The 210000-nt window shown below is 40.7% G+C and overlaps 2 protein-coding genes, 2 long non-coding RNA genes and 1 pseudogene across 4 annotated transcripts; 3 read left to right on the forward strand and 2 right to left on the reverse strand.

Annotated features, from left to right (window-relative positions):
- Positions 1 to 4623: 4623 nt before the first annotated feature.
- LOC120438295 lies at positions 4624 to 5964 on the reverse strand. The gene is made up of 2 exons (XR_005611783.1): positions 5857 to 5964; positions 4624 to 4694 (listed from the first exon to the last, which is right to left on the reverse strand). It is a non-coding gene; the product is annotated as an uncharacterized LOC120438295 (long non-coding RNA).
- A 33593-nt stretch (positions 5965 to 39557) lies between these two features.
- On the reverse strand, positions 39558 to 41064 carry LOC120438279. The gene is made up of 4 exons (XR_005611764.1): positions 40936 to 41064; positions 40262 to 40346; positions 39747 to 40121; positions 39558 to 39622 (listed from the first exon to the last, which is right to left on the reverse strand). It is a non-coding gene; the product is annotated as an uncharacterized LOC120438279 (long non-coding RNA).
- Positions 41065 to 47328: 6264 nt separating this feature from the next.
- Positions 47329 to 48126, forward strand: LOC120434332 (zinc finger protein 492-like). Its single transcript, XM_039602186.1, has 2 exons — positions 47329 to 47353; positions 47474 to 48126. The coding sequence occupies exons 1-2, from the start codon at positions 47329 to 47331 to the stop codon at positions 48124 to 48126; spliced, it is 678 nt and encodes a 225-aa protein (XP_039458120.1).
- Positions 48127 to 73269: 25143 nt separating this feature from the next.
- LOC120434341 (zinc finger protein 235-like) lies at positions 73270 to 77142 on the forward strand (the record flags this gene model as incomplete). Its single annotated transcript, XM_039602197.1, has 2 exons — positions 73270 to 73326; positions 76096 to 77142. Coding segments are annotated over exons 1-2 (1104 nt in total), but the record flags the coding sequence as incomplete, so codon positions are not given.
- Positions 77143 to 92120: 14978 nt separating this feature from the next.
- LOC120438226 lies at positions 92121 to 176172 on the forward strand (annotated as a pseudogene).
- Positions 176173 to 210000: the final 33828 nt, after the last annotated feature.

Raw genomic sequence — 210000 nt, forward strand, 5'->3', positions numbered from 1 at the left:
TGCTATTAGTTGCTGCTATTTTTATAATCATCATTAACATTTCAGTGTTAATAGTGATGTTGCTTTCCTAGATGCATTCAGATGTTCAAACATATTGGTATCATATTAGTTTTTATTACAGGTCCAGTAAAAAGAACCACTTTAAACTGTGGATGTTAATGTTAATGTTAATGTTTATGCAGACTGCAGGGTGAAAGAGTAACTCCAAAATGAGACAGGAAGTTATAGGCTTTTGAAGTTGCAGGCTTGGCAAACTCTGCACGCACAGACAGACAAATAGTGAGAGGTCATGACACGTACGCAGTACACAGCATGCACGCGCCCTCGCACGTGTACGCACACACACACATACACACCATGGTAAATCTATTTTGGTAGGGCAGAAATGCAGAAGTGTGCCGAAGTACTTAGAGGAAGTGCACCAGACGAGCGACAGCGAAGAGGGGAAGCACCGACCCGAAGACAATGTTTTTTAGAGCAATGTTAAAGGTCATGGAACATTTTGTGGTTTGGATTGACGTAAGCTGTACTATTGTCTATTTTTGTAAAAGAGGGGGGGCTTTGTTATTGTACCCATATAAAACCTTGTCTCATGATTGTAAGTTCAGTTCGACGCTGAAATCTGCACAGCGGTCGGACTCACACATGTGTTCATTAAAATGCTGTCTAATTGCACACGCCTGGATCTGTGGTTATTTATGGATTCCTCTCTCAACATTGAACCCTAACACCAGTTAAAAAAAAGTTTGTCCATCAAAAGACAGGAGAACAACACAGGGACAAACCTGCAGGCCTGACAACAGGAGGTGTATCACTCCGCTGGTTTTCTACGTAGTGACAGTGTTTACGTTGCAAATGTGCCTTTGTGACATTAATTGGTGCCCTCAATGACACACAAAACAAAACAACTACACAACAGAACACACTAAGTATACACTCCACACTAAACGTCACAAATCGGCCACATCTAAAAGCTCTCTCTCTCATTCGCTCTCTCTCGCTGCCGTTACCGTCACTCTCAAAACTCTCCCTCTTCCTAAACGACCAAATCCCACGTGTTGACTTTAAAAAAATAAAAATAAAAAATTGGTTGACATGGTGCATTTTTCCACTGATAGGAAAGCGGTGGTTTTTTTTCCTTTCTTAACTGTTTTCGCACTGTCCTTATAAAACGCTTAAAACACACACACAAAAACGTGACGACAGTATTTAGTAAAAAGCGTGGCTTATATGTATTATCATAACTCTGGATTTCCTGGTCTGTAATTAAAATTTAAAAACTTTGAAGTCCGAACTTTCAATGTGGGCTGAAACAGAGACTCAGCATAGCTGCAGCTTGTTGCTATGTCAGCTTACATCAGTCATGTGATTTGGAGGTGCAGCGTGTCCGTGGACCACAGAGGGTTAATAACACTCACCTTCATTCCATTTCCAGAGTGTAACATCCAACCACCTGTGTAAAATCCGAAATTCCCATGGTGTTGTTCAGAATGTGCTCTGGCAGAATCATAAGCATCGCTTGCTACTGAAAACAAGAAAAAAAGCCGGTCCGCTATGGGCTGCACCATTTGTTGATGGTGGAGGGGGGGAACACTATGCAATATATTCAGTTTTAGCATTTATATTCACTGCTGACTGTAACTACGCTCAAATTGTTAATGCTACCTTATTTTAATAAACAACACCATCATATGCAAAACTGGGGTGGCACTTGGGGTGGCAAGGGATCATTTTAGGGTGGCACTTGCCACCCCATGCCACCCTTCTAGATCCGCCCCTGCCAACAATAACAACACAGTCATATTTTGGCATGTATTCAGCCAAGATGTCAGCAAGTCCTTCACAAAGTACTTATTGTATTATGTATTTAATTTTATATGTTACAGAAGTTACAGGTTTATAAAGCGAGGCAAATTATTGTGATGTCACAATTGCAGGACGATCTACTAACAGTGTGCTTTAATCTCTCTATGAAGAAGCCACTCCAGTTCAGTAAAAATCCCCTTGAGAGCAGCTGTGAACAGCTGATTGTTCGATGTGCTAAAGAACAGAAAACATTATTTCCCATCAGACCATGAGCAACATTCAGGCATGTAACACAGTAACACTTTTATGTTTTACATATTCAGCAGAGAGTTAGTTGTGTGCACTATTAAAAAATAAAAAGCATAATTAATTTCAGCTTCATATAAACTGTATTATGGAGGAAAAATAAGTGGGGCTCACCTCAACACAGCTTGAGGACTGACTGGAGACTTTTAGGACAGTCTCTTCAGTAAATCTAGCAGCTCTTTAACATCAAAAGACGTGTTTGAGCTGCTGCAGATGTTAGTAAATCTGACCCTAACTGTTCCTTCTTTTTTAAAATTCAAACTTAATAATGAAGCAATATTTTTAAAAGGCTGTTCTTGTTTATATGACCTCCATAAAACAACAGGGTTAGAACACATTGTTACGAAATAAGATGTTTGTTTTGTAGTCCATCTTCAGCACAATGTAGTTTCAACAGCCGGACATCCGGTGTGACATTGGTACAGAGAGACGAGCGTAAGGCTGTTCCAGTTCTCAGCACCGCTCCTCTCTTTTCCTGAGTCCTTAGCAGTTGTCCTCCCCACGATGACGTTTTCATCGAGGCCAAGGAAAAGAGTTTAGGAAAAGGAGATGGACTACGCTCTAAGAACTAAAACTGATAATTACCTAAATATTTTGGTGCAACACTTTTACACTCAAAAATAATGAGTAAATGCAAAAACAATCACATCTCTTAAATGCACCTTATTAATTGAGTAAATCCAACTAAAATGGAATAAGTTGTTATGAACAATTAAAGATGTTACAGTAACTTACAAAATTGAGTAAATACAATTGAAAATGTAAGTTAAAACAACAGTAACCAAAAGTTCAAACTACATAAAATATTAATTAGGAAATGCTGAAATGCTTGGCACATATAACCTACACCATTACAATTATTTGTTTTTAAATAATGGTTCAATTTACTTAATATTTTAAAGTTAACTAAAGCAAAAACATTAATGTTTAAGTGATATATATATATATATATATATATATATATATATATATATATATATATATATATATATATATATATATATTATATTATATTATATTCTTATATATACACACACACACACATAGACACACACACACCCACAGGAAAAAAGAACCACGTCAGTTCAACATTGTTCACAATGATTTATTTTAACCAGCTTTTTTGTGAATCACACATTTAGCAGATTCCTTCTCTGAACACAGTGAGCTGAAATCTGTTCTACATTCAGTGGATAAAACTTTCAGTCACAACAGCCTTATATAATAAAATTGCACCCAAATTGGCATGCTTGATAAAACTCTGTAAAACTGGCATATTGATGCTAACAACAAGAAAAATGTACCTGCCATACAAAGAATAAAAGTGGCTCAAGTAAACGCAGTGCTTTACCTTTTCAGAAAAGGTCAAATGACAAAAATAAAATTAAGATCCCAAAAATATAAATCCTGAAAAAAAAAAACATTTGCACTGTGACATAGTTTTTGAACATCTTATTTTGATTCCAAAAATTGGGAAGATTATAACTAAAGTGTGACCAAAAACATCCATAATTTAAATAAAAGGTTTCAAAAGGATTGCTAAAAAAAAAAAAAAAAAAAAAAAAAAACCATACAGAAGATACTCTCCCATTTACACCTTAATGTGAATCTGGAAAGTTAATACAAAAACACAGTTTATGGTACAAACATTATTTATGAACAGGAAAGTCAACACAATGTAATGCCGCAACTGAACCTTTTGATGAGCATTACATGTCACTTAACAAGTCTAACACTTTAAGAACAGCCCTGTGAAATTTTGTCTACAATGAACAGAGGTCATTTTTCAGTCTTTGAACCTTGACAGAAAGGTTTCCTAGATCCAGCTCCATGAACACTTTTTGAAATGCTTCAAATGTGCATTTGAGATTCTTGGGGTATTTCAGATCCAGAGCATAGCACAGTCCCAAAAGATAGCAACAGGCTTTGCTCAGATTCCCAAGTTTCCCCAGAACAGTAACGCCTTCAATAACAATACCCACATCAGTAGGTTCGCCTGACCTGTCTTGATTCTGCAGCAGGTAAATCTTCATCACCTCCTCAGCCAAAGCCTCTTCAACAAAGACAGCATCAGCACCGTCCTTTAAAAAGAGAAACAACTGTTTTAAGCTCACATATTTCCAAACATTGAAACAAAAAGTTTCATTTGTATGACATACTCATAATATGTGGACACTGTGCTCCAAAATCTTTGAGCAAATGCTATTCTTTTGTATGCTTTGAAGTGGTTTTTTTTTTCTTTAGAACAGTATCTTAAAACTTTTCTATGATCTCACAAGCTAAAATAAACTACTAATATTCCTAAAACAGATTTATTGCACCAACCTCAAAGGTTTTGATTAAGGCACTTGGATCCTCTCCCAGATGGTCAATGAGACATCTGATGATGACTTCTCATTTTTTCTCGATGGAATTTCCACTCTGTAAAACAGGAAGTCTCAACTGAGGCAAAATTTGCACATTTAAAACATGACTTACCATTTCTAGCTTAAACATAACTATTTTTTTTTCTGTTGTTGACCTGTTTTCACACCCACCATCAAGGTAAGAACACCTGTGGAGCTAAAATATTGAACAGAAACCTTTTTTTTTTTCTTTTTTTTTAACCTGTCCCGTTTGGTTCTTTTGCCATCAGAATTATTGTCTAAAGGCGAAGAAAGATGCCCAACGGATTTACTTTACCAAATGGACCGTCCCAGCCTTGCCGTAATGGTCCATCTGATTCACCTTTATTGTTTATTTTATTTTCACTTGCTGAATACGGGACAGACTTGACTGGTGGAAAGAAAGGGAGAAAGAAAGAGGAAAAAAAAAAACCTGAGAAGAGGGACGGGGAAAAAGGGCAAAAAACAAAAACCAACAGAATAAGCAGACAAAAAAATACATATCGATCACCTGGATCACCTGTTGAGAAAGAAAAAAGAAAGCAAGCAGAAGAAGACGAGAGTAATAAACAAGATCACAATGATATATGGGAATATGACAGTAAATACTAAATATTAAACATTATGGTGCAGCACGTGAGATCGACAGCGCACAATGTGCTTTGAGGTAGGAGCCCAAAAGGGTGTAGTTTGTGTGTGTGATCACCCGTGTGTACACCTGTGAGCATGAACGCGCTTGTTTTTAAAAGGTTCCTTCATGTAATGATCTGCTAGAGGGTGTGGGGGGCCACAGCCCCGACCTCCAGGGCATGAAGCAGGTATGGAGGAGATCAAAACTCCAGACATCCAGAGGCCCCCAGAACACAAGAGACCAAGGAAGACCAACAGAGGGGCAGCCGCGCCACTATCCCAGAAAGAGCTGAGGAGAGTCCCAGATGAGGGGTCACTCAGCAGCCGCGGAGCAGAAGCCAGGGGGGGTTGCAGTGACGTGCCCGTGAGCTCCGCCGGCAGCCAGCTGTGCCTGAGTGACCGAGACCCGGGCCGAGAGGCCGAGGGCACCCCATCCCCAAAGTGGCCCGAGCAAGCCCCAGGCTCCATGCCCCGATAAGCAGCCGCCAAGGAGTGAGCCGGTGGGTACCTGGGCGCCCACCCCCGGACACAAAGAACCACCAATGCACCGATGTCTGAGGGCGTCTGCCACCGGCAGGGGAAGTGGTGGGGGGAGATGGGCCTCCAAACCTTGGAGGGCCTGAGATGTCCCCAGAGAGGTGGGGTCTGATACCCAACCTGACATATAGACACAGACAAACAGGCACACACAGATTTGTTTGTATCTGTGTGTGCCTGTTTGAACAGAAACCTAAGAAAAGCCGTTTTTAGTGGAAGGGCCTCTTCAATGCTGTGTTGGAACGTTTTTGTGGTTAGAAAATGCAATCTTCCTTACCTGAAGCAGAAGGTTTAACTGTGCCCTGTAGCGTTGTCCAGTAGCACCTTTCTTGGCTTGAAACAAGGACAGGAGTTTGGATGAATACAAGTCCAACGATGACATGAACTTTGGTTCAAGGTTCAGGGTCGTGATCCTATGAAACTCTGCACTGACCTGAATGGGAGAGGACAAAAAACCAAGGACAAAAAATCTGAAGGCCAAAATTCTGATTCAATCAAAAAAAAATCTTTAAGTGGAACTACCATTTTTTGCAACCTGGACCTTATTTTCTAACATGCAAAAGATTAATTTACTCATCCAGACATAAATCCATATAAGTGGAGTTGTTCAGTATGCAGACTAAAGCCTTAACATAAAGTATTATCTTCCACTAAGCTTCTAAATTTTATGTTATGAATTGCTTGCACTATTTCCCTGTGAGATTGTATAATCTTGGAGGGAAGAGGCGGAGCCAGGTTGCCCTCTGAACCATCGTCTGCCAGGCAGCGATGCGAGAGGAACACACCGCTGAAGTGGCGCACATATTCAGAATCGCGTCAGCGGCTTTACAGAGAAAGCCTTTCAGCTCCTCTGGCAGCTCTGCTTCCTCCACCTTCCTAGAGATGACAAACGCTAGCAAGGCAGTGTTGTTAGTCACTGCAGCTGACTGAACAGTGCATTGATGTGCGCGATCAGTGAACCTTGCTATCAGCTGGTCAAGTTTGGTGGGATGGGCCGGTCGCTGTCCAACGACCTTGGTCATTTTGGTGCCGAAAACTGAAGCGAGGCTCGGCTCTAGAGGGGGAACAGGCGGAAAACTCCGGTCTGTGAAGCCCTCTGTGAAGCCCTAGGTAGAGACCGACGCTCTAATCTTCGCTGGCTCTGCTGCTGCCTCAGAGAGGTAGGTCATCACCGCCGGGAACTGAGGCCAGATGGGATCTGGGCAACGAGAGTGAGCGGAGCCATACCTTCCCGCCAGATCATCCGATGGGGGTGGAGCAGGCTGAGGGACGGGAAGTCCCTTCTCACCAGCTGCCTCCTGGATGATGCCAGGCAGATCCAGGAGCAGCGCACCAACAACTGGGAGCGGCGTCCTCGCCGACATGTGAAGGCCAGGGGTGGATGAGCGTCCGCTCATCCACCTCCCTTCTGTCGCCAGGCTGCCCAGCTGGGAGGCAGTGGAGCTGCCACCACTGCCGTTTTCCTCACGGTGGGTGGAATCATGCAATTCTGGCCCACCATCGAAGAACTCGATGGCTTCTTCCAGCGAGTACCTCTCTCTTAGCGGGAACGCCTCCTCAGCATCAGCCTTGAAAAAGGCTGACCTCCGCTGCTTTTCCTCTGGCGGGAGGGCGAGGTCCGCATGGTGAGGACCGAGGCAGCCCACGCAGACGGCATGTCGGTCATACGACATGATGTAGCCGGTCTGGCAGGATGGACACAGACGGATGGTCTCGCTGGACATCTTCTGGCTGGCTGAAGAAAAACGGTAGAGTCGATTTCCTGGTCTCACCGTAACTTATACTAGACCAGGGTGAGGCCCACACAGCAGGTGGGCGTGGACTAAAATACTTCAGTGCTGCGCGCACAAGGGGAATACCCACTTAAAGGGCTGCGCCTATACTCATAGAATCTGGGGTTACAATACGTAACCAACGTTTCATAAAAATATTAAATTACTCTTCACTCTTTACTCTTCAGTAAAATCTAGTCTGTCGTTATGTGCTCCAGAGTTAGATAAGTGAGACAAAGGCACTTTGCAATCAGCCCAGTCATTCTTCAGTCAGGTTACATTAGCTTAGCCTAAAACAAGTTAAGTGAATGGAAATTACTAGCATTTATTGTTCCCTAGGCTTGGGAATGGTTTCGATTAGAACCATTCTGGTTTTGATTCAGATTCCTCATTTTGATTCAAATTCCTAGCGATTCTAGAGTCTTATGACAAATTAAAGCAACCTGGCTGCTGCTAAATCATCAAAATCACTAGGATGGTAGCAACATGTTTTTCCTCACTTATCTTAGGATGGGGGATCTAACAGACCAAATTTTATTTACAAGTGGATATCCCTTTAAATGTTCACTTACTTGGGAGACGTCAAACAACGCCGGCCATCTGTCCTTGATGTCGCTGACACTCAGCTGTTGGCTGATAATATCATGTCTTCTATGTGCAAAGGTTTTGCACATTAAATCCTTGATGGCTGTGCTGTTTTTCTTCTTACACTCATCAATCAGTTGTTGTCGCTCCAGCTCTTGCTGTTCTTTACCATCTTGTCCTGGATAGTGTGGCAGAAACAGCACTTCTCCTTTCCGCGCCTTCTTTATGTTCTTCGCTGGAGCCTTGTCATCAGGGTGCTTGTTCTTCAGTGAGTTGCAAGTAACCACTGGAACTCCAAGACTTCGTAACTTTGACCTGTAATTTCCCATCTTGTATTTAAGACTATACATCCATCCCATCCAGCCATTACGACTGCCTGGCTCTGTCAGACATGGGTGCTTTTTGACCAGAGCCTCTGCCACTTCTCCAATCTGAAGGCCAGTAGGGTAGGCTGTGTAGCTGTACATATAATTAGCTAATTTTTCCATTATATCTGACTTGACTGAAGTATTGTTCAGCACAGTGCCATTTTGAACAAAGACTTCATTGGCATTTTTCAGTACAGTCTCTGTTGCCACAGAGAAAAGTGGAATGACAATTTCATCTGGCCATGTACTCTTCAGAGGACTTTGAAGAGGGGAGAGTATGACAGTGTTGTCTGAAGACAGAGATGATCCATCTGTTTGGTCCTCTGTGGTTTTATAGGTTGAAGAGCTTGAACTTTCATTCAGTGAACTTACATCTGAGGGATTTTCACACTGAGGAATCAATGTAAGCACTACTGATGGAATGACCACAGCTTTGACTGTACCCCTATCTTTGATTTGGTTGGGAGAATGAAGTGTAAAGAAATCTCCAAATGAGTCATCATAATAGTGCAATGTGAAATCCTCAACTAGCCCAAATGTCTCTCTCACTGTCTCATGCAACTCCTCAACAGTCCTGGGTATTCCTGAAGAGAGCACAAGCTTCTCACTCTGTTGTCCAAAAATTACTTTCAAGGCAACGGAGTCCATCTGCAGAATAAAAACCACAAGAAAAAAGAAAAAGAAAGGGGGTATGTGAGTCTTTCCCCTTACACTAACAAACAATGTGACGTTTTATTGACACCATTTGCTTGCCTTCAACACGATATGGTGTTAAGGGGTAAGTGTCACCAAGTACTCTGGGGTGTATTAAGGTCATTTTCCAAGAAGGATCCAGAATAAATGCCCTAAAATGTTCATCATACCAGCTGTTGAGCAACTTCACAATGAAAAGAAATTCATTGCTTAAGACAACAATCTGTAAAATCTCCACAAAGTCAGGTAAGCCACAAGTAGATCCATGAGGCAAAACCATTCCTGAGGCATATTTAGTTCCATGATGAGTCAGAGAGTTGGTCAAATTCACGTGGGCTTGTGTTGGATAAACTTCCTTGAGACACTGCTGTATTTCTACATCAAGCAGTTCCAATGGAAGAGATGATACTTTAGTGACACACACTGATGGCTTCAATGCATTACCATCTGAATAGTATGCCATCATCATCTGGTGCTTTGAGGCAAGTGACAATAGTACATTTCTGAAGCTGTTTGTGTGTTTAACAACCTTCTTAAAGAAACTATGTTTAGCCTCAAAGCGCATAGTCCAGAGGCATACTAATGGACCAAATCCTCTGATCAAGTCAGGATAATGCTCCAAAAAATGGTGTTTTGGAGTTAGTTTTTGCTCTGGGAAAACCTCCAATAGCCTGTTGCGATGTTCAGATATAAGTGTGTCCAAGTAGCAAATACTTTCCTCTCTGTGAATAGGGGACACAACAAGTTCAGTTATATCTTTTAGAGTCATAAGAACTTGCCATGCTTCATCATTTTCGGGAATCTTTTCCCCAATAATAAAAGGTAATAGTCTCAATAACGTCCAATTTTCATGTGCGTTGCCACCAATGCTTTTGCGAGTGGAAAAATTTAGGGGGATGATTTGGGGGTGATCTGTTTTATCGGTCCATTTGTAAGGAAATTCTGTTATTAGGTTATTGAGTTCAGTTAAGGAAAAGTAACGTTTACGGATAAACACATGAAGGCATAATGCTAATTGTAGTGGAATTATGCCTTAAAAAAGGTCGTGCAAAAAATCTGGAGGATACCCTGTGACAAAATGGAAATATTTTAATTTCCCTGTTAATGGACAACCTTTCTTCACACCACAAAAATGAACCGAGGAGGAATTTTCCTTTATGGTTTGGACATGTAGATCATAGTTCTCTTTTGTTCTTGGTGGAAAAGCTCCTGAACGAACTTCCTTTTGCTGAAAGTCTGAATGGTCAAGCAAAGGGACCATCAGGACTAAGGGCTGCACATAAAGGACTACAGTGACATATTTTTTCAGCCAATTCACTGATAAAAGACTGATCAATATTACAGTTATTCTTAATAAGAATATCACTTATTGACTTTGGAATATATTGAAGTGATAATGTGCAGATATAATTGAGCTGTTCCACCAAGTCATCCACACATTTACCAGAAATTATAGATTATAGATGCTTTCCAGTTTTAACAAGAGCACACCAATATTTTTCAAAATTTCATTTGTTGTTTCCCTTTCACAACCAAGTTCAATGGTGACATCCAAGTCCTCGTGATCTTCTAATTCCAGTGCTGGTAAGAATATTTCATTAGATGTACTGACAGTTTACTTTGAAATCAAGTTAGTTTTAAAGTGCTTCCATGAACAAAATCTGTGCTTTCGACTTCTGTGAGTCGCATAAGTCCCACAAATGTTTGTCTTAAACTCACAACCATCAAAAACACACTATGGTTTCATTGCTTTTCAAATGGGAATTTATATGTTGAAAATAGTCTTTTGTGTTTGGGTAAAAATAGTCACAGATTTTACATCTAATAGTTGGAAGGACCTCACACTCTTCCGTTTCATGCGAACTGTGAGACCTAGACAAGTGTGAGCGTAAGGCACCCCATGTCTTAAAAGAGGAAGGACAATTCAAATGAAGACAGGGTATGGAATAGCCATGACCAAATGTACCATGTTTCACTCGATAATGTTTGAGTAGTGACACTTTTGATGACTCCTCATGTTTGCAGAGTTTACACTGCCATCTCATCACCTGTGACCTAAAAAATTGTGAGAAAATATGTCTCACAGTATGAAGATGACAGAATGGTGTATAACCATATTTACACAGTTTTTGTATGATTAACTGATTGAATAACCAATACTCACTACCAATTCAGGTGGAGGATACAACTTACAAATAAGTCAACATGGAACAAAGTACATACTTAACCACATTGAAATAATCTGAATCACATCACCACGCTGTATAAATAAAAAGATAGTATGGTGACACTAGATGACAGACCATGAACTCATCAATATATTTACCGAACTGAAAAATTCTCAAAATTTAGATTTGGCATTTATATGACTAAAATAACCCACCACAAAACCAGTATAAATATTTAGGTGGTATTACCATCCACTACTCAGCTTGTATAAAACAATATCATATCATTCCAAAATTTAACACATCAAGTCCTCTGAGTAAAATTACCTGCTTTACTTTGTTGATGCAGATTTTTTTCTCCTGGTGGTGAAGATGGTGCTGAAAAAATACAAATCAAAACTTTATCATTACAAAACATGTCACTGAGTAATCTGCCATAACATCAATCTCTTATAAGAAATTTTAGCTTGGATTGAAATAAACATTTATTTATGTAAATTGGGAGTAACTATACTGGAAATGATGGTACTTTTGGCTTGACCCAAAGACCAAAGCTTTTTTTTTTTCATTATTTTCTGGGATCTGAAAGGAAGTAGGGCCCCGAGTCTAAATTTACTTAAGGCCCCATAGTACTTTGGACCGCCCTGGATGAGGTAATCTGCTGACCCGGGCGGTCCTCTCAGCGTTCTCTCAAAACTGGCCCTGTTCGGGACAAAGCTGAAAGCAGCGTCTTATATGCTCTGAAAGACCCCACATAGAACAAGAAAGCTAAGCAGCATGGTTGCTGCTATGAACTGTTCCATGGGCAGGTCTTCTTAGTTACCAAAGCCATTGATGACGTCTGTTCATCTCCTCCTGAACAACCTGACAGAGTGAGTCAGGGCGTGACTACCGCAGCTCCCCGCACCGCGACTCAACAGGGCCATTTTCTAGAAATGTCTGAGCACACCTGCTTTCATGTGGTTCCTAAAATGCCCCCGATTAAACGGCCAGGTCGCTGGTACCGGGACATTCCGGTCAAATTACCCAGAACGCAGATAGCGACTCAGAACGTAAAAGGATAAAAGGGCGCGGTTTCCCGCCGCCTTGACTGGAAGACGGGTTGAAAACTTAAATTAACGTGCACAAACACGCTGCGAAAAGTGAGCCACCATGACAAACGCTTTCTTCAGAACATGTTATAAAAGAACGGTGTGGATAAAGATAAAGACACTTACCTGAAAACTTTACCAAGTCTGCAGTGGATGTGTGTCTGTCTCGTTCAACGTGCAGAAAATCTCCCATGAGGCCATGCTCCTCGCGCGTGGTACATGTCAAAGGTCATTAGTCTTACTCAAAGTTTTAAGTTAGTATTGGGGGACAAAATTATATTGATTTTGAACCATTAATAATTAAAGTTCAAGACAATGATAAGTATGAATACCAGTGTCTCAGTTATTTTGAGTACTTTCTATGAGATATGTTGAGTAGATTTAAATAATGCACCCTGTGTTTCAAATACAGAATTTTTTCTTTTAAATAAACTTGAACAAAAGAGCTCAGTTCAACTCAAAAACTGGTGTTGAAAATTTAAGCATTCTTTTCAGTATTTTCAACTCAAGATAACACTTTTGTGATTTTCAAAGATTTAATCAAGGTCATCTAACTTAGAATTATAATGATATTTACTAAGCCCCTGAATAATTTTTTAGGGTGCTAGGGCATGTGACGTATTTCCGTTTCCAAATACTACCGCTTGGACGTTTCCGGTATGTTTGTTTATCTATCGGTAGCTATGCTAATGTCACTTCAGAATGAGTATAAAAAGGAAAGTATTTCAAACAGAACATTTTCAAAAACAGGAGAAGAAATACTCCGAGCATTGCTGTGTCCCACTTTGTTCGGCTTCAGCCAAATTTAACGGCATACTAAGTTTTCATGGCTTTCCGACCCATTCCGACTTGAGAAGACAATGGCTGGTAAACATACACCGGGATAATTTCACGATTACCTCTCACACCAGGGTCTGCAGCAGACACTTTGCCAGTGATCAACTCATAGAGCCAACAACCCTTGATGGTCGAAGGCGGCTTATTAAAGGTGCTGTACCAACACTTTTTGAGTGGAATGGCTTTAAAGGTGAACCACCGCGGCGTAGTGTTTGGGAGAGAACGGAGCAATGCCTTGAACTAGTTCCTGCTGACGATCAAGAAGAGCACAGTCTTACAAGAGATCATGACTACTGCTCAGTCCCTGAGCCGTCTGCATTGGACATATCTGCATCAGCTGCAGAAGACCTGTCCAAAGACGTGGAGACTCTGAGGAAGGAAATACAGGAGTTACGTGTCCAGCGAGAATTTGGGTTACAGCGTTTTGCTGGCTCCGACACTGACATCCGATACTATACCAGGTACACTTAAGCTCTATTCAAGCTAATTGTTTAAAATATACCAAGGTCACCATCAGTTGAATTTCGAAAGTGTTTCCAGTCTTAATGAAAACAAAATAGATATTTACTTTTTCTCTGCTGATTGTATGTTTCATGTAGATGCTTTAGTATTTCAACAATATGCTACAGGTAAAATACAACACCAAATAGACTCTTAATCAGACTATGTTATACAGCATACCATTAGCATATTTGTCACAGTTTACATTATTTTTATGTCAGTGTGTAATGTGAGTTAATGATTGACACGATGTATGTCTCTCTCGTGAATAGATTTCCAAGCTATGATCATTTGATGGCATTTTGGTTTTTGATTGAGCCTTGCATCTATAAAATGATCCGGATTTCAAGAGCCAAGTCAGCTGCCAATAGGAACGAAGAAGTGTTGACACCTGCACGCACATCAACGGTAGGTTATGGGTTTGTTGGTAGTTTGAACTAAAGGTGTAATGTTAATGTATTTATGTACAATTACATTACATTATGTACAATAGCATACATACACAGGTGTATGTATGCTAAATGACTCAGCATCCTTTACATACATACACCTGTGTACTACAGCACCTCATTGTTTACCCCATGGTACAGTATGGTATGCATAACCATTACAAAACATTTAGCCAAGAAAAGCATAATTTTACTAGTTCATAGCTTAAGGAGTAACATTTTCCTTTTGTTTTCACCTTCCAGAGGCAGCTGCTACAGCCAATTGACGAGTTCTTTCTTTTCCTGGTTTTCCTGTCAGTTGGTTTCAAGGAGAGGGACCTGGCACACCGATTTAACATACACCAGTCCACAGTGAGCCGCATTATTGCAACATGGACAAATTTTCTTGCCACTGCACTGGGGTCTCAATGCATCTGGCTTACACGTGAAGAAGTGCAAGCTTACCTCCCTGAGGAATTCAAAGATTTCTCAGACACCCAGATGATCCTTGACTGTACAGAGCTGAGGTGTCAGACACCATCCTCACCACTTCTCCAAAGTGAAATGTACTCTTCGTACAAATCCCACTGTACGATCAAAGCCCTGGTTGGCATAGCTCCACATGGTCCAGTGACATTCATCTCTAATCTGTATGCTGGTTCGGTTAGTGACAAGGAACTATTCAAACAATCAGGCATTGCTGAGAAGTTGACTGAAGACATCACCGATTGTTGTAAATGCAAAGTGTACCGCCCACCTTTTCTATCTAAGCAGAAGCAGATGCCAGCATACCAAGTTAAGGAGACGCAGGCCATAGCCAGACTCAGGGTACATGTGGAGCGAGTCATTAGGAGGATAAAACAGAACAAACTTTTGATAGCATCATTACCATGTCACATGTTTACAATATCAACCAACTGTTTGCAGTAGCATGTATGTTGTCAAATTACCAGAAAACACCATTAGTTAAAAATGGGTTAAGTGAGACAAGATGGACTTTTCCCAAGACACCAGTGCCAGTACAACTTATGGAAAATGACCTGCAGCTGAGGCCACTACAGTTGCATTTCTTCCTTGACAAAACTTGATTACAGAACTGGTACTTGAGTACTGATAGTTGAGTTCCAGTTATTGATAATTCTAATTCATTGCAAATGTTGAATGTTAATAATACTGTTTAATTATACTACTATATTACTATTCATATTCAACAAAATTGTTTATCAAAATTATAAAGTAAATCACTAAATCGTTTTAAAATCATAAGTGACATTGTGCTTTTGTAATATCCAAAATACCATTTGTCATTTTCTTCATTCAGTTGTGTTATTGTCTAAATGTATGTCAGTATGCTAGGCATGGATTTTTAAATACTTACCATGTAAATAAGTTCTGCACAAATTCAATGTTTTAATGTGTGTGTTTAAAAACTGAAATTGATGCCATTGCTTAAATAACAGTTTCTTGATTTCACATAAAAGTAACATGTAACAACAAAAAAATTCATGAAATACATTGCAAATAAAACATCAGTTATTTTGTTCCAGCCAGCCTGAAGGATCTGTTTTCCTTTTTGCTATGTTTTATATATAAATGTAAAACATACATATAAATACATATATATATACATACATATAAATGTATGTATATATATATATATGTGTATATATATATACAGGGAGTGCAGAATTATTAGGGAAATGAGTATTTTGTCCACATCATCCTCTTCATGCATGTTGTCTTACTCCAAGCTGTATAGGCTGGAAAGCCTACTACCAATTAAGCATATTAGGTGATGTGCATCTCTGTAATGAGAAGGGGTGTGGTCTAATGACATCAACACCCTATATCAGGTGTGCATAATTATTAGGCAACTTCCTTTCCTTTGGCAAAATGGGTCAAAAGAAGGACTTGACAGGCTCAGAAAAGTCAATAATAGTGAGATATCTTGCAGAGCGATGCAGCAGTCTTAAAATTGCAAAGCTTCTGAAGCGTGATCATCGAACAATCAAGTGTTTCATTCAAAATAGTCAACAGGGTCGCAAGAAGCGTGTGGAAAAACCAAGGCGCAAAATAACTGCCCATGAACTGAGAAAGTCAAGCGTGCAGCTGCCAAGATGCCACTTGCCACCAGTTTGGCCATATTTCAGAGCTGCAACATCACTGGAGTGCCCAAAAGCACAAGGTGTGCAATACTCAGAGACATGGCCACTGAACAAGACACACAAGCTGAAACGTCAAGACTGGGCCAAGAAATGTCTCAAGACTGATTTTTCTAAGGTTTTATGGACTGATGAAATGAGAGTGAGTCTTGATGGGCCAGATGGATGGGCCCGTGGCTGGATTGTGTTAGGGTTCAATGTTGAGAGAGGAATCCATAAATAACCACAGATCCAGGCGTGTACAATTAGACGACATTTTAATGAATACACATGTGTGAGTTCAACAACCCAATCAGTATTGAACTGTCTTTACCATATTCAGACAACGGTTTTATAGGGCTAAGATAGTACAGCCCCCTTTTCTGTTGCTAGGCAGATTTAAACAAAGCATACGTCACTCCAAAACCACAATGACTCTTAACATAGTCTAAAACAGAACATCTTCTTTGGGTCGACGCCAAGCGCTTCCTGTCTCCATCCTGCCCAGGCTTATCTGCTTATCTCCTGGAACATCAGGTGCACTTCCTGTACAAAATGTCACTCATGCACAACTTTGCAGTCATAAACTCTTACCTACTAAATGAGTCTATCTGTGTGTAAGTACACGTGCGAGGGCGCGTGCATGCTGTGTACTGCGTACGTGTCGTGACCTCTCGTACTATATGTGTCTGTATGTGTGTCTCGCCCTTAAATGCTCTCTTTGCTTTCAGTTTCACTTCTGCAAAAGCCTGCAACTTCAAAGACATATAACTTCCTGTCTTCTTTTAGCACAGAGTTACTCTTTCACCCTGCAGTCTGCATAAACATTAACATTATAGATTCAACTCCACAGTTTAAAGTGGTTCTTTCTGAACCTGTAATAAAGACTAATATGATACCAATATATTTGAACATTTGAATGCAATATCAATACCTCTTGTATCAATACTTCTTGTATACATATGCTTGCTATATGTTTATGATGCAACAGTAATGACAATAATACCAATAATAACAAAATAATAAATCAAAATGACAAAACATACTACTTCCTTCTCCACAATTGGTAAAGGGCAGAGAGCTCCAGTCCGACTCAGACGCCAGCAAGGTGGAGGTGGAGTACTGGTTTGGGCTGGTATCATCAAAGATGAGCTTGTGGGGCCTTTTCGGGTTGAGGATGGAGTCAAGCTCAACTCCCAGTCCTACTGCCAGTTTCTGGAAGACACCTTCTTCAAGCAGTGGTACAGGAAGAAGTCTGCATCCTTCAAGAAAAACATGATTTTCATGCAGGACAATGCTCCATCACACGCGCCCAAGTACTCCACAGCGTGGCTGGCAAGAAAGGGTATAAAAGAAGAAAAACTAATGACATGGCCTCCTTGTTCACCTGATCTGAACCCCATTGAGAACCTGTGGTCCATCATCAAATGTGAGATTTACAAGGAGGGAAAACAGTACACCTCTCTGAACAGTGTCTGGGAGGCTGTGGTTGCTGCTGCACGCAGTGTTGATGGTGAACAGATCAAAACACTGACAGAATCCATGGATGGCAGGCTTTTGAGTGTCCTTGCAAAGAAAGGTGGCTATATTGGTCGCTGATTTGTTTTTGTTTTGTTTTTGAATGTCAGAAATGTATATTTGTGAATGTGGAGATGTTATATTGGTTTCACTGGTAAAAATAAATAATTGAAATGGGTATATATTTGTTTTTTGTTAAGTTGCCTAATAATTATGCACAGTAATAGTCACCTGCACACACAGATATCCCCCTAAAATAGCTAAAACTAAAAACAAACTAAAAACTACTTCCAAAAACATTCAGCTTTGATATTAATGAGTTTTTTGGGTTCATTGAGAACATGGTTGTTGTTCAATAATAAAATTATTCCTCAAAAATACAACTTGCCTAATAATTCTGCACTCCCTGTAGAAAGACTTAAATTTGACTCTTTACAGTTAATGTTATAAAAAGATATATTTTATGTTTTAAAGAAACTTAAACTGCTACCCTGCAAAATGTACAGCAATTCAATTTATTTATTCTCTTTAGCTGATAGTTTGTGGGGCCCAGGTAGACTGTATAACTGCATCTCTACCAGTTTCTCTGCATTCCAGCCTCTTGTGTGCCATGTGAAGGGATTTTCCTTAAGGCAGGAGAAATTATCTCCACGAAAAGGAACAGGTTCGGCCATCGTACAGTGGAACTAATTTTCTTTTTAAATACAAATGGAAAAGGGTTTCCTTAAATGCATCATGTTTTTAATTTGCAAGTTCATAAGCATTTTCCCTTTCCAATTCACAATCAAGTCTACCTCCAGGTCAAAAATATGTATAGGAAAATTTGCCTAATTTTATTTATAAAAATACCCGTCTAGCGATTAACTGCACAAGTACATGGAGGCAGGACCTCACAGCAGAAGCATACTCCATAATGTGTTGTACATTATTATATGTATATTATATGTAACGTGGTATTTTTCAATTATTGTATTTACCAACATCAGGAAGTCACAAGCAAAGAAAGACCAAACCATGGTGCATGTTTAAACAAGGAAGGTTTACTGGTCAAAATTATTTATTAAAGAAATAAACAACATTTTTGGCACCGCAAAAAATACACGTTTAAAGCAACACAATGGAGGCCCAATATCAGACAGAATTCCACTCTGTAGAGTGGGCAATCATTACGAAGCAGTCAGTTTTATTTTGTGGATTTAAGCTGTTCTTCATATTTCTGGCCACCAGATGTCACCAGAGAGGACTGTGTTGAAAAGCTTTGAGTAATGAACCGTTTTACAATACAAGCTTCAGTGCTTCAGAAAGCTTCATTTGGCCATCACTACCAAATAACAACTTGTCCTATGGCATCAATTAGTGCATAAATATTCAAAAACCATCAAGTTACAGTCAAAATACATCAAAATCATTCAAGCTGCAGTCAACAGAAGGTTTTGCCTCATGCTCGCCCGACCTTTCTGCTCATCAAATCAAAAAATCAAAATCAAATCACTTTTGTTGTCACTTCACATGTGCAGGTACACTGGTACAGTACATGTGAGTGAAATTCTTGTGTGCGAGCTTCACAAGCAACAGAGTTGTGCAAAAATACAATAACGTAAAACAAGCAAAATATAAAAATGGCTAATCTAAAAAGTAATAAATATATGTACAATATATAAAGGTATATACATTACTGAATGTGTGTACTAAATATGTTTTTCTACGTGTGTGTGTGAGTGTGTATATAGTGTCTGTATACATGTTTTACAAATGAAATAAAGTAAACAATAAAATAAGATATATAAAATATACAGAGGTTGGTATGTGCAAAACAGTGGTATTTATATACAGTATGGAGTGCATAATGTTGAAGTTCCCGTAGTGAGGGTGAGGTGTCTATAAAGTGTTCAGCAGTCTGATGGCCTGGTGGAAAAAGCTGTCTCTCAGTCTGCTGGTACGGGACCGGATGCTGCAGAACCTCCTTCCTGAGGAGTTACAGTCTTACACGCCTCTCTGCAGCTTCTCTCCTCGTGCTACCCCCCCAAGAACCCATCTCCATTGAGACTGTGTCAGCTCCCAAGAAGACAAAAAACAAACCAAAAACCAGCAATAAACAACTTAAACATAAAAAATCACAAAGAAAGAACAATACAGTATCCACATCTGAACCAAAGAGTAAAACAGTGAAATGTGGATTATTAAATATTAGGTCTCTCTCCTCCAAGTCTCTGTTAGTACATGACTTAATAATTGATCAACAAATCGATTTACTCTGTCTTACAGAAACCTGGTTGCAGCCGGATGATTATGTTAGTTTAAATGAATCAACACCCCGAGTCATTCTAACTACCAGAAACCTCGAAGCACAGGCCGAGGGGCGGTGTGGCAGCAATTTTTCACACCAGCCTATTAATTAACGAAAGACCAAGACAGACTTTTAATTCATTTGAAAGCCTGATGCTTAACCTTGTCCAACCCAGCTGTAAAACTCAGAAACCAGTCTTACTTGTTATCATCTATCGTCCACCTGGGCCTTACACAGAGTTTCTCTCTGATTTCTCAGACTTTTATCTGATTTAGTGCTCAGCTCAGATAAAATAATTATTGTGGGTGATTTTAACATCCATGTAGATGCTAAAATGACAGCCTCAACATGGCATTTAATCTGTTAGACTCAATTGGCTTCTCTCAAAATGTAAAAGAACCCACCCACCACTTTAATCACACTCTAGATCTTGTTTTAACATATGGCATAGAAACTGAACATTTAACAGTGTTTCCTGAAAACCCTCTGCTGTCTGATCATTTCCTGATAACATTTACATTTACAATAATTGATTACACAGCAGTGGAGAGTAGACTTTATCAAAGTAGATGTCTTTCTGAAAGTGCTGTAACTAAGTTTAAGAATATAATCCACCCACTGTTATCATCTTCAATGCCCTGTACCAACATAGAGCAGAGCAGCTATCTGAACGCTACCCCAACAGAGGTCGATTATCTTGTTAATAATGTTACCTCCTCACTACGCATGCGACTCTGGATACTGTAGCTCCTGTGAAAACTAAGGTCTCAAACCAGAAGTACCTGACTCCGTGGTATAATTCTCAAACACGTAGCCTAAAGCAGATAACTCGTAAGCTGGAGAGGAAATGGCGTGTCACAAATTTAGAGGATCATCATTTAGCCTGGAGAAATAGTTTGCTGCTTTATAAGAAAGCCCTCCGCAAAGCCAGAAGATCTTACTATTCGTCACTGATTGAAGAAAATAAGAACAACCCCAGGTTTCTCTTCAGCACTGTAGCCAGGCTGACAAAAGTCAGAGCTCTACTGAGCCAACAATCCCTTTAACGTTAACTAGTAATGACTTCATGAACTTCTTCACTAATAAAATTCTTATCATTAGAGAAAAAATTACCAATAATCATCCCACAGATGTAATATTATCTACAGCTACTTTTAGTACCATCGATGTTAAGTTAGACTCTTTTTCTCCAATTGATCTTTCTGAGTTAACTTCAATAATTACTTCCTCCAAACCATCAACGTGTCTTTTAGACCCCATTCCTACAAAACTGCTCAAAGAAGTCCTGCCATTAATTAATTCTTCAATCTTAAATATGATCAACCTATCTCTAATAATCGGCTATGTACCACAGGCCTTCAAGGTGGCTGTAGTTAAACCCTTACTTAAAAAGCCATCTCTAGACCCAGCTGTCTTAGCTAATTATAGGCCAATCTCCAACCTTCCTTTCATATCAAAAATCCTTGAAAGAGTAGTTGTCAAACAGCTAACAGATCATCTGCAGAGGAATGGCTTATTTGAAGAGTTTCAGTCAGGTTTCAGAGCTCATCACAGCACAGAAACAACTTTAGTGAAGGTTACAAATGATCTTCTTATGGCCTCTGACAGTGGACTCATCTCTGTGCTTGTCCTGCTAGACCTCAGTGCTGCGTTCGATACTGTTGACCATAATATCCTATTAGAGCGATTAGAACATGCTGTAGGTATTACAGGTACTGCACTGCAGTGGTTTGTATCATATCTATCTAATAGACTCCAATTTGTTCAAGTAAATGGAGAGTCCTCTTCACACACTAAGGTCAATTATGGTGTTCCACAGGGTTCAGTGCTAGGACCAATTCTATTTACATTATACATGCTTCCCTTAGGCAGCATCATTAGAAGACATAGCATAAATTTTCACTGCTATGCAGATGACACGCAGCTCTATCTATCCATGAAGCCAGGTATCACAGACCAATTAGTTAAACTGCAGGAATGTCTTAAAGACATAAAGACCTGGATGGCCGCTAACTTTCTGCTTCTTAATTCAGATAAAACTGAGGTTATTGTACTCGGCCCTGAAAATCTTAGAAATATGGTATCTAAGCAGATTCTTACTCTGGATGGCATTACCTTGGCCTCCAGTAACACTGTGAGGAACCTTGAGTCATTTTTGACCAGGACATGTCCTTCAATGCACATATTAAACAAATATGTAAGACTGCTTTCTTCCATTTGCGCAACATCTCTAAAATTAGAAATATCCTGTCTCAGAGTGACGCTGAAAAACTAGTTCATGCATTTATTACTTCCAAGCTGGACTACTGTAATTCTTTATTATCAGGATGTCCTAAAAACTCGCTGAAAAGCCTTCAGCTGTTCCAAAATGCTGCAGCAAGAGTACTGACAGGGACTAGAAAGAGAGAGCATATTTCTCCTGTTTTGGCTTCCTTCATTGGCTTCCTGTTAAATCCAGAATTGAATTCAAAATCCTGCTCCTCACATACAAGGTCTTAAATAATCAGGCCCCATCTTATCTTAATGACCTTGTAGTACCATATCACCCTATTAGAGCACTTCGCTCTTGCACTGCAGGCTTACTTGTTGTTCCTAGAGTATTTAAAAGTAGAATGGGAGGCAGAGCCTTCAGTTTTCAGGCCCCTCTTCTGTGGAACCAGCTTCCAGTTTGGATTCGGGAGACAGACACTATCTCTACTTTCAAGATTAGGCTTAAAACTTTCCTTTTGCTAAAGCATATAGTTAGGGCTGGACCAGGTGACCCTGAATCCTCCCTTAGTTATGCTGGAATAGACGTGAGCTGCCGGGATTCCCATGATGCATTGAGTTTTTCCTTTCCAGTCACCTTTCTCACTCACTATGTGTTAATAGACCTCTCTGCATCGAATCATATCTGTTATTAACCTCTGTCTCTCTTCCACAGCATGTCTTTATCCTGTTTTCCTTCTTTCACCCCAACCGGTCGCAGCAGATGGCCGCCTCCCTGAGCCTGGTTCTGCCGGAGGTTTCTTCCTGTTAAAGGGAGTTTTCCTTCCCACTGTCGCCAAAGTGCTTGCTCATAGGGGTCATATGATTGTTGGGTTTTCTCTGTATTTATTATTGTGCGATCTATTGTACAATATAAAGCGCCTTGAGGCGACATTTGTTGTGATTTGGCGCTATATAAATAAAATTGAATTGAATTGAATTGAATTGAACTGATGGAAGTAGTCTGAACAGTTTATGGCTGGGGTGACTGGAGTCTTTGGTGATCCTCCCCACTTTCCTCAGGCACCGCTTTCTGTAGATGTCTTGGAGGGAGGGAAGCTCACCTCCAATTATCCGTTCAGCATACCGCTGGAGAGCTTTGCGGTTGTAAGCGGTGCTGTTGCCATACCAGATGGTGATGCATCCAGTGAGGATGCTCTCAATGGCACAGCGATAGAAGGTCCTGAGGATGCGGGGGCTCATGCCGAATCTTTTCAGTCTCCTGAGAAAGAAGAGGCGCTGCTGTGCCTTCTTCACTGTTTTGTTTGTGTGTACTGACCACGTAAGATCCTCAGCCAGATGTACACCAAGGAAGCGGAAGCTGCTCACTCTCTCCACAGCGGCGCCATTGATGGTGATGGGGGTGTGTACTCCTCTGCACCTCCGGAAGTCCACTATCAACTCCTTTGTCTTTGCGACGTTGAGGGTGAGATGGTTGTCTTGACACCAGTGGGTCAGGGCACTGACCTCCTCCCTGTAGGCCGTCTCATCACCGTTGGTGATAAGACCCACCACTGTAGTGTCGTCCGCAAACTTCACAATGATGTTGGAGTTTTTAGTGGCCGTGCAGTCGTAGGTGTAGAGTGAGTACAGGAGAGGGCTCAGTACACACCCCTGTGGAGCACCAGTGTTCAGTGTGATGGGGGATGAGGTGGTGCTGCCCAGTCTGACCACTTGGCGTCTGTCAGACAGGAGGTTAAGGATCCAGCTGCAGAGGGAGCTGCTCAGTCCTAGATCCTGCAATTTCCTGTCCAGCTTCGAGGGAACGATGGTGTTGAATGCTGAGCTGTAATCTATAAACAGCATTCTCACATACGTGTCTCTCTTCTCCAGGTGTGACAGGGCAGCATGGAGTGTCACGGCTATGGCATCATCAGTGGACCTGTTGTGGCGGTATGCGAACAGTAGAGGGTCCAGTGAGTCGGGTAGTGCAGAGCAGATGAAGTCCCTGACCAGCTTCTCGAAGCATTTGCTCACGATGGGGGTCAGGGCTACAGGTTGCCAGTCGTTCAATGAGGAAATGGTGGAGGATTTGGGTACAGGGACGATGGTGGCCATTTTGAAGCAGGCTGGGACTACAGACAGAGAGAGGGAAAGGTTGAAGATGTGTGTAAACACTCCAGCCAGCTGAGCCGCGCATGACTTGAGGACGCGGCCGGGAATCCCGTCCGGACCAGTAGCTTTGCGTGCGTTCACTCTCCTGAAGCACTTCCGCACATCCTCCTCAGACACAGTGTGCGCACTGACGTCATCCGCGGTGCGCACACTGTCCGGTCTCATGGTGTTCACTGTGTCGAATCTAGCGTAGAATACGTTTAGATCCTCACACAGAGAGGCCGTGGTGTGCGGTGTGCTGGTTTTCCCTCTAAAGTCTGTGATTGTGTTTAGTCCCTGCCACATACTCCGAGGGTTGTCAAACTGTTGCTCTACCCTGTCCCTGTACTCACGTTTGGCTGCTTTGATCGTCTTCCGGAGTTGGTAATGTGCGTGTTTGTAGTCCGATGTGTTCGCGGAGGCAAAAGCAGTGCTCCGTGCCGCCAGCGCCGTGCGAACATCTCCGTTAATCCAGGGTTTTTGATTTGGGAAGGATTTAACTGTTCTGGATGGGACGACATCTTCCACACATTTTCTGATAAATCCACAGACTGAGTCTGTGTACTCATCGATGTCTTTAGCAGCCACGTGAAACATTTCCCAGTCCGCGTGATCAAAACAGTCCCGCAGCGTAGACTGCGATTGGTCCGACCAACGATGCACCGCCCTCAGGGTTGGAGCTTCCTGTTTCAGCTTCTGCCTGTAGGCGGGTAGAAACAGGATGGAGCGGTGATCTGATTGGCCGAATGGGGCGCAGGGGAGGGCTTTGTACGCATCCCGGAAAGAGGTGTAGCAGTGGTCAAGAAGCCGGTCTCCACGAGTGTTGAAATGGATGTGTTGGTGTAGTTTTGGTGAGACTTTCTTCAGGTTACCCTTATTAAAGTCCCGGTCGTGATAAACGCCGCCTCTGGGTGTGCGGTTTCTCACTGCTGATCGCGCTGTACAGTTCCCTGAGTGCTCGGTCAGTGTCGGCTTGTGGGGGAATGTAAACAGCCGTAATAATCACTGCTGTGAATTCCCTCGGTAGCCAGAATGGCCGGCACTTAACCATCAGTTACTCCAGGTCCGGTGAGCAGAAGGATTTGACCGGGTGCACGTTCGCATAATCACACCAGCTGTTGTTGATCATGAAACACACACCACCGCCTCTGCTTTTCCCAGTAAGCTCCTGTGACCTGTCCGCGGTGCACAGAGAACCCTGGTAGTTGTACTGCGGAGTCCGGTACCTTGTCCGATAGCCAGGTTTCTGTGAGGCAGATCACGCAGCAGTCCCGCATCTCTCGCTGGAATGAGATCCGTGCCCGAAGCTCGCACAGCTTGTTCTCCAGAGACTGCACATTAGCCAGTAATAAACTGGGTAACGGTGGTCTGTTAGTGCGCCGTCTCAGTCGAACCAGAACGCCAGATCTTCTCCCTCTGCGTCGGCGTTTGCGGCCTCCACGGGCCCAGAACAAAGGCGTCTCAGGTGAGATGAATGGGGGTCTGCAAACGGAGGGTCCGTGTTGCAAAACTTGAACTCCGGAAAGTGATGAGAAAGTCCGTCTTTTATGTCCAGTAAGGTTTGTCGGTCGTACACAAGGAGACATGTGCTACTCGTGAAAAAATAAAGAAAAAGTAAAATTAAACACAAAAAACAGCTGTTGCTTGGGGGAGCTCGCGACGAGGCTGCCATACTCGGCGCCATCTTGACTATCAACATCAGGTGCGGTGAACAGGTGAGTGCAACCACATTTATCATCTAACACACCCATGAGACACGCCCCACACCCATGCACCAATGCAGTGCGTCCATTTAAACCAACCCACTTAGTCAAAAAAGAGCAACTCATATGGCTCCTACAATACATATATCGTATTTTCACGACCATAAGACGCACTGTACTAAAAGGCGCAGTCTCAGTTATGTGTGCCATTACTGTATTTAACACACACATAAGGCGCACTGGATTATAGGGCGCATACAAGTACCGTATGCGTATTAAAAATAAAGCGGGAGCAAACCTGAGTTCGGTACCTTACTCACATTTTTATTACCAGTAATCGTCATCATCAACAACACACAAGCATACAAGTGTGCGTATTTAAAAATAAAGCAGGAGCAAAAAAAAGTTTGGTACTCACATTTTTATCATCAATCAAACCCATCGAAGTCCTCATCCTCTGTGTCTGAATTGAACAGCTGCGCTAAATCTCCATCAAACATGCCAGGTTCACTTTCTTCACTGTCAGAGTCACTTTCCGTGCCTTGCGGCTCCTCGGAAATGATGCCGGCTTTTGCGAAAGCTCGAACAACAGTGCCAGCAGACATGTTAGCCCAAGCATCTACAATCCATTGGCAAATTGTGGCGTAACTCGCCCGGCGCTGCCTTCCACTCTTGGTGAAACTGTGGTCTCCATCGGTCATCCATCGCTCCCAGGCCGCTCGCAGCCTTACTTTGAACGGGAGATTCACACCAATGTCCAGCGGTTGGAGTTCCTTTGTCAGGCCTCCCGGAATGACAGCAAGCTCACAGTTCATTTGTTTCACTAGTTTTTTCACATCGGCTGTGAGATGGGCACGCATAGAGTCACAGATTAAGAGCGATGGTGATGCGTGGAAAAAACCACCTGGTCTCCTTACATACACCTCCCTCAGCCACTCTTTCATCATTTCCTCATCCATCCAGCCCTTTTCATTTGCCTTAATGATGATTCCTGCTGGAAACTTCTCTTTAGGCAAAGTCTTTTGCTTAAAAATCACCATAGGCGGCAGTTTCTGTCCATTAGCATGGCAGCCAAGCACAACAGTAAAAGAAGACTTTTCATACCCCGTTGTGCATATCGCTACCATGCTGGTCCCCTTCTTCTCCACAGTGTGACTCACCGGGATGTCAAAAGTGAGCGGGACCTCGTCCATGTTTGTGATGTGGCTGGGCTGGATGTTTTTGTCGCCGATTTGTTTGCTGCAGTAGGAGTGGAAGATGGCCAGCTTTTCCTTATAATCCGCTGGAAGTTGCTGCGCTACCGTAGTCCTGGTCTGGATGGAAAAATGGCACCGTTTCATAAAACGAAAGCACCAAGACGGGCCTCCATGGAAATGTTCAATGTTCATCTCTTCAGCTAGTGAAACTGCTTTTAGCCGAATGGTGACCGTCGAAACGCTTCTCCCGCTCGTTCTTTGCTCGATGATCCACCGCTCGAGTCTTTCCTCCAACTCGGGCCACCTCGCCTTATGTCCGCGGAAACTCAGCTGCGTTTTCTTGACCTGCCGGAGCTTGTTTTCTAGCTTCCTCCATTTGCGAACCATCGATTCGTTAATCTTAAATTCTCTCGCCGCTGCTCGATTTCCATGTTCCTCCGCGTAGCTGATGGCCTTCAGTTTAAACTGTGCTTCGTAAGCGTGTCTCTTTGCCATTTTCAGGGTTGTTAAAACAACGATGTCCTGCATAACGCACATACCTGTTCTTTTACACAGGTATGTGCGATAAAGTCAACGCCCACACTTCACCCTTTAGCGTTCTCATGGTGTTCTCTACTACGTCCTCATTACAACACACAGGGCGCACTGTACTATAGGGCGCGCCGTACTTTTTGAAGAAAATCTAAGACTTTTAAGTGCGCCTTATGGTCGTGAAAATACGGTATGTAAGCATTTAGCCAAATTTAGTAATGCCAACATACTGAAGGAACAACATTTGTCTCTTATATATGATACATCTACATATACACTGTCAAAGATACTTGAGTGTCTTTGAGTGAAGATTTAAGGTCACAGGACATATAAATAACTGAAACTTGAATCTTTACTGGCGCTCAGTATTTGACACAGAGTTCACTCACATGAATTTCACTCACATGTGCTGTACCAGTGTACCTGCACATGTGATGTGACAATAGAAGTGATTTAATTTGAGAGTTCAAACTCACTGCTGTAATAACTTGTGAGTAATATAATAACTATCATATTGGCCATATCATATTTACACTGACTTTAGTCTCATGAACAACATTAGCTAATTGTTATTTACTAGCTAATCTTAAATGACTGTTCAGTACAGAAATGAAGCCCAACGATCATGTTTCACAGTCCTGTGGTCTCAGCCTCAGATACTTATTAAATCACACAAAGCTCATGTAGAAACAAACAAACGAACAAAATATGTTCTCCTTCATTTCTGTCAACCACACGTTTCCAGCTATCATGGTTGCTAGGCAACCTGGGCAGCGCGACGGAGACTAGACCGTCCCATTTCACAAGCCTCGCAATTCCGGCCTTAGCGGTCTTTGAGTACGCGGCCCTTGGGGACCGTTGAGGCTGCGTACTTTAAGGCTGCAGACCCTGGCTGTGTCCCAATTCAGGGTATGCACGCTTGAAGTATGCATTTCAAGTGCGATTACGTCACCGCCACGCGACGACGGCTGTCCCAATTCAAAGTGTACTTCAAATGCATACTCCAAATGCGCCGTCGATTTCCCCAAATATCAAGCGTGGTCCGGTGCACGCTTCCTGGCCCCATACATCCCACAATCAACCCGTTCTCACTCCCGACGCGTAAAATACTGACGATTTGTCACGTCCCTTAACTTCTCATGCTGACGCTGAAGGTACCCTTCCACGTTTTTATGCGACGCTGTGGGTTGTCAATTCATTCCAATATGAAGCCGCTCTCGGCGATCAGAGACGCTTCGAGCAGAGGCTCCAGCCATCTATTTACTCCAATAATAACCCCATCACGGCGAAACGTGACGCCTTGAAGTACAATCTAACTGGAAAACCGGGGACCCTCTCCGCGAACGGGTTTTTCTCCCTAATTTAATGCTTTCTTTTAATGACATCGTTAACATTTCTCAACAAAAACACATGAAAGTAACACTGATAATTCAACAATAAAATTGCTTCATTTTCCAAAGTGATTCACGATCTGAAAGTGCGCAGATTTAACGTATATAATCCTTGGTTGGGTTTATTATTTTTATTTCACACGTAAAACTCATTTATAGTTTTATTCACCACTCCTGTTAGTTTTGGATGCGCTCGGCTCCAACCAATCAGACCAATTTACGCTAACAGCGCACTAATCCCGTAACTGCACACTACCCATAAGCCTCAAGCACCGTTGCTATGGAAATGAAGATAATCAGATTGGTGCTACCCGTTATTCCTTTATTTACTCTAAAATAATAACCAGCGATAATACGAAAATAAACTGGCCCAGTGTTTAATTATGTAATTACAAATTGCAAATTTTATTTATTTTATTTCATTTTTTGCAATATTTATCTACAGCGTGCCTTTAGCGACACGTCAACAGATCTTAAGCAAGGCGATTGGATGGTTTTTACTGCAATGCATCTTGGGAGTCGTAGTAAATGGATCTTTCAACTCACGGTCCAGCTTAATTTTTCGACTCGACACGAGGCAGATCTTAGCTAGGTAAGTTGTGATAAACTGTGGGTAATTTGCATGTTCACTGAAATATTAATCAGCTGATATTAAACTTGAAATGTTTTCACAGAGCAGTCTGTGTACCAAGAGAACTACTTCTGCAAAGGTTTATTTAATTTTTTTTGTGACGTATTCTCATGTGTAAGACACTTGCTTGGCCACCCAGCTAATGTTAGTACTGCTCTATTTTAGCAATGTATCTTTTCTCTAATTAATTCATTTTTTTTAACCCTATTCTCGTAATTAACTCAATATTAACGACTTTAATCTCGTAATTGATTTTTTTTTCTAAATGTGGTGTAATACTGCCTCGTAATACAAGTTATTTCTTTGGTCACAAATTATTTTTGTAACCATTTCACCAAAACAGACCTGAAATAATCCCTGCATGTTCCATTTTCATTTGCAGAAATGACAAAGCCAAAAACCAAACCATGCCCTTCCTGTCAGGCTCCAAACACCTGCAACAGGAAGACATGCAGTGGATGCCTGGGCAGCCTGAACGTAAAGGAGGGATTGAAAAAAAAAACAAGAACAGCAACTGGGCTGCCTCTGTTAAAATAAAATAAAAACAGAAATGCGAGCAGGGTGGTTAATTCAGCCCAGTTATCAGTAAGGTCAGATCTAATAAGTGGTTCTTTATTAATCACAGTTGTCAATGTTTTCTTGTATATCATGAAGTAAGAAACTAACAAGACATGTATATACACATAACATATTTATTTATTATAAAGAGCATAAATAAAAAGTTATTCACATCAGAATAACATCAAAGACACTAAACACTAAAGACATCAAACTAGAAAAAACTATTTTCATTTAAGCTACTTCTGATTTCTAATTTAATCGGCTATTAACTGAGAGACAAAACATTTCAAGATGGATTTTATCATTAATTTACAGGTTTGGTTACCATAATTACTTTTTAACTATTTACAACAATAAAACACCAAAGATGTGAAACTTAAAGGTTTGTTATACATCAATTTGCTTACATGAAAGACTGGCTGCATATGTTTTTTCTTTGTTGTTCTTGCAGGTTTCAAAACTACATGCCCTGGGCTTCCAGCCAATTCTGTTTCTTGGACAGTTTGACCGAAAGGGCCGTATAGTAGGGGCGTGATCACATAGAGCCAGCAGATGGTGCTGCATGTGACATCCTCATGAAGATGAGGAAACTTTATGAACACCTTCTGAGAAGTAAGATATGCTTTGTCCATTATCTGTGTCCTTATCAGGTAGCCTATCCTAGCTGTCTTTGGGTGATACTCATTGTACACCTTACATAAGTAGGCAGTTCACCACGAGATATAGAGACAAACAAGATGGTGAAGATGAGGATAGTTAACAGTCACCAGCTATTCTATTCTATTCTATTCTATTCTACTCTACTCTACTCTATTTTGTTCTATTCTATTCTATTATTCAGCCAAGGTTCAGACCAGTAACCTTCTTGCTGTGAGGTGACAGCTGCCCTACATGTCCTGTTGCTAACATGAAAATAGTGTTATATATGCCGTATTACCTCCCCATGTATGCGTTCACATCACCAAAGCTAGCCATACTGAACCTCTGGTGTTACCCACCTGAACAATTTTGTATGTGTGTGTGTGTGTGTATAGTATGGTCTTTCACACTCATATATATAAAATGTAATTTTAAAATCTTCTCGAAAACCAGACCTGATAATTCTCTTCGAGACTTTCTAGTATAACAAAAGTCATTAGCTATCTGGATTTATAGTCACACTCATTAATTTATTAATGTACAATGTAGAAAAGCACTACAGATGTCACACTACCCCCGAGGGCACTTGTACTGAATGATTTGGGTCAGTGAGAGTGTGAGATGACTTATTTGATGCCAATATTTACAAGTTGTAACTTTAGTAAAAACCTAACTGAAAACATGCAAATCACTACTTATTATGTGTTTATGTGTACTGTACATTTTGTCAACCCATTTTAATGAATATTTAATATTTAAAATTTTGCAGAATTACAAGCTTCACCTCCTGCTAAAAGTTCTACACCAGCAGCTGGACCATCCTCTGCTGACAGTGTCGATGCTGGACCAATTTATTCTTCATTTAGAGCCTGAACCAACATCTTCCCTCTGTCAGCCTCCTGTATCCTCCTCTTCATCTCCGCTTCCTCCTGCATCCTCCTCTTCATCTCTGCTTCCTCCTGCATCCTCCTCTTCATCTCCGCTTCCTGCATTTCCCTCAATTTCTACGGCGTACACCTCGGATGTCCCAAACAAAAAAAGGACAAGGAAAGGTTAGATGTTACGGTATTGTAAATGTACGAAATACTTGACAGGTTCGTTAAGTTTGTTAAGATTTCTTTTTCTTAATTTTTGCATTTTCTCCAGTTTTACAGACCTCATGTAAATATTTCATTTGTTATTTTTCAGAATGCCAAAAACACCGTACACAGAAGATTTTCAAATATGAAGAGATAGTAGACAGGAGAGTTGTAAATGTAAGTAATTTAGCCTGCTGCTGTGCAGATTTGTTTGCGTCTTTGGACTTCCCGGATTTGAACTGTGCCTGACTGACTATCCATGAGCTTTTGTATTTGATGAATCTACGCTAATTCAGCCATTGAGTCTGGATTTCGCTCCAAGTAGGGCATTAAATAGGAACATACCACCTGATACAACCTGGTCATGCTGCCTTCCTGGTGTTTACGTTCTTTAAAGTCCTCCTGACATCATGCTCAGAAGGAGTGATTGATGTGGAGGTGCTCCTTCCCATTCAGTAACATCTGCTTCAGTTAGTTTTGCTTGTGAGCCACAATGTAAGCAGTGTTGCTTTGCTGACATGCACTCGATGCTGGCAGTACAAGCATTGTAGTGGTTCTTATGTTTTTGTAAACTAATTGTATAATATATTGAGCCATTCAATAGTACACAAATGTTTATAAGCTCCTTTTTGTATGCAACTTGCATGTCTTTCTTAATTAACTGTTTGCTTATATCATGTTTTTCAGGAAAAAGAAGAAGTTAAAGTCAAGTGGAAGCCCTGCTTAACATGGTATGTAGTAACAACGGGAACAGACATTCATATTGTTGATAAATAGTTATCACCTCAATTTGAATTCATGTATTTGGACTAAAGTAAATTGAGAGCTTTTAGCAATCAAGCTGCTCTTCTGTGAGGAGCTTGATAGCTGTCCACCTCCAAAGTCCATTATGAGATTTGGAGGTGGACATGGTCAACACTTTTAAGAGTAGGCATAAGACTTTACTTCTTTATAGAGCTTATAGTTAGGGCTGGTTCAGGTCAGCCCTTAGTTATGCTGTCATAGGACCAGACTGCTGGGGGTTAGTCCCCCCCCCCCCCTCTCTCTCTCTCTCTCTCTCTCTCTCTCCTCTGTCTGTCTGTCTCTTTCAGGGTTATGCAGGCTCAGTATTGGTTGAAGATGCAGTCACGTCTCCTTTTACTGAAAACTTTCCCCTCTCCCTCACCATCTGTAAGCATACATGTCTCAGTAATGCAGTTCATGCATGTTACTAACTAAACTTCTTCCCTGGAGTTTCTGTGCTCTCTCATCCAGCAGGTTCCGATGGATCGTGGCTGCTGCTGTGGTCCTGCTTGACATCTACTCCATATATTATTACTCTCTGACTTGATTTGATTAGTTTATATTACAATGAAGGTGTATAAAGCATGACATGAATATAGAAAATATTTCATCCTAAAAAATTGTCATATGTCACAACCTAAATTATCCTATTTTGTGTGTGGTTGTCGTTGTTGTTTGTTATGTTTTTCTCCTGACAGTGTGGGATGACACATGAGAATCTGCGCAGTTTTACACACAGTAAACCAGATCCCTGTGTGCGATCGCACAGTTCAGTTTGTAGTTCAGCATAAAAATTCAAAATAAAATATTTACTATACATTTCAGCCAGTGTCAGTGTCTGTTTCACTCTCTAATTTGTTTCAAGTAAAGTAAGTAACATCTTGTATGAGGTGATTAGGGTCAGCAGTACTGTGTATGGGAGCCTAAAGCAAAGTTAACTGCACCAGTAGCAGCTTCAGAACATATTGTATATTATATGTTTCTACCTTTTGCAATATGTCACGTTTAGATGCAGTGACAATTGCACATTTGGAGTTGTGGTCATATGTGGTTTTTATACACAGGGTATTAGAAAATAATTGAAATTTTTTCTTGTTTGTTTACACATTATTATTGGGTACATATTGCATATGTAACATTATTGTTGTTAATATTATTATTAGATACCAAAGACACAATTTGATTAAGGGTTTTCCTGTCATTATTTCAATAAAAATGTAATTACACACGTAAACAATAGGATCAAAATAAACTTTTAAAAAGTCTATTATCAAATGCTGATTTTCAAAACATTCTAGAGGAAAATAGAGATAAAATAATCTGAATAATAACAGTGATCTTGGATGATGATGGAGACTTCATTGGATTATTCTGTTTCAATCATTATTTTCATATCTATGACAATAATTTGATAAGATCAAAGAAGGCAATGATTTCAAAATGGGAGTTATGTCATTATATGTATCCAGGAATATGTGCCTGAGGATAGTTGTCATGAAATCAATATTAAATCAAAGTATTACTTAATTACCACAGCTGACACGAGTTCTCCATAGCTGCCTGCTGCCTCAGGATCTGTCTCCAAAAAGGACCAGGGAGTGCTAACATGTTATGTTCTAAACTGATGCAGAAAATGCACATTAAACATAATATAAACTTACTGAGTGAAGTAATGTCAAGAGGATTCCTTTAGCTCCTATTGGGTTGATTCCTTGATCAATGCAATACAGAATCATTAATCTGGTTTTATGTAATGTCCTTAAAACATGTCAAAATGAGGCTCACTAGTCTGTGTGGCCTCCACATGCCTGTATGACCTCCCTACAACACCTGGGCATGCTCCTGATGAAGTGGCAGATGCTCTCCTGGGGGATCTCCTCCCAGACTCCTGGACATTTTGTGCTGCAGTTGGTGGATGGAGCGAGACATGATGTCCCAGATGTCCTCAATTGCATTCAGGTCTGGGGAACGGGTGGGCCAGTCCACAGCATCAATGCCTTCGTCTTGCAGGAACTGCTGACACACTCCAGCCACATGAGGTCTAGCATTGTCTTGCATTAGGAGGCACCCGGGGCCAACCGCACCAGCATATGTTCTCACAAGGGGTCTGAGCATCTCATCTCAGTACCTAATGGCAGTCAGGCTACCTCTCCCAAACATATGGAGGGCTGTGCGGTCCCCAAAGAGATGCCACCCCACACCAAAACTGACCCACTGCCAAACCGTCATGCTGGAGGATGTTGCAGGCAGCAGAAGGTTCTCCACGGCGTCTCCAGACTCTGTCACAAGTGCTCAGTGTGAACCTGCTTTCATCTGTGAGGAGCACAGGGCACCAGAGGCAAAGTTGCCAATCTTTGTGTTCTCTGGCAAATGCCAAACATCCTGCACGGTGTTGGGCTGCAAGCACAACCCTCACCTGTGGACGTCGGGCCCTCATGGAGTCCGTTTCTGACCATTTGAGCAGACGTGCACATTTGTGGCCTGCTGGAGGTCATTTTGCACGGCTCTGGCCTTTCTTTCCTACTGCACAGTACCTTCCCTTACCGTTAGTTTCCTATTCTTTCACTTATTCTTTGATGACGGTTGTCTTTTTAGATAAGCAATTTCATTTGCTCTTGTGCGAGTCAGTGGCTCGGGTGCATTCTGGGACTGTCAGTTCACCAGTGTGCTGGCATGCTTCTTAACAAACACATCACTACAGCAAACATTTCAATTGTACTTGTTGATTTCTTCGACAAAACACTGAACAAAAATTTCCTTGTGAGTTTGCTGCCTGGTGCTTTTAAATTCTGTGGTAATTTGAGCAGCCCAGAAAGCATTCCATGAATTAAATTATATTAGTCTATCTACACTAGTCATTAAATTACATGGGAAAGCATGATTATGGGTAAACAACTGCACCAAGGAAATTCCATTTTTCTTCTCAAAATGTAAAATGTCTGTTGAAAAATCACATTAAACAGAGATGTGATTAACTTTTTATTTTACCAAAAATAACATCAAGGATGACACAATCAGTCTTCATCAGAAGTGCTCAAATCACTCTCAGTGGCATCGTCTGGAATGTCCTCCTCCTCCTCCGAGTCCATTTCCAGGAGTGGTTGGTGGCTGAGGATTCTCTTGTACATGTCCTTTACTTTGAGCATTTCAGCTTTCAGTTCACTTTGTTTTTTTAAAACCAGGCTATGGAGTCCCTTCTGTGCATCCTCCGACATGCCAACAAGGGAGGCTGTAAAAAGAACAAAACAAATAAATATAAGTGAAGTAAAAAAAACACCAACAAAAAAAACCCCTCACCTCATAAACACAAGGAATTAGGATCCTGTAATTAAACTTTTTTTAAAGGGAGAAGGCAGTGTTAGCTAGCAATCTAGATATCGGTAAAAGATCCAGTAAGACTTTAGCATCTGCTCTTATTTTCAATCGATTCATCAAATAATTAATAAATAAAAGATGTGCTTACAGTCTGAGGAGATTGTCCAACACCACAGATCGCATTCGCAACACTGTCCAGTGATGCCGCATCTCCCTGCAAAGGATCATCTCCTCCTCTCTCAGGCGCCTCACAGCCATCACCTTCTCAAAGACCTTTCTCTTTGTCTGGAGTTCAGCAGCAGCTACAGTTTTACAACATCAGATGGGAAAACATAGTAGCACGTTATGACTCAAGAACAAAACATTCAACTACTGCTCAGATACTGGGAGTTTGTTTAAAAAGGGTATTTATAAATCAAGAGCTTACGTTCACTTGTGCTCTGCCAGAGCCAAATGTCGGTCTGGATGAGGGCATCACTGGATACGATTTGCTTTGTTGGTTCAGCAAGCTTGTTGTAGTCGTCAACAGCAGCCGCCAAGCGTTTCTTCTCATCTAAGATGACCTTGCGAATTCTGTGTCGCCTCTTGTTGCTATCTGTAAATAATCATAAAAAATTCACACCTTCACATAATGTATATATTTACATTTTAATCTACACTCATCAATTTGTTTGCTAGAACACGCATCACATCCAGGTTAAACAAACCTGGATCTGATTTTATTCTGTTTACAAAGTAGCTGTACAAACTAAGTATCAAACGGTCCATTTCAAAGAAACCGTGACACCATTTTGTCTGTAAAGACTTTGTGTTCGCACTCTGATGATGACGACAAGCTCCTCTATTCGTGCCTGCAACGCTCCAAGGCTGCCATCAGTTTGATCAGTTTCTAAGTGAGAGGAATATTAATCAGAATACAGGATGAGTAACAGTCACCAAACTACAGTGGACTCTGTAATCACTGACTTGATGACATTCATTATAAGACATCTGTAGCCTTCATGTGCTGCATTATCATTAGATAACAAGTATGTTGGTGTTCAGGTTTATAAAACCAACTAGTACGACATCATTTCAACCCAGGTTCAATCCAATTTGATGAAACGCAACAACTCTGCCATAAATTCCACTTTTACAAGGCTTATTTTTCTTTGTTTGTTGACACTGTCAGAAAGATATTAACTCTACCTTAAGTTCTTTAATGAGGCCATGGTGGGTCCTATTGTTATACACGAGTGCGTTATATTGAGACGCACCTTCAGCCCATTTCTGCACATCGGCCACCCATTGCTGCCGTGTGTCGTCATCCACACCCAGCTCATTTTTGGTCGCATTCAGGCTCTCCACTTGTTCTCCAAGGATCCGTATGATCTAAGAATACATTAATAAATGTTAATCACATTGAGGTTTTTACAGTACAGGTGTTTTTCCCCCATTACCACACACATTAAAATGGGTGTTGAAAAAAAAAAATCACCTTGAGATATCTCTGGCTCAAACTGCATGCCCAGTTGTTCCACTTTCCTTTGTTCCACCCCAAAGCCAGGAGGGTCAGCATGTCTGTTCGCCCTGCATTTCAGTTCGTATAAAAATAAGAATTAATGAGCAGGAGACTGAGTGGAATCTCACACACACACATACCTGCTTTTAGACATGTACTTCAATGGCCGCCCTAGACAGGAAACTGTTTACTTGTCCCACCTCTTTTCCTGTTGTAGAACCGCCCCATCCTGAAACGCACCTCCCATTTGATCTATAGAAAGGAGGTCACAATACATGACTGCTGAATTCATTCAACCTTATAACAAAATGTCTCCAACTAATCCAAAACTACAAGCTGCAGTATACCTCGCATTTCCAAATGAGAGCCTTTGCATGCATGACGGAGAGAAAAGGACGCATTGACAAGAGGTTCCTCAGCTGAGCCACCTTGATTAAATATGGGAAATATTTAAAGGACACATGGGAGCAAAGGAACGTAATATGTCCTGGGACGCTAAAATTAAGTATACATTAAGAAAAAGTAAAGTAAATAGTATTATAACAACACCAAGAGAAAAATAAAATAAATATCCACCCATCCATATGTATTTATAACACAAACACACACACACACACGGTTATGGCGTTAACGTCATTTTAACAAGATTAACGCTGACAGCACTAATATATATATATATATATATATATATATATATATATATATATATATATATATATATATATATATATATATATATATATATATATATATATATATATATGAGTCTCTTACCTCATTTGTGTGTCTCTGGATGTATTTCATAAACTCAGCAACTTCCTCATCTTTTTCAATGAAAACACCTTCAAAGTTCCCCTGCTCTGAAGTGCTGAACGGACACAGTGACAGTTGTTTGAAAAGAAACATTAAAATACTTTTTTTCTACAAAGCCATATTTGATTTATGTACACAATGCATAACGTACCTTGCATTAGATTGAAAGCGATAAAGCTTACAGTTTCCATCAACTGAGACGGCAAGCACGTCTGGAGTGCAGGCAGGGCAGCTAACGCATGGCTCCTTGCACATCCTGTCCACCTCAAACAGCACTCCACTCCACAAAGCTTTTACTGAAGGCATCAGCTGATATTCGGCCAGTCTTTTGAGTAGAGGACAAACAACAGAATATTCACAGACAGTCATCAAAAACATTGATTTGCACAATTTCCTTAAACGTGACAAATTTAGAAACTCACCCTTCCGAAATGGGCTGTTCTTTCATCCAGCATTTTGACAAATGCCTTAAGTGACATCCCTGGTGTAGCCTTCTTAATGTCATAGAAAGACTGAAAGACATCCATTGAAAACAGGGTGCAGAAATTTAAGGTGCCAGGCCAATATCCACTACCCAGGATGTCCTTAACTGAGGGGGACCACATTAGGTCACAGCTGGTGCAGCTCACCACTGGCAGTGCAAGGTTATAACAGCCTTTAGGAAGGATAAAGATAAATTCAGTCGTGGGTCAAAGCATTCATTTTTTCATGTTGTGAAGATTTCATGTTGTTTTCAAAGCGGTCTGGTAAATCCAAATGACCTTTGACAGGTGCCCACATATACTGCAGGCCGAGGGTAATTCAAAACAAGATAGCAATTCTTATAGATGTATCTATTATGTTTCTATTGTTCAGCACTTTGGTCAGCCTTGTGTGTTTTTAAAGTGCTATATAAATAAACAATGATGATAGCAATGTACAATTTGCACTAAAACCTGCAAACACATCTATTGTGTATGTACTGTGTGACAAAAGGGCAACTTACCATTTATGGTTACAAGAGCCACAACTGCGCCGGTGAAACCTCAAAGTTACCTGCTGGGCAGTCACACACATGGTCTGGCCTTTGCACAGGCAACAGCCGAACTAACATTAAAAACACACAATATATATAAAAAGAATTTGAAATTAAATGATACACAATACATGATACAATAACAGCACCCACTCATAGTACATAGCAAGAAATGCATAGGATTAAAAACCGTACCCATTGGCTTGTGAAACTCTGATGAAGGCTGCAAAAACCCTCCTGTTACTGCCTCTCGGTTGTGCAGGACAAAGCGTGTGTGAACTGCAATATCATACTCAGCACAAAGGAATGGAAGAGGAAGGCAGTCCAGACACCTCACAACTACTTGTTTGCCACACTGACACACACGGTGTGACAGTGGATCCAGAGTAGCTAACATATTGTCTATAAGACAAGGCCTGGCCTCTTTCCACTTTTGCAAGGACACCATGTTTCTGATCTCCTAGTGAGTAGCAGCTGACTCAGACGCCGTCTCACAAGTCATGGCTGCGTCCTCTTCTCCATCCTCCAACAACTGAAGCAGCTCCTGACGAAGCACCTCAGTTCCATACACTAACAGAAAAATAAAGAAAGAAAGAAACCCTTCCACAAAGTGAAAACACTCTAGGCAGTATGTTTCTTAGGACTGCACAAAAGCCCTGCCTAACACAACTATAACAACAAATATAAAAGTAAACTTTAAAAAGGAATACCTTCTTTTATATATTGTGAAAGTGCCTTTTGTTGGGTTGACACTGGCAACATAACTAGGTTCTTCACGTGGACATTGATGCTGATCTGCGGAAAATGGGGGAAAAAGAGATTGAAGAATATTTACTTACTGAAACATATATACAGATATATAAAATTTATAATAAATATATCAAATAATATAACGTTTACTACGTACAATAAGACAAGTGTGTCCCCTCTTTAACGTTTGTTTCCAGTAGATCACATTTACAAAAAAAAAAAAAAAAAGAAGGTTACCTGCTTGTCTTGATGAGTTCGTCAGCAGCTTGAAGCTTAGCGCTCAGGTTAACGTTAGCAATTAACGTTAGCATCATAGGTTTGTAAAGAGCTAGCAGAACTATTAGCGCAAAAACTGCTTTACACACCATGTGAGGCTCTTTTACAACACACAAGTCCTTAAATGTTTATAATAGATTTAATGATCATCGTTGGATTAAATGGCTAATGCTGCACTAGCCACGTGTAGTCCTTACCGTACTCTACCTAGCAAGCATGCTGACGGTAGCTGTAGCCATTTTTAAATGCATTAAATCGTTTCTGAGATCAGTCACCTGTTTGTTTGAAGCTTTTGTGAAAAAAACCCTTTGAAACACACATCAAGCTATTACTCTAAATATATGTATTTTTTACATACCTGCATTTGAATCAATCAATTCCGCCTCCTTTTCTTATTCTTATAAACGGGTCTCTCCGTTCTCCCATCATCCTTTGCTTACACCGGTTGCGTCTGATTGGTTGGAGCCGAGCGCATCCAAAACTAACAGGAGTGGTGAATAAAACTATAAATGTGTTTTACGTGTGAAATAAAAATAATAAACCCAACCAAGGATTATGTACGTTAAATCTGCAAGACTTTCAGATCGTGAATCACTTTGGAAAATGAAGCGATTTTATTGTTGAATTATCAGTGTTACTTTCATGTGTTTTTGTTGAGAAATGTTAACGATGTCATTAAAAGAAAGCATTAAATTAGGGAGAAAAACCCGGTGGCGGAGAGGGTCCCCGGTTTTCCAGTTAGATTGTACTTCAAGGCGTCACGTTTCGCCGTGACGGGGTTATTATTGGAGTAAATAGATGGCTGGAGCCTCTGCTCGAAGCGTCTCTGATCGCCGAGAGCGGCTTCATATTGGAATGAATTGACAACCCACAGCGTCGCATAAAAACGTGGAAGGGTACCTTCAGCGTCAGCATGAGAAGTTAAGGGACGTGACAAATCGTCAGTATTTTACGCGTCGGGAGTGAGAACGGGTTGCCACAATCCATAGCGCGGTGGTGGGTGTGGATAATTTTGCCGCAAAATACGGCAGAAGGGAGCGGCCGAAGAGTGAACTGTCAAAAGTAAGTACTGAATATTATGTCACTTATTTATGTGCGAATGTTTAAGAACATTAAAACATTACTGTTGGCCACATGTCGGCAAAGTTATGTGACATTAGTGATGTTTGTACTTTCAGCGGTAACTTGGTTTTAAAGCCTTTACTTCTAAATATATATATAGTCGACCTTATCTTACAGAGAATGTGATGATTTTATGGATAATTAAAGTCAGTCATATATCCACTAACACAACAAGCTGAAAGTCAGTGATGCTGCTTGGTTTGCAGTCCTGAATATGACGGCACAAGCAGGATTCACTGCACTGTTAATGTTAGCTATGTTATATTGCTGCCTCTGTTCGGTGGTGTCGAGCCAAACGGACTTTAACGTGTGTTTGAACAAGCTGACGGTTCACTCGTTAAGCTGAAAGAAAGATGCTTTAATCACAGGAGTCACACATGTGTCCACTGGACCATCTGGAACTCTTCTTGTTTAGCACTCGTAATAACACAAACACTAAATCCTCCTTCTCTTGTGCTGTTTTGTAGCAGTGTGTACACCTGAGACTGTCACCTGTCTGTCTGTCCTGCACTCTCTCTCTGTTTCTTTCTCTCTGATTGTGGAATAAAAGTATGAACATGTATTTATAAGTTACACTTGGGACTATGCTTTATATATTCTGAGCTAAGCTGATCTATAGTGTTACATCATATTCTATAAGGATGTTATGTGTTTGTATAGTTTCTGCCCAGTTTGACCCATTTAGCAGAAGTCAGCCTGTTTAAGGCTCTGATATCTATTCTGTGTGACTTAAAGCAGTTATGACATGGTCTGATTTTCTCACCCAATAAAGGAATATTTCATATATCAGTCTGATCTTCATTCTATCAGAAACAGTTATCACAGCTCATACATTTTCTTTTTACACATATATATAAGCATTGAGCAAAATTTAGTAATGCCAGCATATTGAAAGAACAATGTTTGTCTCTTATATATAATACATCTGTATATACACTGTCAGAGATACTTGAGTGTCTTTGAGTGAAGATTTAAGGTGATAGTAAATATAAATAACTGCAACTTGCATCTTTGACCCAGAGTTCAAGCTCATATATATATATATAAAAAAAACAACACCCAGCACGCCCCTACGGGCGGTTTATCCTTCAAGCTAGGGTCCTCTACCAGAGGCCTGGGAGCTTGAGGGTCCTGCGCAGTATCTTAGCTGTTCCCAGGACTGCACTCTTCTGGACAGAGATCTCCGATGTTGTTCCCGGGATCTGCTGGAGCCACTCGCCTAGCTTGGGAGTCACCGCACCTAGTGCTCCGATTACCACGGGGACCACTGTTACCTTCACCCTCCACATCCTCTCGAGCTCTTCTCTGAGCCCTTGGTATTTCTCCAGCTTCTCGTGTTCCTTCTTTCTGATATTGCTGTCATTCGGAACTGCTACATCGATCACTACGGCCGTCTTCTTCTGTTTGTCTACCACCACTATGTCCGGTTGGTTAGCCACCACCATTTTGTCCGTCTGCATCTGGAAGTCCCACAGGATCTTAGCTCGGTCATTCTCCATCACCCTTGGGGGCATCTCCCATTTTGACCTTGGGACTTCCAGGTTATACTCGGCACAGATGTTCCTGTACACTATGCCGGCCACTTGGTTATGGCGCTCCATGTATGCCTTGCCTGCTAGCATCTTGCACCCTGCTGTTATGTGCTGGATTGTCTCTGGGGCATCTTTACACAGCCTGCACCTGGGGTCTTGCCTGGTGTGATAGACCCCAGCCTCTATGGATCTTGTACTCAGAGCTTGTTCTTGTGCTGCCATGATTAGTGCCTCTGTGCTGTCTTTCAGTCCAGCTTTGTCCAGCCACTGGTAGGATTTCTGGATATCAGCCACCTCCTCTCTCTGCCGGTGGTACATACCGTGCAGGGGCCTGTCCTTCCATGATGGTTCCTCGCCTTCCTCCTCTTTCTTGGGTTTCTGCTGCCTGAGGTATTCACTGAGCACGCTGTCAGTTGGGGCCATCTTTGTGATGTATTCATGGATGTTTCTTGTCTCATCCTGGACTGTGGTGCTGACACTCACCAGTCCCCGGCCCCCTTCCTTCCGCTATATATATAATCTGACAATACTATAATATTGTCCATATTATATTAACATTACCACAGTGAGATGACTTTAGTCTCATGAATAACATTGGCTAATTATTATTTACTAACTAATCTTGAAATGACTGTTCAGTACAGAAATGAAGTCCAACTATCATGTTTTACAGTCCTGTGGTCTCAGCTAATCAAAGTGATGTCATGACAAAAATGAATGACCAACAAAACATTTTTTCTCCTTCATTTCTGTCACACAAAGCTGTATGAAACATTTCTCGCGGTTAGTATCATGGTTGCTAGGCAACCTGAACAGCGCGACGAAGGCTAGACCGTCCCATTTCACAAGCCTCTCACTTTCGCACTTCCCGTACTTGTAGTACGCACCGTAAGTAGTACGCGTAGTGTGCGTACTTCAAGCGTGCATACCCTGAATTGGGACACAGCCCCTGAATTGGGATACAGGCTGTGTCCGAATTCAGGGGAAGGACGCTCATAAGGACACTACCTACCTACATCACAAGGTAGTGTCCTTAGACGGACGCGTAGTCAGGAAGTGAGAAGGCCTGGACAGCCCCCTTTTTTTCTCCATAGAAACTTTATTGAACAAACAATGAGTGTCCAACATAACAGATGGGCTGTGGACAGCCTCCTAGCCTTCAACTCCGCCCTTACTTGCGTGTTTTCCCGGTCGCTAGCGCCACAGCGCGGAAACTTTAAAATGGACCCAGAAATGTCGCTCCGTTGTTTGGACAATTTTATTTCTCAAGGAGCTAGAAAAACCTTATCGTCGCCGCCCGCACGTTTTGTACCTTAGGCTCATCAGAGACAATCATATCCAGGTAAAATAATTTCCTTTAATCTACACGCATTTAGGAATTACTTAGCTAATTACATGGATAATTGAAATATCGCCGGTGTTGTGCCAAAAAAGTGTTCGCCTGCCAAAACTGATTTCCAATGTTTCCGAGTGTAATATGTGTAATATCTTTATGTATGTTGGTAAATAGACTTCGGTGAACATGGTTTACTAAGGGGTTTTATATATACAATAATTACCTGTTGTTCAAGTATCTTTATAACTCTGGTTATAATGTAGGTACAATTGATATATTTGTTGTGCTGTCTACTGTCCTCTTGGCCAGATTACTCTTAAAAAATAAATTTCTAATGCCAATAAGAGTTTTTTTTTTAACTGGATAAATAAAGGATATATAAAAGTCACTGCCAAAAACTGATTGCAGCTTCTACCTTGTTACTGGAATGTTGCTGGTGGCAGGTGACTTGATATCACTTATGAGGGACACATATTATAGACCAACAAGTTATTCGTGGCAGGTTAAATACGAGCAATCAGTTTAGGGCAAAAACCGGAAATCAGTTTTTGGCAGACGATCATTTTTTGCCACAACATTGGTCATTCTCACACATGTACTGTATCATATAAAATATATAAACTAAATATCTTTGAAACGTATAGAATCTAATCTTTTGTTTGTTTGTTTTTATACATAGCACTTTATCAAACTGTTGTCTGCTACAGAGTTACAAGTATTATACTAATAATATAGCATCCACCATCTCCTGCTTGCATATCTCTGTAAACATCTTAGTGGTGTGGCAGCCACGAGTGAGCCAGCCCTGCAAACCCTGTGGATGGACGATGCAGTGGACAGTGGGAGGAAGCATCCTAAAGCTCTCTTTGCAGACCACCCTGTGTGATTCTCCACTCGCCGACCAGAAAAGACAAACCGCAGGTCTCAGTTGCAGCTCATCCACGTCTGATCTTGCTCGGGCAGATTCAGCAACACTGCCAGAGACTTCCTGTAATCTATTACAGTTGTTAAAGAAACGGTCCAGGAACAGGTCACTCAGGTTAATCCTGTGTGAACAACTGAAAATATTGTTTTTCCATCTTTACATACTGTGTATTTGAAATATTCTTGTTTAATTGTTATTGTTATTTACTTTATTGCTATCAAATAAATATCCAAGTAATATTGTTCAAAGTTAGCGTTATGTTCATACGTGTTACAAATGCCTGTAAATCAAATTGAGTTCAGTGACAATTACTGTTTGTTTGAATCAGTTTATTAATAACATAAAACCTTTAAACTAATGCAACACATATACCAATGTAACAAATATATTCAAATAAATAAATTTCTCAATACATAACTCATTTGGGAACTAATCTTTCTAGAAGTGAAAACAGTCTGTCCGTCCTCTCCCTGCTCTCCTCTCCTCAGCCTCTCTTTGCTGCCTCATGTCCTCTGTGATGAGGTCTAGCAGCTCATCATCCCTGTCTCTTTTCCTCTTTCTCCTGTCGTAGGTGGCTGAGCCGCCGTCATCACTGTCGTTTGGTCACCCACTGCTGCGCTTGGCCCTGGAGTGTCCTCAGGAGAGAGGACATTAGGACAGGAGGCGTAATGGAAGGCATCTGTCCTATCACCTCATCCATGAGGGCAAACCAGGGCCAAGTAGCAGCAGTGGGCTTCCCACTGACCCCCTCTCCTGAGCCTGGATACTTGCAATCCTAAAGGCAGAGGAAATAAAAAATGACAGCAGGCAAATAAAAACACCACAACAACTCTTAGTAATTGCACATTTATTAACTTGTGTTCTTGAGAATTATCTTCTTGATAACACACATACGCATTTTTGTATTCTTTAAAGTTATCTCATGTCTTCTGGCCTGCAAGGGGTGACTTTCCCCTGCAGGCCCATCCTCTCCAGAATTGTCCTGATCACACACAACAAATAAGAGAAGAAAGGACACCATGGCAACTATGTTAATCCCTAAGCCCAAAGATTTTCACAGCAGAACACCAGAGGAACACCGTCTGGACATCACAGGTTCTGTACAGCAGCGGTCCGTGAGTCGTTTGGTACCGGGCCACAGAGTTAAGGCTCGTGTGAAATTTATGGTTTTCAGGGTTTTATCGTTAACTCAGTTTCCCTGAGTCTTTCCCTTGTTGTAGTTGTGTGTCTTATTTTGAAAGAAATATTTACACGTTACCATAGTGACCAGAGAGCATTAAGTGGCAGAGAGGAGGATGTTACTGTCAATATTGGCGCATTTCCACATTGAAGTTTCATAAGTATTGAGGTGTTTAGTCATGTTTATTTGCTGTGCTTTTTTTTTATCAGGGATAAAATACATATACTTTTTATGTCCCAGTTGAGTAACAGGAGAAGAGTCTGGTGGAGCAATAGAGGAACAATTTCAGCCATTTGGACTCAGCTCAGCCACTATAGAGGAAAAAATGACTTCAACAGAAAAGGTGAGAAAAATATCACAGTTATTGAAACTGTGTGCTCAGCTTGTTGGTTTTGAAAAAACGTGTTAACAGCAGCTTTATCTTTTCCAATCCGGGGGTCCTCCATATATACAGAACCTGCATTCACAAACAAAGAACTCAGATGTTACAAGAAGATACAAACATCATTTTTTATCGACACACATTGAAACAACAATATTAAAAATTGAACTCACAATTTTTTATGAGTAAAATATTTTCTCTACATATCAATATTTCTTTATGTTTGTATGTATTTTTCATTATAACTGTCATTGTATCATAGTATCACATTTCAATGATACAATCACCAGAAGGTGATGGTAACACACCTACAATGTGTTTGTTGACATGTTTGATTCCACTAATAGAGGGAGTTACAGTTTGTTCCATGACTGCATTTCACTCACTGCCTCTGTTTGTATCTCTGTCACTGCAGGACCAACATGGAGCGAGAAGTCAGCGCTCTCAGGAGGCCGACAAACGTCACAGAAGAAAGGGAGAGAAAACCTACAGCTGTGATGAGTGTGGGAAAGATTTTACCCGGACTGAAAGCTTAAAAAGACACCAACTCATCCACAGTGGAGTTAAACCTTACAGCTGTGATGAGTGTGGGAAAGATTTTACCCGGACTGAAAGCTTAAAAAGACACCAACTCATCCACAGTGGAGTTAAACCTTACAGCTGTGATGAGTGTGGGAAGGATTTTACCCAGGCTGGAAGCTTAAAAGCACATCAACTCATCCACAGTGGAGTTAAACCCTACAGCTGTGATGAGTGTGGAAAGTATTTTACCGAGGCTGGACACTTAAAAAGACACCAGCTCATCCACAGCGGAGTTAAACCTTACAGCTGTGACTTGTGTGGAAAGTCTTTTACCCGGGCTGAAAGCTTAAAAACACACCAACTCATCCACAGCGGAGTTAAACCTTATAGCTGTTACTTGTGTGGAAAGTCTTTTACCCGGGCTAAAAACTTAAAAACGCACCAACTCATCCACAGTGGAGTTAAACCTTACAGCTGTGACTTGTGTGGAAAGTCTTTTACATATCGTGAGGGCTTAAAAAAAACACCAACTCATCCACAGTGTAGTTAAAGCACACTACTGTGACTTGTGTGGTAAAGCTTTGGCTCAAAGTCGAAACTTACAGAAGCATCAAGTTACCCACTCTGGAATTAAGGCGTACAGCTGCAACTTTAGTGGAAAAGGTTTCAGTGAAAAACACTACAGAAATATTCACCTATGGATTCACACTGGAAATGGTGTTTACTGCTGTGATCAGTGTGGGAAACTGTTTACAACAGATGCACAGTTACAATAACACATGTTTAGCCACACTAAGGAGAGACCTTACAAATGTGACCAGTGTGACAAGAGCTTCAGGAATCTCAGTTCATACTCTGAACACAAACAATTCCACACTGTAAATAAACTGTTTCACTGTTACCAATGTGCAAAAACATTCACTTCTTTATCTGCTCTGTCAAACATCAGCCTGATCATGCAGGACTGAAATCACTGGATCACAATGAATATGAAGAGAGAGAAAGATTCTCTGCTGGTTTCAGGGTCAGACTTAAAAACCTTGAGATCAGGCTCCACAGAGTTCAGATGGAATCTCCTGTAAAGAGTGTCAGCTGATGTCACACTTGGATCTGATGAGGTAGCTCTGATTTCTGGACCTGCAGTGAATAATCCTGAATGTTACATCTAGGAAGCTGCATGCATAGATATGCATATCAACTTTCCTTTGAGGGATTTTAATTCTCTAAAATGTTATCCCTGTTACATTTTATTCTTTGTTCCCTTAGGACACAGTAGTGTTTAGTAGTTGTACTTGTTACTGTATTATTAAAGTTATAGGAATGTCTTTTCTTTCTCTTTGTTTAACCAAACTGGTATTCTATCAAAAATCACATGGATTTGGTTATCACATAATTTTGTTACATTGAACGAGAATAAGACCGAAATCATAGTCTTTGGTAGTCACACTCCGCTAGACCAGTTAGCTGATGCCCTAGGCCCTCTCGCTAGCCATCTCTCGCAAACTGTAAGAAACCTCGGAGTGTTCCTGGATGGCTCTTTTAAACTTGAGAAACAGGTGTCCAATGTGGTAAAAAACAGCTTTTACCAATTGCGTCAGATTTCCAAAGCAAAGCCGTTCCTTCCTTTAAAGGACCTTGAAAAGCTTATCCATGCATTTATTACATCCAGATTGGACTACTGTAACTCCCTCTACTCGGGCCTCCAACACTCTTCTCTTTGCCGGCTTCAGTTAATTCAAAATGCAGCTGTGCGTCTTTTAACAGGTACGAGAATCCGTGAACACATAACTCCAATTTTAGCCAAATTACACTGGCTCCCTGTTAAATATTGCATAGATTTTAAAATTCTTTTGTTCACTTTTAATATTCTGAATAATTTAGCGCCCAGCTATCTTTCTGAACTACTCCACTTATACAATCCCAACAGAGCACTTAGATCGTCCAATGACAGGCTCCTAGCACAACCTAGGTCTCGAATGAAGTCGAGAGGTGACCGGGCCTTTGCATCCGTGGCACCTAGACTCTGGAATAACCTCCCTGTTCATATTCATACTGCCGAGTCTATCAGTCTTTTAAATCACGTCTTAAAACTTATTTTTTTACTTTGGCTTTTGATTCTGTCTAGTTGGCTGGTCTAGTTTGTTGTGTTGTTACCTATTGTTTGTTGTCCTTTATTGTTTGTTTTAATTGTCTCATGCTTTTACTGACTGTGAAGCACTATGGTCAACACTGTTGTTGTAATATGTGCTATATAAATAAATTTTGATTTGATTTGATATGTAAATCATTTCTTTTATTTGAACTTTTTTAGCTTTTCCAAAATGAACTTATTTTTTATGTATTCATTGCATGTTTCACCTCAGTTAAATTTCAATTCTTCATTCATATTTAATATTTTGCTGTGGTAAAATCTTCTCTTAAATCATTTTCTCCCCAAACTGAAAATTATTACACAGCAGTTGCTCTTAAAACTTCCAAAATGAACTAAATCTGTCCACCAGCTTTGAAACAACAGCTGCTGTGACTTTATGTCCAGAAAAACGAAACTCAAGCTAAACTGGTTTTGGGCTGTACTTCCATGTAATACCATTGTTTATTTTTACCAGAAGATGGAGCAGTGAGGCTGTGTAACCTTTATTTAATTAGGCAAATACCACAATCTTATTCACAGTGGCAGCAAAGAAATGATAAAAGTTAAAAACAGCAACACACATCAGGACCATTTTAAAGATCACAGGTGACTACTTTTAGTTAATTCAAATCCTATTAAACATCTATTTTTGGCTCCTCCTTTCACTTTAGTGTGTCCAGTTATGTCCCAGTTGAGTAACAGGAGAAGAGTCTGGTGGAGCAATAGAGGAACAATTTCAGCCATTTGGACTCAGCTCAGCCACTATAGAGGAAAAAATGACTTCAACAGAAAAGGTGAGAAAAATATCCCTGTTATTGAAACTGTGTGCTCAGCTTGTTGGTTTTGAAAAAACGTGTTAACAGCAGCTTTATCTTTTCCAATCCGGGGGTCCTCCATATATACAGAACCTGCATTCACAAACAAAGAACTCAGATGTTACAAGAAGATACAAACATCATTTTTTATCGGCACACATTGAAACAACAATATTAAAAATTGAACTCACAATTTTTTATGAGTAAAATATTTTCTCTACTTATCAATATTTCTTTATGTATGTATGTATTTTTCATTATAACTGTCATTGTATCATAGTATCACATTTCAATGATACAATCACCAGAAGGTGGTGGTAACACACCTACAATGTGTTAAAGTTAAAAACAGCAGCACACATCAGGACCATTTTAAAGATCACAGGTGACTACTTTTAGTTAATTCAAATCCTATTAAACATCTATTTTTGGCTCCTCCTTTCACTTTAGTGTATTTACTGTATCCTTTGTTTGTCCACGTTGTTTTTTAATTAATTCATTTTGATCCACATGTTCTGCAGCTGTTTTCCTGTTGATCTGAAGTCTGTATTATGAAATCCTGATAATGTTAAAGCGTTAGTTATATTTGATGAACTCTGTGTAAAGTTTATCTTATTAAACGGTTTGGTGTGAAAAATAAACAAATGATTTCACAGCAAGTAGTTTGAGCCATTATTTCCGATTTAAACTAATTTAAATGTTTTTAGTGGTACATGTGGAGGTTTATCAGAGGAGGAGACTTGGTTGCTCTCGGCACGGTTCATGCAGCTCATTAAAAACTCTGAAATGAATTTAAGGAAAAGATGTTTGATTTTTCTTAAAAACAAGATGTGGGCATGAAGTTTTCAGACAGTCTGTTTAAGATGCTTTGTGATTAACATCTCACACATTCCACTAAAGCAGATGTTCCTGCATTGCAACAGTAGTTTGCAGATGTGTTCATTCCCCCGACCATCTGCAAGACTCTTATGCAACACCAATTTGAAATGCAGCCTGGTGTGAAAGTGCGTTCATGGCCCTACAGGTTGCCTGAGCACAAGAGACAAATTGTGGAAAAGGAATTGGCTGAAATGGTAAAAATGCTGTTATCATAGGATGAAATGAGGATTTGTTCCTCAGTGTTTGGTCTCCTATTCGTATCTGGTTGCCAGATGATTTGTCCCAGCTGTTGAGAGGGGCCGGTTGTCTTTAAGGTGCTTCCAGGTAATTAAGAAGTGAGCGCAGGGTTTTATATGGTTCTGTGATGATTGTCACAAAGTGAAGGTCTCATGGTTTGATGCTTATCCCATGCCCCGGGTTGACCTGACTGAATAAGCACTGCTTGTTTTTATGAAGCAGGATTTAACTAACGCCTACTGGCAGATTCCCTTGTCTGCAGAGTCCAAAGACAAAAATGGCCTTCTCTACTCTGTATGGTTCGTACCATTCGTCACACTTCTGTTATGCTTGTTTGAAGCCTCGGCCATTTTTCAGCACCTCCTGTAGTGATAGCTGCGTCCTCACACTGCATATGCTGTTTGCTACCTGGATGATGCTGTCATTAATATTGATACCTCGGTGGAGCATGTGCAGTGGGTGGTCACAGTCCCGAAAGTGTGTGGTTGGATGGAGGGACCGTACAGTATTTGGGTACCATTTCGGAGCTGGGCATGTGGATCCACACATAGATAAAACAGCAGCCATCGCATCCTGCCTTTGTCCCAACGCAAAAAAGAACATCTTGATAATAATGAATTACAATGTTCCTGACTACAAGTAATAAATGCATGAACGAGTTTTTCAGCATCACTCTGAGACAGGATATTTCTGATTTAAAAGATATTGCAGCAATGGAAGAAAGCAGTCTTAAATATCTGCTTTATATTTCCATTAAAGGAGAAGTCCTGGTCAAAATGACTCTAAGATTCCGTCCACATTCATGTGTGGGACAGGTCACACATTGCACCACATTAAATAAAATCAATAAGGCCTTAAAAGCCCTTTGCCATGGGCATATCAGGACAACACACATGAATATTAAAACCCCCAACAATACAAACACAATCATATTTTGGCATGTATTCAGTCAAGATGTCAGCAAAGTCCTTCACAAAGTACTTATTGTATTATGTATTTAATTTTATATGTTATAGAAATGACAGATTTTTAAAACGAGGCAAATTATTGTGATTTTACAATTGCAGGATGATCTACTAACAGTGTGCTTTAATCTCTCTATGAAGAAGTCACTCCAGTTCAGTAAAAATCCGCTTGAGAGCAGCTGTGAACAGCTGACTGTTCGATGTGCTAAAGAACAGAAAACGTTATTTCCCATCAGACCATGAGCAACATTCTACGGAAGCGTAGAGCTGCCACCCAGGCAAAAGAAAAATAGAAGTATATCACGTTATAACGTGAAAAGTTTATTGTTCTAACAAGATACTTTTCATGTTTGTACAATATACTATCATGTTTGTACAATATACTTTTGACGTTTGAACAACATAATATCACGTTATTACAATATGCATAATTATCACGTCCGTACAATATAAATATCCGCAACATTCAGGCATGTAACACAGTAACACTTTTATTTTTTACATATTCAGCAGAGAGAGTTAGCTGTGTGCACTATTAAAAAATAAGAAGCGTAATTCATTTCAGCTTCATATAAACTGTATTATGGAGGAAAAATAAGTGGGGCTCACCTCAAAACACAGCTTGAGGACTGACTGGAGACTTTTAGGACAGTCTCTTCAGTAATCTAGCAGCTCTTTAACATCAAAAGACGTGTTTGAGCTGCTGCAGATGTTAATAAATCTGACCCTAACTGTTCGTTCTTCTTTAAAATTCAAACTTAATAATGAAGCAATATTTTTAAAAGACTGTTCTCGTTTATATGACCTCCATAAAACAACAGGGTTAAAACACGTTTTGACGAAGTAAGATGTTTGTTTTGTAGTCCATCTTCAGCACAATGTAGTTTCAACAGGCGGACATCCGGTGTGACATTGTTACAGAGAGACGAGTGTAAGGCTGTTCCAGTTCTCAGCACCGCTCCTCTCTTTTCCTGAGTTCTTAGCAGTTGTCCTCCCCACGATGACGTTTTCATCGAGGCCAAGGAAAAGAGTTTAGGAAAAGGAGATTGGCGCTACTTTTGAAATAACACTCCACGGGGTTACGTTGTGCAGCTGAGTCACGTGACCGCACAGCAACAAATCACAGCGGAGCCGGGTAAAGGGGGCGGAGCAAAGTGTGTTTGCAGGAGAGGAGTCGAGCAGAGAGAGCTGCTTTTTCATGAAACGGGAGTAAAGTAGTGAACTTACAGGAACATATACCACTACCAACGTTGGGATCGATATCTGCATCGATCTGCACACCCTTGTCTCCTGGATCCCAAGTGAGATCAGCGTGAACCACGTGGGTCTCTGCTCCCTGATCTGTTTCCTGTGTTTGGAAAAACTTCCAGCTTCATCACGGAGTTTCTCTCGGTTTGTGGGCTCATCTAAAGGTAAGCATCGAGCTAACTTTAATGTGGGTTCAGTTTATGTTGAGTTTAGCTCTGTTGAGAATAATAGATTGCTTGGTATACACTGGAGTTAGACAGACTGTAGAGTTTGTGATTGCTTTCAACATCATAATATGGCGGTTGCTAGGGGGAAAGAATACATAAAGAAAGATTGGAATATGAACAAAAGGATGGGGTGCAGGGCAGGAGAACAGCCAACCCCCACCCCCAGGACATGAAGCCACAGGTACAAGCGTGGGGGAGCGCTGAAGTCTGAAGAAGTCACTTGGATGAGTGACGAAACGTTTCTCCCACAAAACGCTACGTCCAGATGAACAGATTCAACTTTTGGAGATAAATTAAGTAGTGTTAATAGTGGGTGATATCATGTAAACGCTGTCATGATTTGTGTAAACATTTATAGTTCACAAATGGGAAAATGTCATGGATTCTACATTGTAACTGATGTGATGTTCTACAAAGTGGTTTTAATTTTTTTTTTAAAAAAAGGCAAAAATTAGTTTGTTTCTTTATTCAACTTTTGAACAGTGGTACTCAGTCAGGACATATTCAGTAAATGCAAATTATCTACATGGCAGTGCACTACAGCCATAAATCTTGACCCCTAGATAAAACATTATGGGTCATTCCCACAACCCACAGCTTTACTGTGTTCCAGCAAAGTATCCAATAGAGATTGACAGACCCTATGACTTTCGCGCATTGCATGCCGATAACTCGTGGCAAAACAATCCAAGTACCGCATCAAATGCAAGCATTTGCAGCACCGCAAAACGTTCATTCTCTGGTTCCAATACCTTCTTGGCTTTTCTTTGCCTCCCAAAAAAGGAATGTACAAAACGAAGGAGAACAATGCCGGACTGTACAAAGACAGACTTGATGAAAAGTCAAAGAAAAGACACAAGGAAAAAAATCAAAGGAGTGAAAGGGTTAGACCCTTACGAGCACACAGAATGGACAAAAGACGTTAGCGTACTCCCCAACTTTCACCACGCTCATATTTATAATTATACGGTTCTTGGAGTGAGTGCATACACTCATGAAGTTTAGTAACTTCACGTCACTGCAACAAGCCCAGGTACAGTTTACCGACGGATGGGTACAGGACCTTGAAATGCACCGTGCAGAACGAAAGACCATCGTACAAACAAAGGTAAGTTTATCAGTCTCACAAATCGTCGTCATAAATACACATTCGTTAACCATTTATTAATAGGACCTTTGAGCTCAACGGTAATTAATTAGTAGTGGAAATAATTTCTGGTACGCATTACAGAAATGTAGCAGTGATAATAATATTGTATGCTGTAATCGCACTGGGCAATTAGTGATACAAAACTGTTTTATCCTGTGAATAAATGTATATGTTTTTGTCAATGTACCATGGTAATAACAGAAGTGAAACGCAATATTGTGTCAGGACAATTCACTATTTATGCACAATAAACAAAGGAGCATAGCGCGACAATTTCTGTTCAGCGCCAGACTTGCTTGTAACCTATATCACCAATTATGTTATGAAAAATGATGTATTAACTACTACAAAACACTGACCTTTGTGGGAATGCTTGGAGCAGATTAACATGTGAGCTGGAGTGTTCTGGGACGTTATATTTGGTCTTTGAATGGCTGCAATCCAGGCCATCCATCGGATCTTGTTACTTTGGAAACATGGCTTGGACAATTTCTCTTCAACGACGTAATCCGATCTCTATCTATAGGGCTTTGGAGTTGACGTCATGCCGCAATGTATTGCGGGAGCGCGGCGCCATTTTCCGGGTTCACAAATCAAAACAAACACACTGTGTTGGAACGACGATGACAAGAAACATGCTTAAAAGCAGCTCAAAAGAAAACGGATGGTATATAGACTGATTGCGTCCAGACACATCGCAAATGTGGACCCATATGAAATACGGCAGTGGAGTAAAGACCCAGACGACTTACCGCCACTGTCCTACCCTGATATCTTCACGTATCTTGTTAACCCTAACCTAGGGCTGTTCGATATAACGATATATATCGGATGACGATATAAAAACGTCTATCGTTTCATTTTACGCTATCGTTTGTTTCGTGGTGTCGCAAAATAAACTGTTTACGGCAATATTTTTTCATTGTTTTGATGGTCACTGTAGTGGCTATATTAATTTCGTAATTTCTCTCTCTCTCTCTTATATTTAATATAACCACACTACGGACGGACAAGCGCTTGTTTTTATGCGTTGCCGTTAGCAACAACGACGGTAACACCATTGCGTGTCCACTTGTTTATGTTCCACATAAACCCTTCACAATAAAGCTCAAGATCCTGTTGAGACTTTTCAAAATAAACTCAATCACGTGAAAGAGCAGATTATTTACGGATGAGAAGCAAAACAAGAGCCGCCAGGTGCTAAAAAACAAACCTTAGACTCAAACGTTAGAACAGGCTTTTCCCCGCAGCACGCCGTGTAATAAATACTCACAAAGAAAACGGCGGCCGTTACCACTTATGTCTAAAAATGTATAGTTTTATGCATCTGTTAAAATACTCGACTCCAGCTACATGACGCGCAGCTGGAAACACTTCCCGCAAGTCGAGCTGCCCGAGATTCACAAAATTTACAGAAAGTGTTACATTTTTCGGAGTGCCCTATGTGTAACGTTGGTAACCAGTCTGGATTTGTTTGATTCATTTCAAAGGCAGGCTTCCCTACAGTTGTGCGAAAGAGTTAGCAAATCGTTACATAGCACGCATGTCTGCACAGTCACTCAATTCTATGTTTGTTCACAATTTCTATAACCTCCAAGAGCCCCAACGATAATATTATTAAGCTATAAAGGGTGATATGAACATACAGAACTTACCAGAGTGAAAATGTCTGGAGCACACCAACAGATATCTGGAGATGGAAGCGAAATGGATATCAAGCCGTCTCATGGCTGCTATCCAGGCTAGATGCCTTCTTTTGTAAGGTCCGCCATATAAGCTCCCTCATGATGCTTCCAGGTTGGGAAAGAATAAAAAAGACAAACCATTTTTAAGCTTATTCCAGTGCAGGTCGTGCGATCGAACATTGCAGCTGACAACACAGCAAGTATGAACCATGGCTGTTGTGTATGCCTTCGCTCCTTTTTCGCTTGCGCTTTGTTTGGACCCGGAAAATGGCGCATCAGGCCGAAATCCTTTCCACACCCACCCCCGTGACATCACGCTCCAAAGTCCTATAGCGGTGACAACTCCTCCACAGTAGCAGGTAGGATTTTTCTTTTTTGAAGACGGCTACTTTTACCTTTCAATACGGATGGTTTGTTTATTTGTTTATTTATAAGGAAACCCATTAGCTTCCACAATAGTGGTTGCTAGTCTTCCTGGGGCCCAAACCATCAAATACAATCGAATAAAATGTTACACAATGAAGTGGATGCAAAATATCCACATAATTTGGCTTTTACATCCACAATAAGGTTTTACAATTCTGAAAATATAAGCATGTAAATATAAAAAAAAAATACAGGGCTCTAGAGTGCGACCAATTTGGTCATAAATGCGCACCAAATTTTTCAGTGGTGCGACTAAAAAAATATTTGGTCGCACCGGTGCGACCAACTGTTCGGGTAAAAAAAAAAAAATCTCTGCAACTCTCCGTGTGGTCAACAACAGACACACATTATGCCCCTATCTTGGACTAATCCAATCAGAGATAGTCAGGGGCGGGACCTCTCTGATTGGCCGTGGTCCAGTTGAAAGTGCAGGTGGAAGAGAGAGGTGAGTAGCTTGAATAAGGCGATATCGATTCATTAACGGATTCCACACAAAGACGTAAACACAGAGCGGACCCGACGCATCAGAATCAGCTTTGTCTTTCTCGGCTTTCTCACCCGACGGCCCGAACACGGACACGCTGTAGGAGCTCACCGAGCCCACCGTCCGCGCTGTGTTTACGTCTTTTTGCGCTGATTCTGAGCTGCAGGTTTTGTCTCTTTCCAACCAAAATTCACCGAGCCAGCAGCAAAAGAAGCAGCAAACTGCGCTTCACATGTGATCAATGTCGTCATGAATTTCCTCTGACTGTTTTGCTTCCACCACGATAAAAATCACACTTCATGCACAGCTCTCTCTCTCTCTCTCTCTCTCTCTCTCTCTCAGTTTCCCGTCTCAAATCTCTGTTTTCTGCATTGTTCATTCGCTTATTACCCACCAGCCTACCGTTGTTTACAGCACTGTCGGCCGCTGTCTTTTTCTTTTCTTTTTCTTTTTTTACTTAAATGACCTCTGATAAGAAAGCCTAGTTTCTGCTGTTCAGTACTGAAGAAATGTAAACTTTTTAAAATTGTGCAAAATTACAGAATATTGCAGAATAATTTAAGGTTATCTGCTATAAAAGGTCAGGTCAGAAAAATCTCCTTCATGTTTTTCTGTGTTTTATTCTCAGTTACTTTGACACAAAGGCATCTGCTGTGATGTTCACAATTCTGATGAAGTCTTACATGTATCAGTACTGATAAATAGAGCTGGGCGATATAAGATTTTTTCATATCACGATATGTTTTTTTCATTTCAGGCGATAACGATATATATCACGATATAAGCCAAATAACTATATTTGTAAGATTTAAATGTGCCGTTGCTCACAAGTAAAATGTGAAATAATCAGCAGCTTGTTTTAATTTAAATATTTATTTCCCATAATAAGTTCAACAGGGTAGATGTACTTAACATGAGACTTTTTCAGATAAATAAAGGTAAATATTGCAAACTACACAAAAGGCAGCTGCTAAAGCGTTTAAGTTTCAAAATAGAACAAACAAAACAGACTACTAAATTGTCAATTCCACTTAGAAACAAAATATTAATTCTAAAAATAATTCTTAGTTTGTTTTACAGAAGAACAGACAAAATTAACTAACTTTTGTCAATATCAAATAAACTGAGAACTAAAAAGAAATTTTCAATCTCTCCTTGTTGTATAGCTTTCTGAACTTTGTTATGATTTAATGTTGTCAGTGTTTTGTTTTATGTTATGTTTAAGGATTTGTTCTCGTTTCCTGTTTTATTGTGAAGGTCTGCGTCTCATGTGAGTGTGTTCAGTTTTACCTCTGTCTCGTCTTGTTGATTATTCCCAGCTGTGTTCCCCACCTGTGTGTAATCTCCCTGTGTTTCTCTGTGTATTTAAGTCGCGTCCTCTGTCTTTGTAGTTTGGCTGGTCCGTCTGTGTATCCACCGTGTCTCATCCGTGTGTTTCCCTGCTGCCCAACCGTCATCTGTTTTCTGCTCGCTGTTATTCGTGTTCAGGTTTGTGTTTCTGTTCAGGGTCAGTAGTTTAGTCTTCCCAGTATAGTTTAGATCTCCGTTTACCATTTTGTCCATCTCTTTTGTTGTGTTTGCCTTAGTGGCACCAGCCATTTTTAGCCAACCTCTTCTCACCCACAAACTGGTATTCATCTTCTTTTATGTTGCGGCTATGAGCCGGGTCGTAACAACTTCCTGAATCCTTTATCATCCGCAACTGAAAATAGTTGTGGATGATTACTATACCTTTCTAATGTCACGTTGTTGTCTCTGGCTCTCTTTCTCTCTCTCTCTCCCGCCCGCTCTGTTTCTGTGCTACTGCGAGTGTAACTACCGCCCCTCCCCCCTCTTCCCAGCGCAAAGCACAAGGCTCGTGTGCGGAGTGAAGCGGAAAAAAAGTGGCTGCTTCCCAAACAACTACACATGTGCGGCTTGGCACTTGTGCTGTACGTAACAAGTCACGTGACGTGACGCTGCGGCTGTGATTGGTTCGGCTCTGCGCTACTTAATTTGGATTGGCTGTTCTTCTTTTCTTTTTCTTTTTTAAGAGAGCAAGAGAGAGATGAGGTCTATCGCAATAGTTTAATTTTTCTATCGAGAAAAAGTTATTTCGCAATACATATTGTTATCGTTCTCTCGCCCAGCTCTACTGATAAATGATCAGAATTATAATATTTCTGACTGTCTGAGGCAGAGGCAGAATCGAATCAGGACTTTGAGAACCGGAATCGAATGGATTATAGAAATCAGTGATGATACCCAGCCCTAGTGAGCAGCCTAGGCCCGACAGAAGTAGATGTAGCTGTGGGTAATAAGAAAAGATGAAAAGAACTATTGATAACTTTGTTGTTAAGTTAAGGCCTGATCCATCTGAAATTCATAGCCAGTGCTCTGACACGGTGCCATCAATCTTTGAATGCTGAAAAAGCAGCAGTGTATCCAGAAAACACATTACAGGGAGTGCAGAATTATTAGGCAAGTTGTATTTTTGAGGAATAATTTTATTATTGAACAACAACCATGTTCTCAATGAACCCAAAAACTCATTAATATCAAAGCTGAATGTTTTGGAAGTAGTTTTAGTTTGTTTCTAGTTTTAGCTATTTTAGGGGATATCTGTGTGTGCAGGTGACTATTACTGTGCATAATTATTAGGCAACTTAACAAAAACAAATATATACCCATTTCAATTATTTATTTTACCAGTGAAACCAATATAACATCTCCACATTCACAAATATACATTTCTGACATTCAAAACAAAACAAAAACAAATCAGCGACCAATATAGCCACCTTTCTTTGCAAGGACACTCAAAAGCCTGCCATCCATGGATTCTGTCAGTGTTTTGATCTGTTCACCATCAACATTGCGTGCAGCAGCAACCACAGCCTCCCAGACACTGTTCAGAGAGGTGTACTGTTTTCCCTCCTTGTAAATCTCACATTTGATGATGGACCACAGGTTCTCAATGGGGTTCAGATCAGGTGAACAAGGAGGCCATGTCATTAGTTTTGCTTCTTTTATACCCTTTCTTGCCAGCCACGCTGTGGAGTACTTGGACGCGTGTGATGGAGCATTGTCCTGCATGAAAATCATGTTTTTCTTGAAGGATGCAGACTTCTTCCTGTACCACTGCTTGAAGAAGGTGTCTTCTAGAAACTGGCAGTAGGACTGGGAGTTGAGCTTGACTCCATCCTCAACCCGAAAAGGCCCCACAAGCTCATCTTTGATGATACCAGCCCAAACCAGTACTCCACCTCCACCTCGCTGGCGTCTGAGTCGGACTGGAGCTCTCTGCCCTTTACCAATCCAGCCACGGGCCCATCCATCTGGCCCATCAAGACTCACTCTCATTTCATCAGTCCATAAAACCTTAGAAAAATCAGTCTTGAGATATTTCTTGGCCCAGTCTTGACGTTTCAGCTTGTGTGTCTTGTTCAGTGGTGGTCGTCTTTCAGCCTTTCTTACCTTGGCCATGTCTCTGAGTATTGCACACCTTGTGCTTTTGGGCACTCCAGTGATGACCCATTTTGGCAAATGAAAGGAAGTTGCCTAATAATTATGCACACCTGATATAGGGTGTTGATGTCATTAGACCACACCCCTTCTCATTACAGAGATGCACATCACCTACTATGCTTAATTGGTAGTAGGCTTTCCAGCCTATACAGCTTGGAGTAAGACAACATGCATGAAGAGGATGATGTGGACAAAATACTCATTTGCCTAATAATTCTGCACTCCCTGTATATGCTGCAATAAATGCACTGCCCAAGTGTCCCCTCTCCCCACTGTTCTTTCAGCAGCAGGCAGCAGCAAACAGGTCGTCAGAGGAGGCCGAGATGATGATTAAGTTTAACATTTTCTATAATATTGACAAAGCACTTTAAGCACAAGATTGTTAGTTAATAATTTAGAAATGAATATTGTCTGTATGGACTGCAACTTCCCCCCCCAAAAAACACACATGTAAAACTGCGGTTTAAGCGATGCGGTTGAAAAATTTACTTACTTATTTACTTAGAACGGGGAGTAGACTAATAGGTCTGCTATTGACACCATTAAAAACGGCATTCTTGTTTTTAGGATTGGGAATTATTTTCGATTCTTTCCACTGCAATGGAAACAAGCTGCATGCCAAAGATCTATTAAATATGTGACATATAGGAAGGGACACAAACTTGGCTGCAACTTTGAGCAGTTTACTGTCTGTGTTATCCGAGCCGTACGATGTATCGTCAGGAAGTGATATCAATAAGTGCTCTACCATCTCCGCATTCACTGCCTCAAACTTAAATTGCCATAGAGCGGGTGTAACTGAACCCACACAATTTCCAGATCGTCAAGCGTTAAGTCCATACGTAGTTTGCTTGCCATACTATCGTTAATGTATAGGGCTACGCCCCCTTCAAATCTGTTTCTGTCCTTCCTATACAACTTATAACCGTTTATTTCAAATTCATTATTCTTAAAAGCATCGTCTAAATGAGTCTCGGAAATAGCCAGCACAGTTATCGTATTTGTTGACAACAGTGACTGAATTTCCTGAATCTTATATTTAAGGCTACAAATATTGACATGAGCTACTGAAAAATCTTCGCCGGAGAATCCGGTAATAAGTACAGGGTCAGACATTTGCAGACCGATCGATCTCAACAGCTACAAATGACAACATTGCTGAAGTCTAAATATTAATTCCAGCGTTCTGTGACCTCGGTTTAACAATTAATTTGTCATATTTCAGGACGGCAATATCACCTCTGTCTCTGGCCGCTCTCAGCTGTGGTAACAGTTCTTTCCTCTTCTTCCTGATGGACTCTGAAAAATCCTTGTTGATTTAAAGATTGGTACCTTTCAGTTTTTTGGCAGATGAGAGAATTAATTGTTTATCTTTAAATCTTTGTAGTCTGACCACAATCTGCCTGGCTCGTCCATTTTCCTTGTATGGACCGACTCTGTGATCGCGTTCAATTTGAATGCTGTCACTATCCAGGCCCAGCTTGTTCTTCAGCATGTGTCGGACTTTCTTCTCTGATCCTTCCCACGTTTCTGCTTTTCATCTATTAATCCATCCACCACAATGTTGTTCCTTCTCGATTGATTTTCTAATTAATCCATCTTGGTTGTTAATTCTCTGTGTTCCTCACGTATGCTGCTGACCGCCGATTCAAACTCTTTTAGTTTGCTTTTAATGCACCTCTCTTCAGTTGGCAGCTCGGTGACAACCCCATCCGTGAATTGCAGGCTGGATTTAACATCCTGTACATCCCTTAGAATGCTGTCCAACCGTTTGTTAGTTCCATCCATGATTAATTGGACAAATGTCTTAAAGTTAACTTGCTGTTGGTGAATCAGATCTTTGTAAAACTCCGTTGCTGTTCCAGCATAGCGTTCAGCGTGCTAACACTGACATTGCTGTCATCCTCTGCTGGTAGCGCCTTAACGGCCTATGGGGACATATCGACCAGATCGGTTTGCCCACCCGTGAAGATCGCTTCGTGTAGTCACCGCCTGGCCGAGGACGAGGGCTTTAGATCGTCACCGTTAGAGATTACTGTTGTGCTTGACTGCGGTGTGGTGAGAACCACTGGTACAGCTTCGGTATTAGATCAATAATGGTCTGTTTATGTTTTGATCAAGAGCCTTTTTTGGGGCAGCTGAAGAGGAGAGGTCTATCTTATGGCCAACCTCTGGCTGTAACTTGGTCATACTACCCAGCAAAACCCAGTATGCAGGTTCATCTGTAACAGTCCTTGTGCCACGGATCCGCACTGTTGCTTCTACATTAGACAGAAGAGCAGCGACATGGCTGCAGGTCTCCACGACTCCGGCCGTACAGGTGCAGTGGGCAGCTTCAACCTTCCCTGTGATGCTCACAGTGACCTATGGCTGCAATGCTGGTTCATTCAGTCTTTGAGAGTGCAGTAGCTGAAACGCACACAGACAAAGTTAATTTAAAGACAAAAACTAATGAGCCAACACAAATATGTTTTATCTACTTTATCATAAATGTAACAAACTGTTTAGAAAGTTAGCACATACATGTTATTTTTCATTTTTTTATGCACCCATCTATAGAACGCTGCATGTTATATTCTAAATCTGCCTGTTCTCTCTCAGAAACCCACCTGCAAAAAATGAACCTAAAGTATGTAATGCAAGGATGTAATCACTTTTAAGTGAAGTGACAATTATGACTCACTTAATATGATAAGGAGATTCTGCAGGTCATTAATCAATGTATAAAACTAAATAAAATAAAATGTATTTTTAGTGACAGAGGATACAAACATGGAAGCAAGATGTGTAATTAGAATTATTTATAATAAATATGAATAAATTATTGCAATTTCTTTAACCATAAAGAATAACTAACTCACTATGTTATCCCTCTAACAGCCTCCACATGTTCTCACTGTAATTTCACCCTCATGAATGAATTTGTGCTGCATTATGCATTGTGCTGAATGTTCGGGGGAAAATCAAACGCATTTCACTCGCAGTACTCAAGGTGACTTACCTTTGTTTGAATGACGACTTGTAGTGCTGGGCGATATGGAAAAAATATTTATCACGATATGAATTATTTTATATCATGATAACGATATATATCACGATATACCATCTGACCTGTGGTCATCTAAAAAGTACGCAGTCTATAAAAAGCAAGTGCCGAGGGTGCAGTCTTTGTTTTGAGTCACTGTAAAGTATGTCGCAAATCTGGGTGCACGTACAGCAGCACCAGCTCGCAAACCACAAGACGGAGTTTCTTTGCGAAAAATATCATTTTTTTATTACTTTATTTTCTCTTGCATAAAGTTAAGAGCATGTATATTGAGAAGACAACACTAATATATTTGCCACAGGCTATTTAACCCTTTAAGACCTACCATAGAACCAAGTCCGCCCGAGCTTATCTTTATGTTTTTACATGCTGTAGTGCCATTTGTGGGAGCATTTCAAGTTTCTATATATCAATACAACCGTTATAGCCCAAATTTTAATAATATGTATGCATATGTATGCATTAGGTCCATAGTAACTACATAAATTGGAAAAACTTGTAGTACAATAAACTACAAAAAATTGATGATCTTTTTGTTTTATTTTTTAAATATATTTTTAGTTAAAAAAAATTTAAGAGGTGTATCCCTCAAAACTGTAAATACAAGAGTTTCCAACCACGAGAAATTTATTTTGAGTGTCTTCATAGTTTTATTTTTGAGATACACTAATTTTTAGATACTACAGGAAAAATGAAAATAGTTTATTTTGATGCATTATAATATTTCCAACAGTGTAATTTGAGTTCTAAGCATCCCAGAAACGATACAGAAAAGCATAAAGTCAAACATGACTTTTAAAAACATCAACATTGGCTTATAAGGCCCTTTCGCGAAAATAATGTCACTTCCGTTTTCGGGCAGGTAATGGCGGACATGCAATAATTCGCGCTGACGTATATGCCAACGTAGGAAGTGTTATGAACATCGGCAAAGCATGTTTCTGGAATATTATGTTTTTGTTGCTGCAAGTGCTTCTTATGCAATTTTTGCAAAGCTATATGTGGAAGGAAACCGTGACCTAGGACAAGCTAATGGCATAAGATGTAAGTACACCTATTCCAGTTTCACATGCAAAAAAAAATATTGCACTGCCATACGTGGTTCCAGTTCTACAGGGATTTAAAAATAGTTAGGGAAAACGGAGTGTGCCTGCTCCAACCGGTTGTAAAGGGTTTATTATATATTTTATGTAATAATTTATAAAATTTGGGTTAGAAACGATAGAAGACAAATGGCACGATAGACACTTTTCTATCGTCCACACGATATATATCGTCATATCGCCCAGCACTAACGACTTGTACTCGCTGACTCTTTTGAGCTACTTTTAAGCATTTTTCTTGTAGTCGCCGTTATAACACAGTGTGTTTGTTTTGATTCGTTGCCCCGGAAGATGGCGCAGCGTTCCCACAATACATTGCGGCGTGATGTCAACTCCAAAGCCCTATAGAGAGAGTAGTGGAAGCCTACTGCGAAGGGTGCCAAAGGGCTACGGTTGCTTGCTTGTTCAATTATTTCCATCGTGCTTTGACTGCGGCTGTAACCAGACCTATTCCAGCAGGATTTGTAAAAAGCATTTTGCCAGACACACAAAGCCGGAAAACTTTTGCTATGAGTCTAAGAAGCTTATAGAGAAAGTGATCGGACTTCTTGTGTGGCTAGGTGCTGTTGAGGTTCACTTTCTCTTGACTTCACCGATTCTTTTGATATCCCAGCTGGAGAAGAAGGGTCAGATGAGGCTGAAGTATTTTTCATCAAAACTGAGTCCGCAGGACTGTAAAAACGTGATTGTTGGGCTTCATTTCTGTACTGAACAGTCGTTTTAAGATTGGCTAGTAAATGAGCTAATGCTGTTCATGAGACTAAAGTCATCTCATGTTGGTAATATAAATATTATACTGCCAATATTACAGTTATTATTATATTAATCATTATTAGTTATTACAGCATTGAACTTGAACTCTGTGTCAAATACTGAGCTTCAGTAAAGATTCAAGTTGCATTTATTTATGTCCTATCACCTTAAATCTTCACTCAAAGACAGTGTATATATAGATGTATCATATATAAGATACAAATATTATTATTTCATTTTGTTGGCATTACTAAATTTGGCTCAATTCTTACATATATTTGTAACAAGAAAATGTACAAATTGTGATAACTGTTTCTGATCAAATGAAGAGTAGAATGATAGCATTAACTGACTTTCTTGTTGTGTTTGTGGATATATTACTGACTTTAATTATCCATAAATTCATCGCATTCTCTGTAAGATTAAGGTCAACTGTGGAACAGCATATACAGGGAGTGCAGAATTATTAGGCAAATGAGTATTTTGTCCACATCATCCTCTTCATGCATGTTGTCTTACTCCAAGCTGTATAGGCTGGAAAGCCTACTACCAATTAAGCATATTAGGTGATGTGCATCTCTGTAATGAGAAGGGGTGTGGTCTAATGACATCAACACCCTATATCAGGTGTGCATAATTATTAGGCAACTTCCTTTCCTTTGGCACAATGGGTCAAAAGAAGGACTTGACAGGCTCAGAAAAGTCAAAAATAGTGAGATATCTTGCAGAGGGATGCAGCAGTCTTAAAATTGCAAAGCTTCTGAAGCGTGATCATCGAACAATCAAGTGTTTCATTCAAAATAGTCAACAGGGTCGCAAGAAGCGTGTGGAAAAACCAAGGCGCAAAATAACTGCCCATGAACTGAGAAAAGTCAAGCGTGCAGCTGCCAAGATGCCACTTGCCACCAGTTTGGCCATATTTCAGAGCTGCAACATCACTGGAGTGCCCAAAAGCACAAGGTGTGCAATACTCAGAGACATGGCCAAGGTAAGAAAGGCTGAAAGACGACCACCACTGAACAAGACACACAAGCTGAAACGTCAAGACTGGGCCAAGAAATATCTCAAGACTGATTTTTCTAAGGTTTTATGGACTGATGAAATGAGAGTGAGTCTTGATGGGCCAGATGGATGGGCCCGTGGCTGGATTGGTAAAGAGCAGAGAGCTCCAGTCCGACTCAGACGCCAGCAAGGTGGAGGTGGAGTACTGGTTTGGGCTGGTATCATCAAAGATGAGCTTGTGGGGCCTTTTCGGGTTGAGGATGGAGTCAAGCTCAACTCCCAGTCCTACTGCCAGTTTCTGGAAGACACCTTCTTCAAGCAGTGGTACAGGAAGAAGTCTGCATCCTTCAAGAAAAACATGATTTTCATGCAGGACAATGCTCCATCACACGCCGCGTCCAAGTACTCCACAGCGTGGCTGGCAAGAAAGGGTATAAAAGAAGCAAAACTAATGACATGGCCTCCTTGTTCACCTGATCTGAACCCCATTGAGAACCTGTGGTCCATCATCAAATGTGAGATTTACAAGGAGGAAAACAGTACACCTCTCTGAACAGTGTCTGGGAGGCTGTGGTTGCTGCTGCACGCAATGTTGATGGTGAACAGATCAAAACACTGACAGAATCCATGGATGGCAGGCTTTTGAGTGTCCTTGCAAAGAAAGGTGGCTATATTGGTCGCTGATTTGTTTTTGTTTTGTTTTTGAATGTCAGAAATGTATATTTGTGAATGTGGAGATGTTATATTGGTTTCACTGGTAAAGATAAATAACTGGAATGGGTATATATTTGTTTTTGTTGTTGCCTAATAATTATGCACAGTAATAGTCACCTGCACACACAGATATCCCCTAAAATAGCTAAAACTAAAAACAAACTAAAAACTACTTCCAAAAACATTCAGCTTTGATATTAATGAGTTTTTTGGGTTCATTGAGAACATGGTTGTTGTTCAATAATAAAATTATTCCTCAAAAATACAACTTGCCTAACAATTCTGCACTCCCTGTATTTTAAAGTCAAGGCTTAAGATTAAGAAAAGATTACGTCTGCATGGCCCACAAGCTCATGTGACCTTAGGACTTCACTGTCATCTTCCTGCTCCTGAAAATATATACATACAACCACCCTTTTCCTTGTCTGGGTGGAGTAGGTGGAATCTAATGAGGTGCTTCAGGTGGCTGAGTTTATACTGCTACCATTGAGTGTGAGCCGGACTTGTGGATCTATAGAGGTCCATATATACAGAGTGTAGCATCCACTGGGTAAAGGCAGTGATATGCAGGGGGGTCAGTGGTTTTTTCCCTTTCAGGTTCTTGTGTCAACTGATGACTTTCTTGTTGTAGCTGCTTCTTGGGTTCCACATTGAAGTTTCATAGGTATTGTTGTCACTGAGGAGTTTAGTCATGTTTATTTGCTCTGCTTTTTTTATCAGGGATAAAATGCATATAATTTTTTGTGTCCCAGCTGAGTAACAGGAGAAGAGTCTGGTGGAGCAACAGAGGAACAATTTCAGCCATTTGGACTCAGCTCAGCCACTATAGAGGAAAAAATGACTTCAACACAAAAGGTAAGAAAAATATCCCTGTTATTGAAACTGTGTGCTCAGCTGGTTGGTTTTTAAAAACATGTTAACAGCAGCATTATCCTTTCCATCCCGGGCTCCTCCATATACACAGAATCTACATTCACAACCAAAAAAACTCAGATGTTACAAGAAGATACAAACATAAGTTTTTTATCGGCACACTGAAAAAAAAAGTTCTTTCAGTTTACTTGATTTTATTGTGTACATCGGTCCCACACAATATGAATAAGTATGACTGACTTAATTTTCCACTTTCCCTCAAGTAATTAATGCTTGTCAAATCAAAGTATTTTATTTACATCAGATTACTTTAAAAAATCATGTTTGATGTACTAATATTAATCTGTTACCATAATATCAATGTATTACATAATGTCAATATATTTTAATGTTTAACACCAACTTATTTTTGATTGCCAGTGGTACGCAAATCAAATCAAATCAAATCAAATCAAATCACCTTTATTGTCACGTCACATGTGCAGGTACACTGGTACAGTACATGCGAGTGAAATTCTTGTGTGCAAGCTTCACAAGCAACAGAGTTGTGCAAAATACAATAACGTGCAACAAGCAAAATATAAAAATGGTTAATCTAAAAAGTAATAAATATATGTACCATATATAAAGGTATATACATTACTGAATGTGTGTACTAAATATGTTTTTCTACGTGTGTGTGTGTGTGTGTGTGTGTGTGAGTGTGTATATACATGTTTTACAAATGAAATAGAGTAAACAATAAAATAAGATATATAAAATATAAAATATACAGAGGTAGGTATGTGCAAAACAGTGGCATTAATGTACAGTATGGAGTGCATAATGTTGAAGTTCCAGTAGTGAGGGTGAGGTGTCTATGACGTGTTCAGCAGTCTGATGGCCTGGTGGAAAAAGCTGTCTCTCAGTCTGCTGGTACGGGACGGATGCTGCAGAACCTCCTTCCTGATGGAAGTAGTCTGAAGAGTTTATGGCTGGGGTGACTGGAGTCCTTGATGATCCTCCCGCTTTCCTCAGGCACCGCTTCCTGTAGATGTCTTGGAGGGAGGAAGCTCACCTCCAATTATCCGTTCAGCACACCGCACTACTCTCTGGAGAGCTTTGCGGTTGTAAGCGGTGGTGTTGCCATACCAGGTGGTGATGCATCCAGTGAGGATGCTCTCAATGGCACAGCGATAGAAGGTCCTGAGGATGCGGGGCTCATGCCGAATCTTTTCAGTCTCCTGAGAAAGAAGAGGCGCTGCTGCGCCTTCTTCACTGTCTTGTTTATGTGTACTGACCACGTAAGATCCTCAGCCAGATGTACACCAAGGAAGCGGAAGCTGCTCACTCTCTCCACAGCGGCGCCGTTGATGGTGATGGGGTGTGTACTCCTCTGCACCTCCGGAAGTCCACTATCAGCTCCTTTGTCTTTGCGACGTTGAGGGTGAGATGGTTGTCTTGACACCAGTGGGTCAGGCGCTGACCTCCTCCCTGTAGGCTGTCTCATCACCGTTGGTGATAAGACCCACCACTGTAGTGTCGTCCGCAAACTTCACAATGATGTTGGAGTTGTTAGTGGCCGTGCAGTCGTGGGTGTAGAGTGAGTACAGGAGAGGGCTCAGTACACACCCCTGTGGAGCACCAGTGTTCAGTGTGATGGGGATGAGGTGGTGCTGCCCAGTCTGACCACTTGGCGTCTGTCAGACAGGAAGTTAAGGATCCAGCTGCAGAGGAGCTGCTCAGTCCTAGATCCTGCAGTTTCCTGTCCAGCTCGAGGGAACGATGGTGTTGAATGCTGAGCTGTAATCTACAAACAGCATTCTCACATACGTGTCTCTCTTCTCCAGGTGTGACAGGGCAGCATGGAGTGTCAGGGCTATGGCATCATCAGTGGACCTGTTGTGGCGGTATGCGAACTGTAGAGGGTCCAGTGAGTCGGGTAGTGCAGAGCAGATGAAGTCCCTGACCAGCTTCTCGAAGCATTTGCTCACGATGGGGGTCAGGGCTACAGGTCGCCAGTCGTTCAATGATGAGATGGTGGAGGATTTGGGTACAGGGACGATGGTGGCCATTTTGAAGCAGGCTGGGACTACAGACAGAGAGAGGGAAAGGTTGAAGATATGTGTAAACACTCCAGCCAGCTGAGCCGCGCATGACTTGAGGACGCGGCCGGGTATCCCGTCCGGACCAGTAGCTTTGCGTGCGTTCACTCTCCTGAAGTACCTCCGCACATCCTCCTCAGACACAGTGTGCGCACTGACGTCATCCGCGGTGCGCACACTGTCCGGTCTCCTGCAATGATATTGTGTAATGTAAACACATTGCAATTATGTTCCTGCAACACAAATTATGGCTTTAAATCCTACTTATTTTTTTCAATTGAAATATTAACTGATCATTATTGAAAAAAAGGCAAAGACTGTGAGTGCTGCTGAACAATTCACCTTTATTAAAGTGTAACAGCAGTGAAAGCAGCAAGCTGCCATGAACAAGTCCAAAATCACATCAATAAAAAAAATTGTTAACACATTTTTAAAGATAGCCTGCAAAACTAAAAGAAAAATTTAAAACATTTGAAATATTTCACAAAAACTGAACTTAGCAGCAAATAAAAGAAAGTGCTTATAGATGATCCTGTCATCTCTTACATATAACATTTGTATTAATTACACAATTGAAAATTTAAACTAAATTAAAACTACCTGAAAAAAGCAACACGCTTTTATGAATAAACAGATTTACACAAATATAACTTGTGTATTATTTGACAACAGTTTCAGCTTCTGTACAAGTATTTACCTGTACAAGATTTCAACTAAGTTGAGCCTTAAATGACATTGTTACATAACTAATACCAAACACCTATATGAATCTTAATCTTCCTTTTAAACATGTAAGCAGGACATTAAGGTTGACTCAGATCATATTGCTAAAAATCGTCAGTAAAAATTTCTTACAACATGATACCAAAAGGAAAAATCTTCCTGCATTGCAGTCACATGAGGGGAAAGCAATAAAAACATAAGCAGTATAACGTTACTGAACACAAAATGAAAAACTGCAAAGAATTGCAGAAGTGCAGTCTTTGACTTCTCAATGAAACAGATGGTTTTTGAAAGCAAGAACTTTAGAGAGTTTAGCTCCATCCAGTTCCATGAAAACCTTCTGGAAAATGTCAAAGTTGTAGCGGAGGTCAGCAGGGTAGGCAGGTTTAATGCATACATGAGTCCAAATAGCATTATCACAGCAAATGCTACATTATCCAAATTCTTCGCCACCCTGATGCCTGCAAGAACAACTCTTGTTCTTCTGCTGAAGCTTGCTCTTTAAGAAGATAAATTCGAACAGTGGTGTCTTCAGCAGTCTCATTGATGGCACGTTCTTCCATGCCCTGTAAAAAAGAAGCCATGTTAGTCATTTCATGCCAAGTAAGTAATATGATACACTGTGGAAAGTCCCAAAAAAAAAAGAAGAAAAAAAGAAGTACATACCACATACTCCCGGATAAGCATGTCAGGGTCTTCACCCATGTAGATACACACTCCCTTGACACACTCACGTCCAGCATCAACATCTTCACACTGAAATGAAATGTATGTAATTAGCATCTTCATTCAGCCCCTGTCCTTCATTTAAGTTTTAATAGTGTACTTTACATGAATGTTTTTAAAGTAAAGGCACACAAATTAATAATAAGTTTACTGGCAATTAATAAGTTGACAAAGTGAAGGTTAAAAAACAAGCAGATGTAAAATACAAAATGAGAGAATTTATCATGGAAAACATCTGAAATCTTCCACAATTATAAAGTTTCATCCAAAGAGGATCATATTAAGTGAGTGTTGAGGCTTTATCACTTACATTATCCTTTTGTGCCACAATTCTTTCCAGTATTAGTCCAAGCTCTCCTCTTCTGTTGACCAACTTCACCAGGTTGCCCAAGTGGAGATCCAGCTGAGCCAGGAACTTTGTTTGAGGGGGGATGGTGGCAATTCTCTTAAACTCAGCGTTGATCTGAAAACATGAGCACAGAGGAATGAGCTTCAAAGGTTTAATACCTGGAAGAAGGCTGCAATCACTCATGCTGAAGAAATGGGCTGTCAAATAACAACTGTGCCTTAACCATTTTAGGCTAATACCACAAGAACACCCTGTATGAGGCAAACCTTACCTCATGGAAGTCAAATAGAGCAGGCCATCTTGCCATGAAAGCCTCCACCATTGGTGCATCACGAACAACTTCATGTCTTCTGTATGAAAAAGTCTTTTCCATCTTCAGTTTCACCATCTCTGTTACTCTTTTTTATGTCCATGTGGTGGGCTTTGACATGTCAATAGCTTTAAGAGTCCCTTTGTCTGCTACTTCTGAAACTGAGGTAAGGTTAAGAAACTCATTCCCAAACAAGGAATCCATAAACTGAAGTCTGAAACTGCCCTGAAGACCACACTGTCTCTTGACTTCAACGATGAGATCCTCAGTTGATTCGGGCGCTCCATTAGAGAGTGAGCCTTCGACAGGTTCCGTCAGCCAAGACAGTCTTTAGGACCATAGGACTCTGTAGGCAAAAAAGAATTACATATCAGACATTCAGAAAGAATCATTTCAGTTTAGTTTTCATACAGCTATCCATACCCAATAGTCAAAGTTATAAAGATCAGACATAAAGAAAAGAAGAATTTATCTAATGAAATACATGCGACTGAACCTGTTACACTTATCTGAACACCTTTTATTTCTATATGCCTTTTTAAAGTCACAATGTGGACTGATCCAATCTTATAGTCAACCAATGGATAAGTATCAAGGAGTTCACAGAGTGAAATGAGAGTGAATATTCTTGTGGATACTGGGCTGAGCTCAAAAGCTCTGTCGTGCTCTCTGTACCAGCCACCAAGCTCTCTGACAATGTAGAATATGCTGTGGTACAATGCAGATATGGTTTTTCAGTATTCTGGCAATCCACCTGCTGCCCTGTGGGACAGTACCATTCCCTTTCTATAAGTTATAAAATGGTAAATGGCTCAGTATTTATATAGCGCTTTTCTAGTCCCTAAGGACCCCAAAGCGCTTTACATATCCAGTCATCCACCCATTCACACGCACATTCACACACTGGTGATGGCAAGCTACGTTGTAGCCACAGCCACCCTGGGCGCACTGACAGAGGCGAGGCTGCCGGACACTGGCGCCACCGGGCCCTCTGACCACCACCAGTAGGCAACGGGTGAAGTGTCTTGCCCAAGGACACAACGGCCGAGACTGTCGGAACCAGGGCTCGAACTGGTAACCTTCCGATTACAAGGCGAACTCCCAACTCTTGAGCCCACGATCGCCCACGTTATGCCCTTTAATGTCACACACTGTGCAAGGTTGACCTCTAGAATGTCAGGGAATATGTACCTAATGACTTAAGCTATCTCCTCTTTAAGCAAATCCACTAGAAAGGCCGATACAGCTGAGACCTCTAATTCAGACTTGCCAAGAGATGGGAGTTTAGATGGTAAGCTATCATCATCTGATGTTTTGACTTCTGTGATAATAAAGGTAAAAATTCCACCATCACAAAAAAATTTATTTTAATTGAAAAAGGTATTCCAGTCCAGAAGAGCATTAATGGTTTCTTTAAAGTACCAATCTTTCCCTCATTTATACATAATGTTTTGAGAAGCAGCTCACATATGTTCTACACAAAGTAGAAAAAAGGGGAAAAAGGGTCCTAACTTTTGTTAGGACAATGTTGGAAAATTCACAATACATCACTTAATAAGACATACTCTGTTGAACAAACTTGTCTCCTTGTAGATATCTGCTGTATTATTTGGGCTTGACCAATAGAATAGTCAAGTAAGTGACACTTCACCTAAAACAATGACTAAATGGAAAAATGATTTGGCATTTATGGCCACAGGTTCTTAAACCCAGTTCTAAGGTGGCAGGATCCTTATTATAACTTGAGTGCGTATCAGCAGCAAGAATTAAGGTATGGCACTGTGGCGCCCCAGCTTCTTAAACTCTGACGGTTACAGCCAGACTAATTAGCCACTGTAGCCATAACTAGCACGAGTAACACAAACACTATTGCGCTCTCTCAGTGACTTTTTAACTTGCTAAGCCATCAAAACGCCAGTGCTCTCTGTCACATACATAAATTCCATATCTGACCGACAACAGCTGCTTTCTCCCGACTATGTGCAATTTGTTACTATTTTTCAGCTTTAGCCACAAAGCTAATACTAATCTTAGCTAGCACTGTAAAAACAACATGTAGATGCATTACAGATTACTTTTCATATAGCATGAACTACAACAATTCTGTGAAAACGCACTCCAACTAAAACAAATGTATTTAAATTACTTACCTTCTCAGTATGCCTGACTCAGTGCCAAAGGTTGCATGTGGCTAAACAGTCTCCCAGAATCTGGCGGTCAATTGCGCTCTCCTTAAATTATGTTGTTGTCTTATTGGATAAGACTCTAGGTCTTATTATTCAATCATATTTAGTTGTTGTCTTTGAATATATTGCATCATTTCCGGTTGTGGTCAAACATGATTACAATGGTTTTAGTATTCTAATTTAGTCACTTTAAATCAATGTAAGAAAAATGAGTAGTCTCAGTATTGTTTATAATCAAGTAAATGGTACTTTATTAAATCACGTAAATAAGAGAAACATGAAAGGCTTGTGTAGCATTAACTAAATTCATTTGTGCAAATTCAAAAGCCTGCCAATTCCCATTTTTTCAGTGCACACATTGAAACAACAATATCAAAAATTGAACTCACAATTGTTTATGAGTAAAATATTTTCTCCACTTATCAATATTTCTTCAATATGTATTTTTCATTACGACTGTCATTGTAGCACATCATTGAAATGTGATACTATCACCAGAAACTGATGTTAACACACCTACAATGTGTTTGTTGACATGTTTGATTCCACTAATAGAGGGAGTTTCAGTTTGTTCCATGACTGCATTTCACTCACTGCCTCTGTTTGTATCTCTGTCACTGCAGGACCAACATAGAGCGAGAAGTCAGCACTCTCAGGAGGCCGACAAACCTCACAGAAGAAAGGGAGAGAAAACATACAGCTGTGATGAGTGTGGGAAGTATTTTACCCGGGGTGGAGACTTAAAAAGACACCAACTCATCCACAGTGGAGTTAAACTCACAACTGTGACTTGTGTGGAAAGTCTTTTACCGGGCTGAAAGCTTAAAACACACCAACTCATCCACAGTGGAGTTAAACCTTACAGCTGTGAGTTGTGTGGAAAGTCTTTTACCCAGGCTGGAGACTTAAAGGCACATCGACGCATCCACAGTGGATTTAAGCCATACTGCTGTGACTTGTGTGGAAATTCTTTTGCCCAGGCTGGACACTTAAAAAAACACCAACTCATCCACAGTGGAGTTAAACCTTACAGCTGTGACTTGTGTGGAAAGTCTTTTACCCAGGCTGGAGACTTAAAGGCACATCGACTCATCCACAGTGGATTTAAGCCATACAGCTGTGAGTTGTGTGGAAAGTCTTTTGCCCAGGCTGGACACTTAAAAAAACACCAACTCATCCACAGTGGAGTTAAACCTTACAGCTGTGACTTGTGTGGAAAGTCTTTTACCGAGTCTGGAGGTTTAAAAAAACACCAACTCATCCACAGTGGAGTTAAACCTTACAGGTGTGAGTTGTGTGGAAAGTCTTTTACCGAGTCTGAAGTTTTAAAAAAACACCAACTCATCCACAGTGGAGTTAAACCTTACAGCTGTGACTTGTGTGGAAAGTCTTTTACCGAGTCTGGAGGTTTAAAAAGACACCAACTCATCCACAGTGGAGTTAAACCTTACAGCTGTGAGTTGTGTGGAAAGTCTTTTTCCGAGTCTGGAGGTTTAAAAAAACACCAACTCATCCACAGTGGAGTTAAACCTTACAGCTGTGAGTTGTGTGGAAAGTCTTTTACCCAGGCTGGAGGTTTAAAAAAACACCAACTCATCCACAGTGGAGTTAAACCTTACAGCTGTGACTTGTGTGGAAAGTCTTTTACCGAGTCTGGAGGTTTAAAAAAACACCAACTCATCCACAGTGGATTTAAACCTTACAGCTGTGACTTGTGTGGAAAGTCTTTTACCCGGGCTGGAAGCTTAAAAACACACCAACTCATCCACAGTGGAGTTAAACCTTACAGCTGTGACTTGTGTGGAAAGTCTTTTACCGAGGCTGGAGACTTAAAAAAACACCAACTCATCCACAGTGTAGTTAAAGCACACTACTGTGACTTGTGTGGTAAAGCTTTTGCTCAAAGTCGAAACTTACAGAAGCATCTAGTTACCCACTCTGGAATTATATGCACAGCTGCAACTTTTGTGGAAAAAGTTTCAGTGAAAAACACTACCGAAATATTCACCTACGGATTCACACTGGAAATGATGTTTACTGCTGTGATCAGTGTGGAAAACTGTTTACAACAGATGCACAGTTACAACAACACATGTTTAGCCACACTCAGGAGAGACCTTATAAATGTGACCTGTGTGAGAAGACTTTTAAATCTCCACATAAGCTTAACAAACACCAACAGATCCACACAAGAAAGTAACTCTACAAGTGCAGTTAATGTGAGGTATGTATTTATCTTTTTATCCTGTATTTTTAACCTGATTGTTTGGAACAAGTCTCATCATTAAACTTATGGAGTTATATTGAATGAACTGTTTGGAAAAATAAAGAGTCGTTTTCGCCCAGTAAGCTGAGTGTTATAATGTAAACAGTAAAATGTAATTGGACGTTGGCAGAGATGCTCTTTGTTTCAGGCGACATTCAGGATAAAAATAAAAAAAGCAGAGCAACACAGATGGATCCAGTTCTCAACCCTGTTGTCACTGTGGGGGTGGGAAAGAGTTTCTCTGTGACCTTTGTGGAAAAACCTCCAATCATGAACGGGACCTAAAACCACATCAACGTAGACACACTGGAGACAAAATGAACTACTGCAAAGAATGTGGGAGAGGCTTCCACACAACAAGTACATTAAAAATACATGAACTTTTCCACAGTGGGGTAAAAAAGCACATCTGTGACCAGTGTGGGTCATCCTTCACCACTGCACGTGAGCTTAAAGAAAAAGCATAAGGGAAACCACACAGGAGAGACACCATACAAGTGCAGATACTGTGACAAAAGCTTCTCACAATCAGGTCATCATAACAAACATGAACGTACACACATGGAAGTGAACTTCAGCTGTGACCAGTGTGACAAGAGCTTCAGGAATGTCAGTTCATACTCCGAACACAAACGATCCCACGCTGTAAATAAACTGTTTCACTGTTACCAATGTGAAAAAACATTCACTTCATTATCTGCTCTGTGCAAACATCAGCCTGATCATGCAGGACTGAAATCACTGGATCACAATGAATCTGAAGAGAGAGAAAGATCCTCTTCTGGCTTCATGGTCAGACTTAAAAACCTTGAGATCAGGCTCCAGAGTTCAGATGGAATCTCCTGTAAAGAGTGTCAGCTGATGTCACACTTGGATCTGATGAGGTAGCTCTGATTTCTGGACCTGCAGTGAATAATCCTGAATGTTACATTTAGGAAGCTGCATGTATAGATGTCTGTGAAGGTTCTCAGTCATCCAGGTCATCGTAGTCAAAGGAGTTTGCAAAGAAAAGCGTCTGGACTTCTTTAAGTTGCTTGAAGACGTTTCACCTCTCATCCGAGAAGCTTCTTCAGTTCTAAGGTCAAATGGCCGAGAGTCCCAGATTTAAACCCAGTGGAGTATCCCCAGGAGGGACAAAGGACCCCTGGTGATCCTCTAATCACATGCGCCCAGGTGTGAAAGCGGGTGTGGGACCTAATCAGCCAGGGTTTCGGGTGAGCCCATTGTGAAACCTGGCCCCACCTTGTCATGTGAATTCCTGAGGTCAGATGGCCCAGGATGTGAGTGGGCGTTAAGGCGCCCACTCACATCCTGGGCCATCTTTCACACCTGGGCGCATGTGATTAGAGGATCACCAGGGGGTCCTTTGTCCCTCCTTGGGGGGATACTCCCACTGGGTTTAAATCTGGGACTCTCGGCCATTTGACCTTAGAACTGAAGAAGCTTTCGGATGAGAGGTGAAACGTCTTCAAGCAACTTAAAGAAGTCCAGACGCTTTTCTTTGCAAACTCCTTTGACTGCATGTATAGATATGCATATCAAGTTTATGTTTTTTCCTTTGAGGGATTTTAATTCTCTAAAATGTTATCCCTGTTACATTTTAATCTTTGTTCCCTTAGGACACAGTAGTGTTTAGTAGTTGTACTTGTTACTGTATTATTAAAGTTGTAGGGATGTCTTTTCTTTCTCTTTTTTTAAAACCAAACTGGTATTCTATCAAAAATCACATATGGATATGTATATCATTTCTTTTATTTGAACTTTTTTAGCTTTTCCAAAATTAACTTGTTTTTTTATGTATTCATTCCATGTTTCACCTCAGTTAAATTTCAATTCTTCATTCATATTTAATCTTTTGCTGTGGTAAAATCTTCTCTTAAATTCTTTTTCTCCCAAAACTGCAAATTATTACACAGCAGTTGCTCTTAAAACTTCCAAAATGAACTAAATCTGTCCACCAGCTTTGAAACAACAGCTGCTGTGACTTTATATCCAGAAAAAAGAAACTCAAGCTGAACTGGTTTTGGGCTGTACTTCCATGTAATACCAGTTTTTTGTTTTTTTTTTACCAGAAGATGGAGCAGTGAGGCTGTGTAACCTTAATTTAATTAGGGAAAGACCACAATATTCACAGTGGCAACAAAGAACTGTTGGAAGTTACAAACAGCAGCACACATCAGGACCATTTTAAAGATCACAGGTGACTACTTTTAGTTAATTCAAATCCTATTAAACATCTATTTTTGGCTCCTCCTTTCACTTTAGTGTATTTACTGTATCCTTGAAGTCCACGTTGTTTTTTAATGAATTCATTTTGATCCACATGTTCTGCAGCTGTTTTCCTGTTGATCTGAAGTTTGTATTATGAAATCCTGATAATGTTAAAGCGTTAGTTATATTTGATGAACTCTGTGTAAAGTTTATCTTATTAAACGGTTTGATGTGAAAAATAAAGAAATGGTCTCACAGCAAGTAGTTTGAGCCATGATTTCAGATTCAAACTAATTTAAATGTTTTTAGTGGTACATGTGGAGGTTTATCAGAGGAGGAGACTTGGCTGCTCTCAGCACGGTTCATGCAGCTCATTAAAAACCCTGAAATGAATTTAAGGAAAAGATGTTTGAGTTTTCTTAAAAACAAGATGTGGGCATGAAGTTTTCAGACAGTGTGTTTAAGATGCTTTGTGATTAACATCTCACACATTCCAATAAAGCAGATGTTCCTGCATTGCAACAGTAGTTTGCAGATGTGTTCATTCCCCCGACCATCTGCAAGACTCTCATGCAGCACCAATTTGAAACGCAGCCTGGTGTGAAAGTCTGTTCATGGCCCTACAGGTTGCCTGAGCACAAGAGACAAATTGTGCAAAAGGAATTGGCTGAAATGGTGAAAATGCTGTTATCATAGGATGAAATGAGGATTTGTTCCTCAGTGTTTGGTCTCCTATGCGTATCTGTTTGCCAGATGATTTGTCCCAGCTGTTGAGAGGGGCCGGTTGTCTTTAAGGTGCTTCCAGGTAATTAAGAAGTGAGCGCAGGGTTTTATACGGTTCTGTGATGATTGTCACAAAGTGAAGGTCTCATGGTTTGATGCTTATCCCATGCCCCGGGTTGACCTGACTGTATAAGCACTGCTTGTTTTTATGATGTTGGATTTAACTAACACCTACTGGCAGATTCCCTTGTCTGCAGAGTCCAAAGACAAAAATGGCCTTCTCTACTCTGTATGGTTTGTACCATTCGTCACACTTCTGTTAGGCTTGTTTGAAGCCCCGGGCATTTTTCAGAACCTCCTGTAGCGATAGCTGCGTCCTCACACTGCATATGCTGTTTGCTACCTGGATGATGTTGTCATTCATAGTGATACCTCGGTGGAGCATGTGCAGTTGGTGGTCGCGGTCCCGGAAGTGTGTGGTTGGATGGAGGGACCGTACAGTATTTGGGTACAATTTGGGAGCTGGGCATGTGGATCCACACGTAGATAAAACAGCAGCCATCGCATCCTGCCTTTGTCCCAACGCAAAAAAGAACATCCTGATAATAATGAATTATAATATTCCCGACTACAAGTAATAAATGCATGAACGAGATTTTCAGCATCACTCTGAGACAGGATATTTCTGATTTAAAAGATATTGCAGCAATGGAAGAAAGCTGTCATGATCCTGAGTCCATGACTCAGCGGTTTTGGGTTTGGTGTATTTACTGTTATTATTTGTGGGCTGTTTGGGATGGTTTGTGTTTTGGGATTTTGATACTGGGTTTCTGGGTTTGTGCTCCCTCTGTTGGTCCCTGGTGTGAGTGTTCCCCCTGTCTCGTCAGGTTAACCAGGTCCAGCTGTGTCTCCCACCTGTGTGTGATTTCCCAGTGTCCCTCTGTGTATTTATTGTGTGTGTTTGCCTTTGTTCCTTGTTGCGTCGTTCTGTGTTCATCCTCTGTGTCACCCTGCTGTCCTCCCTCCATGTTCAGGTTTGCTGCTCTTTGGTTTAGTTCTTCCCAGTTTAGTTCATCCTTAGTTCAGTTTTGCCATCTCCACTTTATGTTTGGTATTCTTAATAAATCACCCTCACATCTGAATAAGTACTGCATTTGAGTCCTCCTTTCTTCACCTCACACGGCCGCTGCCCTGAGCCGTGACAAAAGCAGTCTTAAATATTTGCTTTATATTTCCATTAAAGGAGAAGTCCTGGTCAAAATGACTCTAAGATTCCGTATAGTGTTACTGGAGGCCAAGGTATTGCATCCAGAAAAGGATAACATCCGTAGTTGCTGATAAAATTGGCACAGATCTTCCCCCATGCATTACCAAAGATTCACATCAAACTCATCCCATTCTTTGTTGCTTTAATGAACATTTTTTATTGTCACAGTTTGACACTGATGATTTCTTCTGATCACTCCTTTAGTTTAAACCCAGTGACAGTATGAAGTTATTATGTTTGTTTTCATGTAAGTATCTACACTTATGCTATCTATCTATACGTGGTCTATATATATATATATATATATATATATATTTTAGTATCTGTAATGACACTTGTAAATTGTCCTTTTTCCACGTGTGCTCAGCTTGACGGCACTCATGTCGGACAGCTCGGGTCGTGTCGTTCAGCCTGGGCTTTAGTTTTAGAATCGCTGGATTTTAATGGAGCCATGTCCAAAGCAGTCCAAAGCAGTCTGGCAGGTGGAATAAAACCATGAGCTCAGTTCTGTGGTCTGGCTGCATAAAAAATCTGGGATTTTGCAGTCCTGGTTAAGTGTTGAAAACTGCTCAGCAGTGGAGGAGTTAAAAACTCAACAGTGCCGAGCAGCAGCGTGAGGTTTAACAGAGGTAAAGGCAAGAGGAACTTCAAACATCACAGGACTGTGGCCAGAAAACACATCATCAGAGATCTCTACATTAAAAACAAAAACAAAAAACAAAAAGAAAACACAACATGAGATAAAACAAGATCAAGTGTGTGTCCACATTCATGTGTAGGACCGGTCACACATTGCACCACATTAAAAGAATCAATAAGGCTTTAAAAGCCCTTTGCCATGGGCATATCAGGACAACACACATGAATATTAAAACCCCCAACAATCAGGGGCGGATCTAGAGAAATTTTCTTAAGGTGGCATGAGGGTGGCAAAGAAATCAAATGGGTGGCAAAATCAAAGCCTCCCCCCCCCTCCCCCAAACACATATGCAGGTGGTTACATATGGTTAAAATGATTCAAATGCCATAAGTATATACATTTTTCATATAAATATTTTCTATAACTTAATTATTCTCTGTAGCCCACATAATTAAACACTTTAGTTAGAATCAAAACTCACATTTTTATGTATGTACTGTATAGCCTGTATAATAAATAAATATGTAGCCCAATAAGTATAAAATCCAGAAAGCTACACAACATGGGGCAGTTCATTTACAAACACAAGTCTAACTTAAGTTTCACACTGTTTTTTGTTAGAAAACAATCACATTGTTACAGCTTAAATTACACAAAATGTCAGAAATCTGCACTGTCATGAACAAAAGTTTAAACCTAATTTTTCATGATTTGTTGGATCAACCCACTGAGGTCTGAAATACAACCAGACATTCTGACTCCTTTTGAGTTTACGTTTGTATTTCACCCTGAAATTGTTTCATTTTAGTTTTTTCCCCCTTGCCTTGTTTGGTATCATTCTTTTCAGCTCAACTGAATTTAGTTGTTTTTTTTTTCACTGACATACTGCATTAGTATTACTGATCTGAAATCACACAAAGAACTTAAAATGCTAGTAGTATTTTTACTATAAAAAAACCCCCACAGACATGTTGACTAAAATTTATAACTTGAAATGCAAATATAAATTGTACATTTTGTAAACATATACAACTATTTATCTAAAAATGCAGCCAATACACCTGCCATTTTCTTCATTTTATGCAACCATTTAAAAATACTACTAAAACTAGTGATGGGTCCTGCAACACTGACGCACCGACACATATATCAAGCTCACCTAGCGATGCCTGTATCGGTGCGTGCGTCGCTTTAAGAAAAAGTCACGTGATCGATACAGCTGCTGTATCGCTCATTGCCAACGCGCCAAACTGTGTTTAAAAAGTACCGCATCCGCATCTGTCAACGGAATGAGTCGCCACAAAAAAACACGAAATTACTCTCGCAAAAAAAAAAAAAAAAAAAAAAAAATACACATCTCTCCATAACAAAATGGAGCCCGAAAGAAAAAGAAATGTTTCTGCTGTGTGAGATCATTTTGATCTTTTAACTGCAAATAAGATAATAGTTTGTCTGTCTTTGTTTCAGTGTAATCTATCAGAATAGGAAAAACAGCAATGTGACTTGAAGTGTAAATTATTTATTTCATTTTATGCAGGTTAAATGTCGCATCTGTTCTGCGGAGCTTTGTTACACAAGCAAAAGCACCTCCTCGGTGTTTAGGCATTACAGAGCCAAACATGAAAATGAGGAGACAAACACACCGAGAATGAACACACTTCGGCCTATATAGACACTGAACAGCTTTATCATATTTTTTTTTTTTTTTTTTTAATATGTGTTTTATTATTTTGAAATCAAGCATCTAGGAAGACTGTTCTGGACCAGGCAGTCCTGAATTTTATTATAAGGGACTGCCAACCCTTAGTATTGTGGAGAGTGTCGGAGAGAAACATTCCAAGATCAGAGGATCTTTTAACGTACTGGGGGAAAGGAAGACATCTTATCTGAACCTTTTCCACCTGGCTTTACAGCTTTTGTGTACCCCAGCTTCATCTGTGCCTGTGAGTTTTCCAAAGCTGGGGAAATGGTGTCAAAAACATGCAACAGACTGAATGCAAAAATATTGGATAAACTTATTTTTCTGAATAGAATTTTATAATAAACTCTGAGTCAAATGGGTAATATTACATTCACAATACTTTCATTTTAATTTTCACTTAGTGTCATTCACAATATATTTTAAAGATGTCTACAATATTTGAAACGTAAAAGATATAAAATGATTTCATGGAAAGTATAATACCTTACAGTGTACAAGTATGACTAGATCATTGAATCAGTGTCTGTTGTGAGTCTCAAGTCAGTTGCCTGCAATGATATTTAAGGTCCAGCAGGTGTCAGTATGGAGCAAAGCAGCAATACTGTGTCAACACAGTGTCGATGCAGTTTGGGGAATGTGCTGAAACGCTTCATGAGGCCTCATCTACCCATCACTAACTAAAACTAAAATGAGAGAACAATCAGGTGTCGCAATAAGATGCCCCACAAATGATTTTTGCCAGTTAAAAAAAAGTTTGTCCATCAAAAGAGAGGAGAACAGCACAGGGACAAACCTGCAGGCCTGACAACAGGAGGTGTATCACTCCGCTGGTTTTCTACGTAGTGACAGTGTTTACATTGCAAATGTGCCTTTGTGACATTAATTGGTGCCCTCAATGACACACAAAACAAAACGACTACACAACAGAACACACTAAGTATACAGGGAGTGCAGAATTATTAGGCAAATGAGTATTTTGTCCACATCATCCTCTTCATGCATGTTGTCTTACTCCAAGCTGTATAGGCTGGAAAGCCTACTACCAATTAAGCATATTAGGTGATGTGCATCTCTGTAATGAGAAGGGGTGTGGTCTAATGACATCAACACCCTATATCAGGTGTGCATAATTATTAGGCAACTTCCTTTCCTTTGGCACAATGGGTCAAAAGAAGGACTTGACAGGCTCAGAAAAGTCAAAAATAGTGAGATATCTTGCAGAGGGATGCAGCAGTCTTAAAATTGCAAAGCTTCTGAAGCGTGATCATCGAACAATCAAGCGTTTCATTCAAAATAGTCAACAGGGTCGCAAGAAGCGTGTGGAAAACCAAGGCGCAAAATAACTGCCCATGAACTGGGAAAGGTCAAGCGTGCAGCTGCCAAGATGCCACTTGCCACCAGTTTGGCCATATTTCAGAGCTGCAACATCACTGGAGTGCCCAAAAGCACAAGGTGTGCAATACTCAGAGACATGGCCAAGGTAAGAAAGGCTGAAAGACGACCACCACTGAACAAGACACACAAGCTGAAATGTCAAGACTGGGCCAAGAAATATCTCAAGACTGATTTTTCTAAGGTTTTATGGAATGATGAAATGAGAGTGAGTCTTAATGGGCCAGATGGATGGGCCCGTGGCTGGATTGGTAAAGGGCAGAGAGCTCCAGTCCCACTCAGACGCCAGCAAGGTGGAGGTGGAGTACTGGTTTGGGCTGGTATCATCACAGATGAGCTTGTGGGGCCTTTTCGGGTTGAGGATGGAGTCAAGCTCAACTCCCAGTCCTACTGCCAGTTTCTGGAAGACACCTTCTTCAAGCAGTGGTACAGGAAGAAGTCTGCATCCTTCAAGAAAAACATGATTTTCATGCAGGACAATGCTCCATCACACGCGCGTCCAAGTACTCCACAGCGTGGCTGGCAAGAAAGAGTATAAAAGAAGAAAACTAATGACATGGCCTCCTTGTTCACCTGATCTGAACCCCATTGAGAACCTGTGGTCCATCATCAAATGTGAGATTTACAAGGAGGGAAAACAGTACACCTCTCTGAACAGTGTCTGGGAGGCTGTGGTTTGCTGCACGCAATGTTGATGGTGAACAGATCAAAACACTGACAGAATCCATGGATGGCAGGCTTTTGAGTGTCCTTGCAAAGAAAGGTGGCTATATTGGTCGCTGATTTGTTTTTGTTTTGTTTTTGAATGTCAGAAATGTATATTTGTGAATGTGGAGATGTTATATTGGTTTCACTGGTAAAGATAAATAACTGGAATGGGTATATATTTGTTTTTTGTTAAGTTGCCTAATAATTATGCACAGTAATAGTCACCTGCACACACAGATATCCCCTAAAATAGCTAAAACTAAAACAAACTAAAAACTACTTCCAAAAACATTCAGCTTTGATATTAATGAGTTTTTTGGGTTCATTGAGAACATGGTTGTTGTTCAATAATAAAATTATTCCTCAAAAATACAACTTGCCTAATAATTCTGCACTCCCTGTAGTGTTTGCATTTGACATTAGCTAACATTTCTTTGTTGGTTGATTTACGTTTTCTTACCTTCGTAGTTGTGTATATATGATGCAGCATATAACTTAAATCCTTTATCTAATTTGCTGGCGGGGGTAGTCGTCAATCTGCAAATCCGATGAACATCAGTGATGTTCAATTTTGGGAGCTCTTGTAGGCAGCGAGTGTAGAACGTCGGGGAGCAGCCAAGATGGCGACCGAGGTAGATGCTCTGCTCCGTGGCTAAGCAGGATTTTTCAGTTTTACTTCCCTTTCAGGCGTCGTTTTTTATCTGAATCACAAGCGAGTTATCCTACTGACTGTTTATTCAGTACACGTTTGCGACACTTCTAAGTAACAGCTTCCTGAACCATACTTCAAAGAACTTTTTAGCGACCCGAGCCTTTTTGCAAAGCGATAGCTTAGCTAACAGCAGGAAAGCTCTGTTACCTCAGCGATGTTTCCAACAACTCAGGGTAGCAAAAGGAAGGAAAAAGAAACACCCATGAAATTTAAAAGTCTAACCAAAGGAACATCCAAGGAAATGGAGAGAAGCACAGGTGTAGCTGGCTCAAAAACCAGCCCCAAGAATGCCGTGATTGCCGAACATGACTACAACCGCAGCAAAAGTCCTGAACTGATGCCACTGCCGGACTCGGACCCCAATACTCCAGCCAGACCAGATGGTAAAAAACACAAAGGTGACATAACTCTTGCTGATGTGCAAAACAACATTGCTACTTTAATTAATGAGCGCTCAGATAATCTGGAGGCTATGATCAGCAAGAATACTGTTAACATCGAGGCCATGAAGAAGTCTATTGATTTCATGTTCTTGGAAGTAGAATCTCTGAAGAATGTCACCCAAACCGTTAAAGCTACTTGTGATAAAAACAGCAGCAGAATGTCTCAAGTAGAACTGAAAGTCAACGAAGTTGAAAGATACCATCGGAGATGGATTCTCAGGCTCTCAGGGGTCCGTGAGCAAAAGCAAGAAGACATCACCAGAAAAGTACTTGACATCTGCTGCACTGTTGCCGGGGAAACAAGTGCAGGATTCAAAAACAGCATTGATGTAGTTCATCGCCTGGGCCGCTACAGCGAAGCTCAGAAGAAACCAAGGCTGGTCATCATTCGATTTGTGACAAGATCAGCTCGTGACCTGATCTGGAGGAAAGCTAAAAACTGCTCCTTTCTGAAAGAAAATCACATGAGGTTCACTGAAGATCTGTCCTCTGCCGACAGAGCAATTCGAGAGAAGCTTTGGCCTCTTATTGATGCTGCAAGGAAAGAAGGAAAAATAGCTCACTTTGCCGGGGTCCGTGTGTTCATTGAAGGGAAAGAGGTGCACCCAACGCTCACATCGCCTGAGGATCAAGCTGCACCTGCGTTGATGGAGGTTTCTTTCCCTCCCTGAGGTATAAAGTTACAGATGTCAAAGGAGTTATTTACAATTTTGAGGTTCAGGATAAAAGTTAATACCAGTTCCATGTTAACTAAGGGAAGTAAACTGTTCATTATTTTGTGTTAAAGCCACACTGTCTATATCACTTTGTTCTCTCAATGTCAGGGGTTTAAGAGACACTGTTAAGCGAAAACCTTATTTTTTGTTTGCAAATCAACAGAATACTGACTTTGTTTTTTTTTTCAAGAATTACATTCTGTTATTAAGGATACTGCTTTTTGGAAAACACAGTGTGGCAAGGACCTATGGTTCTCAAATGGATCAGAAAGATCGGCAGGAGTTATTACTCTGAAGAACAAATTTAATGGGAACATTATGCACTCTGAAATGGACTCAGAAGGACCCTATGTGTTAATGATTGTCAACATTGATGGTACACTTCTTCTTCTTGCCAACGTGTATGGTTTTAATTCTAAGTCTGATAATGACTTTTTATTGGATGCCCTTGAAACACGCATTTTGTTCTGGTTATCCAAATACCCTAATCTCTTGTTATTAGTTGGAGGCGATTTTAACATTGCTCCAGATCCTTCACTAGACAGATGGCCACCTAGTTCAAATAACTCTCTGTCCTGTTGTTTAAATACATTTATGCAAAAATTTCATTTAATAGACATTTGGAGAATTAAAAACCCTAAAGCCAGACTATTTACATGGAGTAACAAATCCAACTCTTCTAAATCCCGTATTGACTTTTGGTTAATCTCTGATTGCTTAAATAGGAATAATGTTATAGCCAATATAATGCCAACTCCGCTCACGGATCACAAAGCGATATCACTTCAGGTCTTTTTCAATACTAATGCTGCCCAAACTTGTAGGAGCTGCCACTGGAAACTTAATAATTCCCTTCTAAAACATGAAAAAGTGACTGAAGATATTTTGTCATTAATCAAACATTTCTGGGATAAAGCCCTAACCAGTCATCTCTACTGTCAAAATTGGAAACTCTTTAAATTTGAAGCCGCTAAATATTTAAGAGAGTATGGCTCATCTGCAGCAAAACAAAGGAAAAAGGAAGAAATCAATGTAATTACTAGGATATCTGCTCTCACTCAGATCCCACCAGAGAACCTATCTGAAGAAGATAAAACTGACTTAGCTTTGCAACAGAGTAAGTTAAATGATATGTATAAACTGAAAGCAGAGGGAGCCTTTGTGAGATCAAGGAGAAGATGATTAGGAGAAGGTGAACAACACTCATCCTACTTTTTTAAATTAGAGAAATCTCGTTCTAAATTTAGTTCTGTTCGGAGACTTAATATTGATGGTATTATAACTGATGACCCCGAAAAGTCTCCACCCATTGCTCGATTTTATAAAGATTTATACAAATCAGAGTTTGATGAGAGTGCTGCTCTGAACTTTATGGATCAAATCCCTGATGTGCGAGCAGTTAAAGAAGATCAGATGAGTTTCTGTGATAGGCCGATATCTATTAGTGAAGTGCTACCTGCTATTCGACGTCTTAAACTTAATAAATCCCCAGAAACCGATGGCTTAACCTCTGAATTTTACATTACTTTTGCAGATCAACTGGCTCCATTTCTTCTTAATGTATACATTGAAAGTCTTATAAATCAGTCTCTTCCCCCCACTTTATCACAAGGTCTGTTAACCCTAATCCCGAAGCCAAAGAAAGATCCCACTTATATTGATAATTGGAGGCCAATTTGCCTCCTTAATAATGATTATAAGATCCTAGCCCAGATTTTTGCCAAAAGAGTGAAAGCTGTTTTGAATGATATTATTGATGAAACTCAGTCTGGCTTTATGGCTAACAGACACATATCCAACAACATTAGACTTGTCTTTGACCTAATTGATTATGCAGATTTGTGTAGGGATGATAGCTTTATCTTATTCGTAGATTTCTGCAAAGCGTTTGATATGATTGAACATGGTTTTATTTTTCAGGCTTTGGACAAATTTGGCTTTGGTTCTTATTTTCAGAATGCAATTAAAACAATGTACAAAAATGTAAATTGCTCCATCAAACTACAAGCAGGTACATCACCTAGGTTTAACTTGAACCGCGGTATCAGGCAAGGCTGCCCCATCTCCCCATACTAATTTCTCATCTGTGCCCAACTCCTTTCTGATTATATTAAACGCAGTCCTCTGAAAGGTATAACAATTGCGGATAAAGAAATATTCATTAGTCAAGTTGCTGATGATACCACTCTCTTTTAAAAAAATGCTTCACATTTGCAGATGGCTATTAACACAATTAATGCCTTTTCTTTAGCTTCAGGACTCCACCTAAACATTGGCAAATGTGAACTGCTTGCCCTTAGAAATTGTAACAGTCTATCTATCGCTGGCATCTCAGTGAAAGAGTCTGTCACTTACCTTGGTATCATCATTAATAAAAATCAATCCACCAGGTGCTCCCTTAATTTTACTCCAATTTTGGACAAAACACAACGTAAGCTAAATGCTTGGCTGCAGCGGGATTTATCCATTGAAGGGAGAGTTTTACTCACGAAAGCAGAGGGTTTATCTCGTCTAACTTATGCTGCTTTGTCTCTTGATGTAAATAAAGAAACCCTGGCAGATATTGACAGACTTCTTTATAACTTCATATGGAAGAATAGAATTCATTATATTAAAAGATCAGTTTTATCCAACTCATACCAACATGGTGGAGTAAACTTTCTGGACTTCTCCTCATTAAACAATGTGTTTAAAATAAACTGGATTAAACAATTTTCAGGAACCCAACCTCAATTTGGAACTTTATTCCCAATTATATTTTTTCAAAAATTGGTGGTCTTAACTTCCTTTTGCTTTGTAATTACAGTATCAATAAAATCCCTTTAAAACTATCCAACTTTCATAAACAAATGCTTCTTTCCTGGTCATTGATTTATAAACACAACTTTTCTCCACATAGATACTATATTTGGAACAATAGAGACATTTTATACAAACATAAGTCTGTGTTTTTAAGTAACTGGTTTGATAATGGGATTCATCGTGTTGCACAACTTATAAATCCTGTTGGAGGTTTACTCTCTTACTCAGAATTTATGAATACATATGGTCTTCCTGTTCCACCAAAGGAATATGCCATAGTGTTTGATGCTATCTCTGCTGGGGTCTTAATGTTGTTTAGAAATCCTGTTGTTAATGATTTGACCCCTTTACCGCTGGATCCTGCTGTTACTTATGTTGGTCAGGTGTGTTTCCCCTCTATAAAGAGGAAAAACAACCGTGAAATACGAACTCTGTTTTAAAAAGACAGAACTTGTGTCCCAACGGCTGTCGCCTACTGGAATAACTTATACCAGGACCTGGAATGGGAGAAGATTTGGACCTTACCGTCAAAATTTCTATTAAATAACAAAGTAAAGGAAATATCTTTTAAAGTTATTCATCGTTTTTACCCAACCAGATCTTTTCTTGTACGTTATAAAAAGGACATTGATGTTAACTGTACATTTTGTAATTGTGTGAAGGAAGACATTTCTCATTTATTTTGGTCATGCTTATACACAAATCTTTTCTGGCAAGAATTTTGTGTTTTTGTTGTTTCCTTAATCTTTTCTGAGTTCTCTCTTTGTTATGAGAAAATATTGTTTGGTTTCTTTAAGTACCCCATGCACAGGGCAAACGAATGTTATTTGATTAATTTAATGATATTATTAGCTAAATTTCATATACATAAGTCGAAATTTTCTAATGCAAAACCATCCTTTAAATGAAACCAAACAATATGTAAAAACCATACAACATTCTCAAAATTTAAAAGCTGTCAAAACCATAAACTTATGTTCCCTATTCAATATCATGTGATTCTTTATTAGATTGTTTTGTTTTCCCATAGAAACCCCCTGACATTGTGCTTGTTATTTTTTGTATTTGTATTCTGTGCTTTGTCAATAAAGCGTATTCAAGAAAAAAAAAAAAGAGTGTAGAACGTCGCCATGGTTTAACGATACCGGAAGCACTGGGGCAGGACTACATAGAACGCGGAAGTGATTGTGCAAGTAGTCCATTGGCGCTACTTTTGAAATAACACTCCACGGGGATACGTTGTGCAGCTGAGTCACGTGACCGCACAGCAACAAATCACAGCGGAGCCGGGTAAAGGGGGCGGAGCAAAATGTGTGTGCAGGAGAGGAGTCGAGCAGAGAGAGCTTCATGCTTTTTCATGAAACGGGAGTAAAGTAGTGAACTTACAGGAACATATACCACTACCGACGTTTGGATCGATATCTGCATCGATCTGCACACCCTTTGTCTCCTGGATCCCAAGTGAGATCAGCGTGAACCACGTGGGTCTCTGCTCCCTGATCTGTTTCTTAAGACTTCCAGCTTCATCACGGAGTTTCTCTCGGTTTGTGGGCTCATCTAAAGGTAAGCATCGAGCTAACTTTAATGCAGGTTCAGTTTATGCTGAGTTTAGCTCTGTTGAGAATAATAGATTGCTTGGTATACACTGGAGTTAGACAGACTGTAGAGTTTGTGATTGCTTGCAACATCATAATATGGCGGTTGCAAGGGGGAAAGAATACATACAGAAAAATAGTCTTGGAATATGAACAAAAGGATGGAGTGCAGGGCAGGAGAACAACCAACCCCCACCCCCAGGACATGAAGCCACAGGTGCAAGCCTGGGGGAGCGCAACCCCATGGTGAGAGTAGTGGAAGCTTACTGAGAAGGGGGCCCAAGGGCTTTGGAGCGTGATGTCACGGGGGTGGGCGTGGAAAGGATTTTGGCCTGATGCGCCATTTTCCGGGGCAAAGCTCAAGCGACAGAGGGTCGAAAGCACATGGATAACATCAGCTATGGTTCATACTTGCTGTGTGGTCGGCTGCAATGTTCGATCGCCCGACCGGCAAGAGAATAAGCTTGAAAATGGTTTAGCTTTTCATTCTTTCCCAACCTGGAAGCAACACGAGGCAGCTCGTGTAATGGATGTTACTGCGTCTAGCCTGGATAGCAGCTGTGAGACGAGCTGATATCCAGTTCTCTTCCATCTCCAAATATCTGTTGGTGCTAGAGACATTTTCATTCCAGTAAGTTCTAAATATGTTCATATCACTCTTTATAGCCTATTAGTTTTATTTTCGATGCGCTCTGAGGTCATAGCAAATTAGAACAAACGTCCTACTGAGGGATTTTACAGAACTACCTTCTATTCATGGAGTTGCTAATTATTTGGCATTATTGCAGGCAAACCAGCCTATGAAATGGATAAAACACATTGTGACTGGTTCCAGCGCTACACAAGGGACCTGCTTCAAACATACCACCATGCCAATCAGATTACTTCTTCTATGTGAGGGTGAAGAGGTGACCCTTCTGGATAAGCTGGTGAAGGTTTGCTGCGTTTTGGTAAACAGTGTGGTAGTAATCTCAGTCACTTGGACTGAAGAAGTCACTTGGATGAGTGACGAAACGTTTCTCCCACAAAACGCTACGTCCAGATGAACAGATTCAAGTTTTGGAGATTTACTTTCCTGGATGATTGAGAATGCATCAAGTGTGGTAGTAAAACCAGGGAAAACTGAAACTTGCTCCTGCAGTGACATGGCTGCAGGTCTCCGCGACTCCGGCCATACAGGTGCAGTGGGCGGCTTCAACCTTCCCTGTGATGCTCACAGTGACCCATGGCTGCAATGCTGGTTCATTCGTCTTTAAGAGTGCAGTACCTGAAACGCACACAGACAAAGTTAATTTAAAGACAAAAACTAATGAGCCAACACAAATATGTTTTATCTACTTTATCATAAATGTAACAAAGTGTTTAGAAAGTTAGCACATACATTTAATTTTTCATTTCTTTATGTGTCCATCTATAGAACGCTGCATGTTATATTCTAAATCTGCCTGTTCTTTCTCAGAAATCCGTCTGCTAAAAATGAACCTAAAGTATGTAATGCAAGGATGTAATCACTTTTAAGGGAAGTGACAATTATGAATCACTTAATATGATAAAGAGATTCTGCAGGTCATTAATCAATGTATAAAACTAAATAAAATAAAATGTATTTTTAGTGACAGGGGATACAAACATGGAAGCAAGATGTGTAATTAGAATTATTTATAATAAATATGAATAAATTATTGCAATTTCTTTAACCATAAAGAATAACTAAATCCTTCAGGACAATGTCACATCAATGCACTGAATTCACTATGTTATCCCTCTAACAGAGCCTCCACATGTTCTCACTGTAATTTCCCTCTCATGAATGAATTTATGCTGCATTAATCTGAATGTTCGGGGGAAATTAAACGCATTTCACTCGCAGTACTCAAGATGACTTACCTTTGTTTGAATGACGACTTGTAGTGCTGGGCGATATGGAAAAATATTTATCACGATATGAATTATTTTATATCACGACAACCATATATATCACGATATACCACCTGACCTGTGATCATCTAGAAAGTACGGTCTATAAACAGCAAGTGCCGAGGGTGCAGTCTTTGTTTTGAGTTACCGTAAAGTATGTCGCAAATCTGGGGGCATGTACAGCAGCACCAGCTCGCAAACCACAAGACGGAGTTTCTTTGTGAAAAATATAATTTTTTTATACTTTTAACTTTATGCAAGAGAAAATAGAGCATGTACAGGGTGGGCCATTTATATGGATACACCGTAATAAAATGGGAATGGTTGGTGATATTAAAGTCCTGTTTGTGGCACATTAGTATATGTGAGGGGGAAAACTTCTCATGATGGGTGGTGACCATGGTGGCCATTTAGAAGTCAGACATCTTGGATACAACTTTTGTTTTTTCAATAGGAAGAGGGCCATGTGACACATCAAACTTATCGGTAATGTCACAAGACAAACAATGGTGTGCTTGGTTTCAACGTACCTTTATTCTTTCATGAGTTATTAACAAGTTACTGAACACATAAAATGTGTCCAATGTGCTGCCCATTGTGTTGGATTGTCAATGCAACCCTCTTCTCCCACTCTTCACACACTGATAGCAACACCGCAGGAGAAATGCCAGCACAGGCATCCAGTATCCGTAGTTTCAGGTGCTGCACATCTCGTATCTTCACACCATAGACAATTGCCTTCAGATGACCCCAAAGATAAAAGTCTAAGGGGGTCAGATCGGGAGACCTTAGGGGCCATTCAACTGGCCCACGACGACCAATCCACTTTCCAGGAAACTGTTCATCTAGGAATGCTCGGACCTGGAACCCATAATGTGGTGGTGCACCATCTTGCTGGAAAAACTCAGGGAACGTGCCAGCTTCAGTGCATAAAGAGGGAAACACATCATCATGTAGCAATTTCAAATATCCAGTGGCCTTGAGGTTTCCATTGATGAAGAATGGACCCACTATCGTTGTACCCCATATACCACACCAAATTATCACTTTTGTTGTTCCAACAGTCTTGGAGGGATCCATCCAATGTGGGTTAGTGTCAGACCAATAGCGGTGGTTTTGTTTGTTAACTTCACCATTCACATAAAACTTTGCCTCATCACTGAACAAAATCTTCTGCGTGAACTGAGGGACCTGTTCCAATTTTTGTTTTGCCCATTCTGCAAATTCTGTGCGCCGATCTGGGTCATCCTCGTTGAGATGCTGCAGTAGCTGGAGTTTGTAAGGGTGCCATTTGTGAGTAGCTAATATCAGCCGAAGGGGTGTTCGACTCATGCCACTCTCCAGTGACATGCGGCGAGTGCTACGCTGTGGGCTCTTGCTGAATGAAGCTAGGACAACCACTGATGTTTCTTCATTAGTGACAGTTTTCTTGCGTCCACATTTTGGCAAATCCAACACTGAACCAGTTTCACGAAACTTAGCAAGCAGTTTGCTGACTGTAGCATGGGAGATGGGTGGTCTCGTAGGGTGTCTTGGATTGAAATCTGCTGCAGTGACCCGGTTACTGCGTTCACCAGATATCAACACAATTTCGATCCGCTCCTCACGTGTTAACCTCTTCGACATGTCAATGGCTGTGAACAAAGGGAAGATGTAAATAACTCATGAAACAAGTTAGGTTGAAACCAAGCACACCATTGTTTTTCTTGTGGCATTACCAATAAGTTTGATGTGTCACATGGCCCTCTTCCTATTGAAAAAACAAAAGTTGTATCCAAGATGGTCGACTTCTAAATGGCCACCATGGTCACTGCCCATCTTGAGGAGTTTGGCCCCTCACATATACTAATGTGCCACAAACAGGACTTTAATATCACCAACCATTCCCATTTTATTACGGTGTATCCATATAAATGGTCCACCCTGTATATTGAGAAGACAACACTAATATATTTGCCACAGGCTATTTAACCCTTTAAGACCTACCATAGAACCAAGTCCGCCAGAGCTTATCTTTATGTTTTCACATGCTGTAGTGCCATTTTTCGGAGCATTTCAAGTTTCCATACATCAATACAACCGTTATAACCCAAATTTTAATAATATGTATGCATTAGGTCCATAGTAACTACATAAATTGGAAAAACTTGTAATGCAATAAACTACAAAAAAATTGAAAATCTTTTTGTTTTTTTACATATATTTTTAGTTAAAACAAATTTAAGAGGTGTATCCCTCAAAACTGTAAATAGAAAAGTTTCAAACCACAAGAAGTTTATTTTGAGTGTCTTCATAGTTTTATTTTTGAGATACACTAATTTTTATATACTACAGGAAAAATGAAAATAGTTTATTTTGATGCATTATAATATTTCCAACAGTGTAATTTGAGTTCTAAGCATCCCAGAAACGATACAGAAAAGCATAAAGTCAAACATGACTTTTAAAAACATAAACATAGGCTTATAAGGCCCTTTCGCGAAAATAACGTCACTTCTGGTTTCGGGCAGGTAATGGCGGACATGCAATAATTTGCGCTGACGTATATGCCAACGTAGGAAGTGTTATGAACAGCGGCAAAGCGTTTTTCTGGAATATTATCTTTTTGTTGCTGCAAGTTTGGAATATTATGTTTTTGTTGCTGCAAGTGCTTCTTATGCAATTTTTGCAAAGCTATATGTGGAAGGAAACCGTGACCTAGGACAAGCTAATGGCATAAGATGTAAGTACAACTCGTCCGGTTTCACATGCAAAAAAAATTATTGCACTGCCATACGTGGTTCCAGTTCTACAGAGATTTAAAAATAGTTAGGTAAAATGGAGTGTGCCTGCTCTGACCAGTTGTAAAGGGTTAATTATATATTTTATGTAATAATTTATAAAAATTTGGGTTAGAAACGATAGAAGACAAATGGCACGATAGACACTTTTCTATCATCTACACGATATATATATCGTTATATCGCCCAGCACTAACGACTTGTACTCGCTGACTCCATTGACAAGGTACGAAAAAATGTCACGCTACATCAATAGCTGTAGGTCTTCAGGGTTACTACTCCACTGCCGTATTTCATGCGGGTCCACATTTCCAATGCACGCTATTTTCTGCAAGTGCTGCTGCTTTGCCTCTCAATGCAATTGGTCTCTATACAGTCTATTCTCTTTTGAGCTACTTTTAAGCATTTTTCTTGTAGTCGCCGTTATAACACAGTGTGTTTGTTTTGATTCGTTGCCCCAGAAGATGGTGCAGCGTTCCCACAATACATTGCGGCGTGATGTCAACTCCAAAGCCCTATAGAGAGAGTAGTGGAAGCCTACTGCGAAGGGTGCCAAAGGGCTACGTTTGCTTGCTTGTTCAATTATTTCCATCGTGCTTTGACTGCGGCTGTAACCAGACCTATTCCAGCAGGATTTGTAAAAAGCATTTTGCCAGACACACAAAGCCGGACAACTTTTGTTCTGAGTCTAAGAAGCTTAGAGAGAAAGTGATCGGACTTCTCGTGTGGCTAGGTGCTCTTGAGGTTCACTTTCTCTTGACCCCACAGATTCTTTTGATATCCCAGCTGGAGAAGAAGGGTCAGATGAGGCTGAAGTATTTTTCATCAAAGCTTTATTATCACTGATCCAGCTACATGCAGTCACAGCAAACACCAAGTGGTTCTGAGGAGTACTTCTCATACACACACCTTAGCTGTATTCCAATTCAGGGTCTGCAGCCTTGGAGGATGCGGGCCATGCGGGAATCGTCCTCGAAGACCGGAAGTGAGATGCTTGTGTAATGGGACGGTCTGGCCTCCATGGCGCTGCTCAGGCTGCCTAGCAACCATGATACTAACCGCTGGAAACGTTTCATACAGCATTGTTTGAAATGAAAGAGAAAATGTTTTTGTTTATCTGTTTATTTTTATATGAGCTTTCTTTGATTTGTTGAGTATCTGAGGCTGAGACCGCGGGTCGGTAAAAACGTGATTGTTGGGCTTCATTTCTGTACTGAACAGTCATTTTAAGATTAGCTAGTAAATGACCATTAGCTAATGCTGTCATGAGACTAAAGTCATCTCATGTTGGTAATGTAAATATTATACTGCCAATATTACAGTTATTATTATATTAATCATTATTAGTTATGACAGCATTGAACTTGAACTCTGTGTCAAATACTGAGCTTCAGTAAGGATTCAAGTTGCATTTATTTATGTCCTATCACCTTAAATCTTCACTCAAAGACAGTGTATATATAGATGTATCATATATAAGATACACATATTGTTATTTCATTTTGTTGGCATTACTAAATTTGGCTCAATTCTTACATATATTTGTAACAAGAAAATGTACAAATTGTGATAACTGTTTCTGATCAAATGAAGAGTAGAATGATAGCATTAACTGACTTTCTTGTTGTGTTTGTGGATATATTACTGACTTTAATTATCCATAAATTCATCGCATTCTCTGTAAGATTAAGGTCAACTGTGGAACAGCATATATTTTAAAGTCAAGGCTTAAGATTAAGAAAAGACTACGTCTGCATGGCCCACAAGCTCATGTGACCTTAGGACGTCACTGTCATCTTCCTGCTCCTGAAAATATATACATACAACCACCCTTTTCCTTGTCTGGGTGGAGTAGGTGGAATGTAATGAGGTGCTTCAGGTGGCTGAGTTTATACTGCTACCATGAAATGTGTGAGCCGGACTTGTGGATCTATAGAGGTCCATATATACAGAGTGTAGCATCCACTGGGTAAAGGCAGTGATATGCAGGGGGGTCAGTGGCGTTTTCCCTTTCAGGTTCTTGTGGCAACTGATGACTTTCTTGTTGTAGCTGCTTCTCAGGTTCCACACTGAAGTTTCATAGGTATTGTTGTCACTGAGGAGTTTAGTCATGTTTATTTGCTCTGCTTTTTGTTATCAGGGATAAAATGCATATACTTTTTGTGTCCCAGCTGAGTAACAGGAGAAGAGTCTGGTGGAGCAGCAGAGGAACCACTATAGAGGAAACAATGACTTCAACACAAAAGGTGAGAAAAATATCACACTTACACTGTTATTGAAACTGTGTGCTCAGTTGGTTGCTTTTTAAAAACGCGTTAACAGCAGCTTTATCTTTTCCATCCCGGGCTCCTCCATATACACAGAACCTACATTCACAAACAAAAAACTCAGATGTTACAAGAAGATACAAACATAATTTTTTATCGGCACACATTAAAACAACAATATCAAAAATTGAACTCACAATTGTTTATGAGTAAAATACCGTATTTTCACGACCATAAGGCGCACTTAAAAGTCTTAGATTGTCTTCAAAAAGTACGGCGCGCCCTATAGTACAGTGCGCCCTGTGTGTTGTAATGAGGACGTAGTAGAGAACACCATGAGAACGCTAAAGGGTGAAGTGTGGGTGTTGACTGTAGGGGTATATACGATCGCACATACCTGTATAAAAGTACAGGTATGTGCGTTATGCAGGACATCGTTGTTTTAACAACCCTGAAAATGGCAAAGAGACACGCCACGAAGCACAGTTTAAACTGAAGGCCATCAGCTACGCGGAGGAACATGGAAATCGAGCAGCGGCGAGAGAATTTAAGATTAACGAATCGATGGTTCGCAAATGGAGGAAGCTAGAAAACAAGCTCCGGCAGGTCAAGAAAACGCAGCTGAGTTTCCGCGGACATAAGGCGAGGTGGCCCGAGTTGGAGGAAAGACTCGAGCGGTGGATCATCGAGCAAAGAACGAGCGGGAGAAGCGTTTCGACGGTCACCATTCGGCTAAAAGCAGTTTCACTAGCTGAAGAGATGAACATTGAACATTTCAAGGAGGCCCGTCTTGGTGCTTTCGTTTTATGAAACGGTGCCATTTTTCCATCCGGACCAGGACTACGGTAGCGCAGCAACTTCCAGCGGATTACCGGTATAAGGAAAAGCTGGCCATCTTCCGCTCCTACTGCAGCAAACACATCGGCGACAAACACATCCAGCCCAGCCACATCACAAACATGGACGAGGTCCCGCTCACTTTTGACATCCCGGTGAGTCACACTGTGGAGAAGAAGGGGACCAGCACGGTAGCGATACGCACAACGGGGTATGAAAAGTCTTCTTTTACTGTTGTGCTTGGCTGCCATGCTAATGGACAGAAACTGCCACCTATGGTGATTTTAAGAGAAAGACTTTTGCCTAAAGAGAAGTTTCCAGCAGGAATCATCATTAAGGCAAATGAAAAGGGCTGGATGGATGAGGAAATGATGAAAGAGTGGCTGAGGGAGGTGTATGTAAGGAGACCAGGTGGTTTGTTTTTTTTTTTCCACGCATCACCATCGCTCTTAATCTGTGACTCTATGCGTGCCCATCTCACAGCCGAAAACTAGTGAAACAAATGAACTGTGAGCTTGCTGTCATTCCGGGAGGCCTGACAAAGGAACTCCAACCGCTGGACATCGGTGTGAACCGCCCGTTCAAAGTAAGGCTGCGAGCGGCGTGGGAGCGATGGATGACCGATGGAGACCACAGTTTCACCAAGAGTGGAAGGCAGCGCCGGGCGAGTTACACCACAGTTTGCGAATGGATTGTAGATGCTTGGGCTAACATGTCTGCTGGCACTGTTGTTCGAGCTTTCGCAAAAGCCGGCATCATTTCCGAGGAGCCGCACGGCACGGAAAGTGACTCTGACAGTGAAGGAAGTGAACCTGGCATGTTTGATGGAGATTTAGCGCAGCTGTTCAATTCAGACACAGAGGATGAGGACTTCGATGGCTTTGATTGATGATAAAAATGTGAGTACCAAACTTTGTTTTGCTCCTGCTTTATTTTTAAATACGCACACTTGTATGCTTGTGTGTTGTTGATGATGACGATTACTGGTAATAAAAATGTGAGTAAGGTACCGAACTCAGGTTTGCTCCCGCTTTATTTTTAAATACGCATACGGTACTTGTATGCACCCTATAATCCAGTGCGCCTTATGTGTGTGTTAAATACAGTAATGGCACACATAACTGAGACTGCGCCTTTTAGTACAGTGCGTCTTATGGTCGTGAAAATACGGTATTTTCTCCACTTATCAATATTTCTTCAATATGTATTTTTCATTTCGACTGTCATTGTAGCGCATCATTGAAATGTGATACTATCACCAGAAGGTGGTGGAAACACACCTACAATGTGTTTGTTGACATGTTTGATTCCACTAATGGAGGGAGTTTCAGTTTGTTCCACGACTGCATTTCACTCACTGCCTCTGTTTGTATCTCTGTCACTGCAGGACCAACATGGAGCGAGAAGTCAGCGCTCTCAGGAGGCCGACAAACGTCACAGAAGACAGGGAGAGAAAACATACAGCTGTGATGAGTGTGGGAAGGATTTTACTCAGGGTGGAAACTTAAAAAGACACCAACTCATCCACAGTGGAGTTAAACCTTACAGCTGTGATGAGTGCGGGAAGTCTTTTACGCAGGCTGGAAGCTTAAAAGCACATCGACTCATCCACAGTGGAGTTAAACCTTACAGCTGTGACTTGTGTGGAAAGACTTTTACCGAGACTGGAGGTTTAAAAAAACACCAACTCATCCACAGTGGAGTTAAACCTTACAGCTGTGACTTGTGTGGAAAGTTTTTTACCGAGTGTGGACACTTAAAAAGACACCAACTCATCCACAGTGGAGTTAAACCTTACAGCTGTGACTTGTGTGGAAAGTCTTTTACCCGGACTGGAGACTTAAAAAAACACCAACTCATCCACAGTGGAGTTAAACCTTACAGCTGTGACTTGTGTGGAAAGTCTTTTACCCGGACTGGAGACTTAAAAAAACACCAACTCGTCCACAGTGGAGTTAAACCTTACAGCTGTGAATTGTGTGGAAAGTCTTTTACGTATCGTGAGGGCTTAAAAAAACACCAACTCATCCACAGTGTAGTTTAAGCACACTGCTGAGACTTGTGTGGTAAGGGTTTTGCTCAAAGTCGAAACTTACAGAAGCATCTAGTTACCCACTCAGGAATTAAGGCCTACAGGTGCAACTTTTGTGGTAAAAGTTTCAGTAAAAAACTCTACCGACATATTCACCTACAGATTCACACTGGAAATGTTGTTTACTGCTGTGATCAGTGTGGGAAACGGTCTACAACAGATGCACAGATGCACAGTTACATTTGTAAGGTCTTTAAGGAGAGACCTTACAAATTGACCTCTGTGAGAAGTCTTAAATCTCCACATCAGCTGAATAAACACCAACAGATCCAAACAAGAAACTAACTCTACAAGTCCAGTTACTGTTAGGTATGTATTTATTTTATCCTACATTTTTAACCTGAGTGTTTGGAACAAGTCTTATCAATAAACTTGGAGTTATACTGAATGAACTGTTTGGAAAAATGAAGAGTCGTTTTCGCCAAGTAAGCTGAGTGTTATAATGTAAACAGTAAAATGTAATTGGACGTTGGCAGAGATGCTCTTTGTTTCAGGCGACATTCAGGATAAAAATAAAAGAAGCAGAGCAACACAGATGGATCCAGTTCTCAGCCCTGTCGTCACTGTGGTGGTGGGAAAGAGTTTCTTTGTAACCTTTGAGGAAAAATCTCCAATTATTAATGGGACCTAAAACCACATCAACGTAGACACACTGGAGACAAAATGAACTACTGCAAAGAATGTGGGAGAAGCTTCCACACACCAAGTACATTAAAATACATGACCTCTTCCACAGTGGATTCAAAAAGCACATCTGTGACCAGTGTGGGTCATCCTTCACCACTGCACGTGAGCTTAAAGAAAAAGCATAAGGGAATCCGCACAGGAGAGACACCATACAAGTGCAGACACTGTGACAAAAGCTTCTCACAATCAGGTCATCGTAACAAACATGAACGTACACACATGGAAGTGAACTTCAACTGTGACCAGTGTGACAAGAGCTTCAGGAATGTCAGTTCATACTCCGAACACAAACGATCCCACGCTGTAAATAAACTGTTTCACTGTTACCAATGTGCAAAAACATTCACTTCATTATCTGCTCTGTGCAAACATCAGCCTGATCATGCAGGACTGAAATCACTGGATCACAATGAATCTGAAGAGAGAGAAAGATCCTCTTCTGGTTTCAGGGTCAGACTTAAAAACCTTGAGATCAGGCTCCACAGAGTTCAGATGGAATCTCCTGTAAAGAGTGTCAGCTGATGTCACACTTGGATCTGATGAGGTAGCTCTGATTTCTGGACCTGCAGTGAATAATACTGAATGTTACATTTAGGAAGTTGCATGTATAGATATGTATATCAAGTTTATTTTTTTTCCTTTGGGGGATTTTAATTCTCTAAAATGTTATCCCTGTTACATTTTAATCTTTGTTCCCTTAGGACACAGTAGTGTTTAGTAGTTGTACTTGTTACTGTATTATTAAAGTTATAGGAATGTCTTTTCTTTCTCTTTGTTTAACCAAACTGGTATTCTATCAAAAATCACATATGGATATGTAAATCATTTCTTTTATTTGAACTTTTTTCGCTTTTCCAAAATTAACTTATTTTTTATGTATTCATTGCATGTTTCACCTCAGTTAAATTTCAGTTCTTCATTCATATTTAATCTTTTGCTGTGGTAAAATCTTCTCTTGAACCCTTTTCTCCCAAAACTGCAAATAAGAGAGAGAGCAAATAAATTTGATTAACAGCTGATCTTTGGGTTCAGTAATCAGCGTGACCTGCGTATAAACGCATAATAGAGATGACGTTGGTGTTTCCATCACGTAGCTGCTGGCTTTCACTGTACAAAGGTTGTTCGACACTATGAAACACATACAGTCTTCATGATGTTCTGCTAATATTTTTAGTGTGAATATTAATCACAAGGGTAAACGGCCCTGTACACCACGGAGCGAGGTCAGCATAACCACGATATCTTCAGGTCTTCAGGTCTTCAGAGTTAACCCAGAGTTTCCCAGCTGACTAATCTAACTGTCATCTACGAATATGTCACGGGTCATATCAATATGATTTTACAGAAAAATCATCCTTATTACTGCCAACTATTCCAGAGACGGGAAAATCTACAGCATAAAGAACAAAAGAATATATCAGTCTAACGCAACACTGTAACGGTGTGTTCACACCGAACGCGATAGACACGAGCGAAAACGCCCCAAACGTCCCTAATTTGAGGTGTGCACATTCGCACCTCAACACGTGTCCAACTTAAATCCATCGCGCCTCAAAATTGCATATTTTGAACCCGCGTGAACTGGAAATGTGGGAGGAAGTTGTGCCTGACGGTAGTGATGGTGAGATGAAGCCTCGTGATGAAGTGAAGCTTTCCATCCAACTGGTCGACTCATGGTTCGAAGCATTGTGATGATTCACTTGCTCTACTGCGCCATCAAGTGGACAATTCAAGTGAAACAGGCTCTTTGATTATAATGATGTGTAAACCTCTAAACTGAATAAATTGTTTTCATGGTTATTTATCCCGAATATTGTCTCAGTATGTTTTATACAAAAAAGAAAGTGGAAACTATCAGGACAGAGTTTTGGTATGATTGTGTAACTGTTACCCTCAGACAGTCAGTCAATAGTATAATTCAGATCATAGATCAGTACATTTACATATTTTTGTAACTATAAAAAGAAAGCTGAGGCTAAAAACAGAAAATCGATTTTATAAAAATATTCAGCAGTAGATCAAAAATGAAAGAAAACCATTAATCAACAAATGAACATTACCTGATGCTGCTGAATTGAAGCAGAGCAAATTGCAGAGGGTTTATTAGAGACACACCTTAGCGTTTAAAAATTTTGCATAATGTTAAAAAGTTTAAATTTGTTTAGTAGCCTATTGAACAGCAGAAATTAGGTTTTCTTTTCGGAAGTAAGTAAAAGGAAAAAAACAGCGGCTGACAGCGCTGTAAACAACGGTAGTCGTATGTATAACAAGCAAGCGAATAATGCAGAAAACAGATTTTTAGACGGGAAACTGTTCTTGAAGCATACTGTGTGTGTGAGAGAGAGAGAGAGAAAGCTGTGCATGAAGTGTGATTCTATCCTGGTGGAAGCAAAACAGCAAAAGTCAGAGGAAATTCATGACGATGTTTATATGAAGCGTAGTTTGGATCTTCTTTTGCTGCTGGTTCGGTCAATATCGTCGGGTGAGAAATGCGACATCTCACTGATTCTGATCCGTCAGCAGGTCCGCGCTTTGTGTTTGCGTCTATGAGCAGAATCTGTGTTCCTGCTCTCATTTACTGTTTTAGCTGTTTGGTGGTTGTTGAAATTTGGCGTTTCAGGCAAAATAAATTTATATTAAAAATCGATTCAGGATTTTAATTAATCAATATCACATTATCCAAGCTAGAATCCATTTTAATCGATAATCAAAACCCACCCCAATAACTGTGTAATCATGCTTATGTACATCTGGATAATGACACAAACTGTGTGGTGCTTCACTTTTTAATAAACTAAAAGGCATATATCAGGTTATAGGATCTGTAGTGTTGTTTATTTATATTATGGTGCTTATCATTTGTGACATTTATTACTGTGTGCATACTTTATAGAAGAGGAAAAAAATCTCTTCCTTGCTGGCTCCATCGAAGAAGAAATGCTCAAGTAACTGTGTAGCACGTACGTAATCCAATTCCACAACACAGCGTGATGGGGAATCAGCTGTGTTTTGCTGCCCATTTATTTCAAATCTGGCACGAACCGGCGAGACAGTTCCTGAATCAGTCACGTGGTACGGACTGCCCGAGAGGCCTCGAACGTCACTGCATACGTAATCAAAGCAAGCCTCGATACGCGCTTCACAAAAACTCCCCCGAGATTACCCGACACACGGTTCGAAGCTTCGACACACAGGACACATCCCTACCTGACGGTATCTTTGCTAGATGGCAGCTGTCGAGCTAGCGCTTGAAGAGAGAATCTCTAGTGGTGTGCGATACTGCATATTTTGGTATCAATCCGATACCAAGTAAATTCGGGCCAGTATCGCCGATACCAATACCGATACGATCCTTTTCAATAAATAAGGTGGATGCCTCATTGAATTGCTAAATCGCAATATATTTTCATGACCTTAAGTGTTTTTTGTGATATTTCCTTTGGTATTATTAATTAGTTAAAACCCAGGACATAATTAGGAGAAATAATTTATTTACAATTAAATAAAAATTGTTTTACTATTGTGGCGGCTCGTGGTCTGCGATGCCGCTGCAGGTGAGATGGACTCACCTTTACTTCTACAATGATGCATCGCCGGCTTAAAACCTGTGCGCTGCTTGTGCTGTTGTTGTTTTTGGTGTTGATGTGTACAGCTGGCAGCAGGAGGGCTGCAGCCGTTGAATGTAGGCTACTGTTACAGCAACCGTGTGATCACTGTAAGGGTGGACAGCGCGCGGCTCGGGGTGAGCCGGAGGCTGGCGCGCCAGCGGGACCTGCCAAGCTGGAGACGGAGGCCGAGGTGCGCGGTAGTCCTGTCACGCCCGAGGTCAGCGTGCTGTCCACTTCGGCACGCAGGTTGCATTGTCCTGCGTGCCGGCCGTCGGCCCAGCTGCCTGTGAGCCCCAGTTCACTTCCACGCCTGCTGCGCCCCTGCTGCTTGCCATATGGGTGGCCATCAGGCTAGCTCCGGGGCATCCGCTGGAGGCGCAGGCAACCGCTGGGCTGGGGCATGGGGCGCCGATGGTCCGGGCCAATTCCCTCGCCTCCGCGCGGAGTGAGGTAAAGCGGGCGAGGGGGGTATGTGGCAGGGCGTGTTCTGCGATGCCGCTGCACGTTTGGTGGTGGTGATGTGTACGGCTGCCAGCGGGAGAGCTGCTGCCGTTGAATGTACTGTTACAACAACCGTGTGATTATTGTAAGAATAAATGATGCTGCGAAGCATGAAAATGCCATCGGGTCTGCCGTGGTGGCGATCTTTTTTTTTTTTTTAATCTTAAGTGCACGCAAACCAGTAAACCAATTAAAACAAATACTGTTGATAAACTATAATACAAAAACTAGAAAGCGAAAATTTCAGAAGAAATTTTATGTGTGCCTATGCCGCTGCTAATCACTGTAGTTTGCCATTCATACGGCTACAGAGAGCAAAACTCAGAAGAGCAGCCATTCTCCACCATGAACTATGGTAAAAACAAACACCGCTCACGCTTCACAGATGACAGCTTACAGTTTTGTGTAAAGATGAAGTTACTTTGTACAGCGCCGATTTGCAGACGCTGTGCACACAGGTTCATGAGCAGAAGTCCCATTGTACCACGGCAGACCCGACAATGTTTGCATGAACACGCTTTGAAGCATTACGTTATGGACCACTTTTCACACATGCATTCACTTTTTGTTTTTGTTATTTTTACACAGTGTTCTGAATTATGAACAATGGTCTACAGCCAATCCTGTGTATTTTATACAAACTTTGGTTGTGAGATTCAGATAACTATTTAATAAAAGCTAAATATTTTATATGAGAGTAAGAAAGAAAAGTATATCTTTGTGTCCACCTTTCTCTGTTAATCCCTAGCTCCCCCTAAAAGCTTTGCTAGATCCGCCCCTGCACAATTACCAGCTGTCAGCTACACAAAAAGGAGCTTGGTCTTTGTCTCTCAGAAACAACTCATAACTTCCTTCAACTCATTCATGTCACCTAAAGTGTAAACCTGTTTCTCCATCACCAGTTCAGCTCTGATGATTCAGTAAGGACATCTCCTGATTTCATCTTCATGCTCCAGCAAACATCAGCTGATACTAGAAATTAAAATCAAAAGAATTCTAACAACAGCTGATCAAGCTTAAACGTGCTGCTGTTGTTTAGCGCGATAAATAAGAGTGAACAGCCGATCATTGATCAGTTTCATGATTGACGTTTCAACACGCGAGAGAATGACAGGGAGGCTTCGTAACGACAGAATAAATCATAATGTTTTCTCTGAATGTGGGACGATTCCGTTTGTACGGCACGGCAACTCTATGAACTAACCCTAATGAATATAATAAAGTCCAACGTCAGTAACTTAGTGCGCACACAGCTGTATATAAACTCCCGTGGCATTATGATTGTAAAAGGTCAACGAAAATAAATTACACCTAAACTCGGTTTCTATCTGACCCAAATAGAGTGCAGTTCATAACTTCTTACCTGAAATTCAGTTCACCTCACGCTCCTGCCTTCGGTTTCCAGCATCATCGGCCCATATAAACGAAAAATAAGTCCAGCTAAAACACATACTGTCGGCGAGCGACCGGGTGCTGACACGAGTTTCACCCGCCTCAATATAAGCCAAGCCTGGGTGCTTTTTCACGAAGGGTCGCTAGCGGTGCGAGCTAACTATGCTAGCGGCGCTAGCTAGCTAGCCGGCTATCAGCAACACATAAGAGAACTGCTGCTAAATAAACTACACCTAAACTCGGTTTATATCTGACCCAAATAGAGTGCAGATCATAACTTCTTACCTGAAATTCAGTTCACCTCACGCTCCTGCCTTCGCTTTCCCTGATCCATGATTGACCTCCGCGTTAGCAAAGACCGGTCGATCGGCGGTCGCGGCATGTCCTTTCTGTCATACACCGGTGGATAGCTGCCCACTGTTGTAGCTCCGCATTATAGCACCACCAAACAACTCAGTTATTTTTTCCACATCCAGCTGTAACTCCGATTCTGTGCGAGCATTTGCGAGAGACCGGGAGGTGAAAGGAGAGAGAGAGTCCCTCGCTGTCCATTTGCAGCCAAGTCGCGGCAGCTAGCTAGGTAGCCGACTAGCTGTCAGGCAGGACCGAGGTCGTCAGAGCATTGTCGCTAATATGGGATGTCTTGATAAAACAAGCAGATATTTGAAGTTTACACACCTACATTCTCGCCTGAAATATCTTAAAAGTTTATTTTGTGACCTAGAAACACTAATAAAAGACATATAAAACGAAGTGGTGGCCGCCATTGTTTAACACGGCAGAGGTGTGCTATGAATTGTGGGATATGGAGTTTTCCACCAAGCATAGAAGCCATTGTGTTTACCGTAACTATTCAATGGTTCGCGCAACCTTAAAACCTCCAATGGTTCCTGAAAGCAGCGAGGCTGTGCGCGCCATTGCTATTGTCGTCATTACGGTATCCAAATAAGGGTAGACAGGCTGTACCACTCCCGGCATACCACTAGAGAGAGCCAACACACCACAAATGAAGTTTGAAATTTGTTTCAATGAGACCAAAAGATGGCGCCAACACACCACAAATGAAGTCTGTTTATTTGGGGCCAAAAGATGAATTGGCCTAAATTTGCACTAAAATATTAATATTTAAAAAACTATAAAAGTCATAAACACCAAAAGTCATGACATAATAGTCCAGCTCCAGCCGCACAAAATGATCTAACATATGTAACCCTAATGTCAAAACTGTTCGGCAGAGGAGCGCGGGAAAATTTTCACTAAAATATTAATATTTAAAAAACTATAAAATTCATAAACACCAAAAGTCATAGCACACCATTCCAGATCCGGCCGCACAAAATGAGGTAACATATATGAAGCTTTTCTCAAAACTGCGGGGCGTGATACGTGCCGAAATTTAGGCGGAAGATGGAGAATAATAATAATAACTAGAAAAATTTGCATTTCCTGCGAAAATGCAGTGTGGATGCTTTAAAGCTGAAGCTTTCTGCTAAAAGTAGCTGAAAAAGCTGAAAAGTTGCAGAAATTGTAAAATGAAGCAAAGGAACTTTGCTAAAATGTAGTAACTTAGCAATATCTTAGAGGAAACATAATACTTGGCAGAAATACAATAGCATAGCAGAACTTAGCAGAAATATTGTAACTTACCAGAAACACGATAACTTCTCAAAAATACAAGAATTTAGGAGAAATAGTATAAGATAAGAGAAAGAATATATTTAGCCAAACATTCTTAAACATTACAGAAATACTATGATTTAGAGAAACAGTACAACATAGCAAAAATGCTGTAATTTGACAGAAATACTACATCCATCCATCCATCCATCCTCATCCGCTTTATCCGAGGTCGGGTCGCGGGGCAGCAGCCTAAGCAGAGAAGCCCAGACCTCCTCTCCCCAGCCACCTCCTCCAGCTCATCCGGGGAACACCAAAGGCGTTCCCAGGCCAGCCGAGAGATATAATCTCTCCAGCGCGTCCTGGGTCTGCCCCTGGGCCTCCCCGGTGGGACATGCCCGAACACCTCACCCAGGAGGCGCCCAGGGGCATCCTTGTCAGATGCCCGAACCACCTCAACTGGCTCCTTTTGATGTGGAGGAGCAGCGGCTCTACTCTGAGCCCCTCCCGGATGGCCGAACTTCTCACCCTATCTCTAAGGGAGAGGCCAGCCACCCTTCGGAGGAAGCTCATTTCTGCCGCTTGTATCCGCGATCTCGTTCTTTCGGTCACTACCCACAGCTCGTGGCCATAGGTGAGGGTCGGGACGTATATCGACCGGTAAATTGAGAGCTTCGCTTTTACACTCAGCTCCCTCTTCACCACGACGGACCGGTGCAGCGTCCGCATCACTGCAGCCGCAGCACCAATCCGTCTGTCGATCTCCGGCTCCCTTCTCCCATCACTCGCGAACAAGACCCCGAGATACTTAAACTCCTCCACTTGGGGCAGGAACTCATCCCGACCCAGAGTGGGCACTCCACCCTTTTCCGGCTGAGAACCATGGCCTCAGATTTGGAGGTGCTGATCCTCATTCCGCTGCTTCACACTCGGCTGCGAACCGTTCCAGTGCGAGCTGGAGGCCCCCACCGATGAAGCCATCAGAACCACATCATCCGCAAAAGCAGAGATGAGATTCTGAGGCCACCAAGTGAAAGCCCTCCGCCACTTGGCTGCGCCTAGAAATCCTGTCCATAAAAATTATGAACAGAATCGGTGATAAAGGGCAGCCTGGCGGAGCCCATCACCCACCGGAAACGAGTCCGACTTATTGCCGGCAATGCGAACCAAACTCTTACAACGGTTGTATAGGGATCGAATGGCCCGTAGCAATGGGCCAGACACCCGATACTCCCGCAACACCTCCCACAGGACACCCCGAGGGACACGGTCGAATGCCTTCTCCAAGTCCACAAAACACATGTAGACTGGTTGGGCAAACTCCCATGCACCCTCAAGTATCCTCGAGAGGATAAAGAGCTGGTCCAGTGTTCCGCGACCAGGACCTAAAACCGCATTGTTCCTCCTGTATCCGAGGTTCGACTAACGGACGAACTCTCCTTTCCAGCACCCTGGCATAGACTTTCCCAGGAGGCTGAGGAGTGTGATCCCCTGTGGTTGGAACACACCCTCCGGTCCCCTTCTTAAAGATGGGGACCACCACCCCGGTCTGCCAGTCCAGGGTACTGCCCTGATCTCCACGCAACATTGTAGAGGCGTGTCAACCAGGACAGCCCTACAACGTCCAGAGCCTTCAGGAACTCAGGCGGACCTCATCAACACCAGGGGCTCTGCCACCGAGGAGTTGTTTAACTGCCTCAGTGACCTCGACCCCAGAAATTGGCGGGTCATTCCCTCATCCCCAGACTCTGCTTCCTCCTCGGAAGGCGTGTCAGTGGGATTAAGGAGGTCCTCAGTATTCCTTCCACCGTCTGACAATTTTCTCAGTCGGCGTCAGCAGCGCACCGCCAGCACTATACACAGTGCAGGTAGAGCACCGCTTTCCCCTCCTGAGGCGCCTGACGGTTTGCCAGAATCTCTTCGAGGCAGTCCGAAAGTCTTTTTCCATGGCCTCTCCGAACTCCTCCCACACCCAAGTTTTTGCTTCAGCCACTGCCCGAGCCGCATTCCGCTTGGCCTGTCGATACCTGTCGGCTGCCTCCGGAGTCCCACAGGCTAACCAAGCCCGATGGGACTCCTTCTTCAGCCTGGTGGCTCCCTTCACCTCTGGTGTCCACCATTTGGTTCGGGATTACCACCACGGCAGGCACCAACCACCTTGCGGCCGCAGCTCAATGCAGCAGCCGGCAATGGAGACGCTGAACATGGTCCATTCGGACTCAATGTCCCCAGTCTCCCTCGGAATGTTGTTGAAGCTCTGCCGGAGGTGTGCGTTGAAGATCTCGCGGACTGGGGCCTCTGCTAGGCGTTCCCAGCACACCCTCACACGCGTTTAGGTGCACCGGGTCTGTCCAGCGTCCTCCCCGCCACCTGATCCAACTCACCACCAGGTGGTGATCAGTTGACAGCTCAGCCCCTCTCTTTACCCCAGTGTCCAGAACATATGGTCGCAGGTCTGGTGATACGATTACAAAATCGATCATCGACCTGCGGCCCAGAGCATCCTGGTGCCACGTGCACTTATGGACACTCTTATGTTCGAACAAGGTGTTCGTTATGGCCAAACTGTGATTTGCACAGAAGTCCAATAACAAAACACCACTCGGGTTCAGATCAGGAGGCCGTTCCTCCCAATCACGCCCCTCCAGGTATCGCTGTCGTTACCCACGTGAGCATTGAAGTCTCCCAGTAGGACAACAGAGTCTCCAGGTGGGGCACCTTCCAGCACCGCCCCCAGGGACTCTAAGAAGGCTGGGTACTCTGAACTGCCACTCGGGCGCATAAGCGCAGATGACAGTCAGGACCCGTTCCCGACCCTGAGGCGCAGGGAACAAACCCTCTCATCCACCGGGAAAAACCCCAGCGCACCGGCAGCAAGCCGGGGATATTAGAATACCCACCCCAGCCCGCCGCCTCTCACCAGGGGCAACTCCAGACTGAGACAGAGTCCAGCCCTCTCCAGGAGACTAGTTCCAGAGCCCAAGCCATGCGTGAGGTGAGCCCGACTATATCTAGCCGGTACTTCTCAACCTCGCGCACTAACTCAGGCTCCTTCCCCACCAGAGAGGTGACATTCCATGTCCCTATTGCCAGTCTTGGCAGCCGGGATCAGTCCGCCAGGGCCTCCGCTCCTGGCCGCCGCCCGACACACAATGCACCCGACCCAGAAATACTACATTTGGCAGAAATACTATATTTAGCACAAATCTTATAAAATAGCAGAAATAGTATGATTTAGCACAATAGTAATAACTTAAACAGAAAAATTGGAAAAGCAAAATGGACAGCTGAAAAATGCTGAACATGCTAAGGATCCTTCAAATGTACTTGTTAAATGAAAAAATCGGCAAAAAAAAAAGTATAACAGTCACACAATCACAAATATAGACACATATGGAAAAACACATGCACAGAGAGACACACACAGGATCAAATTCAGTCAACCAGTCTAAATATATTGAATTTAAATCATACAATAAGATGCTCCCATAAAAAGGCTCTCTCTCCTCTCTCTCTCTCTCACACACACACACACACACACACACACACACACACACACACACACACACACATACACAGAGCCTAAAGGGAACAGTATTTGTGTCATGGAGTAACAAGAATCTGAGGTCCATATTAGAAAAGCTGCTAAAATCATAAAAGTTTGCAGAATGGTAATAAATGATGAATATGAATTAGTGGTCTGTGATAGTGTATTAATTTGTAGGGAAAAAAACATGTTGCCCAAGGTGGAATTGAACCCACGACCTTTGAGTTGCAGACGTGTGTCATTACAAACTGTGCCACTGGGGAGAGAAGAGCGAGTGCCTGGAAAACAGGGTGATGAACTGTCAGATTTAGATCGCGGTGAGAGGCATAAAATGCCGATTTTGGAGTTACAAAATGTCATGTAACTCAAAAACTAGGTGGACTAGAAGCATAATTCTTGTACTGGGTGAATCAGCGGACTTTGGTGTACTTTGACTGTGATTTTCATTGCTCTTTGTACATCCATCGCTGAGATATGACAAGAGAAGAAAGGGCAGACCTCAGATATGATTGGCTGGCTGGGAAGCCGTGCAGGCCCTGATATGTATTTGTATGTATCAGTCCTCACAGAGGATTAGCTGCCTGGGGACCTGGCAGAAATATATAGAAATAGTATGATTAAGCATAAATACTACATTTTTAGAAAAACTATATTAAGCACAAATCCTATAAAAAGCAGAAATAATATATTAAGCAATATAAATATCCTCTAAAAATCCTATAAAAAGCAGTAAAACTGTACTATGATTTGGTAGAAAACCCTAAATAATCAAAAATACTAAATTTGGCAGAAATAGCAGAAACACTATATTTAGCACAAATCTTATGAAATAGCAGAAATAGTATGATTTAGCAGAAAAGCTGTATTTAGCTCAAATCTCATGAAATGGCAGAAATAGTATGATTTAGCAGAAATGCTGTATTTAGCAGAAATTCTGAAAAGCAGCAGAAAAGCTATGACTTAGCACAACAGTAATAACTTAAATGGAAAATTTGGAAAAGCAAAATGGACAGCTGAAAAATCCTGAACATGCTAAGGGTCCCTCAAATGTAATTGTGAAATGAAAAAAAAATCAGCAAAAAAAAAGTATAACAGTCACACAATCACAAATATGGACACATATGGAAACACACATGCACAGAGAGACACACACAGGATCAAATTCAGTCAACCAGTCTAAATATATTGAATCTAAATCATACAATAAGATGCTCCCATAAAACTCTCTCGCCTCTCTTTCTCTCTCTCTCTGTCACACACACACACACACACACACACACACACACACACACACACACACACACACACACACACACACACACAGAGAAGCAAGTTTCTAGGTCAGTCAAGCAGCCTGGGAGCTGCTGAATTTGAATCCACCAATCAGAGAGGCTGTGTGCTTTTTCCGCCAAAACAGGTGCACGCAGCACAGAGAGACACAGGATTTTTGCAGTCTATTTCTCATAGTGAGGACTCCCCTCAAACAAATGACCATAATTTCCTAACCGTAGGGGCTAGAACGGTCATTCTTACACCGTTTTGTTCAGAAGAGATGGGGAATCTTAAAGTGTTGACAATTTATCATTAAAATATGAATTATTAAAGATATTTGACTTGTAATGCACCATAACTGAGTAGAGGCGAAGCAAAACTGCCTTGACCTGCCCTCAAACAACGCTTTCTAACTCTAAATCTATTTGGAGTATCGATATCATTCTTTCACCGTAAGAGACAGCAGGCTTTGGTGAACAGTCATGGAAATTTTCAGGTCTGTGTGGAAATCCATCAAAAAGATATGACGAGAGAAAAAGTGCCTCATTTCCAGAGTTTGAAATCTGAAGAAATCTGAGCGAAGGACGAATTTCCTACCCTCAAACAAGTCTAACTCATCTCAGAACAGTAATAGGTGAGAAAATAATTCTTGAATTGTGAGCGTCATGAGTGTCTGAAGATATACGGGACAAGCCTCATGTTTTAACTTCGCTTCGTTAAGGAGATATGACGATTCGAAAATGCCTCTCATTACAGAAATTAAGCGGTGATTTTGATCAAACTCTCCATTGACTTTCTATGGAGAGTTTTTCGACTTTGTGTTGGTCTGAGGAGATTTGCCAAAATTCTATAAATCCCACAACAATGATAGTGACATTTTCTGAAAGCCAGCAAAAATACCTACGTTTTGATGTATAATTTGTGGGAGTTGAGTGAAAATTAATCAAGTAGCAAGAAGTTGTTCGGACATGAAGAGAAAATTGCCAAAGGTACAGTGGCTCACTTAGAACCAACTGCATAGCAACCATAACAACGCATGTATTTTGTGAAAAATCACAAAGATGAAACTCAAAACTTAAAGAGGGATAAGATGAAAACGGTAACAGATATGAAAAAGCTGAATCATTCATGAATAGCCCAATAATTTGTGAACATTTTAAAGTTTGAATGGTTGTTCTAGGCGAAAGTATGAGAAAGTAGTTAAGTTTCAAAAACGAGCAAGTTTTAGCAGAATTGCAGAAATTTCCCATTCATTTCAATGGGACAAATTAAAGGAAAAAAGCTTAATATTTTAAAAAGTATAACAGCAAAAAATACCAAAAGTCATAGCACACATTAGCAGAAATAGCAGAATAGTTTAAAATTTGAACGGTGAAAATCGGCTGAAAATTGTGAAAGTAGTTAAGTGCCAAAAAACGTACAAAAAGTGGCAACTGGAATAATAAAGAATAAAGAGAAACAGGAACTCAATAGTGTGGATGCATAAAGCATCCACACAATAAGAACTAGAAAGCGAAAATTTCAGAAGAAATTTTATGTGTGCCTATGCCGCTGCTATTCAGTGTAGTTTGCCATTCATACAGCTACAGAGAGCAAAACTCAGAAGAGCACCCATTCTCCACCATGAACTATGGTAAAACAAACACCGCCACGCTTCACAGATGACAGCTTACAGTTTTGTGTAAAGATGAAGTTACTTTGTACAGCGCCGATTTGCAGGCGCTGTGCACACAGGTTCATGAGCAGAAGTCCCATTGTACCACGGCAGACCCGACAATGTTTGCATGAACACACTTTGAAGCATTACATTATAGACCACTTTTCACACATGCATTCACTTTTTGTTTTTGTTATTTTTACACAGTGTTCTGAATTATGAACAATGGTCTACAGCCAATCCTTTGTATTATTATACAAACTTTGGTTGTGAGATTCAGATAACTATTTAATAAAAGCTAAATATTTTATATGAGAGTAAGAAAGAAAAGTATATCTTTGTGTCCACCTTTCTCTGTTAATGCCCTAGCTCCCCCAAAAGCTTTGCTAGATCCGCCCCTGCACAGTTACCAGCTGTCAGCTACACAAAAAAAGGAGCTTGGTCTTTGTCTCTCAGAAACAACTCATAACTTCCTTCAACTCATTCATGTCACCTAAAGTGTAAACCTGTTTCTCCATCACCAGTTCAGCTCTGATGATTCAGTAAGGACATCTCCTGATTTCATCTTCATGCTCCAGCAAACATCAGCTGATACTAGAAATTAAAATCAAAAGAATTCTAACAACAGCTGATCAAGCTTAAACGTGCTGCTGTTGTTTAGCGCGATAAATAAGAGCGAACAGCCGATCATTGATCAGTTTCATGATTGACGTTTCAACACGCGAGAGAATGACGGGGAGGCTTCGTAACGACAGAATAAATCATAATGTTTTCTCTGAATGTGGGACGATTCCGTTTGTACGGCACGCTCCTGCCTTCGGTTTCCAGCATCATCGGCCCATATAAGCGAAAAATAAGTCCAGCTAAAACACATACTGTCGGCGAGCGACGGGTGCTGACACGAGTTTCACCCGCCTCAATATAAGCCAAGCCTGGGTGCTTTTTTTCACGAAGGGTCGCTAGCGGCGCGAGCTAACTATGCTAGCGGCGCTAGCTAGCTAGCCGACTATCAGCAACACATAAGAGAACTGCTGCTAAATAAACTACACCTAAACTCGGTTTATATCTGACCCAAATAGAGTGCAGGTCATAACTTCTTACCTGAAATTCAGTTCACCTCACGCTCCTGCCTTCGCTTTCCCTGATCCACGATTGACCTCGCGTTAGCAAACACCGGTCGATCGGCGGTCGCGTGCATGTCCTTTCTGTCATACACGGTGGATAGCTGCCCACTGTTGTAGCTCCGCATTATAGCACCACCAAACAACTCAGTTATTTTTTCCACATCCAGCTGTAACTCCGATTCTGTGCGAGCATTTGCGAGAGACCGGGAGGTGAAAGGAGAGAGAGTCCCTCACTGTCCATTTGCAGCCAAGTGCGGCAGCTAGCTAGGTAGCCGGCTAGCTGTCAGGCAGGACCAAGGTCGTCAGAGCATTGTCGCTAATATGGGATGTCTTGATAAAACAAGCAGATATTTGAAGTTTACACACCTACATTCTCGCCTGAAAATATCTTAAAAGTTTATTTTGTGACCTAGAAACACTAATAAAAGACATATAAAACGAAGTGGTGGCCGCCATTGTTTAACTCGGCAGAGGTGTGCTATGAATTGTGGGATATGGAGTTTTCCACCAAGCATAGACGCCATTGTGTTTACCGTAACTATTCAATGGTTCGCGCAACCTTAAAACCTCCAATGGTTCCTGAAAGCAGCGAGGCTGTGCGCGCCATTGATATTGTCATCATTACGGTATCCAAATAAGGGTAGACAGGCTGTACCACTCCCGGCATACCACTAGAGAGAGCCAACACACCACAAATGAAGTTTGAAATTTGTTTCAATGGGACCAAAAGATGGCGCCAACACACCACAAATGAAGTCTGTTTATTTGGCGCCAAAAGATGAATTGGCCTAAATTTGCACTAAAATATTAATATTTAAAAACTATAAAAGTCATAAACACCAAAAGTCATGACATAATAGTCCAGCTCCAGCCGCACAAAATGATCTAACATATGTAACCCTAATGTCAAAACTGTTCGGCAGAGGAGCGCGGGAAAATTTTCACTAAAATATTAATATTTAAAAACTATAAAATTCATAAACACCAAAAGTCATAGCACACCATTCCAGATCCGGCCGCACAAAATGAGGTAACATATATGAAGCTTGTCTCAAAACTGCGGGCGAGATTAAGCTGCAAAATTTCAGGCGGAAACTGGAGAATAATAATAATAACTAGAAAGCGAAAATTTCTGAAGAAATTTTATGTGTGCCTATGCCGCTGCTAATCTGTGTAGTTTGCCATTCTTACGGCTACAGAGAGCAAAACTCAGCAGAGCAGCCATTCTCCACCATGAATTATGATAAAACAAACACCGCTCGCGCCTCACAGATGACAGCTTACAGTTTTGGGTAAAGATGAAGTGACTTTGTACAGCCCCGATTTGCAGGCGCTGTGCACACAGGTTCATGAGCAGAAGTCCCATTGTACCACGGCAGACCCAACAATGTTTGCATGAACATGCTTTGAAGCATTACGTTATGGACCACTTTTCACACATGGTTGGTGTACCCACACAGGCAGCCGTAGCTTTTCAACTCATAGCCCAACACACACCCAAAAACAGCCAAGAGAGCACAGACTTTACACCCGTGGGTCCACCTCCCCTGCAGCGGCACTGCAGACCACGCCCGACACACATCAAACACATAAAATAAATATGTATGCACTTTCGCATTCACTTTTTGTTTTTGTTATTTTTACATAGTGTTCTGAATGATGAACAATGGTCTACAGCCAATCTTGTGTATTATTATACAAACTTTGGTTGTAAGATTCAGATAACTATTTAATAAAAGCTAAATATTTTATACAGGAGTGCAGAATTATTAGGCAAATGAGTATTTTGTCCACATCATCCTCTTCATGCATGTTGTCTTACTCCAAGCTGTATAGGCTCGAAAGCCTACTACCAATTAAGCATATTAGGTGATGTGCATCTCTGTAATGAGAAGGGTATGGTCTAATGACATCAACACCCTATATCAGGTGTGCATAATTATTAGGCAACTTCCTTTCCTTTGGCAAAATGGGTCAAAAGAAGGACTTGACAGGCTCAGAAAAGTCAAAATAGTGAGATATCTTGCAGAGGCATGCAGCAGTCTTAAAATTGCAAAGCTTCTGAAGCGTGATCATCGAACAATCAAGCGTTTCATTCAAAATAGTCAACAGGGTCGCAAGAAGCGTGTGGAAAAACCAAGGCGCAAAATAACTGCCCATGAACTGAGAAAAGTCAAGCGTGCAGCTGCCAAGATGCCACTTGCCACCAGTTTGGCCATATTTCAGAGCTGCAACATCACTGGAGTGCCCAAAAGCACAAGGTGTGCAATACTCAGAGACATGGCCAAGGTAAGAAAGGCTGAAAGACGACCACCACTGAACAAGACACACAAGCTGAAACGTCAAGACTGGGCCAAGAAATATCTCAAGACTGATTTTTCTAAGGTTTTATGGACTGATGAAATGAGAGTGAGTCTTGATGGGCCAGATGGATGGGCCCGTGGCTGGATTGGTAAAGGGCAGAGAGCTCCAGTCCCACTCAGACGCCAGCAAGGTGGAGGTGGAGTACTGGTTTGGGCTGGTATCATCAAAGGTGAGCTTGTGGGGCCTTTTTGGGTTGAGGATGGCGTCAAGCTCAACTCCCAGTCCTACTGCAAGTTTCTGGAAGACACCTTCTTCAAGCAGTGGTACAGGAAAAAGTCTGCATCCTTCAAGAAAAACATGATTTTCATGCAGGACAATGCTCCATCACACGCAGCGTCCAAGTACTCCACAGCGTGGCTGGCAAGAAAGGGTTTAAAAGAAGAAAAACTAATGACATGGCCTCCTTGTTCACCTGATCTGAACCCCATTGAGAACCTGTGGTCCATCATCAAATGTGAGATTTACAAGGAGGAAAACAGTACACCTCTCTGAACAGTGTCTGGGAGGCTGTGGTTGCTGCTGCACGCAATGTTGATGGTGAACAGATCAAAACACTGACAGAATCCATGGATGGCAGGCTTTTGAGTGTCCTTGCAAAGAAAGGTGGCTATATTGGTCGCTGATTTGTTTTTGTTTTGTTTTTGAATGTCAGAAATGTATATTTGTGAATGTGGAGATGTTATATTGGTTTCACTGGTAAAATAAATAATTGAAATGGGTATATATTTGTTTTTGTTAAGTTGCCTAATAATTATGCACAGTAATAGTCACCTGCACACACAGATATCCCCTAAAATAGCTAAAACTAAACACAAACTAAAAACTACTTCCGAAAACATTCAGCTTTGATATTAATGTGTTTTTGGGTTCATTGAGAACATGGTTGTTGTTCAATAATAAAATTATTCCTCAAAATACAACTTGCCTAATAATTCTGCACTCCCTGTATGAGAGTAAGAAAGAAAAGTATATCTTTGTGTCCACCTTTCTCTGTTAATGCCCTACCTGGCCCCTGGCAAAAGCTTTGCTAGATCCGCCCTGCACAGTTACCAGCTGTCAGCTAAATAAAAAAAAAGGAGCTTGGTGTTTATTTCTCTCAGAAACAGTTCATAACTTCCTTCAACTCATTCATGTCACCTAAAAAAGGTAAACCTGTTTCTCCATCACCAGTTCAGCTCTGATGATTCAGTAAGGTCATCTCCTGGTTTCGACCAGCCGCTTCTACAGCTGTGGCTCCAGCAAACATCAGCTGATACTAGAAATTAAAATCAAATGAATTCTAACAACAGCTGATCAAGCTTAAACGTGCTGCTGTTGTTTAGCGATAAACAAACAAGAGAGAAAAGCCGATCATTGATCAGTTTCATGACTGAAGTTTGAACAGGCGAGAGAATGACAGGGGAGGCTGTCATAAACTCCATCGTGCTAGCTACCACGCAGTACGAGTTATTATAACTGATTGTAAAAAGTCAGCACAACAAAATAAACTACACCTAAACTCGGTTTATATCTGACCCAAATAGAGTGCAGGTCATAACTTCTTACCTGAAATTCAGTTCACCTCACGCTCCGACCGGCAGCCGCCTGCTTCTCCTGCCTTCGGTTTCCCTGATCCACGATCTACCACCGGTCGATCGGCGGTCGCCTCGCCGCCTCGTTCCCGCATGTTCTTTCTGACACACACGGTGGATAGCTGCCCTCGGTTGTAGCTCGCGTCAGCGACTACCAAACAACTCAGTTATTTTTTCCACATCGACCAGCATCTGGACAATCCACCGCCTTTCACTGTTTGTACCGTTACTAAAAAAAAACCCTCATCGGCTCATAAAAACGAAAAATAAGTCCAGCTATGACCCTGAGTCAAAAGACAGCCAGCTCGGGTTAGCTAGCTACCTGTCTAGCTCTTTGCAGGCACCGAAAACATCAGAGCTAATATGGGATGTCTTGGTAACACGAGCAGATATTTGAAGTTTACATCTGGCCAATCCACCACCTTTCACTGTTTATACCGTTACTAAAATGAATAAATAAATAAATCATCGGTCCATATAAAGCGAAAAATAAGTCCAGCTAAAACACATACTGTCGGCGAGCGACCGGTGCTGACACGAGTTTCACCCGCCTCAATATAAGCCAAGCCTGGGTGCTTTTTTCACGAAGGGTCGCTAGCGGTGCTAGCTAACTATGCTAGCGGCACTAGCTAGCTAGCCGGCTATCAGCAACACATAAGAGAACTGCTGCTAAATAAACTACACCTAAACTCGGTTTATATCTGACCCAAATAGAGTGCAGGTCATAACTTCTTACCTGAAATTCAGTTCACCTCACGCTCCTGCCTTCGCTTTCCCTGATCCACGATTGACCTCCGCGTTAGCAAACACCGGTCGATCGGCGGTCGTGCATGTCCTTTCTGTCATACACGGTGGATAGCTGCCCACTGTTGTAGCTCCGCGTTATAGCACCACCAAACAACTCAGTTATTTTTCCACATCCAGCTGTAACTCCGATTCTGTGCGAGCATTTGCGAGAGACCGGGAGGTGAAACGACAGAGAGAGTCCCTCGCTATCCATTTGCAGCCAAGCGCGGCAGCTAGCTAGGTAGCCGGCTAGCTGTAGGCAGGACCGACGTCGTCAGAGCACTGTCGCTAAATATGGGATGTCTTGATAAAACAAGCAGATATTTGAAGTTTACACACCTACATTCTCGCCTGAAAATATCTTAAAAGTTTATTTTGTGACCTAGAAACATGAATAAAAGACATATAAAACGAAGTGGTGGCCGCCATTGTTCACTCTGTAGAGGCGTGCTATGAATTGTGGGATATGGAGTTTTCAACACAAGGATAAATCTTTTCGGCTGTACTACTCCCGGTATACCACTAGAGAGAGCCAAGACACCACAAATGAAGTCTGTTTATTTGGCGCCAAAAGATGAATTGGCCTAAATTTGTACTAAAATATTAATATTTAAAAACTATAAAAGTCATAAACACCAAAAGTCACAACATAATAGTCCAGCTCCAGCCGCACAAAATGATCTAACATATGTAATCCTAATGTCAAAACTGTTTGGCAGAGGAGCGCGGGAAAATTTTCACTAAAATATTAATATTTTAAAAACTATAAAATTCATAAACACCAAAAGTCATAGCACACCATTCCAGATCCGGCCGCACAAAATGAGGTAACATATATGAAGCTTGTCTCAAAACTGCGGGCGTGATACGTGCGAAATTTAGGCGGAAGATGGAGAATAATAATAATAATAATAATAATAAGAATAATAAATCCGACGAATAGTAATATGTGTGCCTCTTGTCATAGGCACACATAATAATAATAATAAATCCGACGAATAGTAATATGTGTGCCTCTTGGCACAGGCACACATAATAATAAATCCGACGAATAGTAATATGTGTGCCTCTTGGCATAGGCACACATAATTACAATTAAAATTCTCAACAACAAAAACAACAAAAAAGCAGCATAGCAAACAAGCAGAACTCAAAGTAAAGAATCGATCTCACCAGGCTAGTATCGATCCGATACTGATGCCGACTTGGGATCGATACTATCGATATTTGTATCGATCCGCCCACCACTAAGAATCTCCCTTCTCTATTTACTGTGGAGAGCAGAGCAGCGGCGTTAAGGACGTCCTCGCCGTACCTGGGTCCATCAGGTCCTCCAGAGGCGTGAGCAGTTTGGTGAGTTTCACCACTTTCTCCAGGAGCTGCGCCTGGATGACGACTATGACAGCGATACCACCGTCTTTCCCTCGCCCAGTTTGAGGACCTGCTGTCCCGCGTTGGTCCCAGCATTGCCTGCTTAGACACCAACTACAGGTGCTCAATCCCACTTGCAGAGCGCCTGTCCATCTGCCTGCAGTTGTGTTTAATACGGTAGTCCTTTATTGATACCTGTGCTAATATATGCTAAACCATCCGTTTATACACTGCTAACATGGATGTGCTATGCTAACAGTGAATGCCGTTGGTGTTTACTGATAGCAAACTGTGGTATGGAGACGACTGTTTATAATATTTCTAGTGATACTCGAAAGGTCTCATCAAGTCCGGATTTAATTCGATTTATGCAGTTATCAGTGTTTGCAATGATAGCATGGCTGTGGTGTCTATCAGTGTATGCTCTCGGTGTTTGCTGATATCAAACTGTGGTATGAGGACCACTGTGGGTTAACCTTTGTAGTGATACTCACTCCTTTTTTTTAAAAAAATTTAGACCTGGTTTAATTCTGGTATAGTTGAATATTTGTATATAATCCCCGCAGCTGTCAGACTCTATAACAGGGGTCACCAGCCTTTCTTAAAACTGAGAGTTAGATAAAACTGAACAGTTTGGTTCATCTTTAGTTATATGGTTCTATCTAGCATATTCTATCTTGATAAGCTGTCTTATCGCAGGTTAATTTTCCAAAAATATTACCAATGATTTAAGCAAGGAAAGGGCTACATACATACAACTCTTTATTTCTATTAATGTCTTACTTCATTCCTACCTGATTGACATGTCAAGGAATTATGAATGATGGGCTCACTGTAGTGGTAAAAGTTGCTACCAATCAAATTATGATATGTTAAAGTTAAAACAAAACACAACTGACTGTTTTATATTATATCTAATAGATATAATATAAAACAGTCAGTTGTGTTTTGTTTCATGTAATTATCCTTATAATTACAACATGTTTTATGTAAGATTTATGTTTTGTAATTTAAATCTGACTTCACAAAAGTATTTTGAAATTTGAATAATGTATTTTGTAACTGCAGTACACATAATACTAATTTTGAACAATTTTGTCCAGGTTCGTTGCCACCGGGGACTCCTTCAGGACCATCACGTTCAGTTTCAGAGTCGGTGTTAGAGCTGGGCGATATATCGAGTTTTTTAAAAATATCGATATATTTTTATACGAAATATAAGATGTGACAATATCCTTTATATCGATATAGTCTGTGTTACGTTATAATTATAGTTGTGGAGCCACAAGTTTGCCTCTCTTTCGTCTACTTTTGTCTTTACGCAACGTTATTCGACCTCGTCTCTCCTTCACTGAACACAACTCCCCCTCCTCCCCCATCGCTTCACCTGCATGCAGCGACAAGATGGACACGGCAAATCTCCGTTAATGAGTTACTGCGCATCGCCCCGTGCGTGGGGCTGGACGGCGTCAACGTGTTAAAGAGCTAACCACGCTAACGAGCTAGCCACGCTAACACCATGCACGGCCTGAAATCCTTTCATTTTCTCAAAAGTTGACTGCGCGCCTTTTGTATGAATTCTGGTTGTGCTTGATGACCGCGAACCGATTTTATGTGATACACAGCGCTCAGCAATCTGTCAAAAAATGTTTTAGTTCGACTTTGGTAAGCTACAGAGCTGCACCGCTTGATGGATTGTCGGAGCATTATGGCTACCGAGGAGCCTCACGAAGTAATACGTACTGTGCTTCAACGTAATATTACCGTATTGTGGGTGTATAAGGACCATAAATGGCACCTGTTCAGAGACATGGTTACGAAGCGGATTTCAAACTCCAGGCTGTCAGTCACGCAGTAGAAGTTGGGAACAGAGCAGCTGTGAAATCTGTCTATGTTATTATGCTCAGCGTCTTTTAGTTTACATTTTGACTGCACAATTGTGAGCTCTTTGTTATGCACAAAACACCATAGTTTTCTTTTATTTATAGAGCATCATTATTTAATAAATGCTCATAAATTATTTTTGAGTAGTTTTTTTCATGTACATCTATGCTGTATGTTAATAAAAGTGCCTGTGTGACATCTGGGACACAGCTTTGACTAAGAACTCTCTTTTTGTTCTTACTTTATGGCTTTAAAAAAATATATCGAGATATATATCTTATATCGCCATCCAGCTAAAAAATATCGAGATATGAATTTTGGGTCATATCGCCCAGCTCTAGTCGGTGTGTCAGATCACCTCCCAGGTAGCGACGGCCATCTGGGACTGTCTAGTGGACGACTTCATGGCTGTGCCTTCACCTGGAGACTGGCGGTCCATCACAGAGGGATGGAGCGCTGGAACTTCCCTCTCTGCTCTGGAGCTCTGGATGGGAAGCATGTCCAGACAAAGGCCCCCCATATATCATGTAGGAGACACACACATTGATATACACTAAATATTTATTTCATTTCTTTTTTTGTGGTGCCCAAATTTATGCACCAGCTAGATTTTGTTTAAACAATTATTGCACACTTTTTGTAATTCCAGTAAACTTCTTTTCACTTCTTAAATATCACTGTGTGTGTCTCCTGTATGATATATTTAACTGACATTTTTTATTGTAACAACCAACGATTTATACAGGAAAATACTGGCTATTAACAAGGTTGCCCAAACTTTTGCATCCCACTCAGTGTGTCACGGTTCTGGGTCAGTTTGGACTCAGTATTTTGAGTTTATTATATTTTGGTTTACTTTTGCATTATGGATTGTTCCTTATGTTTCTCTGGCACTTTGTGTTTCAGTTATCTTGGTGTTTTGGATTTTCTCATTTTGTGGTGATGGTGGTGATGATGATTATTGTTATTGAGTTCCATGTTTCTGTTTATTGGTATTTAGGATTTGTGTTCTCATGTTTTGTGTGGGTTTAGTTCCATGTGTCATTTTCTGTCTGTCTCTCAGTGTCAGGTCTGTGTCTTGGTGTAGTGTTCTCATTTCCTGTTTTATTGTGAAGGTCCGCGTCTCATGTGAGTGTGTTCAGTTTTACCCCTGTCTCGTCTTGTTGATTATTCCCAGCTGTGTTCACCACCTGTGTGTAATATCCTTGTGTTTCTCTGTGTGTATTTAAGTCGCGTCTTCTGTGTTTGTAGTTGCTGGTCCGTCTGCGTATCCACCCTGCTTCATCTGTGTGTCTCCCTGCTGTCCGTCGTCTCCTACCTCCGCTCATCCTCCTTCATGTTCAGGTCCTGGTTTGTGTCAGTAGTTTAGTTGTTCTCAGTTTAGATAAGTTTCGGTCCCGTTTGCTGTTTTGTCCATTTCTTTTGTGTTTAATAAACCACCCTCTCACCTATACAAGTGCCTGCGTTTGGATCCTCCTTTATGTTCCACACGGCTCCTCTCACTCGCCGTGACACAGTGTTGGGGAGTAATGGAATACATGTACCGCCGTTACGCATTTAAAATTCAAAATATCAGTAACTGTATTCTGTTACCGTTTAAAAAGGTGGTATTTAGAATACACTTACTTTGTTGAAATAAATGGATTACACGGCGGTACTTCCCTGTTTCATATTGTCGCGGGTCAGGACTGTTTGGGTTTTGTTTGACAGCTATGATCTGTTGTTCCAGGTGGCAGCATTACGGTTGCCATGGTTACGGGGTGACGCTCTCTCACTCTCTGCGTGTTTCCTGGGTGAGAGAGCACTTTTTTGTTGTTGTTGTGCTAAGCTAAAAGGCAGAATTCTACATGCATAGCTCTAAAGAATGTAGCATCATGGGCAGTGTAGTCCATGCTGCAGGGAGAATGGACCCGTTATGTGTCTGTGAGCGAGGGAGGGAGAAAAAGGCGAGTGGAAAAGTAAAGTTGTCAACGAGCAGAAACGGGAGCTGGAAGCATGTAAATATAATAATAACCACTGCAGCCAAGAAGAGTGCCTGACGAGCCCAGTTGTAAGTAAGCTATTAAGACTCGACACTCAACTGTACACTGTGTTCGTGTTTTTCCTCCGGAAAAAATAAGTTCCGTTGGAGAAGCCTTTCAACGCCTCTCTCTAGCTGTGTCCAAATTCATGGGCTGCATCCTCTTGAGGACGCATTTGTAGACCGATTACGTCACAGCGACGCGCCAAAGGCTGTCCAAATTCGTAGACTCCTCCAAATGCAGCCGACAAATGCGTCCTCCTTTTCCCCGAATTTGAAGGATGGGTCGGGTGTGTCCTTCGTGGCCCACCATATCCCAGAATTCATAGCGCGGCCCAGCCAAACTGCAGTTTCCGGCAATGGCGGCCGCTACTAAGTTAGAATATTAGTCTTATTACTCTTTCTGGGTCACAAAATAAACTTTTAACATATTTTCAGGCGAGAATGTGGGTGTGTAAACTTGAAATATCTGCTCGGTTTATCAAGATATCGCATATTTGGAAAAGTGCTTCGACGTTTTCGGAGACGTCTGTTACCCACCAGCTCGATAGCTAGCCAATAGCTCGAGGGTCACTGAAGCCGCCGAGAACGGCACAACTCCCGGCACATCATTTTCAGATCACCGCCGACTTTCACTACTCAGGTTAAACGTAATATATAAGTCACTTAGACAACCTAAAAATATTATTGTTTGGCTTTTTTCAGTGTTTTATTTGTTCGTGAGTAAATCGGTTTGGCTGAGATTAAAGTTATTAGATTAGATTAGATAAAATAAAACTTTATTATTCCCCCGGGTGAGTTCCTCCTTGGTTTTTACACCACTGAATAAACGTCAAACAGAAAACTGATTAAACAGAAGTGTGAGATGGTCGAGAATTTATGCCAGTGTCCTGTTATATTTTAGATAGCAAGGAGCAGACGGCCGAGTTTATTAAACTCCACCGAGACAGCGGTGACGTTAATCAGAAGGCTAGACCGTCCAATTTCATAGCCATTTACTTCCGGTCTACCCGACCTTCTGAGGACCCGGCCCACGTAGACCGCGAAGGCCGGGTCCTCAGGAGGATGCAGCCCATGAATTTGGACACAGCTTCTGTCTCTCGGAAGCAAAGTTGACCCAGACAACAAAGTAAAGCTAGTTTTCGGCTACCAGCCCGACACGGAACCCACCGTATTAGCCAGAGGTCCCATTACTACGGTTCGGAGCCGCGGACCTTCAGTAACAGTAATAAATCACAGCAATAGTACATTCACGTAGTTGTAAACAGCATGATAATATATTAAGTAATCCAAAGTATTCAGAATACGTTACTCTCATTGAGTAACATAACGGAATACGTTACAGAATACATTTTGGGGCATGTATTCGGTATTCTGTAATGGAATACATTTTAAAAGTAACCTTCCCAACACTGATCCCACTGTATTAGTATATTTTGTCATTAGTGTTATATGAAATAAATTCTACATGTGTCAAGTCGTGTGCCAACATTTGCTGTGTAGTAGAACTGAGACATTAATCATTATAAAAGTTTATTTGAAATAATATTAAAATTCTCAAACAGAAAAACATTAAACATAAATATCCATCCATTCGCTTCCACTATTAAACATAAATATATAGAATATAAGTATTTACAGAGAGACAGGAATAAAAAGGACCCAGCTGCCCTCCAGAGCAGGAACAAGGCTGAGGAGGAAATGCTCCATTGGAGACTGGCGTGGCCTATTCAGGGACACCAGGATGGCCAGCTCCACCACCAATGGAACGTCCTGGGACCCATCCCTCATCTGCCTCGGAGCTGTCCTCCTCTGTGGGCCTGTAAAACACAGCACAAAAAACAAAGAAACGAGAAGGCTGCTACTAGATTTTAATTTCAACACTGAAAAAAAAACCCCAGGATATAATCAGATTGGTTGTAGATATTTAGTAAAGGTGAACACGAGGAAATCCCACCGAATAAAAAGCTATCAGTGCTTGCTGTACATACCTGCGGGTGCAGCAGCAGATGAGAGACTGGGGAGCCAGGAGAAGCAACAGGGGATGCTCTGCTGCAGAATCAGTTGGTTCTATCAAGACAATATTAACTGTTAATATCACCAGTGTGTGAATGTGTGTGTGAATGGGTGAATGACTGGATATGTAAAGCGCTTTGGGGTCCTTAGGGACTAGTAAGGCACTATATAAATACAGGCCATTTACCATTTATTTACAATATTAAATGTTAACAGGTTGAATACAATAATCAGAGAAAGTTTATACAGTGGTCCCTCATTTATTGCAGCAGGGGTTCTCAGAATAACTAGCCCCTCGCCACGCACTTTATACACTGTTTTCCCCACACACATGAACATTAGTCACGGTTCTTACAGGCTGATTCTCAAAGTACAAACCTTTGTAGATTGCAAAACGTAAAACTATTATTATGTCGCGTTTTGTCTTCATCTGCCTGCCACTTTCGTGCGCCTTTTTCCCTCCCGGTACAGGTGTGTATTTCCGAATGAAGGTCATAGTGTTAGGATGCCTAGGTTGTTGACCCAGAGGTTTTAGTTTATTATATTATTTATCATTTCTAGTCTGTGGTTTCTTTGTTAGAGTTCTGTCTTATGGTTTATGTCTCTGTGTTCTCTAGTTGCTGTCTCCCCTGTCTACTACCGTATTTTCACGACCATAAGACGCACTGTACTAAAAGGCGCAGTCTCAGTTATGTGTGCCATTACTGTATTTAACACACACATAAGGCGCACTGGATTATAGGCGCATACAAGTACCGTATCATTATTTAAAATAAACGGAGCAAACCTGAGTTCGGTACCTTACTCACATTTCTATTACCAGTAATCGTCATCATCAACAACACACAAGCATACAAGTGTGCGTATTTAAAAATAAAGCAGGAGCAAAACAAAGTTTGGTACTCACATTTTTATCATCAATCAAACCCATCGAAGTCCTCATCCTCTGTGTCTGAATTGAACAGCTGCGCTAAATCTCCATCAAACATGCCAGGTTCACTTTCTTCACTGTCAGAGTCACTTTCCGTGCCGTGCGGCTCCTCGGAAATGATGCCGGCTTTTATGAAAGCTCGAACAACAGTGCCAGCAGACATGTTAGCCCAAGCATCTACAATCCATTGGCAAATTGTGGCGTAACTCGCCCGGCGCTGCCTTCCACTCTTGGTGAAACTGTGGTCTCCATCCGTCATCCATCGCTCCCACGCCGCTCGCAGCCTTACTTTGAACGGGCGGTTCACACCGATGTCCAGCGGTTGGAGTTCCTTTGTCAGGCCTCCCGGAATGACAGCAAGCTCAGAGTTCATTTGTTTCACTAGTTTTTTCACATCGGCTGTGAGATGGGCACGCATAGAGTCACAGATTAAGAGCGATGGTGATGCGTGGAAAAAACACCTGGTCTCCTTACATACACCTCCCTCAGCCACTCTTTCATCATTTCTCATCCATCCAGCAGCCTTTTCATTTGCCTTAATGATGATTCCTGCTGGAAACTTCTCTTTAGGCAAAGTCTTTCTCTTAAAAATCACCATAGGTGGCAGTTTCTGTCCATTAGCATGGCAGCCAAGCACAACAGTAAAAGAAGACTTTTCATACCCGTTGTGCGTATCGCTACCGTGCTGGTCCCTTCTTCTCCACAGTGTGACTCACCGGGATGTCAAAAGTGAGCGGGACCTCGTCCATGTTTGTGATGTGGCTGGGCTGGATGTTTTTGTCACCGATGTGTTTGCTGCAGTAGGAGCGGAAGATGACCAGCTTTTCCTTATAATCCGCTGGAAGTTGCTGCGCTACTGTAGTCCTGGTCCGGATGGAAAAATGGCACCGTTTCATAAAACGAAAGCACCAAGACGGGCCTCCTTGGAAATGTTCAATGTTCATCTCTTCAGCTAGTGAAACTGCTTTTAGCCGAATGGTGACCGTCGAAACGCTTCTCCCCCTCGTTCTTTGCTCGATGATCCACCGCCGAGTCTTTCCTCCAACTCGGGCCACCTTGCCTTATGTCGCGGAAACTCAGCTGCGTTTTCTTGACCTGCCGGAGCTTGTTTTCTAGCTTCCTCCATTTGCGAACCATCGATTCGTTAATCTTAAATTCTCTCGCCGCTGCTCGATTTCCATGTTCCTCCAGCGTAGCTGATGGCCTTCAGTTTAAACTGTGCTCGTAAGCGTGTCTCTTTGCCATTTTCAGGGTTGTTAAAACAACGATGTCCTGCATAACGCACATACCTGTACTTTTATACAGGTATGTGCGATCGTATATACCGCTACAGTCAACGCCCACACTTCACCCTTTAGCGTTCTCATGGTGTTCTCTACTACGTCCTCATTACAACACACAGGGCGCACTGCGCTATAGGGCGCGCCGTACTTTTTGAAGACAATCTAAGACTTTTAAGTGCGCCTTATGGTCGTGAAAATACGGTATATCCCCGTGTCCAGTCAGTGTCTGTGTCTGCCCTGGTCCCACGTCTCTTCCCTCTGTTGCTGTGCGTGCGTGTGAATCTTTGTCTTTAGTTCACAGTCTGTGTCATGTCTCCTGTTTTATTTTGAAGGTCCTTGTCTGATGTTAATGTATCTGGATTCGCTTCCCCTTGTCTCGTTAGGCCTGATTTGCCCCAGCTGTGTTTCCCTCCTGTCTCTCATTCCCTGATTGCTCCCTCTGTGTATTTAAGCCCTGTGTTTCTCTGTGTTCGTGTCGCGATCTACTCTTGTTTATGCTGTGTGTTCTGTCCGTTTGCCAGTTCAGGTTATTGTTGTCGTCTTCAGTTTATTATTTGTAATTCCAGTTTTGCTAGTGTTCTGTTTGCCATCTAGCAATAAATCTGAGTTTAAGTTCACCTTTTGTTTAAGGCTGTCTGCACTTTGGGTCCTCTTACTACCAATCCTGCCTGCACACAGCCATTTCATAACACATAGTTATTGGTGTTTTTGTGCTGTTTTTGCTATTGGACGTCATGGTTATCAAAACCAAGCATGATAAATTTGGCAAGCGCAAGAAACATGACACGGAGATTTGTCAATCAGGCTGCAGAATGCAATGCTGTAGTGTGCAATAAAAAGCGAGGCAGTAACGGATGAACAGCGGGACCACTGTGTGCTGTTTATTAATAAACAATATATTCCTATATGACAACATGCATAAAAGCAGAACGGTATTTGTACATCAGTGGCTGGCTAGCTTTTTGTCAATAGAAAATTTTATTTTTTAGTCAGTATAAGCTTTTAATGATATAAGTTTGCTTGTGATAGAATGCTGCATGATGATCATTTCCTAGCTTAGAACTGATTGTACTTTTCATTGTTTTGGACTGATTGTTCTTTATAAAATGTGTTCTGATATTTGTATCTGAACCTTCCCACAGCGATAGTAAGAAGTCAAACAAGCAGTTCTGACCACACACACACACACACACGTCACTGAACAAATGTATTCATTTTTCTTGTGTATAAATAAAGGCAAGTGCAAGGGCAGAGCGTGCACTTCACAGGGCCCCCACTCTGATGTGAGTGCTCTGTGAAACGCCCTTGCAAGTTAAAACTTCAGCGTTTGTGTGTTTCTCCTCTTAGACTCTTAGCTGAAGAAGTGTCTTTAGAATAAATCTCTTGACATTTATTTTGGTCCTTCGTAGCCGGGGCAGAAACATCAGAACTGCTATCTGTGACTCTGTTCCAGGATCCAGCACTGATTCCTGATGCCGTGGGAAGCCAGCACCGAAGTCTGTGCACAGTCCTCTTAGACGAGGCCGAAAGACCTGGGATGTTAAAATTCGGGACCAGGCCGGTGTTTTTAGTCTGGTCCACGGCGGTGGGATTCAGTCTGGCGATCCGAACCACCAGTGAGACGTCTGAGGGTGAGAAACACTATTTTGTTTAAAGAAACGTAAGATACGTTTAGACTGGTTTTAGAAGTAGCCAAAATTACTTCGTGACAAATTAAAATACGTTTCGACAAATTGAAATATTTTGACAAAGTAAAATAGGTTTAAGTTCGCCAAAAGGCCAAAAGGAACTGAGATAAAATAGGTTTAAGTTCGCCAAAAGGAACTGTGTTTAGACTGGTTTTAGAGGTAGCCGTAAAATACTTCGTGACAAATTAGCACGCAAATGTCTATGTGTGTATGTGTCTGGAAGTAAGTTGATTTTACAGCACAATACGCTGCTGAACTACTTCTATTTTATTTTGTTCTTTGCTTGAGGCTCACGTACTGGTGACAGAGGAGAACGGTTGAGCTTCGTCTCATAAAACTGATACCGCTTCACCTCTAGGGTGAAGTCGAAGGCCGTATCAGTAAACCACTCTGAAGTCAAGCGTGCCAGTGAAGGCCCAGCAAAATCTTTAAAAATGGGGAATAAACAAGCAAAATTAACACCTGATGAGGAATGGTTAGAAAAACAACAAACCGGAGCAGGAATAAAATGGTAATGGCCTGTATTTATATAGCGCTTTACTAGTCCCTAAGGACCCCAAAGCGCTTTACATATCCAGTCATCCACCCATTCACACACACATTCACACACTGGTGATGGCAAGCTACATTGTAGCCACAGCCACCCTGGGGCACACTGACAGAGGCAAGGCTGCCGGACACTGGCGCCACCGGGCCCTCTGACCACCACCAGTAGGCAACGGGTGAAGTGTCTTGCCCAGGGACACAACGACCAAGACTGTCCAAGCCGGGGGCTCGAACCGGCAACCTTCCGATTGCAAGGCGAGCTCCCAACTATTGAGCCACGAAAGAGCCATACTCCAAAAGAAGGGGAGAGGAATGGAGAGGAAGACAGGCGAAAAAGAGTAAAAGCATTAACAAACAAAGAAGACAGTGACTCAGAACAGGATAGCAGCTCAGGTGAAGAGAATAGTTCAGATCAGGAAGAACATAATAATCCCTCACCAAGTGAAAAATTCAAGATCAAAGTAGAAGTTTAAAAAGGGCTGGAAACAGACCTGACTGAATACATATAGATACAAGAGGAATAAAGTAAAATAAACAAAAGGCTAAATTGATTTAGAACTTAACTGTAATGTTGATGATAGCAAGGATAACAACCTGTAAACTGGTATTAACAATGACACATAGTTGGGATGAAGACCGTGCCCAGAATGATTCACACAAACACATTAAATGAAATAGAGAGATGCATAAGGTATATTAAGGTTGTGTCATTGTTCAGCCAAGGAAAGTGTGTGAAAAGGAAAATGTCTCCAGCTTGGGAAAGGGTGAAACTGCAGATCACCTGCAGCCCTTGGTGGATACAAATAAAATATAAATAAATATTGTAATATACTATTGCTGTTATATAAAGAGATAATAACATTAGTAATGAAATAATATTAATATGAAGAGGCAACTTAGTCAGTTATGATGTGAGGAGGATAATTGTTAGAAGTCTGCATCAAGCTTAAGGTTTGCTCAAATTCAGTACAATGACATGTGAGATGAAGAAAATAAAGAAAATATCTAAACTAATTAAGTGCATAGAGGCACTTGACCTGCTTGAAAACCTGTCATCCTAGATGAGACTTTGTTGAGATGTAGAGCACACCTATACTAACAACTAATAAGCTAAACCCTGTATATAACAGCTAAAGCTACAAGATTGAGACACTGAATCAAATATGTGGTCACTGCTAAGCTGATGAGCAGGTTACACATTTTTTACAGCAGGAGCTGCATAAGAACACTTCAGAGGGAGGGAAACGGCTATTAAGGCTCAAACATGCAGCTGTCTGTGGGCTCAGTTTTTTCCCCCCCCTCACACTTCTGATTTGTTTTTGGCAGCAGCCTTTTTTTGCATCCTGACTCATGTGTGTAAAGTGTTCATGCCGTCAGCAACTTGTTTTGTTTTGTTGGTTTGAAAATAAGTAAATTTGTGATCACACTTGTGGATCACAGTGACACATAATGATTAGGCATATGATTTACTAATGCAGATGAAGTTTATTCTAAAGTTCAAGGAGAACAAAGAAGAACAGCATTTTCAGTTGTGTCTTGACTGTTGTTCTCTGTGTAGTGAGGTAAGGTTTTAGTTTTTTTGTTTTTTGATGTGTTGCTCGAGTGAGGAGTACTGTGACTTCTGAAGTAGCTCTCACCATGCGACCTTGATGATGATAAGCTCAGAGCCAGCTGAGAGCTGGGTTGTCTGCTTTGTTTTAGGTGAAGGCAGAAAGCTACTAAACAAAAGAAAAGAAGCTATACAAAATGCGCCACAGCCACAAAACTAAGCATTTACATTCTTTCTGACTCTTTGTGAGCCTGAGTTATGACCTTGGCTCCCTGATTTTCTGCTCCCGTGCAATGTGCTCTGTTGTCTCTACAATGAAAAAAAAAAAAGGGGCCCTGACTCTCTGAACACAATATTCTCTTTATAACTCAGCAGTATGAAATGTCATGAAATAGTGTAACTCACTCACAGTAAATCAGCAGTATAGGATAATACCAACCTATCTAATAAATCTAATGATTTTAACATTCTTTTAACTCAGAAGTGTGATGCAAACTAAAACTACATACTGATTACACAAGAAGTATGATGTGGCCTACAGCAGTATCATGATTCACTCATTTTGATTACAGGTACAATGAAATGTATAACAGCATAATAATCTCACAACTGCTACAAGCACATTTACCTTTCTTAACACACGTGAGAGAAAGACAGCAAGAAAATGCCCTTTTGGGTGAGACAGGCCCACAGGCCCTGCATGCAAGCGTACTAACATTTATGGGCCCCCACTCTGATGTGAGTGCTCTGTGAAACGCCCTTGCAAGTTAAAACTGCAGCGTCTGTGTGTTTCTCCTCTTAGACTCTTAGCTGAAGAAGTGTCTTTAGAATAAATCTCTTGACACTTTTGTGCGGCTTCCCCGGGTCAGTGAAAAATTTCAAAAGAGAAATGAATGAACTTACCAGGTTGCCAGCTTCACATATCTTCCTCCAAGCTCGGTCCTTTTTAGTCCTGTCTCGGTACACAAAGCAGCTGGTGTCGTACAGCTCCGGGTTGTTTGCTGGTTGATTAGCCTTTCCTCTATATTGAAGTATGAAGGGCTTTGGCTGGATCTGCCCCTTACAGCCACGTCACCAGCCTCCTGATTGGTTGTCACGGCGCGATTTGACGCTGGAGTTCAGATTTTTTCAACTCGAGCGATTGGCGCGATACGCACGTATGCACAAAATGCAACACAAAATCTGACACGCGTGGTTTTATTCGCAAGTCAAACGCGCCAGACGCGGTACACTGACGCGCGTTTCATGCGTTTTTGCAACGCAAATCTGCTTCTGAATTTTCACGGGACGCGCAATCGCGTGTCATCGCGCTTTTCCATTGACTTTACATGTAAACCTGACGCTCTGGCCACCTCTATCGCGTTCGGTGTGAACACACCGTAACAGAGATGAACGCGTCAGTTTGTCGAGATCAAAGTGGAATGAAAGTAATTGGTTGAACAGATGTTCGTGATCTGTGTTTTCTCCATTTTCATCAGCATATGAGACTCAGCAGCAGATTAGAATAAAAGTTATACATTTGACTTCCGATGACGTCACCGTAGCAATCGGTCGAGCTCTGAACTGCTCCTGCAGGTAACTTTGCTAAATCCTTAAAATTAAGGGAAAAACGCTCCAAAACACGAAAACGAAATACGCTATAGACCCACGATGCCTGGACCTGGTAAAACTACCAAGGAGAAGACTAAGTCAACCACACAAACCAAGTCATCGGTGTTTAGCGGAGAAGCTAGCGCGTCTGAGGCCTGCGCAGCTAACAAGCCAGCCACCATGAGTGAACATGGCCCTGCGGATAGTAGCAACATGGAGGAGAGGCTGCAGCGTACCATAAGAGAGGAGTTTGCAGGTATTGAAAACAAGCTTGCAAACACGCAAACTGCACTTTGGGACAAGTTGGAGGGCGCAGTGGCCAAGTTTTCCAGCAAGGCAGACGAGGTTGTGGCAGCCATGAATGAAATGCAGAAAAAATTATCTGACTGTGTGGGGAGAGTAGACAGAGAAACGCATTTCAAATGTAGAAGATGAACATGTGGTGATGGGGACCACCATTTCAAGATTAGAGAAAGAAAATAAAGAACTGATGGATAAATTAGTGGATTTGGAAACCAGATCCCGACGCAATAACCTCAGGTTGGTCGGAGTTCCAGAGGGAGAAGAGGGCACGGACACCTGTGGATTCCTGGAAAACTGGATAACGGACGTATTGGAGTTGAACACATCAAGGAGCCCTCTGGTTATCGAGAGAGCACACCGCATTGGCCCAAAAAGAAAGCCTGAGGAACCTCCAAGAACATTAATTATGTGCTTTCTTAACTATAAACAGAAAGATATGGTGCTCAGAGCAGCAAGATCGAAAAAGGATATTTTGTACAAGAACAAGAAGGTGAGATTCTATGAGGACGTCGCCACAGAGGTGCACAAACAACAGAAATTTGGAGAGGTACGACAACAACTCTGGAAGATGGGACTGAGAAGTGGCATCGTACCACCAGCTAAACTGATAGTAACATACAAGGAGCAAGTCCACAGATTTAACACGCCAGAAGAAGTCCAAAGCTTCATAAAGAAGATCCAGGAGAGCAAGAAATGAGGAAGATATTATAAAGTCTAGCAATCTGGAGTAATGATTCATTTTGGAAAAGGATATAGTTAACTTCATCAAAGCAAAAGGTAACTAAGAACAAAGTGATTTTTTGTTTGTTTGTTTTTTCTTTTTCTTTTAATTTATTTGTACTTATTTATTATTTAATACTTTTTTATTTTATTTAATTATTTACACGGATAACTAGATAGTAATAAAGATAATTTTCGATTTTTATTTTATTCTACTCTTTTGTTTTTCATTTATGTATTTAGTTATTTTTTATATATATATATATATATATATATATATTATATATATATATATATATTATATATATATATATATATATATATATATATATATATATATATATATATATATATATATATATATATATATATATATATATATATATTAATAAATATCATTTTATTATTATTATTATTATTATTTTATTATTATTATTATTATTTTCTATTTATTTATTTTTATTTTTAATTTATTTATTTATTTTTTTAATTTTCGTATTTATTTATTTATTTATTTTTGTTTAAAGAAAACAAAAAAGAAGTTAATTATTAAGGGCCAGTGGAATATTAGCAAAGGTAAAGGATTCATTAAGGATACAGGGAGCAAGGAAGAGCCAGGCATAATGCCATAGTCATTTTAAGTTAGCAGATCTTAAAACTGAGATCTGTATATGGTTAAAGTTGGAAGTAGAGCATTTGAATGGGTTACCCAGAAACTGGGTGGGTGGGGGGTTTTGTGTTTTTTCTTTTGTATGGTTTGTTCATTTAAGGTTTGTGTTTTGTGTTCTTTTCTGTTCGCACTCCCAGACAAGTTTAAGCATTTAGTAATGCATGTGAGGTGTGTTGACTCGGAAATTGGAAATTAAATGTACCTCTTGGAATTGTAGAGGCCTAAAAAGTAATAAAAAGATTAAGCAAGTAATGAACAAAATGAAAGATCTGGAAGCTAAAATAGTTTTTCTTCAGGAGACGCAATCGCTGGAGGAGGAACATATTAAGGTTGGCAGGAGGTGGCAGGGTTCGTTGTATGCAGCACCATTTAGATCCAATGCTCGGGGAGTAATCACATTAATACACAAATCAGTACCTTTTCAGGTCAAAAATGTAATTAAAGACAAATTTGGTAGATATTTGATCATCCAGGGATCACTTGTACAGGGAGTGCAGAATTATTAGGCAAATGAGTATTTTGTCCACATCATCCTCTTCATGCATGTTGTCTTACTCCAAGCTGTATAGGCTGGAAAGCCTACTACCAATTAAGCATATTAGGTGATGTGCATCTCTGTAATGAGAAGGGGTGTGGTCTAATGACATCAACACCCTATATCAGGTGTGCATAATTATTAGGCAACTTCCTTTCCTTTGGCAAAATGGGTCAAAAGGACTTGACAGGCTCAGAAAAGTCAAAAATAGTGAGATATCTTGCAGAGGGATGCAGCAGTCTTAAAATTGCAAAGCTTCTTAAGCGTGATCATCGAACAATCAAGCGTTTCATTCAAAACAGTCAACAGGGTCGCAAGAAGCGTGTGGAAAAACCAAGGCGCAAAATAACTGCCCATGAACTGAGAAAAGTCAAGCGTGCAGCTGCCAAGATGCCACTTGCCACCAGTTTGGCCATATTTCAGAGCTGCAACATCACTGGAGTGCCCAAAAGCACAAGGTGTGCAATACTCAGAGACATGGCCAAGGTAAGAAAGGCTGAAAGACGACCACCACTGAACAAGACACACAAGCTGAAACGTCAAGACTGGCCCAAGAAATATATCAAGACTGATTTTTCTAAGGTTTTATGGACTGATGAAATGAGAGTGAGTCTTGATGGGCCAGATGGATGGGCCCGTGGCTGGATTGGTAAAGGGCAGAGAGCTCCAGTCCCACTCAGACGCCATCAAGGTGGAGGTGGAGTACTGGTTTGGGCTGGTATCATCAAAGATGAGCTTGTGGGGCCTTTTCGGGTTGAGGATGGAGTCAAGCTCAACTCCCAGTCCTACTGCCAGTTTCTGGAAGACACCTTCTTCAAGCAGTGGTACAGGAAGAAGTCTGCATCCTTCAAGAAAAACATGATTTTCATGCAGGACAATGCTCCACCACACGCGTCCAAGTACTCCACAGCGTGGCTGGCAAGAAAGGGTAGAAAAGAAGAAAAGCTAATGACATGGCCTCCTTGTTCACCTGATCTGAACCCCATTGAGAACCTGTGGTCCATCATCAAATGTGAGATTTACAAGGAGGGACAACAGTACACCTCTCTGAACAGTGTCTGGGAGGCTGTGGTTGCTGCTGCACGCAATGTTGATGGTGAACAGATCAAAACACTGACAGAATCCATGGATGGCAGGCTTTTGAGTGTCCTTGCAAAGAAAGGTGGCTATATTGGTCGCTGATTTGTTTTTGGTTTGTTTTTGAATGTCAGAAATGTATATTTGTGAATGTGGAGATGTTATATTGGTTTCACTGGTAAAGATAAATAATTGGAATGGGTATATATTTGTTTTTTGTTAAGTTGCCTAATAATTATGCACAGTAATAGTCACCTGCACACACAGATATCCCCCTAAAATAGCTAAAACTACAAACTTCCAAAAACATTCAGCTTTGATATTAATGAGTTTTTTGGGTTCATTGAGAACATGGTTGTTGTTCAATAATAAAATTATTCCTCAAAAATACAACTTGCCTAATAATTCTGCACTCCCTGTACAAGAAACCATTAACTTAATTAATGTATATGGACCAAATACAGATGATGATACATTTTTTACTAATCTTTTTCTCATAATTTCATCACTCCAAGGAAAATGCATTATAGGGGGAGATTGGAATTGTGTTCTGGATCCCAGTAAGGATAGACTGACTGGGACTGACCAGGCCCATAACAAAAGCCGAAAGACAATTCTTAACTTCATGAAGGAACTACATTTGATTGACATCTGGAGACAGTTAAAACCCGATGATATAATTTTTTCTTGCCATTCAAAAACATTTAATACATATTCCAGAATAGACTATTTCTTAGTATCAGCGAACCTCCTATCAAACATAAAGACATGTTCATATGACAGTATATTAATATCGGATCATGCTCCCTGTAATATCATATTTACACATAACAACTTAATAATGGAACATAGATGGTGCTTACACCAGAAATGGCTGAATGATGAAGGATTCCTCACTTTTGTAGAAAAAGAAATAGATGAATATTTTACTATAAATAGCTCACAAACATCAGCTAGTATTAGGTGGGAGGCATTTAAGGCATGTTTAAGGGGAGTTATGATTGCATATACTTCATCGAAATCTAAAGAAAAATGCAAAACAAGACAGCAAATGGAAAAGAAAATTAAAAAACTAGAGGAACTAGTATTCAAAAATAGAGACTCATTAATAGAGAAAGAATTGCTAATACTAAAAGCACAATATAATAAAGAATCGGCAGATAGAGCAGCTTCGAACATTTTGAGATTAAATCAGTCTTTTTATGAACAAGGAGAAAAATCTGGAAAAATATTGGCATGGCAAATTAAACAATTGGAAGTGCAGAAAAATATAACGTCGATTATAAACAGCAAAGGGGAAATGATAATGGATCCGATTGAAATAAACAAGGAGTTTAGAAAGTATTATGAAAAACTTCATGAATCTCAGGATAGATCAGATCAAAACTCCAGAAATGTGTTTCTGGATAAAATAAATATTCCTACTATCGCTGCCGAAGTAAAACAATTAGATGCAGAAATCACCGAAGAGGAAATAAGCAGGGCAACTAACAATATGAGATCAGGTAAAAAAAAGCTGGACCAGATGGATTCCCAATTGAGTTTTTAAAAAAAATTAAAAGTAAATTAATGAAATCATTATTGGAAATGTATCAGGAATCATTAAGCACAGGAAATCTTCCTAAATCAATAACAGGTTCACTAATCATTTTGTTACCTAAACCAGGAAAACCGAGTAATAAATGTGAAAATTTGATGCCGATAAGCTTACTTAATTCTGATTTTAAGGTGTTGGGTAAAATATTAGCAACACGTCTGCAAGATACTCTCCCCTCAGTAATTCATAGAGATCAAAACGGTTTTATATTGGGACGCCAAGGTCTACATAACGTAAGAAGAGTCTTTAACATTATAGATGGACTAAACAATTCTTCAGAGAGGGCCTTACTCTCACTGGATCCCGAAAAAGCATTTGATAGGGTCGAGTGGCCCTATCTTTTTGATGTTCTGACTAGATTTGGTTACGGAGATGTGTTTCAAAGATGGATACAATTATTACATTCAAATCCAACTGCTGAAATCTTGACAAACAAAAATATCTCTAAACCAATAAGGGTGAAACGGGGATGTCCACAAGGCTCACCGCTAAGTCCACTGTTATTTATATTAGCTATGGAACCCTTTGCTATAGCCGTACGTTCGAGTTTATCATTGACAGGAATTATGGTAAATGAAGTAGAACATAGGATCTCGTTGTACGCAGATGATGTAATAGTATATCTTTCAAAAATAAAAGACTCTATACCTGCTCTGCTCAGATTGATAGGGGAGTTTGGTCAAATATCAGGGTATGTCATTAACAAATCTAAATCATCCGTTTTATTACTAAATGAAGAAGAAAGGAAAAACCCACCCATAGTAACATCTCATTTTAAGACAGTAAAGGAATTTATGTATATAGGAATAATGATTTCGTCCAAATTAAGTGAGATCGTGGAAAATAACTATGAAAGACTTTCTAAAGAAATAACAGAGATAGTGGACAGATGCATATCTCTACCAGTTTCTTTAGTTGGTCGGATTAACATATACAAAATGAGTATACTGCCAAAGGTGCTTTATGTGTATCAGAACATCCCCCTGCCGCCTCCTGTTGATTGGTTTAGCAGGATCAAAAAGCTTGTTCGTGATTTCTTATGGAAAAATGGGAGACCCAGGATAAGATTGTCATTGCTACATCTACCATACAACGAGGGTGGTGTCATGTGTTCAAATATTGAGTGGTATTACTGGGCATGTCAAATCTGGGCCCGTATCCCTAAAGAATCTTTGTGCAAAAAGTGGCTCCTAGCGGCCAAATTCTAAGAAAATTCTCAGAGTCATGACGTTTTCTTAGAATTTCCCCAAAAAGTGACACGACAATCCCAGTTAATATAAAAGCTATTCCTCAAGATTCCTAGCGCTTAAAAGGGCTCCTAAGGCAAGATCTGCTGAGAGCAGGGAAGAGGACTTTTAGTGGCTTAGGAGTTCCCCCTAAGCAGCTGCACAAAATGGCCAACAGAAGAGGCAGGAGAGATGTCCTGCAAACACTGGATGACAGGGAATTATTGAGACGCTACAGATTGGATCGTGCAGGAATCATGTTTGTGGTGGATCTCCTTAGAGATGCAATTACTTCACCAACTCGACGCCACAACGCTATTACACCGGAGACGAAAGTAATCACAACCCTGAGGTATTTGGCAACTGGGAAAATGCAACAATGCAGCAGTGATGACTTGGGTCTGTCCCAATCCTCCGTCAGCAGAGTCATCACCCAAACACTGACAGTTTTGTCACAACCTAATATTGTGACACAATTTGTTTCATTCCCGCTGGATGCCCGCACTTTACACACACATAAAAGGGCATTTATGGACATTGCAGGATTCCCTGGCATTGTGGGTGTAATTGATGGAACACATGTGAGAATAATTGCGCCATCAGAGGACGAGGCTGTCTTTGTTAACAGGAGGAATTTCCACAGCATCAATGTGCAAATAGTGTTCAATGGGGCCTGTAAGATTTTGGACTTTGTGGTGAAATGGCCAGACTCCACACATGATGCGAGAATGCTCTCCGAGAGCGGCATCAGACAGCTTTTTGAGAGACGCTATGTGCCAGCTAATTGCCACTTGTTAGGGGACAGTGGCTACCCATGCAAACCATGGCTCCTTACACCTTACCTCCAGCCACGCCAAGGGCCCCAACTAAACTATAACAGGTAAGCCAAACAATACAAAAATCATGGAAATGAAATGCAAGCAATATGTTAGAGCATCCAAGTAGTGCAATATTTCCATCAAATAATTAAAGGTCTCTGTATTCTATTGTAGGGCCCACAAGACAACAAGAGCGGTGGTGGAGCGTGGCATAGGCCAGCTTAAGAGGCGCTTTCATGTTCTCCACGGAGAGGTGCGGCTGAGGCCTGAAAAAGTCAGCAAAGTCATCATAGCCTGTGCAATATTACACAATATTTGCAAGGTTAGACAGATTGCAGAACCTCTGGAGGATGGCGATGAGGATGAGGATGGCGGTGAAGAAGATATTTACATTCCACAGGGGAACCTAGCCCAGAGTGGACTGCCTTACAGGGCAAACTTCACAAATTTACATTTCAGGCAAGCCGTAGCCCCATGTCTTTTGAGAACTTGTGATGGTATTAAGAACTACCACAGTTTTACTGCACATCACCTGCACTTGTTAAATGCAAGACACAGAACACAATCTGTAAATGGTTTATTTTTTAGGTGTTCAATTTTAAGGCGGTAGTACTCCTCCTGAAGGCAATCTCATCGGCAAACTTGATGGGCCCGGTTCTTGTGATGGCTCCATGCTACAGAAATACATGGGCCTAGTTTAATTATTGTTTTGATTAAATTAATTTGATACAATGAGCATGGATAACACATGAAATAGCTTCTGCAATGAATATACACTGTAGATATGAATAACTCTGTGTCCTACCTTTGCTGCACTTCAAGGGCCTGCATCATTGATGTGTCAATGCCTGTTGGCAGCCCGGTGACACTGACCTCAGAGTGTCCCAGGACTTGAAAGACAGTGTCGGCCACCTGGGACAGCCGCTTTGCGGGTGGTCCACCCCCTAGAAAGAAACCGTCAATGAACACAGTACTTAGGCATGTAAATTAACTTTGCCAGCAGGAGCAAGTTGCCAGATTATGTGGTAGGCTATAATATTTTGCTCACCTGTGAGTGAGTATTCCCGCTTGTGTGCTGCAATCTCATCTTTTGCCTTGGACTGCAGCACATACCACCTTTTCTCACAATCGTTGCCTGTCCGCACCACCAGTGGAAAAGAGGCATTGATTGTTTGGGATATTGTGTCCCAGGCGCGCCTCTTGCCTTGGCTAGTGACAGTTGGGCCAAATTTTCCTCGTAACATACCTTTATGTTCGTTCACCAACTGGGCCAGCAACAAACCTTGCTCCTCAGTCCAGTTCGGCTTGCGAGTCCTTCTTTTCTCCATTTTCTGTGTTTGTAGGATATTTGTTAACAAGCCTTTATAAATAGACCAGCCAGCAATGACAGACATTGATAAAAGCTGAGCCGTGTTACCCTCGTTAAGACCACACTGGACTTGTAACGTTGTGATTTCTACTTCATTAGGGACAGTCCCTTGAGATAGGCCATCTTGTTTTCAATGGGGTCCATATGGGAGTGAAAGTACAAAATATGCCAGCTAGGATATTAATATGAGCAAATAAGACACGAATCATTATTTGAACAGGGTGTAATGACTTTAAGTTTTCACATATTTTAGATTCTAATGTTAGGCTATAACCCCTACAGCTTACTATTCATTTTCCAGATATTTTCTTGAATGTGAAATATTATTTACAATTACAGTCAGCATAAGATTAGAGTGTATAATTATGTTTATTGATTTGAGGGTACATCCTTTGCTCATTCTCACCAAAAGCTCATTTCCATCAAACTTGTAGGATCAACCAATCACGGCTTTTGAAATGATGACTCATACCTAGCAACGGGGTCAACCACACCTCCTCACTAAGATAGGATTTTCCATCCATTCCTTGCTCATAGTTCACTGAAAATGTTCTGGAATCACTTCTAAGCTAAAACTCCTGGCAAGGAATTTTTAGGTTAAGTTAGGAGCTCTCTGAGAGGATTCTCAGAATCTTTAGGGATACGGGCCCAGGTCTATAAGATACTATTTTGTCTTAAATAACGCCCCACAATGGACAGAGATGGAAACTATTAATTTGCATCCACCTTTACCTTTATATTTTTTCTCAGACACAGCAGTAAACTTGATTAAAAAGGCAAAAAATCCAATGGTAAAGAACATGGTCAAAGTGTTGTATGATGTAAAAAGATATATGAAGGAACCTGTTGTATTGTCACAGTTTACACCAATGTGGGGAAATCAGGATTTCAGACCAGGAAGAGAGGATAAAGTTTTTAGACAATGGTCAATTAAAGGACTCCAAAAAATCCAAGATTTGTATGCAACAGATTCTCAAGATATGTCCTTTGATATGCTTAGACATAAATATAATATAGATAGAAAGCACTTTTTCAAATATCTCCAAATTAGAAGTTACATTCGAGCAAAACAAAATAATACCTGCACCAAACCACCAAAATCAGAATTGGAAGACATAATTAGCAAAAGCAGTTCAAAAAAAGGGGGCAATATCAGAAATATCTAAATTAATTAGGTCCAAAATATCTGAAAATTCGTTAGGAAGGTTGAACGCCTGGAAAAATGATTTAAAAAGGGACATATCCATAGAACAATTGGTTTGCACAAAAGCTCATAGACAATTAATTCTAGACTAAGGTTGTTGCAATACAAATGGTTAATGCGAATATATATTACTCCCAAAAAATTAAACAAGTACAACTCTAATATTCCAGACACTTGTAATAAATGTAATGAAGATAAAGGTAATTTTTGGCATTGTATTTGAGATTGCAGGAAGATAGGATCCTTTTGGGTTGCGGTAACACAAACTATGAAACAAATATTATCCAAAGAGGTTGTTTTGGATCCTGGCTTCCTTATTTTGGGATTGTACCCAGAAAACATGAGGTACACAAAAAGTGACAGAATGTTTATTGATATGGGTTTGTTACAAGCAAAAAGATTAATTGCACTAAAATGGAAAGAAACAAGAGAACCGAGTATCACACAGTGGATAAAACAAATGATGGTGGCTTTGCCATTGGAGCGGATAACATGTATACTGAAAAGGAAATTGGATGTTTTTGAGAAGGTATGGAGACCATTTGTGAACTTTGTAGAAGGATCTGTATTTTCTGAGGAGGATGAGGACTGAGGACAATGACATTTGATTTGGGATAATGACAAATTTAGGCCTTTAACAGAGTGATAAATCTGATGAATTTTTTTGTTTTCTTTTTTGTTGTCTGAGAGGAGTGTATGTTCATGTAGTATTTAGAGTGCTGGATTGTTTGCAAGTCACTAAAATGTAAAAAAAAAATAAAAAAAATAAAGATATTGTTGGAAAAAAAAAAGTTATACATTTAATAAATCACCAAATGAATACATGATCGAACCTGTTCTGACAATTTGAGTTTGTATTCCCTCAGCTGCAGACTCGCTTCTGTTTAAATGTTTGAGAGGAAGACTAGATATAAAGCAAACGTCAAACATAGACTTAGTCTGCGTTCACATCTGATATGAGGGCAGGGCGGATAATGGCTGTGTCCTGTTTTAAGATCATATATGTAAAATTGTTGTCTGACCTGCGGCGATCCAGCCGCTCAGAGTCCGTGGTTACCATGGTTACTGCATAAGCAGGTGTAACGTAAACAGCTGGCACAGCAGAAACCTACCGGCAGCATGAGTGTTTATTTTTTTTCATTGCAAAAGAACTGTCTGAATGGTTATCTGAAGTCAACTTGGATAAATTATAGTTAAGGATTATCATAGATAACACCCATGTGAGCTGTGTGACTGTTCACCACTACACTGAAATCAGTAGGCTATTACTGAAATACTGTCACGGCTGCGGAGGCAGACGTGTGATGAGTGTGAGACAGGATCCAGACGCAGGCACTGGCTTGGAAGTGAGCGAGCTTTTATTTACACAGGTGGTACAAACTGAACCACGGCGAGCAAAGCAAAAACCAAAAGGTGACCTAAACTGGGAAAGACTAACCAAACGAACCTGAAGGGGAGAGTCCGGGAAAAAACGCAGGGAAGAAACACAGACGGACTAGCAACTAACATGAGTGAACATGCACTATAAATACACAGAAGGGAACAAGGAAACTACGCACAGGCGGGAGGCACAGCTTATTGTGTTTGACAAGATGAGACAGGGGAAACGCAAACTGAACACACTGGCATAAAACACAGACTTTCACAAAAAACAGGAAACTCAAAACACCCGTAAGGACAAAGACTCAGAGACGCGGGCTTTACACAGAGACCTGGCTACACTAGAGGGGATACACAGGTAGGGACGATACAGAACAGAGAGAGCACAGAATTAACACTGGGAGGTCAAATAACAAAACCTAAAAATCAAAACTCAGGAAGTACCACGAAACTAGGGCGCTAGAAATACTAGGACAGAAAACCCAAAAGGTCACAAACCATTATGAAATCAAAAGTAAAAGTACAAAAATCAAAAACACTGCGTCACCAACCCAGGACCATAACAAATACACGTGCTATATCATAAACTATGATATAAATAGGGAGGTCCTATTAACATGTTTAGTTTTAAAGGAAAACTTTAGTCTCATTCATGAGCAGTATTAGTTTTCTTCTAACATCCAGAAGTCTGCACGATGTGTTTCATAGTTTGTAAAAAGCCTTTGACAGTTAAACATAACATGACCGAAAAGCATGTGTGCTTCTGGGAATTTTGCCTACCCCGTAAACCGTCCTACCCGTTGCCTCTGACCATGTGCGCGCATGCGCACAAAACAAAAAGGGAAGCTAAGAGCATCCGGCTGTGTTTTTAACACTACTCCGTTGTCATATTTTGACGAAAATAAGTAAGTAGTAAGTATTAGTACTTTTTATAAACGTTGATACTTGGTTTGTTTAGCCTTTGTGATTTTTTGTCAATGTTAAAGCGAAATCTCTATCTGCTTTCTGCACAAAACTGTCGAATTTGCAGCTTCGGTGTTTTAAGGCTGTTAGTTAATAAGTTAAATTAATTGCATTGTTAACTGCACATATTGAAACTCAGAAGAAAATCTTTTCTTTCATTCGTAGATATGGAGAAGATGTGGTAAGAGATTTATGCGTTCATTTCTGCGGGCTCCTACCCTTCAGGATATGACAAGGCTCAGAAGAAAAACCTCAGAAGATATACCTCAAAATTCAAACAAAAGCGTTTGTAAGTAATTTGTTTATGAATATGATTTCATCTTGTTTTAATTGCTAATATCTACGAAATTTTAGATTTGCAACGTCATTCTGCCAGACGACAAAAGGTACAGTGACTATGTACAGTCTGAAAGTGAAGCACAATGTGCAGTTAAAGAAAATGCTCAAGAAAACATAGCAAAGTCACAAGACAAGCAAAAGGTTGCATAAGCCAAGCGGGCCCTGAAAAAGTACAAAAATGTTGTGTACAATGTAGGAGATCAAATTCTGCTTCTAAACATGAGGAAATGTGGGCAAAAAGTAGGAAGACTTGAACCGGATTTTTCAGGTCCCTACACAATTGATGACATCAGTGGAAAATGTGTTAGACTGAAAAACGCTGAGGGAAATACTTTAAAAAGTCACTACAGTATTGACCACATAAAAGAGCAGATGGCCGCCCCTCCCTGAGCCTGGTTCTGCCGGAGGTTTCTTCCTGTTAAAAGGGAGTTTTTCCTTCCCACTGTCGCCAAAGTGCTTGCTCATAGGGGGTCATATGATTGTTGGGTTTTTCTCTGTATTTATTATTGTGCTATCTACTGTACAATATAAAGCGCCTTGAGGCGACTTTTGTTGTGATTTGGCGCTATATAAATAAAATTGAATTGAATTGAATTGAAAACCTTATAGAAGAAGCCACCCTGTCCAAGTCTCAACTCCAACTCAACCTGTTGAGAGTAGCCCAACTTCTGAGATGTTGCCTTCCAGTCCTCAGCATCATCATGAAGTGCTGCAAAATAACAGACCCTCTGTCATACAGTTTGCACCAAAAATAGCTCAGGTAAAATCAGTCCAAACAGCAGAAGAGATTGTACCAGTGACCCCCGAGAAACCCAGCACGCAGGAAAAAGGTGGCATAGCTAAAAATCTAATTCTGACCAGTTGGTCAATTGTTGCCAGTTTGGCTAGTTGAATGGATAAAATGTTTTATTTTCTTCTCCCCTCTTGCTAATTTTGACCTGTTGGTCAGATTTTGGGTATGTGACAAAGTAGGTGAGAACACCATTTGTTCATATTCTTAGTTAACATTCTTGTTTTGATTTAACCATATTTCACATGTAATCTGCAATAGGCAAACATCTACTATCCCGGGTTTGTTTATGTTTTGCACTTTTACAGACTATATAATATAACATCTTGGTTTAAATCAATTCCTACAAGTTTGTTAAGTTAACATGTTCTTTATTTCAACTGTTAATTTGTATTGCTTAGAACTTACCTTACCTACCTGTCTTCCAGAAACAAAAGGAGGAAATGTAGTTTTACTTCCTGCTTTATAGCTTCTGGGTTCATCTGAGGTCACAGGAAGAGACCAAGTGCAGAAGGGGAAGAACTCTTGTAATTTAATAAAGTTGCTTTTAGAGGATTTATGAAGAAATAGATTTATTGTTGTAATATGTATTGATTACACCACAGAGTTTATGTTACCAGTAAAGACTAGCAGTAGAGGTTTGAATATAATCATGTTCATCTTACCTACCTACTGTCCAGAGAAGAAATTGTTTGGTTAAGTGGACTATTTAAGCAGAAGAACTCAGGTGTTTGAGAAGAAAGGTTCAGGTCAGTGTAGCTGTGTGCAGTTTGACCTTAATTTCTGTTGATTTAAGTTCAGTTTTGTTCATTTGAACTGAGTTAATTAAAGAGTTGAGTTTCTTATTTGTTTCTTTGTAAATATTGTTTGGGGCACCAAATGGTGAATAAATCACTTGCTACACTGGACAGCATCAGTCTCCTGCACTTCTTTGACCGCTTAAGTCAAGTCCTACCACATTTGGTGGCAGCTAGTGATGGGCAGATGAAGCTTCATGAAGCACTGAAGCTTTTCATCCAATTGGTTCACCCCAGCGCAAAGCGTCGTGAAGCTTCATTTGCTCTAGTAGGACATCTACTGGACGAAAAAATATTAGTTGGCATGAATTTGAAGAGTGTGGCATTTTGCACACAGCCTGTGAATGTCAACAACAAAAGGAGTGTGTAAAACATCTATATTGTAGTGATGGCAGTATACTGTGTATATTTATACTGGCAGTATGGAAAATGATCATTTGGAAATGCTTAAAATGGAAATGATCATTTACTGTGAGGTGAGGTGTGGTTGGGGTTTGGACAGTGGTTGTGCTTTTGTAACGTTGAGGTATGGACAGCTACACACTGAGGCTTTGAGCCTCAGTCCTGCCTGTTCACATTTTATTCTGTAAAAACTAAATTGTCACTGCTTTTATGACCTTTTTAGTGGGGAGAACATAGCTAGGATTTAAATATTTAACAAATCTTTTAAATCTTTTGTCCTCCACAATGCTAAATGGCTGGGAGTCCTCAATCACCATGCTAACCAGGTCTCCATCTATTTGAGATTGTTCTACTGAGGAAAGACAATAAAAAGAAAGCACAAATATAAATATCACACAAGTAACTTATTACAGTTGTATAATATTGTTCTATCATTTAGTAACATTACTGCATGCTATATTATCATGGCATTTGATGGCTCACCTGGTCTTGCTCCACAATCGGTGTTCCCCTTATTCTCATGCAAAGCTCTGTAGTGCTTAAGCATGGAAGAGGTGTTGTTGTTATATCCCAGCTCCCTGGCACATAGCAAACACTTCATCTTGTACAAAAGTAAAGTAAGCTTAACATAAATTGTATTGCACCATCAGTATTATGAAAATACATCTTCTGTAGAAATTTACATACCTTGTTGGGAGGAATAAGATCAAAATGTTCCCACACAGGGGAGGACATCCTCCTCTTCTTAGCTGGCTCCATTCTCTCCTGACTTTCTCTCCTCACTCTCATAAACCTCCAACTCTCTCCAAACTGTCTCCAACTCTCTCCAAACTCTCACTAACCGCAACTCTCCATCAAACACCCACATTTTGATTGAAGTCTGAGGGGTTTATATCGCTCTCATAGCTCGCTGCAAAGTTCGAACCACTTCCTGAACCAGTCCCGTGGTACAGCCGGGCAACGAGGCTTCGGACGTCATCATTTTCAGCTCCTCCCATAAATGAAGCAAGCCTCGTTACGCGCATCGTGGAAACGCCCCCTCCATTACTCAACACAAGCTTCAAAGCCTTGATACAGAACGTCACATCACTACAAAATGATGAATAAATCACTTGCTACACTGGACAGCATCAGTCTCCTGCACTTCTTTGACCGCTTAAGTCAAGTCCTACCACAGGCTAATTTCTGATTTACACAAAGCAGCTCCTCTCTTGCATGTTTATTTTGGTGGCCCGTTGGCCCTTGTCTCCTTATGGCTCGTTGGCCCTTGTTTGCTTGTGGCCCGTTGGCGCTTGTCTGCTTGTGGCCCGTTGGTCATTGACCGTGATTTTCAAATGGAAACTGCTATTACTAAAGAAACTTATCATATTTTCTTTTTTAGTGAAGTAGCTTTGAGCTGCAAAATGACTGGAGGCAGTCGTTGGACCATACAAATTGTATGACTCTGCTTTTCGCACACTGGAGGACAGTGGTTAGCTTTCTGATGAGGTAAGCAAAGTAATAATTTTTGGTCCTAGTGGTGGTCTGTAAAAATAATCTTTTAATCCAAACAGGTCATTGATGCATACCTGCACTGCCTCATTAGAAAACAAAAGGCAAGTAAGAACATATGCCGATTATTTCACAAAAGTATTTTATACAATTTTGTGAATTCTTTAAAAAAAAAAAACTCTTGCATTTTTCAGTTGTATCAGTTGTATCAGTTGTCTTGCGTTGTTGCAGCCTCTCTGTTTTCTGGAAAGTTTAAATGTGTCAGCAAGGTCAAAGGAGTTTGCAAAGAAAAGCGTCTGGACTTCTTTGAGTTGCTTGAAGACGTTTCACCTCTCATCCGAGAAGCTTCTTCAGTTCTAAGGTCAAATGGCCGAGAGTCCCAGATTTAAACCCAGTGGGAGTTTCCCCCAAAGAGGGACAAAGGACCCCCTGCTGATCCTCTAATCACATGAGCCAAGGTGTGAAAGTGGGTGTAGGACCTAATCAGCCAGGGTTTCGGGTGAGCTCATTGTGAAACCTGGCCCCACCTTGTCATGTGAATTCCTGAGGTCAGATGGCCCAGGATGTGAGTGGGCGTTAAGGCATCTGGGGAGGGAACTCAAAACTGGATTATAGATGGCAGACAGTTGGTGTCGTAAACCACCACCTCTGTTCAAAGATGGTCGCTCACAGTGGACATAGATGGCCTCTTTCACTCCTCTTTCGGATGAGAGGTGAAACGTCTTCAAGCAACTTAAAGAAGTCCAGACGCTTTTCTTTGCAAACTCCTTTGACTATATATAGATGAGTTTTATTGATGAGAGTTTTATAGTTTGCTGTTGCCTTAGTCCACGCAGCTTTTAGATTAAGCCTTCGGCGACACAAAACAGATTTCTTGAGCGAGTGACTGCTGAGTCTTGTCCCGTGGAGGTGGCTCTTCTATGTTGTGCCATGCGCTTGGAAAGGGAATCAAGGAAACTGGCGGATTATAGGAACCACCTTCGTTTCAACCTAAGATGCAGACAAAGCAGAGTTGTTCCTAAGAGCTTGCGCCTTGGATCCAAGCGCATGGCACAACATAGAAGAGCCACCTCCACAGGACAAGACTCAGCAGTCCACCTGCATCTTAAGGATAAAGGTCACTCTTTCGAGGATGCCAATGTTCACATATTGGACAGAGAGGACAGATGGTTTGAAAGAGGAGTGAAAGAGGCCATCTATGTCCACTGTGAGCGACCATCTTTGAACAGAGGTGGTGGTTTACGACACCAACTGTCTGCCATCTATAATCCAGTTTTGAGTTCCCTCCCCAGATGCCTTAATGCCCACTCACATCCTGGGCCATCTGACCTCACGAAATCACATGACAAGGTGGGGCCAGGTTTCACAATGAGCTCACCCGAAACCCTGGCTGATTAGGTCCCACACCCACTTTCACACCTTGGCTCATGTGATTAGAGGATCATCAGGGGGTCTTTTGTCCCTCTTTGGGGGGAAAACTCCCACTAGGTTTAAATCTGGGACTCTCGGCCATTTGACCTTAGAACTGAAGAAGCTTCTCGGATGAGAGGTGAAACGTCTTCAAGCAACTTAAAGAAGTCCAGACGCTTTTCTTAGCAAACTCCTTTGACTACGATGACCTGGATGACGGAGAACCTTCACAGACTCATCTATATATAAATAATCCAATAAAATCTACAAACTCTTCTGTTAACAATTTGTTGCGGCTCCTCCAACCTACGGCCGCGGCAGGCTAAACATGAGGACACAGATGTCGAGCAACAAAAAACGCATAAAATACACTTCTGTAACATTTGCTCCTTTTATTCCACATGCAACTGTCCAATATACAAATCAGCACATGGGATTAACTATTAAACAAATGCACAGACTGCACAAACAAATAACTGCGACTCACAACCAATTGGCACCAATTCCTATGCCAAATAATAGTGATGGCCCGCTTGAAGCTCACGCTGAGTGTGTCAAAAAAAATCAACACACTGCTTCAGAAGCACTGTGTCGAAGCTTTATTCGTTTGGCCAGAGTCACGTGATCAGTGACATCCGAAGCTTCATTTAGAAAGTAACTGCTTCAAATCAAATCAAATCAAATCAAATCAAATCACCTTTATTGTCACGTCACATGTGCAGGTACACTGGTACAGTACATGTGAGTGAAATTCTTGTGTGCAAGCTTCACAAGCAACAGAGTTGTGCAAAATACAATAACGTGCAACAAGCAAAATATAAAAATGGTTAATCTAAAAAGTAGTAAATATATGTACCATATATAAAGGTATATACATTACTGAATGTGTATACTAAATATGTTTTTCTACGTGTGTGTGTGTGTGTCTGTGTGTGTGTGTGTGTGAGTGTGTATATACATGTTTTACAAATGAAATAGAGTAAACAATAAAATAAGATATATAAAATATACAGAGGTTGGTATGTGCAAAACAGTGGCATTAATGTACAGTATGGAGTGCATAATGTTGAAGTTCCAGTAGTGAGGGTGAGGTGTCTATGACGTGTTCAGCAGTCTGATGGCCTGGTGGAAAAAGCTGTCTCTCAGTCTGCTGGTTCGGGACCGGATGCTGCAGAACCTCCTTCCTGATGGAAGTAGTCTGAAGAGTTTATGGCTGGGGTGACTGGAGTCCTTGATGATCCTCCCCGTTTTCCTCAGGCACCGCTTCCTGTAGATGTCTTGGAGGGAGGGAAGCTCACCTCCTTCGGTATCTGATTCACTGGTTTATAAGAAGGTGAATCATTCGCGGGATTTGTGGAGTGTTTTGATGGTGACAGATAGCAAACCACTGATATTTCTATTGAGAGATTTGGAGCCAGTGAGGAATAGAAGAGGTTCTGTTGTGTGGAAGTATTTTGAGTTGATTTTAGTCAGTCGGGTGGGTTTTCCAGCATTCTGGCTGTTTGCTTTTGTTTTGTGCGTGTTTATTTTATCTGACAATGGGACAAACTTAAAATGTCAAAAATCTGCTTTTCATAATATAAATATCATTAAATAACTTTAGAAAGACTTAAATTTGACTCTTTACAGTTAATGTTATAAAAAGATATATTTTATGTTTTAAATAATCTTAAACGGTGATCATTTCAAAGAATTTAAAGGATGATCTCAATAATAATCTCTAAGAATCTTCCAATCAAAGCTCAAACTGTTGATTTTGAGCCTGTGAGGGGTTTTTAGACTCAGAACTGCATCCTCCTCCAGCCCCCGGATGAGCTGGAGGAGCTGGCTGGGGAGAGGGAGGTCTGGGCTTCTCTGCTTAGGCTGCTGCCCCCGCGACCCGACCTCGGATAAAGCGGATGAGGATGGATGGATGGATAATCTTAAACTGCTAGTCTGCAAAATGTACAGCAATTCAATTTATTTATTCTCTTTAGCTGATAGTTTGTGGGACTGCATCTCTACCAGTTTCTCTGCATTCCTGCCTCTTCTGTGCCATGTGAAGGGATTTTCCTGAAGGCAGGAGAAATTATCTCCATGAAAAGGAACAGGTTCGGCCATCGCACAGTGGAACTAATTTTCTTTTTAATTACAAGTGGAAAAGGGTTTCCTTAAATGCATCATGTTTTTAATTTGCAAGTTCATAAGCATTTTCCCTTTCCAGTTCACGATCAATTCAACCCCAGGTCAAAAATATGTATAGGAAAATTTGCCTAATTTTATTTATAAAAATACCCGTCTAGCGATTAACTGCACAAGTACATGGAGGCAGGACCTCACAGCAGAAACAAACTCCATAATGTGTTGTACATTATTATATGTATATTATATGTAACGTGGTATTTTTCAATTATTGTATTTACCAACATCAGGAAGTCACAAGCAAAGAAAGACCACACAATGATGCATGTTTAAACAAGGAAGGTTTACTGGTCAAAATTATTTATTAAAGAAATAAACAACATTTTTGGCACCCCAAAAAATACACGTTTAAAGCAACACAATGGAGGCCCAATATCAGACAGAATTCCACTCTGTAGAGTGGGCAATCATTATGAAGCAGTCGGTTTTATTTTGTGGATTCAAGCTGTTCTTCATATTTCTGGCCACCAGATGTCACCAGAGAGGACTGTGTTGAAAAGGTTTGAGCAATGAACCGTTTTACAATACAAGCTTCAATGCTTCAGAAAGCTTCATTTGGCCATCACTACCAAATAACAACTTGGCCTATGGCATCAATTAGTGCATAAATATACAAAAACCATCAAGTTACAGTCAAAATACATCAAAATCATTCAAACTGCAGTCAACAGAAGGTTTTGCCTCATGCTCGCCAGACCTTTCTGCTCATCAACATCAGGTGCGGTGAACAGGTGAGTGCAACCACATTTATCATCTAACACACCCATGAGACACGCCCCACACCTGTGCACCAATACAGTGAGTCCATTTAAACCAACCCACTTAGTCAAAAAAGAGCAACTCATATGGCTCCTACAATACATATATGTAAGCATTGAGCCAAATTTAGTAATGCCAACATACTGAAGAAACAACATTTGTCTCTTATATATGATACATCTACATATACACTGTCAAAGATACTTGAGTGTCTTTGAGTGAAGATTTAAGGTGATAGGAAATATAAATAACTGCAACTTGAATCTTTACTGAAGCTCAGTATTAGACACAGAGTTCACTCACATGAATTTCACTCACATGTGCTGTACCAGCGTACCTGCACATGTGATGTGACAATAGAAGTGATTTGCTTTGAGAGTTCAAACTCACTGCTGTAATAACTTGTGATTAATATAATAACTATCATATTGGCCATATCATATTCACACTGACTTTAGTCTCATGAACAACATTAGCTAATTGTTATTTACTAGCTAATCTTAAATGACTGTTCAGTACAGAAATGAAGCCCAACAATCATGTTTCACAGTCCTGTGGTCTCAGCCTCAGATACTTATTAAATCACACAAAGCTCATGTAGAAACAAACAAACGAACAAAATATGTTCTCCTTCATTTCTGTCAACCACACGTTTCCAGCTATCATGGTTGCTAGGCAACGTGGGCAGCGCGACGGAGGCTAGACCGTCCCATTTCACAAGCCTCGCACTTCCGGCCTTAGTGGTCTTTTGCCGTTTCTCAATTCTCAAGTACGTGAGTACGTACTCGCGTTCTCGGCGAGTACGTACTGGCCAAGAACGCATGCGAGATACGGACTCGCCGAGACGCGCGATGCGTACTCACGTGCATTTGAGAATTGAGAAACGGCTTTATCTGAGTTTCGGACGAAATGCATTCTGGGATATTTAGCTGTACCAAGTCCACACAAGTCACCACTGATGCATGCTCGATAAAACGGGCAGAGCGAGAACACATCCGGGACTTTTTCGCGTTCTCGGTTTGATGCATACTTCGAATTGGAACAGTACTTGGTCTCCGACTGATGACGTATCACGAGTACACGAGAACGCAAGTACGCACAAGTACGCATATTGAGAAAGGCCCTTTGAGTATGCGGCCCTTGGGGACCGTTGAGGCTGCATACTTTAAGGTTGAAGACCCTGAATTGGGATACAGCCTAGGATCGACCTGTTTTGACTTACTTTGCAACCAATCAAATGTTAGAGAAGCTGTATGGCAGCGTTAACCCCGCCCACTTAGTTTGACGGGTGAGGCTGAGAGATACAACTATTTCAAGAAGAGAGATGAAGGGGACAAAAGTGCCAAAATGAATTAAATAAATAAATCATTAAATAATTAATTAAATATGTCAATAATTAATTAAACGTGTCATTAATTAATTAAATATGTCAATAATTAATCAAATGTGTCAATATTTAATTAATTACATGTGTTGAAAATATTTATGTTATTAATTAGTTCTGATTTTAATTAATTATTTAATGGTTTATTTAATTAATTCATTATGGCGGTCCTGGTATTCCAAAGAGAGCACCTGTGAACAGCTGACTGTTTGATGTGCTAAAGAACAGAAAACATTATTTCCCATCTGACCATGAGCAACATTCATGCATGTAACACAGTAACACTTTTATTTTTTACATATTCAGCAGAGAGTTAGCTTTGTGCACTATTAAAAAAAATGAGAAGCATAATTAATTTTAGCTTCATATAAACTGTATTATGGAGGAAAAATAAGTGGGGCTCACATCAAAACACAGCTTGAGGACTGACTGGAGACTTTTAGGACAGTCTCTTCAGTAAATCTAGCAGCTCTTTAACATCAAAAGACGTGTTTGAGCTGCTGCAGATGTTAGTATATCTGACCCTACTTGTTCCTTCTTCTTTAAAATTCAAACTTAATAATGAAGCAATATTTTTAACAGGCTGTTCTCGTTTATATGACCTCCATAAAACAACAGGGTTAGAACACATTATGACGAAGTAAGATGTTTGTTTTGTAGTCCATCTTCAGCACAATGTAGTTTCAACAGGCGGACGTCCGGTGTCACATTGTTACAGAGAGACGAGTGTAAGGCTGTTCTAATTCTCAGCACCGCTCCTCTCTTTTCCTGAGTCCTCAGCAGTTGTCATTCCCACGATGACGTTTTCATCGAGGCCAAGGAAAAGAGTTTAGGAAAAGGAGATAGGCGCTACTTTTGAAATAACACTCCACGGGGTTACGTTGTGCACCTGAGTCACGTGACCACACAGCAACAAATCATAGCGGAGCCGGGTAAAAGGGGGCGGGGCAAAGTGTGTGTGCGGGAGAGGAGTCGAGCAGAGAGAGCTGCTTTTTCATGAAACGGGAGTAAAGTAGTGAACTTACAGGAACATATACCACTACCAACGTTTGGATCGATATCTGCATCGATCTGCACACCCTTGTCTCCTGGATCCTAGCTGAGATCAGCGTGAACCACGTGGGTCTCTGTTCCCTGACCTGTTTCTTAAGACTTTCAGCTTCATCACGGAGTTTCTCTCGGTTTGTGGGCTCGTCTAAAGGTAAGCATCGAGCTAACTTTAATGTGGGTTCAGTTTATGTTGAGTTTAGCTCTGTTGAGAATAATAGATTGCTTGGTATACATTGGAGTTAGACAGACTGTAGAGTTTGTGATTGCTTGCAACATCATAATATGGGGGTTGCTAGGGGGAAAGAATACATAAAGAAAAATAGTCTTGGAATATGAACAAAAGGATGGGGTGCAGGGCAGGAGAACAACCAACCCCCACCCCCAGGACATGAAGCCACAGGTACAAGCCTGGGGGAGCGCAACCCCAGGGTGAGAGTAGTGGAAGCTTGCTGAGAAGGGGGGAAAAGGGCTATGAGAGCGTGATGTCACGGGGGTGGGCGTGAAAAGGATTTTGGCTTGATGCGCCATTTTCCGGGGCAAAGCTCAAGTATGGGCTCAAAATGTGGTCATAAATATTTTGTACTTGTAAATCACTTTTGTAACAAAGTGTTTAGAGAGTTAGCACATACATGTAATTTTTCATTTTTTATGCACCCATCTATAGAACGCTGCATGCTATATTCTAAATCTGCCTGTTCTCTCTCAGAAACCTGCCTGCAAAAAATGAACCTAAAGTATGTAGTGCAAGGATGTAATCACTTTTGAGTGAAGTGACAATTATGAATCACTTAATATGATAAGGAGATTCTACAGGTAATTAATCAATGTATAAAACTCAAATAAAATGTATTTTTAGTGACACAGGATACAAACATGGAAGCAAGATGTGTAATTAGAATTATTTATAATAAATATGAATAAATTATTGCAATATATATATACATACATATGTATATATTGTTAGGGTTCAATGTTGAGAGAGGAATCCATAAATAACCACAGATCCAGGCGTGTGCAATTTAGACGGCATTTTAATAAACACATGTGTGAGTCCGACCGCTGTGCAGATTTCAGCGTCGAACTGAACTTACAATCATGAGACAAGGTTTTATATGGGTACAATAACAAAGCCCCCCCTCTTTTACAAAAATAGACAATAGTACAGCTTACGTCAATCCAAACCACAAACTGTTCCATGACCTTTAACATAGCTCTAAAGAACATTGTCTTGAATTCGGTGCTTCCCCTCTTCGCTGTCGCTCGTCTGGTGCACTTCCTCTAAATGCGTCGGCACACTTCTGCATTTCTGCCCTACCAAAATAGATCTACCATGGTGTGTATGTGTCCGCAGTGTATGCTAAGCACGTGTCATGACCTGTCTGCACCCCAGCTAACCTCACACCTCTCATCTTAGCCAGACATAAGGCCTGTGCTCATACACAGCTGAACTCTGTGTAATTTCTAGGCTAAATGTCACACTCGAATGATGATCTTAGATCTGCCAATATGTTTGCTCCTCCTAATATAGTCTAAAAGCCACCCTAAGCAAAACAATTTGAACTTTCCCCTATCAGTGATCCCTCTAAGCGTGTGTTACATGCATAATAACACCCTGCTCTTTGGCTTGCACTCACTCTGCTTTCGGTTTCACTTCTGCAAAACATGCTCTGCAGGCGCATTTCCTGTCAGCCTGCAGTCAGCTTCTCCCCACTGAAGACTATGTGTAAGAATATAAAAACATTCAAAAACCTTTAAATTATAGATTCAACTGATTATAACTGAACCTGTAATAAAGACTAATATAATACCAATATATTGGAACATCTGAATGCATCTGAGTGTAACATCACATGAAATGGTAATGATGATTATAAAATAGCCGCAAATAATAGCAGTAAAATATTTCTATTCCTGACACTTCCCCTTTTGACCTCTGGATAACATCCAGAGGTCACCAAAACAACGAAAAGCATGACCGAAACTAATAATTCACGGAGTCGATCCTAGTCTAAGACTAGATTCACCTTAACTGTAATGGATAAAAACCTTCTCCCTACTATGCTCTAACTTACTCTGTTTCCTCAATTGTTCTCTTCATTCAAAAGCATAAACCTAATTATGTTTTGACTTTCTGACTTTTGTTCCTATATAATCTTAAACATTACTCATCTCAATCTACAGCTTTTTAACAGTCTTACAGCACTGCTGTCATATGTTTCCTGTTGTTCACTCTATTCAACATCCTGTACTGTCACAGCTCTGGCCTAAAATCATCTTTCACAAGAATATCATCATAAACACTTATTCTACACAAGGATCAAAGAAAAAACAACCATTTTAATCAACTAAGTTTAAGCATATAATCAATTACTCCTAAATAACTTTCATCATAGCTAAAAGCTCCCTAGGAACAACTTCTGTGTGTTGACACTAACTTCATTTTAACACTCACAGTTCCTGTGTTATAACCTGTTTTAATATATCATTTTATTTCATTTTACTGCTCTTAATGTAATGGTACATTCTAATTATATTTTATCAGTCTTAACCAAAATACATAAGCTTTCCCCCCTTTGGACCTGGTTTAAAGCAAAAACTTGATCCCTTCAACAAGTATTTGTTATTCTGTAACTGCATTTTATATAAGAGGACTAATTTAAAGCTGCATGTGTTATCTCAATATTTTACATGTCACACAGTTTAGTTACAAACGAAACTCCTATTCAATTAAATGCTAAATGGATTTCAGGCCTTTTGCCTGGAATCAATACTGTCAGGTCTTAATGAACTCTATATGTCTGTAAGCGTGTGCAATCCTTCAAAACTCAGGTCATTCTCACAGTAGATTGGCTAATCATAACGTTAACCAAAAGTTTGTGACCCTCAAGAGACGACTCTCTGAGCCACAACTCCGTCAAAGGCACAAAAATGCAATGTGTATGAAAAAATCCTTTCTACATATATAATCTCCAATATTATTCATTTGAGTCAGCGAGACTTTTAACATCCTCATAAAAAGCTCTCCTCTACCCTAGAAATAAATCTATTTACTATCTGTTTCTAAAGCCTACATTATAACAACATTCTAACATTATGTCACTGTGACATCTTATCCTAAAAATCAAAAAGAAATCCCACATTTTCTACTCATCAAATGTTCACTATTTTCCCCAAAGCATATCCTTTATTCCCACAATTTCCCTCTAAATTTGGTGTACAACTTCTTATTAACCCCAGCAATTTATCTTCTAAACAGAATTCAGTTCATTTTACTCCTTTCTTTAGAATTAAAAATCTCTGCCTCAGTTTTACCATATCTAAATTATCAAACAACCCCAATCGTTATAAAATCCTAGTAAAACCCCTTTCAAATTAAACAAATTAAATCTTAAATCCCTCTCTTTTTTGACACATCTCATGTGGCAAAAAACTCAAAATGCTTCACCCAAGCTTAGGAAATTAAAAGGGAAAAAAGGTTAGTCATATCATTTCTCAGGACAGCTCAGCAATTCTCCTCTCCGGTGTTTTGCTCCAGCCCTGAAAACCTGTGTTTAAGGAACAAAATCAATTTAATCATCATGTCAAATCTTCTCCAACTCGTTGCTCCATTGAACTCTGGATCCTTGGAACTTCCTGGAAACAAAACCTGTACTTTCCATTTCATACTCTCCCTCTATGATCCAGTCTGTGTCATGACAAAAACAAACTTAAACAAAACAGTTATTAATCATGAGTTACCTCAGTTAATGGTAACTTGAATCTCATCAAACAATGTTCCCCTTTTAGCATTTTGCATTCTCCCAACAATATAATGTAATCCCATAATCTAACCCCAGTAAAAAGAAATTTTCTCCAAACATACATCAGCAACCCAAAATCAGCATCCCCAGATTTAAGTCTCCCACTTGTCCTTTTATTTATTTCCCCCTTGGTCCCATCACTCACATTCACTCATATGCATTCACACATGATATTTTTGCTGATCTGCAGCCTTCTGCGCACGTCATCAGATGCTCCACATCAGCAAAATGAGCTCAATCATTTGTTTTATTTCGTTTTCCTTTTTAGGAGAGTAGTTCTCTATTTTTGACTGGATTGACACGCTGCAATCATTTTTTAGACAGAGACTTGCCGCCACTCAGTCTCTGATTGTAATCAATTATAATTCTGTAAAGCCCACCTGATTTTCGTACTTGGTAATTTTGTCAGCGCCGTCGGTTCACTGTCTTCCAGGCCTGCTTAGAACAAAAATGAAAAAAGAGAGCTGATTATTAGCTCATCAAAGTACCAAACAAAATCACCTGACAGGTTTTTTCCTGAGTGCACTTACTACTACAAAAAATTTTTGGGGCCCCTCTCAGACATATCCATGTCTTACTCAAACACCCTCTCTGGAAATAATCAAACACCCTCTCTGGAAATAAAACAACAGCCTCCAAAATCTGAAACAATCTTAAATTTCACCCGTTCGACACACTGAAAACCTCGCCAAAAGCTGCACCGTTTCGTACACAACAATAACCCCGGTTAAGCACTTTACCATACTCAGATTCAGCCTAACACCTTACAACAATGTGTCAACACTAATTTATAAACCTCCTAATCAAATTTGCACCTCTGAACAATCTACCCCTCCTTTAAGGCCTCAATCACACACACACACAGGAAGTGTTAAGAAAAAATGAAGAGAGGAAGTGTCTCTGCTCATAGACTCACAGCTCAACTGCCAACTTGACAAGAAAAATACATGTTTACACCTTATCACATTATTGAATTATTTTCATTTTCTTTCTATACTAATCACTGATTTTGATCACTCAGTACAAGAGCACTCCTGAGTCACTCTTATAAACACTTTTCTTTTGTTTTTTTCCATCTATTTTAAATCTTTCCATCAATTTTATTAACCATTCACACCATTCTCTCACTCATACAAGCAGCAAGCAGATCTTCATTGCATATGCTTATGTTCTTAGCCAGGTTTTAAATCAATATCTGTTCATTAAGCTTCAGGAGCTTGTCTTTATAAGGTTAATGCATTTTCTGTTTGTGTGTATGGGTATATATTATTTTGCATCTATGGCTTCACAGTCTCCCAGACTTCTTCCCAACTCTCCAGTTAAGCAGTCAGTTTTCTTTTTCCCGAGTTACTAACCCACATTTTGATTTCCCACCTTAAATTACCGCCCTCCTGGTCTTCAGCCAGGAGCTGGGGCTTGCTTTTCAGGTTCCTGGACACATCATGCTGTGAACAATTCAACCAGAAACTTGCCTTAACTTATCCATAGATGTTAACCTCTAACTTTCTTCCGACTGCTGGATCTGGAGAGCCGGTCCAAGTCTGCTTTACTCCTGAAAATAACAAAACTAAGACATTTTCATTATTATCACCAGTGGTTAAATAACCCATTTCTCTATCTCTGATCAGAAACACCAATTATGCCATGCATGTAAGCGTGTTCTTCCCTGCATTTCATGTTAATTGGGTGTAAACTGCTTCTTCATTAAATTAATTCATTGAGTTCTTCGTTTGCCTGCGATGTATTCATGTTAATGTACACTACGTGTAAGCTGCTTCTTCATTGCATCCTATATATTCATATTTAATTTATGCATTTCACCACTGAGCTTTAGATTCAAACTATCTCACTTCTGATTCATTCCAAAAATAATCTCACATGTAACAATTTGTATGTGTGTTTTCTATTCATTAAGGTAATGCCAATTATTTTCGTTCATTATTCTTACCTTTTCTAATGTTTACCTCTTTGTTATGCTGTAGTGGACATCCCTAAACAATTCATGAGTTCAGGCTTCAATTTTCAATCCAATTATATCCTATATTCTCATGAGTCGAACTCGTCCAGCTTCATCTCTCACTGGTCCTCTCTGCACAATGTCCTGTTCGGGCTTCAAAGCTCCAGCAAACACAGTCTCAACTCAGCTGTTGTCTTCTTCTCTGTTTCTTTACAGTCTTTCTTTCAGATTAAGTCCCAGCATGGCAAAATATCACTCAATGTCCAGTGCTCTTCCACAATTCTTTATCCCGCTGTTCAACTGCCCAGCCTGTATTTTCACAGTACATGTTACATTACTCTTACATGCTGCTGCTGGTCGTCAGTCGTCATCAGTGTTACTGGATCAGTGGCACTGTCGTTTGCCTGCTGTATTCAAGTTCACGATGTTCTGTCGGTCTTCATCAGGCGATTGACTGTCCTTTGAACTTCTTCTCCGCTTCAGGGACAAAGTGAGAGATCCAGCCGCACAATTTCGAGCCAAAGACTGGCTTATTTTCCCAATTCTTTTAATCTACTTTTCTGCTGCTGAACTCAAGGTTGCAAAGTTGAAAGACGCCCACCTGTATTGACACACTAAAGCATACAATTAGTAATATATTCATTTTTCTTAAAGGCTTCATTTGCTCCCATTTCCTCGTCTGTCTCTCTGTGTTCTTTCTGCACACACTCAGTTCCCATATATGGGCATGCACAGTTCCTGTTCACTATTTCCTGTCGCTGCAGCCCCGATACACAGAGCAATATTTCCTGTTCCTCAAACTAATCTAACTCCTTTGTTTTTTTGTTTTCTTGAATTAAAAACACTTTCAAACTTTAGCACATCCTACTTTTTCATCACACAAGAAATATATTTCACACTCCTTTATTCCATACACACCTTTAAAAGTTCTAACCTCTTTCAGACGCCATAAATCGTCTCACACGCACTGCCTTTCTCTCTCTCAAACTTCCCCTTTTCACTTACTCAGACAAATCACCCAGTCACTCAAATCAAATACTGACAGCATTCACACAGTTAAAATCACACAAAATACGCTTTCATACGAGTATTTTGGACATGCCTTCCATGATCAGAAAGAGCAAGTCAAAAGAAAAAAGAAAAAGAAAACTGAAACCTCTCATCGTCCTCACAGCTTCTCCCCACACACATAACTGAAAATAAAACACACCAACATTTATGGCTCACGAAATATACATCTATCAAAATTCAGTCATTTACTATACATCCACACTAATATATTCAAACTGTATTTACACTCTCATAATAAGCAAAACCAACCTCTTATATACAGGCATTTAGCAAAGCGCTCAGTCCTCTCGAAAACTGAAACCACCCTCTCTGCGCGTCACTGCTGCTCATTTGCATTTACACACCATCAGTGCACATGCTGTGCATTACTGACACAGAGACTGATCTTACTCATAGATCTCATATTTTATATTACAGACGTCTTATTAATTACAACTGCACAGATTTTTTAGGCCTCTTAAATCCTATAAATTTCGACAAATTTACCCATAACGGTCCAACCGATAAAAGTCCCTGACTTTTTTGCGACCAATTTTAGCCAGTATTCCGTCCCTGACGGTGGCCCGATTGCTAATGCCCTAACCAAATTTATCGTAGCCAAAAAAGCGCAGATACCGTTCCAAACGGTAAAGTGGTCCAACCACTGGCTTATCTCAGGATGCCCTGTACCCCACGGTCAAGCCAAACCGAGCTAACCCTACTCTGTGATAGGTCAACAATGCGCGTCCACATCGAGGAGGGATCGCAACGTCCGGGCTATGCGCTTCTTAAGGGTCCCAGACTCCTCGTCCTAAAGTAATTTAGAATAATTTGAAACAACAATCTACACCCAAAACAGGATTAAGATTAAGGACAACCCTCAACAGTTTTAGAGATTCCCCAGTCCTCTTCGGATGTTGCCCGAAACTATCCCTAGTCATCGCTAGGTGAAGGATAAATTTCTCTATCCAGCAGGGAGCGTCACCTCCGAGAAAGTTCTTAAGGATTGCATAACCAATGGGACTTGAACCCACACAATGACCAAATTCCCTATCATTCTAAGAGTTCACTTAGCAGCTCCAACTGCTTTAATTCTCTTTTCATTCCTTTATTCTCATTACTCAGTACTGTCACTTATACTTCATTATCATTACTTCAACCGGTAAACTTCATCAAAATTTCGCCAAAATTAAAAAACAGACATTCACCAGTAATTACAGCGACCAGGCTTTTAATTTGACATGCCCAATGTGACACCTTTTGGAAATATATTTCAACAGGCAGTGTCTTACCTTTAAATGCCCCGGGGAATGCCTGCCCACTTTCACCACTGATTACCGTCTGCCCGTCCAATTACCACGGACCCCGGATCTCACCAAAACCCCAACATTCCCTCTCTCTCACCGGAACGAGCCCCCAAATGTTAGGGTTCAATGTTGAGAGAGGAATCCATAAATAACCACAGATCCAGGCGTGTGCAATTTAGACGGCATTTTAATAAACACATGTGTGAGTCCGACCGCTGTGCAGATTTCAGCGTCGAACTGAACTTACAATCATGAGACAAAGTTTTATATGGGTACAATAACAAAGCCCCCCCTCTTTTACAAAAATAGACAATAGTACAGCTTACGTCAATCCAAACCACAAACTGTTCCATGACCTTTAACATAGCTCTAAAGAACATTGTCTTCGGGTCGGTGCTTCCCCTCTTCGCTGTCGCTCGTCTGGTGCACTTCCTCTAAGTACGTCGGCACACTTCTGCATTTCTGCCCTACCAAAATAGATCTACCATGGTGTGTATGTGTCCGCAGTGTATGCTAAGTACGTGTCATGACCTGTCTGCACCCCAGCTAACCTCACACCTCTCATCTTAGCCAGACATAAGGCCTGTGCTCATACACAGCTGAACTCTGTGTAATTTCTAGGCTAAATGTCACACTCGAATGATGATCTTAGATCTGCCAATATGTTTGCTCCTCTAATATAGTCTAAAAGCCACCCTAAGCAAAACAATTTGAACTTTCCCTATCAGTGATCCTCTAAGCGTGTGTTACATGCATAATAACACCCTGCTCTTTGGCTTGCACTCACTCTGCTTTCGGTTTCACTTCTGCAAAACATGCTCTGCAGACGCATTTCCTGTCAGCCTGCAGTCAGCTTCTCCCCCACTGAAGACTATGTGTAAGAATATAAAAACATTCAAAAACCTTTAAATTATAGATTCAACTGATTATAACTGAACCTGTAATAAAGACTAATATAATACCAATATATTGGAACATCTGAATGCATCTGAGTGTAACATCACATGAAATGGTAATGATGATTATAAAATAGCCGCAAATAATAGCAGTAAAATATTTCTATTCCTGACAATATATATATCTATATCTATATATATATATACATACAGTGGCTTGCAAAAGTATTCGGCCCCCTTGAACTTTTCCACATTTTGTCACATTACAGCCACAAACATGAATCAATTTTATTGGAATTCCACGTGAAAGACCAATACAAAGTGGTGTACACGTGAGAAGTGGAACGAAAATCATACATGATTCCAAACATTTTTACAAATAAATAACTGCAAAGTGGGGTGTGCGTAATTATTCAGCCCCTGAGTCAATACTTTGTAGAACCACCTTTTGCTGCAATTACAGCTGCCAGTCTTTTAGGGTATGTCTCTACCAGCTTTGCACATCTAGAGACTGAAATCCTTGCCCATTCTTCTTTGCAAAACAGCTCCAGCTCAGTCAGATTAGATGGACAGCGTTTGTGAACAGCAGTTTTCAGATCTTGCCACAGATTCTCGATTGGATTCAGATCTGGACTTTGACTGGGCCATTCTAACACATGGATATGTTTTGTTTTAAACCATTCCATTGTTGCCCTGGCTTTATGTTTAGGGTCGTTGTCCTGCTGGAAGGTGAACCTCCGCCCCAGTCTCAAGTCTTTTGCAGACTCCAAGAGGTTTTCTTCCAAGATTGCCCTGTATTTGGCTCCATCCATCTTCCCATCAACTCTGACCAGCTTCCCTGTCCCTGCTGAAGAGAAGCACCCCAGAGCATGATGCTGCCACCACCATATTTGACAGTGGGGATGGTGTGTTCAGAGTGATGTGCAGTGTTAGTTTTCCGCCACACATAGCGTTTTGCATTTTGGCCAAAAGTTCCATTTGGTCTCATCTGACCAGAGCACCTTCTTCCACATGTTTGCTGTGTCCCCACATGGCTTGTGGCAAACTGCAAACGGGACTTCTTATGGTTTTCTGTTAACAATGGCTTTCTTCTTGCCACTCTTCCATAAAGGCCAACTTTGTGCAGTGCACGACTAATAGTTGTCCTATGGACAGATTCCCCACCTGAGCTGTAGATCTCTGCAGCTCGTCCAGAGTCACCATGGGCCTCTTGGCTGCATTTCTGATCAGCGCTCTCCTTGTTCGGCCTGTGAGTTTAGGTGGGACGGCCTTGTCTTGGTAGGTTTACAGTTGTGCCATACTCCTTCCATTTCTGAATGATGGCTTGAACAGTGCTCCGTGGGATGTTCAAGGCTTGGGAAATCTTTTTGTAGCCTAAGCCTGCTTTAAATTTCTCAATAACTTTATCCCTGACCTGTCTGGTGTCTAAATCCAATCGAGAATCTGTGGCAAGATCTGAAAACTGCTGTTCACAAACGCTGTCCATCTAATCTGACTGAGGTGGAGCTGTTTTGCAAAGAAGAATGGGCAAGGATTTCAGTCTCTAGATGTGCAAAGCTGGTAGAGACATACCCTAAAAGACTGGCAGCTGTAATTGCAGCAAAAGGTGGTTTTACAAAGTATTGACTCAGGGGGCTGAATAATTACGCACAGCCCACTTTGCAGTTATTTATTTGTAAATAATGTTTGGAATCATGTATGATTTTCGTTCCACTTCTCACGTGTACACCACTTTGTATTGGTCTTTCACCTGGAATTCCAATAAGATTGATTCATGTTTGTGGCTGTAATGTGACAAAATGTGGAAAAGTTCAAGGGGGCCGAATACTTTTGCAAGCCACTGTATGTATGTATATATATCACACACACATATATATATATCTATATCTTACACACACACACACACACACACACACACACACACATATATGTGTGTGTGTGTGTGTGTGTGTGTGTATATATATATATATATATATATATATATATATATATATATATATATATATATATATATATATATATATATATTTCAGTCAGAGATTAAGCATGCACCTGTTTATTGGATTTCGGACTTGCTTTTGGCACAATTTACAGTGCGCGCTACTCTGTTTTTTGTCAGAGTTGAAGTAGCTGAAATACCTTCACACTACGGGACTTCTGTGGCCCTTCCGTTCAACAATTTCTCTGGCATTGGAACCACCATCTGTTTTCTCTTCGGTAACCTTCGGTCACGCTCTCGGTTGATTTTCCTCTAGTCGGCACACTCATTTCCTCCATTACGGGCGGCACGGCGGCTGGCTGCTTCCTAAACAAATACACGTGTGCGATTTGGCACTTGTGCTGTACATAACAAGTCACGTGACATGACGCTGCGGCTGTGATTGGTTTGGCTCTGTGCTACTTAATTTGGATTGGCTTTTCTTTTTTTTAAAGAGAACAATAGAGATGAGGCCTATCGCAATAGTTTAATTTTTCTATCGAGAAAAAGTTATTTCGCAATACATATCGTTATCGTTCTATCGCCCAGCTCTAGTAGAATGATAGCATTAACTGACTTTCTTGTCGTGTTTGTGGATATATTACTGACCAAGGCTCACAAAATGTCAAAATCTCTGGTAGTCCTTCGGGCAGGCACTCTTCAGTTTTTGGTAGCCCAAAATAAATTTAAGTAGCCCGAATAAAAAAGAGAGCAATTTTTTAATGTTTTGTTTCTGTTACAATATTATACATTAAAGTATAATATTGTAACAGAAACAAAAATTAATCAGAAAGTTGTTAAAATACAAATCACAACAACTGTATAAAAATCACAGTCATCAACTCAAATACTTGTTTCTAATTGAACAGAAATTTCTATGAACTTGTAAGAACTGTGTAGAACATGAATCAGTCTGTGTCAGATCCTGAATCTGAAATTTCCACTGAAGTCAAGGGTAAGGGTTAAGTGGAACCAAGATCGAGGCCATTTGCTTTTTGAAGTTTGCATAGACTGGAAAAGCGATTTTGCGAGCCCTGCTGACTTTAATTATCTATAAATTCATTGCATTCTCTGTAAGATTATGGTCAACTGTGGAACACCATATATTTTAGAGTCAAAGCTTAAGATTAAGAAAAGATTACGTCTGCATGGCCCACAAGCTCATGTGACCTTAGGACGTCACTGTCATCTTCCTGCTCCTAAAAATATATACATACAACTAGGGATGAGTACCGGTATCTGGTGCCGTGATGGCACCAGTTCTGACATAAACGGTAGTAAGCAGACCGAAAAGCAGCGCACATTTCCATTTCGGTGGTTTATTTTTCCTGAGCTGTGATACACTTTAGATTCTAGCCAATCATTTTAGGTTTCCAAGGATAGTAGGAGGGTCCAGGTACGTACGTTCTTTTAGAGCAGAGCTACAGATTAAAAATGTCCAAGGCGAAGTGGTCAAAAGTCTGGCTGTACTTCACAGCAAAAGATGCAAACTCAGCAGCCTGCAACAAGTGGTTTAAGGTGATACTGTGATACTGTCAAAGGAGGTAACACCTAAAATCCGGCGACGCATAGCGGGGGTTTTTTAAGCCAAGAAATGCGCCGTATTTGATAACTTGCTGCGAGACCTCACACCGTGCTTATTACATTAATGCATGTAAGGTGAACCAGCAAACACCATCGTAGTTACATGCGGCTGTCTTCTTGTTTGATGGCAGATACTCCCTTCACCCTGGCCAAAAAGTGATCAAAGAAAAAGCGGGAAACAGTTAAACATGAGAGGTTTTTGCATAAAGTTTGTGTTTTTTCCATTGTTTAAGCACTGCTTCCAGCCAAGAGTGATACCATATGTGCCCTATAGCTGCAGAAAAGGCTAACATTGTTATCTTTTTACAAAAAAACAGCTGAACACAAGAGGTTTTTGGACCAATTTCGTGTTCTCCATTCTTTAAGCACCGGTTTGAGCACCGTTTAAGCACCAGCACCGTTTCAAAAGTACCAGTTTGGTATTGGTATCGCATAAAACTTAAACGATACCCATCCCTACATACAACCACCGGGTTCCACATTGAAGTTTCATATGTATTGAGGAGTTTAGTCATGTTTATTTGCTCTGCTTTTTTTTTTATATCAGGGATAAAATGCATATACTTTTTATGTCCCAGCTGAGTAACAGGAGAAGAGTCTGGTGGAGCAACAGAGGAACAATTTCAGCCATTTGGACTCAGCTCAGCCACTACAGAGGAAACAATGACTTCAACACAAAAGGTGAGAAAAATGTCACTGTTACACTGTTATTGAAACTGTGTGCACAGCTGGTTGGTTTTTAAAAACATGTTAACAGCAGCTTTATCTTACAGGTTACAAGAAGATACACACATAATTTTTTATCGGCACACATTGAAACAACAATATCAAAAATTGAACTCACAATTTTTTATGAGTAAAATACTTTTTCCACTTATCAATATTTCTTTAGTATGTATTTACATTATGACTGTCATTGTATCATTGTATCACTGAAATGTGATACTATCACCAGAAGGTGATGGTAACACACCTACAATGTGTTTGTTGACATGTTTGATTCCGCTAATAGAGGGAGTTACAGTTTGTTCCACGACTGCATTTCACTCACTGCCTCTGTTTGTATCTCTGTCACTGCAGGACCAACATGGAGCGAGAAGTCAGCGCACTCAGGAGGCCGACAAACGTCACAGAAGACAGGGAGAGAAAACCTACAGCTGTGATGAGTGTGGGAAAGATTTTACCCGGACTGAAAGCTTAAAAAGACACCAACGCATCCACAGTGGAGTTAAACCTTACAGCTGTGATGAGTGTGGGAAGGGTTTTACCCAGGGTGCAGACTTAAAAAGACACCAACTCATCCACAGTGGAGTTAAACCTTACAGCTGTGATGAGTGTGGGAAGGATTTTACCCAGGCTGGAAGCTTAAAAGCACATCAACTCATCCACAGTGGAGTTAAACCTTACAGCTGTGACTTGTGTGAAACGGATTTTACCCAGGGTGGAGACTTAAAAAGACACCAACTCATCCACAGCGGAGTTAAACCTTACAGCTGTGACTTGTGTGGAAAGTCTTTTACCCGGGCTCAAAGGTTAAAAACACACCAACTCACCCACAGTGGAGTTAAACCTTACAGCTGTGACTTGTGTGGAAAGTCTTTTACCCGGACTGAAAGGTTAAAAACGCACCAACTCATCCACAGTGGAGTGAAACCTTACAGCTGTGACTTGTGTGGAAAGTCTTTTACCGAGGGTGGAGACTTAAAAAGACACCAACTCTTCCACAGTGGAATTAAACCTTACAGCTGTGATGAGTGTGGGAAGTGTTTTACTCAGGGTGCAGACTTAAAAAGACACCAACTCATCCACAGCGGAGTTAAACCTTACAGCTGTGACTTGTGTGGAAAGTCTTTTACCGAGGGTGGAGACTTAAAAAGACACCAACTCTTCCACAGTGGAATTAAACCTTACAGCTGTGATGAGTGTGGGAAGTGTTTTACTCAGGGTGCAGACTTAAAAAGACACCAACTCATCCACAGTGGAGTTAAACCTTACAGCTGTGACCTGTGTGGAAAGTCTTTTACCAGGGCTCAAAGCTTAAAAACACACCAACTCATCCACAGTGGATTTAAACCTTACAGCTGTGACTTGTGTGGAAAGTCTTTTACCCGGGCTGAAAGGTTAAAAATGCACCAACTCATCCACAGTGGAGTTAAACCTTACAGCTGTGACTTGTGTGGAAAGTCTTTTACTCGGGCTGAAAGGTTAAAATCGCACCAACTCATCCACAGTGGAGTTAAACCTTACAGCTGTGATGAGTGTGGGAAGGGTTTTACCCAGGGTGCAGACTTAAAAAGACACCAACTCATCCACAGTGGAGTTAAACCTTACAGCTGTGATGAGTGTGGGAAGGATTTTACCCAGGCTGGAAGCTTAAAAGCACATCAACTCATCCACAGTGGAGTTAAACCTTACAGCTGTGACTTGTGTGGAACGGATTTTACCCAGGGTGGAGACTTAAAAAGACACCAACTCATCCACAGCGGAGTTAAACCTTACAGCTGTGACCTGTGTGGAAAGTCTTTTACCCGGGCTCAAAGCTTAAAAACACACCAACTCATCCACAGTGGATTTAAACCTTACAGCTGTGACTTGTGTGGAAAGTCTTTTACCCGGGCTCAAAGGTTAAAAACACACCAACTCATCCACAGTGGAGTTAAACCTTACAGCTGTGATGAGTGTGGGAAGGGTTTTACCCAGGGTGCAGACTTAAAAAGACACCAACTCATCCACAGTGGAGTTAAACCTTACAGCTGTGATGAGTGTGGGAAGAATTTTACCCAGGCTGGAAGCTTAAAAGCACGTCAACTCATCCACAGTGGAGTTAAACCTTACAGCTGTGACTTGTGTGGAACGGATTTTACCCAGGGTGGAGACTTAAAAAGACACCAACTCATCCACAGCGGAGTTAAACCTTACAGCTGTGACCTGTGTGGAAAGTCTTTTACCCGGGCTCAAAGCTTAAAAACACACCAACTCATCCACAGTGGATTTAAACCTTACAGCTGTGACTTGTGTGGAAAGTCTTTTACCCGGGCTCAAAGGTTAAAAACACACCAACTCATCCACAGTGGAGTTAAACCTTACAGCTGTGATGAGTGTGGGAAGGGTTTTACCCAGGGTGCAGACTTAAAAAGACACCAACTCATCCACAGTGGAGTTAAACCTTATAGCTGTGATGAGTGTGGGAAGGATTTTACCCAGGCTGGAAGCTTAAAAGCACATCAACTCATCCACAGTGGAGTTAAACCTTACAGCTGTGACTTGTGTGGAACGGATTTTACCCAGGGTGGAGACTTAAAAAGACACCAACTCATCCACAGCGGAGTTAAACCTTACAGCTGTGACCTGTGTGGAAAGTCTTTTACCGGGCTCAAAGCTTAAAACACACCAACTCATCCACAGTGGATTTAAACCTTACAGCTGTGACTTGTGTGGAAAGTCTTTTACCCGGGCTCAAAGGTTAAAAAGACACCAACTCATCCACAGTGGAGTTAAACCTTACAGCTGTGACTTGTGTGGAAAGTCTTTTACCCGGGCTGAAAGGTTAAAAATGCACCAACTCATCCACAGTGGAGTTAAACCTTACAGCTGTTACTTGTGTGGAAAGTCTTTTACCGAGGGTGGAGACTTAAAAAGACACTACCTCTTCCACAGTGGAATTAAACCTTACAGCTGTGATGAGTGTGGGAAGTGTTTTACTCAGGGTGCAGACTTAAAAAGACACCAACTCATCCACAGCGGAGTTAAACCTTACAGCTGTGACCTGTGTGGAAAGTCTTTTACCAGGGCTCAAAGCTTAAAAACACACCAACTCATCCACAGTGGATTTAAACCTTACAGCTGTGACTTGTGTGGAAAGTCTTTTACCCGGGCTGAAAGGTTAAAAACACACCAACTCATCCACAATGGAGTTAAACCTTACAGCTGTGATGAGTGTGGGAAGGATTTTATCCAGGGTGCAGACTTAAAAACCCACCAACTCATCCACAGTGGATTTAAACCTTACAGCTGTGACTTGTGTGGAATGTCTTTTACCAAGGTTGAAAACTTAAAGACACACCAACTTATCCACAGTGGAGTTAAACCTTAAAGCTGTGACTTGTGTGGAAAGTCTTTTGCCACGGTTGGAGGCTTAAAAACACACCAACTAATCCACTTTAGAGTTAAAGCGTGCAGCTGTGAATCAGTGGAAAGTCTTTTACCCTGGCTCAAACCTTAAAAAAACCCCAATTCATCCACAGTGGATTTAAACTTTACAGGTGTGACTTGTGTGGAAAGTCTTTTACATATCGCGAGGGCTTTAAAAAACACCAACTCATCCACAGTGTAGTTAAAGCACACTACTGTGACTTGTGTGGTAAAGTTTTGGCTCAGAGTCGAAACTTACAGAAGCATCAAGTTACCCACTCTGGAATTAAGGCTTACAGCTGCAACTGTAATGGAAAAGGTTTCAGTGAAAAACACTACCGAAATATTCACCTACGGATTCACACTGGAAATGGTGTTTACTGCTGTGATCAGTGTGGGAAAGTGTTTACAACAGATGTACAGTTACATTAACACATGTTTAGCCACACTGAGGAGAGACCTTACAAATGTGACCTGTGTGAGAAGACTTTTAAATCTCCACATAAGCTTAATAAACACCAACAGATCCACACACCAGAAAGTAACTCTACAAGTGCAGTTAATGTGAGGTATGTATTTATCTTTTTATCCTGTATTTTTAACCTGATTGTTTGGAACAAGTCTCATCAGTAAACTTATGGAGTTATACTGAATGAACTGTTTGGAAAAATAAAGAGTCGTTTTCGCCCAGTAAGCTGAGTGTTATAATGTAAACAGTAAAATGTAATTGGACGTTGGCAGAGATGCTCTTTGTTTCGGGCGACATTTAGGATAAAAATAAAAAAAGCAGAGCAACACAGATGGATCCAGTTCTCAGCCCTGTCGTCATTGTGGTGGTGGGAAAGAGTTTCTTTGTAACCTTTGAGGAAAAACCTCCAATCATCAACGGGACCTAAAACCACATCAACGTAGACACACTGGAGACAAAATGAACTACTGCAAAAAATGTGGGAGAGGCTTCCACACACCAAGTACATTAAAAATACATGAACTCTTCCACACTGGGGTAAAAAAGCACATCTGTGACCAGTGTGGGTCATCCTTCACCACTGCACGTGAGCTTAAAGAAAAAGCATAAGGGAATCCACACAGGAGAGACACCATACAAGTGCAGACACTGTGACAAAAGCTTCTCACAATCAGGTCATCGTAACAAACGTGAACGTACACACATTGAAGTGAACTTCAGCTGTGACCAGTGTGACAGGAGCTTCAGGAATGTCAGTTCATACTCCGAACACAAACAATTCCACACTGTAAATAAACTGTTTCACTGTTACCAATGTGCAAAAACATTCACTTCATTATCTGCTCTGTGCAAACATCAGCCTGATCATGCAGGACTGAAATCACTGGATCACAATGGATCTGAAGAGAGAGAAAGATCCTCTTCTGGTTTCAGGGTCAGACTTAAAAACCTTGAGTTCAGGCTCCAGAGTTGAGATGGAATCTCCTGTAAAGAGTGTCAGCTGATGTCACACTTGGATCTGATGAGGTAGCTCTGATTTCTGGACCTGCAGTGAATAATCCTGAATGTTACATTTAGGAAGCTGCATGCATAGATATGCATATCAAGTTTATGTTTTTTCCTTTGAGGGATTTTAATTCTCTAAAATGTTTTCTATGTTACATTTTAATCTTTGTCCCCTTAGGACAGAGTAGTGTTTAGTAGTTGTACTAAGTTTTACTAAATATCTTTTTTACCAAACCAATATTGCATCAAAATTGCAGATATGGATATATATATCAATTTGTTCCATTTGAACTTTCTTAGTTTTTGCAAAATTTACTTGTGTTCATTTTATGTGTCACCTCAGTTAAATTTCAATTCTTCATTCATATTTAATCTTTTGCTGTGGTAATCCCTTCTCTTAAATAATTTTCTCCCAAAAAATGCAAATAATTTCACAGCAGTTGCTCTTAAAACTTCCAAAATGAATTAAATCTGTCCACCAGCTTTGAAACAACACCTGCTGTGACTTTGTCCTGAAAATTAAAACTGAAGCTAAACTGGTTTTGGGTTGTACTTCCATGTCATGCCAGTTTGTACCAGAAGATGGAGGAGTGAGTCAGTGTAACCTTTGTTTAATTAGGCTAAGAACAAAATCTTCTTCACACTGGCAGCAAAGAAATGTTGAAAGTTAAAAACAGCACACATCTGGACCATTTTAAAGATCACTTTTAGTTAATTCTATTAAACCTCTGTTTTTGGCTCCTCCTTTAACCTTAGTGTATTTACTGTATCCTTGAAGTCCACATGTTGTTTTTTTCAATGAATTCATTTTGATTCACATGTTTGCAGCTGTTTTCTTGTTGATTTGAAGTTTGTATTATGAAATTCTGATAATGTTAAAGCGTTAGTTATATTTGATCAAGTCTGTGTAAAGTTTATCTTATTAAAAAGTTTGGTGTGAAAAATAAAGAAATGGTCTCAGAATAAGTAGTTTGAGCCATGATTTCAGATTCAAACTAATTTAACTGTTTTCAGTGGTACATGTGGAGGTTTATCAGAGGAGGAGACTTGGCTGTTCTCCACCCACACTGAATAGGGTTTTTGCAGTTCATTAAAAACTCTGAAATGTTCTTTAAGGACAAAAATGTTTGATTTTTCTTAAAAACAAGATGTGGGCATGAAGTTTTCAGAGAGTGTGTTTAAGATGTATTGTGATTAACATCTCACACATTCCAATAAAGCAGGTGTTCCTGCATTGCAACAGCGGTTTGCGGATGTGTTCATCCCCCCGCCCGTCTGTATGATTCTCATGGAGCACCACCTTGAAACGCAGCCTGGTGTGAAAGTGCGTTCATGGCCCTACAGGTTGCTTGAGCACAAGAGACAAATTGTGCCAAAGAAATTGGCTGAAATGGTAAAAATGCTGTTACCTTAGGAGGAAATGAGGATTTGTTCCTCAGTGTTTGGTCTCCTATGCTTATCTGTTTGTCAGATGATTTGTCCCAGGTGTTGAGAGGAGCCACAGCCACCCATGTCATTAAAAACTTTTAAAAGAGCTTATTCATTATATGTTATAGAAGCGACAGATTTATAAAGCGAGGCAAATTATTGTGATGTCACAACTGGAGGATGATCTACTAACAGTGTGCTTTAATCTCTCTATGAAGAAGCCACTCCAGTTCAATAAAAATCAGCTTGAAAGCAGGTGTGAACAGCTGACTGTTTGATGTGCTAAAGAACAGAAAACATTATTTCCCATCAGACCATGAGCAACATTCAGGCATGTAACACAGTAACACTTTTATTTTTTACATATTCAGCAGAGAGAGTTAGCTGTGTGCACTATAAGAAGCGTAATTCATTTCAGCTTCATATAAACTGTATTATGGAGGAAATATATGTCGGGCTCACCTCAAAACACTCAGCATAAACACTGACTGGAGTTTTAGGACAGAGCCAAAATTTTGGTACTAAAATAAGAATTTTGACCGGATCAGAAACTTGTTTTGATAACATCTCCCCCTAAAACAATAAACTGTCCTCACTAACACAACCACGGTAGGAACAAGACAGGAATTTTTTCTGTGGTAGGTTTTGTGCAATTTGCAGTAAATTGTGCGCTGCAGACTTTGTAATTTACATTTGTGTCACTCATTTAAATCTTCTTCTCCTGAAAGTGAAACGCTTACAAATAAAATGTCTTTTGTCCTGTTTTCCTTCTTTCACCCCAACCGGTCGCAGCAGATGGCCCCGCCCCTCCCTGAGCCTGGTTCTGCCGGAGGTTCTTCCTGTTAAAAGGGAGTTTTTCCTTCCCATTGTCGCCAAAGTGCTTGCTCATAGGGGGTCATATGATTTTTGGGTTTTTCTCTGTATCTGTGAAGCGCCTTGAGGCAACTTTTGTTGTGATTTGGCGCTATAAGATAGAAAAATGAATAGGCCCTCTCAGTAAGATGTTGTAGGTTCAATAATAATGTTGGACGTAACTGTAGGTATTAAGCTGAAAACTTTCTTTAAAAAAATCAGGATTATCCACATTTGGAGCATAGCTGTTAAGCAAGGTTATCAGTAGTGAATTAATTTGACTGGTGACTATAAGGTATCTGTCATATGGGTCAGCGATCACAAAGTCTGAACAAAATGAAACATTCTTTTTAAGGAGAATTGCAACTCCTCTGGCCTTACTGGTAAAAGGAGCTTGATACACTTGAGATATCCAATTTGCTCTTAATCTTCGTTGGCTATTAATATTTATATGAGTTTCCTGAAGGAATTATATCTGCACTGATTGATTTAAGGTGTGAGAGAACTTTACCTCTTTTAATTTTATATCCAAGACCTTTTACATTCCAATAAACTATTTTTAGATCGTTTCTCTCAGAACACACCTCATTGTTTGCCCAAACATCATGTATCAACTCCATCACATATCAACTTCCATCCCCATCCGCATACATACACACACACACACACACACACACACACACACACACACACACACACACACACACACATAAAAACAAACAAACAAACAAAAACAAACAAACAAAAAAAACAAACACACTTAAACATCCTAAAACAAACCCATAAACACCCCCACTCCCCATCCTCCCCTCACCCCCGCATAAAACACTTCTGAGATGAAGTACTGGCGTCCCTCTCGGCCAGAGGCCACTGGGCACACGGCCTTCAACACATTGCTCCACAGTGTCCAATTCAATAAAAAGAAACACTATGCTTAACTCTGTGCTCAAACAAACTATTAAATAGGAAAAAAAAATGTAATATACCAGTCTCTCAGAACATTAAAGAGTATATTACAGAAGAAGCATAAATCATACAGCTCTATTCCAAACTATTCAGCTCGGAGTTTATAAACACGGACACCTCACCCAGTGTAGAAAAGACCTTCAGGTGTTCATTATATTTCACATGAAGTTTAGCAGGATTTCGAAGACTGTGTTCCATTTTTTCCTCCTGTAATACCTTCAACACCTCACTGAACTCATGACGTTTGAGATGATCCTCACCGAGGAGTTTAGGGATCAAATCTTGAATAAATTCATGCGGTCTAGGTCCCCCACGCTTTCTCAAGGATGCCAACAATGTTGTTTTGGCTCGAACGACCCTCCAAGTCATCCACTTTTAATTTCAGTGCTTTATTCTTGCTTTCCAAGTTGGAGACCACTTTCTCCAAGCGGGACAGACGATTTTCCTGATCTAGAGCCTGCTCTTCCATAGATTTCACTTTCTCCAGCAGTTCTATTTGGAATTCCTGTACTGCATGAAGAGTATGTTCCAAATTGTCAAACCTTTTGTTTATATGACGGAGAATTTTGTTGGAGATCTTCTTCCATAATAGCGGCATCTCTTCAGTATTGCTGTCATCTCTGCTGTTGTTGCTGTCTCCTGATGTTGGACTGTTGGCCGAAATCATAATTCGTGATGAAGAGTTAATCTGTTTAACAGGTTTTCTGGGCATCTTTTGTTGTATATGGTATAAACTTCAATAGTTAGCTTTTTGGGGAAGAGAAAGATGAATTAGGAGACCGTTAAAATAAGTTTCTAAGTTTTGCACGGAGGAGCATCTGGGAACGCGTCTATTCCATGTGCTACTCCAGAAGTGACCCTCAAATTTGTAAACCATGCCTTAAACTGCATGGTTAGATATACTTCTGTTCCTCCCCTACACATTTGTGGTGCTGGGGAAGGTAATTAGCTGTAGCTGTTTAAATGCAGGTACATTCCATGTGAGATTCTGGTTTCCTTATCATCTGACCCAGATAGCAAGGAAACATTGAAACAATGTTGAGTCAATATCAGGCGACGTCATTGAAGCAACGTTGAAGTGTGACGTTGACCCAACGTCACTCTTGCACCCATTTTTAACGTTGAAACAACGTCAGGTTTTGATGTTGAATCAATGTTGAAACCTGACATTGATTCGACGTTATATTTTCGAATACTGTTGACATTGAAACAATGTCAGATTCTGATATTGAAACACTGTTGAGCTATGGTGTTAATTTTCCACCTCTTTTGCACAGTTGCTTTTTATTGAAAAAAAAACAAAAAAACCCCAAAAAAGGTCAATAGACATGTATCATTTGCAAAATACTTTATTAAAAGACAAAGTTTCCTATTTACATTTCTATGTTTCACGTCACTTTTTATTATTTACTCCGGGATGGGGATGGATGATGTGTGTCCTGTGCGCCACCCGTACGATCTGGAGCATATCTGAGCCATTTCTGGACTGCTTAAGCAAAGACCAACTCAGACAGAGTTCGCCCCTACCTGCTGTGCCAGGCCATCTAGGACAAAAATAGACACACACACACAAAAAAAACCAAAGACAAAAAAAAGGGAATTAGAGCACATGAATAAGCTCTTGTTAATTGTCTTCAGCAGGGAGAAAGTATGTAAACTCCTAGGCTGATAAACATGAAAGTCACCAGGCGGAAATCAGCAAACTGCCGCATTTGATTCCCAAAGAGCTATAAGCTGAAAATGTGATATGTCTTAGCATGGTGTGCCGTGTATCCTTTAAAAAAAAAAAAAAAAAAAAGAAAACATGGGGTCCTCGGGCTGTACAAAGTGTACAACCCGAGGACAAAACAAGCCGAAGACCAAAGACTCCATCTCCAGATTAACCGGACATGAAAGTCTTGTTATTAAGAAAGACAAAGTAATATAGCAAAAAAAAAAAAACATAGGAAATGTGAAACGCACCCAGCACATCAATTGATCCCTTTATTGTTCACTTTAGGCTCATAAAACTACAATAAACAGTAAAACTTACCAAATATGCATCTGCACAGCGCTGTCTCTTTAAATGCCCTTTTTTGCTTTGTCTGGTCCTTGGTTTTTTTTCCCTGCCCAGTTGAGTACAGAGGCCAGCTCCTTTGTAATGGCATAAACCATTACACGGCGGACTCGCACCTCCAGTGTGGTCCAGGATCTGCAGGAAAAAAAAAAAAAATCACAACAAGATGACATTCAGGAGTATAAATTGGGTTTTGTTTTTTTTTAGATAAGAGTACAATGACATTGTGATGCAGCTTTAAAGCTTTTTTAAAAGCATACCATCTATAGGGAAGACATCAGACTGCATGCTGGCGAGATCACAAAGCTGTGTCGGTTTGTGCCGGAGTGGCGAAAGGTGCCGGAAGCTGGGTGGGGCATTATGATGGTTGCTATCAGTGGGCTGGGGGGCAGACTGGAGTGATGAGGGCTGTTTAGAAAAAGATAATTTTTTAAGTATTTAAGAATACAGACAACTTGTCAAAAAAAGTTTCCTTGTGTCAGACACAGATATGTACACAGACACTAGACAGTATTATATTACCTGCATTTTCACTCGAGGGGCCTGGGGAAACCGTTTTTTTGTAGGTTGCTCATCCTCTGAGTCCGTATATGTGTACAGGGAATTTGGTCTAAAGAAAAGAAATCAAAAACGGTCTTAAGTAATTGTAAATATGCTTTTGGCATATTGTTTCCTAAAGTTAGTTTGATTTCTAACAACACACACAGGAAACAGAGACGTGCAAGAAGGTACAGTATACAATGAATTTTTGAAGTGCACAAGTGTACACGGCTTTGCATTTTTAAAAAGTTTACAAACTTCCACTTTTTGGACTATATTATGTGGTGATATTGCAGTATGCAAGCACCACAGATATGTATAAAAGACAAGATTATAAATTCTTAACAATCAAAGATATGTTTGCAAATAAAAAGGTTTTACTTGTGCTTTCTTTTAAGACTGGTCTGGGTTTCTTCTTCGGACTGAAGGTCAGGCGTATCACAGCGTTCACGTGGATATCTCTGAAGACTGCGTTCTGCTTCGTGAAATGTGCCTGGAAATACAAACACAATGTACGGCCAGACATAAATTACGTGTGGACAAAAGGTGCAAACGCATAGAAAAATCAGCGGTTTCAAAAATACGCTGGTGCGTGTGGACGTAGCCTTATTCATTATACAAGGCACAAGCGGAAAGTCGTGTACGCGTGCAACGTAAAGTTAGGTCAGCGTGCAGCGTACAGTCACGTGGGCATTCAAACTGAGTCTAAAGTTTTCGTGTGCGAATTGAAACGAGTGCTCTCCAATCATCAAAAGTAACAAAGTCATTGAACACGTTTATACAGTTAACTTTACGTTTATCAATCATATATCACAGATTTATAATTTTTGTAGTACTAAGCAACTACAGAGCGAAAGTCTGGGTCAAGCGCCGAGGCCACGGCAAGAACAAAGGAAAACTCGAGCGTTAAAGCTAGCTTTGTAAGGAATATAACGAAGAAATTATGAAACGAAAATGTTTTCTTTGATGATATACTTTGTTCGCAGTGCAGTTTATTTGTTGCGGATTGTAAGAAGTAGACACAATTTCGGGCTCGTAAATAACAGTAAAAACTTGTTAATGTAGAACATTAGCGAGTTTTTTTACTGTTATTCAAATGCAAACATGGAAATAACAGTAGAAAAAAAAAATCATTCATTCTTACCTTATACTAATCGTGGTGCAGGCCAGTGCAGTGCATGAACTGATGCCTTCGGTCAATTCCGCTGAGAGTAAATCAAATGTCCCGCTCTACTGTAGAAGACAATGAATACCTGGGGATGTACCAATGTGAGAGGGTGCTGCGGAGTAGTCCAAGTGATCGCTGCTTTAATTTCCCGGTCAACTATACATAAATTGCACGTAGAGCGTGATTTTTTAAAGCTGGTGAACTAGACCAAGTCATTGATAACAAATGAACAATAAATCTACTTTCTCTGGTACTTTATACCCGATCAGTTGCAATGCAATTTAATGCTCAACTACAAATCGATGGTTTTGATGGTGACCGGAGCCGAATGATCGTCCAACTATAAATAGGCGTTTTCTCGACGTTGTTGTTGTCACCTGGTCGACTACAAATAGATCAAATATCAATGACAAAAAACAACGGTGAATCAACATCGTTATAACGTCTCTATAGTAAGACCGTCGGTTTACCACAGTATTTCAATGTTGTTACAACATTGGCATTTCAACCCCGACCATATACGACGGTTTGGATGAAAAATCAACATAGATTCAATGTCGTCTTGCTATCTGGGGAGGGATGTCCCAGATAGCAAGGAAACATTTAAACAATGTTTAGTCAATATCAGGTGATGTCATTGAATCAACGTTGAGGTGTGACAATGACCTAATGTCACTCTTGCACCCTTTTTTAATGTTGAAACAACGTCAGGTTTTGATGTTGAGTCAATGTTGAAACCTGACATTGATTCGACATTATATTTTCTAATACTGTTGACATTGAAACAATGTCAGATTCTGATATTGAAACACTGTTGAGCTATGGTGTTGATTTTCCACCTCTTTCGCACAGTTGCTTTTTATCAAAACAACAGTTAAATCATGACTGGAAATCTACCTTTCTTTATAGGTATTTTAACCAATACTAAACTACTGCATGTTTCCATCAATACTTAAACCAACTAAACACATAATAGTTCTTATTCCTCAAATTGGACACCCTTTATAAACACAAATGTCTCACAATGTAATATCCTAAAATAAGAAAGCATTGCATGTGATGTAACAGAGAAGAAAACTAAAAAAAAAAAAAGGTCAATAGACATGTTTCATTTGCTAAATACTGTATTAAAAGACATTTTCCTATTTACATTTCTATGTTTCACATAGGTTTGTAATTTTTACTCCGGGATGGGGATGGATGATGTGCCACCCATACGGGGCGTATCGAAGCCATTTCTGGACTGCTTGTGCAAAGACAAACTCGGACATAGAGTTCGCCCCTAAATGCTGCGTCAGGCCATCTAGGACAAAAATACACACACACACAAACAAAAAAAGTGAATTAGAGCACATGAATAAGCTCTTGTTATCTGTCTTCAGCAGGGAGAAAGTATGTAAACTCCTAGGCTGATAAACATGAAAGTCACCAGGCATAAATCTGCAAACTGCCGCAATTGATTCCCAAAGAGCTATAAGCTGAAAATGTGATAAGTCTTAGCATGGTGTGCCGTGTATCCTTTAAAACAAAATAAACATGGGGACTACTAAACAAGCTGACCAAAGACTCCATCTCCAGATTAACCGGACATAAAAGTCTTGTTATTAAGGCCATTTACCATTAAGAAAGACAAAGTAATATAGCAAAAACCGGACATAGGAAATGTGAAACACAGCAGATCAATTGATCCCTTTATTGTTCACTTTAGGCTCATAAAACTACAATAAACTGTAAAACTTACCAAATATGCATCTGCACAGTGCTGTATCTTTAAATGCCCTTTTTTGCTTTGTCTGGTCCTTGGTTTTTTTCCCTGCCCAGTTGAGTACCGAGGCCAGCTCGTTTGGCGTTGCGGTGGACTCGCACCTCCAGTGTGGTCCCTCCAATAAAGGCAAAGCGTCTCACCTATAGACACATTTTAAGAGATGGAATTAGCATGTCTCATGTCTTAAATGTGTATTGTTGGGAAATCAGTTTTACCCCGGTTCTTTATTATTCCTCGGGCCTTCAGAGATGGCACCGGACCCAGTAGTTATTTTTTACAAACTCTTTATTCATCTTTATTTCATCTTCATTTAAGCATGCACTTCTAGAAGGGAAGACGAGGCCGGTGTCCCTCTGAAACAATCTTCACCCCTTTGTTAGTTCCACCCAGCTTTATAGGAGCGACCCCATCATAAATCCCCCATGGTGTGCTGGAAACTCCGTATGTCTGTGTGTGTGTGCACGAGCACGTGAGTGCCTGTGTGTGCGCGTACCCGCGTGTCTATGTGAGTGCACGTGAGTGAGTGTGCATGTGGATGTGTGAGTGTAACAGTTAAAACACTGTGGGTGTGTGTCTCTTCCTAGGGGCCATAAAAACCATCTCCCTTCCAGACCACAGTTACCAAGTTACAAATGTTGAGACCCCCACACAGGTATCCTCTGGGGAATTTCCACTCAGCATTAACTCCTCTTTGTCTTACTTTCACAATTCAACTGGGGAGGGTCTCCTAAGATCTACTCCTAAGTTCATGACACAGTCAGGCCTTTATTTATATCCAGGGCAGTGTCAGTGTCTCTACCATAATTCTACATTCTATCTTAACACATTTCTAAACTCTAAAACAAACTAAACATTCCTACATGTCTAAACTCTAAAATAAGCTAAACATTCCTACAAATCCCCCTTTTTATCTGCCCTATGGCAGATAAAACTACACTAAATCTTTCACCATAATGTTTTCATACTGTGACTCCCCATTTCCCAAAAGTGGTCTCCTGATGTTGGACTTTGTATCAGATTCTCCCACAGCACGATTTATGAGTCTTACGAACAAAGCTCTGATACAAGGCACACAACGACACCCACACGTCACTAATATTGCAGTAAAAACAGACAAAGAAACCATAATTGACATAATGAAACCTTTCCATTGCCCAAAGACAGAGGTCATCCACACTTCCAACAGGTTATCCACTCCCGACTGCCCATACCTTGTGGTGGACAACGTCTTTAGGCCTTCCAGAGTTCGAGTCACAGAGCTGCCTGGAGCTGTGTTATTTAAAATAAAAGTACAATACATATTTCTCCCAACAACATATCTAACGCCATCCGATTTTGTACTGCCATTAAAGATGTTGGAGCCAACTGCTCAGCAAGCCCTTCAACTGCGTCCCTGGTAAGGTTCGCCAGTCTCAGGACATTATAGTACACATAATTAATACGATCCACATTCTTATTTGGAGTTACTGGAAAGAATGCAGAAATAATTGGACAATTTTCAAATCCTCCAGCAATTTGGTCCGTTACCTTAAATTCATTTAGGCACACCCCTAAGAACCCCAATAGCATCTATATATGTTGGTGATCCTATTGTAAGGTCAAATGATCCTGGTGACTGTTTAACCGACACATGATGTCTGCACGTGGCTGTCAGTTGAGCGGTGCCGGGCTTAGCCAGCCGCACCCCCTTTTCTCCTACTAAAACGAGAGGTGCACCTAAACGTACCATGGCACAGAGACCAAAAGTCCCACTAGGAATTCTAACATACAATCTGTACCCACCATAATAATACAAACCAGCACGTGCCCACAGGCCTATTTCAGTGCCGGTGCCTTTTGATACCTTTCCTCTGGCCAGGTACGTCACAGTGCACCAATCGGCATCAATCTCCCCGGCCTCATGCTCATGTCTGTCAGGGAAAGACACAGTAAAGTTAAAACATGTGTAGTTGGCTCTTCTCAGTGTGAAAAGACCAAGCACAGTATCATTACCTATTGGTGGAAACAAACTTGTTAACATAGTACAATTACCTTCAGAAGCCGCTTCTCTGGTGAGTCTGAGCATGCACTCAAATCCCCGCTGGTCTTCGGGATATGAAGGAGCTGGTTCTGTGAAAAGATGTGGGCGGGCAGCTGCGCACGCCACACAATCTGAAACATTCTGTTCTCTAGCATTTTGGATGAGCCGATCTAGCCATAAATTGTTCTCACGATAGCCAGTGGCCATTGAAATGAGCTGTTTAGGTTTGAGTCTTGTATAATCTACCTCAAGTATTTGTGGGCCCCATTCTGAAAGTGACAATGGTAGGGGAGGTGTTAATACAATTATTTCAGCCACATCAGGTGCAAAATCTCTAAAATTAATTTTAACCAGACCGTATGGGTTCTTCCCTGAGACGGCTACTCCTATGAATAAGTACACCACGGATCGAGTGGGCCCAGACATCATATCCCCGCCATGAACTGTTTAAACCTTTACATTTAATGACAGCACAAAGGTCGAATGTGTATACGAAGCTGTGGACCCTTTAACGTGGTCCAACTCTATACCGCCATAATAATCAAAACACTCATCTGATTTACCTGTTTCACTGCGTTTGGTTCGCTTCGCCGTGGCCTGTGATGGTGGAGTCGCCGGAATGGATTCGGGTCTGTCTCTGGGCAATTCACTTACAAGAAAAATCACAGTTACAATAACAACAGTTATCACACCTAACACTACCGTTTCTCTCCACTTTCCCCTCAACCAGCCTAGAGAAGTTGACATGATATAAATGTAGATGAAAGGCTTGTCTGTTTACATCTTTTCCCACACAGAAGGCTTCTCTGCAGAGCATCAAATCATTTGTGCTGTTCACAGAATCACAATTCCATCGCTGGACTTCCTCTGCGCTGTCACTTTTGGAGCTTGGCACGTTCTCTCCATCCCTCGATTCTCACGTTCCAACGCTGCTGAAGATTTTAAGGCAGAGCACGTCGTACACCTTAGTTGTCTTCCTCAACGTCGACACTCTTTCATTTTATTTAAAATTTTGCTGTGCAGAGTCTCCTCATGATGATCTCCTGCGCGAGGTCTGCTGTGCTGAAGGTGATCTCTGATCCTCCTGATGACTCTTTCCTGGCCTCAGCTCCCATCTTGTAGACGATCTCCTCAGTCACTCCTTCTCGTCATGGCACCTCACGACATCTACAGATTTAAAAATAACACTCCTCTCCCCACATGGCTTTCACCATGTGCCAACTTCCCAATGAGACATGTACAAGAATGTTGCACCGTCTCTCTAAAACAATCTCCAGGGTTTCCCACTTGGAGCAGCCATACTCCAACCTGTAACCCTGTGTAAAAACATCAGTCAGCAATTAAATGTTTAGCTTGTCTAACTCCCCGCTCCACCTGGAGCCTGTATCCTGGAAGACAAATCTGTTAAATCAAACTTCACATTTTCAACCGACTATAGATCATAAAAATAATAAAGTATTCAGCATAAAAGGCAAGTGTCATGTGCAGGTTTTCTCCAATCATTAAATCACTATTATTACCATAATTTGTCCCAAATCATGAATCATCCCAATTTAGTCCACAATGTAATCGGTGACTTTCCTTAAGCAACGTCACTCCACTCATTTTATCACTGTGAGCTCAATAGTGGCCAGCTAATGAGCCCACATTAAACTATTCCATAAACACTGCATCTCTTATTTTTCTCATGTCACTTGTCTGTTTTCTGCTGAATCCTCTACATGCACTCTTAGAAAAACAAACATTAACAACACACATGGACAATCCTGGTGGTCAGGCGCAGGTCGACAAGTTCCAGAGGTGCTGTAAAAGGCCATAAAGTTAAGCCTGCTGTAAAAGGAATGACACTGATTTCGACACAGGATGTGTTTCACACTATTTTCACTTCTCCCTTGTAATAGTCAACATTTTCCCAAGAACACAGTGTAATAGCATAATCAACATATAGCCTGTAAACACAGTTCCCTTCACTCATAAACCCAGTAATCCTGTAGTAGAAAGAACATTAACCATTAGTGTGTCCTGCTGTAACTCACATAATCAAAGACATGATTAACTCTCTGCTGTAGAAAAGAAATGTAAATGTTAACGCTGCGCACAAGCCCATGAATAACACACCCCTGATAGATTGACAAACACAGAAAATGGCATTTAAAAGGTTAAATCATCACACAACCTAGGATGCTGCTGTCATCTTCCTGCTCCTGTAAAAGAAACACATAAATTCATCCACCCTTTTGTCCTGTCTAGGTGGAGGTTAACCTTGAGTAGTGGTCAAGTCTTGTCAGCTATTGTGAGCTTTTACCAGTCAGTCAGTTTTTTCTCTCACTCATTCATTCATTCAGTCATTCTTTCTTTGCTGGAAGTGGAAATTATCATCGCATTTTCATTTCCACCCACAGCAAAATGACGTCATTTCAAAAAAGAAGAACTTTTAGATCGGATTATCTCGCTGAATCCTTTTTGGGCAGGGACTCTCATTTTCTAATTGTCCCAAATAAGCGGCTTTCTCCAGAGCCCATTGTAATTTTGGAGCAACTCACTTGCAACGGTTTTCTCGACGTGTCGTATAGTGCTTTTAATTCCCGTCGTGCAGATCTGCTTAAAGAAAAGAAATTCACAAACAGAAGTCAGTGCACTGTTCAAAAACAAAAAATAAAATGAAAAATAACAAATAAAACTGAAAAACAAAAGTAAATAAAAATACAGAAGCCTGGTCTTAGGACTTGTCCCAGAATATTCCTTTTCTAATAGGTGAAAACACACCAAATCTAAAACTTGGTGCCATGGTACAACCTTCCCCATACATTAGAAACAAAAACAAAACAAAAAACAAAAAATCTGCTAGTTTTATTCATTTAACTCTGGATTCTGGTATCATTCAATCATATTCCCCAAAATAATACTAATTCAGTCGTCTATGTATCACTTCTCAACCCACTCAATAAACCAGACAGGATGATGGTAACAGTATTTCCTACTTAAAATTGTGTTTGATCCTAATGAGCTTCATTGCGTGTGTGTGTGTGTTAGTCAGGTTAATACATTTTCTATTTCTGTGTCCTTTTATGTACCTTCCCCCTTTTTCTGAAACAAAACTCCGTTCACTCCCAATTTTGTTTCAGAAACATCTAAATGAAAATCTCTGTCATAATCAGGCACAGCTAAACCCCAAATGCTTGCAGGTTACCATCGGCAACCACGCTGTGTGTTATTAACCCCTTCTACAAATACCCTCTTTTGATGTGTAACACTCTCTGTATGATTTCATATTCTCTGTAGTGCATATCACGTTCATGTGTGGTGTTGCCTTTCCATTTTCTCTAACAGTACTCTTACAGACCTCAATGCTTGTCTTCCTCCCCCTTTTGTGGTGGTCTGGACACTTTGTCAATCCTCCACTTCAAGGCAGTCGTTTGTCTCCCCAGATTCCTTAACCCAATTTGATTCCCCACACTAAAACAGCATTCCTCTTCTTTCACTCTGGTCCTCTCTTTCCGTTCTTCTCTCCCACTTTGCCGTCCAATCGCAGTCAGTTCTCTTCAGCTTTGTCCCGTGTTTTGCTCCCACTGTCTTTTTCATTGCCATCTTGCTCCAAACACGGCAAGTGTCAAACTCCAACAATCTCCTCAAAAGTCCTTCACACACAGTGAGGTTGCAGCTTGCTGGAAACGCATCTCCATTCATCCAATCAAGATGACGGATCTTCTCTTTCTGATGCCGTTTGCCCAAAGTGCTGCTGGAGCTCTCTGCTCAGGTCTCTGGTATTGTCTCTCGGACTGCTGTCCACTGTTGATGTTCATGCTTGTGCTTCTGGTAGTTCACTCTGTGTCTTCAGGGAGAGATTAGCTTCTTTGGAGCTTGCTTTTTCAGGATGAGGACGGGAAGCTGCAAAAACAATTCAGCCAAAAGATTCTGGCTGGGTGTTTCTATTTTTTTGTTTCTAATGATTTTAACCTATAATTTTCTTCCGACTGCCGCCCGTGGAGAATTGATCCAGGTCCGTTCCCCACCTGTAATCGACAGACTGAGAGACTTTCATTATTCACTGTGACCGCACATGTTTTCATCACTCCTAAAGCAAAACATCTCCGCTTATTTTGTTTTGAACTCTACTGACTTTAAACCCCGATAATGAAATTTTTTATTTGTTCTTAACCGCAAACACGAAAATCTTCTTGATGTTGTTGTTAATTATTTTCACCCACAATACTCCAAATTATGTTTTCTTTTGTGTCCAGCAGGGGAAGAAGGTGACCCGTAGTGTCACTGCTTTCCCCAGTTGGAGACAATTTCTCACTCACACTTCCACACTTTTTATTTTCTTTGTTGTCATTATTTTCTTTCGCTCTCTTTTTTTTTTTTTAAAAAAAACACCCACACATTAACCTGTTAACTCACTCCTCCAAGCTCATTTTCCTTTCACCCCAACAGCTCTCATACAATCAGCAAACAAATTCTCCATTCATCCTTGAGTACTTGGTCACCTTTAAATGTCACTATTAATTTTATCAATTTATTTATTATTACCTTAACACTAATCCACTGTTTAGTTTTTTCTTTAATTACTTTAGTTCATTTTTCTCCTATTTGATCACTTTGATTTCTTAATTATTATTATTTCACAGAAAATCAACAAATCTACTTTTTCTCCCTCTTTTGTCATCAAGGAATTCACACACACACACAGGCTGGTCACTCACCCCCACCTTTCTTTCTCTCTCACTCACACACACACACATTTTACTCCTCCTTTGTTCCACCTGTGAACCCGCGCCTCGAGGCTGGCTCACACACACCTCATGCTTCTCACAGTCCCATTCAAACTTTCTGCGAGACACCTTCTCTGCTGATTCAGGACAACGCCCTGATCAGCACAAAGAGTGGATATGGTCCGCTTTTTAGAACTCAACAAAAACAAAATAATAAATTCACGATCTTCAGATCGCAGCTGTTAACCGCGATTTCTCTTCTGTCTCAAAACACAGTCAAATTCAATCCCCAGTAAACTCAGAATACACAACATTCAGTGGCACGGCCTCCCGTCCACATACAGCACAAAAAACAATCTTAAACTCAAATCTCTTAGTTCATACACACACTCACACTTTTCCCCAAACACACACTTTTAGACGCGAATTCTTTTTGTTACTTTAATTGACTCCCGTACTTCAAACGAGACGCCGACTCTAACGGCGCTTTGACACACACACTACGCAGTCTACACACACTGCAGTCAGGTTATCAACCGCGACTAGGATCCAACACCTAGCTTTAGTTATTTAAGGCGTCCCCGGTCTCCTAGGTAACTACCCTGGAATCTCCTGTCCCACAGGTCCTATCCCCGCGTCAGAGAATAGGTGGGGCAACCAAGCCCGGAACACACACAGCCCTAAGCTGGCGACGAGGCCTTTCAGCCCCGCTTTCTAACTAATAGTAACACATGTTTCCTGCTTTAACGCACGGAGGACAGATCACACACCGCCACTTTTTCCTAATAACTAATACGGATGAAACACCGATTCTACTAATCCGTAACAAACGTCTCCTGCTTTAACGCACTGAGATTTTCTTACGGGGCGCTAAACATCAACCTGAAGTTCTTAACAAAAGTCTCTTGCTTTAGTCGCTCTCATCAGTACGCTAAACATCAAGCTGGGTTCTTAGCAAAAGTCTCTTGCTTTAGTCGTGCCGGGACGGACCTAGCCGCCCCTTTATGCTACTGAGTGAATTTACACTGAGATACGCTCAACTTAGCGAACAGATAATTTAGGCTTTAAACAATATGCACGGTTCGAAAATAAACAGGTCGTGCTTACCTTTTAATCATGTGAGCTAGCTCTCTGTTCGCCTCGTTTCACGATCTCAGCTCTGCCAATTCCTCTCTGGGCCTTGAGCGAATCCCGGGTTTTCGGCACCAAAACTGTTGGGAAATCAGTTTTACCCCGGTTCTTTATTATTCCTCGGGCCTTCAGAGATGGCACCGGACCCAGTAGTTATTTTTTACAAACTCTTTATTCATCTTTATTTCATCTTCATTTAAGCATGCACTTCTAGAAGGGAAGACGAGGCCGGTGTCCCTCTGAAACAATCTTCACCCCTTTGTTAGTTCCACCCAGCTTTATAGGAGCGACCCCATCATAAATCCCCCATGGTGTGCTGGAAACTCCGTATGTCTGTGTGTGTGTGCACGAGCACGTGAGTGCCTGTGTGTGTGTGTGCGCTGCACTGCGCGTGTCTATGTGAGTGCACGTGAGTGAGTGTGCATGTGGATGTGTGAGTGTAACAGTTAAAACACTGTGGGTGTGTGTCTCTTCCTAGGGGCCATAAAAACCATCTCCCTTCCAGACCACAGTTACCAAGTTACAAATGTTGAGACCCCCACACAGGTATCCTCTGGGGAATTTCCACTCAGCATTAACTCCTCTTTTGTCTTACTTTCACAATTCAACTGGGGAGGGTCTCCTAAGATCTACTCCTAAGTTCATGACACAGTCAGGCCTTTATTTATATCCAGGGCAGTGTCAGTGTCTCTACCATAATTCTACATTCTATCTTAACACATTTCTAAACTCTAAAACAAACTAAACATTCCTACAGTATGCAAGTGCTTGTGTGTATAATCAACATGCCGTCGTTATGTATTTAAATCACATCTGACAGCTATTACACTTTATAGTTACAAAGTGTACATAACCTTTATATACTTACCATTAAACAAATAGTGCTATATTTGGAAATAGCCAAATAAGCAAATTGTTTAACACAAGGAATTTATTTAAGGACGTGAGTTTCTTACTTATTGATGGTAGTTACCAAATCAGATCTGAAAAAAAGAGGAAAAATAGGGCACAATGTCATGAAAGAGGAAAAACTAGATACAAAGACGACTCATAGAAGCTGAACCGAGTCCTATGTGTGGAGGGACAGTAACTGCGTGTGTATATGTAAGCATTTAAATACTGAAGATAGTAAAATTAACAGTATTTTGTCTAAGTCTGCCATTGTAGGCATTCATGGCACTGAGACAAAAACGTGGCGCACAGTGTGACGTCAAAATAGGCGCACACCTTTGACGCTGCGTTTTCTCTCCGTTTTTCCTCGTCCACACGTAAATGCTTAAACGGAGTTTTCAAAAATATCCACCCTGGCAGGCGTCTTTAAAAATCTCAGTTTTCAGTTAATGAAAACGCCATTGTGGACAAAAGGTGCAAACACAAGTTAGGTGAGCATGTAACGTACAGTTAGGTGAGCGTGCAACGTAAAGTTTGAATTGAGTGCGAATTGAAACGTTTATCAATCATCACAGATTTACAGTTTTTTGTAGTACTATGCTGAAAAGCAACTACAGAGCAAAAGTCTGGGTCAAGCGCCAAGGCGACGGCAAGAACAAAGGAACCCTCGAAGCGTTAAAGCTAGCTTTGTAAAGGAATATAACGGAAAACTTTGAAATGAAAATGCTTTCTTTGTTGATAGACTTTGTTCGCAGTGCAATTTCTTTGTTGCCGGACTGTAAGATGAAAATAGACACAATTTCGGGCTCCCACATTTTGTTCGAAACTGTACATTAACGAGTTTTTTACTGTTATTCATATGCAACCGTGGAAATAACGAATAGAAAAAAATAATTCAATCTTACCTTATACTAATCGTGGTGCAGGCCAGTGCAGTGCATGAACTGATGCCTTCTCCGGTCAATTCTGCTGAGAGTACATCTAATGTACTTTTTCACTTTCACTTCCGGTTCATGGAATGGCGGAGGCCGGTTGTGGAAAAGACACTGGACTGAACTGCTAGCTTTCTACAGCTTTCTACAGTCGCTGCTTATCAACGGGCAATGACTTTTGTAACTTTTGTAACTTCTAAAACGGCAAACAGGACTTTGGTTAAGAAGAGGACAACCAACATCCTACTAGTTCTATCGATCGAAGTGTTTGGGCTGCGCTCCCTAACCGGAGATAGCTAGCAAGTTGTACTGAATTAACTACCAGCAACTGCTAGCTCGCCAGTTAAATAAAAAGGACCCTGGATTGGAAAGGCTGGTTACCCAGTATGCCACCCAAGAAAGGCCCAACACCAGAGGAGGTCGAGGACATAAAAACCTCCCTCGGGCGCTGTGCGGAGATGTGGCCGCAGTCAGGGCGCAGCAGGAGCTGCTTCTGGGGCTTCTGGAGGAGGTAAAACAGCTACGCCTCCAAAATGCCCAGAAGGATAGACGAATCATGGATCTTGAGCGGCGGGTGGATGAGCTGGAGCAGTACACCCGCACGAACGATGTGGTCATCAGCGGTATTAAAATCAAGCCGCGCTCGTATGCGCTGTGGTGGCCGGAACGTCGGGGAGCCAAGCGATGAGGAGAACCGCTCGGTGGAGCAACAGGTGGCGTCCTTCCTCCAAAGCAAAGGGATAGAGATGGACTTGGAGCATGTAGAAGCATGTCACCCACTGCCCAGGAGGGCGACAGACCGCCCGGCCGTCATTATGAGATTCGTCAATCGGAAAAACAAGGTCGCACTGCTGAAACAAGGACGCAAACTGAAAGGCACGGACGTTTTCATTAATGAGCATCTGACACGAAAAAACGCAGACATCGCGAGGAAGGCAAGGCAACTGAAGAAGAACGGTAAAATACAACATACATGGGTAACAAACTGCAAGATTTTCATCAAGCTAAACGGGACACCAGAAGAGGCAAAAGTACTACTGATAGTGAGGAACATGGAGGACCTGGACAAGTACAACTGACACTAATGTATCGAGGTAATATATAACTCTAATGACAATCAAAAATGATAAATACACCAACATCTCTAATTACACCAGGAAATGACATGGACACGTTGAAATCAATTCTCCAACAGAAAGTAATTGATCTAGATTGCGAATATAAGGAGCATAATATAATAGACCCAGAAATAGACTCTGAAAGTAATTTTCTCTCTTCTTTTGTTAAAAATTGTAATTATTTCACACAGGAACAATATGAAAAAAAAATCAACCTAGACGGAAGCTCTCATTAATTCACTTTAACAGTAGAAGTATGTACTCTAATTTTGATTTCATTAAGGATTACTTGCAACAATTTTCTCGCCCCTTTAGTGTTATAGCCATCACTGAAACGTGGTTTAATGTCGATAAAGGAATAGATTTCGGTTTGAATGGATATGATTTAAAATACATGAATAGATTAAATAAGGCGGGCGGCGGGGTTGCTATATATGTCCATAACTCTATAAGATATAATGTTGTAACAACTATGTCTATGGCTATTGATGGAATTTTGGAATGTTTGACTATTGAGATCATGAATGAAAAAAAGAGAAATGTTATAATAAGTTGCATATATCGGACACCCAGTTCAAGTATTGACACTTTTAATGAATGGATAGAAAAAGTGTTTTCTTCGGTGAACCAAAAATTACTATTCATCTGTGGTGATTTTAATATTGATTTGCTAAACCCAACAAGGTTAAAAGCCATTGATGACTTTTCTGACACGATGTATAGCTTATCATTATATCCAACAATAACAAAGCCAAGCAGAATAACATCACATAGCGCCACTATTATTGACAACATTTTTACTAATGTCATGGATTTCCAAATTAATAGTGGCCTGCTTGTCTGTGACATAACTGACCACTTACCAGTTTTTACTTTGTATGACTGTGATTTAAAAAAAATAATAGATACCAAGATTACGATAGCAAAGCGAACAATAAATGAAGAAGCAATTCATGCCTTCAATTTCGATTTAGCGCAACAAGATTGGAGTTCGTGTATGAAGAGTCAGAGGTGGACAAGGCTTATGAAAATTTCCTAGATATTTACACTATGTTGTACAATAAACATTGTCCTGTAAACGAATACAGGACAAAGAAAAAAAAGATAAAAAGTCCTTGGCTTACAAAAGGAATTATCAATGCATGCAAAAAGAAAAACAATCTGTATAAACAGTTCATCAAAGTAAAAACAAAAGAAGTGGAACAAAGATATAAAGCATATAGAAATAAATTGACTGATATTATAAGAACGAGTAAACAACTTTATTATAGAAGAAGATTATATGATAATAAAAACAATATAAAAGGAACTTGGGATGTGTTAAATAACTTAATTAAACAAGGATCTTCTGGAACATCATATCCTGAATATTTCATTGATGCAAATGGTGTAAATTACAACATGAGTAACATTGTTGATGGGTTCAATAAATTTTTTATAAATGTTGGCCCTGAACTAGCAGCGGACATCCCGTGTCAAAAAATGAAAATATCAGTAATATAAAACCAAATCCCTTTTCACTGTTCCTCTCAGCTACAAATGAGCAAGAAGTAATAAATATCACATTAAAATGTAAAAGTAAGTCTTCAATGGATTATCATGACATAAATATGTCTGTAGTTAAACAGGTTATTCTGAATATTGCTAGTCCCTTAACATACATCTGTAATTTATCATTTCAGTCCGGTTGTTTTCCAAAAAAAATGAAAATTGCAAAAGTAATACCACTATACAAAAGTAATGACAAACACAGTTTTACCAATTATAGGCCTATTTCACTACTGCCTCAATTCTCAAAAATTTTAGAAAAACTTTTTAATTCAAGATTAGAAAAATTCCTTGAAAAACATAAAATAATAAATGTTGGTCAGTATGGTTTCAGAACGCAAAGAACCACTTCAATGGCGATAATTGAGGCAGTAGAAGAAATTACTAATGCACTGGATAAAAATAAATATGCAGTTGGTATTTTTGTTGATCTCAAAAAGGCCTTCGACACAATCAATCACTCAATTTTATTGGATAAATTGGAAAGATATGGTGTTCGAGGGAAAGCTGGAAACTGGTTAAAAAGTTACCTAACGGGTCGGGAACAATATGTTAGCATAGGGCATTACCATTCAGAGAAACTTGGTATTACATGTGGTGTTCCCCAAGGGTCAGTGTTGGGACCAAAACTTTTCAATGTTTACATAAATGATATTTTTGATGTTTCTCAAGTACTTAAACTCATACTGTACGCAGATGATACTAACATATTTTTCAGTAGCGATGATTATACTGATCTTGTAATGACTGTAAACAGGGAGCTAAAATTAATAAAAAAATGGATGGATATAAATAAATTATCATTAAATATAAATAAAACTAAGGCAATGTTTTTTGGTAATTTAAAATATAATATAGAATTACCAATTACTATAGAAGGTGTACCCATTGATAATGTGAGTGAAAACAAATTTTTGGGAGTCATAATTGATAACAAAATTTCATGGAAACCCCACGTCAGACAAATAAAAACCAAAATTTCCAGAAGCCTCGCAGTTTTGAATAAAGTGAAACCATACCTTGATAAAGATGCACTTCGTACTCTGTACTGTACTCTGGTTCTTCCATATTTTACATATTGTGTGGAAGTGTGGGGAAACACATATAAAAACACAACTAATCCATTAGTCACAGTACAGAAACGAGCACTGCGTATTATTCACAAGGCTGGTTATCTAGATCATACTCACAAACTCTTTCTTCAGGCAAAGTTACTTAAATTCCAGGATCTGGTTAATTACAATACATCCATAATCTTATACAAAGCCTTTAATAAACTTCTACCTGCAAATTTACAATCTATATTTGAAATTCGAGAAAGGGCTTATAATGTGAGAGGCTTTGGACAATTCAAATTACCCAGAACTCGAACAACCCGTAAAGGTTTTTGTGTGTCTGTATGTGGTGTGAAAATCTGGAACAGTCTGAGTTTACAACTGAAACAATGCAAAAATATTCATAGATTTAAATTTCTCTACAAACAGTTGGTCTGGTCACAGTATAATCAATGATGGTGTTAGTGTGCTCTGAAATGTCTGTTCTCTTACCATTGCTGGCATGGATTCCAAGGGGGAAAAAAAAAAAAAAAAAAAAAAAAAAGTTTATGTGTATGTATGTATATATATGTACATGTGTGTGTAGATATATATATATGTATGTATATGTATGTGTGTTTGTTACTTGTAATTATTATTGCCTGTTACCTGTGGTAACGCAATTTATAATTAATATATTCTGTATTCAGTTATGAAGGTTCTATTTGTTTTGCTTGGGTGTAGCTGCGGGAAGTTTATTGTTTTTGTTGATAAGTGAATATAGGGGTGGGATTTAATAAGTTTTCTTCATCCCACTCCTTTTCAGGTACATTTTGTTGTTTGTTTTTGTTTTTGTGCACTTTATGTTCAACTTTATTGTTGTGCCTGAAATGAACAAATTAAAAAAAAAAAAATGTCCCGCTCTACTGTACAAGACAATGGTTACCTGGAGGGATGTACCACTGAGAGGGGTGCTGGAATAGTCTAAGTGAACGCTGCTTTAATTTCCCGGTCAACTATACATAAATTGCACGTCGACACGATTTTTAAAGCTTGTGAACTAGACCAAAGTCATCGACAACAAAAGAACAATAAATCTACTTTCTCCGGTACTTTATACCCGCTCAGTTGCAATGCAATTTAACACTCAACTACAAATCGATGGTTTTTGATGGTGACCGGGGCCGAATGATCGTCAACTATAAATAGACGTTTTCTCGATGTTGTTGTTGTCACCTGGTCGACTACAAATAGATCAAATATCAATGACAAAAAATCAACGGTAAATCAACATCATTACAACGTCCCCATAGTAAGACCGTCGGTTTACCACAGTATTTCAATGTTGTTACAACATTGGCATTTCAACCCTGACCATATACGACGGATCGGATGAAAAATCAACATCAATTCAATGTCGTCTTGCTATCTGGGGTCCAACCCGGCCATTTAGGGGCTCACTTATGCTTGCATATGGTGAACCATTAAAGTTAAGCCGTATACGGGTGTGAGGAGATGACATTTGGATAACTAGGAAATGTGGTTAAACAATTGTAAGGAGATATTGTGTGGCAGGAAGTCATGTACACACACACATTCTCGCACATGCATACACACACATACAGGGCCTGACACACCACGGGGGTTTTTACGATGGGTGGCGCTTGTGTAAACTTCAACTGTATTCAAGAAAAAGGCTGCATGGAAGGCTATTTATTTGAATTCAGCTAGGAGACCGGTGAGGAGCATTCAGCTCGAAGAGCCTGGTTCCGATCAGCCTCCCTTGCTAGCAAATAAAACCCGGCTACGTTGTTGTCTTTCTTCATGGGTGAGAAGTCTCTGAACTAGCGGGTCTACTGAAGCACAGACCCAACAGAAACAGAGATTCTGAAGGCTGCTTCAAAATGATCAGATTCTATTTAAAATATTTGTTCAGTTCTCTTCCAAACCCCAGCAGCTGTCTATTGTAATATTGTGTGTCCACTAAAATAAAAATCAAAGCTTTCTAACATCTCACCTGCTTGTTTTTATTAAGGCATACATGTACACTATTTTTAGTTAGATTTCGCTACTGAGGTTAAACATGATATATAAGTCACTTACATACCTTCTAAGTGCTAATGTTTGGTTTATTTCAGTGTTTTATTTGTTCCTGAGTAAATCAGTTTGGCTAAGATCAGGGCTGGACTGGGACAAAAAATGGACCAAAAATCGTTCATAACTTCTCTTCCACTCATTCATGTCACCTAAAAGGTAAACCTGTTTCACCATCATCTGTTTTGCTCTGATGATTCATCTCATGGTTTCATCTTCATGTTTCCCTCTCACCAAATATCCAAACCGATATCATAACCAGCAGCTTTTACAGCTGTGGCTCCAGCAAACATCAGCTGATACTCAAAATTAAACGCAGCATCTTCTGCTTTCCTCTTTCTGGCACAAAGTGGGTGATAAGAAAACAAGAGAGACGGGACTTGCATCAGAAATACCGATCAGCGGATCATTGATCAGTTTCATGATTGAAGTAGCAGCAGCAGAGTAAGGCGGAGAGAATGAGAGAAGAAGAGGCAGCTGCAGCGTAAAGACAGAATAACTCCAGCTCTGTCTTCTTCCATTCTAGCCGAGGTACAGCACAAACTATGTTCCTTTTCAGTTCAATACAAAACATGTAATATTTTAACTGAATATGGTAAGATTTCATTTTTTACAGGATGGTTGGCAACTCTACTAACTAACCTTACGAATAAAAGAAAGTTCATTATCAGTAACATCAGAACATCCACCCAGCTGTATAGAAACTCTGTCATGCTAGCTAGTATGCAGTACAAGTTATTGTAACTGCCTGTAAAAAGTCAGCACAACATAAATAAACTACACCTAAACTTGGTTTATATCTGAACCAGATAGACTGCAGGTCATAACTTCTTACAACCGTGGCTCAGGGGTTGGGCTCTCTGTCCTGGTCGTTGTGTGCTTGGGCAAGACACTTTACCCTACCGCCTACTGGTGTTGGCCAGAGGGGCCGATGGCGCGATATGGCAGCCTCGCTTCTGTCAGTCTGCCCCAGGGCAGCTGTGGCTACAACTGTAGCTTGCATGTGAGAGTGAATGAATAGTGGCATTGTAAAGTGCTTTGTGTGACTTAAAAAGCGCTATATAAAATCCAATCCATTATTATTACCTGAAGTTCAGTTCACCTGACAGTTGGACCGGGGCAGCCGCCTCGGGTCTCTCCTACTCTCTCACGGAGCTTAAATCTGGGACTCTCCACCATTTGAGCCTAGAACTGAAGAAGCTTCTCAGATGACAGGTGAAACATCTTCAAGCAACGTAAAGCTGGGCTTACTCTGCGCGATTTTTGGCCCATTTTGAGCCCATTTTTCAGTCGTGCAACCGTTTTGGTGATCGGCCCGATTTTGGCCTTCATCGTGCATCGTGTAGTATACGTGGGGTAACAAGAAGCGATTAACACCTCACAACCAGCTCCCGATCATCAATCGCTTGGTGAGGAGGATTTCAAACCTGTTTGAAATCCTCACGACCGTCGAGAGGGTGTCACTGCAGCTGCTCACATTGAGCACGCGCAAACACATAGACGTAGGTGAAAAAGACGGAGCAGCACAGCAGTGCAGCGTGTGACCTGGAGACAAGCAATGGAGGCACTTGTAGAACTTTGGAAAGCTCATCCGAGCCTTTTCCATGTGGCCTCACAAAATCATCACGACCACAACAACTGTGAAAATAGTTGGATTTACATTGCTACTCAATCACAGCTGCCTGATCAATGTTTTTCATTGGCAATTTAGCGAAGTTGATGGTGGTGGTGTGCGTGTCTGTGTGAGTGAAAGACAGAGAGGGAGAGCGAGCAACTGATATTCTGTTATAACCTTCATTTTTATGGACGCACAGTGTCAGCATTTGGGTCGCATCAGAGCATCCGGCCGTATAGTGTGAGACCCTACATCGTGACCTATGAACTTCTAACCCCTGCGAGTCAATCGTACAGTTTGAGCAGAAGCTGAATATCGCGACTGAAAAAATCGCACAGTGTATGCCCCATTGACTGTAGAAAACATGGACGACGCGACAGCGCCTCCTCCCATTGTGGAAAAATGAAGCCAAAATATCCCGCTTGTGGAGGCTGCCATCTTGCAAATTTGGAGCCAGAGTCTGCGCAGTAGTGACTTGAGGTGGAGCGACTGTGTAACGCGCCCGCCCACACACCCCCTGGACGTGACCGCAAACACACCCCCCTACACTTTTTACGTAGCCCAGCTGCTCCAGTTTTTTTGCTGGTTTACCACGACTGTCGACTCCTTTAATTAAGGTAAATACAACCATGTCACTGTTATAAAAAAAGACACACAGCTTATCATCTTATAGTTCTAAAATCACTGTTGTTAATTCGTTTGCTAGATTAGCCGCTAGCATATGCACTGTGTTGGAGGCTTGTTGCTAGCTAGTTAGCGATGCTACACACCTGCTACTCTAATAGTCTGTGTTATTGAAGGATTCAGCACTTCTTATGTTTGTTATCCATTTTTAGACAACGATGAGATCATCTGCACACTCTACAGAGGCCCAGTTACTGTTAATATCAAAAATATAATGCTGTCCTTTGAGATTTTAACATAAGGCTGTGAGTGTAATGGATCTAAAACTGTTTAAATCTTCAGAGCCCTCTACAGCCTGGTAACATGGAGACTTTAAAAACAGCAGCAGAACGTTTCAGTAGTATAGTGCGATTTGTTCTTTTCATTTAATAATAATCCATATTATGTCAACAGCTACATTCACCCTGGAGAAGAGAAACTAGTGAGGGAGACCATCAGGACCAAGCTGGGTTTCCTGGGTCCAGAGGTTTGGAGAAACTTCTTGCCTTTCTTTCATCACAGCTGTCTTGTGCCAGAAGTTCTGTTGACCCACTGAGAGAGGCATCATTTAAGAAACACCAGGAACACTGAAGCTCATGACATTGATCAAGCAGGACTCATGATCTTCACCAGCAGCTCCCTCACAGGGAAATCTTCAGCACTCCTCAGGAGGCCCGCCCCAGGAGATGGATAAACCCAGCATTTCATGAACACTGTGATGGAGACCTTTGGTTTGTGTAATGTTATAAATACTCGGATACTCCCCAGAGGCTCCGGACTTTTACATAAAGATATTATATTCAGTCCTGTAGAAAGTTATATATTTAAAAATATATGATCCTCTCTGGTTACTCTGGTATGAATAACTCTGAATCACTTTATGGTAAATAACACACTAGCTGCAAAAAACTGTGAAAGAATTCCAGATGACAACTTTGTAGTTCAACATACAAGTGATGACCTTTGACCTTCATCAGGTTTTATTAAATTGTGTTAGAGAAGATCTCATATGCTCTTCATGCAGCTGAGTACATCAAGTGTTTAAAACTGAAACTGTGCAGGTCTGAGATCAGCAGCTTTGTGAAACACCAAACTGAGGTCCTGTTAATGCTGATTCATAGTGACACAGTTACATTAGTGATTAATCCTTTTGTTTTTTTGTCTTTAACTTTATCAATAAAGCTGCAGGTTTCACTACAGCACATGTGGTACTTTAACCTTTGCACTGTTTTCATCATTTCATTTTGCAGTTAACATGTGAACATGTTGGATGATCTGTCTGCTGTCACTGGGTGGTGCTGAGGTCTGAATATGGGGCAGCTCCTGTAATCACAAAGAGAACAGAACCATCAAACTCAGATATAAATTTTATCCCTCAAAATTGAAATAAAGCTGATTCTTCTGTCCTCACACACTCAGGATCTGAAGTTCTTCTCTTACATTTCAAAGCTTGTGTTTCTCTTACTGAAACACAAGCTTTTAAAAAGGATGTTACTGTCTTTACAGATGTGGCAAGAGACTGAAAACATGCTGTTGTTTGCACATATTTAATATTCACCTCTGCACAGGAGCTGAAGCACGGTGCAGCCTGTTGCTTTTACAGTATAATACTTGTAATAAAAGTACAGTAACAGTAATTAGTGACTGAGCAGCCGGGGCGTTTCTCTTGATTTCTTTAGTAAATTCATTCACCTGCACAGATTAGCTAAACGAACCCTGACAGCCGAGTGCTCATTTTAGCTAGCTAGGTCTCAGGAGCTAGCTAAGGACGGTAGTTATGGATTAGCTTACAAACACGTTTAACTTACCTAAAAAGTGCAGCGGGGCCTCGGGTCCTTCTTACAGGTAGTCCAGTTTATCGAAGAACACCTCAGGCTGTCAGGGTAAAACACTCGGTCGTGTTTTCATAACGTAAACGCTGGCCCTCCTCTCAGAGCCTACGCTCTATCTGCTATTCCCTGACAGAGAAACGCAAGTTTCTCCGTGACTGCAGCTGCCAGTCAAAGCTGCTATGATGACGTTTCACCCCAATTTAACATCACCGCGGTAGGAATTAGAATCAAACTTATGGGAAAGGAGACCCCTTGGACATCAATCAGCGTGATGATAACTATTGATAACAAAAGAAATAATCTTTGGAAAAAAACTTATCTAAGGAGAATAAATTTATTTTAGTCTGACCCCAGTCCCATCCGCTAACATGGAGGAGGCGGGGTTTATGACCTATACTGCAGCCAGACACCAGGGGGCGATAGAGATGTTTTGGCTTCATTTTTGGGGAGCTGTCGCGTCGTCCATGTTTTCTACACTCAATGGCCGTTTCTCAATTCTCAAGTACACGAGTACGTACTCGCGTTCTCGTGGAGTGCGTACTGGCCGAGAACGCACGGGAGTACCGACTCGCCGAGAACGCGAGCACGGACTCGCGATTTGTACAATTGGAACACCAGCGTAGCGAAGCGAAGCTTAACTTTAATCACAGCCAAACCGGTTTACTCAGGAACAAATAAAACACTGAAATAAACCAAACATTAACATTTAGAAGTGATCTAAGTGACTTATATATCATTTTTAACCTCAGTAGTGAAACCTCTATTAATAAAAATAGTGTACATGTACAGTTAAGCCCATAATTATTCATACCCCTGCCAAATTTTGACTTAAAGTTACTTTTGTTGAACAAGCTAGTTCTTTTTTGAGCAGAAATGACACAGGTGTCTCCCCAAAGATAATAAGACGATGTACAAGAGGCATCATTGTGGAAAAAAATATTTCTCAGGTTTTATTTATATTTTAGCAAAAAGTATCATGTCCAGAATTATTCATACCCTTCTCAATAATCAATAGAAAAAAGCCTATATTGGCTATTACAGCAATCAAACGCTTCCTATAATTGCAGACCAGCTTTTGCATGTCTCCACAGGCATTTTGCCCATTCATCTTTAGCAATGAGCTCCAAATCTTTCAGGTTGGAGGGTCTTCTTGCCATCACCCTGATCTTTAGCTCCCTCCACAGATTCTCAATTGGATTCAAGTCAGGACTCTGGCTAGGCCACTGCAAAACGTTAATGTTGTTGTCTGCTAACCATTTCTTCACCACGTTTGCTGTATGTTTTGGGTCATTGTCGTGCTAAAATGTCCACTGGTTCCCAAGGCCAAGTTTTTCTGCAGACTGCCTGATGTTGTTGTTGAGAATCTTCATGTATTGCTCTTTTTTCATGAGGTTTACTGTGATTAGGTTCCCTGGTCCATTGGCTAAACCCCCCCCCCCAAAGCATTAGGTTCCCACCACCATGTTTGACAGTGGGGATGGTGTTCTGTGGGTTGAAGGCTTCTCCTTTTTCATGCCAAATGAAGGCAACATCATTGTGACCAAATAATTCAATTTTTGTTTCATCTGACCATAACACTGAAGACCAGAAACCTTCTTCTTTGTCCAGATGAGCATTTGCAAAGGCCAAATGAGCATTTGCATGCCTTAGAAGTGCCTGGAGAAGTGGCGTTTTCCTTGGTCTGCATCCGTGGAACCCAACAGTGTCCGTTGGACTGTCTGCCTTGAGACATTGCCACCAGCAGAGCCCAGATTCACCAGAATGGCCTTGGTGGTGATCCTTGGATTCTTTTTCACCTCTCTCACTATCCTCCTGGCCAGCACAGGTTTCACTTTTGGCTTCCGACAACGTCCTCTGAGATTTTCCACAGTGCGGAACATCTTGTATTTTTTAATAATACTTTGCACTGTAGCCACTGGAACTTGAAAACATTTGGATATGGCCTTGTAGCCCTTTCCTCACTTGTGAGCAGCCACAATGCACAGCTGCAGGTCCTCACTGAGTTCCTTTGTCTTAGCCATGAATGTCCACAGACCACCTGCAGAGAGCTGCTGTTTTTCAACTGTTGAGTTGATCAAAACAGCTATTTCCAATTAATCAGGGTAATTGGGATGCTTTAGAACAGTTTGACTATTTGGAATGGTATGGAACTTTGGATTTTCCCAGAGACTGTGACAGTTTGTAAAGGGTATGAATAATTCTGGACATGATACTTTTTGCTCAAATGTACGGGAAGTGCGGAAGTGAGAGGCTTGTGAAATGGGACGTTCTAGCCTTCGTCGCGCTGTTCAGGTTGCCTAGCAACCATGATACTAACTGCGAGAAACGTTTCATACAGCTTTGTGTGACAGAAATGAAAGAGAAAAAATGTTTTGTTGGTCCTTCATTTTTGTCATGACATCACTTTGATTAGTTGAGACCACAGGACTGTAAAACATGATAGTTGGGCTTCATTTCTGTACTGAACAGTCATTTCAAGATTAGTTAGTAAATAATAATTAGCTAATGTTGTTCATGAGACTAAAGTCATCTCACTGTGGTAATGTTAATATAATATGGACAATATGTATTGTCAGATATATATATATATATATATATATATATATATATATATATATATATATATATATATATATATATATATATATATATATATATATATATATATATATATGTATGTATATATATATAATTAAATATAATTAAATAATTAAAATCAGTCATATATCCACAAACACAACAAGCTGAAAGTCAGTGATGCTGCTCGGTTTGCAGTCCTGAATATGACGGCACAAGCAGGATTCACTGCACTGTTAATGTTAGCTATGTTATATTGCTGCCTCTGTTCGGTGGTGGTGTCGAGCCAAACGGACTTTAACGTGTGTTTGAACGAGCTGACGGTTCACTCGTTAAGCTGAAAGAAAGATGCTTTAATCACAGGAGTCACACAAGTGTCCACTGTACCATCTGGGAACTCTTCTTGTTTAGCACTCGTAATAACACAAACACTAAATCCTCCTTCTCTTGTGCTGTTTTGTAGCAGTGTATACACCTGAGACTGTCACCTGTCTGTCTGTCCTGCACTCTCTCTCTTTTTCTTTCTCTCTGATTGTGTAATAAAAGTATGAACATGTATTTATAAGTTACACTTGTGTTTGAATCCTGCAGCTTATCACACATTTGATTTTCATGTGTGACGACTGCAAGTGTCCAGAGTGAGGACAGACTGAGGGACCCACTGCTGCACATCATCTGTGAGGCTTTGCACCCCTGATGATCCACCAGGACAAACTCAGCAGTGTGTGAGGAAGAGGAGGAGGAAGAGCCAGCAGCAGCTGACTGATGGAGAGAATAGACAGACTGTTCCCTGTTTGTGAAGGACTGCTAGGAAAGTTTAAAATAACTAATTGTCTGTCCTGAATCAGTCTTATTAGGTAATGTTCAAATAATGTTATCATTCCAGTGTTTTCAGTGTGGGAGAAAGTACTCAGGGCCTTCAAGTTACACACTATGAAAGGCAGAAACAAGTTTAATGTTCAGAAACTTAAAGTATGTATCAGCAGCAGAATGGACCTGAAAATAAATGTTTGTTTAATTTCTATGAAGCTTTGAGTATTTTGGATTAGTAGTACTGCTGTGTTTGTTGCATCATATTACTGTTATTGTTTATATGCTTTATTCTGAGGTAAGTTGATCTATAGTGTTACATCATATTCTATA

Source organism: Oreochromis aureus, linkage group 3 (assembly GCF_013358895.1).
Source record: "Oreochromis aureus strain Israel breed Guangdong linkage group 3, ZZ_aureus, whole genome shotgun sequence".
Lineage (NCBI taxonomy): Eukaryota > Metazoa > Chordata > Actinopteri > Cichliformes > Cichlidae > Oreochromis > Oreochromis aureus.

Coding starts and splice junctions, on each gene's coding strand:
- LOC120434332 (XM_039602186.1), top strand. CDS start 47,329: ATGATACAATCACCAGAAGGTGATG. Junction 47,354..47,473: donor ACAATCACCAGAAGGTGATG/GTAACACACCTA, acceptor CACTGCAGGACC/AACATGGAGCGAGAAGTCAG.